The 288,358-nt window shown below is 45.2% G+C and overlaps 1 protein-coding gene across 2 annotated transcripts; it reads right to left on the bottom strand.

Annotated features, from left to right (window-relative positions):
- Window positions 1–152,769: 152,769 nt before the first annotated feature.
- Window positions 152,770–277,827, bottom strand: FAS (Fas cell surface death receptor). 2 transcript variants are annotated; one of them, XM_075348742.1, is made up of 11 exons: window positions 277,760–277,827; window positions 235,115–235,289; window positions 219,704–219,841; window positions 209,538–209,664; window positions 207,265–207,317; window positions 200,429–200,497; window positions 194,456–194,475; window positions 190,867–190,908; window positions 181,913–181,954; window positions 174,648–174,675; window positions 152,770–153,785 (listed from the first exon to the last, which is right to left on the bottom strand). In XM_075348742.1, the coding sequence occupies exons 1-11, from the start codon at window positions 277,787–277,789 to the stop codon at window positions 153,490–153,492; spliced, it is 1,020 nt and encodes a 339-aa protein (XP_075204857.1). In that variant the 5' UTR covers window positions 277,790–277,827; the 3' UTR covers window positions 152,770–153,489. The 2 variants fall into 2 exon arrangements, with proteins under 2 accessions (XP_075204857.1, XP_075204858.1); XM_075348743.1 differs by lacking the exons at window positions 219,704–219,841; window positions 235,115–235,289; window positions 277,760–277,827 and adding an exon at window positions 213,657–213,847.
- Window positions 277,828–288,358: the final 10,531 nt, after the last annotated feature.

Genomic DNA, 288,358 nt, shown 5'->3' with positions numbered 1-288,358 from the left:
GCTCATAATATACCCCCATCCTGGTATATGGCCTGTTTCCTATGGCACCTTTCCTCACTCCCTGCATTATCATCGATCATCTTCCTCTGTGTCAGCAGCAGCACCGCTGACCTGTGTGGATCCGTCCCCCTGCAGCATCGCGATGTCTTCCTGTCTGTGCCGGTCAGCTGATCTGTGTGGACATTAGCGGCGTGCACAGCGATGACGTCAACGCTGTGCTCACCGCTTTCTACACAGATCAGATGACCGGCACAGACAGGAAGACATTGCGATGCTGCAGGGGAACTGTGATGGGTGAGTACACTGATTCACTGCACCCCACGCTGATAATGATGCGTGGGGAGCAGTGAATACAGCCGCACATGATCACTCCAGGCTGTAGTTGCGAGGAGTGATCATGCGGGCCGGCTGTTTACTATGCGCGCACCCCCCGCCCACCTGTCAGCGTTGGCTTCAGCGCTGAGGGATGATGGGCGGGAGGACGGGCGTGCATATGTAATGAGCGGGCCCACGTGGTCACGGCAGGCGCTGCTACAGCCTGCTCGTGCCCCCGATGACCCGCTCCACCGCAGCACCCTAATTCCCCACAGCCCTACATTCAGACTATAAGGCGCACCCCCGACTTTCCCCCAACATTTGGGGGGGGGGAAGTGCGTCTTATAGTCCGAAAAATACAGTAAATAAAAGCATATAACCTGACTTTAAATTCATCCATTGGTTCCATAAATTACTCTTTTGAAAGCTGAAATCCTCCCAAATTTGGTTTAGGTTATGAAAATAAAGTTGCTGCAAAGCTGAAATATTGATCATTTAATGAACACAGAAAGGTCAGATTTTGGCAAGACAAAAGTTTTGTCGCCTTGTCATATAATGCACCCAATCCTAGTTTACATCCTCACCTCTGCTCACTAAATGATCGGTTAATTAGTGGGTGTGTATAACAAGAAACCCAGTACCCAAGTCCTTCACTTGAACTGCAACTTGACCTCTGACAACATGCCAAAAATCGACCCTGCGACCAAAACCTTGATTATCAAGAGGCTGAAGACCAGAGCCTCTGCAGAGGTGGCTGATATCTTTGATGTGTCTCAGCGTTAAGTACAAAGAATTAAAAAAAGATTTGAAGAGACTGAAGATGTTTTTGACAAGACCAGGTCCGGCAGACCCCGCAAGACAACTGCTCAGGAGGAACGTTTGTTGGTTAGAAAATTCAAAGCCAGCCCCTCTTCCACTGCAGCAGAGCTCCAGAAAGCCTGGTCACCTCAAGTCCCTGTGTCAGCTAGAACAGTTTGTAGGATTCTGTCTCGAAATAGCCTCCATGCTCGAATCAGTGCCCAGAAGCTAGCACTAAACAAAAGGCAATTAAAAAACTGTGTGCCATTTGCCAAGTCTCACAGTCTGCTAAACAGATGGATGCTGCAAAAAGTGTCAGAAGGTGGATTTCTCTGATGAATCTTCAGTTGAATTTCACCACAGCCACTGCAAATACTGCAGGAGACCTACTGGAGCCCATATGGATCTAGAAAACAGCTAAGTTTGGTGGTGGAAAGATCATGGTCTTGGGTTACATTCAGTATGGAGGTGTACAAAACATTTGCAAGGTAGAAGGCAATATAAATAGCCTAAAATATCATAAGTATTAGCTACCTCTTACATTCCCAATTATAAAAGGGGTCAAATTCTGCAGTAGGATGGTGCTCATCTCATACATCCATCTCTACAACAAAGTTCCTCCTGGCAAAGAAGATCAAGGTGCTCAAAGACAGGCCAGCCCAGTCACCAGACATGAACATGATTAAGCATGTTTGGGGCAGGATGAAAGAGGAAGCTTGAAAGACAAAACCAAAGAATCTAGATGAACTCTGATGAAACCTGCAGACAATAGTCATGATGAACAAATCAGACTACATGAATGAAGCACACAGACAACTGATGGACACACGCTACTATAAAAAATTGGAGTCTGACCCTACACAGGACTATTACAAGGAACTTAACAAGTTGGTCTCTTGTCTGCCTGACATATCCTCAACAGCCGATGAACTGAAACCGGTAAGTCCAAGAATAGGCACATTCTACATGCTTCCCAAAATTCACAAATCTGGAAACCCAGGAAGACTCATCATTTCATGTGTGGGCACCCTCACTGAACAAGTCTCTGGATGGAGGGTATCCTTAAACTCTTGGTAAGGTATACCACCAGCTACATCCAAGACACTACTGACCTATTGAAAAAACTATCAGCAATAGGTCCTCTACCAGAGGGAACCATCCTTGCCACCATGGATGTAGAATCCTTGTACTCTAATATTCCACACCAGGATGGATTGAATGCCTGCAAAGTCTTCCTGGAAAAAACGGGAACTGATGCCGATTCTGTAGTGAAGCTTACAAAATTCATCCTCACCCATAATTACTTTGCATTTGACAATAACATATATCTACAGGAGACTGGGACTGCAATGGGAAGCAAAATGGCACCACAATATGCAAATCTTTTCATGGCCAAGCTTGAGAGTGACTTTTTATCCTCTTGTCCTATCAGGCCTCTGGCCTACTACCGTTACATTGCCGATATTTTAATCATCTGGACAGAGTCTGAGGAGCAGCTGAAGACCTTCCATGAACACTTTAATCAGTTTCATCCCACCATCAACCTAACACTCAACTACTCCTGCACTGAAATCAACTTCTTGGACACCATCATTAAGCTACGGAACAATGAAATAGAGACATCCCTGTACAAGAAGCCAATTGACCGTCCAACATACCTGAAATGGGATAGTTTTCATCCAAAACACATAAAAATCTCTATTGTATACAGCCAGGCTATCAGGTACAATTGGATATGTTGCAACAGTACAGATAGAGACAATCACCTTGAGGGCCTCAGAAAGACCTTTCTGAATCAAGGCTACCATCCAAGAACAATTGAAAACCAGATTACAAGAGCCACCAGAATATCAAGAAATCATCTCCAACATTATAAAACTAAAGAAGAAAACAACCGGGGCCCCCTTGTAATCACCTACAATCCATATCTGGAGGTGTTAAGAGGAGCTACACGGAAACTACAACCATTACTGCAAAAAGATGCCCGGTTAAAATCTATTTTTCCAGACCCCCCACTTCTGTGTTTTAGACAGCCCCCGAATCTAAGAAGCATCATTGTCAGAAGCTCCCTGTGCTCTCCAACAACAACAGGAACACTTCCCTGCAACCAGAAAAAAATGTAAGACCTGTCCATTTAAATTGACAACGGACAAGATAAAGATTCCCAGCTCACATCAGGACTACAAGATCCCAGGTACCTTCAGCTGCACCACAACCAATGTGGTGTACTTAAAGGGGTTATCCGGCTTCTTTTGACTTTTTTTCATTATTACACTATTGGGCTACATTGGGGCAGGTAAGTAGATAGAGACCACTTACCTGCCCTGCTGTAAGCCCCTCTCCCCGGGCTCAGAGTGGTCATGTGACCGCTCCTGCCGCGATTTTGCTGCTTCCGGTCATTTCATGTCTACATGGGCAGGGCCATGTTGACATGCAAATCTGGAACAGCATGTTACCGCCCTGCTGGGCTGTACAGTGCGTGGAGTAACCGCCCCCGTTCCCTGCACCCTCCCACACATTGCCCAGCACCCCGTACTCTCACCGCAACCTCCCACACACTCCGTAGTCTCCCTCCCCGCCTCCTGTGCCCAGCTACGTGCGCCCTGAATTCCAGCCGATTCACTTGCTGTCAGATACACTGTCAGTGCTGTGTCCCCAGCGCTTTATCATGTTTACTGCCTGACGCCCTGGGAACTGTTCCCCCCCCCCCCCCGTGCGCGCTGTCTGTGTCATCATGGGTCATCTGTGTATGTGCATCAGTCTGTGTCCCGCGCCAGCCCCGCGGATGCCCACACTGCAGCGTGTCAGTGTTTGCCCCCCTCTGCTGTATAAGCTGCTTCTCACCCTGCAGTGCGTGCAGCCGCGGGGATGACGTGCAGTCTGTGTCCCGCTCCCTGCCAGCCCCGCAGCTGCCCGCACTGCAATGTCAGTGTCTGCCCGCAGTATCAGCAGCTTCTCACGCCGCGGGGCTGGCAGGGAGCGGGACACTGACTGCTAAAGGTGGTGTCACACACAGCGACAACGACGTCGCTGCTACGTCACCATTTTCTGCGACGTTGCAGCGACGTCCCGTCGCTGTCGCTGTGTGTGTCATCCAGCAACGAGCTGGCCCCTGCTGTGAGGTTGCCGCTCGTTGCTGAATGTCTAGCTTCATTTTTTGGTCGTCGCTCTCCCGCTGTGACGCACAGATCGCTGTGTGTGACAGCGAGAGAGCGACGAAATGAAGCGAGCAGGGAGCAGGAGCCGGCATCTGGCAGCTGCGGTAAGCTGTAACCAAGGTAAACATCGGGTAACCAAGGTGGCTACCCGATATTTACCTTCGTTACCAGCCTCCGCCGCTCTCACACTGCCAGCGCCGGCTCCTGCTCTGTGCACATATAGCTGCAGTACACATCGTGTAATTAACCCGATGTGTACTGTAGCTAGGAGAGCAAGGAGCCAGTGCTAAGCTGTGTGCGCGGCTCCCTGCACTGTGACATGTAGCTGCAGTACACATCGGGTTAATTAACCCGATGTGTACTGTAGCTAGGAGAGCAGGGAGCCAGCGCTAAGCAGTGTGTGCGGCTCCCTGCTCTCTGCACTGTGACATGTAGCTGCAGTACACATCGGGTTAATTAACCCGATGTGTACTGTAGCTAGGAGAGCAGGGAGCCAGCGCTAAGCAGTGTGCGCGGCATCCTGCTCTCTGCACATGTAGCTGCAGGTTAGATTAGATGAGATAATTACCTGCTGTGACGATCTCCTGCCTCCTGACGTCACCGCGGTCACTGCCTTCTCTGTCCGTCTCGCGGGCGGCCCGAGACTGTCACTAGCAGTGACGTCACGGGCTCTCATCTAACCTCCTGACGGCAGCGCTCGGCATCCCCTGCAGTGCCCTGGGCTGACCTATTGATGTTAGCTCAGGTCACTGCACAGCTCTCCCAGCCAATGGGGAACATTTTGTTCTTCATTGACTGGGAGTCTCATTGACTATGGTATGGATCGCCGTGCGACCCCCTTATTGGATTACGCCGGATCCGGATTGGATTGTTCTTGTCAATAAATTGTTGAAAGAGGGAATGTGGGGAGTGTTTTTTCAAATAAAACTTTTTTTGTTGTCTATTTTTTATTTCTTACTGACTGGGTTGGTGATGTCGGGTATCTGATAGACACCTGACCTCACCAACCCCAGGGCTTGATGCCAGGTGACATTACACATCTGGCATCAACCCCATATATTACCTCGTTTGCCACCGCACCAGGGCAACAGGATGAGTTGGGGCAAAGCGCCAGGATTGGCACATCCAATGGATGCGCCACTTCTGGGGCAGCTGTAGCCTGCTATTTTTAGGCTGGGGAGTGTCCAATAACGGTGGACCTCCCTAGTCTGAGAATACCAGACCACAGCTGTCCGCTTTACCTTGGCTGGTGATGCAATTTGGGGGGGACCCCACGTTTTTTGTTTTAAATTATTTATTTAATTTTAAATAACAGCATGGGGTGCCCTCTGTTTTGGATTACCAGCCAAGGTGAAGCTGCCAGCTGTGGTCTGCAGGCTGCAGCCATCTGCTTTACCCTACAAAAGATAGGGGGGACCTCACGTCGTTTTTTTTTAATTATTTATTTATTGGCTAAATACAAGGCTAAGCACCCTTTAGTGCCACATGAAAGGCACTAAAGGGTGCCAGCTTAGAATATGCAGGGGGGTAGGACATTATATTGGTTTTTCTCATCTATTATCTATCCCTCTATCTATCCCTTGATTCATTCATCCACCCCTCTATTTATCCCTCTAGCTATCTATCTCTATCTATCCCTCTATCTATCTAGCTGCTTCCGTTTTTTTGCAGTATGAAAAAAATAGGAAGGTACGCAGATGACACACGGACCATATACGGAACGGAACGGAAGCCACACAGTTGCATCCGTGAAAAAACATGACCATTTTTTTGCAGACCGCAAAAACGGGGCAGTCCTGTGAATGTAGCCTAATCGAGAGGCTTATGAGGGTGATGTATTTAATTACAAAAAACTGTTTTTTCTTGGTGTATGTGTTTATTTACTGTCACTTACAGTTTACTAAGGGGGGGGGGGTGTCTCATAGACCCTGACGATTAATATCTGGCTTAGAGGCAGCTGTGGGCTGTGATTAACTTCATATTAGCCTGATTGCCACCGCCCCAGAGCAACCAGGAAGAGCCAGGTAAAGTGCTGGGATTGTCACATCTAATGGATGTGACAATCCTGAGTGGCTGCAGGCTGCTATTTTTAAGAAATTTGTATGGTGTGAACACTGCACTATAGAGGTGGTATTGAGGTGCTAGTGAGAGGACCGAGGTCCGGACTCTAAGTTATATATTCAATACACTGCACTCTCATCAGCATGAGGTATTAGTAAAGAGAAGTCAACAGATTCTTTATCGTGCAAAAAAAATAGTCTTTATTTATGAATAAAGTGGGTAGGAGGGACTAAAGGACGTTTCGGCCCAGACTGGGCCTTCTTCATACCAAGTCACACTCCAAATATAGATGAAAATAATATCACAGAGGGAATTTTTTTCTCTCTTTCTCCTTTTTAGGGTTTTTTTTAATATGGTATAGCAGTGATTAGGGACTCCACCCAGGAAAATGGATATGGTAGTTGCACAATGCAAGCCCTTGCCCGTGTTAGCAAATGAATGGTTATTTGATTTTGTCCTTTTATATTGGGTGAGTTTAGTGACTCGTAATTCCTTAAGTTTATGATAGGTAAATATGGTCACGTGTGGTATGCTTGTGTCTACCAGCATAGGGGATTTATTTGCATCTGCAGGCTTTAGGATAAGTGTATAACCATGGGTAATGGAGTCCTCTTTATGGCCGTCTTCCCAGACTGTGGCACAGTCTGGGAAGACGGCCATAAAGAGGACTCCATTACCCATGGTTATACACTTATCCTAAAGCCTGCAGATGCAAATAAATCCCCTATGCTGGTAGACACAAGCATACCACACGTGACCATATTTACCTATCATAAACTTAAGGAATTACGAGTCACTAAACTCACCCAATATAAAAGGACAAAATCAAATAACCATTCATTTGCTAACACGGGCAAGGGCTTGCATTGTGCAACTACCATATCCATTTTCCTGGGTGGAGTCCCTAATCACTGCTATACCATATTAAAAAAAACCCTAAAAAGGAGAAAGAGAGAAAAAAATTCCCTCTGTGATATTATTTTCATCTATATTTGGAGTGTGACTTGGTATGAAGAAGGCCCAGTCTGGGCCGAAACGTCCTTTAGTCCCTCCTACCCACTTTATTCATAAATAAAGACTATTTTTTTTGCACGATAAAGAATCTGTTGACTTCTCTTTACTAATACCTCATGCTGATGAGAGTGCAGTGTATTGAATATATGGCTGCTATTTTTAGGCACGGGGCGGCTCAATAAATAGGGGTCTCCCCAGCCTGACAATACCAGCCCCCAGCTTTTGTGGTTTATCATGCCTGGGTACCAAAATTTGGGGGGACTGAATCTCGTTTATTTTTAAATTATTTTTGTAAATCAAGAAAAAAGCCGCATGCAGTTCCTCTTATTTGGAGGCACAGCCAAGATAAGCGCATGGCTGGGGCTGCATACTGTAGCCATATGCTTTTTCTGTTCTTGGTGTCATAATATGGGAGAAAAACACAGTGAAAAATTTTATGCGTTTTATACCACAATAATGATCCGCAGAGTTGAATTGGTTTCCCGCTCATCAACCGTCTTGGCGCCCGTGATTGGTTGTAGGCAGATGCTGTCACATACGCTAAGGGTGCGTCTGACTGCTACCAATCACAGGAGACAGGACAGCCGGAGGACGGGGAAAGCAGTGCATATGAATGAGCAGTAATTAGCGGCCCAGCAAGTGAAGGAGAAGCCACGGGAGCAGTGTACAGCTGCAACGGAGCCTCGGTCAGTATGAAGCGCTTTCTTCTTTTTTTTTTTTTACTTTACTATTCATTTTTAATTTCACAAGTGCCTGATCCTGATCACACATCCGGAATCCAGGGCCTGGTTCTGCCCAACAATAGCCTCTGATACTTTGAAAAGAGGGCTGTTTACCCCTACGCTGACTGATAGAACGGGTTTTTTCAGTAGCTACTCTGAATAGATGACGCAAAGTTTTGTGAACCTCCATTTTCAACAACCCACAAAGTACAGTTTCATCAACACAGTATGATAGCCCCGACACAACCCACCACATTTTATAATGGCTCACACACAGTATAATGCGCTTCACATAGACATCCAAATACTATAATGTCCCCCTCATACAGCCCAGCAAACTATATTTTGGCCCCTACACAGATCAAAACAGTATAATGGCTGCCCCACCTAATGATTAAAAAAATTACTCATCTCTCCCCATTCTCCCGCTGCTCCAATCTTCGCAGCAGGTGTCCTGAATGTTCGGCACTGGTCTGCAGAGGGTGCGTTGAAGTGACATCATTGTGCCCTCTGCACTGAGACATCAAAGCTCATAAGCACAGGGAGAATAATGGAGGAGTGAGCCGTCAGATCATTGCTTTCAATTATATTGGCGTTTATCGTTCAGTTGAACTTGCAATACAGGATGGAGGAGGGTCCAGTGCAGACCCTGGAACTGGGCCCCCTGACTCACAGGTCCCTTAGTAGCAACGTGGTCTGCCGCCATGAGCGGTACACAACTGTATATATCTTTCAATTTTAAATAAATAAATATATAAATATATATAAATATATATATATATATATATATAATCTAATATATAAAGCTGAGTGTGTGTGTGTGTGTCCGCTAAAGGAATCCGCACTCATTTACAATAACTTTTTTTTGCACAGATGACCCATGTGGCCCAGGGAACGTCGTAGACTATGGTTTCACAGGAAAATTTAACCCTGCGCTTTACAGTTACTCTCCAAAAAACATGACTCCATTAAAGTGAATGGAGCCTGGAACTACAGTTTATTAATCTCAGCTGTGATTGGTTACTATAGTAACAAAGAACAGTGTTAGTATAAGAGGTAATAAGATGTCAGTGGGGAGACGGATAGAGAGAGACAGACAGGGAAAGAAAAGAGACAGAAAGCTAGAGACAGACGGTGAACGAGACAGACGGTGAACGAGACAGACGGTGAACGAGACAGACGGTGAACGAGACAGACGGTGAACGAGACAGTGCGGAAATGAAAGCCACCTCACAGACCTGCATCATGCTAGTAGTGACATAGGCATGCTGTGATGTATGACAGCATGACCAAAATATCATGTAGCCCAAGGAAAAAATAGTGGTCAAGATTTTTCACAAAAATCTGCAGTAACTATATTTTATTGTAGATGATGATTACTATTATTATTATCGCACTATTTCTTGCTGGCTGCTACACAGTGTAGATATGTGAATCCTCACATCACATGCAGCAGACACAGTTGTCGACAGTCAGAATGAATGGTCATGTGACCACTCGTATGCAATCTGCACACTCTACATTCGGAGCCCAATGTGTCAATTCATATAGTGACACATAGAGGGATAAGCCCGGAGAATCTATGTGCATATATATATATATATATATATATATATATATATATATATATATATATATATATATATATATATATATTTACACACATAACTATATGACACAAACCACGCACACACACACATGTACCATACATGGCGTATATATCTACTATAGACTCACATTGGGTGCTATATATAGTCTGCCTTAGGCCCGTTTCACACGTCAGTGAAAAACAGTGACGTTTTTCACTGGCGTGTAAAACACGCACATGTCCCTGCGTGTGCCGTGAATCACGGCACACGTGGGTTGTCTAAGTGCAATCCGGGCTCCGTTCTCCGTGGCTGGTGATTGCACTTAGTAATCAACTCACCTGCGCCCGCTCCCGCTCTCCATGGTGCTGATCGCTCCCGCGGTGCAGCATCCGGCCAGCGCTGACCCCCGCAGCAGCTGCTTCCGGGTCGGCTGTGTCGCGTATCATGAATATGCGCGACAGTAATCAGCCGGCTCAGAAGCAGCAAGCTGCACGGGCTGCAGAGGACATCGCTGGACGCCGGGTGAGTTAAAATGTTTTTTATTTTAAAAGCACGTTTTTTTCTGGCACGTGTTTCACGGACCACACCACTGCGTGGTCCGTGGAACATCAGTGATGCCAGAAAAAAATGGACATGTCTCCGTGCAGCAATCACGCACACGCGGGTACGCCGCACGGAGACACGTGCAGTGACAAATCACTGACGTGTGAGCAGACCCATTCATTATAATGGGTCTGCGTATGTCAGTGATTCTGGTACGTTTAAAAAAAAGCACAAACGTCCCAGAATCACTGACGTGTGAAAGGGGCCTTACACAGTATTCATTTATCTATAAGGGGTGAGGAACATGTAACAACTCTTTCTGTTACCATTGTTGATGGGATGTGAGCCGATTGCTGTGTCACAGATGAGAGAAGCTGGATCTCTGCTCTGTCACATGCTGAGAGGTCAGGTGCTGGGCAGAATACTGACAGCCATTGAATGTGCAGAGGGAGGGCAGGGGGTGTTTCTGGACACTGAGGCCGGGCAGGGGGTGTTTCTGGACACTGAGGCCGGGCAGGGGGTGTTTCTGGACACTGAGGCCGGGCAGGGGGTGTTTCTGGACACTGAGGCTGGGTGGTGCCAGCTCTGACTGAGGTTTGTCAACCAAGAATACAGGAAATTGTCATGTTTGTTGGAGCTGAATGTAAACAAGGTGCTGCAGAGAATAAAGTGTGAATTCAAGAGGAACAAAAGTTAGAAAACTAAAAATAACAATGTAGGGGTGATTTATATAACAATACAGCACAGATTAGCTTACAAATTTTTTTGGAGTGTATGTCGGATAACTCCTTTAATTATATGTACCAAATGTCCAACTGGGGGTCTGTATGTAGGGGAGACAGGACAACAGCTAAGGACAAGGATGAATTGTCACCGCCATACTATTAGAGAAAAAAGTATAGATCTACCTGTGGCCAAACATTTTTGTAGCAGGAGACTATGGGAGTACAAACTTATGATGACCTTTGACACATTCAGAGCAAGAATGAATGTGTCTCATGGATTCATGTCTTTTTACATCAATTAAGAGATGTGCTCCTCAGATCATCCGGGGGCATCACAGCCCTGGACCAGACCCTGATCAGAGGACAATAAAACTTTCACACTGAACTGCAGCAATATTTATGGCCACAACAGTTTGTCCTCTTGCCATAGTGATAGTTCTGCTTCACATAACTTGTCTTATTTACTGCCCCATTCTATGTCCTGTTGTGTATAAATATGTGACTCTTCAGATTTTGTGTTATATTGAGCCTGAAGAAGAGACCTGAGTAGTCTCGAAAGCTTGCTATTATTACCATCTTTTCAGTTGGCCATTAAAAGGTATCAACCACTGAGGACTTCATTTTTTTAGATGAACTCTGGGAGGCATGTAAGACTGCATTCTTTGCTATTCCTGATGACTTCATCAATAAATTGTATGAATCATTGTTGAACTGCATGGATGGAGCCCTTCAAGCTCATGGAAGTCACACAAAATATTAAATATGGCTCTAATAGCACCACAACTTCATTCACCAATGTTATGCAACATATCTTTGTATTTGAAGTTAATTATTTGTTTGAATTTCACATTACTTTCTGTGGGCAACAAAACGTTTGTCTTGCCAAAATCTGACCTTTCTGTGTTCATTAAATGATCAATATTTCAGCTTTATAGCAACTTTATTTTCATAACCTAAACCAAATTTGGGAGGGTTTCAGCTTTCAAAAGAGTAATTTATGAAACCAGTGGATGAATTTAAAGTCAGGTTATAAGCTTTCATTTAGATTACATGGATAAGTGACAGAACGTCTGTCAGGGACTGTAATATCCCCCCACACACAATGCCCCTCTGTATAATATTCCATAACATCCCCCTACACACACACTGCCCCTCTGTATAATATTCCCACACTCACTGCCCCTCTGTATAATACCCCCCATGCACACTACCCCGCTGTATAATATCTCCTATACACACTGCCCCTCTGTATAATATCCCCCAAGTACACTGTCTCTTTTCCCACAAACAAGCTGCCTCTCTATTATACAGTACAGACCAAAAGCTTGGACACACCTCCTCATTCAAAGCGTTTTCTTTATTTTCATAACTCTAAAAATTGTAGATTCACATTGAAGGCATCAAAACCATGAATTAATACATGAGGAATGAAATAAAGTGTGAAACAACTGAAAATATGTCTTATATTCTAGGTTCTTCAAAGTAGCCATCTTTTGCTTTCATTACTACTTTGCACACTCTTGGCGTTCTCTTGATGAGCTTCAAGAGGTTGTCACCGGAAATGGATTTCCAACAGTCTTGAAGTAGTTCCCAGAGATGCTTAGCACTTGTTGGCCCTTTTGCCTTCACTCTGCGGTCCAGCTCACCCCAAACCATCTCCATTGGGTTCAGGTCTGGTGACTGTGGAGACCAGGTCATCTGGCGTAGCACCCCATCACTCTCTTTCTTAATCAAATAGCCCTTACACAGCCTGGAGGTGTGTTTGGGGTCAATGTCCTGTTGAAAAATAAATTTGGTCCAACTAAACGCAAACCGGATGGAATAGCATGCCACTGCAAGATGCTGTGGTAGGCATGCTGGTTCTGTATGCCTTCAATTTTGAATAAATCCCCAACAGTGTCACCAGCAAACCACCCCCACACCATCACACCTCCTCCTCCATGCTTCACGGTGGGAACCAGGCATGTAGATTCCATCCGTTCACCTTTTCTACAAAGACACGGTGGTTGGATCCAAAGATCTCAAATTTGGACTCATCAGACCAAAGCACAGATCTCCACTGGACTAATGTCCATTCCTTGCGTTCTTTAGCCCAAACAAGTCTCTTCTGCTTGTTGTATGTCCTTAGCAGTGGTTTCCTAGCAGCTATTTTACCATGAAGGCCTGCTGCACAAAGTCTCCTCTTAATAGTTATTCTAGAGATGAGAAGGTGTGTCAAAACTTTTGGTCTGTACTGTGTGTGTGTGTGTGTGTGTGTGTGTATGTGTATATATATATATATATATATATATATATATATATATATATATATATATATATATATCCTCACATACACACTGCTCCTCTGTATACTATCCCCCCCACAAACACATTACACCTCTGTATAATATCCTCCTGGTATATTTGTCCCCTTCCTGGTATATATGTCCCCATCTTGGTATATATGTCCCCAACCTGGGCCCTTCCTGGTATGTACATCCCCTTCCTGGTTTATTGTCCTCTTCCTAGCATATATGTTCTCCTCCTGGTATATATGTCCCAATCCTGTTACCCTCCTAATATATATGTCCCCATCCTGGTATATATCCTATCCTAGCATCTACATTCCCCACCTGTGCACATTCTGGTACAATATCCCCATCCTGGTTTTTGTTCCCTTCCTTTTTTATATGTCCTCCCTCTTCTATATATGTCCCCCTCCAGGGCCCCTCCTGGGTGTGTGTATATATGTGTATATATATAATATATATATATATATATATATATATATATATATATATATATATATATATATATATATATATATATATATATATATATATATATATATATATACAGTGCCTACAAGTAGTATTCAACCCCCTGCAGATTTATCAGGTTTGATAAGATGCAAATAAGTTAGAGCCTGCAAACTTCAAACAAGAGCAGGATTTATTAACAGATGCATAAATCTTACAAACCAACAAGTTATGTTGCTCAGTTAAATTTTAATAAATTTTCAACATAAAAGTGTGGGTCAATTATTATTCAACCCCTAGGTTTAATATTTTGTGGAATAACCCTTGTTTGCAATTACAGCTAATAATCGTCTTTTATAAGACTTGATCAGGCCGGCACAATTCTCTGGAGTTATCTTGGCCCACTCCTCCATGCAGATCTTCTCCAAGTTATCTAGGTTCTTTGGGTGTCTCATGTGGACTTTAATCTTGAGCTCCTTCCACAAGTTTTCAATTGGGTCAAGGTCAGGAGACTGACTAGGCCACTGCAACACCTTGATGTTTTCCCTCTTGTACCAGGCCTTGGTTTTCTTGGCTGTGTGCTTTGGGTCGTTGTCTTGTTGGAAAATGAAATGACGACCCATCTTAAGATCCTTGATGGAAGAGCGGAGGTTCTTGGCCAAAATCTCCAGGTAGGCCGAGCTATCCATCTTCCCATGGATGCGGACCAGATGGCCAGGCCCCTTGGCTGAGAAACAGCCCCACAGCATGATGCTGCCACCACCATGCTTGACTGTAGGGATGGTATTCTTGGGGTCGTATGCAGTGCCATCCAGTCTCCAAACGTCCCTTGTGTGGTTGGCACCAAAGATCTCGATCTTGGTCTCATCAGACCAGAGAACCTTGAACCAGTCTGTCTCAGAGTCCTCCAAGTGATCATGAGCAAACTGTAGACGAGCCTTGACATGACGCTTTGAAAGTAAAGGTACCTTACGGGCTCGTCTGGAACGGAGACCATTGTGGTGGAGTACGTTACTTATGGTATTGACTGAAACCAATGTCCCCACTGCTATGAGATCTTCCCGGAGCTCCTTCCTTGTTGTCCTTAGGTTAGCCTTGACTCTTTGGACTAGCCTGGCCTCGGCACGGGTGGAAACTTTCAAAGGCTGTCCAGGCCGTGGAAGGCTAACAGTAGTTCCATAAGCCTTCCACTTCCGGATGATGCTCCCAACAGTGGAGACAGGTAGGCCCAACTCCTTGGAAAGGGTATTGTACCCCTTGCCAGCCTTGTGACCCTCCACAATCTTGTCTCTGATGGCCTTGGAATGCTCCTTTGTCTGTCCCATGTTGACCAAGTATGAGTGCTGTTCACAAGTTTGGGGAGGGTCTTAATTAGTCAGAAAAGGGTGGAAAAAGAGATAATTAATCCAAACATGTGAAGCTCATTGTTCTTTGTGCCTGAAATACTTCTTAATACTTTAGGGGAACCAAACAGAATTCTGGTGGATTGAGGGGTTGAATAATAAATGACCCTCTGAATAAACTTTTCACAATTTAAAAAAAAAAAAAAAAGAAATAACATTCTTTTTTGCTGCAGTGCATTTCACACTTCCAGGCTGATCTACAGTCCAAATGTTACAATGCCAAGTTAATTCCGAATGTGTAAACCTGCTAAATCTGCAGGGGGTTGAATACTACTTGTAGGCACTGTATATATATATATATATATATATATATATATATATATATATATATATATATATATATATAATATACCGTGTGCAGAATTATTAGGCAAATGAGTATTTTGATCACATGATAATTTTTATACATGTTGTCCTACTCCAAGCTGTATAAGCTTGAGAGCCAACTACCAATGAAGTAAATCAGGTGATGTGAATCTCTGTAATGAGCAGGGGTGTGGTGTAATGACATCAACACCCTCTATAAGGTGTGCTTAATTATTAGGCAACTTCCTTTCCTTTGGCAAAATAGGTCAGAAGAGAGATTTGACGGGCTCTGAAAAGTCCAAACTTGTGAGATGTCTTGCAAAGGGATGTAGAAGTCTTGAAATTAAAAAACGTTTGAAGCGTGATCACCAAACAATCAAGCGTTTAATGGCAAATAGCCATCAGGGTCACAAGAAACGTGTTGGACAAAAAAGGCGCAACATAACTGCCCATGAATTGAGGAAAATCAAGCATGAAGCTGCCAAGATGCCATTTGCCACCAGTTTGGCCATATTTCAGAGCTGCAACGTTAGTGGAGTATCAAAAAGCACAAGGTGTGCCACACTCAGGGACATGGCCAAGGTAAGGAAGGCTGAAAAACGACCAGCTTTGAACAAGAAACATAAGATAAAACGTCAAGACTGGGCCAAGAAATATCTTAAGACTGATTTTTCAAAGGTTTTATGGACTGATGAAATGAGAGTAACTCTTGATAGGCCAGATGGATGGGCCAGAGGTTGGATCAGTAAAGGGCAGAGAGCTCCACTCCGACTCAGACGCCAGCAAGGTGGAAGTGGGGTACTGGTGTGGGCTGGTATCATCAAAGATGAACTTGTGGGACCTATTCGGGTTGAGGATGGAGGGAAGCTCAACTCCCAGACCTACTGCCAGTTTCTGGAAGACAACTTCTTCAAGCAGTGGTACAGGAAAAAGTCGGTATCGTTCAAGAAAAACATGATTTTCAGGCAGGACAATGCTCAATCACATTTATCCAACTACTTCACAGCGTGGCTGGCCAGTAAAGGTCTAAAAGATGAAAAAATAATGACATGGCCCCCTTGTTCACCTGATCTGAACCCCATAGAGAACCCGTGGTCCCTCATAAAATGTAAGATCTACAGGGAGGGAAAACAGTACACTTCTCGGAACAGTGTCTGGGAGGCTGTGCTGGCTGCTGCACATGTCGCGGGCGGGGAGGACGCCGCCGCTGCTGCGCTCTCGCTAGCGCTCGGGTCCGGCGCTGCTGCTGCTCGGTGGCTCAAGCGGTGGGCCAGATCCGGGGACTCGAGTGGCGCTCCTCGCCCATGAGTGAAAGGGGTGTTTGGTTTGGGGGATATAGTCCGTGACGCCACCCACGGGTCGTGGTGAAGATGGGCACCACCGCTGCTGGTGACGGGGATCCCGGGAACGATGGTAGGGAGCAGCTGGGATGTTGTTTTCCCCCTCCGTGGGTAGGGGTCGGTGGTCCCGGGGCCCGATGATGTGACGAGGAGGCAGGGTTGGTGAGGTGCAGGGTTGCAGGGACAGCGCGGCACGGTGCCGGATGGCACGAGTGTACTCAGTCAGCAAGAGATGCACAAAGTCCTCGGTAAACCAAACGGCTGGATGGATGGGTCCCGCAGCCGGCTGCAGTGTCTCTCCCCGGACAGGTGATGGCGGCTGTCTTTCCCTGCACCTTGATGTACTTTGTTGACTACTATGGATCCCCAACGGTAGTCCGCTCCCCGGTGTAGGGGTGCCGGAGAAGCCCGTTTGCCCGCAGGCGCTGGCCCTTGGGTCTCTAGACTTAGGCGGTAGCTGTATACCCTCATGGTGCGGACGGTTGCCTTCAATCGGGTCTTTGGCTGTTAGGAAACCCCTGGGGTTCCTGTCACACTCGGATTTGACTGTTTACGGCGACTCCAAGCCTAGTCGGAGTCCAATGGCCCTGCCTGTGTGTGCTGGCTTCACTTCGCTCCCCGGTCGGTACCGGCGGGCCAACGCCCGACCCCGGTCCTACAGTTCTGCATCGATTCACCTCTCCTGTAGACGGCCACCACCGTCTGCCAACCTTGCTGTTGGTGCCCGGGCCACAAATCCAGACACCCGAGTGTTTACTCCTCACACTTCAACTTCCTGAACTCAACTGACACCTTTCCCGCCTCCAGGCCTGTGAACTCCTCGGTGGGTGGAGCCAACTGCTTGGCTCCGCCCCCACCTGGTGTGGACATCAGACCCTGGAGGGAGGCAACAAGGGTTTTGTGTTTGGCAGGTGTCCCTGTCTAATGGGGTGGGGTGTGTTTGTGTTGTCTGTGACGACCTGGCTATGCCAGGGCGCCACACACGCAATGTTGATCGTAAACAGATCAAGCAACTGACAGAATCTATGGATGGTCGGCTGCTGAATGTCATCATAAAGAAAGGTGGCTATATTAGTCACTAATTTTGGGGGTTTTGTTTTTGTATGTCAGAAATGTTTATTTCTAAATTTTCTACAGTGATATTGGCTTACCTGGTGAAAATAAACAAGTGAGATGGGAATATATTTGTTTTTTATTAAGTTGCCTAATAATTCTGCACAGTAATAGTTACCTGCACAAACAGATATGCTCCTAAGATAGCCAAATCTAAAAAAAAAAACCACTCCAACTTTCAAAAATATTAAGCTTTGTTATTTATGAGTCTTTTGGGTTGATTGAGAACATAGTTGTTGATCAATAATAAAAAAAATCCTCAAACATACAACTTGCCTAATAATTCTGCACACTGTGTGTGTGTGTGTGTGTGTGTGTGTGTGTGTGTGTGTGTGTGTGTGTGTGTGTGTGTGTGTATATATATATATATATATATATATATATATATGTAGATATATCCCTCCTGGGCACATTCTGGTATAATATGGTCCCCATCTTGGTATATATGCCCTTCTTCTTGTATACATCCATTTCCATTGCCTCTCGTTTTATGTCTTCCGCAAAAAAAAAAAAAAATTTACTCACCTTCCCCGGCTCCTACATTGTGTGGTGCCATGCCTTTAGGCTGGATGTGCACCCTCCGACGTGCATCCAGCTAAAACAAGGCAGGGACTGTGGGCCCCCCTACCACTCACCACCCCCCGCGATCTTCAGCTCAGCCAGCGCCTACCTGTCCCCGCTGGATGTTGTGTCCTCGCCACCTCCGCATTGCCCGCAGCACTGTGATGAGGTGCAGAGTGATGACCTCATCACGCTAGGCTGTGGGATGATGCTCCGCCTCCCTTCTCTGCTCCACTTGCCTCGCTTCCGGCCACATGGCTAAATTGCATGCGATGCCCTAGAAGGGCTTCACATGCACCGTAGTCATATGTAGTGGCTGAAGCGACAGCGCCAGGCCCCCCTGCTGTGCCTGCGACTGGGGGGGGGGGGGCGGTGAAGAGAGGGGCTCGGCCAAGGCTTAAAAAAGGTAAGTGATCTTCCCGGCACGGCCGGGCCCACCCATCTTCCGCAGGCCCGGTACAAGAGTCACAGCTGTAATGCCCTGATGGCGGCCCTGGTGCCAACGATCTGTGTTCGGGCCACTGTGGACTTTCTCTCTGTTCAGCAACTTCCTGTGGGTAGCAGGCTGAAAAATGGCTCAGTTACCTATTTTAACAGATTAATGTCTTTGAAATCCTGAAGCTAGTAAAAGAATCTAAAAAAAACTGTATGCCCAGCAAGTGCAGATGTTCATTCTTTTAGCGTTTAGTACTTTCAAGTGTGTTATAGTGTAGATCCGCCTGAAATAGATGTCGTGTACACAGACTCATAGTTTTAGGTTGTCACTAAGGTGCGCGACCACTTAAAGTGCCTAGGGCAGCATGAAAGCCAAATACGGCTCTGGAGATGACTACCTGGTATTGTTCTAAGTTTTTCTTCTAATCATTTCTTACCTTCACAGTGCGTTTGCCTGGAATTGATTATTCTTATGCTTTTTCTTTGGCAATTTCTCCATAAATCTATCCACAAGTTCCATTGGGTCATTATCCAAAATATCATTAATGTATGTCACAACTATTGCTCCTTTTTGAATTTGTTCAAGGAAGACTGAACTAATCATGTGTAGCGCACACAGCACTTTATCAGTAAGGTTCACATCACATAATTTGGATTTAATTTTTTTGCTGACTTCATGAAGAATATGCTTATGCTTTTCTGACTTAAGGATATTGTTTAGAGCAGCTTCAATTTCGTCCATGTCATAACAGAGTTTGTCATAATCTTTGCTCTTGGAATTGCTGGGGGACATAGTGGAATCAGCTGGTAAAAAAAAATATTGTGGGTTAATATTGTTAACCAGCTCACGACTGGGCCATTTACCCATCTTCTTGACTAGGCACATTTTCTGGCTTTATTATACTTTTAACGACTCTATAATTTTTTATTAGGGTATTCAAATGATTTTTGCTATTTTTTTTACAACACATATAGCTTAGTTTTTATGTCATTTCTATTTTACATTTATTTATTTATTTATTGCTGATATTGTGAGAAAATGCAAAGAAAATAGGAAATACGTCTATTTTTTTAAATTTTTTTATTGACAAAATCAATTTCAACTGCTTATCCCCTTTCTGTAAAAAAATATTATGTTTTGGACACTTTTTTTTCTAAAGACTAAAGCGGTCTTTATACGCTACGTTCTCGCTAGCGAGATCGCAAGCGATCGTACCCGCCCCCGTCGGTTGTGCGAAACGGGCATATCGCTGCCCATCGCGCACAACCTCGCTTACCCCCGTCACACGTACTTACCTGTCCTGCGACGTCGCTCTGGCTGGCGATCCGCCTCCTTTCTAAGGGGGCAGGTCGTGCGGCGTCACAGCGACATCACACGGCAGCCGTCCAATAGAAGCGGAGGGGCGTTGATGAGCGGGACATAGACATGCCACCCACCTCCTTCCTTCCGCATAGCCGGTGGAGGCAGGTTAGGAGATGTTCCTCGCTCCTGCGGTGTCACACATAGCGATGTGTGCTGCCACAGGAACGACGAACAACATCGCTAATGAGAGGCCTCTCCACGGCAAACGATTTTGGCCGCTTTTGCGATCGTTTTAGGTCACACATAACTGTTACATGCAACGATATCGTTAATGATGCTGGATGTGCGTCACAAACAACGTGACCCCGACGATAATTCATTAACAATATCGTGTGTAAAGCCCGCTTAAGAACAGCGATTTAGAGTAGCAGTGTATCTTTTTTCTTTTAAATTTATGCATTGGTTTATATTTCAATTTTCCTATTTTTTTTTATACATTGTGTACCCCAGATGGTCTTAAAAGGCCTTTTGGTTGGCATTTTAACATATAAATGCACTTTGTTTTTTGCTAATTTCCCATGTATTGGGCCAGTAAATGAGGCCCATTAACAGGGGAATTACAGCCTATAGACGCAGCAGCTCCTGTTCCCTCCATACACTCACATGATCACTGAGTCCAGAGGAGGAAGCAGGGGAAGGGGAAGTGCTTCCCATTCTGAATATATAGCACTAGTTCAGCGCTGTATATAAAGAGATTGAGAAGATAAACACGTTCATAAACCATCCTTATCTTCTCTGGGAAGTCTGGCTGAATGTGACAGCAGCTTCTCTCTCCCATAGCTTCACAATTTTGTGAAAGCTGCTTAGACTACAATGATATTTTACAATGTAAGTGCAGGAGTAAGAGTGGTCTGCCCAGATTTTTAAAGTTTATGGGCAGTGATGGGCGGACCCGGACTTTGAAGTCCAGATCCGGGCGGTTTCAAAAGTTCTCAGGGAACTTCAGCTAATGATCTGGATATGGAAACTTGGGAAATAAAAGAAAACTAAATGAAAAATAAAAATAAAGGAAGCATGCCTTACTTACCGAGTCTCCGGAGCGGCTGTAACTGCTTCCGGCCCGCTCACTTTTCTTCCAGGGCCACTAATTAGCCTCATACATATTCACTGCTTCCCCTGCCCACCAGGAGTCCTCGCGTCTGTGATTGGTTGCAATCAGACAGCACACCCAGCCTGTGTGACAGACTCTGTGACTGCTTTCAATCACAGACTCTGTCTACGGGTCACTGTAGTTTGGTGTAAAAATAAAGGAAAATATTGGCATAGAGTTCCTCCATAATATGATACCTAGCACAGATAAAGCATACGGCTTCAATCTGCAACCCCCAGCCATGCGCTTATCTTAGCATGCGGCTTTTTTTAATGCATTATTACCCCCATTTGCCACTGCACTATGCCAATCAGGATGAGCCTGGTAAAGTTCTGGGATTCTAGCATCTAACGGAGGCTGAAAGCTGCTATTTTTAGGCTGGGGGGTCAAATAAGCATGGGCTTTCCCAGCTTGAGAATACCAGCCCACAGCTGTTGGACTTTAGCATGGCTGGTTATCAAAATTGAGGTTGACCACACGCCGTTTTTGTTCAATTATTTATTTAACCCCTTCACCCCTGGCTTATTTTTTGTTTTTTTGCTTCTCTTCTTCCGAAAGCCGTAATTTTTTTATTTTTCTGAAAATCTTACCATATGAAGGCTTATTTTTTGCGGGACAAGTTGCATTTTTTAATGAAACCATTAGTTTTACCATATAGTGTACTGGAAAACGGGAAAAAATCCATGTGTGATGAAATTGCAAAAAAAGTGCAATTACACGATTGTTTTGAGGGTATTTGATTCATCGTGTTCACTATATGGCAAAACTGATGTGCTGGTGTGATGCCTCAGGCTGGCGCTTTTGGTGCCATTTTCTGAGAGCCATAGCATTCCTTTTTTTTCAGGATCTGGGGCTCAGTAACAGCTTATTTTTTATGTCATGAGCTGATGTTTTTAATTATACCATTTTTGTATTACATTTTGATCGCCTGTTATTGCATTTTTTAAAAAAATTGCGGCGACCAAAGAACTTAATTTTGGCATTTGGGTTTTTTTTCTCGCCATGCTGTGTACCAATCAGAATAATTGATTTTATATTTTGATAGATCGGGCATTTCTGAATGCGGCGGTGATTTGAACTTTTAGGGGCTTTTTTATTTTGTCATATTTTTAAAAACTTTTTTTTTTTACATTTTTTTATTTATTCTACTACTCTCCTTAGGGAAATTTATGGATCCACTGTCTGATCGCTTGTGCATTCCTGTTGATCAGAGCTGCACAGCAAAAATGCACTGTTCCTTGGGGGCTGCAGCTTATACCCATATGCTTTATCTGTGCTAGATATCTTAATACGGGTGGACCCTACAATAATTTTTTTAAAATCTATTTACTTTTACACCAATCTACAGTGACCTACAGACAGGGTCTGTGATTGCAAGCAGTCAGACACTCTATCACACTGGGTGGGGGCGCATCTGACTGCAACCAATTACAGATGCCAGGACTGCAAGTGGGCGGGGAAAGCAGTGAATATGTATGAGGCTAATGAGAGGGCCTTGAAGTTGAATGAGTGGCCCGGAAGTAGTTGCAACCGTGCCAGAGACTCGGTAAGTATAATGCGCTTCCTCCAATCACCCTATCCCTTCTACCACCATTTTTAAGCTCAGGATTCTGACTTATATGGAATAAAATATATAGACTTATATGGGGACCGGAATCTACATGGGCTGAAAGGCCACTCTGCCAAGAAGAAGCCATTACTCCAAAAGAAACATAAGAAAGCCAGATTAATGTTTGCAAATGCACACAGGAACAAAGACCTTAATGTTTACAGATATCTCCTGCGGTCTGACAAAACTAAAATGGAACTGTTTGGCCATAATGACCATTGTTGCGTTTGGAGGATAAAGGGAGAAGCTTTGAAGCATAAGAACACCATCCCAACTGTGAAACAGGGAGGTAGGAGCATCATATTGTGGTTATGTTTTTGCTGCAGGAGGTATTGGTGCACTTCATAAAATAGATGACATTCTGAGGAAAGAAGAGTATGTGGCAATACTAAAGCAACATTTCAGGACATCAGCCAGGAGCTGAAAGTTTGGGTGGAAAAGGGTCTTCCAAATGGACAAGGACCCGAAGCATACTGCGAAACTGATTACAAAGTTACTTAAGAATAACAAAGTCAATGTTTTGGAGTGGCCATCACAAAGCCTTGATCTCAATCCTATTCAAAATTTATGGACAAAGCTGAAAAGGCAGATGTGAGCAAGGCGACCTACAAAGATGGCTCAGGTACACCAATTCTGTCACAAGGAATGGGCCCAAATTCATACCAACTATTGTGAGAATCTTGTGGAAGGATATCCAAAACGTTTGACCCAAGTTATACAATTTAGGGACAATAGTACCAAATGCTAATGAAATCTAGGGAAACGTTTGACTTTGCAAAAAGTAATAACAATGCATTGAAACATTCTCTTTCTATCTCATTATTCTGGCATTTGGCTAATATAAATAATTTTGGTAATCCTAATTGACCTAAAACAGGAAAAGTTTATTATGATTTGATGTCAGATAGTGAGAAAAACCTGCAGATGTGTCTTTTTAGATAGTGGATGTAAACTTCTGGTTTCAACTGTGCATTCCACAATTTTGCACAAGGTGGCTTAGAGGTTTGTAATTTTACAGTTTTGCTGAAGGGCTTTTAGTTTTTTAACTGAAACATTATTATATGATATGTTTCTCACTCACACATTCTCCTGCACACCATAGGACCTTTTAACCTTTATATAACTGTAATAATAGCAGTAATCTTACATATCATTAAAGGATTATTACCAAAATCATAATATTTAGCTTACTCATTGCTGGGGATCTGACTGTTGTGACCTGGGGCAATTCTATGACTGTGGCTCTGGAACCCAGAAACAAGGATCTCCAAAGCCCCTTCATAAATGGTGGGAAGGTGCATTTTCTCATCCTCCACTCCATTCATTGTCTATGAGTTTTCCTGAGAAAGCAGAGTAAAGCACTTGGCTTTCTCCAGCAGTCCCATAGAGTGAATATCCGGCATTTGCACCTCAGCTCCATTTAAAACAGAGCTGAGGAGCTTGGTTCCAGAGACCCTTTCTTGTGATCACTGGGTGTCCCAATAACTCAGACCCTCACAGATCACTGAATTTATGGATAAAAGATAACATTTTGAGAAAAAACCTAATATCACAATGAATAAATCCTACATTTTCATACCTTGTTGAGTCCATGTGATAATCAGAAGAGCGAGAAAAGTAACATAGCGTAACATTGCTGGTCAATGTGGTGACAGCCTGTGAAGGTCTCAATCCAATGATTTGGCCTCAAACTGTTTATTCTCTTTTTATTCTTCTTTTGTAAACAGGAGTGACCCCTCCCCCTTATCTACAATTATAGGATTATTATAATGATTATTATTGCTAGACAAAATCCATTTACTCAAATGTCACTACTAAGCGGGGTGTTAATCTAATAATTATATAGACTAAAAAGTCGTAAAACGTTTTGTTAACCTCTTAACCCTTTCAAAGGTTTTGGGAATGATTCCTATGACATTTTATCTAACACCACAGCAAAAAATAAATAATGGGCCACCCCATTGTCTTCATATGGGCTCCTTTCCTTACACTATATTGCATTTGCTACTTCTTATTTGAATATTTTCTACATTCTAATTGCAAATCTGTTTTAGTTTCTTACATAACATTTGCACTGAATGAAGATAGATATTACTCTGTTCTACAGCCAAATTGTTTCAAAGACAAAAACAGTTGAACTTAGCTAATTTTGTGGTCCTGAAACCAATATGATGCTTACAATTTCTCATTGGCTCTAATTTTCAACTTCCACAGGAACTTGTAATTACTTATGACCTTCTTAAAAAAAAAAGTTTGCCAATTTCAAATTGGGTACAAGCCTTGGCTTGTTCGAGTCTGACTTGTATTCACGAGCACGTTTCTCAAAAATCGGTAAAGATCGGTTTTGATCGCTAACTGTTCATGGTTGTACTAGTGGTTCTCTTCTACCTTATTATCACTTTGGCTAGGATAGTGGTGCTGTATGATGAGTGCTGGGGGGCGTGTTTGATGAGGGCAGGGGTTTCTGAAGATGTCAGATGATCGGTGGACTGTTGTTATTTAATTTATTTTTTTCTCTTAACTTTGTGTGGATGTTCCAACAATTAGAGCACAGACAACATCCACAATGTTCAGACACAAGGATTTGTGACATTAGCTGCCTGAGTCACATGTCCCACTACATATAAAATACAGACATGTGGTGTCGGCGACATTTTGTGATTGGGACAGCTTAGGGACAAAGGTGCCGTTAATGCTGACTGACAGTTAACTTAGCTAGGGGTTTAATCATAGCTAGCTGCTGCTAGTTGGATAGTTAGCACAATTTAATAATACAGTGCCTACAAGTAGTATTCAACCCCCTGCAGATTTAGCAGGTTTACACATTCGGAATTAACTTGGCATTGTGACATTTGGACTGTAGATCAGCCTGGAAGTGTGAAATGCACTGCAGCAAAAAAAAATGTTATTTCTTTTTTATTTTATTTTTTTAAATTGAGAAAAGTTTATTCAGAGGGTCATTTATTATTCAACCCCTCAAACCACCAGAATTCTGTTTGGTTCCCCTAAAGTGATAAGAAGTATTTCAGGCACAAAGAACAATGAGCTTCACATGTTTGGATTAATTATCTCTTTTTCCAGTCTTTTCTGACTAATTAAGACCCTCCCCAAACTTGTGAACAGCACTCATACATGGTCAACATGGGAAAGACAAAGGAGCATTCCAAGGCCATGAGAGACAAGATCGTGGAGGGTCACAAGGCTGGCAAGGGTTACAAAACCCTTTCCAAGGAGTTGGGCCTACCTGTCTCCACTGTTGGGAGCATCATCCGGAAGTGGAAGGCTTATGGAACTACTGTTAACCTTCCACGGCCTGGACAGCCTTTGAAAGTTTCCTCCTATGCCGAGGCCAGGCTTGTCCGAAGAGTCAAGGCTAACCCAAGCACAACAAGGAAGGATTTCCAGGAAGATCTCATGGCAGTGGGGACATTGGTTTCAGTCAATACCATAAGTAACGTACTCCACTGCAATGGTCTCCGTTCCAGACGAGACCGTAAGGTACCTTTACTTTCAAAGCGTCATGTCAAGGCTCGTCTACAGTTTGCTCATGATCACTTGGAGGACTCTGAGACAGACTGGTTCAAGGTTCTCTAGTCTGATGAGACCAAGATCGAGATCTTTGGTGCCAACCACACACGTGACGTTTGGAGACTGGATGGCACTGCATACGACCCCAAGAATACCATCCCTACAGTCAAGCATGGTGGTGGCAGCATCATGCTGTGGGGCTGTTTCTCAGCCAAGGGGCCTGGTCATCTGGTCCGCATCCATGGGAAGATGGATAGCACGGCTTACCTGGAGATTTTGGCCAAGAACCTCCGCTCCTCCATCCAGGATCTTAAGATAGGTCATCATTTCATCTTCCAACAAGACAACGACCCAAAGCACACTGCCAAGAAAACCAAGGCCTGGTTCAAGAGGGAAAAAATCAAGGTGTTGCAGTGGCCTAGTCAGTCTCCTGACCTTAACCCAATTGAAAACTTGTGGAAGGAGCTCAAGATTAAAGTCCACATGAGACACCCAAAGAACCTAGATCACTTGGAGAAGATCTGCATGGAGGAGTGGGCCAAGATAACTCCAGAGACCTGTGCCGGCCTGATCAGGTCTTATAAAAGACAATTATTAGCTGTAATTGCAAACAAGGGTTATTCCACAAAATATTAAACCTAGGGGTTGAATAATAATTGACCCACACTTTTATGTTGAAAATTTATTAAAATTTAACTGAGCAACATAACTTGTTGGTTTGTAAGATTTATGCATCTGTTAATAAATCCTGCTCTTGTTTGAAGTTTGCGGCTCTAACTTATTTGCATCTTATCAAACCTGCTAAATCTGCAGGGGGTTGAATACTACTTGTAGGCACTGTGTATCCAGTATGTTTTTTAATAAGATATAACCTTTAATTATATATTAAAAATAGGTGTATGCAACAATATACCCTTAGACATACAACAAAATACAAAAACACAGTACTGTAAATAAGGAGCAAACCACCAAGGGCCACCACCAAAGCCTAAATGACCCTAAAGTGCCCTAGACGAGGAATACCCCCTCTTCCATTACCATCTCCAACTTAAGAAGCAAATAAGATGTATCCCTCAAATAAGAGGGCAATGAGGTGACAAAAGGGGCCAGGACATTAGCTATATATATACCCACATTCTGACTGAGAGAGTTGGTACCTGCCACAATTGGTTACCCTCTAAGGGGCGTCAAGCCCTTATGGACTTTAGGCAGGGAGTAAAATGTCGGGATGGTCGTGAATTTGGGTAACAAACTTATAGGTTTTGTTCCTTTTCTATTGTACGGTGTTTTTGTATTTTCTTGTATGTCTAAAGGTATATTGTTGCATATCCCTATTTTTAATATTTAAAGGTTGTATCTTATTAAAAAACATACTGAATATATTTTTGAAGTTTGGTATTTATGATCCTTTCAGTCTATCCATTATTTGTATTAGATAGATAGTAAGCTTAGCTAGGGGGTTTAATTTTAGGTAGTTGAAATAGTTAGGAGGGCGATAGTTTAGAATGTGGAAGTGCAGAGGCATGCAGTGTAGGGAATATTGTGTGCCACAAATGAGCATTTCATAATCTAGTGATTGCTAATTGTGGGGTCCTTCCAAAAATTGCTATTTCATCATCTAATTAGAGCTTAAAAAATCTGTCATCCAGCCAAAATTGCCATTTAATCATCTAAATAGTATTAATTGTGTGGTCCAGCTCAAGATTGCTAATTCATCAACTAAATAATGCCAAATCTGTTGTCCAGCTCAAAATGAATATTTCCCCATCTAAATAGTGCCAAATCTGTTGTCCAGCTCAAAATTACTATTTCAGCATCGAAATAGTGCCAAATCTATTGTTCAGATCAAAATTGCTATTTCAGCATCTAAAGAGTGCCATATCTGTTGTGCAGCTCAAAATTGTTATTTCAGCATCTAAATAGTGTCAAATCTTTTGTCCAGCTCAAAATTGCTATTTCAGAATCTAAATAGTGCCAAATCTGTAGTCCAGCTCTCAATTACTGTTTCAGCATCTAAATAGTACCAAATCTGTTGTCCTGCTCAAAAATTGGTATTTCAACATCTAAATCAGGGGTCCTCAACATGTGGCTCAGGAGCCACTTGTGGCTCGTGAGCCCATAATGTGTGGCTCGTGGCTGTCTTCCAGCTTGGTACATAAGCACCAGGTCTAGCAAATAGCTATGAAAAGCAAGCCTCCAGATTTGTAAGTAGCCCCACACAGAAGTGCAAATCTGAAGGGAGGTTTGAGGAAGTTTGAATTTTTATGCTCTTAAACCAGCGAGACACATGACACAAAACAATTAATAAATAACATTTCCCACATGTCTACTTTACATCAGCACAATTTTAGGGAAAAAAAAATATTAAGTTATAGGGGGTTCAAAGTTTTTGAGTAATTTCTCATTTTTACAACAAAATTTACAAAGCCACTTTTTTAGGGACCACATCACATTTGAAGTGATTTTGAGAGGTCTACATGACACAAAACAGCCAAAAGTGACACCATTCTAAAAACGGCACCCCTCAGGCTACTCAAAACCAAATTGATGAAGGTTATTAACCCTTCAAGTGCTTCACAGGAACTAAAGCAATGTGGAAAGAAAAAATGAACATTTTACTTATTGCAACAAAAATGTTAATTTAGCCTCAAATATTGCATTTTCACAAGGATAGCAGGATTAAATGGACCCCAACATTTGTTGGGCGATTTCTTCTGAGCACACAGATACCTGATATGTGGCAAAAAAAAACACTGTTTGGGTGCACGGCAAGACTTGGAAGGGAAGGAGCGTCATTTGACTTTTTGAACAGAAAATTAGCTGGAATCGTTAGCCGCACCATGTTGCGTTTAGAGAGCCCCTGATGTGCCGAAACAGTGGAGCTTCCCACATGTGACCCCATTTTGGAAACTAGACCCCCCCATGACATAAATATAGATGGAATGAGAAACATGAGGACAAGAGTAAAGTGCAAAAATTGACAATTTTTATTGAATACACAACAAGACATATATTATATTAAAATGATGCACTACCAGTACATCCTGGGGATGCCAACATAGGATAGACCAGTGTATATAGCTAGGAAAGGTCAAAAAGACAAACTGGTCACAGTCTATACATATGTGGCTACAACTAGCCTGAACAGGTCACAATGATTGGGAACATACCCAGTAACAAGGGAACTGTTGTAGGTCAAATCAAACCGTGGTTGCCCACCATAAAAGGGTGGGGAATCATGGTGATGTTCGCTGGCTATGCTGCATATAACCATAAAAGTACAGCAGGGAATAAACATGCAATAACCATATAACACAAGTGTGCAAATCGGAAGTATTCCCTTACCTAAAGTGCTGAAGTGCAGACTAAGCCAGTGCAGATCGGCCAGCTGGGTATGTTCCCAATCATTGTGACCTGTTCAGGCTAGTTGTGCATCATTTTAATATAATATATGTCTTGTTGTGTATTCAATAAAAATTGTCAATTTTTGCACTTTACTCTTGTCCTCATGTTTCTCATTCCTGTTATGAGTAGTGCTGGCACCTTTCCTGCCTAATTGAGGGAGGCTTGGTGCTCATTTTCATATGGCTCTTGATGTGAGTTATGTTATGATAAATATAGATGGGTAATGAGTACTTTAAACCCTCACGTGCTTCATACATTGAGCCATAAAAATAAAAACCTTTTTTTTTACACAAAAATGTTATTTTAGGCTCAATTTAAAATTTTACAGAGGTAACAGGATAAAATGGACTGAAAAATATGTTGGGCAATTTGTCCTGAGTACGCTGACACCTCATATGTGGCAGAAAACCACTGTTTGGGTGCACGGCAGAGCTCTGAAGGGAAGGAGCGTATTTTGACTTTTTGAACGGAAAATTAGCTGGAAACGTTAGAAGCACCACGTTGTGTTTGGAGAGCTCCTGATGTGCTGAAACAGTGGAGCTCCCCCACATGCGACCCCATTTTGGAAACTAGACCCCCCCATGGCATAAAAAAATCAGGACGCACGCACAAATGTGCTGTAAAAAGGGGGGGGACTAGGTGGGATGGAAAAAAGAAGTCCTGTCCAAAGTCGAGTACGCTTGCTGATCAGGTACATCATTGTTCAAGTTTTGCCTTTTTTTTTTAAATTTGGGATGCACCAAAAAAAGCAAAAACGCGAGCAATTACGTATCTGATCAGCCAATCACATAGCTGATCAGCGATTGGGGGCAAGCAGGCGGGGGAGTGAAGAGGGAGTGGGAGGTGGCATTTGGGATAGTTAGAAAAGAGCCACGAACAATACTTATGGGATGGATCAGAACAGCAGCAGGATCACAGGAGAGATTGAGGCAGATCGATGAGGCAGCAGATGGGGGCCAGCAGCAGATGGGGGGCAGCGACAGATGAAGGGGAGCAGCAGATGAGTGGAGCAGCAATGGATGTGAGAGGGCAGCAGATGGAGGAGTGGTGGTGGATGGGAGGGGGTGCAGCGGATAGAGGAGTGGCAGCAGATGGGAGAGGGCCAGCGGGTGGAGGAGCGTCAGATGGAGGAGCGGCGGTGGATGGGAGAGGGCACAGTGGTTGGAGGAGCGGGGGGGATGGGGACGAAAAGGGGAAGGGGAGCCGGTGGAGGGTGGAAGGGGAGTGGGAGGTGAGATTGGGGATAGCTACTTTATAGGATGGATCTAGGCAGCAGGATCACCACAGATGAAGATGATCTAAGATGGCCGCGCTGTTCTTCATTGGTCCTGGTGCGTTGGATTTTGTGTTATGGGCAACCCAGTACTTACCTATGGGGTTCTGCCAGCATCCAAGATGGCCGCGCGTGTTTCGCATGCCCTGTGCCACTTGTGGTCTCGTGCGCACTGAGGAGCTCCGACCGACGGGAGATGACATTCCCCTTGTGAGCGTCACTTCTGCCGGGAGACCCGGAAGTGACATGCGGGACACAGGTACTGTCACAGCGCATGCGGCGCTTAAACAGCGGCAATTATGAATAATTACTTTGGGTATATATATATACGGTGTTCGCTATGCTGGGTCACACTGCCCCCCGAGGAAGCACTCTATCAAAACGCGTCGGGGCTTCCCCCTCTTTCTCACCGGACCTTTGATACGGCAACTGCACTGGCATCTAATATGAGTAAGCACTTGTTCTAAGCTATACACAGGAAATGGACTCTGTCCTTGATATACCTTGTAGGGCTTCATTTTGAATTAACCCTTTGTACTGTGTAATTAATCTTGCTACAATACTTTATGATACATGTGCTGTTGAGGTCCTTGGATGGGATATCTCTGTTTGTTCTGTACTCCAACCACTGTTATATTTTTATAATTCACCCTTATGACAGTGCCCCTATTTGTATAATCATTGTTCACAATAAATATTTATATACATCATTGGGTGCACAATTTATGTCTTCCTTATTATGTATGGCCATAAGAAACTCAGTTTTTCCTATCTTTGTATTGCTATATTGAGTGGCCTCTTACATATTATTGAACTTCCATCTGTTACCCTTTTTAATTGTCCATTATCTCCTGGAGGTTGTACACATCCTGCAGATTTGCTAGATCTGTTCTAAAGGCATGTGCGTGGCCACTACCCCTTATTTAAAGGTCAAGCTGCAGTCATGTGACAAAATTACCACCATGTGACAGCAGCATCTTCCTCTTATGAAGCCCATACTTCTATCGGTGACACTCTACTTTTTCTCCCCCTGATGAAGCCTAAAGATTCCTTATAAAGTGAAACGTATATTGGGGTCCTCCCTCTTCCATTTGTTCCACCGTCATCTGGAGTTCAATACTTATCACACATGGGTATGTTACATGCAATATTAAATATTAATTTGCATCCCTAGCTACTAGGTGCATTGTCTACATGATTTAGGGGTTCTGTGAATTTTTCCCTTATCCCTGATCCACTAACACTCTTGGGCCTTTCGTCTTGTTTTTGTTCCATACAACATTGTTTGTTTTTGTTGTGCATCCATGTAGTCAGATGTTGAGAAATAATACTGCTATTCAACCTACAGGGTTTTTATGTATTTTAATGTCTCACACCTGTCATACATATGTAATGAGTGCATTTTTTGATCATGTATTGATTTTCACTTGCTCCAGACATGGTGCTGTGCATATTCCTTTGTCATTTTAACACCATTTTGGATTTTTATATAGATGTTTAATAAGTATTCACATGTTGCATTATACTCCTTTCTTCCTCCGCTTTTTTCATTACCAAATATTAATATATTGATGATATTAAATATGTCAGCTAGCTTAGGGCAGAAATCCTCCACAACTTTGTGCTTTTGCCTGTATTCATGTTATATGGTATCTGTATATCTGAGAATGTTGTAATCACCGTGTTTAGAAAATAAAAGTATTAGACACATGAAATTTGTTAATGCTCTTTATTGCCAATGAACCAACATATATATATTACATTAACCTGCAGTTTCTTGGGTTTTGTGGTCTTCCAGGATTCCCAATACTAAAATAAAACATAATTGTTATTTTTAATCTTTTCTCTTATGCAACATCACTTTATCCACTTCTACTAGAAGGGTCAATTGATTATAAAATAGCTAATCACAGGTGCCTACTAATAATAATCAGTTGGTAATTATAGGCCGTTGAACTGCAGCAGGCAATAAACAATATCCGGCTCGGCAGCGTTCCCTGCCTGTAACCAGCTGCTGCCAGGCGGATGTCTGCTGGTGGGTGACCTATGGATTTGTCATCAGTATGTTACCTTTAATTAATTATATGTTTAATGTAATTTGGTTATAGTTGATTATACAGAGATGACTACCTGGTATTCTTATAGATTTTTCTTCTGATTGTGTCTTACCTTCACTATGCATTTTCCTGGTATTGATTAATTTTTATTATGATTCTTTTTCTTTTTCTGTGGCAATTTGTCCATAAATGCATCTACAAGTTTCATTGGGTGATCATCCAAAATGCCTTTAATGAATATCTCATTCATTGACCCATCTTTAACTTGTTGAAGCACGCTTTCACCAATGGTTATTAGTTCAGATACTGTATGAGCACTAAGGTAGAGATCACATGTTTTAGACTTTATTTTTTTGCTGACTTCATGAAGAATATCCTTATGTTTTTCTGATTTAAGTATTTCGTTTACAGCAGCTTCAATTTTGTCCATGAGAGAATGGAGTTCGTCAAGCTCTTTGGATTTGAATTTGCTGTTACAAGTAGTGAAATCAGCTGGTAAAACAAAAATAAATAGTGGATTATTAACGTTAACTAGCTGACGACTGGGCCATTTACCCTATTTGTTCACTAGGCACATTTTCTGATTTTATCATACTTTTAATGGCTCTATTATTTTTTGTTGGTTTATTCAACTGATTTTTATGTCATTTTTAAATTCTTTTCTTTTCTTTTTTTTTTTTTTGCTGATTTTGGTGGAAATGCAAAGAAAATAGGAAATACATAAATTTTTCACTTTTTTTTTTATAAACAAAATCAATTTAAATTACATATTCCCTTTCAGTAAAAAATATTGTTGGAACAGCGACTTAGTGCAGCAATGTCTCCTTTTTTATTTTTTTATTTTTAAGCTTGTTTATATTTTAATTTTAGCATTTATTTTTACATTTTTTTTTTATTTATTTCATACATTGTATCCCCCAGAAGGACTTGAAGGGTCTTTGGGTGGGCATTTGAACATATATACAGTACATACTTTTTTTGTTTGTGTTTTGCTCATTTCCCATGTTACTGGGGCTGGCATATGAGCCCCAGTTACAGGGGAATTTTAGCCTATAGACTCAGCAGCTCCTGTTTCCTCTGTACATTCTCATGATCACTAAATCCAGAGGAGAAAGCAGGGGAAGTGCTCGCCAATCTGAATACACAGCTGTAGTTCAGCACTGTGTATAAAGAGATCGAAAAGGTAAACATGTTAATAAATTATCCTTATCTTCTCTGGTCTGGCTGAGTGTGACAGCAGATTCCCTTCCTCACAGCTTCACAATTTTGTGAAAGCTGCTTAGACTACAATAACATTTTACATGTGAGTGCAGGAGTAAGAATGGTCTGTCCAGATGTTTAAAATGCATGGGCAGTCTAGAAGCAGTTAAAATGTAGGTAGAAGCTGATTTTAGTAAAACCATGCATTTAGAAAAAATAATTTAAAAATATGCATAGTGCCTACAGTGAAACATGGTGGTGACTGTCTCCTTATGTGGGGCTTCATGAGTGCTGCTGGTGTAAGTTAGCTACATTTCATTGATGATATAACAAATTCACACATTTACTGCTCTATAGTAAAAGAGAAGATGCACTTATTTTTGCCTCAACTAAGATTTTATATATATATATATATATATATATATATATAATATAATATATATAATATAATATATAGCTATATTATTAACCTTACGTTCAAGCTATGGATTAGAAAAATATTCTGTGAAATCCAGACTTCTCAAAATATTGAAAATTGTTCTTGTATTCAGTGAGATAATGATTAAAATTTTACTTTTCAAAAGGGGTGTACTCATTTATGCTGAGCACTGTACCTAATATGCCAGCATTCCACAAGTACTACATATATCAAACATTTTTGCACAGGGCGGCTTAGGGGTTTGTAATTTTGCTGTTTTGCTGTAATCATCTCCTGAATGCCTTTTAGTTTTTCAACTGAAATTCTAGTATATGATATGCTTCTCACTCAAACATTCTCACGCACACCATGGGACTTTTTAACCTTTTTGTAACTGTAATAATAGCAGTAATCTTATATATCATATATATGTACAGTATATATTCAGCTTACTCATTCGTGGGGACTGTTGGGATCCGCGGCAATTCTAAGAATGTGGCTCTGGAACCCAGAGACAAGGCTCTCCAAAGCCCCTTCCTAAATGGTGGAAAGGTGCATTTTCTCAACCCCCACTCCATTCATTCTCTATTAGATTTCTGAAGAAAGCAGAGTAAAGCACTTGGCTTTCTCCAGCAGTCCTATAGACTGTAAGCAGAGTGGATAGCCGGCATGTACTCCTCCGCTCCATTCAAGACCGGGCTGCGGAGCTTGGTTCCAGAGCCCCTTTCTTGTAATCACTGGGTGTCCCAATACTCAGACCCTCAGTGATCATTCAAATCTATAGATAAAAGATATCTTACCATTTTGAGAACAATCTTCTAATATTATATTGCATAAATGCTACATTTTCATACCTTGAGTCCATGTGATAACCAGAAGAGTGAGAAAAGTAACGCAGCGTAACATGGCTGGTTAATGTGGTGACAGCCTGTGATGGTCTCAATCCAATGATTTGGCCTCAAACTATTTATTCTCTTTTTATTCTTCTTTTTATTCTTCTTTTGTAAACAGGAGTGACCCCTCCCCCTTATCTACAGTTATAAGATTATTATTATTATTTTAATAATTATTATTGTTAGACAAAATGCATTTTCTCAAATGTCACTACTCAGCGGCGTGTTAATCTAATAATTAAATAGACTAAAAGGTCATGAAATGTTTTGTTAACCTCTTAACACTTTAAAAGATTTGGGAATAATTCATATGACATCTGATCTAATACACCAGCCAAAAATAAACTATGAGACACCACATTGTATTCATGTGTGCTCCTTTCCTTCCAAATTATTGCATTTGTTTGTTCTTAGGGCTCGGTTCCACTTTCGCGTAGCTTCCGATGCGAGAGTGTCGGAAGCAATATGCTTATGTCGGCTTTAGCAATGTGCGACTGGTACGGTCGCACAGAGTGCTGGCAGGCAGAATGCACAGGGGGCACAGTGCAGGGATACAGCAGTTCACTTTCCCTTGCTGCTCCTGCGATGAGTAGGTTCCAGCAGAGGGCGCCCTCCCCTCCTCTGTGTTCTGCATCTTGTCTTGTCTTGTCATCACCAGAGAGAGGGGGGAGAAGTGCCTGCACTGCCTGAGAAGTAGCTGAAAACACCTAGTGCTCTCTCAGAGTCGAGGAAGAAAAATAGGCTTCTATGTATGTGAGAATAATGTGCTGTGTGTCATATCTGTCATGTAATATGTGCTGTCTGTGTGTATTATACAGTCATATGAAAAAGTTTGGGCACCCCTATTAATGTTAACCTTTTTTCTTTATAACAATTTGGGTTTTTGCAACAGCTATTTCAGTTTCATATATCTAATAACTGATGGACTGAGTAATATTTCTGGATTGAAATGAGGTTTATTGTACTGTGTAACAGAAAATGTGCAATCCGCATTTAAACAAAATTTGACCGGTGCAAAAGTATGGGCACCCTTATCAATTTTTTGATTTGAACACTCCTAACTACTTTTTACTGACTTACTAAAGCACTAAATTGGATTTGTAACCTCATTGAGCTTTGAACTTCATAGGCAGGTGTATCCAATCATGAGAAAAGGTATTTAAGGTGGCCACTTGCAAGTTGTTCTCCTATTTAAATCTCCTATGAAGAGTGGCATCATGGGCTCCTCAAAACAACTCTCAAATGATCTGAAAACAAAGATTATTTAACATAGTTGTTCAGGGGAAGGATACAAAAAGTTGTCTCAGAGATTTAAACTGTCAGTTTCCACTGTGAGGAACATAGTAAGGAAATTGAAGAACACAGGTACAGTTCTTGTTAAGCCCAGAATTGGCAGGCCAAGAAAAATATCAGAAAGGCAGAGAACAATGGTGAGAACAGTTAAGGACAATCCACAGACCACCTCCAAAGACCTGCAGCATCATCTTGCTGCAGATGGTGTCAATGTGCATCGGTCAACAATACAGCGCACGTTGCACAAGGAAAAGCTGTATGGGAGAGTGATGCGAAAGAAGCCGTTTCTGCAAGCACGCCACAAACAGTGTCGCCTGAGGTATGCAAAAGCACATTAGGACAAGCCAGTTACATTTTGGAAGAAGGTCCTGTGGACTGATGAAACAAAGATTGATTTGTTTGGTCATACAAAAAGGCGTTATGCATGGAGGCAAAAAAGCACGGCATTCCAAGAAAAGCACTTGCTACCCATAGTAAAATTTGGTGGAGGTTCCATCATGCTTTGGGGCTGTGTGGCTAATGCCAGCACCGGGAATCTTGTTAAAGTTGAGGGTCGCATGGATTCAACTCAGTATCAGCAGATTCTTGACAATAATGTGCAAGAATCAGTGACGAAGTTGAAGTTACGCAGGGGATGGATATTTCAGCAAGACAATGATCCAAAACACCGCTCCAAATCTACTCAGGCATTCATGCAGAGGAACAATTACAATGTTCTGGAATGGCCATCCCAGTCCCCAGACCTGAATATCATTGAACATCTGTGGGATGATTTGAAGCGTTCTGTCCATGCTCGGCGACCATCAAACTTAACTGAACTGGAATTGTTTTTTAAACAGGAATGGTCAAAAATACCTTCATCCAGGATCCAGGAACTCATTAAAAGCTACAGGAAGCGACTAGAGGCTGTGATTTTTGCAAAAGGAGGATCTACAAAATATTAATGTCACTTTTATGTTGAGGTGCCCATACTTTTGCACCGGTCAAATTTTGTTTAAATGCGGATTGCATATTTTCTGTTAGTAAAATAAACCTCATTTAAATCCAGAAATATTACTCAGTCCATCAGTTATTAGATATATGAAACTGAAAGAGCTGTTGCAAAAACCCAAATTGTTATAAAGAAAAAAGGTTAACATTAATAGGGGTGCCCAAACTTTTTCATATGACTGTATATAAGATGTGTGTGTCCTGTATAGTGTGCAATATCTAGCTGTCTCTCTATCTATCTATCTATCTGTCTATCTATCCTTCTGTCATCTAGCTATCCAACTATCCCTTTATATACTACACTGCTCAAAAAATTAAAGGGAACACTTAACCAACCGAATATAACTCCAAGTTAATCAAACTTCTGTGAAATCAAACTGTCCACTTGGGAAGCAACACTGTTTGACAATCAATTTCACATGCTGTTGTGTAAATGGAATAGACATCAGATGGAAATTATTGGCAATTATCAAGACACACTCAATAAAGGAGTGTTTCTGCAGGTGGTGACCACAGACCACATCTCAGTACCAATGCTTTCTGGCTGATGCGTTGGTCACTTTTGAATGTTGGTTGTGCTTTTACACTCGTGGTACGGATTCTACAACCCACACAAGTGGAACAGGTAGTGCATCTCATCCAGGATGGCACATCAATCCGACCTGAGGCAAGAAGGTTTCCTGTCTCTGTCAGTGTAGTGTCCAGAGGATGAAGGCGCTAGGGGCCGTAGGAGGGCAACAACCCAGCAGCAGGACCGCTACCTCCGCCTTTGTGCAAGGAGGAACAGGAGGAGCACTGCCAGAGCCCTGCAAAATGACCTCCAGCAGGCCACAAATGTGCATGTGTCTGCACAAATGGTTAGAAACCGACTCCATGAGGATGGCATAAGGGCCCGACGTCCACAGATGGGGGTTCGTCTCACAGCCCAACACTGTGCAGGACGCTTGGCATTTGCCACAGAACACCAGGATTGGCAAATTCTCCACTGTCGCCCTGTGCTCTTCACAGATGAAAGCAGGTTCACACTGAGCACATGTGACAGATGTAACAGAGTCTGGAGACACCATGGAGAGCAATCTGCTGCCTGCAATATCCTTCAGCATGACCGGTTTGGCAGTGGGTCAGTAATGGTGTGGGGTGGCATTTCTTTGGGGGGCCGAAAAGCCCTCCATGTGCTCACCAGAGGTAGCCTGACTGCCATTATGTACTGAGATGAGATCCTCAGACCCCTTGTGAGACCATATTTTGGTGCGGTTGGCCCTGGTTTCCTCCTAATGCAGGACAGTGCCAGACCTCATGTGGCTCTAGTGTGTCAGCAGTTCCTGCAAAATGAAGGCATTGAAGCTATGGACTTGCCCGCCCGTTCCTCAGACCTAAATCCAATTGAGCACATCTGGGACATATTGTTTTGCTCCATCCACATCATGTTGCACCACAGACTGTCCAGGAGTTGGCGGATGCTTTAGTTGAGGTCCCTCAGGAGACCATCCACAACCTCATCAGGAGCATACCCAGGTGTTGTAGGGAGGTCATATAGGCATGTGGAGGCCACACACAATACTGAGCCTCATTTTGACTTGTTTCCACTTTCATTTTGTCTTGTTTTGATTTTCATTTTGACTTTGTTTCTAATTTCATTTTGTGTGTGTCTTCAAAGCCAGGCCTCCATTGGTTAAAACATTTGATTTCCATTGATGACTTTTGTGTGATTTTGTTGTCAGCACATTCTAGTTAGTACAGAACCAAGTATTCAATGAGAATATGCAGTGCCCCTGAGACCATCAGGGTGCTACAAGGTTCTGCATCCCCACCAGGATGCAGGGCCTACCCCCATAGGGACCCAGAACCCCTGTGCCGGTACCAACAAAAACGCAGGTAATACTAGTTTCCCCAACATTCCCCTATACAATGGTACCCAGCTAGGGTGGGACCAATGGATGGCCGCCTCAAGGTGGAGCCAATCCAGTCCACTAGCTGACCAGGTGGGAGGGGCAGACTATGGAGAGTAGTCAGTTGAGAGTTGAAAACAGGAGTGTGAAGGTGGAAGAAAAGTGACGTCCTGACTCGGGTTAACGGTGACCTGGTACCCAGGAGAAGTGGTTGCCGATGGAGTACGGTGGAGTACTCCCAGAACTATGCACCAACGGAGTTCAGGACCCTAGGACAGTAAAGAGCTTCAAGCCGACCTGTTAACACCTGCAAAGCAAAGGGGACCATCAAGGACCTTGCTGACCCTAAAGAATCCGAAGACTCAGTAGCAAAGGGAGAACTGGGGACAGGACCAGAGACTCCAACTCCACAGGGTTCATGCTACCGTCAGGCTGACAGAAGTGGACAAACCACAGAACAGGGACCCCAGTTGTTCTATACCACGGGGACTCACTTACCAGAGACAGGTGCAGGGGAAGAAGGTACCAGAGAACCAAACTGGCACTGGGACGAAGGGGACCTGAAGGGGAAACAATCCGGCCTCGGGCAACTAGTTATCATCTTTAGCAGTGAGTAAACCAGTTGCACTGAACACCTGTGTGGACTCCCTTCTTCCGACGACAACTGCACCATACACCCACTGGGGCAAAACTCTTCATGCAGAGGGACTGCCATTCTTGCTGCCAATACCACCAGCCCCAGTAGAGACATTCTGCCACGGCAGCTCCCTATACTTAGCCGCAACACAGCAAGTGGCGTCACATGTGAACATTATCATATTCTCCCCTAAAAATATCCCCATTACAAAAAGGGCCCAGTGACATTCCTAAGAGGGACACTGCCCGGAACAGAGTACGCCATATCCCTGAGTGCTACAAATATTTCACTCATTCAGATCTAGGATGTGTTATTTGAGTGTTCCTATATATATATATATATATATATATATATATATATACATATACTGTATATATACTACAGTTCAAAAGTTTGGGGTCACAAAGACAATTTTGTCTTTTCCATAACAAATCATACTTTTATTTATCAAATGAGTTGCATAATGAATAGAAAATATAGTCCAGACATTGATAAGGTTAGAAATAATGATTTTTACTTGAATAAAAAAATGTTCTCCTTCAAACTTTGCTTTCAGCACAGAATGCTCCCTTTGCAACAATTCCAGCTTTGCAGACCTTTGGCATTCTAGCTGTTAATTTGCTGGGGTAATTTCCCCCCATGCCTCCAGAAGCCCCTCCCACTAGTTGTATTGGGTTGATGGGCACTTTTTGCGCTCCATACAGTCAAGCTGCCCCCACAACAGCTCAATAGGGTTGAGATCTGGTGACTGGGCTGGCCACTCCATTACAGATAAAATACCAGCTGCCTTCTTTTTCCCTAAATAGTTCCTGCATAATTTGGAGGTATGCTTTGGGTCATTGTCCTGTTGTAGGATGAAATTGGCTCCAATCAAGCGCTGTCCACAGGTTATGGCATGGTGTTGCAAAATGGAGTGATAGCCTTCCTTATTCAAAATGCCTTTTACATTTTACAAATCTCCCACTTTACCAGCACTAAAGCAACCCAAGACCATGACATTACCTCCACCATGCTTGACAGATTGCGTCAGGCACTCTTCAAGCATCTTTTAAGTAGTTCTGCGTCTCACAAATGTTCTTCTTTGTGATCCAAACACCTCAAACTTCGATTCGTCTTTTCCAATCTTCCTCTGTCCAATGTCTGTGTTTTTTTGCCCATATTTCCTTATATTAGCCAGTCTCAGATATGGCTTTTGCTTTGCCACTCTGCCCTGAAGGTCATCATCCCGGAGTCGCCTCTTCACTGTAGACCAGGGGTGGGGAACCTTTTACTGCTGGGGGCCATTTGAACTATTCTACCAACCTTCAGGGGCCGCACAAAATGATCAACTTGAAAATTACCCCGCCATATTTGGTCAAACAATTAACCTACTACTTAATCACCCCTACTTGGTGGCTGGAGCTGCTTCTCTTTGCTGCAGCTGTGATGTTAGATGATATTGATCATATTGCTTCTCACAACTGCTTTTCCAGGCTTGTCTCGGTCTGGAGAGGCTGGGGGCATACACATCATAGGAGACGCTGGGGCACATAAATTAGAGGAGACGCTGTGGTATACACATCACAGGAGATGCTGGGGGACATAAATTACAGGAGACGCTGGGGTACACATCACAGAAGGAGCTGGCAGCATATATTTCACAGGAGAGGCTGGGGCATATACATCACAGGAAGGAATGTGGCACAGATATTACTAGGGAAGCACGGACAGCACTGGTAGGCCCAGATAGCACTGGCGAGCCCAGACAGCACTGGCGAGCCCAGACGGCCATGGCGGTGGCACGGGCAGCATGGACAGCACTAGGGGGTATGGAGAGCACTAGGGGGGCATGGAGAGCACTAGGGGCGACATGGACAGCACTGGGGAAGCACAGATATCACCAGGGGGGCACAGACAGCAATGGGGGGGCATGGACAACAGTGGCAAGTATGCAGCCTTGGTGAGTGGTACACAACACTGGGGGGTGGAACACAAAACTGGGGGTAAAGAGCACTGAGGAGAACGGACAGCACTAGGGGGGCAAGGACATGACTTGGGAAACTGAAACCACTGACCGTGGCATGGACAGCATTAGGTGGTGCAGAGAGCACTGGGAGGGCATAGATAGGACTGGAAGTCACGGACAGTACTGGGGGGATCACCAGGGGGGCATGAACAGCTCTAGGGGGTATGGACAACTGTGGGAGTTACACAGCACTGGGGGCTGGCACACACATTACTAGGGGGTATACAGCTCTGGGGGCTGGCACACAGCACTGAGAGCTGGCACAGCATTGGGGAATGGTACATAGCACTGTGGGATGGTACATAGCACTGGGGGTTGGCACACAGAACTGGGGGTTGACACACAGCACTGGGGATTGGCACACAGCACTGGGGATGGCACACACTACTAGGGGGCACCCAGCATTGAGGGGGACACACACACTACTAGGGGGTACACAGTCCTTGGGGCTGGCACACATCACTGGAAGATTGCAAACTCACTACTAGTGGGCACACATCACTGGGGGATGGCATATACACTACTAGAGGGCACATAGCACTGGGGGATGACACACACACACACTACTAGGGGGCACACATCACTGTGTGATGGCACACAAACTACTAGGGGGGCACACATCACTGTGGGATGGCACACACACTACTAGGGGGCACATAGCACTGGGGGATGGCACAGACACTACTAGGGGGCACACATCACTGTGGGATGGCACACACACGCTACTAGGGGGCATATAGCACTGGGGGATGATACACACACTACTAGGGGGCACACATCACTGTGGGATGGCACACACACTACGACGGGGGCACACATCACTGTGGGATGGCACACACTACTAGGGGGCACACATCACTGGGGGATGGCACACAACCTACTAGGGGGCACACATCACTTGGGGTGGCACACATACTACTAGGGGGCACATAGCACTGGGGAATGGCACACACACTTCTAGGGGGCACACATCACTGGGGAATGGCACACAACCTACTAGGGGGCACACATCACTGGGGGTGGCACACACACTATTAGGGGGCACATAGCACTGTGGGATGGCACACACACTACTAGGTGGCACATAGCATTGGGGGATGGCACACAAACTAGGGGGGCACATAGTGTGATGCCCTGGCCGGGCCAGGTAGTCACAGATAGGGCCCCACATTACACCTGTCCCTCACAAGGTAACACACAGCCGACCATATACACCCTAGTCACCTGCCTCAGGGCTGATGGGCACACCAGGTGGCGGAACCAGGCGGTTGGAAGACACCCACCAAGGAGTCCTGATAGCCTGAGGCAGGAGAAAGTGGTCAGTTCAGTTGTAGAGTTCAGTAGTGGAGGTCAGGCCTGTGTGTGGCAGGCCTGAAGAAAAGTGACAGGTGCCAGGGTTGGAGCCCTGGTGCCTTTGGCTAGGAGGCAGAGGTGGTCTCGTCTGCAGGAGCCGGGGAGACGGCTAGGTGGATCCGAGGTGGACCAGGACAGGGTTGTAGCCCGCCGGTACCGACCCGGGGACCCAACCCGGAAACCGGAGCACAAAGGGGGGTACTCAGACCCTGAAGCTAGGTCCAGAAAATACTGGGGACTAGTTAATTAACTGATTGAGGCCAGGACTCTAGGTCCTGTCCGTTCCAAAAGAAGACAACAGCCCACCGAGAAGGGATAAAAGGCCACCGCCACGGCTCAGAGATCCCACGGGCCAGCGTCTGCGGGCAAGGGCTCCCTAGGCCGTCACAAGCTGGGAGCGGACTCCTGAAGTTTCAAGCTCAGGTAGTCCAACGTTCACTAAGGTGCGGGAGAAAGACAGAGACCACCAGCCGGGTGGGGGACCAGAACGCAGCCGGCTGCGGGCACCAAACACCATCATTTTGGTTTACCAGAGACTCATGTGTTTCCTTCAATAGTGAGTACACCAGCACCCTGCAGTCGCCCATCTACCTGCACCAATGCCTACCGGGTCCCGGGGCTACCATTCCTGCCCACGGAGGGATTAACAACTTGCTGCACAACATCTCCCCCGGGTGCCCTGTCACAGCAGCGGTGGTGTCCAACCTCACCACACACCGTGGGTGGCGTCACGAACTCTAATACGGCCCAGCCGTACATATACGTCCAACCCCCCACCTTTTCATTCGGAGTCTCCGCAGGATCCCCCAGGTCCGGGGACCCTCAAGCCACCACTACCTGAAGGCCCGGACCAGAGAGGCAGCGGCGGCTGCTGGCGATGGGGGCAGCACAATAGCACTGTGGGATGGCACACACACTACTAGGGGAGCACATAGCACTGTGGGACACACACACACACTACTAGGGGGCACACAGCACTGGGGGATTGCACACACACTACTAGAGGGGGCACACAGCACTGTGGGACACACACACACACACTACTAGGGGGGCACACAGCACTGTGGGACGCACACACACACTACTAGAGGGGGCACACAGCACTGTGGGACACACTACTAGGCGGTAGATAGCACTTGGTTGCAGGATGAGGCTCACTGCATGGGGTGGAGGAGTCACACACCAAAGGTCCGGGATGCATGTGCAGCAGAGCGGGAAAGCTGCTGGTCCTCTAGTTCTTCTGTGGGACAGGATCGAAACTCGCGCTACTTGCCCCACCTACAAGGTAAGCCCTGAGCAGCATGAGGACCTCATGGTATGCGCACACAAATGCGTGCGCAGCCCCGCATCACCAATGGGATTTAAAGGGCCAGCAGCCTATAAAATTGCGGCTGCCGCTCAAGCACTGCGGTCACCGGGAACCACCGGGAATGTGCCCAGGGGCTGCATGAAAAGTCATCGCAGGCCGCAAATGGCCCACGGGCCGGAGGTTCCCCAGCCCTTCTGTAGACATTGGCACTGGCATTTTGCGGGTAGTATTTAAAGAAGCTGCCAGTTGAGGACTTGTGAGGCATCGATTTCTCAAGCTAGAGACTCTAATGTATTTGTCTTGTTGCTCAGTTGTGCAACGGGGCGTCGCTTTTTTTTTCTGTAGAAGTTTCCATGGGGAACTTAAAAAACTACATGGAAAAAACTGCTAAATTTTTATGTACTATAAAAATACTTAAAAATGCAGTTTCACATCTGCACCAAAAGTGCAAGAAATAATGGGGAAAAGGCATAAGAAATGCAGCAAAATCAGGGAAGATTGTTATTGTATAATTTGGTGCAGAGAGCATCAGAAAACAAAAAAAAAAAACAGGATTTATGCAACATGTGAACACAGCCTTATACAGTGCTGGCCAAAAGTATTGGCACCCCTGCAATTCTGTCAGATAATACTCAGTTTCTACTTGAAAATTATTGCAATCACAAATTCTTTGGTATTATTATCTTCATTTAATTTGTCTTCAATGAAAATAAAAAAAAATTGTGATAAAGCCAAATTGGATAAAATTACACACCAAACATAAAAAGGGGGTGGACAAAAGTATTGGCACTGTTTGAAAAATCATGTGATGCTTCTCTAATTTGTGTAATTAACAGCACCTGTAACTTACCTGTGGCACCTAACAGGTGTTGGCAATAACTAAATCACACTTGCAGCCAGTAAACATGGATTAAAGTTGACTCAACCTCTGTCCTGTGTCCTTGTGTGTACCACATTGAGCATGGAGAAAAGAAAGAAGACCAAAGAACTGCCTGAGGACTTGAGAATCCAAATTGTGAGGAAGCATGAGCAATCTCAAGGCTACAAGTCCATCTCCAAAGACCTGAAAGTTCCTGTGTCTACGGTGCGCAGTGTCATCAAGAAGTTTAAAGCCCATGGCAGTGTGACTAACCTCCCTAGATGTGGAAGGAAAAGAAAAATTGACGAGAGATTTCAACGCAAGATTGTGCGGATGGTGGATAAAGAACCTCGACTAACATCCAAACAAGTTCAAGCTGCCCTGCAGTCCGAGGGTACAACAGTCTCAATCTGTACTATCTGTCGGCGTCTGAATGAAAAGGGACTGTATGGTAGGATACCCAGGAAGACCCCACTTCTTACCCCGAGACATAAAAAAGCCAGGCTGGAGTTTGACAAAACTTACCTGAGAAAGCCTAAAACGTTTTGTAAGAATGTTCTCTGGTCAGATGAGACAAAAGTAGAGCTTTTTGGGAAAAGCCATCAACATAGAGTTTACAGGGAAAAAAAAGAGGCATTCAAAGAAAAGAACACGGTCCCTACAGTCAAACATGGCGGAGGATCCCTGATGTTTTGGGGTTGCTTTGCTGCCTCTGGCACTGGACTGCTTGACCGTGTGCATGGCATTATGAAGTATCAAGACTACCAACAAATCTTGCAGCATAATGTAGGGTCCAGTGTGAGAAAGCTGGGTCTTCCTCAGAAGTCATGGGTCTTCCAGCAGGACAATGACCCAAAACACACTTCAAAAAGCACTAGAAAATGGTTTGATAGAAAGCACTGGAGACTACTAAAGTGGCCAGCAATGAGTCCAGACCTGAATCCCATAGAACACCTGTGGAGAGATATCAAAATGGCAGTTTGGAGAAGGCACGCTTCAAATCTCAGGGACCTGGAGCAGTTTGCCAAAGAAGAATGGTCTAAAATTCCAGCAGAGCATTGTATGAAACTCATTAAAGGTTACCGGAAGCAGTTGTTCGCAGTTATTTTGGCTAAAGGTTGTGCAACCAAGTATTAGGCTAAGGGTACCGATACTTTTGTCTGGCCCATTTTTGGAGTTTTGTGTGAAATGATCAATGATTTGATGTTGGTTTCATTCTCTTTTGTGTTTTTTCATTGCAAGCAAAATAAATGAAGATAATAATACCAAAGAATTTGTGATTGCAATCATTTTCAAGAAGAAACTGAGTATTATCTGACAAAATTGAAGGGGTGCCAATACTTTTGGCCAGCACTGTAGACACAAAAAAGTAACATGTCATATAGTAAAGCTTATATAAATATGAGAACATTCTGGCTGATACGACTTTGAATGAACAGTTCGGGGTGTCTGCTGAACATCCCTCACTGCCAAGTGGGTGTGACTTGGGAGGTGGCAAGGGGCATGGTCAAAATTTGTGCACTCCGCATACTTTATCCCTCTTTCTATTCTTCAAAAGTTGGGAGATATATAATGACCATCTGCTGCGAGTGTGAGCCGCGGGTCCTATGACTGTGATCCGATCACAGCTGAGGAAAAGAGGGAGGCAGCACTTTCTCCATCTTCTCCGCTGCCTGTTTCTGTGTTCATTGCACTGTGGCTGGATGACATGCAAGTGCAATGCGATGTTTCACACGCACCCATAGACTTGTATAGCTGTGTGTGAACCGAGACTCTCTGCCAAAGGGTACGGTTCCACTAGCGTATGGCGTCTGATGCGAGAGCATCAGAAGCGATATGCTAATGATCCTTTGCTACGAGCGTGAGCTGAGGGTCTTGCGAATGTGATGCAAGATCAGATTTTACTGCAACAAAATTGCACTTTGTGAACATACTGTAGCTTAATAATGGTAAAAGTTGTCAAGTGGCTGATAGACTGATGAGCCAAAACCATAAGAAACATACGGTTTAACCCCTCTTTGTTGCAATGAACAGAAAAACACAGCAACCATATAGTTTGCTTGGGTCGGCCACAGCTTTATTATCAGAATTTCTCTTTTTTAAACCAACTTTTTACTTATTACCCTTTTGAACCATCAAAACCAGAACTTAAAGAATCCAAAACGGTATGCACTAGAGGACTCCCGGTGGGCAAGTTCATTTTTATTTCCTTTAGCATTTCAACCATGTTTTTTTTTCCTTCTTCTTTCCTGCCAGCTGTGACTTTTCTATGTATGTCTAAACATACTAAACAGTATAAACAACTCACATCACAAGTGGGGTATATATACATATATACATATATATATATATATATATATATATATATATATATATATATATATATATATATATATATACAGTGCCTACAAGTAGTATTCAACCCCCTGCAGATTTAGCAGGTTTACACATTCGGAATTAACTTGGCATTGTGACATTTGGACTGTAGATCAGCCTGGAAGTGTGAAATGCACTGCAGCAAAAAATGTTATTTCTTTTTTTTTTTTTTTTTTTAAATTGTGAAAAGTTTATTCAGAGGGTCATTTATTATTCAACACCTCAAACCACCAGAATTCTGTTTGGTTCCCCTAAAGTATTAAGAAGTATTTCAGGCACAAAGAACAATGAGCTTCACATGTTTGGATTAATTATCTCTTTTTCCAGCCTTTTCTGACTAATTAAGACTCTCCCCAAACTTGTGAACAGCACTCATACTTGGTCAACATGGGAAAGACATAGGAGCATTCCAAGGCCATCAGAGACAAGATCGTGGAGGGTCACAAGGCTGGCAAGGGGTGCAAAACCCTTTCAAGGAGTTGGGCCTACCTGTCTCCACTGTTGGGAGCATCATCCGGAAGTGGAAGGCTTATGGAACTACTGTTAGCCTTCCACGGCCTGGACAGCCTTTGAAAGTTTCCTCCCGTGCCGAGGCCAGGCTTGTCCGAAGACTCAAGGCTAACCCAAGGACAACAAGGAAGGAGCTCCGGGAAGATCTCATGGCAGTGGGGACATTGGTTTCAGTCAATACCATAAGTAACGTACTCCACCGCAATGGTCTCCATTCCAGTAGAGCCCGTAAGGTACCTTTACTTTCAAAGCGTCATGTCAAGGCTCGTCTACAGTTTGCTCATGATCACTTGGAGGACTCTGAGACAGACTGGTTCAAGGTTCTCTGGTCTGATGAGACCAAGATCGAGATCTTTGGTGCCAACCACACACGTGACGTTTGGAGACTGGATGGCACTGCATACGACCCCAAGAATACCATCCCTACAGTCAAGCGTGGTGGTGGCAGCATCATGCTGTGGGGCTGTTTCTCAGCCAAGGGGCCTGGCCATCTGGTCCGCATCCATGGGAAGATGGATAGCACGGCCTACCTGCAGATTTTGGCCAAGAACCTCCACTCCTCCATCAAGGATCTTAAGATGGGTCGTCATTTCATCCTCCAACAAGACAACGACCCAAAGCACACAGCCAAGAAAACCAAGGCCTGGTTCAAGAGGGAAAAAATCAAGGTGTTGCAGTGGCCTAGTCAGTCTCCTGACCTTAACCCAATTGAAAACTTGTGGAAGGAGCTCACGATTAAAGTCCACATGAGACACCCAAAGAACCTAGATAACTTGGAGAAGATCTGCATGGAGGAGTGGGCCAAGATAACTCCAGAGACCTGTGCCGGCCTGATCAGGTCTTATAAAAGACGATTATTAGCTGTAATTGCAAACAAGGGTTATTCCACAAAATATTAAACCCTAGGGGTTGAATAATAATTGACCCACACTTTTATGTTGAAAATTTATTAAAATTTAACTGAGCAACATAACTTGTTGGTTTGTAAGATTTATGCATCTGTTAATAAATCCTGCTCTTGTTTGAAGTTTGCAGGCTCTAACTTATTTGCATCTTATCAAACCTGCTAAATCTGCAGGGGGTTGAAGACTACTTGTGGGCACTGTATATATATATATATATATATACCTTAACCTGGGAGTGGCTGGCCAGGCCAAAAAGAGATGACTTTGAAAATGGCTGTACCCAAGGCAAGGTCATCGACTTTAATCAGTCCAGAGGCTTTGAGTTTATAGCTGAAGATAAGACTGGGTACCATATAACTGTTAACTGGGTCATGGTAAAATGGGATATGCTTCGCGCTAGCCTACAAAGCCTGTATGTGGTGGAAAGGGTGTCGTTGATGTGCCTATGGTGCTGCAAGGGGCGGTATGTGGTGAGGGTATCCAGGCCCACTATTAAAGAAGAGGTCGAGAGGTGGGAGGAGGAGATTGAGGAAGAACAGTGAAGTCGGCGTCTCGGGAAGACCCCGTCTGTTAGCCACATTTTGATGCATTTTTTGCCAGATGTAGATTTGGTGCCGGAATTGACAGTATAAATTTCAACAACAAATCTGCATCTCCTTTAAAAAACAGTTTTTGTGTGGTTTTCTGCCAAGAGATCCCGATTTGGTGCAGAAATGTCTGCACCAGATTTTTTTGGTGCAGAAATCTGGCGCAAATATTTCTGTACCAAATCTGCACCTCTTGGCAGAAAACCGCACAAAAACTGTGGTTTTTTTAAAGGAGATGCAGATTTGTTGCAGAAATCTATACTGCAAATTCCTGCATCTTCTAACAAAAAAACGCATCAACACACAATCCGATAGTGAAGCATTTCTTTGCCAGAAGATGCAGATTTGGAGCAAGAATTTGCAGCATAAATTTCAGTACCAAATCTGCATCTCTTGGCAAAAAACACCCATGATTTTGTGCCAGGAAATGCAGGTCTCATTGGACTGAGGTGACCTGAGCTGAGGTCACTGAGTTCAATGAGTTCACCTAAGGTCAGTTTATCTGAGGTCACAGCTGCAGTACCGTAGGAACCTCCAGCTGTGACCTCAGGTAAACTCAGTGACGTCACAGCTGTGGATCAGTGAGTCTCTGCCTTAAGCCACAATGGGCGGTCATGCTGTCTAATGTGACCGTGTGCTGCAACTTCAGGATGGAGCAGAGCCATGATCATCATGGAACATTGTTTGAGGATTATGTGGTTCTTTTAGGGGTGAATAAATTGCTTAAAGTGAGTGGTTTGCATTTTGATTTTTTTTAAAGGATTTTTTTGGAGTTTGTGGGGTTATTTTTACTTATAGGAGTAATGATGAGGGGGTCTCATAGACTAATCTAGGGCTTAATGGGAGCTGTTAGCTGTTATTAACTCCTTATTACACCAATTGACACCGAACCAGGGCAATCAGGGAGAGCTGGGTTAAGCGCCAGGATTGTTGCATTTAATAACCATGGGCCTCCCTAGCCTGAGAATAATAGTCCCCAAACTTGGAGTTGACCTCACGATTTTTTTAAAAAATTATTTAAATAAATTTAAAAAGCCACTTGCAGTCCCTCTTATTTTCATATATATAGCCAAGATATCGCAAATAGCTGGGGTGGCAGCTTGTAGACACGGCCTTTATCTGTTCTGGGTATCAATATACGGGGGGACCCTACACCATTATCTGTTTATTTTTATATGACTATAGGGACGCAGGCAGCGTGTGTGATTCCAACCAATTACAGACACTGTCAGAGAGTGTGGGGGAGCGGTATGACTGCAACCAATCAGATGCCTGGACTCACGGTGGGTGGGAAAAGCAGTGAATATGTATGAGAGATAATGTCACGAGTGTCTCTTGCCATTGAGAGATTTGGCACGGTTCACGTTTAGATTTTTTTGGCCTTTCTAGTAAATGTATTTTGCTTCTCTTGTTAACGCCATTTTTCCTTGCAGTTTGCCAACTAGATGATCTCAGCTGCAGCCTGTTTTGACCATTCTCCTCCTCTTTACATACTAACATGACCCATCACGTGACACCAGATATAGATTCATTCTGTACTGACCACCAGAGGAGAGAGGAAGGTTCTTGTTAGGATGAAGATCCTGCTTTGGGAGCTGAGTCATGTGCTATTTGGTGTTTGACTACACTGTTGTTTGTATATGCTCTTGTTGTTTCTCCCCTGCTCTTATTTCTAATTTTTCCCCCTCATCTGATATGGTATTATACCTCGTTGTGTGTGTGCCATGAGATTGAGTTTTGGTTTCCCATGTAAGTCTACTTTTGTGTGTTTAACCTCTTCTTTCCTGACCCTCCTCTACGGAGGGGAGAGAGGGGGTGCTAGATCAGGGCTGGCCAGGAGCAGGGCCAGGGTGGCGGCCCAGATGTCTTCACTATTAGAGGTATTTCTGGGATAAGCGATAGCTAGCGCTCCCTAGCCATAGGGTGAGTCTAGGAGCCCCTATCCTCAGTTTTCTCCATACCCATGCATTACACCCCTAGTCCTATTATCTTCATACCCTTCCGTGACACATAATGAGCGGCCCCCGGAAACAGTGTTACAGGACTGACACTTAGAGAGGGTTTAGCATTAAAAAACTTTAGGGATTTTCCTCAGCTATTTCAACTAGGGGCACTAAATATATTTTTTTAATAGTAATCAATTCCAGTGAAATTTTTCACAAACCTTGTAAGTTCTGTGTGATGCAAAACTCAGGCTGGTTCAAGTTTTTGCAGGTCATTTTGCAACATATTGTGTGAGAGCCACTTCCCAAGTAAGTGAAACATAATGTAAGGCTAGGTAAAATTGTACATATGTAACAGTGTGCAAAGTGATGGGGGTTCTGACATGTCTCCTCTTCCTGTGTGCAACTCAATGTGTGTGAAGAGGACTGTGAGAGCACTAGGACCCAGAGGCTTCCTCCCTGCAAGTGGTGGGGGCCAGAAAGTGAGAGACAACAGTGGATGGGAAATGTGCAGAGACGCCCGGGAGACAAGAGACAAGACACAAGACAGTACTGGACTGCTGCAGAGAGCTGGAGAGGTGGACTATTACCAGGCAAAGAAGGGACTCTCTACAGACCCCTGAAGAGGAGGCCTCTGGCATAAGGACTCTGATTCCTGAGCTCTGCAAAACTGTGAGTGACCTTTGGCTGAGGGATGTAAGAATCCTGCAGCAGACAAATTACAGATTCTTTTTGTGCAACTTGCTTTTCTCCTTTTGGCACCAAAGATTCCGGAAGTGGCCGCAGTCAGGACTCTTCACAGGCCTGTGGTAAGCTCTTTCAGAGTTAACAGTACCATTAGCTCAAATACCCATGTATTCAATCTGCTCAGTGTGTATATATGTACATATACCCCTGTTGTGTTTACATGTCTCTGTAAAGTTAGAATTGTTTAAGTTGTAACTTTGTGTGTAGTTTCAAAGATCCTCTCCAGAATACATTCATGTGATTAACACTTCCTCTGTGTTAGAGCACTAGTGCACAGATCCAAAGGTAAATTTGTTCGTGTTTGTTGTAATACACACCTTGGAGGAACTCTGAAGCTGACACACTGACCCCTGAGTATACTGTAACTCATTGTATGTGAATGATAGGTGTAGTAGTTTTGGGAAAGAAACTAAACACTGTGTATGTGTGACGCTCCTGGACTATCAGGTCATCACAGGGTACTGCACAAGCTGCCCTTCCGTGCAGTATTCCACCTCCCTCTTGGTTCTGGGTCCCTACTTAAGTGGTGTTGCCTCCAACAGCAAATCAAACCCTAGAGACACCCTGCACCACACCCACATGACACACCAGTGGACGGCTTGAGTGGAATAGAGTCGCCCTCCTGGGGGGTCAGGGAGGGGAGGTGAGGAGTGTAGGGAGTCAGTCTGAGAGTTGAATGACAAGGAGTTGGAAGTAGCCCTCGAGCTAAGAGGAGCTCAGAGGAAGTTGGGAGTGGTGACTCCTAAAGTAATTGCCTAGGTTGAAGATGGTGGTCTGGGCCTAGAGGAGTCAGATCCCCGGTCTCAGGGGATTGTGGCGAGGTGTTTGGACCTGTCGAGGAGGACGGCCAGCAGCCTAGCCCTATCAGCGGTCCAGGACCAAAGGCACGACGGGGTACATGGACCCTAGGTTGGGGAGTAGCTTCAGGCAACCCAACAATTCACCTGAGGAGAATGGAGCCTTTATGATCCATTTCCACCCGCTCCAGAATCTGGGCATTAGCGCCTACCTGTGGAGGGTTCCAACGCCTTGCTGCCCCCGCTCCATCATCCCCGGGTACTCCCAACGGCAGCGGTGGTACTCCCAATTACCACACACCACGGGTGGCATCACAAACTATAACTCCCCTGTAAATACACACTTTTTTCATTCCAGTGGCTGCATGACCCCCGGGTCCGGAGACCCTCGAGCCACAGCGAACCCGGATCTGAGCAGCTTGGCTGCTTCGACGGGGGCGGTACATATGCAACCTTTCCCCCATCCCTTTCAGTAAATAGAGTGTTGTGACATTTCTTCCTGTGCTTCAGTTTTGTGACTCGCTGGATCTTATTCTGAATTCTGGTCATTACACATATTAGTGGTGAATCCTGATGCCATTGGTTGGATCTACCACAAATTATTAAGATTTGTGATAGATCCAACCAATGGCATCAGGATTCACCACTAATCTAATGGTAATAAGCCATTCTATCCCCTGATAATGGGCAAAATCAGGATCCCATTTGTATATTTTGTTATGTCTGATTGTTCTTCCAAGGGTCTGTCACCCCCAAAATCCATATTAAACTAGCTATACAGTAAAATACAAAACTTTGCTTCTATAAAAACAATACCAGCACTGTACATCTTAGTAGTACAGTATTTTAAAAAAAAAAATACTTTTAATGCAAAAGGGATAAATGAACTGTTATGCCCCCTCAATTTGCATTTTGTTGAATTCCCCAGCTGTAGTTGACCTGAACTCAACCCGCGTGTATACACATGAGCACTGACACTGCATGAGCCCAGTCATGTGCAGATATCAGTTCTCACAGTGTAGGTGGACATGCTCTTCTCCCTGGCTGCTTTCTGTGATGGCCGCTAGCTACACTGATGCACTACTTAGGAGAAGATGGACAATCTAATTAAGTCAGGAGCCACATGCAGAAAATTTCTCTTCCCTTATGAAGCTGAGCACTGTCAATCAGAACTGGGGTAAATCCCCAATATGCAATTTGTGGAGGTGAAGCAGTGCACTTAACCCTTGGCCAAGAGAGTGCACTGAGCCCCATCATTTTCCTTTGAATAAAAAGTAATTTTCTCCGTCGGTGTATCACTAAAATGTACAGTGCTAATGTGATTTTTATAGGGGCTGAGACATCTACATCACTGTATAGCTGGTTTAATATGAATTTTCGGGTGACAGACTCCCTTTAACATCTTTTAGTACCCCTATGTGTTCCTGCTGAAAAAGTCCACAATGTACTTGAGGTGAATGTAGGCGGTGGACACATTGTGTTAGAGTTCTTTTTGGCAATTTCCATTTAGGTTAACCCTATCCAGCCATATGTAAATCTGTGCATGTATGGGATATACATATTTTTCTGCATTACCAAATATTAATAGATATATTGATGACATTAAATATAATGTCAGCTGATTTTGGGCAGCGATCCTCCACAACTTTGTGCTTTTTCCTGTATTCATGTTATATGGTATCTGTATATCTGAGAATGTTGTAATCACCGTGTTTGGAAAATAAAAGTATTAGACACATGAAATTGGTTAATGCTCTTTATTGTCAATGAATCAACATATGTATATTACATTGACATGTAGTTTCTTGGGTTTTAGGGTCTTCCAGGATTCCCAGTACTAAAAAAAAAACGTAATTGTTATTTAAAATCTTTTCTCTTATGTAGCATCACTTTATCCACATTTTTTCTAGAAAGGTGCATTGAATATAAAATAACTAATCACAGGTGCCCTACTAATAATAATCAGTTGGTAATTACAGGGTGTGCCATTGATTTGAAGCAGGCAATAAACAATATCCAGCTCGGCAGCGTTCCCTGCCTGTAACCAGCTGCTGCCAGTTGGATGTCTGCTGGTGGGTGACCTATGGATTGGTCATCAGTATGTTACCTTTAATTAATAATATATTTAATGTAATTTGGTTATAGTTGATTATACAGAGATGACTACCTGGTATTCTTATAGATTTTTCTTCTGATCATTTCTTACCTTCACCATTCATTTTCCTGGTATTGATTATTCTTATTATGCTCCTTATTCTTTTTCTTTGTCATATTCTCCATAAATGTATCTACAAGTTTCATTGGGTCATTATCCAAAATGCCTTTAATGAATGTCTCATCTATTGATCCATCTTCAAGTTTTTGAAGGAAGCTTTCACCAATGGCTATTAGCTCAGATAATATGTTAGCATCAAGGTTGAGATCACATATTTTAGACTTTATTTTTTTGTTGACTTTATGAAGAATATCCTTATGCTTTTCTGATTTAAGTATTTTGATTACAGCAGCTTCAGTTTTGTCCAGGAGAGAATAGAGTTCGCCATGCTCTTTGGATTTGCATTTGCTGTTACAAGTAGTGGAATCAGCTAGTAAAAAAAAAATAGTCAATTATTATCGTTAACCAGCTCATGACGCATCTATAAGGGATAAGCAGGTTAACAGGTTCTACCCCCCATACCCTATTTACTTAAATAAAGACGATAACTACGACTTTATTGCAAGGAATGGCCACAGCTTTTATTTAACCGTATATATGTATACCAAACTCGTGGCTCAACATGCCACCCATTGTTAAACATAACCTTTATACATATATACCCTTATAACCAAAACCACCGATAGATCCATCCGAGAGGGAAAACAACCATCATTCTTAACCCCCGGCCGTAACCTCCAAACCGGCCCAGAGGACCACCTCGGCCGTGACCAACCGGCCCAAGGTGAGGGGTAATAACGTTCCATCGTTAATTACCCCCACCCAGAACCTGCAGGACCTCCGCCTGCAAGTTCCCATCCACTCCGAAGCCACTCCCCTTGAGCGACTTCGTACCAACAAACCGACTGTCGGTACTCCCAACCTCTCAGACGGACCTATCCCCCCGCTGTGACAACAAATCAAACATTTTTTCTTTTTTTTTTTTTTTTTTTTTTTATTTTTTTTTTTTTTTTTTTTTTTTTTGACAAAAAGCCATCACCCCCTTTGTAGTTCTTTTTTTTTTTTTTTTTTTTTTTTTATTTTTTTTTTTTTTTTTTTATATATTACTCTCCTTTTTTTTTTTTTTTTTTTTTATATAATAAGGGCGGGCGGGTGGGCACAAAGTTCAAGCGACGAAAGGGGAGGTAACACACTTTACATTCTCTTTATACCTCAAACTACGCCCCCACCCCTTCCTTGCTCTCCACCAATCCCCCCTCCAGTACCAACCACCAATCCCATGCCCCCATCTATCTCCCTCATCCCCAACCAAAACCTTTTTAACTCCTTACTACCCTGCACCCTCCCGATCGTCATGGGCCTGCTCACCCCTATGGGGCTCACTGCCCTTCTCGACTGGGCCATTTACCCTACTTCTTGACTAGGCACATTTTCTGATTTTGTCAAACTTTTAACGTCTCTATAATTTTTTGTTGGGGTAGTCAAATGATTTATCCTCATTTTTTTGGCAAAACATTGAGCTTCGTTTTTTTGTCATTTTTATATTCTTTTTTGCTGATTTCGTGGGAAATGTAAAGAAAACAGGAAATATGTCTATTTTTCACATTTTTTATGAGCAAAATCAATTTAAATTATGTATCGCCTTTCAGTAAAAAATATTGTTATATATTGACATTTTTTTCAATAAAGGCTAGGAACAGCGATTTAGAGTAGCAGTGTCTCCTTTTTTATATTTAAGCTTTTTTTATATTTTACTTTTACCATTTATTTTTACTTTTTTTTAATTTCATACATTGTACCCCCCCAGAAGGTCTTAAAAAGCCTTTGGGTGGATAATTTAACATATAAATACATTTTTTTTTTTTTTCTCATTTCCCAAGTAACTGGGGCTGGTATATGAGCCTCAGTTACAGGGGAATTTCAGCCTATAGACCAAGCAGCTCCTGTTCCCTCCGTACACTTCCATGATCACAGAGACCAGGGAGGAAGTAGGCTTCTGTGCTTTTCAATATGAATATACAGGCTTTAGTTCAGTGCTGTGTGTAAAGATATTGAGAAAATAAACATGTTAATAAATTATCCTTATCTTCTCTGGAAAGTGTGACTGAGTGTGACAGCAGCTCCACAGCCCAATAGCGTCACAATTTTGTGAAAGTTGCTTAGACTACAATGACATTTTACAATGTCAGTGTAGGAATAAGAGTGGTCTGCCCAGATGTTTAAAGTTTATGGGTAGTCTAGAAGCAGTTGAAATGTAGGTAGAAGCTAATGTTAGTAGAACCATGTATTTATAAGAAAATGATAATCAAAAATGTATAGTGCCTACAGTGAAACAGGGTGGTGTCCGTCTCCTTATGTGGAGCTTCATGAGTGCTGCTGGTGTCCGTGACCTACATTTAATTGATAATATCATGAAATTACAGATGTACTGCTCTATACTGAAAGACAAGATGCACTCATTTTTGCCTCAACTAATATAGTATAATTGAAGTTATGTTATTAACTTTACTTTTGTGATGCTCTAACACTAGGTGCTGTTAGATACATTACTGGAAGAGAAGTGTGATGTTTGAACACTAGATGTCGCTAGATACAGTAGTGGAAGAGTAGTCAAACAAGCCTAAGGTCAGAAGCTGGAGAATTAAGGCCACTTTACACATCTTTACACATCTTTGGAAGATCTGTGGTTGCAGTGAAATCATGGACATATTGTTCCATTTGTACACAGCCACAAACCTGGCACTGTTTGTCCACAATTTCACTGCAACCACAGATCTGCCAAAGATTTATCTCTGTGTGTAAAGTGGCCTTTAGTGTCAGTTACACAGGAAGTCTGGAAGCCAGGAGAACACATGAAGTACAAAAGCAGAGAGAGGAGCCGAGGTCATGATACTAGCCAGAAGTCTAGAAGTCAGAAAGGCATGTCAAGTACAAAGGGAGAAAGCAGATCCAAGGTCAGGAAACAAGCCGGAGGTCTGGGAGTCAGGGAGTCAAGTCGGGTTGGGGAAACAGGTGAAGGAAGGTACTAGGATCGAGTAGCAAGACAAGATCAAGACGGTGCCAGCATTGCACGTGTTTTACATATATCACACAATTTTGCACAGGGTGGCTTAGGGGTTTGTAATTTTACTGTTTTGCTGTAATTGTCTTCTGAATGGCTTTTAGTTTTTTAACTGAAACAGTATATGATATGTTTCTCACTCAGACATTCTCCTGCACACCATAGGACTTTTTAACCTTTTTGAACTTATAATAATAGCAGTAATCTTACATATCATTAAAGGATTATTACCAAAATCATAATATTTAACTTACTCATTGCTGGAGATCTGACTGTTGGGACCTGCGGCAATTCTAAGAATGTGGCTATGGAACCCAGAAACAAGGCTGTACAAAGCCCCTTCCTAATTGGTGGGAAGGTGCATTTTCTCAACCTCCACTCCATTCATGAGTTTTCTGGAGAAAGCAGAGTAAAGCACTTGGCTTTCTCCAGCAGTCCCATAGACTGTGAGCAGAGTGAATATCCGGCATGTGCTCCTCCGCTCCATTCAAGACAGGGCTGCGGAGCTTAGTTCCTGGACCCTTTTCTTGTGATCACAGGGTGTCCCAATACTCAGAGCCTTAAGGGTGCTTTACATGCTACGATATCGCTAGCGAGCGTACCCGCCCCTGTCGTTTGTTCGTCACGGGCAAATCGCTGTCCGTGGCACACAATATCGCTATCACCCGTCACACGTACTTACCTTCCTAGCGACATCGCTGTGGGCGACGAACAACCTCTTTGTTAAGGGGGAGGTTTGTGTGCTGTCACAGCGACGTCACACAGCGGCCGACCAATAGAAGTGGAGGGGCGGAGATCAGCCGCATTAACGACACGCCCACCTCATTGCTGGAGGACCCAGGTAAGCTGTTGTTCGTCGTTCCCGGGGTGTCACACGTAGCGATGTGTGATGCCTCAGGAACGATGAACAACCTACGTCCACAATGACCAACGAGATTTTGAATATAGAAAAAACAAAAAAGCTAGCACTAAATGTGCACTACAGCACTAAAAAATTCCAACTGTACTTATTATAAATATGAGGTTTTTGGCAAAAAATTGCAATTTCTTGAGCCACCCCGCTACTTCACGGCAATTTTGAATATGAACGACATGTCAACGATCAACGATTAGGTAAGTATTTTTGATCGTTAACACTCGCTCGTTGCTGTTACACGTAACGACGTCGCAAACAACGCTGGATGTGCATCACAAATTCCGTGACCCCGACGACATATCGTTAGATACGTCGTTGCGTGTAATGCCCCCTTTAGGGATCATTAAATCTATGGATAAAAGATAACTTAACATTTTAAGAACACCTTCTAATATTACTTTGAATAAATGCTACATTTTCATACCTTGTTGAGTCCATGTGATAACCAAAAGAGCGAGAAAAGTAACGCAGCGTAACATGGCTGGTTAATGTGGTGACAGCCTGTGATGGTCTCAATCCAATGATGTGGCCTCAAACTATTTATTCTCTTTTTATTCTTCTTTTGTAAACAGGAGTGACCCCTCCCCCTTATCTACAATTATAGGATTATTATTATTATAATGATTATTTTTCATAAAAAAATGCATTTTCTCAAATGTCACTACTCAGCGTGGTGTTAATCTAATAATTATAGAGACTAAAAGGTCATAAAAAGTTTTGCTAACTTCTTAACATTTCAAAAGATTTGGGAATATTTCGTATGACATCTTATCTAATACACCAGCCAAAAACAACTAATGAGACACCACATTGTGTTCATATTAGTTCCTTTCCTTCCAATTTATTGCATTTGTTTCTTCTTATTTGCATATTTTCCACATTCTAAATGCAAATCTGAAGTGATCCAAATTTTGGATGTCAAGTTCAAATCAATTACCAAATTTTACATTACCTTAAAAACAATAATTTTATTGAACACTTATGCCACAAACACAGTACACACAATTTTTAGTTTTTATATGTTGATATAAGAAGATAAGGTGGAAATTCATATACTCTCTATTCTTGCTCTTCCTGAAATGCGGGGGTCGGTGTCCTAAATATACGTGACGCCCACGTTCCTCGTCGACTAATCTCTATGCTGACCCTCCTTTATCTATAAGTTGGATCCATAGATCTCAACTTTGGACTCATCAGACCAAAGCACAGATTTCCACTGGTCTAATGTCCATTCCTTGTGTTCTTTAGCTCAAACAAGTCTCTTCTACTTTTTGCCTGTCCTTAGCAGTGGTTTCCTAGCAGCTATTTCACCATGAAGGCCTGCTGCACAAAGTCTCCTCTTAACAGTTGTTCTAGAGATATGTCTGCTGCTAGAACTCTGTGTGGCATTGACCTGGTCTCTAATCTGAGCTGCTGTTAACCTGCAATTTCAGAGGCTGGTGACTTTGATAAACTTATCCTCCGCAGTAGAGGTGACTCTTGGTCTTCCTTTCCTGGGTCGGTCCTCATGTGAGCCAGTTTCTTTGTAGCGTTTGATGGTTTTTGCCACTGCACTTGGGGACACTTTCAAAGTTTTCCCAATTTTTCGGACTGACTGACCTTCATTTCTTAAAGTAATGATGGCCACTCATTTTTCTTTACTTAGTTACTTTTTTCTTGCCATAATACAAATTCTAACAGTCTATTTAGTAGGACTATCAGTTGTGTATCCACCAGACTTCTGCACAACACAACTGATGGTCCCAACCCCATTTATAAGGCAAGAAATCAAACCATTTCCGGTGACTACCTCTTGAAGCTCATCAAAAGAATTCCAAGAGTGTGCAAAGCAGTAATCAAAGCAAAAGGTGGCTACTATGAAGAACCTCGAATATAAGATATATTTTCAGTTGTTTCACACTTTTTTGTTAAGTATTTCATTCCAAGTGTTAATTCATAGTTTTGATGCCTTCAATGTTACATAGTTACATAGTTACTAAGGTTGAAAAAAGACCTAGGTCCATCTAGTTCAACCTTCCTCCACCAGTTCTACATTTGGTCACTAAGTCATTTATAACCAACAATGTTTTGTGTACTGAGGAAATCATACAGCCCTTTTTTAAAAGCTGTTATAGTATCTGCCATTACTACCTCTTGTGGTAGGGCATTCCACAGTCTGACTGCTCTAACTGTAAAGAACCCTTTCCTATTTAGCTGTCAGAATCACTTTTCTTCCACTCGCAGTGAGTGCCCCCTGGTCCTTAGTACTGTCTTTGGAAGAAATAAGTCATGTGCCAGTCCTTTATATTGACCACACATGTATTTATACATATAAATGAGATTTCCTCTGAGACGTCTTTTTTCTAAGCGAAACATATCTAACTTTTTCAACCTGTCACCATATGGGAGGCCTTCCATTCCTTGAAGTAGTCTAGTTAGCCGCCTTTGTACTGACTCTAACTTCTGAATGTCCTTTTTAAAATGTGGAGCCCAAAACTGGATACCATATTCCAGATGTGGCCTTACAAGTGATTTATAGAGGGGTAACAATACGTTGGGATCATGGGATCTTATCTCTCATTTTATACACCCTAGAATCTTGTTTGCTTTAGCAGCTGCTGCTTGACATTGAGTGCTGCTGCTCAGCTTATTTGTAATGAGAATACCCAAGTCCTTCTCCTGTTCTATAGACCCGAGTTTACTTCCATTTAATGTATATGCAGCTATAGGATTACTCCGTCCTAGGTGCATTACTTTACATTTATTAACATTAAATCTCATTTCTGCCCATTCTGACATTTTATCCAGATCTTTTTGTAATATTGTACTATCAAGGTCAGTTTTTAATATCCTACATAGTTTGGTGTCATCAGCAAAGACTGACACTTTACTATCAATCCCATCCACAAGGTCATTAATAAAGAGATACACCATATTACCAGCCACAGCGCTGCTGCATTGGCTAAACCCAGGACCTTTATCCTCAAGTTATTCTCTACCAAACACTATTAATCCACTCAAATCTCCATATCCCAGGCACCCATATTTAAGCGACTCTTGACTAAGACCCAGGCGGGGTTGAAACGTCAGAATGACTTCACAGTTGTCTGGATATGAATATGGCAGGACCCTACACCAATTTTTTATTGATTTATTTTTACAGCAAAATAGACACACACAGTCAGCGTATCTGATTAAAAGCAGTCAGACTCTGTCACACAGAGTGGGGGCGTGTCTGACTGCAACCAATCGGAGACGAGGGGAAGCAGTGCATATGCTTGAGGTTAATGAGTAGCCCCATAAGTAGTATGAGCAACCCCAATGCAGTGTACAGCCGCGTAAGATACTTGGTAACTATAATGCACCTGCTTTCCTCTTTTTTTCTTTATTTTTTTTAATTACCTGAGTCACGGGACCCAGATCGTTATCTGGATTCTCTGAGACCTGCAGGCCTGGGTTTGGTGCTCGGGTACTTTTGAAGCCATGCGGATCCAGACTTGTACAGTCTGTGTCCGCCCATCACTAATAGTAACTCATGACAAAACGGCCTATTGTCATGGCTTGCTCAAGCCTCTCAACATGAATATACCGTAATTGAAATTACACTTTAATAAATCTAGTAGAGATGAGTGGATCGATCCATAGAGGCTCGTGTTTGTGTCATTTCCTGAAATTTGCCGTTTCATGCAAATTCAAACATTTTCAGAATTGATTTGAAAAAAAAAAAATTCTGCTGAGTCAGAGAGCGGGCTAATATAATTTTGCTTTGTTTCCCTGGTCTCCTCATAATGTCCTGCAGGTATGACATCTAGTGGGTTATCATAACTTGTGCAGTGGTGGTCAGTACCTGGGCCAACACAGATCAGTGATTCTCAGTGGAGCACAGTTTGTACAACAGAGTAGTTTTCCATCTCCAGAATCACTGGATTAGCCTCCTTCTCCTGTAGAGTGTAAGCTCTTATGGTCAGCTTTCTCTCTCTACTGTAGAGTTTAAAGGGGTTTTCCCATGAACAATCTTAATTTTAAAGTTCACTTTATTCAAAAGATCCTGGAATAATAACAAGTTCCACAATTCGATGGGTTTAAAGAAAATATTCCTCTGCTGAGTTAATCTTATATATGTGTGTGTGTATATATATATATAATCTTATCAGAGTATACAGGCAGGCGTCCAGCTCCAGCAATGACGCTCACAGGTTTCTTCCCACCTGATAGTTAAGTTCCTGCATGGACTGGAATAGGAGTCAATCCATTAGTATGAGGAAACAATGAGGAAATCCAGCAAGGACTCAGCAAACCAGGATTGGAGTAAAATTTTCATTTCTTTATTTCTCTTCAAAAGTTAAAAAAGGACCCACAAGGATCAGGAACCAATGTGCATGGCAGAAAAACAGCGCAAATGGGACTACGCGTTTCGGCGGCCTTGTCCGCCTTCGTCACGGTCTAAACCTCGTGGATCGTGAGGAAGGCGGACAAGGGCGCCGAAACGCGTAGTCCCATTTGCGCTGTTTTTCTGCCATGCACATTGGTTCCTGATCCTTGTGGGTCCTTTTTTTAACTTTTGAAGAGAAATAAAGAAATGAAAATTTTACTCCAATCCTGGTTTGCTGAGTCCTTGCTGGATTTCCTCAGTTTCCTCATATATATATATCTTATATATTGCTGTGTACTGTGTAATGGACGTGTCTGACCGTACAGGGACATGGTCTGAACATACCATATCTCCTGGGCAGGGGAGGAAGGAAACCACTAAACAGACATTACAGCACACATTCACACCTGATTCTTTTTGTGAGGTAAAACATTTCCCTGCCTGTTTCTAAAAACTGTTTTACCTCAAAGAAACAATTATTTATGATCCCATGTTGTATTGTCTGTATATGTTTTTACTTCCTCCCCTGCCCAGTAGCTGTGGTATGATCAGACCATGTTCCTGTATGGTCGGCCATTGCACAGTGCACAGCAGGGACACATATATAATATTATCTCAGCCAGGGACATTTTTTTTAAAACACATCCAATTGTGGAACCTACTATTATTCCAAGATGTATTGATTTAAATGAACTTTGTTTGTGGGAAAACCTATTTAAGGCACAGGGTATTGCAAAAATAAATCACATCACTCGCCTTGTCAGAGGATACAGAGACATTTTCCCACATATTTTTATCCTCTATAAAGGACTATACTGTCATAGAATGTAATCCAATAGCAGTACTGTAGATACTGTATATGTTCCAGACAATAGCAGATTGTCCACTGATACCTTCCGTCTCTATTTTCTTTTCAAAGCCTTTGTTAAGGAAATAAAATGAAAATGTTTTCAGTAGAGTTATTTAAAAGAGAGTAGTCACCTTTTATTAGCCAGAACAACTACGTAAAAGGTTTTGTTAAATGTAATATATTTTTATGTAATATTATACAATATACAATGCATTTCATGGTATTGAGCAAATAATACCATGCATAGTGACATTTAGAAAACAGTAGTCGCACTGTACTTGAATGTAAGTCCTTCAAAGCATTGAATATTCTGTCCAACAGATAAGATGTGATTTGCTATTTTCAAAACTCCCTTGAAGGACTTGTTTGTTTGTTTTGGAAGTATTGTACAGAAGGTTCCTTGAGAAAACGTGTAATTTCTGAGCTACTCCCTCAATCCCAGCAAATCCCTGCAATGTGTGGAGGGAAATATTTAGTAAAGATTAAATTTCCATTGTAGAATTAAACAATTTCTCTTAAAATCTGTAAGCTATATGTGTAATACATGGACATGCTGTAGAAGTGTAGAGCCTAGGATTTTACCATATCATATACCGTATTTTCTTTTTAATTATCAGATGCACTGGATTATAAGGAACACCCCAAATTTAGAGATAAAAAGGGTAAAAAAAATGGGGTCCATCTTATACTCCGGTGGTTTCTTACAACAGTGGTGGAGCGGGGTCACCGGAGGCAGGGGGGTGCTGGATTAGGGCGATGCTGCAGGCGCTGCGATGGGAGCTGTACTGGCAGTGGAGGGGGCTGTTCTGGCTGCAGTGGGGGCTGTGCTGTCTGCAGATGCCATGCTGGCTGTGAGAAGCAGGGCAGTGCAGCAGGTGTCACAGATGCTCTGTCGGTGGTGCAGGCTTCAAAGAAATGGCGCCCAGAGTCGGTGCATTCACAGATTGAGCTCTTGGCTCAATGACATGCCAAGATTTCATCTGCACACGTGCCACCTCCGGGCGCCATTTTCCTTAAGTCCGCTGCTGGGAGATCAATGGGTTGGAGGCAGCGCATACACAGATGAGATTTTAAGCCAAGAGCTCCATCTGACCATGTGTCAACTCCAGGCACCATTATTTGAAGCTCGCACTGCTGACAGAGCATCTCTCACCCGCCGCACCGCCCTACTGCACACAGCCCACACCACAGCCAGCACAGCCCTCATTGCAGCCAGCACAGCGCCCCGCAGCCAGCACAGTGCCCCGCAGACAGGACAGCACTCATTCTCCACCTCCCAGTAACCTACATTCGCATTATAAGATACACCCCTCATTTTCCTCCCAAAGTTTTGGGAGGAAAAGTGCGTCTTATAATCCGAAAAATATGGCATTTCTGACTTTAGGCAGTACTTGGAGGGTTGTCACACTTGTGATCATAACCCCTTTGGGTGTTTTGATACTATGATTTATGCTCAGTTATTAGGCAAGTGAGTATTTTTACCATATCATCATAATTATGCAAATCTTCTAACTCGAAGATGTATAAAGAGGGAGGGTGCAGGTTAAAGATATCAGCAACCTTTATCAAGGTGTGTACAACTATTAGGCAGCTTGTGTTCCTCAGGAAAAGAAGGCCAAAGTAGATTTAACTGGCTCTGAAAAGTCAAAAATTGTTAAAAGTCTTACAGAGGGATACAGCACTTGTGAAATTGGTGTTGGAGCGTGATCACTGAACCATCAAAAGTTTTTTGCAAATAATCGACAGGGTCGTAAAAAATGTATTGAGAAAAAAGATACATATTACACTTATGAGCAAAAGGGTAATAATGTTTTGAACTTTTAACTTTCAGGCTCCATATCTCACCATCACCTACAGCTTTCTCCTTGAGATTACCATCATTTTATAGATGATCATTGTGGCTATCTCATACATAAATTTGAGTTGCAACTATTTCGCATATGATTAGTTATATGGATTTTTGTCATGTCACTGCGTTGTTACTGTTTTGCTCCTAAAAGCCTAAATTTAAATTTTCATTATTTTGATTGTATTTTGTAAATCTACATTTAGCTTTCAACACTATCTGAATTCTTCTGGGCATGTGTGGCGCCCCTGAGGCTTCCGTCGCCACAGGTCATTGCACCCCATCAGCGGTGTGATGCCCCATTCTGGGTGAGGAAGGGAGTGAACACCGGTCCCCTGGTAAATCCACACTACACCCATTGCTAGGAACACACTGGGACCAGGGATAGTGGCAGAAAACCTCCCATGCTGCATGCTGGGAGGGGCCGTAAGACCCATCCCTGCTCCTATAGGGTAGAACAGAGCAACTGGGGAGGTGGGAGGAGCCACAAGAGTGCAGACACAGAAAGGAAGGTCTAGTTGAGTCAGAAGGAGAAGGAAAGAGAGTGGGGAAGGAGGAGGAGGCCTGCCGGAGGCAGGCAAGGAGGAGAAGAGAAAGGAAAAAGAGCTCCAAGTCAGTCAGGGGCTAAGGAAATAAAGAGACGCTTCCTGGTGAAGATCCTGGGACTCAGAGGGTCCAGGTGACACCAAGCAGAGAACAGAAGGAGTCCCAGGGCCACGGGTAGCTGTAGAGCTGCGGTGGCCTGTTCCACAGGAACATCGGTGGAGGGATCAAGCTGCAGCAGGGGACGGTCCCTAGAAACTGGAGGAGTGCAAAATCATCTCCGAGTCCAGACAGTAAAAACCGAGGCCCAGGGAATGTTGTAAACTCCCCGGGCCACAGCCCACAGCAGAACTTCTAGAAAAGGGGTAATCAGCCGACAGGTGACCCCCCAGCCTGGAGGCTGTTGTGAAGGCCGAGCCAGGTTTATCCTACAAAGGCAAGGTTTATGGAGACAGCTGAAGACAGAGACACTTAAGAGAAGGGCACCGGGTTTTGCTTCAAGAATCACCCAGAAACGGCGGAGGTCCCTGACAGTGGTCCCAGCAGTCCAAGGGCTCCTGCCAGCCTTGACAAGAATTGTGAGTAAAGAACTTGAAACTGCACCCTTGAAGTTGCCTCTGTTATTCCATCTGCATAGACACTCATAAGCACCAACTGTGCCCCGGGGCACTGCTCCACCTGTGGGGAGTAGTACCACCATTGCTGCCATATCATCCCCCGGAGGCCTCATACAGCAGCGGCGGCTTATTAGCCGCATACCACAGGTGGCGTCACGAACACAAACTTTAATTCAAGCCACATATTCTACTGACACCCACCAGGGCCACGGAGCCGGGCCCAGCCACCACTGACTACCTCCGGACTAGTCCGGCCCGGCACCGGGTGTCCCATAGCCCTGGGGTGGGCGAGTCAACTTTTGGCGTCACAAACAGGATTTCGTGCCCGGTTACACCGGGTACTGTGCGCCTGAAGAATCGTAAAATAGCCTGTGTTTTACTGTGAGAAACTGCCGCCATTGAAGCCACTGAGCGCGGGAAGAAGGGGGGCGTGCCAGAAGAAAGGGCGCGAAGAAAAAGCCCTGCCCCCTTGTCCAAGAAAAGAGCGCGAAACAGTGCCCGCCATGGAAGGCGGCAGAAGAAGAAATGACGCCTAGAAAAGCTGGCCGGCTGGCAGAACAAGTCTAAATGCCAGACCAGCAGAGAGAGAAAATGGCTTCTGCAAGCGGAGGCCAGGAGGAGCTTACCTGGATCAGGCCTGTGACCGCCGCTGAGCTGGAGGCTGAGGTCGGAGGATGGCTGACGGGATGAAGGAGCAGAGCGGACGGGAGACAGCCGTGTGAGGGAAGGAGATGGTGCTGGCCATGAGGAGTGTGCAGATGTCAGTGCAGCGAGGCCTGTGTGGAGGTGCCGCCCACGACCATCCGGAGCCCACACCCGCGATGCCGATCCTGCTGCAGAGCATCTCCGGCCTAGATCTGGGTGAGTCCCATGCTGCCCTTGCCGGCGCGAGTGCCCCAACCCCCGCTGCCATTCCCGCGGTCCCTGGAGAGACTCCCGGCACGGCGACGCCGATCCAGGCCGCAGCCACGCCAGGTGCAGCCCGCCAACATTTCGCCGCCGGAGCGGCGCCCATCCACACCGCAGCAGCGACGCCAAGCCCGGCCCGTCCAGCTCAGGCCCCAGCAGCGATACCCTGCTCGGACAAGCAAGATCCCGCCGCAGCGGCGACGTTAATCCACGCCGCAGATGCGGCCCGTCAAGAATCGGTCACAGCAGCGACTCCAATACAGGCCGCCGCCATGCCAGGCGCGGCCCGCCAAGACCAGCAGACGCAGACTGTGCTGACCGCTGTCTACCTGCTGCCAGGTGGGGAGCCGGAGAAGAATCCCTACATGTAAAGAAGTAAGAAGATGCTGAACTGTATATAGCCCCTGTCTGCCCCTTATTCTTTGTGAAGATGTCCCTTTTGTGCTGCCCTAATGTACTTTTTGAAGAAGTCACCCCACCCCCCATGTTTATATGTACCGGGCCACGGAACTGTAATGTGGGCCCCGGTGAAAGTGAATGTGATGTCTTATGTGTCCTGTGTAACCAGGCCACTGGACTTAGTGGCTGGTTGTGTATTTGCCCTTTGTTGTTTGAAAAGAAACGAACTGCCAGGCTACTGGACTTGTTGTAGCCAAAATGTAATTAGTTGCACCCGTTGTGCCCCCTACCAGAATAATGTGGGAAGTGCCCAAACTGTGCAATGAACTGAAAGTGCACATTTAGATGTTTCTTTATAAGAAGTTTGCAACGTTCAAGTATTTGTGTCTCCCATAAAGGGAAGAAATGTTTTATTGTTTTATGTTATGCATAACAAAATTGTTTTTGCAGTTTCTCCCACATGTTTTGTTGTCTTTTCAGCCCGAGGACGTGCTGGGATTCGCTGTGGGGGAGTGTGGCACCCCTGAGGCTTCCGTCGCCACAGGTCATTGCACCCCATCAGCGGTGTGATGCCCCATTCTGGGTGAGGAAGGGAGTGAACACCGGTCCCCTGGTAAATCCACACTACACCCATTGCTAGGAACACACTGGGACCAGGGATAGTGGCAGAAAACCTCCCATGCTGCATGCTGGGAGGGGCCGTAAGACCCATCCCTGCTCCTATAAGGTAGAACAGAGCAACTGGGGAGGTGGGAGGAGCCACAAGAGTGCAGACACAGAAAGGAAGGTCTAGTTGAGTCAGAAGGAGAAGGAAAGAGAGTGGGGAAGGAGGAGGAGGCCTGCCGGAGGCAGGCAAGGAGGAGAAGAGAAAGGAAAAAGAGCTCCAAGTCAGTCAGGGGCTAAGGAAAGAAAGAGACGCTTCCTGGTGAAGATCCTGGGACTCAGAGGGTCCAGGTGACACCAAGCAGAGAACAGAAGAAGTCCCAGGGCCACGGGTAGCTGTAGAGCTGCGGTGGCCTGTTCCACAGGAACATCGGTGGAGGGATCAAGCTGCAGCAGGGGACGGTCCCTAGAAACCGGAGGAGTGCAAAATCATCTCCAGACAGTAAAAACCGAGGCCCAGGGAATGTTGTAAACTCCCCGGGCCACAGCCCACAGCAGAACTTCTAGAAAAGGGGTAATAAGCCGACAGGTGACCCCCCAGCCTGGAGGCTGTTGTGGAGGCCGAGCCAGGTTTATCCTACAAAGGCAAGGTTTATGGAGACAGCTGAAGACAGAGACACTTAAGAGAAGGGCACCGGGTTTTGCTTCAAGAATCACCCAGAAACGGCGGAGGTCCCTGACAGTGGTCCCAGCAGTCCAAGGGCTCCTGCCGGCCTTGACAAGAATTGTGAGTAAAGAACTTGAAACTGCACCCTTGAAGTTGCCTCTGTTATTCCATCTGCATAGACACTCATAAGCACCAACTGTGCCCCGGGGCACTGCTCCACCTGTGGGGAGTAGTACCACCATTGCTGCCATATCATCCCCCGGAGGCCTCATACAGCAGCGGCGGCTTATTAGCCGCATACCACAGGTGGCGTCACGAACACAAACTTTAATTCAAGCCACATATTCTACTGACACCCACCAGGGCCACGGAGCCGGGCCCAGCCACCACTGACTACCTCCGGACTAGTCCGGCCCGGCACCGGGTGTCCCATAGCCCTGGGGTGGGCGAGTCACATGGGCTCTATCAGATTCAAGCATGTCTCAACTGAAATATAATTCTAGGTCTCTTCTACATGTGTCCCAATATTGGTGCATACTGGTTGACCCACTTGGGTATGTATATAGCTTTTCCTGCAACTATACCCACAAGTATTCGATTGGGTTGAAGTCTGGGCACTTTAACTTCGACCCAGAAGGTCATGCCAAATTAAAGTTTTGAGTGTTTTTTCCTCCACCATTTCTCTCACAGTCTCAGTATGTTCCTCTCCCACAGGGACTCTCCTGCCACTTCCTCTCTTCCTAACCATTTTTTTCTGACTAAGCCCCTCCCCTTCATTAACTCCCTCTAGCCCGGGAGTACCAGGGAAGCAGCTTACCCATTGTGGCCACCTAGTGACTGTTTAAATACATTACACAATAACATGAACTTCAAACATTGCATTTCATACACAGTGGAGTTGCAGGTCTGAGGCGGCCGAGCCTTACACCCGCTTACATATACGCACTGAATAATCTATTACATATTGTGGGATGGTGACTGGGTACTCTGATACTTGTGGTGTCACAAGATTGACTAAAAGCATTACAACAGCCAGATTTGAAGGTTTCTAGCGATAGGGATGTGTCCACATACCTCCATCTGGGTGGGGCTCATAGCATATAATGTGAGTGTTTGATTGAGCACATGGTCTGACAGAGAGAGAGAAACATTCTCATGTGGAGATGGCCCCTGGAGGGGTGGCAGCCCCTGGAGGGTGTCTTTGTGTGCACTGACCGGAGTCAGTGTGTGGAGGCACCTATGCCTCCAGAAGAAACCTTCAGAGAAAGGAAAACCACCTTGGGGCAATGGTGTGCCCTGAGGTGGGTGCGTGCAGTGATGCAAATGGACAGACAGAGGTAATGGTGTATTAGGTAGTATGCAGGTGGGCAGGTCTGTATTGTGTATCATATTATGTAATGTGTTTTCCATATGATATGTTGTGTGTAATTCGGGAGGCGAGAAATTAAGGTCCCTACATGTGGACTGTTAGGGGTCTACCATACCGACATATTACGCCCAGCACATTATAAAATCTACAAATATTAACTCTATTACAAGAATGATCTATATGACTGCCTAGAATCACAATATGTAAGTAAAGCAAGTTTAATACAAAACGAACAAAATGCAAATTACATATTGTTCTTTCATGTACAAATTGTGTATTTTAATGGAGATAAATGTAAATGTATAAAATTCAAACACCAAATACATATTCCATATTTTTATTTCCAATTTCTACATTTATTCTTTGAGACATTATTTTAAATTGGATGGTGGAAATCCAAATGGAATTAAGGATTATTTTTTCTTTTCCTAGAAATAAAAATATAATAAAAAAGAAAATGTCATATAATAAATAATAACACAAACACTGATATACAGCAAAGCATTGAATTGTGAAAGAAGTACAGGTGTGTAAAACAGCAGTGTAGATGTTGCTGTCTGAAGCAAAGACAATATGCAAATAATGACAATCATTAAGGCTGCTTTACATGCAGCGGCATCGCTAGTGATGTCGCTGGTGAAAGCACCCGCCCCCGTCGGTTGTGCATCACGGGCAAATCACTGCCCATGACGCACAACATAGCTAGGACCCGTCACATGGACTTACCTGCCTAGCGACGTCGCTGTGGCTGGCGAAGCGCCTTTCTAAGGGGGCGGTTTGTGCGGCGTCACAGCGACATCACACGGCAGCCGTCCAATAGAAGCGGAGGGGCGGAGAGCAGCCGAAAGAAAGTGACGCCCACCTCATTGCCAGAAGACGCAGGTAAGGTGTTGTTCCTCGTTCCTGGGGTGTCACACGTAGCAATATGTGCTGACTCAGGAACGACGAACAACCTGCGTCCTGCAACAGCAACGAAATTTGGGATTAGAATGACGTGTCAACGATCAATGATTAGGTGAGTAATTTTGATCGTTAGCGGTCGTTCGTACGTTTCACACGCAACGACATTGCTAACGAGGCGAATTCCGTGACCCCAACGACATATCGTTAGCGATGTCGTTGCGTGTAAAGCCCCCTTTAGAGTTGGGCTAATTTATTTGAGTGGAAATGAATTATACTTGAATTTTTCAAAAATCTTTATTCTCCAGAAAGTGATTTTTTTTAGAATTATAATTTGCTCTGTGCAAATATTTTTGTTGAAGTGTTGAAGTACGGCAAAAGGTTAAAAAAAACCAAACATCTAATATATACATCCCCATCTACTGCACTGGACACCTCTGCTGTTCCCTGTCCTTTGTAAGGTCTTCAGCACCTCTTCTTACCACCACTGTGAAAAGAAATTTCAGGGATCGTGACATGCTAGATTGTGACTTCCAGCCAGGTTCAGGACATCCCTGCACAGGTCTTGTGGTGGGCAGAAATCCCAGCATAGAGTACGAGTCATAATGTCACACATGTGCAGAGACGTCCCGGACCTAGTCACAGCCAGAAGTCCCTGCCTTTGATGAAGATGTCCAGCGTTTAAGCACATATTGGCTGTAATGGGAGGAAACAAGATCCGTACTGGAGACAATGAGTATCGGAGGTGAGTAATTAGGTGTGTATTAGTTGGGATTTTTTTTTTCTAGATCTTCTGGAAAAATGCTCAAGTTTCCCATTGACTTCCACTATCTTCGGTATCTTCTCAAGTTGAGCCCATTCAAGCGTCTGACCTGCTCGTTTTGAGTACTGAACACCCAAACATGGTAGTACTTCGTCATCACTAATGGTGATTATTCGGGCATAGGAGCAGTGGTCGCATGATCACTGATGGAAGCTCAGCCTAACTAGAAGCATCTGAAGTGTTGACAAACTTCCTGACAGCCATTGAAAATATTTTAAGGGGAGCAGTTATTAAAATCATATAATTTTTGGGGGTGACCAATATATAGGCCCCTCAAAGTCACTTCAATAGTGAATAGCTCTTTTAAAATTAGGCTTTGTACATTTCATTGAATAAATGAAAAATAGCTGCTAAATGTTGGTTCATTGCTTATGTTTGATATATTTTATAAACTGTATATATAATGTACAATACAATGCTTTGAAAAAGTACCTTGAACTTTTCCACATTTTTTCTCTTTACTCCCTCAAACTTGAATGTATTTTAAACAAACATCTGAGACCTTCCCAAAAAGGCTGTGATCATACAGGGAATAAATTAAAGGGAACCAAGCATCAGTATTTTCGTCTATAAGGTGCAGCCAGTGCAGTACTGGCACTATCAAGCACAGTGTGTACATACCATTAGGGTGCAGCTCTGGTGTTTAGGCAGTGAAATCCAACTTTATAAAGTTTGAAAATTCGTGCACTTTTTTGATTGACGTGTGCACCTCTTTCCTAATGTCCGGGCGGGTTATGCACGTGTATCCCCATCCCCCACCCGCCACCTGTTCCTACCTCTCTCTGGTTGTATTTAAATTCCCCTCTTCAGTAACATGACATTGGAGTTGGCGCCTGCACATAGCGCTTATCTCCGGCGCCTTGTTTCTGAAGCCCACAGTACTGTGCAGCCGTGTGCATGAAAGGGCGGTGCATGCGCCCTCGCTTCTTCAGATCCCGTTGTGACCGCGGGAGCGCGCGCGGTTACAACAGGACTGGAGATCAGCTGACAGGAGGACGCGATTAGCTGCAGCTACCAGCACAGCAGCCGCCTAGGACACCGGGGCTCAGGTGAGGTGAGTTCACAATGCTGTGTGTGCGCCCCTATGTTGACCTGGGCTCACCTTCTGAATGCCAGGTCACCGCAGGAAAGCACTCACAGCTGGGTGTCTGTGCAGTGTGTGTGTGTGTGTGTGTAGTGTGTGCGCAGTGTGTGTGTGGTGTGTGTGTGTGCGCACACTGTGTGGTGTATGTGTGTGTCTGCGCGCACGCTGTGTGTGTGTGTGCAGTGTGTGTCTGTGTGCAGTGTGTGTGCGCGCTGTGTGGTGTGTGTGTGTGTGCACGCATGCTGTGTGGTGTGTGTGTATGTGCGCACGCTGTGTGGTGTGTGTGCGCACGCTGTGTGGTGTGTGTGTGTGCGCGCACGCTGTGTGGTGTGTGTGTGCACGCACGCTGTGTGGTGTGTGTGTGTGCATGCTGTGTGGTGTGTGTGCGCGCACTCTGTGTGGTGTGTGTGCACCCGCTGTGTGGTATGTGTGTGTGCGCACACTGTGTGGTGTGTGTATGTGTGTGCACGCTGTGTGGTGTGTGTGTGTGTGTCCTGAATCCAGGCCTGGGCTTACTGGAGTTTCCTCCGGTAGCCAGTCCGACGCAGCACTGAAGTTTTTATTTTTTTTTTCAGATGATATTGAATCCTGATTGGACGGCGCGGGACCCTTGACCCAGGATTACAGCGGAGAGGGGTTATTTATTTCAATAAAGATGGAGTCACTAATTGTGTTGTGTTTTATTCCTAATAAAAATATTTTTCTGTGTTGTGTTTTGTTTTTTTTATCTTTACTAGAAATTCATGGTGGCCATGTCTAATATTGGCATGACACCATGATTTTTGGGCTTAGGGCTAGCTGATAATACACACCTAGCCCTAACCCCATTATTACCCAGTGAGCCACCTGGCATCAGGGCAGCTGGAAAAGTTGGATACAGCGCCAGAAGATGGCGCTTCTATGAAAGCGCCATTTTCTGGGGTGGCTGTGGACTGCAATTCGCAGCGGGGGTGCCCAGAAGGCTTGGGCACTCTGCACTGCGGATTCCATTCCCCAGCTGCCTAGTTGTACCTGGCTGGACTCAAAAATTGGGCGAAGCCCATGTCATTTTTTTTTAATTGTGTGGTGTGGAGCAGAATAAAGCAGGCTGGTGAATACAAAGAACAACTGACATCCGGCATCGCCTGCTAACAGACCAGGATTTAAATAAGCAGATAGTTAGCAAAGGAAACGCCCATTGCACAACACACCTGGTCCAAGTCCAAACCATTCCTGGCCACCAGAGGGAGCCTCCCAGCAGCCAAAACATAACTAACATTCACAACACTGCACACACACACACTGCGCACACACACTACACACACACTGCACACACACTGCACACACACACACTGCACAGAATCACACACATAGGACACACACACACACAGCACAGACACACAGCTGTGTGTGCTTTCCTGCGGTGACCTGGCATTCAGAAGGTGAGCCCAGGTCAACGCAGGGGCGCACACACAGCATTGTGAACTCACCTCACCTGAGCCCCGGTGTCCTAGGCGGCTGCTGTGCTGGTAGCTGCAGCTAATCGCGTCCTCCTGTCAGCTGATCTCCAGTCCTGTTGTAACCGCACGTCACAACGGGATCTGAAGAAGCGAGGGCGCATGCACCGCCCTCTCGTGCACACGGCTGCACGGTACTGCGGGCTTCAGAAACATGGCGCCGGAGGTAAGCGCTATGCGCAGGCGCCAACTCCAACGTCATGTTACTGAAGAGGGAAATATAAATACAACCAGAGAGAGGTAGGAACAGACGGCGGGGGGGCGGGGATACACGTGCATAACCCGCCCGGACATTAGGAAAGAGGTGCACACGTCCATCAAAAAGTGCACGAATTTTCAAACTTTATAAAGTTGGATTTCGCTGCCTAAAAACCCGAGCTGCACTGTAATGGTATGTACAGCCTGTGCCTGATAGTGCCAGTACTGCACTGGCTGCACCTTATAGATGAAAATCCTGATGTTTGGTTCCCTTTTAAGCATGAGTGGACCATCTAATATATAAGCTGAATGTGTGTGTGTGTGTGTGTGTGTATGTGTGTGTGTGTGTATGTGTGTGTGTGTGTGTGTGTGTATGTGTGTATGTCCGGGATTGGCATCTGCACCGTCGCAGCTACAGCCACAAACTTTTGCACACTCACACGTCTGGACCCCGAGAGCATCATAGGCTATGTTTTGAGGGGAAATTTTAACCCCGCACATTACAGTTATTCGCCAAAAAAACTGCCTCCATTAAAGTGAATGGAGCTGGGAGCCACAGTGCAGCCAGAACAGAACAATGTGCAGCCACGCCCTTATATGGAATGTTGGCATGTCACAATGCAGCCAGTGAAAGAGACAGACACAGACAGGGAAAGAGGCATACACAGACAGGGTAAGAAACAGACATAGACAGGGTAAGAGACAGACACAAAGAGACAGACACAGACAAAGAGACAGACTGACAGGGAAAGAGACAGACACAGACAAAGAGACAGAGACAGACACAGGGAAACAGACAGACAGGGAAAGTGAAGGGTAAGAGACAGACAAAGACAGGTAAAGAGACAGACACAGGGAAAGAGACAGAGGGAAAGAGACAGACAGGGAAAGAGAGGGAAAGAGACAGACAGGGAAAGAGAGGGAAAGAGACAGACAGTGAAAGAGACAGACAGGGAAAGTGACAGATAGACAGACAGGGAAAGAGATAGATAGACAGGGAAAGAGATTGAGACAGACGGAGAAAGAGACAGAGACAGTCAGAGACAGACAGGGAAAGAGACAGACAGACAAAGAGATAGAGAGACAGAGAGATATATACAGAGGGGGAGACAGACAGAAAATGGGAGAGAAACAGAGAGACAGTTACTGTCCCGGGCAGCGCCAGGTGCTATGTTGTGAGGCGAAATTTTAACCCCGTGCGTTCCAATTTACCAATCAATTTTGCCCCTATCTACATAATGGGGAAAAAGTGAAATGAAAAGTGTTGGGGGCAAATTGACAGCTGCCAGATGTGAACAAGGGGGACTTCAAGAATGAGAGCGATGGCGCCAAAGAGTATATACCGTACAGTTGCTAAGGTGGGGCCCCGACATGAGATACTCACCACACTCGGGGTTATGAACACACACACAAAATGCGCCACACACTACCACGTACTTGAACACATATACCACCCTCAGCACACATTTCACCAAGTGAAACTATTTAATAATTACATTTCTATCTATTTGTTTTGTGGTGTTTGTGTGCAGAATACATTTTTGTTAATACATTCTATTTTGTTAACAGCAGTTATTAACCCGGGCGAAGCCGGGTAGTACAGCTAGTATTTAATAATTAGACAACTTCTGGAGGCAATTGGTCACTTAGGATTATATTTAGTGGTATCAGACTATAAGAAATGACTATAAATGAACATCACAATTTTCGGATTTATATTTCTAAATATTTTGAAAATCATATATGTGAATCCCAATAAAATACATTTAACCCCTTCACAATATATGAAGTATATTTACATCATATGTTGTGTCCCATGCTTTGATGCGGGCTCGGTGTGCTAACCCGCATCTTTACCTGTACATGACAGCAGATCTCATCAGTGGACGTGTGCATTGTGGATCAGAGATCTGCCTACAGCTGTTAACTAGTTATATTCAGCTGTCTATCTTTGACTGCGGGATTTAACAGGCGCCAGTGGAAAACAAATCATTCCGCGCTCCCATTGGCGCACCTGTGACATCATCGTGGGGTGCCAATTGTTTGTCATGGCAGCCAACGGTCAGTTGATGACCACTGTTTGTTATAACAATTTACTTGTGAATGCCAGCTACAAGCTGACAGTCATGGGAGATCATAATTTCCGCTATACACAGCAGTCCTAATTCATTACTCTGTAAAGCATAAGCGATTGGACGATCGCAGCTTCAAGTCCCACAAGGAGACTAATAAATATAATAAAAAGTACAAAAAAAATGGAAAAAAAACACATGTTCAAATCACCCCCCTTTTTCCCTATTGAAATTAAAACAAGTAATAAAAAAAATACATATATTTGGTATCGCTGCATTCAGTAATTTCCAATCTATCAAAATATAAAATAATTTAATCCAACAGCATAATGAAAAAAAAAAATTAAAACCGCCAGAATTACATTTTTTGGGCAGCCACAACTTTGCAATAAAATGCAATTAAAGGTGATCAAAATATTGTATCTACCACAAATGGTATCAGTAAAAATGTAAGCTTAGAGTGCAAAAAATAAACCCTTAGGGCTCATGCGCACACTGCGTCCTGACTAGTGCAGAAATAAATGCACCCTCTGGCAGACCTGACACTGCGTTTTGACAAAAAGAATGCATCCAAAACGCTGCACGGCGTTCACACTGTGGTGGCTTCTCTTTTGAAAATGCCGGCCGCTCATTATTCCATCTCGTATTCCCTGCTTCCCCCCGCCCACCAGCGCCTATGATTGGTTGCAGTCAGACACGCCCCCACACTGAGTGACAGCTGTCTCAATGCAACCAATCACAGCCGCCGGTGGGCGTGTCTATATTGGGCAGTAAAAAAAATAAATAAATAATTTAAAAAAAACAAAACAACGTGCGGTCCCCCCGCCCCAATTTTTATACCAGCCGGGGTAAAGCCACACAGCTGAAGGCTGGTATTCTCTGGACGGAAAGCTCAACGTTATGGGGAGCCCCCCAGCCTAACAATATCAGCCAGCAGCCGCCCGGAATTGCCGCATCGATTAGATGCGATAGTCCCGGGACTCTACCCGGCTCATCCCGAATTGCACTGGTGCGGTTGACGGGGTAAGAAGGAGTTAATGGCAGCCCATAGCTGCCACTAAGTCCTAAGTTAATCATGGCAGGCGTCTCCCCGAGATATCTTCCATAATTAACCTGTAAGTTAAAGAAAATAAACACACACATCCAAAAAGTCCTTTCTTTGGAATGAAAGACAAAAAAAACCCCTCTTTTACCACTTTATTAATCCCCAAATACCCCTCCAGGTCCGACGTAATCCACACAACGCTTTCAGCTCTGCTACATGAAGCTGACAGCGAACGGCCACAGACCACGACGGCTCTCTGTCAGCTCCACGCAACAACTAAAGTGAGTCGCACGATCAGCAATGACGTCACTCAGGTTACTCGCGGCCATCACTCTTCACGTGTGACTGTAAATCAGGCTGCGACACAGAGAGAGAGAGACGCCCGATGTCAGTGAAATCGAGTGAAGCTCTGACATCACTGCTGCGGACTCTTGTGTCCTGGCACTGACCTCGCAGGTTCATCTGAGTTCATGACAGCACACAGAGACAGAGCCGCGGGATGACAATGAAGTCGGGTGAAGTTCATCCGAGTTCATTCTCATCGCCCGTCTCTGTCTGTGTCTGCTGTCAACGGGCATGTAGCAGAGCTGAATTGCCGAGGGACCGCACTGACAAAAATGCATCCAAAACGCATGTAAAATGCATTCAAAATGCATCCAAAATACATGCACTTTATTTTCCTGTCTTGTTGCTGTCGCGGGCGGAGGGAGGGGACGCTGCGCTCACCCACTGGTCGGGTCCGGCTGCTGCTGCTGCTCGGTGGTGGCTCGAGCAGTGGGGCGGATCCCGGGGACTCGAGCGGCGTTCCTCGCCCGTGAGTGAAAAGGGGAATGGTTTTGGGGATTTACTGTCCGTGACGCCACCCACGGTTGTGGTGAGATTGTGACACCACCGCTGCTCTGGACGGGGATCCCGGGAGCGATGACAGGGAGCAGCTTGGATGTTGGTTTTCCCCTCCGTGGGTAGGGGGATTGGTTGTCCCGGGGTCCGGTGAGGGGTAGGGATGGATGGCAGGCGGGTTACGGGGCCTGATGAGGTGCAGGGTCGCGGGGGCAGCGTGGTGCCGCACGGCACGGTGGTACTCACTCAGCCAATGATGAACACAAAGTCTCCGGTAAAACAAACGGCTGGATGGACGGGTCCCACAGATGGCTGCGGTGTTTTTCCTCCCGGCAGGTTGATGGTGACTGCCTTTCCCTGCACCTGTGTTGTGTTACGGTTCCAATGGCTTCCCACCGGTAACCCGCTCCCCAGCTTGAATGGAGGCTGGAGGAGCACCTTTTGCCCGCAGGCTCTGGCCTTGGGAACTGTAGCCTTGGCGGTGACTGTATTTCCCTCACGGTTTGAGCAATTGCCTTCAATCGGGTCTTGACTGCTGGGAAACCCCGGAGGTTCCCTTCGCTAACGGATTTGACAAATTTAATGGCGACTCCTAGCCTTGTCGGGGTCCGTAAGCCCTGCTGGATGGTGCTGGCTTCTCTTTGCTCGCCGGTCCGGTACCGCCGGGCCACCGCCCGTCCACGGTCCTTACGGTTTGCTTCCAATTAGCCTCTCCTGCAGACGGTCACCACCGTCTGCCAACCTTGCTGATCCGTCCGGGCCACACACCCGGACCGCCTTCAGACTGCTCCACTACCACTTCACTTCCTCACTTCTCAAACTTCAAACTCTATCTCCTCTCCTTTTCCCGCCTCCAGGACTGTGAACTCCTCGGTGGGCGGGACCAACCGCCTGGCCCACCCCCTGGTGTGGACATCAGCCCCTGGAGGAAGGCAACAAGGACTTTGTGTTTGGCTTTGGTGTGCCTAGCCGGGGTGTGGGGTGTGTTGGTGTAGTTTTGTGATGACCTGGCTTGTCCAGGGCGCCACATTGCTGCTAAAATAAGGGAATATTTTTGTCTAGAAATTGTTTTTTACAATGTAATTTGAATTTTTAACATATTTCATTAATAAAATTTAGCATTTTATTCTCGCACTATTGTTATGGTCACTATCCCCCTTTTTTGGGGGTGTTTCATGCTGGCTCATGATTGGGGATTTTTTGATCGTTGATGTAGTATGACCTCTGTGATGCCCTGGGCAAGCCAGGGGTCACAGGTCATGAAACGACCACACTCTACACCCCAGACAGGAACATCAAAGCTAACCAAAAATCCTTGTTGCCTTCCTCCAGGGGCTGATGTCCACACCAGGGGGTGGGCTAGGCGGTTGGCTCCACCCACCGAGGAGTTCACAGACCTGGAGGCGGGAAAACCAGGCAGAACAGTTGAGGAAGTAGAAGAAAGTGGTAGAGGAGCTTGAGAGAGGAGTTAAAGTGGAAGACTAAGTGAGAGTAGTGACAGAAAAAGTGACAGTTAAGGAAGCCTGAAGTTGGTCCGGGTGTGTGCCCCGGACTGAGACAGCAAGGTCAGCAGACGGCGGTGACTGTCTGCAGGAACGGCTGCTTGGAGGTTGCCGGAAGGACCGTGGACGGGTGGTGGCCCAGCGGTACCGGAGCGGTATACAAAGAGCAGTCAGCACCATTGGCAGGGGCCTTTCGGATCCCGGCAAGGCTAGGAGTCCCTGTGAATTTGCCAAATCCGTCAGTGAAGGGGACCTCTGGGTCTCCCAACAACCAAGTCCCGATTGAAGGCAACAGTCCAACCGTTAGAGAGAGACACCGCCACCGCCAGGGCACCAGTTTCTCAGGGCCAGCGCCTGCGGGCAAAGTAGGGCTCCTCCGGCCCATAACCAAGTCGGGGAGCGGGTTACCGGTGGGAACCCATCGCTACCATCATCATCTCAGGTGCAGCAAAAGGGACCGTCACCGTCAACTACTGGGGAAAAGCAACTGCAGCCGTCCGTGGGAACCGTCTTTCCAGCCGTGTGTTTTACCGAGAACTGTGTCATCGTCTCAGGCTGAGTGAGTACCACAGGGCCGTGAGGCACAGCGCTGCCCCCGCGTCCCTGCACCCCGCCAAGCCCTGCACCAGCCCTGCCATCCAGCATCCCCCACCTCATCACTGGGCCCCGGGACAACCACCCCCTACCCACGGAGGGGAGAACTAACAACTTTGCTGCTCCCTGTCACCGCTCCCGGGATCCCCATACAGAGCAGCGGTGGTGTCCATACAATCACCACAACCGTGGGTGGCGTCACGGACAATAAACTATCCCATAAACCAACCCCTTTTCACTCACGGGCGAGGAGCGCCGCACGAGTCCACCGGGATCCGGCCCATCGCTCGAGCCACCGAGCAGCAGCAGGCCGCAGCAGCCGCGGCAGCCGGACCCGAGCAGTGGGAGAGTGCGGCGTCCCCTCCTCCGCCCGCGACAACCTCAATAAACGTCTATGAAGGGTGTATTACTTCACTATATTTTCTCTACTTGCAGTTTGTTCCAAACTGTAATATGGACGCATACTGTATATGAGTCCTACATATGTGAATAGATTGTGTATAATTTTTTACATTAAGCCCTTTACAACCTAGTAAAGACTGGCCAATGTGGTGTAGTCATATCTAAATTATATAATACAATAGATTTCACCCACTTACATCAAGGATAATCCCTTTTGGAATTGCATTAGGTTTTCTGTGCTGGTACACACAGTCACTATCACAGACACCGCTGCAGCACTTCAATGTCCAAGGACAGTCAAAGTTATTTTTGCATGGGCTTCCTGCAGAAAAAAACACAGAACAAAAAACACAGACAAATTACATCCAGAAATAATTCTGTTTTTCCATCAGATTTTTTGAGATAATTTTTTTGTCATCATTTTTACACATTGAGGCAGATTTAATGAAATTTAGCCAGAATTTTTGCACACATGCCATGCCCCATAATTGTCTACATCAGCACACAGCTCTTGTGCACCTTCACTCCCTTGTTGCTTGGGGGAAATGTACACTACTCCTTTTTTAGTGACAGTTTTCCATAACATTGTCCTTTTTGCTGAGCTTATTGTGCCACTGTGGCACTTTTGTCCACCAGTGCTTTTTCTAAACTTTACACTGCTATCACTATATTTGCAAAATAACAGAGCCTTTGAGCAGGCAGCTTCAGAATGAGAGCAGGGATTTGGAGAATTGTTGTGAAAGCAGGATCAGATCTGTGGCTAACGGGCGAGGAGGTAGCAGCTAAAGCATGAATAGAAATGAATGGGCAGGAGAAAGGTTACTGGGATCAAGGCCCGAGCTGGCAATCTACAAACCTGGCATATGCCCACTAAAGAGCGCTCCACTACAAATTGGGCTCCGTCCCTTTAAAATTTCTGCTTATGTGCACACACATGCACACAATCACAGGTCTGCTGAGGCTCACGCATTGTTGTTTTTTTTTATCTGACGCTGGCCAGTACCATACCTCCCAACTTTTCAGGAAAGGAAAGAGGGACAAAGTATGCGGCGCGCGCAGCGCGCCGCGGCAAATTTTGACCACGCCCCTAGCCACACCCCTAGCCACACCCATTTGGCAGTAAGGGTCATTCAGCAGATGCCCTGGACTGTTCATTCATATTCATAGCAGTCAGAATTTTTTTATATTTCTGTGTCACTATATGACATGTTGCTTATTTGTGCCTATCAATCCGTGTTCACACGTTGCATAAATTCTGTTTCTTTTTGTTTCTGTCTGCACCAAACTACACAATAACAATCTTCTCTGTTTTTTCCATTTTTGCTGCATTTTTTCTGCCTTTTCTCCATTATTTAATGCGTTTTTGGATCAGATGTGAATCTGCGTTTTTAAGTGTTTTTATTGTACAGAGAAGCTTTTTCCTGCATTTTTTAAGCTCCACATAGAAACCTCCAGAGAACCCCCACCCCCAAAAACCGCAGAATTCAGGAGCGTCTTTTCATGGAATCACATCCACTTTACTTGGACAATTAAACACAGCAGAATAAATGTGCAAAAAAACAGCAGAAAAAAATGCAGCATTTACACTACATGCGAATATGGACTAAATGTCCAAGCAAATGGATGAGACGTCAAGAAATCTCCTCCCCTGGTGCATGGAAAGACGCCGCTGAATGGTGCGGATTTGGTGTTTCTTTCTTTATAAGCTTCAGGATTCACATCAGCAACAAACATGTATCAAATAAGGGGGACAATGTATAAAAAATACCGCAAACACACAATAATCAGAGAACATTGTTATTGCACTCGTGGCGCGGACACCTGCAGAAAAAATGCAGCATTTACGCTATGTGTGAACACGGCCTCAGTGATCAATTTTTATTACATTTTTTATGGGTTTTAATAAAGAAAAATAATAAATTGCGCCTTTTTTTCCCGCCATTTACCGATCCCCATAAATAATCTGATCGCTGTGTTGTTCAGGTCATTACGATTACAGGGACACCAAATATGTCCATGTTATTTGGTGATTTGTGATGTTTATTATTTTTAAAAAAAGTGCAATAAAATTACATTATTCTATTTTTTTTTATTATTTTTAGTAACTTTATTAGAAGAAAAAAAATCCTCTTTTCCTCTCCCTCTAGAATACAGGACATAGAGATGCTGCTCTGTACAATGCTGTGTCCTGTGTAATCTGCTGTGCAAGAGGCATTGTAGGTTCATTTATGTGAAATCCTCCCTCTGACATCATCAATCCTAGTGGCTCAACAGCTAGAGCAGCTAGGAAAGCCAGGAGGTTGCTGGGCACAAGTTTTGAACGTTGCTGGTTTGAATCCAAGGTGGTGAAAATAAAAAAAATAAAAAAAATTGTATTTGTATTTTTTTCCTCATTTCTTTATAGTAGTTTTATGGGAACAAATGAATCTGACTCTTTCACCAACATTGAGATACAGTATTTATCTATCTCTATCCCTCTATCTATCTATCTATCTATCTATCTCTATCCCTCTATCTATCTATCTATCTATGATTCTATCTCTCTATCTATCTATCTATGATTCTATCTATCTATGATTCTATCTATCTATGATTCTATCTCTATCTATCTATTATCTGTCGTGTATCTATATATCCCTCTATCATCCATCCCTCTATCATCCATCCATCCCACTATCATCCATCCCTCCCTCTATCCCTCCCTCTATCTCTCCATTCATCCCTCCATTCATCCATCCATCCCTCCCTCTATCCCTCCATTCATCCCTCCCTCTATCCCTCCATTCATCCCTCTATCATCCATCCATCCCTCCCTCTATCCCTCCATTCATCCCTCTATCATCCATCCATCCATCCCTCTATCCCTCCATTCATCCCTCTATCATCCATGCATCCATCCCTCCCTCTATCCCTCCATTCATCCCTCCATTCATCCCTCTATCATCCATCCATCCCTCTATCCCTCCTTTCATCCCTCTATCCCTCCATTCATCCCTCCTTCTATCCCTCCATTCATCCCTCTATCATCCATCCATCGCTCTATCCCTCCATTCATCCCTCTATCATCCATCCCTCCCTCTATCCCTCCATTCATCCCTCTATCATCCATCCATCCCTCCCTCCCTCTATCCCTCCCTCCATTCATCCCTCTATCATCCATCCATCCCTCCCTCTATCCCTCCTTTCATCCCTCTATCCCTCCATTTATCCCTCCTTCTATCCCTCCATTCATCCCTCTATTCATCCCTCTATCATCCATCCATCTCTGCCTCTATCCCTCCATTCATTCCTCTATCATCCATCCATCCCTCTATCCCTCCATTCATCCCTCTATCATCCATCCATCCATCCCTCTATCCCTCCATTCATCCATCCCTCTATCATCCATGCATCCATCCCTCCCTCTATCCCTCCCTCTATCCCTCCATTCATCCCTCCTTCTATCCCTCCATTCATCCCTCTATCATCCATCCATCCCTCTACCCCTCCATTCATCCCTCTATCATCCATCCCTCCCTCTATCCCTCCATTCATCCCTCTATCATCCATCCATCCCTCTATCCCTCCATTCATCCCTCTATCATCCATGCATCCATCCCTCCCTCTATCCCTCCCTCCATTCATCCCTCTATCATCCATCCATCCCTCCCTCTATCCCTCCTTTCATCCCTCTATCCCTCCATTCATCCCTCCTTCTATCCCTCCATTCATCCCTCTAGTCATCCCTCTATCATCCATCCATCCCTCCCTCTATCCCTTCTTTCATCCCTCTATCCCTCCATTCATCCCTCTATCATCCATCCATCCCTCTATCCCTCCATTCATCCCTCTATCATCCATGCATCCATCCCTCCCTCTATCCCTCCCTCCATTCATCCCTCTATCATCCATCCATCCATCCCTCCCTCTATCCCTCCTTTCATCCCTCTATCCCTCCATTCATCCCTCCTTCTATCCCTCCATTCATCCCTCTATTCATCCCTCTATCATCCATCCATCCCTCCCTCTATCCCTTCTTTCATCCCTCTATCCCTCCATTCATCCCTCTATCATCCATCCATCCCTCCCTCTATCCCTCCTTTCATCCCTCTATCCCTCCATTCATCCCTCTATCATCCATCCCTCTATCATCCATCCCTCTATCCCTCCATTCATCCCTCTATCATCCATGCATCCATCCCTCCCTCTATCCCTCCATTCATCCCTCCATTCATCCCTCTATCCATTCCTCCATCCCTCTATCCCTTCTTTCATCCCTCTATCCCTCCATTCATCCCTCTATCATCCATCCATCCATCCCTCTATCCCTCAATTCATCCCTCTATCATCCATGCATCCATCCCTCCCTCTATCCCTCCATTCATCCCTCCATTCATCCCTCTATCCCTCCTTTCATCCCTCTATCCCTCCTTTCACTTTCATCCCTCTATCCCTCCATTCATCCCTCCTTCTATCCCTCCATTCATCCCTCTATCATCCATCCCTCCCTCTATCCCTCCATTCATCCCTCTATCATCCATCCCTCCCTCTATCCCTCCATTCATCCTTCTATCATCCATCCATCCATCCCTCTATCCCTCCATTCATCCCTCTATCATCCATCCATCCCTCCCTCTATCCCTCCTTTCATCCCTCTATCCCTCCATTCATCCCTCTATCATCCATCCATCCCCCTATCCCTCCATTCATCCCTCTATCATCCATCCACCCCTCTATCCCTCCATTCATCCATCCCTCCATTCATCCCTCCCTCTATCATCCATCCATCCATCCCTCTATCCCTCCTTTCATCCCTCTATCCCTCCATTCATCCCTCTATCATCCATCCATTCATCCATCTCTCTATCCCTCTATCCCTCCATTCATCCATCCCTCCATCCATCTTTTCAGCTGAATAACCTGCTTCTGTTGTCTGCAGTATAGAGGTCAAGATAACAAAATCTTCCTATTGGTTTCAATAGAGGCAGTAGCTCAGTGGTTAGAGCTGCTGCCTTTGAAACAATGAACTCACAGCTCCATGAGTTCGAGTCCCGGCCGCCCCGAAAATCCAGAGCCGATGATAATTTAATTTAATTTATTCACTCCACTGAGGGGAGGAGCCGGGACATCAGCTGTGAGCCGCGGGAGTGCGGGACAGCCCTGATAAATCGTGCAAGTCCCGCAGAATCCGGGACGGTTGGGAGGTATGCAGTACCAGTATGATGATGTCATATTTTGGGTCAAGTTCCCACTCTCCTCTCCAGTACAGACTATGGAGTATTCTCCTGCGCTACTGACACTGCAGCACTTCATCTTCCTCTCCATCTCACTAATCTGAGTGAGTCCCAATAAGGAAACATTTTATCTGTACCGCAGTTACAGCCTTCTACAAAATGCTGCTGTAAATACAATTTATAGGAGGCGGCAACTGCTGGATATACACTATAGAAGGCTGTAACTCTTGACAGCCTCCTATAAAATGTATATACAGCAGATAAAGCTCCTATCATATACATACAGTACAGACCAAAGGTTTGAATGGACACACCTCATTCAAACAGTTTTCTTTATTTTCATGACTCTGATAATTGTAGATTCAAATTGAAGGTATCAAAACTATGAATTAACACATGTGGAATGAAATAATTCATAAAAAAAGTGTGAAACAACTGAAAATATGTCTTATATTCTAGGTTCTTCAAAGTAGAGATTCAAGAGGTAGTCAACGGAAATAGTCTTCCAACAGACTTGAAGGAGTTGCCAGAGATGCTTAGCACTTGTTGGCCCTTTTGCCTTCACTCTGCGGTCCAGCTCACCCCAAACCATCTCAATTGGATTCAGGTCTGGGGTCTGTGGAGGCCAGGTCATCTGGCGTAGCACCCCATCATTCTCCTTAGTCAAATAGCCCTTACAGAGCCTGGAGGTGTGTTTGGGGTCATTGTCCTGTTGAAAAATAAATGATGGTCCAACTAAACGCAATCCGGACGGAATAGCATGCTGCTGCAAGATGCTGTGGTAGCCATGCTGGTTCAGTATGCCTTCAATTTTGAATAAATCCCCAACAGTGTCACCAGCAAAACACTCCCACACCAACATATCTCCTCATCCATGCTTCACGGTGGGAACCAGGCATGTAGAGTCCATCCATTCACCTTTTCTGTGTCGCACAAAGACACGGTGGTTGGATCCAAAGATCTGAAATTTGGACTCATCAGACAAAAGCACAGATTTCCACTAGTCTAATGTCCATTCCTTGTGTTCTTTACCCCAAACAAGTCTCTTCTGCTTGTTGCCTGTCCTTAGCAGTGGTTTCCTAGCAGCTATTTTACCATGAAGGCCTGCAGCACAAAGTCTCCTCCTAACAGTTGTTCTAGAGATGTGTCTGCTGCTAGAACTCTGTGTGGCATTGACCTGGTCTCTAATCTGAGCTGCTGTTAACCTGAGATTTCTGAGGCTGGTGACTCGGATAAACTTATCCTCCGCAGCACGGGTGACTCTTGGTCTTCCTTTCCTGGGGCGGTCCTCATGTGAGCCAGTTTCTTTGTAACGTTTGATGGTTTTTGCCACTGCACTTGGGGACACTTTCAAAGTTTTCCCAATTTTTCGGACTGACTGACCTTCATTTCTTAAAGTAATGATGGCCACTCGTTTTTCTTTACTTAGCTGCTTTTTTCTTGCCATAATACAAATTCTAACAGTCTGTTCAGTAGGACTATCATTTGTGTATCCACCAGACTTCTGCACAACACAACTGATAGTCCCAACTCCATTTATAAGGCAAGAAATCCCACTTATTAAACCTGACAGGGCACACCTGTGAAGTGAAAACCATTTCTGGTGACTACCTCTTGAAGATCATCAAGAGAATGCCAAGAGTGTGCAAAGCAGTATTCAAAGCAAAAGGTGGCTACTTTGAAGAAACTAGAATATAAGACATATTTTCAGTTGTTTCACAATTTTTTGTTCAGTATTTCATTCCACATGTGTTAATTCATTATTTTGAGTTATGAAAATAAAGAAAACTCATTTGAATGAGAAGGTGTGTCCAGACATTTGGTCTGTACTGTATATATATATATATATATATATATATATATATATATATATATATGTACAGTATATACAGCAGTCGCAGCCTCCTATAAAATCTACGTACAGCAGTCACAGCCTCCTATAATGTATATCCAGCAGTTGCGGCCTCCTATAATGTATATCCATGAGCCTCTCACCTGGAATTTTGCATTACTTATGTTTTGCAAACTGCTCCAGGTCTCTCATATTTGAAGGGGGCCTTCTTCCAACAGCAATTTTAAAATTTCTCTACAGGTGTACATTGCTGCCACTTCAGAACTCTGTAGCACTTTGTTTCCTTCCATTTCTAAGTGCTTCTTGAAGTATGGTTAGGGTCATTGTCCTGCTGGAAGACTCATGACGCAAACCCAGTTTTCTGACTCTGGGTACTACATTGCAACCCAAAATCCTTTGGTAATCATCAGATTTTATGATTCCTTGCACACAGTCAAGGCACCCAATGCAAAAGAACCCAAAAACATCTTTGAACTTCCACCATATTTGACTGCAGGTACTGTGTTCTTGTGTTTGTACGCTTCAATCCATATTCGGTAAACAGTACAATGATGTGCTTTACCAAAGAGCTCTATCATGGTCTCATGTGTCCACAACACGCTTTCCCAGAAGGATTTTGGCTTACTGACGTACATTTTGAAAAGCTTCAGTCTAGCTTTTTTATGTCTCTGTGTTAGCAGTGGGCCCTGCTGGGTTTCCTGCCATAGTGTTTAATTTCATTCAAATGTTGACTGATAGTTTGCGCTGATACTAATGCACCCTGAGCTGACACACGGGTGGACCCGTGGAAGCACTAGGAGGTGCGAAACAGTCGTCATCCCCTGGGGGCCTGCACCCGGCTCTCCTCACGCTTTTTAATGCACTTCTTGGATTAAATAAAGCACGTTTTGGATATCGAATGGATTGTGCCGTTGTCTTCTAATCTCCTGGGACTCATATCAGAAAAAACTAACACTGTTTCAATTGTCCTGTATACAAAATGCAGTTCTTGGAACCTGTATTATTCTGTATATATACCCTGCACGGTACCATTTCTCCTGTACGGTATATTGGGTGTAATTCTCAATATCTGTATTATTCTGTATATTTACACTACTTGAATGGGGATAGGGTGTTTAAGTATCTGGACTTCTGGAATTTGTCTGCCAGCAGGGCTGCTTTTTAGTCCCAGTCTGGCCCTACTATGATCTCAGGAGTTAATGGACTGTAACTTCTCTGCATCATCTAGGCCGAGTGCCCAAACTGTAGCCCTAAACCCAATTTTTTTCCAAGTGCCAACCAATCCTATTAGGTAAATAATTGATTTTAACACTACCTTTGCAGTCTTCTTTTCAGCAGGGGCATCACACTCATTCGTGCTTACCACACATTGAAGCTGAGCCTCTCCCACTACCCTTTCCAGACACAGCAGTTGGATTGATCTTTCTGGAAAAAATTGCAGCATATTAGACAGGCAGAGATTTTAGCATGGAATGCAATCAGATTTCACCCTGAAATCCACATCTACATTTCAAAGTCTGAACATCTTGAAATCCCATAAAGACTTACGAGTTGCTACCATCCCCTTTCATTGTGTAGTTATGTCCTTCCTGGGCCACTTCCTGGTAAACATGTCCCCCATCCTGATATATATTTCCTACATTCTGGTATATTTGTCCCCATCATGGCCCCATCCTGGTAAATGTACCCTATCCCGGCATATTCCCCGTCCTGGTAAATGTTCCTCATCCCGGCATGTACCCCATTCTGGTAAATGTCCTCCTTTCTGGTAAATGTACCCCATGCTGGTAAATATACCCATCATTGTAAATGTACCCCATCCTGGCATGTTCCCTCATGCTGTTAAATGACCCCATCCTTGTAAGTGTACCCCATCCCGGCATGTTCCCCCATCCTGGTAGATGTACCCCATCCTGGTAAATGTCACCCTTCCTGGCATGTTCCCCCTTCCTGCTAAATGTTCCCCAGCCTTGCATGTTTCCCCCATCCTGGCATGTTTCCCCCATCCTGGTAAATGTATCCCCCATCCTGGTAAATGTATTCCCCATCCTGGTAAATGTACCCCATCCTGGTAAATGTACCTCATCCTGGCATGTTCCCCTTCCTGCTAAATGTACCCCATCCTGGCATGTTCCCCTTCCTGCTAAATGTACCCCATCCTGGCATGCTTCCCCCCATCCTGGCATGTTTCCCCCCATCCTTGCATGTTTCCCCCATCCTTGCAGCCATGTTTCCCCCATCCTTGCATGTTTCTCCCATCCTTACATGTTTCTCATTCTTGCATGTTTCCGCCATCTTTGCAGCCACTTTTCCCCCATTCTTCCAGCTATGTTTCCCCCCATTCTTGTATGTTTCCCCCATCCTTGCAGCCATCTTTCCCCCATCCTTGCAGCCATGTTTCCCCCATCCTTGCATGTTTGCCCTGTGCTGTCCATGTTTGCCCTATACTGTCCATGTTTGCTCCACCATGCTGTCCATGTTTCCGCCGTGCTGTTCGTGTTTCCGCCATGCTGTTCATGTTTGCCCTGTGCTGTCCCTATATGATCCGCCGTGCTGTCCATGTTTCCGTCGTGCTGTCCATGTTTCCACCGTGCTGTCCATGTTTCCACCGTGCTGTCCATGTTTGCCCCATGCTGTCCATGTTTCCCCCATGCTGGCACTGTCCATTCCCCCACCTTGGCACAGCCGCACACAGTTTAAAAATGAAAATAAAAAAACTCACCTTCCAGCACCCACTCCACCGCTGCTCACCGCTGGGTCCTCAGGCAGTTCCTGCGTGCTCACAAGACGTCATTATGCCAGCGCCGCTTACTGACGCTCCGCCATCTCCTAGGTGACAGGCCTGTGGCCTAGGAGAGGAGGAGTGTCAGAGCGAGGAGAAATGTCTCCTCTGCTCCAACACAATTTTGAAAAGTGGCTGAATGTGGCGACAGCTTGCATGCCGGCAGAAAGGGCTCTGCGTGCCCTGTCTGGCATGCGTGCCATAGGTTCTCCATCACTGATCTAGGCTTTGTTGGTCTTTCTCCTTGGCAATAGGCTGTAAACTATGGAAAATAAATATACACTAAGCAGGAGTATGACAGTAGATAGAAAAAGCAAGTCAATTGCAAACGTGCTTATTTTGATGTTTTCTAATTACATTGATCAATTTCATAAAGTGAGAATTACCCTTCAATTGTTCAATACAATTCTGTATCATCCAACATGGGTTTGACTTTTCATATGTTACAAATAAAATTGGTTCAAAGTATGCTAGCAAAGAGATGGTATACAGTTAAGGCCCATTTACACACAACGATATCGCTAACGAGATATCCTCGGGGTCACGGTGTTGGTGACGCACATCCGGCCTCGTTAGTGATGTCATTGTGTGTGACACCTTTTTGCAATCAGTAACGATCGCAAAAAGGTGTCAAATCGTTCGTCGTGTACACGTCGTTCATTTTTAAAAAATCGTTGCTCGTTTGGAACGCAGATTGTTTGTCGTTCCTGCGGCAGCACACATCGCTATGGGTGACACCGCAGGAACGAGGAACAACATCGTACCTGCGGCCGTCGGAAATGAGGAATGAAGGAGATGGGTGGGATGTTCCGGCCGCTCATCTCCGCCCCTTCGCTTCTATTGGGCGGCCGCTTAGTGACGCCGCTGTGACGCCGAACGAACCTCTCCCTGAACAGGTAATTGCGTGTGACGCTGCCGTAGCGATATTGTTCGCTACAGCAGTGATCACCCCGTGACACGCCACCGACGTGGACGGGTGATATCGATCGCTAGCGATGTCGCAGTGTGTAAAGCCCGCTTTAGGCTAAAACATCTGTATAAGAATTGTTTTCTGGGGTTTGCATGTATTATGTCCTAGTCTGGTCGGAAATATTTTTCACCCTTTGTACTTTCTTGCCAAAGCAATTTTGCACTTGGTCTCTTCTTGTTATGATATAATATCATCTTCTCACCAGTGGCAAAATTACAATAAGCTGTTACTGCACTTCCTGCTATTTCTTGTAATCACTTATTTTTTTTAAACGCTATTACTCATGCCCTTCTATTCATGAATTTTTGATATAAAAAAGTTTGCATTAATTTAAGTCAATTGTGGTTTATTTTTTCACGCTAGTCTATCAGTTCTTCTTTGTGTTCCCTTTTCAGGAAAGATTGTCTATTCCAAATGGACTTTGGAATAGGGTTGGTATAAAATATCCAAAGATGCCTCATCCAATTTATCATCCAGTATGAGGTAAAGTGATACATTTGGATCATCTAATTCTAATCTGTTGAAATTTACAAGATTATTAGTAGATTAGACCCATAGCTTTTGCAATTTACTCAGTTTTAAGAAAAAAAAATGTCTACTATATACAGTGTGTGAAATAAGTATTGAACACATCACCAATTTTCTAAGTAAATATATTTCTACACATGAATTTCTCACCAGATTTTGGTAACAAGCCAACCAATGCACTGTTAAGGGGGCCATAAATTTACAGTGATGCAATCTAATTATGCATCTACCTTAACCCCGTCTGCATCCAAATCATGAGTCATTTGTTAGTAGCATGCATACTATTCTTCCATACAAATCAGAGAAATGTACACGGATCTGCATAGAAAATATGACTACTTTTATTGCGGAAGTTAAGACACATTTAAAGGAATCAGTTGGCTAGGAGCCAAGAATACGTAACAAGTCTCCTATTGGGTAAATCGTATAATAGCTTATTCTGTATATGTGCTTCCTCATTTATATTAAGCTATGTCACCATGATTCACTTGTCACATGAAAGTCCAGACTGTCTGAGTCTTATGATGTCTGAATGCAGATATAGGTGTGGTACACAGTTCAAGCACTATCTTAAATCCTGGTTTATGGATATCTTCATATAACTCTTAATACTCATAGTTCATAATCTTGTCCATAACAGCACAAAACCAAAGAAATAAAGCCGGAGATGTCCACAAATTAAGTTATGTGTAATAACGATACATAACACAGGGGAAAAGTATTGAGCACGCTTACTGGAATGTATTTGTTTTGTAGAACAAACATTGTTGGTGAAGACAGCTTCAAGATGCCTACTGTAGCATGCATTGTTCAGGTGTGATTTTGTTCCATTCTTCCACACAAACACTCTTCAAGTCCTAAATGTTCCATGGGCTCTTTCTATGAATTCTTAGCTTTATTTCTTTCCATACATTTTTTATTGAATTCAGAACAGGTTATTGGCTGGGCCACTCTAGCAGCTTTATTTTCTTTCTGTGAACCCAATAGAGTTTCCTTGGCTGTGTGTTTGGGTTCATTGTTTTGCTGAAATGTCCACCCTCATTTCATCATCATCATCATCATCATCATCATCATCATCATCATCATCCTGGTAGATGGCAGCAGATTTTTATTAAGATTGTCTTGGTACATTTGTGCTTTCATCCTGCCTTCAATTATATGAAGTTTACCAGTGCCTTATGTTGGAAAACCAACCCCACATCATGATGTTATCACCACCAAACTTCATTCTTAGTATGGTGTTTTAGGGTGATATGCAGTGTCTTTTGGTCTCCAAGCATGGTGTGTATTTTTGCAACTAAAGAGTTTAATGTTGGTCTCATCTGACCAGACTATAATCTCCCTTTATTTCACAGGGTTGTCTTAATGTTGTTGAGCAAACTTTAAATGCACTTAAGCATTCGTTTTGTTCAGTAATGGAGTTTTCATGGTGAGCGTGCATAGAGGCCATGGAGTAGAGTAAATTACTTAATGTTTTCTTAGAAACAATTGCACCTGCTGATTCCAGGTCTTTCTGTAGTTCGCCACAGGAGCTCTTTGGCTTTTACACAACCTTTTTCACTCCTGTGAAATCTTGTGGGGAGACCCTGGTCATGGCTGGTTTATGATGAAATTATGTTCTTTCAAAAGCATGAGAATGTTGGATTTTTTTTCAGCTAATTCTTGGCTGAAAAAATCCAACATGCCTGTTTTGGTAGAAATGAGCAGTTCATTTGAAATTCGAATTAGTCAACCTTGTTAAATTTTCTCCCTAAAATTAGATTCATGGCAAATAAATTAAATGTATTTCTAATTGCCTGGAAAATATGTGTACAAGACTCTGAAGTCTCCTAGGATTGTATTGAACCCATTTTGAGCTCTGTAATGCAAATACAACCTTATTAACATTAAAGTGACCTCAACCTATATGGCTAGGTATAAGCAGTGGTAACTAGAAGCTGTATTGTGGTGTCTACAGGTCTAATATTGGACTTTAACAAGTAGGAAGCTTCCAAAATAAATATTTTGTTTACAATACGCATACTTTGTATTTGATTTTCAATTTTTGGATTATAGAGACTTTTTTTTTTTGGATGTAAAAAATATATGGCATGCTTGTCTTACAATTTAGAAAATACACTTTCTGTGACGCACAAGCATTGGATTCAGGAATCTTTTTTTAGTAATAAAATTAGCATGGAGGGGTTTAATACTGCCCTCCTTGTTTGCAGTCTGGGAAGAATATACCAAAAATGCTGATACTAATGTATTGTTACTGCAGTATATTAAAGATCAATCAATTCAGATTATGCAAGAGCTGTACCTCTTTATATCACTTGACTGAGACTAGCACTTCCATTTTCCGTCTGTTTGAACATTGTAGTACACCACAATAAGATAAAGCTTATTTTATATCCCTATATGGAATGAGCTGTGTATTCCTATCTCTACACTGTACAAGCTTAAATTGGTGTTTCTAGCCTGGCCCATCTTTTATACTGGTCTTTGATTGGCTATGCTTGATCATGTGATGTGATAGCTGTAGGACATATGGGGAAGCCCACACTGCCACACCTGAAATCATTAGCCCACACTCTGTGTCACGCTGTACAAAGGCTAGTGAGACGCAGTACAGCGTAATCCCCACTTGGTGGCAGCAGAGTAGTGAAGGAGAGACAAAGAAACACTGTAACGGAAAGGCAGCTGAAGTATAGCAGAGTAACTTCAGAATTGTTAACAGGCGAATCAACAGGGGGCAAAAGAGTAGTCAAACAGTCAGGGCTTAGGCAGGAGAGTCTAGTCACTGCAAAGGGAGGATCAATATCAAAGTCAGAAAGCAGAACCGAGTCGGAAGTCGGGAGATTAGGTATGCAGAGGAAAACACAAACAACTGACAGGAGCGGGAAGTCAGGGACCGGGACAGATAGACGAACGGGGGAGGTTCAAAGTCAGGACACAGTAGCAGGGAGGCAGTACAGATCAGAAACACTCACCAGAGCCAGTTTACACACTGCAAGGCAGAAATATCACTGGCACTGAACCATAGGTAGAGAGGCAAGATCCATCCTGGGATCCAGAACGAGGCAAGGGAAGTTAACCCATGACATGACCAGGCCGGAGCTGGGTGTAACCAGCAGCAGGGAAAATCCGGCCTGGACCATGACACTCTGATTCTTCAGCAGTGTGTGAAATGACAGCAGTGTTTTATTCTTTGACTGATCCTCACAAATTGAATCACAGGTTTTTGAAATCTTAGGGACCAGCCAATAACAGGAAATTCAACTTGAAGTTGATCCCAAATTAATGAATCCGTTCATTTCAACTAATCGGTGTTCAGAATTATATAGACTGTTGTTTGGTTGGGCATAAGCTGAAAAGAAAAGTCATTTGTTTCTCTGTAACAGCCAACAATCATTCATAATAGTTGAAATTTAACATTTTAAGCAAATATAAGCAAGGATTTTTAAAAATATCATTGAAGTAGTAATAATTGCTAAGCGTAAATACATATAAATACAAAATAATTGGTTTGGCAAGGCCCTTCATTGATCAATATGTGTCAGAAGTATTTAACATAGCATAAAATTGGTAATATATCATCACACAACACATTAGTATCAAAGGTAGATCTTGAATTTAGTGATGCAATGTGCTTAATATTTAGAGGAACCCAACCCAACATTCTGTCCTACAAAAATGATAGAAACAAGTGTTTCAGGCGGCACAAAATCCAGGTGCACGTGTCCAAGGAAGGCATCCACAATATAACTTGAACAAAGGACCGGCACTCCAAATCTTTTGGAATTTATGAGTATTTATTCCATATAATCATTCAGGCGTAAATTAAGCGTTTTGGCTAATAGTGAGCCTGATGTGTTTGAAAAAGGCTCACTATTAGCTGAAACACGTAATTTACACTTGTGTGCTTATATGGAATAAATTCTCATGAATTCCAGAAGATTTGGAGTGCCGGTCCTTTGTTCAAACTACAAAAATGATAAAGACAAAAGACCGTACACTCGAGCATTTGAGTAGATTACTTTCCTGCCTATCAACTAAGTTTTTAGTGCCCTCTACGTGGCATAGTGACATCCATTCCCTACTTGATTGAAGTGGTCCAAGTCCCTCTCATTCTAACCCCAATAGTATATAAATTGGAAAATGGTAGTGGAAAATGTAACACACAGAATCAGAATGTATATATGCATATTACCTTTGGCCACTTGTTATCTTTTTATTATCAGACAGCCATAAAAGCATTAGTTATTCGATTCCTGGATACTCACTAAAGACTGGCGGGAGACATTCAGTCCCACATCTTTTCTTACAGCATTTTAGGCTTCCTACACAGTCAAAGTCATTGTCACAAGCTTGTGTTGAACAGCTGCCTTTATCTATACACAGATCAGAGCAGGGCGTAGATATAGGGGAGCCGAGATCTTCTTCCTCTACTTCAGGACATCTGCCTGGTTTCCCTACATTTTCTGCACCTTGAAAGAAAGAGTTAAAGAATGATATGGCTGAATAAAGCGATTCTGTGCATATAGACATTACTATAAAATCTTTGAACACATCAATGCTTTACTGTAATAGTAAGTTTTCCTTCTTTCAGTATCCTTTTTTGATATGTGATAATACTGGTGAATAGAGATGAGAGAATTCAAATTCTTCAGCTTTGCTGGAGGTCATTCAGGAAATTGGATTTACCTCAAACCAACTTAAGGCTACTTTACACACTGCGATATCGGTCCCGATATCGCTAGTGTGCGTACCCGCCCCCATCTGTTGCGCGACACGGGCATATCGCTGCCCGTGCCGCACAACATCGCCCAGAGCCGTCACACATACTTACCTGTCCGGCGACGTCGCTGTGACCGGCGAACCGCCTCCTTTCTAAGGGGGCGGTCCGTGCGGCGTCACAGCGACGTCACTGAACCGCCGCCCAATCGCAGCGGAGGGGCGGAGATGAGCGGGACATAACATCCCGCCCACCTCCTTCCTTCCGCATAGCGGCCGGGAGGCAGGTAGGGAGACGTTCCTCGCTCCTGCGGCGTCACACGCAGCGATGTGTGATGCCGCAGGAACGAGGAACAACCTCGTTACTGCTGAAGTAACGATTTTTGGGAATTAGGACCCGTGTAGCCGATCAGCGATAAATCACGCTTTTGCGACGATTTTACATCGCTGAACGCTGTTACACAAAGCTATATCGCTAATGATTGCGGAAGTGCGTCACCAAAACCGTGACCCCAACGACAAAATTCGGGCGATATCGCAGTGTGTAAAGCCCGCTTTAGTACAAATCAAATTGGGCAGGAAAAGGTTAAAAAAAAAACACACCCCCTTTCTTCGGCTATCCCTTATCGTTCCTCTGTTGAGCACCCCTGCACCTCCAATCTTTTATAAACTGCTGTCTATTGTCTGGGCGTCCAATACTTTTCTAGGCTTCTCGCTGCATGAGGCATGACACATGCTAATAACATGCGTCTTGATGATCACATGGGTCACAACATACAGTTAGGTCCATATATACAGTTAGGTCCAGAAATATTTGGACAGTGACACAAGTTTTGTTATTTTAGCTGTTTACAAAAACATGTTCAGAAATACAATTATATATATAATATGGGCTGAAAGTGCACACTCCCAGCTGCAATATGAGAGTTTTCACATCCAAATCGGAGAAAGGGTTTAGGAATCATAGCTCTGTAATGCATAGCCTCCTCTTTTTCAAGGGATCAAAAGTAATTGGACAAGGGACTCTAAGGGCTGCAATTAACTCTGAAGGCGTCTCCCTCGTTAACCTGTAATCAATGAAGTAGTTAAAAGGTCTGGGGTTGATTACAGGTGTGTGGTTTTGCATTTGGAAGTTGTTGCTGTGACCAGACAACATGCGGTCTAAGGAACTCTCAATTGAGGTGAAGCAGAACATCCTGAGGCTGAAAAAAAAGAAAAAATCCATCAGAGAGATAGCAGACATGCTTGGAGTAGCAAAATCAACAGTCGGGTACATTCTGAGAAAAAAGGAATTGACTGGTGAGCTTGGGAACTCAAAAAGGCCTGGGCGTCCACAGATGACAACAGTGGTGGATGATCGCCGCATAGTTTCTTTGGTGAAGAAGAACCCGTTCACAACATCAACTGAAGTCCAGAACACTCTCAGTGAAGTAGGTGTATCTGTCTCTAAGTCAACAGTAAAGAGAAGACTCCATGAAAGTAAATACAAAGGGTTCACATCTAGATGCAAACCATTCATCAATTCCAAAAATAGACAGGCCAGAGTTAAATTTGCTGAAAAACACCTCATGAAGCCAGCTCAGTTCTGGAAAAGTATTCTATGGACAGATGAGACAAAGATCAACCTGTACCAGAATGATGGGAAGAAAAAAGTTTGGAGAAGAAAGGGAACGGCACATGATCCAAGGCACACCACATCCTCTGTAAAACATGGTGGAGGCAACGTGATGGCTTGGGCATGCATGGCTTTCATTGGCACTGGGTCACTTGTGTTTATTGATGACATAACAGCAGACAAGAGTAGCCGGATGAATTCTGAAGTGTACCGGGATATACTTTCAGCCCAGATTCAGCCAAATGCCGCAAAGTTGATCGGACGGCGCTTCATAGTACAGATGGACAATGACCCCAAGCATACAGCCAAAGCTACCCAGGAGTTCATGAGTGCAAAAAAGTGGAACATTCTGCAATGGCCAAGTCAATCACCAGATCTTAACCCAATTGAGCATGCATTTCACTTGCTCAAATCCAGACTTAAGACGGAAAGACCCACAAACAAGCAAGACCTGAAGGCTGCGGCTGTAAAGGCCTGGCAAAGCATTAAGAAGGAGGAAACCCAGCGTTTGGTGATGTCCATGGGTTCCAGACTTAAGGCAGTGATTGCCTCCAAAGGATTCGCAACAAAATATTGAAAATAAAAATATTTTGTTTGGGTTTGGTTTATTTGTCCAATTACTTTTGACCTCCTAAAATGTGGAGTGTTTGTAAAGAAATGTGTACAATTCCTACAATTTCTATCAGATATTTTTGTTCAAACCTTCAAATTAAACGTTACAATCTGCACTTGAATTCTGTTGTAGAGATTTCATTTCAAATCCAATGTGGTGGCATGCAGAGCCCAACTCGCGAAAACTGTGTCACTGTCCAAATATTTCTGGACCTAACTGTATTTGGAGAGAGAAACCATTTCTCACATTTTTGTTCTATACATTACCACTATGGATTTTGAACAAAACAATTCGGCTGTAGTTGAAGTTCAGACCTTCAGCTTTAATTCAGTGGGTTGTACAAAATGATTGCATAAAAATGTGAGGAACTAAAGCATTTTTTAAACTCAATCTCTTCATTTCAGGGGATTTTAGGGGCTCAAAAGTAATTGGTAAAAACCAAATCAATAATCAAAAAGAGGAATAAATAATATAAAGACCAAGGAAAAAATCCCCTAAAACAATACTTTAGTTCAATAGATTAAAACGGTATGCCTCTGAACCAACAGTATAATTCTATCCGACCGTAGTCAAGTGAAGGGGGTGAAGTACAAAATGCAAGATAGGGTATGATAAAGTGGTAAAGAGGGGGTGACATTGTTCACCGATACCTACAGAGATAATACTAGTAATCAGAGGCAATATATCTGCTGTCAATTGGCTCTCACTTCACCTGCCTACCAGCGGAGTTGCACCATAATGTTTAGCCCCCCCCCTTCGCTCCTCTTCGGCTGTACCCTATCTCACCCTAGTTTGATATTTACCAAAGATTAACCCCCATCACCAAAAAATAATAATGTAAAGATAGTTTGTGCCCAAAAATCAGTCAGAGGTCAGAAAAGGCAAAGGTTAAGTCCTCCTAGTTATCGGGAACTCAAACTCAAACTGCCTAAATTAACAGATTAAACAATTGCTCAAAGAGCAAACACCAGATGAATATTCACATAAATACGGATATTAGAATGTAAATTCCAGCAGGGACTTATCTGCCAGTATCCGCAAACTCTCAGTCCCGACGCGTTTCCCCCTGAATTTTTTGGGGTTCATCAGGGGACCCTCACAGGACAATAGTCCAGGATATACTCGTATATATACTTGAAGGTTGGAGTGCCCTGTCATTCTACAGTGGGCACGAAACAGTCTCAATTGTGGGACTTTACCCAGGCACCAGCACTGTCTGCCCCTGGAATGGACACCATTAGATGGCCTTTTTGATCCTTGATCCGCTGGTAGGCAGGTGACAGTGTGGGCCAATTGACAGCAGATATAGTGCCCCTGATTACTAGTATTATCTCTGTAGGTATCGGTAAACACTATCACCCCCTCTTTACCACTTTATCATACCCTATCTTGCATTTTGTACTTCACTCCCTTCACTTGACTACGGTCGGATAGAATTATACTGTTGGTTCTGAGGCATACCGTTTTAATCTATTGAAATAAAGTATTGTTTTACGGGATGTTTTCTTTGGTCTTTAACTCAAAAGTAATTGGACCAATTAATCTTTTGGAAATAAAATGTGAATTTCTAATACTTGGTAGAAAACCCTGCGTTGGCAATGACTGGCTGAAGTCTTGACCTCATGACATCACCGTACGCTGTGTTTCCTCCTTTTTAATGCTCTTCCAGGCCTTTACTGCAGTGATTTTCAGTTACTGTTTGTTTGTGAGTCTTTCTGTTTGAAGTTTAGTTTTTAACAAGTGAAATGCGGCTCTATTGGGTTGAGATCAGGTGATGACTCGGCAATTCAAGAATATTCCATGTCTTTGCTTTAATAACCTCTTGGGTTGTTTTGGCTTTATGTTTTGGGTCATTGTCCATCTGTATTATGAAACACCGACCAATCCGTTTGGCTGCATTTGGCTGGATTAGAGCCCACAATGTCTCTGAAAATACCAGAATTCATCTGGCTGTTTCTGTCCTGTGTCACATCATCAATGAATCCTAGGGACCCAGTGCCACTTGCATCCATGCATGCCGGGCCATCACACTGCCTCCGCCATGTTTTACAGATGATGTGGTGTGCTTTGGATCATTAGCTGTACCATGCCTTCACCATACTTTTTTCTTTCCATGTTTCTGGTAGAGGTTGATCTTGGTTTTATCTGTTCAAAGAATGTTCTTACAGAGCTGTGCTGGTCTTTTAAGATTGTTTTTAGCAAAGTCCAATCTAGCTTTCTTATTCTTGAGGCTGATGAGTGGCATGCACCGGGCAGTCAACCCTCTGTATTTTCTTTTATGCAGTCTTCTCTTTATGGTACATTTGGATGTTGATACGCCTACATCCTGGAGAGTGTTGTTCACTTGATTGGATGTTGTGAAGGGGTTTCTCTTCACCATGGTAATTATTCTGCGATCATTCACCACTGTTGTCTTCCGTGGTCGTCCATGTCTTTGCATTGTTCAGGTCACAAGTGCTTTTTTTCTTTCTCCTGATATACCAAACTGTACATTTAGCCACTCCTAATATTGTATCAATTTCTCAGATGTTTTTTTTTTCTGTTTTTGCTGATGAATTATGGCTTGTTTCACTTGCATGAAGAGCTCCTTTGACCACATATTTACTTCTCAGCAAAAACTTCAAAATGCAAGCACCAAACCTCAAATCAACTCCAGGCCTTTTATGTGCTTAACTGAGAAATAAATAACAAAGGAATTGCTCACACCTGGCCATGAAACAGCCTTCAGTCAGTTGTCCAATTACTTTTGGGCCCTTTAAAACCAGGGTGGCACATGTAAAGAAGCTGAAACTTCTAAACCCTTCATCAAATTTTAATGTGGATACCCTCAAATGAAAGGTAAAAGTCAGGACTTTATGTCCATGTCCATAACTATAACTTGAATATGTTTCAGAAAACAGGTAAAAAAAACAACAAAATTTGTGTCAGTGTCCAAATATATATGGACCCAACTGTACAATATGTCATTGACCTGAGTCATGCAACTCACATGGAGTGGAGCTTAATGAAGAACAGCAGTGTCAGACATTTGGAAAGAAAAGAAAGATAGAACACAGACGAGAGAAAATAGATGAGCTGATAGGAGGACCAGCATAGGCAGGAGACACTTGGGGAGGAATGTGTAGAGAGGAGTATAAGATTTAATTTTTAAAATTTCTTCTTGACGCAAGAAATCCAACAAAATGGTGGACTGTTGCTATATTGTTGGCATTTATGCACATAGAAAAAAATTAAATTGTGGTGATTCTGAATTTGGGGGAAAATGGTAATGAGTGTGACTAGTCATGAATCAATTTTCTCATCTTTACTGGTGAAGAAATAGATGAAGAAGGCACATATATAAGGGGTTTGGCCAAAATGTACAAATGTAAAACCTGCATACTAGAGTAAAACCCACTATGTTATCGTCCAACTTTAGGGACCTCATCCTTGTATGAGAATGGGAATTTACTTGCTGCAAAGAAAAAAAGACAAAATAGAAAGGAGGATGCACATTAAGCTAAGGCTTCACAGCGACTTGTATAATATTGAGACATCAAATCTAATAATTTCCTATGGTGTCGAATTGTAACCTGGGACTGTGACACAGATTTGCTAATACGGTATATCCAAATGTCTTGGATTTTAGGTCGCTGATTGCAAGACGCACACAACTCTCTTGTCATGGACTATAATGCAAATCACAACTGACTACAACTTGCTTGTGACTCATCTGCGATTTGACTATTTTTTTACAGCAAAATCACAGTTCTAAAATGTTTACAAGTAGATCAAGCCATAGTGTGACTCAATAACGGAATACAACAAGCAACACCCGATATCAGACCTTTGCCCTGTGGATAAGGCACAAAAAATATAAAAAGATATGGTATTACCTGGTCTTCTAAATTAATTAAACCTATATTTTCCATGTAAGTACCACATTTTTCTGACTATAAGACACATGACAAATATTTAAAAAAAACCTGACCCGCACATCCAACAAATGTGAACAGGTGTTAGCTGAAAAAATATAGTAACTACAAGATGCATATAGCTGCACAATAAAAAGCCAACAATGTATAAGGTATCTCTGGTATTGCATAACTGCTATAGGAATATATGAAAAAAAGAGGTATTTAGTTTATGTATTGGCCAATGCATGTAACCACGGCAAGGTAATCTCTATTAAACCGGGGACCTAACTTGATTGCCACTGTCTAGGTTAAAAACAACCATGTCTGGGCAGCCAGACTAAAAATCTAACTTGAATTGCAACTGTTTGGACTACAAACCTCCATGCCTGGGCAGCTAGACCCCAGCTATAAAGGTTATGAACACAACCTGGTTATAGGGCGGAGTGCTCAGTCAGAAAGAGACTCACTACAAATATATTCAAAAAGACTGATCCGCACATCCAACAAGTGTGAACAGGTGCTAGCTGAAAAAACATAGTAACTACAAGAAGCGTTAGTTACATGAATTGGCCAATAGATAAACTAAATATCTCTTTTTTCATATATTCCTATAGCAGTAATGCAATACTAGAGTTCACTTATACATTGTTGACTTTTTAGTGTGCAGCTGTATAAGACACATGTTGTATCAAGAGTTTATGAGCGTCTTAGGCTAAGTTCACACAGAGCATCTTTTGCTGCATTTTTGGTGCATTTTTGAGGTCACAAAGATGCACCAAAATGCATGCATTTCCTTCTCCAGCAAAGTCTATGAGATTACAATTTTGCTGTCCACATGGGGTATCTTTTGTTGGCTGCATCTTGGCTGCGTTTTTCAAGATGCAGCAAAGATGCAGCATGTCAATTCATTTTGCGTTTTTACTGCATTTTTGAGCCCTTCCAGTCAATAGATTTGACTTAAAAAACGCACTGGGAAAACGCGTCAAAAACACATTGCGTATTTGATGCATTTTTGTTGTAGTGCATTTTTGGTGCATTTTAAGATGCACTGACAAAAAAGATGCAGCGTGTGAACATAGCCTTATAGAGTTGATACACATAGCACTTCTGGGGTGGTGCTCAGGTAGGTTCCAAAACCGTCCCAAGTACAGTAGATGTAGAAACTTGGCACTCAAGATTAATGTGAATAGTGGTCTTTTATTGTGAAGAACTTATAGGACCAGCACAAGCACAGACATTTCGGTCAAAGACTTTCATCAGTGTGCGTGCAGGTGGTCATCAGAAGGGGTAGCAACTGGCGTAGTCAGGTATGACGTGATGTCCACCACTGTCTATGTGGCAATGAAGGTCTTTGACTGAAACGTCTGTGCTTATGCTGGTCCTACAAGTTCTTCTCAATAAAAGACCACTATTCACGTTTATCTTGAGTGCCAAGTTTCTACATCAACATAGCCTTATAGTCTGCAGTCAGTAAGGTCAGCTGTTCCAGACCTTCCTGCGACTTAAATCACAGGGTGGAGCATACATAGGTGCTGTGCTCCAATGCTGTCATAATTAAGTGGTTGCCTAGTTCGCTCTCGATCTGTGTAATTATTGCTGAGCAGGAGAGACTGAGCTGAGTTTGCTAGCAGGTTAGGGAAAACTTGTATCGACATGCGCATTAATAGAATGGCTCTTTGGTGCACAGGCTGAAGAAAAATAAAACTGTCAACATAGTTTAAGTTTCCCAGACAAAAGCCGATCTCCTGCGGTAACGGTTTTGTCACAAATGACAGACAGTCTTGCAGTGTCCAGCTATAGAAAGTCACAGTGTTTGTCTGCAGATACTGCTCCCTGACCTTCTATCATTCCTGCTTGATTTTTATCCCTTTCCCTTTATGACACTGTAGTGTTATTCAGCCTGCCAGCTGCTGTTCATCAGTACTTCCCTTGTCTTTATATACCTTCACTTCCTATTACTTGGTGCTAGTGATATTTGATACATTTTTATCAAGTCTTCATTGCAAACAGGAGGCTTGCATACATCAGGAGAATCTTGGTGGTTTTTGCAGCTTCTCTCCCTGAGACAACTAGAGATCTGTTGTTTGTAGTTTTCCCATGTTTGTTATCCTTGTGTGTCCTTTAGCGCCTAGTGGGGGTGACAAAGAGTTCATCCCATCCGCTCCCTACCAAGGGCCCAGAACTGGGTCAGCCTAAGGTCAGATATCTGGCTCGGCGCATAGGTGTGGAACCTATCTAGGGTGGTGAGGGAACCGACGGCACAGCGGTAGGATTGGTATGGGGTTCACCATGTCACTCTTACCTAGACACAGGGTTTCCCTTCCTTTTCCTTTTGCCTTTCTCTTGATACTTTCCCGTACCTAGCGTGACACCTGCATTTCCATTCTCTATCTGTGCAACATATAGGGTACAGGATGCTAATGTGATATGTCCTTGTTTGCTCACATTTATATGTGATCATGAAGACCTTAGAAAGTGATTGTGGCACAGGACTGCTTCATATACAATCTGCAATAGTGCGAAAATTCGAAAAACATCTACTAAAGTCTACACGTGGCTAAACTGTGTATAAGGTGTTTAAGTGGCATAAATTAAAGACATTACACAAGTAAGACACCAGGCACACAGGTGATCCCACAATAAACACTTGTGCTCTTTATGAAGATTGGTACAAAACAAAGTAAAGTGTATTGGGACCTTCTTATGTCACTGCTGGGGACAGTATAAAATAACCATTATTTTTTGGTACAACCCTCCTAGTATAATTTTAACGCTTTAGAATAAATTACCCCCTCTTCTACCCCACTGCAAAACATAAGATAATCCCTTTTGTGTTCTCACTTAAATATAATAATAGATATTAAAATATATCATCTTAATTAAAATTACTTAAAAGGACTGAAAATCTATGCACTGTAATAATGTCTTATGTATTTTGGAACTGCAGAAAATAAATCTGACAATAGGATGCATAACAAATCATAATGCCTCGAATAGTAATATTATATTAAAAAAAAAAACCCTGCTCCTTATGCAGCTGCATAATATATTCTATGATAAACCCTCTGCTGAACCTGATTCAGAAATTGTAGTCATTAAGGTGTTCTGTGACCTGAAACATCAACTACGGACTGTCTGGGGGATTATACTGTATCATCTCACACAGACCCTCTTTTTAGAGCCTGAGAGAATTTACTATGCACCATATATTTATATAGTTTCGTCCCCGCCCAAAATTATTTTCAAACGTTCTGCAGCATCTTAATTTTGTACAATGCTTATTATTTAAAAGGATGTTAGTTGATATGAGTATACTACCATTAAAACCACTTCAATATTAAAGAGGTTGTCCAGGCATACTTGATAACCTACATATGGTCGTCAATAGCAGATCTTTAGGGGGATCCCCATCAATCAACTGTTTTCTGCTCTGACAGGCTGAATGTAAAACACTTTGAATACAGCTACTTAGCACAGGTCCAGTCAAAGTTTTGCGGCTGCTGTTGACCGTTGCCAGTTACTGCAGAGCAGCTCCTGTTCTTTTGAATAGAAACTATTCTACAGTGTTCGGCAGTGGCTGCTAAACTTTGGAGCTTCATTCATGAGTTCCCTTCCAATTATTTATATCGGGCAACCACAAGAGAAAAAAAAAAAGCTGATCAATGGAGGTGCCAGGTCTTGGATTCCCACAAATCTGCTATTTATTAAAGGTAACCTGTCACCAGCATTCTAACATGCTGTATATAAGAGCCCAGGCCACTGTGTAGAACATAAAAAACACTTTATAATACTCACCTAAACCAGTCGCTGCGGTGGATGTGGCTCAAATGGGTGTCTTCGTCCTCCGGTGCCGGCGCCTCCTCTTTAGGCCATCTTCGTCCTCCTTCTGAAGCCTGTGTGCATGACTCGTCTACATCATACACACTCGCCGATCCCACGCATGGCCACTACAATACTTTGATCTACCCTGCTCAGGGCAGATCAAAGTGCGCCTGCTCAGGAGCTGAATGTCGGCGAGTGTGTATGACGTCGGACGCGTCATGCACCGCGGCTTCAGAAGATGGAAGAAAAAGATGGCCGAAGGAGGAGGCGTTGGCACCGGAGGACAAAGACACTGGTGGTGACTGCAGCTTATAGGGCAAAAAACTGGTGACAGGTTCCCTTTAAATATCCTCCACCTAGATCATTTAATCCCTATCCCTGTAAAACCTCTTTAGTCTTACCTTAAATTACCAATGTCATATAATACATACGCATAAAAGATTTGCATACAACATTGTAGGAACACTTACCCCCACTTGCCTCTTCCACTTCTTGAGAAATGGCCAATGCAAAGATTCCCAACAGAACCAGGACAAAAAACTGAATGGACCTATCCATATCAACAGATCAGTAAATGATGAGTACAGAACAGAAATGACTCAGATATATAGTTCCGATGTTTAAATTAATGTGATATGTCTTCTGGGATTGATTCCACAGAGAAAATGACTATTGTATATTGTGAAGACGTAACCGGATGAGTTTACTACATTTACATCCTCTGCTGACATAAATGAAAGGTAATCGGATGACATTCACTTATTAGTCCTTGAATAAGAGCAAGCATTGCTTGTAAAAATAACAATGTCTTTGCTAACAAAAAAAAAGTGAATGCAAAGAAAACTCCGAATGTAAATGGAATTAAAGCCATTAGATCACATTACATTTCTCACGTAAGGTAAAAATACAAATTAATTTTATGATATGACTAAGAATGAAGCATACAATACATTCAACATCAGTGACTCACAACCGGATTTCTGCAGGGAAACCACTGAAAAATAGTTCTACTTTTAGGGGCCACTTAAAGCACCACTCCAGTATTATTTTTTATTTCACTGCTGGAGTGGTGCCATTAATGTAAATTACTTGCCCCTAGTAATATATTCACCAGACACCATCCTCATTGGTGCTGCTCTGATCGTTTTCTGCAGGTTGTGATCTGCCAGATTGTTCCAGTGTTTGCTGGATGAGCCAGAAGACACAATCCAATTTAAATCTTGGAGAGCCACAACAAGGCTCTCATAGACTTACATTCAGAGTTGGTGAACGTTATCTTTGATTTCCACTCGGTCAAATGTTATTATTCTCATCTATTCACAGGATTTTTGGGTCACATTTGAAACATATTAAACAGGTTTTACAAATACACAGAGAGAACAAATTGTATGCTAACTTAGAGAAATGTGTATTTGCCGTTCAGGAACTTCCATTTCTGGGTTACATAATTTCCGCTTCTGGTATTAGGCTAGATCCCTCTAAGTTACAGGTTATATTAAAATGGGACCGTCCTGAGAAGCTTAAGGCATTGCAGTGTTTCTTAATGTTTGCAAATTATTACAGAAAGTTTATTAAAAAATTTCTGCCATAGCATGACCTCTTACTGACATGATGGAAAAAGGACTTTTCTAAGTGGTCTAAGGGGTACTTTGCACGCTGCGACATCGCAGGCCGATGCTGCGATGCCGAGCGCGATAGTCCCCGCCCCCGTCGCAGCAGCGATATCCTTGTGATAGCTGCCGTAGCGAACATTATCGCTACGGCAGCTTCACATGGACTCACCTGCCCTGCGACCGTCGCTCTGGCCGGCGACCCGCCTCCTTGTTAAGGGGGCGGGTCGTGCGGCGTCACTGCGACGTCACACGGCAGGCGGCCAATCGGAGCGGAGGGGCGGAGATGAGTGGGATGTAAACATCCCGCCCACCTCCTTCCTTCCGCATATCCTACGGAAGCCGCAGTGACGCCGGTAGGAGATGTTCCTCGCTCCTGCGGCTTCACACACAGCGATGTGTGCTGCCACAGGAGCGAGGAACAACATCGGACTGTCGCGTCAGCGTAATTATGGATTACGCCGACGCTGCACCGATGATACGATTACGACGCTTTTGCGCTCGTTAATCGTATCATCGAGCCTTTACACACTACGATGTCGCATGCGATGCCGGAAGTGCGTCATTTTCAATTTGACCCCACCGACATCGCACCTGCGATATCGTAGTGTGCAAAGCCCGCCTAAGGGAGCTATATACGCGTTTGTCTTAAAAAATGTTTTGTATCAGCACCTTTATTGATACAGCCAGGTATATCGCTTCCCTTCACTGTAGAAGTTGATGCATCAGAGGTGGAGGTGGGAGCTGTATTGCCTCAGGGTCCATCTGTTGGTAAACTACGTTCATGTGTCTTCATTTCCAAGACGTTATCTCATGCTGAACATAAGCACGAGATTGGCAATAGGGGGATACTCGCTATCAATTGGCATTTGAGAAGTGCTAACACTTTTTTGAGGGAGCTATTCATCCAGTGAGTGTATTTACGGACCATGAAAATCATCCTTTACTTCAAGCCAGCAAAATGTCTTACACGAAGACAAGCTTTATGTTTTAATAGTTTTAATATTTTCACAATTCATCATCCTGGGTCTAAAAACACAAAGGCTGATGTATTTTCCAGGGGGTTTTCCGGGGGAGGAACCTGTGCCCATCCAGCAAAAGGGATTGGTGGTGTCGGCGCTCAGTACGGAGGTTGAATCTGAGATTGCGGAGGCCCAACACCATCTGGGGTCCCAACTAACAAGTCATTTGTCCCCCTGAATCTTCGCCTTAGCGTTGTAGGGGAACATCATGATTCTGCCCTGGCTGATCACCCTGGGGTGAATGGTACTCTGGATCTCTAATTGCGTCGTTTTGGTGGGATGTGGTGTTCTATGTGTCTGCTTGTGTCACCAGTGTGCATTCTAAGTCATCGCACTCTTGTCCATTAGGTTGTCTGACACCATTGAGTATCCCTAGCAAATGTTAGACGGACATTTACATGAATTTTATTATAGATCTTCCTCCCTCTGTTAGTAATATGGTTATTTTTGTTGTGGTGGACAGGTTTTTCAAAATGACATATTTTATCGCCTTACCTTCTTTACCCAGTGCTAAAGCTTTAGCTCAGGAATTTATATGTGAAATTGTCAATATATGGAGTCCTGTCTAATATTGTTTCTGATAGAGGTACTCAATTTATTGCTAATTTGTGGAGGGCTTTCTGCTCTCGCTTAGAGATTAAACTGTCTCACTCGTTGCTGTTCCATCCGCAGTCTAGAAAGAAAACAGAGGGCATGAATTAGAACTTGGAGCAGTATTTGTGCTGTTTTGTCTCGCATAATCAGGAGGAGTGGTCCTCGTTTCTTCGTCTTGGAAAATTTGCTATCAGTAATCGCTGCCATGAATCTTCTGGTATATCTTTCTTACTTTGTGTCTGTGGTCAAAATCCTCAGTTCTCTACTTTTCTTAAAGCGCACTCTTCCGGGGTAGCTGATGAGGACCAATTGGGTTCAGCATTATCATCTACCTAGGAAAAGGTTCAGCAGCACTTGCTTATCATGGGCTCTAGGTATAAGCGTCTGGCTGACTGTGTGCCTCTTCTGGACCTGTGTGTGGGTGGTCTGGTGTTGTTATCCACTAAAATAATTCGGCTTAAAGTACTGTCACTTAAGTTAACACCTTGTTTCATTGGTCTGTTCAAAATGACTGCTGTCATCAACTTGTTGGCTTTCCATCTGGCCTTAACAGCATCTAATAATCACAAATGTCTTCCAAAAATTCCCATCAAAGAAATTTGTCATTTCAAGAACTCCTCATCGTGCCCCACACCACTGGTCTTAGTTGATGGATCATTGGAGTTTCAGGTATTGAAAATTATACATTCTCAGGTCGTTCGTTGTTCCCTACAGTACCTCGTTCACTGGCAGGTACTGATTTAGCTCTCTCGTCATTTCGCCGTTTCCACCTTGCTCTTATTTTCCCCCCTTATCTCTTGTTATCTAATACCTGTGTGTGTGTGTGTCTGTGTGTGTGTGTGTCTGTGTGTGCTGTGTGATCGAGTTTTGGTTTCTCCTGTTTGTCCTTATCCATGGGTTCTACCACTCCTGTGGGAGAGGGGGTATTAGATCAGAGCTGTACAGGAGCAGGGCATGGAAGGTGGCCCAGACATCATCACCATCAGACATATATCAGGGATCAGGAACAGCTAGTGCCCCCCTAACTTGAGGGCTAGTTTAGGAGCACCAGTACCCAGTTATTCAATCACACCCCATGATAGGAGCTTATACATTACAGGAGGCTCCGGGACATCTACACATGATTATAGTGGCTTGGGGCATCTATACATGACTGGAGAGTCTGGGGTAATAGACATCACAGGAGATGCTGGGGCATAGACATCACAGGAGGGGCTTTGCGCATATACATGACAGCAGGGGCTGGGGAATGCACATCACAGTAGGAACATTGGCATGTACATCATACAAGAAGCTGGAGCATATACATCACAAGAGACGCTGTGGGCATATACATCACAGGTGGGGCAGGGGCAAATACATCACAGCTGGGGCATATACATCAAAGAAGACGCTGGGGACATGTACATCACAAGAGATGCTGAGGCATAGACAACACAGAGGCATAGACATCACTGGATGGTATATACATCACTGGATGGTATATACATCACTGGGGGGCAGCACTGGGGAGCACAGATTGCACTGGGTGGCATGGACCACGCTGGGGAGCACAACAGCACTGGGGGGCACGGACCTCACTGGAACACACAGACAGCACTGCAAGGGGTACGGACAGCACAGGGGGGCACAGACAGCACTGAGGGCACGAACATGATGGGGGGCACGGACAGCGCTGGGGGAGCATGAACAGTACTAGGGGGGCATGGATAGCACTAAGGGACACATACATCACTGGGGAGCACGGACAGCACTGGGGGAGCACGGATATCATTGGGGCAGCATGGACAGGACTGGCAGGCATGGACAACAGTAAGGGGGCACAAACATCATTAGAGGGCACACGGCATTGGGCGTGGCACACAGCAAGGGGGGGAGGTACACAACACTGGAAGACATGTACAGGACCAAAGAAATAGGGGGTGTTGTTCATCATGTTTTGTGGGACAAGAGCACGTTGCACGTTTTCCCCTACCCTTCTCTTTTATTCTTTTCTCTTCTATTTTTCCCCCTTATTATTCTTTTCTTCTGCTCTATGGTTAGTCTTTACAAATAATGCTGGAATATTTAATGTTTCAATAATAATGCAATCTCTAGATTTATCTTTGACAAGTGTTATTATCAAGCTGGTTTGCAATACGTTGCCTATTTTATTTTTCTTGACCAGTGATGATGATGTTACACTTTTTTTTTTTCATTTCTTTTGATATAACATTCATCTAAACAAATTGAACATGCAGTTGTGTTTCAGCATCATTGTTGCTGTGCTCGTGTGTTTAAGACAAACAATAATTTGTTTACCTTGTTTTTAAGCTTAATAAAAATTATTTACTGGAAAAAAAAATAGGTTTGTGGCGCCATTAATATTTTCCAATTATATGAATCCCAATCACTCCTCCAGAGGGTAGTTCCTTTTGGTGTGAGGAAATTGGGGCTTTGTCCAATCATAAGGCATGGTGGTATAGTTGTTGCATGGGAACTCTATGTGCCTCACATACTACATTGGTCCAATTGAGCTTGGTGGCCAAGTAGCATATGTGGTATTTTTTTATTGTTTTGGGTTATTTTTTAAATTTCACGTTTTTACTCCGTGATCTTTCATCACTTATTAATTAAAGGTAAAATTTGAGGTCTTGTCTAGTTAATAAGAATATTTATAAGAGAAAACCCTTTTTTTGCTAGTTCTTGATTCCATAGAGTTACGTGGGTTATATCCAAGGTATTTTTTGCTATTATTACATTTCTCATTATTACACATCATGAAATTTCTAGACATCCATGGCTTGATTTCTTTGCTTATAAAAAGCACCTTTAAAAATATATTTACTTTTAATTTGTTGTTGTGTTCCTTATTTATTTGAACCACTGTATGTCACCCATCCTGTGTCTCCCACTCAGGGCCCCATCCTGATAAAGATGTCCCTTATCATGAGCCCTTTCCTGGTATATATATGTCCTTTATCCTGTGCTAATGTCCCCCATCGTGCACAATTGACCCCCATTCTGGGCCCCTTCCTTATACATATGCTTTCCATCCTGTACTAATGTTCTCCTTTCCTGGTATATACAATATATCCCAGATCCTGGGCCCTTTTCTGGTATATTTGTCCCTCCTTTCTGCCGCTGTTCTCTAACACATAAAAAAAAACAAAAAAACATTCTTCTCACCTTCCTCCGCTTCCACAACTTGAGGCGTCCTCCTCAGAAGGCGGCAGAGAGGCTGTGTGACGCTCCTGGACTATTCAAGTCGTCACAGAGTACTACACGCTCTCTCCTTAGTGCAGTATTCAAATCCCTCATGGTTCTGGGTCCCCATCTTACAGTGCTGCCTCCAACAGCAAATCAAATCCTAAATACACCCTGCACCACACCCACCAGGCACACCAGTGGGTAGCTTCAGCGGAATAGGGTCGCCCACCTAGGCGCCAGGAAGGAGAGGTGAGGAGTGTAAGAGTAGTTGTGAAGTGGAAGAGAAGTTATGAAGTGGAAGAGGAGTAATTAAGTGGAGGAGGAGAAGTGAAGGAGCCCTCGAGCTGAGAGGAGCTCAGAGGAAGCTGGGAGTAGTGGCTCCCAGGAGAAGCTGACTAGGTTGCAGACGGTGGTCTGAACCTAGAGGAGTCGGACCCCCGGTCGCAGGGGATTGAGGCTAGGTGCCTGAACCTGTCAAAGAGGACCATCAGCAGCCTGGTTCTATCACTGTTCCGGGACCGAAGGCATGGCGGGGTACACAGACCCTAGGTCGGGGAGAAGCTTCAGGCAACCCGGCAATTAACCTGTGGAGAATGGAGCCTTTATGGACTGTTCCCACTAGTTCCAGAATCGGGGCACTAGCACAACGAGGGAAATAGGGCCTTCCATAAAGGAGCCCACTAAAATCCCAAGCGTGAGCCCTGAAAGCAGGCTCCCACACTTAGCCACAGTGGGGAGCGGGGCCCGGCAAGTTTCAGTCTACTGGGCCACTACGGTGAATTTAAACTTTGTGCCAGGAGGCAGGTCACGGATCACCAGGCAGCACTGCAGGGGACGGGACCAGGACGAGCTCCCTTTTGAGAGGCAGCGGCATCCAGAGACTTGGTTTACCCGGTTGTCAGCGTCTGCTTATTGGCTGAGTGAGTACCTGAGTGATTTCCCCTTCACGGCACCCAGTAGCATCATCCAGAGTCTCGGGGCCTGCCCCTACCTGTGGAGGGCAACGACACCTTGCTGCCCCACTCGATCACCCTGGGTACTCCCAACGGCAGCGGCGGAACTCCCAGTTACCGCACACCATGGGTGGCGTCACAAACTATATCTCCCATGTAAATATTCCCCTTTTACTTTAGAGTGTGGCCCCTAAGCCCCCGGGTCTTTAGACCCTCGAGCCATGAACGGACACCACCCCTGGATCCGAGCAGTTCGATCCGCTGCTGGGGCAGCACAGCTGCAGCTGACATCGGCATGCCTTCTATAGCGAAACATTACGTTAATGCCATGCAACGCCAATGCCTGGCATGTCAATGTCAGCTGACAGCCTCTGATTGACCAGCAGCGTGTATTGCGTTGCAGGAAACTGTTGTGTCTCTGCATCACAATACACTTCAGATGAATATGCATCCTCGGGACACATATCCAGCTAGATTACATGCTAGGGTCGGTCTTTCCCCTTGAGCATGGACACGGAAGCTGTCCTTTGGAACCCGAGATCATTAGGCCCCTCTTAGATGCTATTTGTCATGAACTGACTACAGGTATCAAGCCAGGAACAAGGGGACTCCAATCGAGCAGTGCCACACAGCAGTGACACCAGGGTAATGACACACCAGGGGAGGGGAGGACCCCAGGCGAGTGACGGAACACAAAGGGTACACAAAGCAATACAACAGTTTGCTTTGGTGCAAGGGAGAAGGGAGTGGGGTCATCTGCTAACACTCCACTGAGGCTGATCCCTTGGGTACTTTCATAGGAAACTTCGCAGCTGCAATTAACGACCCAGCTATGCAGCAACGAGCTCCTTCAACATGGTCAGCATAGAAATATTATTAGCAGAAGACAGTGGCTGTAGCTTAAGGTACAAGGATCTCTTACAGCACTGCAGAAATGCACCTAACCCCTTCAGTACTGGATGGCATTATATAAGCTCCAACTCAGGGTAAATGATGAGCTGGCACTAAAGAGGATCTACAATCCACAATGTGCTGTGACCTTCTGATCCCAGGTCACCCCAAGATTAGAGATGAGCGGACCAATGGCAGTTCGGGTTCTGTGGGTTCAGCTGACTTTAGAAAAAGTTCTGTTCTGGAACCGGACTTGACCCGACCATCATTAGAACTCACTGACTGGCAGTTCAGCTCTCCATAGCCATAAACAGTACACTTCCAGTGAGGGGATGGAGGGGTTTTTCTATTTTTTTTTTTTTGTTTGAGCATATTACATCCGATAACGCTGATTTTACCCCCAGTGCGTGCCATTCAAGCCCTGCAAGCAGCTCGCACTGAGCCAAGCACCGAGTGTACCCAAGCACAGCAATGCTTATTCCAGTGGTTTGCATACGTAAAGCACCCAAACAACACTGATGGTTTTGTAAAGGCCTTGATTCCACTTGTGTACAAATAATCACTCCGACACTCGTCCCGAAAAGTGGGACGGGTGTAATGCGTATGGTCTTGCGTATGTCATGCTAGTGTGCATTTTTTTTTCTCGCCTAGCATCCGTATTACATGTGAGTGTCATGAGAGTGCTGTGCAAGTGCTATGCAAGTGTGTAGGTTTTCCTCATCTACATGCTTATGCCATCCGTATGACATGTCTATGTAAGGCCGTGCGTTATTTTCTCACACCCGTAGACTTACATTAGCAAGTCTGGTGCAATCTACGCAGCCATAAACAGCATGCTGCAATTTGATCCTCAGCACGATCAGAGCTGAGGAAAAAATACCGTATTTTCTCGCGTATAAGACAACGTTTTAACTCTTGAAAATCTTCAAAAAAGTCGGGGTCATCTTATACACAGGGTGTCATCACCTTACACACAATAAAAGATATTCTCACCCCTCCTCCGCACCCGCGCTGCCTCCAGCGGTTTCTTGCAGACCACGCACAGAGTCCTCCGTGATAGCGTCCATGCACGGAGAGGCCGCTGCAGGATGTCATCATGGTTTTACTTCAGTTGAATGCCTTTGGCACCATAAAGCATTCAACTGTAGTAAAGCCATGACGACATCCTGCAGCGGCCGCCCCGTTCACGCTATCATGGAGGACTCTGTGTGCGGATAGCAAGAAATAGCTGGAGGCAGCGCGGGTACGGAGGAGGGGTGAGAATATCTTTATTGTGTGTAAACAATTGCCCATAGAGGACAGAAGGGAACCAGCAGGGGGACATTAATAAACAATGGAGACATTACTGCAGGGGACATTAAGGACAGGGCACATTACTATACAATGGGGACATTACAGCAGGAAGGCATTATTAAAAAATGGGTTCATTACTGCACAGGGTTCATTACTGCAGGGGATTTCACTAAAGAATGGGCACATTACTGGGGTCGGCTTACACTCGAGTATATACGATAAATGCCTAACTCTATATTTTAACTGGAATAGTTGGGGGTCGTTTTATACGCCCAGTTGTCTTATACAGCGTCGCACTGGCTACCGGAGGAAACTCCAGTAATGCCAGGCCTGGATTCAGGTACCTGCATTGCACTCCGGAGCTGTCACCTGAGCTCCGGCGTGCAGCCAAGACTGTACCGAGAGCGCCGGTACAGTCTAGGCTGCACTCTGGAGCTCAGGTGAGAGCTCCGGAGTGCAATGCAGGTACTAAATCCAGGCCTGGCATTACTGGAGATTCCTCCGGTAGCCAGTCCGACACTGGTCTTATACGCCGGAAGATACGGTAGTAGAAGGACACTGCCTGATTGATTAACACTGGTGCGAGCGCAAGCCAATGTTTTATCAGTTCGCACTCGTCCATGAAAATCGCAAGTTGAACCGAGCACAAAGTCTGTGTTCAGTAGAAACACTGAACTTTAAAGTTGGGGTCCACTCATCTCTACCCGACATAACATAAAGTCGTGACACACTTGTGATACTATTTGCAGCTGTCACTAACATTAACCTAAGTAGATCCCCATTATCCTCATTAAACCTCTATTTACTTTTGCATCAAAATTTGCCCCTTTTCAGAATAATTAAAGAGTGTTAACAAAATAATCATTGCTACAGCAGATAGTATTTTTTTTAATTAGTGGGACATCTGATAAATGTATAAAGAAAATACTATGACTGGGTAACATCACCGTACAATGACTAGAAAAAACTTCAATACAATGACTGGATATTTCTGCCTTATTATGACTAGTGAACATGAATAGGAGATAGTAAATCCCCTAAGAAAAGTAACCGAAACTTGGGACAAATAATTTTATTGATATCAAGATAAAATGTATACAATGAAAAAGTACAGCAATAGCTACAAAAATGACCTGAGGAAATGTACAAATATTGTCCTCCAGACCATCAAGCATAACACTGTTCAAGATGAAGAACAAGCTTCACAAATTCTCCATATAACAAGGTAGTAAGGTGGAGTAAATATAAAGTGACTAGTAAATGTGCACATAATACAATACTGGGGGTAAGAACTACCTTGTAAAATGCTAGGTGCTATTACAAGACAACTTCATATGACACGGATTGGCCTCTCGCCCCGGCCCCCTGCATGCATTGGCAACTCGGCCACGCCCCGCCCCCCTCACGCATTGCAAGCTCGCTCTGGCCCCGCCCCCCGCACGCATTCCCCGAACCGACACGGAGCCCTGACTCCCAGGTGAGTGCTGTACCCCCGGGAGCCCACACCAGCGTACGCCGGCAACCCAGCCGACACATACCCTCGCATTGCTGGGGTTGCCGGCATACGCTGGTGTGGGCTCCCGTGCGTGCGGGGGGCGGGGTACGCTGGTAACCATGGTACACATCCGGTAATATTGTGTTGCATGGTTACCAGCATACACCGGCTCCCGGTACACATGTGCAGAAGAGAGAAGACAGAAGAAAGAAGACCCCCGATCATACTCACCAGAAGCCGACCGGGAGCAGGTGAGCGCATCAAGGTCCTGCAGCGGCGGAACACACACACACGCACACACATAAGAACAGACACACACACACACACATCAGATCACACTCACTCTCACACACACCTCACACACACATCAGATCGCATCCACACACTCACAACATCCAGTGATATCGCTTGCTTTTCGGCGGCGATACTGTGCGTGCAGTGACCTTCCAGGACCTGCCGGAGGATCACATGGCCAGAAGCATGTGGTATCTCCGGATGTTGTGAGTGTGAGCGCGTATGTGCGATATCGTCAATGTGTGTGTGCGTGTATGCGATCGTGTGTGTGCGTGTATGCGATCGTGTGTGTGCGTGTATGCGATCGGGTGTGTGCGTGTATGCGATCGGGTGTGTGCGTGTATGCAATCGGATGTGTGCGTGTATGCGATCGGATGTGTGCGTGTATGCGATCGGATGTGTGCGTGTCGGCAGAAGGCAGAGGAGCACTGCGTGCAGCACAGCTGCTGGGACCGCCCACTGGAGGGCACAGGCAGAAGTGGGGTGTGAGTGTATGCGATCAGATGTGTGTGTGTATACTGTCTGATGTGTGACTGTGGAGCATGATGGTGGGTGCACAGCATGGGGGATGGAGCACGATGGGGAGTGCGCAGCATGGGGGATGGAGCACGATGGGGAGTGCGCAGCATGGGGGATGGAGCACGATGGGGAGTGCGCAGTATGGGGGATGGAGCACGATGGGGAGTGCCCAGCATGGGGGATGGAGCACGATGGGGAGTGCGCAGCATGGGGGATGGAGCACGATGGGGAGTGCGCAACATGGGGGATGGAGCACGATGGGGGGTGCGCAGCATGGGGGATGGAGCACGATGGGGGGTGCGCAGCATGGGGGATGGAGCACGATGGGGAGTGCGCAGCATGGGGGTTGGAGCACGATGGGGGGTGCGCAGCATGGGGGATGGAGCACAATGGGGGGTGCGCAGCATGGGGGATGGAGCACGATGGAGGTGCACACCTCCCCCCAAAACACACACACACTGCCACATGCGCACCGCACAACACACCACACTGGGAACCACAAACACCGCCCTACACAGACACCCACACACACAGACAACGCTGCACACACACAACACCCAACACACAAACACCGCAGCATACACAAATATATGCACATGCCGCGCAACACACACACATTGCACAAAACATACCTCCCCTCAAAACACACACACGCACCCCACACCCACACAAACCGCGCAACACACACAGCACCACACACAGACAACACTGCAGACACACAGCGCTCCACAAACAACACAACACACACACAGCGCTCCACACAAACACCACTCTCACACACCCCCACCCAGACAACACCCAGAACATTTACAGCGCCCTACACAAACACTTGGCAACTACACACAACAACATCTATATATATAACAAAAATCATACATTAACTACACAATAAATTCTAGAATACCCGATGCGTTAGAATCGGGCCACCTTCTAGTATATTATAAAGATCTATATAAGTTGGACTACCATCTAATGAGCACAAGGTGGCAGTATAACTCTCTATAGACATAGCTCACTATGGGAGCTGTATTACATAGTACATACACTACCAAGAAGATCGAGATATAAAACAAGTGCACAACAAAGTCAGTATACTATAGTATAATATACAATGTATGTATATTATCGAAAAAAAAAATGGGACCATGGTCAAGAGAAGTAAAACTTACTCTGGGACTGGTAGAATAATCAATAGGCCTCAGACCCCTCCATCCTTTTCACTTCATGCTTCATCAGGGGGTGTCACACTATGTAACACGGGTCCCATAGTGAGCTATGTCTATAAAGAGTAATACTGCCACCTTGTGGTCATTATATGGTAGTGCAACTTATATAGATGTTTAAAATATATTGGTGATGAATTTTCAGTGACCAAGAAACGTTCTTGCAGCATTACATTAAGCAATTTCTATATCTAACATTGCATTTTGTGCATGTCTTATTATATTAATATTTATCTGCCTGTCATATGAACTTGTCTTGTAACAGCACCTAGCATTTTACAGGGTAGTTCTTACCCCCAGTAAAATGTAAAGGGGGTGACTAGGCAGTAGAAAACCCCTTTAACATTTTCTTTCTGATCTTTTCTTGGGTTTTACATCCACCTTTCTAACTCCCTTTCTATCTATTCTATCTCAGGGATTCTCACATCCTCTTCATTTTCCGTCTGGATGGCAATTTCATGATGAACTGAAATGAAAAAGGAAACCAATAGAGATGAACAGATCGATTTGCAGAGGACCAATTTATTTGCAGTTAATCAAATTTCAGGGGTAAGTTTATCAAAGTCAGCTAATTTTCATTTCAAATGATCCACTCATTTCTAGAAAACCAATAAACAACAGATACCACAAAACCTTTCCCTATAAAAACATGAGTAATGCGATATAGGCACAATACAGCTCTGCAGCCCATAGCAGACGTAGCTCTCACTGCTGCATGACTCCGGAAAGCCTGGCTGAGGGCCTTAAGGCTACTTTACACGCTGTGATATCGGTCCCGATATCGCTAGTGTGGGTACCCGCCCCCATCTGTTGCGCGACACGGGCAAATCGCTGCCCGTGCCGCACAACATCGCGCAGACCCGTCACACATACTTACCTACCCGGCGACGTCGCTGTGACCGGTGAACCGCCTCCTTTCTAAGGGGGCGGTCCGTGCGGCGTCACAGCGACGTCACTGAGCGGCCGCCCAATAGCAGCGGAGGGGCGGAGCTGAGCGGGACGTAACATCCCGCCCACCTCCTTCCTCCCGCATAGCGGCCGGGAGGCAGGTAAGGAGAGGTTCCTCGTTCCTGCGGCGTCACACATAGCGATGTGTGCTGCCGCAGGATCGACGAACTACATCGTTACTGCTGCCGTAACGATAATCGAGAATGGACCCCCAGGTCACCGATGAGCGATTTTGCACGTTTTTGCAACGATGCAAAATCGCTCATCGGTGTCACACGCAGCAACATCGCTAATGCGGCCGGATGTGCGTCACAAATTCCGTGACCCCAACGACTCCGCATTAGCGATGTCGCAGCGTGTAAAGCCCCCTTCACCTTACCATACCGACCACCAACCCCAAACCCCATTTCCAGAATTCTTACCTAAACGAAGACAAAGCCTTTGTGACATCACCAGTAAAGACAGGTAAATATAAGCTCTGTCCGTACCTAGTTATTATGATATTTTATATTCATAGTTACCTGGCCTCCTTGACCACGACCACCTCCATCAGGTTTGCTTCCTCCATCATGTACCAACGTTTTGGGATCCCGTACAAGTAACTGTGACACAGAGAAAGGTCTTTATATAAACCAGTGCAGACGATAATATTCAGCTACCACCAGAATATACCCCTACCCCTCCCCCACTACAGGGTGAGATGTAACGATCCAGTGTATACCAGTCCTAGACTATATTACATCACATACAGCCCCAGAACAGGGAGAACAACAGCTACTGATTATAGCACAGCTCAGGGGTGGACACAGAGCTAAGGGCTCCTGTGCAAGAAGCATATGGGCCCCCCCTCCCCGGGGCTAAAATCCACCTCAGGGACACGCAGAGCAGCATGTCCCGGAGAGTCTGGAGCGCGGTGACGTCACTAAGAAGGGGAAGCCGGCACTGGATGTTGAAGAGAGCAGCCATAGGTCAATATATCATCACACTCACACTACATCACATGCACGTAGACACATTAAGTGAATACTATATTTAATAGGAGCCTTCTTTAACAATGGTAAGGTTGTTACCAGAAAACCGATTTACCTCTCCATACTGTCCACCCATGCTTCCACTTCAATATATAGTTCCCCTACTTCTCCATACTATTCCCCTTACACTCCCACTTCTCCATACAATCCCCCCATGCTCCCACATATCCATACTACATCATATGCTCCCACATATCCATACTGCCCCCTATGCTCCAACATATCCAAACTGCCCACCTATGCTACTATTTATCCATACATTTCCCCCTACAGTATACTATCACTTATCCATACTTTCCCCATATGCTTCCACTTATTAATACTGTCCCCATATGCTCCCACTTATCCATACACTCCCCCTAGTCTCCCACATATCCATATTGTCTCCCCTATGCTCCTACTTATTCATACTGTTCCCCTATTCTCCCACGTATCCATACTCTCCCCCTATGCTCCCACCCACTTATCCATACTGTCCCCCCCTTCTACATACTGCTCCTTCACCCCATCTTCCATATGGTCCACCCACGCCACACTGCTCTTGTGCCACCCCGCGACAGCCAACGGGCTGCTCGGACCTGGATCCACAGTGGCTCGAGGGGTCTCCGGATCCGAGGCGGGGTCGCGTATAGAGATGAGCGAACCGGTCGCGGTTCGGCTCGAGGTCGGTTCGCCGAACGGAGCTCCCGTTCGAGTTCGGTTCGTCGAACGTTCGACGAACCGAACTCGAACTGCATAGGAAACAATGGCAGTCAATCACAAACACATAAAAACACCTAGAAAACACCCTCAAAGGTGTCCAAAAGGTGACAAACAACTCACAACACAACACAAACACATGGGAAAGTGACAAGGACAAATTCTCATGTGAAAACAAAACAGCGTTACGAGGAAAAAGAGGACGAGACACAGATATAGGCATGGCATGCCCTTCTAAAATCATGTAAAATACCGCAAGGTGACTCCAAGCGGAGTCTCCCTTTTTTCCAAAAATTGGGCCACACAGACACCCCTTCAGTGGCAGCACTTGTGCCCCAGTTGTACACTTCACAGCTAGATTTGCATCAAGCACATTCAAAAATACGCCATACTTAACCGTCCCCAGGATGACACCGGGGTAGGTAGATAAAGTCTTTCCTGATCCCAGCTCTGTTCATCTTGGCTTATTCATACTGTTCCCCTATTCTCCCACGTATCCATACTCTCCCCCTATGCTCCCACCCACTTATCCATACTGTCCCCCCCCTTCTACATACTGCTCCTTCACCCCATCTTCCATATGGTCCACCCACGCCACATTGCTCTTGTGCCACCCCGCGACAGCCAACGGGCTGCTCGGACCTGGATCCACAGTGGCTCGAGGGGTCTCCGGATCCGAGGCGGGGTCGCGTATAGAGATGAGCGAACCGGTCGCGGTTCGGCTCGAGGTCGGTTCGCCGAACGGAGCTCCCGTTCGAGTTCGGTTCGTCGAACGTTCGACGAACCGAACTCGAACTGCATAGGAAACAATGGCAGTCAATCACAAACACATAAAAACACCTAGAAAACACCCTCAAAGGTGTCCAAAAGGTGACAAACAACTCACAACACAACACAAACACATGGAAAAGTGACAAGGACAAATTCTCATGTGAAAACAAAACAGCGTTACGAGGAAAAAGAGGACGAGACACAGATATAGGCATGGCATGCCCTTCTAAAATCATGTAAAATACCGCAAGGTGACTCCAAGCGGAGTCTCCCTTTTTTCCAAAAATTGGGCCACACAGACACCCCTTCAGTGGCAGCACTTGTGCCCCAGTTGTACACTTCACAGCTAGATTTGCATCAAGCACATTCAAAAATACGCCATACTTAACCGTCCCCAGGATGACACCGGGGTAGGTAGATAAAGTCTTTCCTGATCCCAGCTCTGTTCATCTTGGCTTCTTTTAAAAACAATGTAAGCAAGGGTTACACCAAGCGGAGTCTCCCTTTTTTCCAAAAATTGGGCCCCACACACACCCACCCCTTCAGTGGTAGCAGTTGTGCCCCAGTTGTACACTTCACAGCTAGATTTGCATCAAGCACATTCAAAAATACACCATACTTAACCGTCCCCAGGATGACACCGGGGTAGGTAGCAAAGTCTTTCCTGATCCCAGCTCTGTTCATCTTGGCTTCTTTTAAAAACAATGTAAGCAAGGGTTACTCCAAGCGGAGTCTCCCTTTTTTCCAAAAATTGGGCCCCACACACACCCACCCATTCAGTGGCAGCACTTGTGCCCTAGTTGTACACTTCACAGCTAGATTTGCATCAAGCACATTCAAAAATACGCCATACTTAACCGTCCCCAGGATGACACCGGGGTAGGTAGCAAAGTCTTTGCTGAACCATGACTTGTTCATCTTGGCTTCTTTTAAAAACAATGTAAGCAAGGGTTACTCCAAGCGGAGTCTCCCTTTTTTCCAAAAATTGAGCCCCACACACACCCACCCCTTCAGTGGCAGCAGTTGTGCCCCAGTTGTACACTTCACAGCTAGATTTGCATCAAGCACATTCAAAAATACGCCATACTTAACCGTCCCCAGGATGACACCGGGGTAGGTAGCAAAGGCTTTCCTGATCCCAGCTCTGTTCATCTTGGCTTCTTTTAAAAACAATGTAAGCAAGGGTTACTCCAAGCGGAGTCTCCCTTTTTTCCAAAAATTGGGCCCCACACACACCCACCCATTCAGTGGCAGCACTTGTGTCCTAGTTGTACACTTCACAGCTAGATTTGCATCAAGCACATTCAAAAATACGCCATACTTAACCGTCCCCAGGATGACACCGGGGTAGGTAGCAAAGTCTTTCCTGATCCCAGCTCTGTTCATCTTGGCTTCTTTTAAAAACAATGTAAGCAAGGGTTACTCCAAGCGGAGTCTCCCTTTTTTCCAAAAATTGGGCCCCACACACACCCACCCATTCAGTGGCAGCACTTGTGCCCTAGTTGTACACTTCACAGCTAGATTTGCATCAAGCACATTCAAAAATACGCCATACTTAACCGTCCCCAGGATGACACCGGGGTAGGTAGCAAAGTCTTTGCTGAACCATGACTTGTTCATCTTGGCTTCTTTTAAAAACAATGTAAGCAAGGGTTACTCCAAGTGGAGTCTCCCTTTTTTCCAAAAATTGGGCCCCACACACACCCACCCATTCAGTGGCAGCACTTGTGCCCTAGTTGTACACTTCACAGCTAAATTTGCATCAAGCACATTCCAAATCCACAAGCATTTACTCTCCCCAGGATGACACAGGGGTAGTAAATTCCTGGTTGATCCATGACTTGCTCATTTTGATGAACGTTAGTCTGTCCACATTGTCACTGGACAGACGCGTGCGCTTATCTGTCAGCACACACCCAGCAGCACTGAAGACACGTTCAGAGACAACGCTGGCAGCTGGACATGACAAAATCTCCAAGGCGTAACTGGAGAGCTCTGGCCATTTTTCTAGATTTGAAGCCCAAATTGAGCAAGGCTCCATTTGCAAAGTCATGGCATCGATGTTCATTTGGAGATACACCTGTATCATCCTCTCCAGCCGTTGACTATGTGTCAGACTTGTTGTCTCTGGTGGCCTTGCAAAGGAGGGTCTAAAAAAATTATGAAAAGATTCCATAAAATTGCTGTTACCAGCACCAGATACGGTCCTACTGGTACGTGTAGACTGTTGAAGATGACGAGACCGTCCCATGTTTGTCAAGTTACAACTGGGAGATTCACTCCCTGCACCTGCACGGTTGTTTGGTGGAAAAGCGGATCTAAGATCGAGTAACAGCTTCTGCTGATACTCCTGCATACGTGCGTCCCTTTCTATGGCTGGAATTATGTCACAAAATTTGGACTTGTACCGGGGATCTAATAGTGTGGCAATCCAGTAGTCATCATCACTTCTAATTTTGACAATACGAGGGTCATGTTGGAGGTAGTGCAACAAGAAGGCACTCATGTGTCTTGCGCAGCCATGCGGACCAAGTCCACGCTGTGTTTGTGGCATAGAGGTGCTACCCGTTCTTTCTTCCTCTGACATCTCCCCCAACCTCTTTGAACTGAAATTTGACCAAGGTCTCCCTCATCCGCTGAGTCTTCCATGTCCATGGACAGTTCGTCCTCCATTTCTTTATGTTCTCCTGCACCTTCCTCAACATTTCGCCTGCTACTATGCGCCCTTGTTGATCCCTGTCCCCCATGGTCCCATGCCTGCTGCATTGGTGATGATGAACGTCTGGACCTTGGTGATGTTGTTGTCCCTTGCGCATATGAATCCTCCTGTAGTTCCTCCCCTTCCTGTTGTACCACCCCCTGACTCCAAATAGTGTTTAGCGTGTGCTCCAGCATGTAAATGACTGGAATTGTCATGCTGATAATGGCATTGTCAGCGCTAAACATATTCGTCGCCATGTCGAAACTGTGCAGAAGGGTGCATAGGTCCTTGATCTGAGACCACTCCATCAGGGTGATTTGCCCCACCTCTGCATCTCGTTGGCCCAGGCTATACGTCATGACGTATTGCACCAGGGCTCGGCGGTGCTGCCACAGTCGCTGTAACATGTGGAGAGTCGAATTCCAGGGTGTCGCCACATCGCATTTCAGGCGATGAACCGGCAGGCCGAAAGACTTCTGGAGCGATGCAAGTCGCTCAGCTGCGGCGGTTGAACGGCGGAAGTGAGCAGACAGTTTTCGTGCCCTGGTCAGAAGGCCATCTAGGCCGGGATAGTGTGTTAAAAATTGCTGGACAACAAGGTTCAACACGTGAGCCATAGAAGGCACATGTGTCACCTTGCCCAGGCGAAGGGCCGCACCCAGGTTTGCAGCATTGTTGCACACAGCCTTACCAGGCTGCAGGTTGAGTGGAGACAACCATTTATTAAACTCGGACCGCAGAGCTGACCACAACTCCTCAGCTGTGTGACTCCTATTACCAAGACATGTCAAGCTAAAGACCGCCTGATGCCGTTGCGCTCTGCTGCCAGCATAATAAAGAGGGATGCGTGATTCCTTCTGCGCAGTGAGAACGCTGGTGGCCTGACCAGGCAGGCTTGGGGCGGAGGTGTAGGACCCAGATGAGGTGGAGGAGGCAGAAGCAGTGGCGGAACTTGGACAGACAGAGGATTGACACACAAGTCGTGGGGACGGCAAGACTTGTGCAGCAGACCCTTCACCATCTATCACCATAGTTACCCAGTGCCCAGTCAGCGACATGTAACGTCCCTGTCCATGCTTACTGGTCCAAGTATCGGTGGTGAAATGCACCCGTTCACACACAGAGTTTCTCAAGGAAGCGGTGATGTTGTGTGCGACATGCTGGTGTAGCGCCGGCACACCTTTCTTAGAGAAGTAGTGGCGACTAGGCATCTGGTACTGGGGCACAGCGACAGACATAAGGTCTCTAAAATCCTGTGTGTCCACTAGGCGGAAAGGCAGCATTTCGGTAGCCAAGAGCTTACAGAGGGATAGAGTCAACCTCTTAGCTTTGTCATGGGTCGCAGAAAATGGCCTTTTATTTGACCACATCTGAGGGACAGAGATCTGGCTGCTGTGTGTTGAGTAGGGTGTCCCTGGAAAAATGCAGGTTTGTGAGGAAAGTGCAGGCGAAGACATGATGTTGCCTTCATCCAACGTTGGTGCTATCGATGTCTGAGAGAGCTGTACACACTCACTTGTTTCCCCTTCCAAACCAACTGACGACCTACCAAGCAAACTGCCTGTTGCGGTTACAGTGGTGGAAGTTGTGCATGGAAAACCAGGTGTGACAGCTGTCCCCACAGTCCTAGAAGATGAAGAGCGCGCGGATGCACTGGAAGGGGCAGGCCTTGGATGGTTCGCTCCGCTAGGCCGCATTGCAGCACGGTGAGCTTCCCACCGGGACCTATGATATTTATTCATGTGACGATTCATGGAAGAAGTTGTCAAACTGCTGAGGTTTTGACCTCTACTAACAGAATCACGACAAATTTTACACATCACATAATTTGGGCGATCTTTTTCTATGTCAAAAAAGGACCGGCTAGGCAAGGCTTAGAGGGCATGCGACCTGCTGAGCCCCCCCGATTAGTGCTCAGAGGCAGAGTGGTGGCTGATGATGCAGTTGTAGACGTGCTACCAGTGCTCCGACTCTGTCCAGGAAGGCGCAAGGTAACTTCGTCGTCGGTTGCATCCTCCTCCACCGCCTCTGTTGACCTCCTCGAGTGCCTGACTGGGGGTTGACAGTAGGTGGGATCTAGAACTTCATCATCAATTGTTGTGTTTGCACTCCCCTCCCCCTCAGACCGAGTCTCTTCTTGCCCTGACCGAATATTTAAGTTGTCATTCCAATCTGGTATCTGCGTCTCATCATCATCAGTATGTTCCTCATTGTCTATAACCACAGGTGTTACAGTTTGTGACAAAGGGTCAACATTATGCTCAGAAACTTGGTCCTCACGGCCTGAATCAGAGTCACAAAGGTTCTGGGCATCACTGCAGACCATTTCCTGGTCTGTACTCACTGTAGCTTGGGAGCAGACCTCTGATTCCCAGGCTATAGTGTGACTGAACAGCTCTGCAGACTCAGCCATCTCAGTTCCACCATACTGTGCAGGGCTGATGGAGACTTCAGAGCTGGGAGAAAGCAAGTTTGATTGGGATGACAACTCAGAGGACTGGTGTTTTTTGGATGCGGTACTTGAAGTGGCTGAGAGGACACTTGTTGGACCACTTGAGATCCATTCAAGCATTTTCCTTTTTTGGCCATCATCTACCTTTGTTCCTGTTGTTCGTGTCCGTAAAAAAGGGAGCACATCGGATTGTCCACGGTAAGTAGTAGACATCTTACTTTTGCTGGTAGATGGTCTATCTTCAGCAGATGATAATGGAGCTTTGCCACCTTCCCCACGGACAAACCCTTTTTTTCCTTTTCCACCACGCCTCTTCCCCTTTCCACCAGCATCTGTCATTTTGCCACTCATGTTGATTGCGACAAGATTGTGCACTGAAAATGTGGTAGTAAAAATTGAGAGGTGGTGTAGATTGCAGCGGTGGTCTAGCTTTATTAACAGCAGAATAATAAAGAATAAATATCCCTGACAATGCAACTACGGCCCTTAAACTGGCAGCATAAATTGCTAGTATAATGGCTTAGTTATAATGAGTTTGAGTGTGCAATGCAGGCAGACGTGCTGCAAATATCTGTGCACTACTGGGACTATATAGAAGTCCAATAGCCACGTTTAGGATGCCACTAAGTTCACTCAGTGTTTGCTAGTATAATGGCTTAGTTATAATGAGTTTGAGTGTGCAATGCAGCCAGACGTGCTGCAAATATCTGTGCACTAGTGGTACTATACAGAAGTCCAATAGCCACGTTTAGGATGCCACTAGGTTCACTCAGTGTTTGCTAGTATAATGGCTTAGTAACAATGAGTTTGAGTGTGCAATGCAGGCAGAGGTGCTGCAAATATCTGTGCACTACTGAGACTATACAGAAGTCCAATAGCCACGTTTAGGATGCCACTAAGTTCACTCAGTGTTTGCTAGTATAATGGCTTAGTAACAATGAGTTGGAGTGTGCAAAGGGCAGGAGGGTACAGTGGCAGGGTTGTGGGTCTCTGGGTAGAGGAAAGGAAGCCTGCCTTTCTATCCCTTCTAATGGGGAAATGCAGCGAGGAAATCCCTGACCTTAGCTACACAGACGCTGTCATCTTGTGTAGCTGTTAAACTCTGTTTTCAGGACCTGTCACCTATGGCTCTGACCCTGCCGGTATTAGCCCTTAAAAGGACTGATAGAAAGTGCTATCCCTATGCTGTCCAGCGCTGTGTATGGAGCGTAATACAGCAGTATCGGCAATAGGAGCTGCGCCAGTGATGTCTGACACCAAGGACGCAGAAGGCAGATAATGGCGTGCTGGAGGAAAATGTCCGTTTTTATAATGCAGGGACATGTGACATGGACATCCTATCACACATGCCGTTGCTTCTCTGGCTAAAAGTCCACTTAGCTGTGTGTGTGTCTGGGATTGGCTGACATGCTGGCCCTCCCCACTACACGCGCGCGCTTAGGGAAGGAAGACAAGGAAAAAAAAAAAAATTATCCATACAGCAGTGATCTGAACGCGCTGTTCCCGCACACTATACACTGAAATGTCATAATAGTGTGAGTCACAGAGTGACTCACACTATTACAGCGGAAAGCCAGCTAGGAATTAGCTGTTTTTTTTGCTGCTAGAACCGTTCTCGAACGTATCTAGAACTATCGAGCTTTTATCAAAAAGCTTGAGTTCTAGTTCGATCTAGAACAGCCCCCAAAATCACTCGAGCCGCGAACTGGAGAACCACGAACCACGAACCGCGCTCAACTCTAGTCGCGTGTCCACTCGGAAATAAAAACAGGGAAAAATGTTTTGTGATAATTTTCGTGACGCCACCCACGGTGTGTGGTAACGTGAGGGACCACCGCTGCCGTTTATGGGGGACCCCGGGGACGATGACATTGCAGCTCGAGATGTTAACCCCTCCGTGGGCAGGGGGAGTAGTGTCCCAGGACTCGGTGATGGATGGGATGGGGGACCCGTCGGGAGCGAAGGGGCATCGGGTACTCACACAGTCCAAAGTCACTGACGCTGACACCAGGTAAACCAAACTCTTGAGCACTCTGCTTCCCTTGGTCGAGCACGCTGGGTCCGTGCCCTTTTGGTGTTGCTCGTTGGTCTGAAGCCTTGTCCCTTGGCACTGTGTGTCCTTCGTATGGATCCCTTTCACCTAGAACTACTCGGGTCCCGCTCACCTGCGTGGCTAGCAGGGTGAGCTTGCTCTCAGGGTTCACGCTTGGGATTTTCTGGACGGTTGTGGGAAGTACTATCCCCCTCGTTGCGCTAGTACCCCGATTCTGGAGTGGGTGGGGAACAGTTCCTGAAAACTCCATTCCCGTCGGGTGAATTATTGGGCTGCGTGAAGCTTCTTCCCAGCCTAGGGTCCGCGTAACCTGCCCTGGCCCTGGCCACTGCCCGATTGTAGCACAAGGCAGCCGGCCTGCTCTTTGTAGCAGCACCGCGCTCCTTGTCACTACCTCTTGCGACCGGGGTTCCAGCTCCTTCTGGCCAGGCCAACGTCTGGCACCTGAGACAGGTACAGGACTCCAGCTCCACAGCGTGACCTCTCTTGTCACCGCTGTCTCACGGCTCAACTACTACTTGACTGACATCTCTGCCCTCCCTCCTCCATCCCCCCCATCTGGGCGGCCCTATTCCCCTCAGGCTGCCCAATGGGTGTTTGGTGGGTGTGGTGCAGAGTGTTCCTCAGGATTTAAATATACCTGTTGGTAGCAACACCAAAGTGACAGGACCCGTAACCAAGGAGGAGTGGGTACCATGCAGAAGGGTAGGTTGCACGGCACCCTTGTGACGACCTGATAAGCCAGGGCGTCACATTCCCCCTTGGTTAAACGTAGCTCATCCGCGAGCTACAGAAAACCAAGCATTTGTTTATTTTATTTTTTTTAAGGAAGGAAAAAGGTTAACAATAACATTTATTTAAACATGAAAAATACCCCCCCTCGTTCACACGTTTTTGTATGTATTCTATGGGTTCATGTACACTACCATCATTATGAAGTTCGCTGTACTTGGTCTTTTTTTTCCCATTTATTTAAACGGGTTCATCCCACACACGGGAGGCATTTGCTTAAACCGTTACAAACTTTTATTTTTAAGAGTTCGTCTGCCACAGGGGACGCCACCGGTTTTAGTGGCAGCGGGGACCCAACCTTCCTCATTGCGGTCCCTCCCTGTGACAGTCGAGTCCCAACGTCCCGGATCCCAATAATCCCCCTCCCAAACAACCTGGTTCCTCTGGAAAGCAAGATGGGTCCTTGGGTCGGGTTAGGTTCCCGGGGTATGTCAGACGACTCTGGTAGGCACACCAGGTGAAGTTTTTTTTTACAAGACACAAGTTTGTGTTGGTCACGCCAGTCCTGTGACCGTGGTCCATTTTTAATTAACTATAAAACATAAAGTCCTTATAAAAGACATCAAGAGTCCCTGTACCATAGTACAACTGCTGTTAATTTAGGAGAAAATCAGGTTACTTTCCCATGCAATTAGCTTTTCATTAATTCTTTCATTTTCTAACATTTTCTATATGAAAAATAACAAACTATGGAAAATAACAAACAGAAAACAGATACCTAACAGTTTTACGGTATCACATTTTTGCTAGGTCAACATTCCTCTCTGTACCTCCGTGGAGGCTGGCCAAAGTTAACACGGGTGGACCTTCTTAACTCTGGACTCACATCCATTCTGATGACACCGCTACCTCCCCCACAACTTCCTCACTTCCTGCACTGGGTGTTGCAGGCAAGACCCTACATGTGCGTGGCAAGGGAACAGGTGTTACCCTAGGTGTTGGAGTGGGTGAAGTGTCAGTAAGCCCTTCCTGTTCTGTTTCTTCCACGGGTTGTGGGAATGTTAACACAGGGACTATTACTGCTCCATTCTGCATAGGCCAGTCTTCCGGAAAGTCACCTAGAATAGTTCGGATCACCTTCTTCCTTCTTTCCACCACTGGAGGTTGGGGTTGAGGCTCTTCTTTTAGCCTAAGCAGTTCTGAGCACTTCTTTAGATGATCCCGGGACACTGTGGCCGTAGTTCTTCCATGGTCCTTGCAGATCAAGCAAGTTTTGTGATTATCAAAGTTGGACGGCTGTATCACATATGGCTCCTTTTCCCATTGGTCATCTAACTTGTGCTGCTTCCGTTTCCTTTTTAGTACTACTTCGCCAGGAGCAAAGGGAGCTGCTTTCGCTTGTTTATTGAAGTTCCTTTCTTGCCGCTTCCAGGAGTGATTCAGATCCTCTTCAACACACTGCTGAATTTGCTTGTATTGGGCCTGACGACGGGTGTCCCAATCTTCCCCAGGTGCATATGTCTCTGATAATTCGACATCCATTTCTAAATCTACTGGGAGTCTTCCGGGCCTAGCCCTCATCAGGTACGCCGGAGTGCACTTCGTGGATCCGACTAGAATATGGTTATACAAATCCACCAAGTCCGGTAACTTCTCAGGCCACAAATTCCGTTCTTCCAAGGGAAGGGTCTTCAACAGGTTAATCACCAGGTGATTCATTTTCTTACACATTCCATTTGTTTGAGCATGGTAAGGGGTAGTGCGAATTTTCTTGCACCCATATAGACTACAAAACTCCTGGAAGATCTCGACTTCAAAAGCGGGGCCTTGATCCGTCACGACTCGTTCAGGATGCCCATGCAGCCTGCAGAAATAGGCCTGGAACGCCTTGGCTGTGGTGCTGGCTGTCAAGTCCTTAACAGGTACTACCACCAGGAACCATGAATAGTGGTCAACCATGGTGAGCGCATACGTGTATCCACTGCGACTGTGAGTCAGCTTAACATGGTCTAGAGCCACAGTCTCCAAGGGCTGCCGGGTGATGATCGGTTGAAGTGGTGCCCGCTGACTGGTGCCATCTTGCCTCCTCAAGGCGCATGGGCCGCAATTCCTGCACCAGGCCTCGATGGAATCTCTCATCCCAATCCAATAAAAGCGACTCCTTAGTAGCATCTCCAGCTTCTTCCATGCAAAGTGCCCAGTCCCGTCATGGTAGGCCTCCAGCACTACCGGGACATGCGATTTGGGAACCACTATCTGGCAGATCCTCTCGTGAGTCTTGGGATTGGCCAGGTTCCGACCCAGCTTGCCCTGGTGTAAGTAGAGCCAGCTTCGATCTTGCCACAACTTTCTGGTTTCCTCTGGAGCATTCGGTCCCAAACGGGCATCAGCTCAGGACAGCAGCAACTTGACTAGTTTGATTGCAGGATCCTGGTCCTGAACCCCTTGTCAGCCATGGTGAGGCAGGGGGTCACAAGTTATCTCCTGCTGGTGGACACTCGTTCGGGGTCGCTCTTCCGCAGAGGGTTGCTGGAAAGTGGGTAGCTCGACCTCTTCCAGGTCGTCTTCATCCCCTTCTTCATCCAGCAGGTGGGGCATTCTGGACAGCACGTCCGCGTTGGTGTTCTTGCGGCTAGTCCTATATTTGATAATGAAATCATAGTTCGCCAATCGTGCCACCCATCGCTGCTCCAGGGCTCCCAGCTTCGCTTTATCCAGGTGGGTCAGCGGGTTGTTGTCTGCGTACACAGTAAACTTCGCAGCAGCAAGGTAGTGCTTGAACCTCTCCGTCACAGCCCATACGAGTGCCAGGAATTCCAGCTTGAAGGAGCTATAGTTCTCTGGGTTTCTCTCCGTTGGCCTCAGCTTCCAGCTGGCGTAGGCAATCACCTTCTCCTTGCCCTTCTGTACTTGGGATAGGACGGCGCCCAGTCCCACATTATTGGCATCTGTGTACAACACGAACGGGAGGCCATAATCGGGGTAAGCCAGGATCTCATCTCCAGTTAGGACAGACTTCATCTGTTCAAAAGACTTCTCTTGTTCGGGGCCCCATGGAAGTGGCAGCTTTGAGGGTCGCCCATGTGTGGTCTGACCCACCAGTTGATCTTGCAAGGGGGCTGCCATCTGGGTATAGCCCTTGATGAACCTCTGATAGTACCCCATAAGACCCAAGAATTGTCGCACTTCCTTGACAGTAGTGGGTCGTGGCCAGCTCTGGATGGCAGTAATCTTTTCAGGGTCTGGAGCCACGCCTTCGGCACTTACCATATGCCCCAGGTACTGGACCTTGGGTTTGAGTAGATGGCATTTGAATGGCTTGAGTTTCATCCCGTATTTGGATATGGCATCAAACACTTCGGCCAGATGTTCCAAATGAGCCTCGTACGTCTTGGAGTAGACTATGACGTCTACCAAATACAGCAGGACTGTCTCAAAGTTACAGTGGGCCAAGCAGCACTCCATCAGCCTCTGGAATGTCCCGGGTGCATTGCACAACCCGAGGGGCATGCTGTTAAATTCTCACAATCCCATCGGGGTCGCGAATGCGGTCTTCCCTCTGTCCTCTTCAGCGACCGCCACCTGCCAGTACCCGCTGGAAAGATCAAGGGTGGAGAAGTAGGTAGCAGATTTCAAAGCGGCTAATGATTCCTCGATTCGGGGCAGAGGGTAAGCATCCTTATGGGTGGTTTTGTTTATCTGTCGGTAGTCCACACACATCCGCATGGTCCCATCTTTCTTCTTCACAAGAACCAGCGGGGCCCCATGGGCTGCAGTTATTTCTGATTACTCCTGCTTCCTTCATACTTTGGAGCATATCTTTGGCACATTGATAATGGGCAGGTAGTATGGGCCTGTATCTTTCCTTATTGGGGGGATGTGTGCCTTTGGGTATGTGATGCTGTACCCCTTTAATCCGCCCAAAGTCCAATGGGTGCTTGCTGAAAACCTGCTCGTACTCCCTGACAACCCTGTAGATCCCTTGTTTGTGATGTGCAGGTGTAGCGTCAGTGCCCACAAGTAGTTCCTGACACCATTTTTCTTCTGGATCCTCAGAGCTAACCTGGGGGGCCTGATGGGGACTCCCCTGTGAGATGGCTGCATGGATATTGGCTGGATTCACTGTAAACAGCTTGGCTATGGTGGCATACCGGGGGAATGTGACCTCCTCCTCCCCACAGTTAAGTACTCGCACGGGCACCCTCCCTTTCTAGACATCGACTACCCCTCTGGCCGTAAATACTATGGGCCAATGCTCTGAGGGCTGTGGCTCTACCACCACCTGGTAATCTTGTCCCCGGGAGAATACAGCTGCCCTGCACCAAATTAACATTTCACTTCTTGGGGGTACCACTAGAGGGGCTGCATCCTTTACCCATGCGCCACCTATCTCTCCTCCAGAGGGGTTTACCTGTTGCCACTGCAGGAGAGCACGGATCTCACATTGCAGGACCCTCTGTCGCCCTGCTCATGAAATTTCTGACAACTGTTGAAGCAAAAACAACACTTCACTCATGCAATTTTCAATCACATTTGTTCCTAAAATGATCTTCGGGTTCCGATCACTAGGGTCATTCTGGACTACAATAAGGCCCTGGCAGACCAACTCTACACGGCCCACCTTAATGGTCACCTCCTTGAACCTGATTTGAGTCACTGGCAATCCATTGACAGCATGGAGGCTATATCAGGCTATCGTCCAGTAGGGTCAAGTCGTCATCCAACCAGAACTTCTTGTACAGTACATAAGGTATAGTTGTTACCTGAGAACCGTTATCAAGGAGTGCAGAGGTCGGGATCCCATCCAGGGTGATAGAGACGATGAGCCGCCCCCCGACATACCGCTCCCTCCAATCAGATGGGCCTTGGCAATTTATTCCTGGGGATTGGCCCTTGACCCCAGGGGTTGCTCGTTTAAAGGACAGCTCTTGGTGTAGTGGCTGGTCTTGCTGCACTTGTAACAGACAGGTGGGCTATACCGGTCGCCGCCGCGTCCTTTCTATGCAGAGGTCCGCTTCCTCATCCAAGGGACATCCTCAGGGCAGTCAGCCAGTTGAATCTCTTTTGACGAGGTGGTCTTATGTGGGCGTCACACGGTACGATCTATCATGCGATCGTACGAGCGATCGTACCCACCCCCGTCGTTTGTGCGTCATGGGGAAATCACTGCCCGTGTTGCACAAAGTCGTTAAACCGCCGTCACACATACTTACCTGCTGAGCGACCTCGCTGTGGGCAGCGATCATCCTCTTCCTGAAGGGGGAGGGAGGTTCGGCTTCACAGTGACGTCACACAGCCGCCAGCCAATAGAAGCGGAGGGGCGGAGATGAGCGGGACGTAAACATCCCGCCCACCTCCTTCCTTCCGCATAGCCGGTGGGTGCCGCGGGACGCAGGTAAGCTGTGTTCATCGTTCCCGGGGTGTCACACGGAGCAATGTGTGCTGTCCCGGGTACAATGAACAACCGGCGCCATGAAAAATAAACGATTTTTTAAAAATAAGTGACATGTACACGACTCACGATTTGTGACCGATTCAGCGTCGCTCGAAGGTGTCACACGAAACGACATCGCAAACGATGCCAGATGTGCGTCACGAAAACCGTGACCCCGACGATGCATCACACGATAGATCGTCTCGTGTGACGCCCGCATTAGTCTTAAGCTGCATAGCTTCCAGGGTCCGGGCAACGTCTCTGGTCAGTTGCTGCACCTGGGTAGACAGGTCACTGGTCTCGGGCCCGGACATGGTTGGTAGGGACGGTGCAGGCAGGGCCAAGGCGAGCGCCCTTGCTTGCAGCGGGGAGGCCTCCACCTGCCACGCCGGGAGGGGGGAGTCAGGCGCCTCTAGGGGCTGCAGGGCCTTAATCGCTCGTTCTTTCAACGTAGAAAAGTCAAAAGCGGGATGTTCCAAGGCCCACAGCCGCATTCTGTTTCCCTCTGGCTCACCAATGTTATTAGTCAGCCTTAGGCGGGCTTTGCACGCTGCAACATCGGTAACAATGTGTTACCGATGCTGCAGCGATAGTCCCCGCCCCCGTCGCAGGTGCTATATCTTGTGATTGCTGCCATAGCGAACATTATTGCTACGGCAACTTCACATGCACTCACCTGCCCTGCGATGTCGCTCTGGCCGGCGAACCGCCTCCTTCCTAAGGGGGCGGGTCGTGCAGCATCACAATGACGTCACACGGCAAGCGGCCAATAGAAACGGAGGGGCGGAGATGAGCGGGACGTAAACATCCCGCCCCCCTCCTTCTATCCGCAGAGCCGGCGTGAGACACGGTGACGCAGGTAGATGTTCCTCGCTCCGGCTTCTCACACAGCGATGTGTGCTGCTGCAGGAATGAGGAACAACATCGTACCTGTCGCTGCTGCCAAATAATGGAAATGTCGGATCCTACACCGATGATACGATAATGACGCTTTTGCGCTCGTTAATCGTATCAAAAAGGATTTACACACTACGATATCGACTGCGATGCCAGATGTGCGTCACTTTCGATTTGACCCCACCGATATCGCACCTGCGATATCGTAGTGTGCAAAGCCCGCCTTAGGGTCCACAACGCCGCCTGTAGCCTCAGGGCATAGTCCCTGATACTATCTTGGGGCCGCTGCTTACAGCTTTAGAACCTCATCCGCAGTTCGGCCTCTGTACGAGTCTCAAACGCAGCTCCCAGCCTTTGGAAAATGGCGGAGGTACGATCCGCCTCCGTCCAGGTCTCTACTTCTAGCTCCGCCGCGCCGGTTAGCTGCCCAAGTACTACCGATGCCCGCTGCCGTCCATTCAGAGCATTTATGTCAAGCACATTGCAAATCTTCCGCTTGAATCCTTGCAGCGCGTCTGGCCGGCCATCATACTGGGGAAGCCAGGCCGCGCCCGGCACATAGGGCAGGGTTATAGGCATGATTGGCACTACGGCACCAGGTGCACCCGCAGCATCAGGGTTGCCCTGATCGAGTGGAGGCTGCGCCACCACACTCCCGTCATCCGGAGCCGACATCTTCACGCACCCCCTTTTTTTTTTTACCAGCACTCTTTTGCGCGCTGTGGCCCTCCTGGGAACTTCCGGTTCCTGTTTCAGGCTGAAGACAAAGGGCGGGGCTCCGGCTTTGTGCCCTTTTCCAAGAGGATGGCGTTTTTGGCGCAAAAACAGAGGAAAAATGGCAGACATCGCAGAAAACGGGATTCTGGACTGCGGTTTTCACTTTTCAAGGCGCACGTCACCCAGGTTAGTGGGTCTTGCTCACATCCTGTTCATGACGCCAAGTTTTTCCTAAGATGTGCCGCCCCGCGACAGCCGACGGGCTGCTCGGACCCGGATCCACAGTGGCTCGAGGGGTCTCCGGATCCGAGGCGGGGTCGCTTGGCGATCCGGAAATAAAAAGGGGGAAAAATGTCTTGGGATAGTGTTCGTGACGCCACCCACGGTGTGTGGTAATGTGAGGGACCACCGCTGCCGTTTATGGGGGAGCCCAGGGACGATGACGTGGCAGCTCGAGATGTTAACCCCTCCGTGGGCAAGGGGAGTGGTGTCCCGGGACTCGGTGATGGATGGGATGGGGGACCCGTCGGGAGCGAAGGGGCATCGGGTACTCACACAGTCCAAAGTCACTGACGCTGACACCAGGTAAACCAAACTCTTGAGCACTCTGCTTCCCTTGGTCGAGCATGCTGGGTCCGTGCCCTTTTGGTGTTGCTGGTTGGTCTGAAGCCTTGTCCTTTGGCACCGTGTGTCCTTCATATGGATCCCAGGGTGAGCTTGCTCTCAGGGTTCACGCTTGGGATTTTCTGGACGGTTGTGGGAAGTCCTATCTCCCTCGCGCTAGTACCCCGATTCTGGAGCGGTTGGGGAACGGTTCCTGAAGACTCCGTTCCCGTCAGGTGAATTACTTGGCTGCGTGAAGCTTCTTCCCAGCCTCGGGTCCGCGTACCCCATCGTGCCCTGGCCCCTGCCCGGTTGTAGCACAAGGCAGCTGGCCTGCTCTCTGTAGCAGCACCGCGCTCCTTGTTACTACCTCTTGCGACCGGGGTTCCAGCTCCTTCTGGCCAGGCCAACGTCTGGCACCTGGGACGGGTACAGGAGCCCAACTCCACAGTGTGACCTCTCTTGTCTCCGCTGTCTCACTGCTCAACTACTACTCGACTGACATCTCTGCCCTCCCTCCTCCATCCCCCCATCTGGGCGGCCCTATTCCCCTCAGGCTGCCCCTGTCAGTGGTTGGCAGAATAAATTTAATCAAAATGATATTACTTCCAATGCTTAGTTATACACTACAACATAGTGCAGTATCAGTACCCAAATCCTTCTTCTCAATGTTGAACTCGCTTACTACCTCTTTCATATGGGGTAAATCCAGACCCAAACTTCGGTTATCCATTTTACAAAGATCCAAAAGACTGGGAGGGATGGCTTTACCGGAGTTCTTCCTCTACTACCTCGCGGGACAGCTTAGGGCACTAGAGACTTGGATGCCTGGATGTCAGCTGCCAAACTCTGAGAGTCACTTGGCACATGCGGCTGGGACTGATTGTTTAATCGGTTTTCTGGAATCAGATGGACTGAGAACACCACGGCAATTACCCCTCCTCAGGTTGGCAAGATTAGTCTGGCGACAAGCCAAGAGGGTGGCACACTTCGAAGGGGTGGTGGCGGAACTCCCATTATGGGGGAATAGCCACTTCCATACTCTGAGAGATCACCCCTCGGCGTAATTCTGGGCCACTTACAGCGTCAGTGCATTAGGTAATCTGTTTGTCCCGGGAACCACAACCTTCAAGTCCTTTGAACAAGCCAGGTTGAATATAATGTTCCAAGATCACAGTTTTTTAGATACCTGCAGATTCGCACAGCGATTCAATCCCACAAACAGAAAATTGGAGTAAGGAAATTGATATCATCACTTCCTATGATAGGTATTCTAAAATCACAAGGTCCTCGAGGCCTAATCTCAGCTATATATACTTACTTGTTGTTGGTAGGGGTGGAGACGGACCCCTTGCCAGCCAAGGATAGATGGAAATCTCTAATTCCCTCTCTACAGGGAGAGGAATGGGAAGAGATATTGGAATCTCCGACTGCGGTATCCCCTTCGGTTAATAATAAGTTGATTCAATGCTACATTGTCCACCAGGCATACCTTACTCCAACTCGATTGTTTAGTACCGTGTTTACCCGAAAATAAGACATCCCCCGAAAATAAGACATCCCATTAGTTTTTAGGGATGCTTTAATATAAGACATCCCCTGAAAATAAGACATAGCTGCGGTCAATAATGAAGTGTCATGCAGCGGTGAAAGAGTTAAAGACACTGCAGGACACTTCATTATAGGCAGCGGGCACCCCCAGAAGAGAGAAGACAGAAGAAAGAATACCCCCAATCATACTCACCAGAAGCCGACCGGGAGCAGGTGAGCGCATCAAGGTCCTGCAGCGGCGGAACACACACACACGCACACACATAAGAACAGACACACACACATCAGATCACACTCACTCTCACACACACCTCACACACACATCAGATCGCATCCACACACTCACAACATCCGGCGATATCGCTTGCTTCTCGGCGGCGAATCTGACTCGCCCACCCCAGGGCTATGGGACACCCGGTGCCGGGCCGGACTAGTCCGGAGGTAGTCAGTGGTGGCGGGGCCCGACTCCGTGGCCCTGGTGGGTGTCAGTTAAATATGGCTGGTGACTTGGGGTTTGTGTTCGTGACGCCACCTGTGGTATGCGGCTATTAAGCCGCCGCTGCTGTGTAAGGCCTCTGGGGTGATGATATGGCAGCAATGGTGGTACTGCTCCCCACAGGTGGAGCGGTGCCCCGGGGACACTGTTGGTGCTCGTGAGAGTCTATGGTGTTGTGTGGATAACACGGTACAGGGCCGACAGGCAATGAAAGAAACAGGCATAAACAACAGTCTCTTTACCTTCTCCTCTTTTACTTCACAAACGGTTAGTCCTGGGAGACCGTTACAGGTGGTAGAGGGCTCCGGCCGGCCTGGAAGTAACTGAGATGTCGTTTTCGCCAGCTGAGTATGAGGCCTACTCCTGTTCCTTTTCATACTGTGATAGGACCCTGCTCTCTGGATTTAGCAATGGCCCTCTTTCTGCTGAGACCGGTGGTACGTCCCTTTCCCTCTGTGGCAGGCTGCACGGACCCTCTCTGGTGCTTCTCTGCTGGAGTCCACACCGGGCCCTGATGATGCAGCTGTACCTTCGGGCTGTTTATGGGCCAGGTGCTTGCAGCTCTCCTGCCCTTCGGATTCGGCTACCAGGGAGTATTTTAGGCTCCGATATCCGAGTCTCTTCTGTGCCTCTCTGCTCCTCCTGTTTCACTGGGCCAAGCTGCTCCAGCTCTAGGCCCCAGTTCCACAGGGCAGCACTACTCTGCGTCTGCTTGCTCTGACTTCTCTCTACAGACTGACCACTAACCCCTCCCTCAGGTCAGGCTTAAGGAATGCTCCCTGGAATTCCAGGTTCAGAGCTCCCCCTGCTGGCCTGAGGGAGGAACTGCGTTGGATGTTAAACTTACTGGCCAATAGACCTCCCAATTACCTCCAGGCTCAGCATTAACCCTTTGGAGGGGCAATGCTGTTGTGGCGACCAGGTCCTGGGGCGCCACACTCCCCCTTAGTTAAACTCAGTTCTCGGACTGAAGAAAACAAAACAAAACATGTTACAACCTTAAACAACTATAAGAGTCCAGTGTGGCTCCCTGCCGGGTGTCCATTACACTGCTCCATGGGGGACCCGCCGCGATAAAACCCCCAACGTAGGCTCTGGGCGTGCGTCAGAGCATTGATGACCCCACTCTATGCACGCCGGACGGGTTTTTCTTCAGGGGTGCTGAGCACACTGGTGCTAACTATGTACAGCTAGGTGTTGGCCACCCATAGTCCAGTGGCCAAATTGTCCATTTACTTAATCACCTGAAACAAAACATTACATACAAGACATTTCAACTAACTATATACATTCTGTTAGGTATTTTACTTTCTATGTTCTATACCTTGGAGGGGGCTGTCCCCGAGTGCTACGTTGGGACCGGCGTAGCTCTGGGGTTTGTCCCCGACTACTTGGAGTGTCTGCCCCCTCCGTGTTACTGGTAGGCCTAACCCTGACAGGTATGCGTGTTGGTTGCCTATGGGGTCTCAGATCGCCAAGGGTACGACAGGTTCACCACTGGCAGGGGTTTGATTCTCCTGTTCTACTGCTGGCGTGTCATCTTGTGTTGGGGCGGACAGTTCCTTAGATGGATCTGGAACCTCTTCTGTCTCTGGCTCGACCAACTGCGGGAACGTCAAGACTGGTACCACTATGGCATTATTTATTCGGGTCCAAGTTTTGGGGAATTTGCCAAGGATTGTTTGAATCATCTCTTCCTCTTTTTCTTGAATTTCTTCCACTTCTTTTTGGATTTTGCACCGCTCAGGGCACGCTTTCAGGCGGTCTCTGGACACTGTTTGATAAGTCTTGCCTTCATCTTTGCTTATAAGGCATACCTTACTATTGTCAAAGTTGGAGGGAATAATGGTGTAGGGTTCATTCTCCCACTGATCATCTAATTTATGCGCCCTCCGCTTTTTCTTGAGGACCTGTTCTCCAGGTGCTAAGGGAGTTGCTGGGGCTGTTTGATTGTAGTTCTGCTCTTGTCTCGTTCTTGCTTGGGACAGGCTCTTTTCTACGCATTCCTGGACTTTGCGGTACTGCTGTTGTCGCTCTGTATCCCAATCTTCTATCTCCTGAACCAATCAGGTGACACAGTTCCCATCTCAAAGTCTACAGGTAACTTGCCAGGTCTTGCTCGCATCAAGTAAGCAGGGCTGCAGTTGGTCGAGTTTACTGGGATATGGTTATACAGGTCTACCAGATCTGGTAACTTCTCTGGCCATTGGTTTCTTTCTTCCAGAGGTAGAGTCTTGAGCATATCAATAACCACATGGTTCATCTTCTCGCACAATCCATTGGTTTGGGGGTGGTACGGTGTTGTTCTGATTTTCTTACAGCCGTACATGTTACAGAACTCTTGGAACACTTCTGCCTCGAATGCAGGACCTTGATCAGTCATTACTCTTTCCGGATAACCGTGAGGTCGACAAAAGTATGCCTGAAATGCTCTAGCTGCTGTTCTGGCTGTCTGGTCCTTCACAGGCACTACTACCAGGAAACGAGAGTAAGGTCCACAATGGTGAGGGCGTACACATAGCCTGACCGGCTTGGTGTTAACTTCACGTGGTCCAGGGCCACCAACTCTAGGGGCTGCTTCGTGACAATTGGCTGTAAGGGAGACCTCTGGCTGGCACCATCTTTCCGCCTCTGGTTACACGGACCACAGTCTCGGCACCACTTCTCGACTGTCTTTCTCATTTTTATTTCTGCTGCGGTGTGGGTGTCAAAAGTACTCTTTAACTTGGCCAGTATCTGGGTTGCTGTCCCTTTATCTGTATCAGGCCAGGACTTCACTTCACGCTGGGCCGCGCCGGCTAGCTGCCCCATTAATATGCCCACCTTCTGGCTCTCAGTCAGCGGATACACTCTAAACAAGCTGTGCAGCCTTTCTCTGAAGTCGCTCAGGGTATGTGACTCCCCGGAGTACTGCGGCAGCCATTCTGCTCCCGGGATGTACGGCATTGTGATCGGCATTACCGGCGCTACAGCGAGGGCTGGGGCGACGGCGACTGGGATTGCTTCGGCTGGTGCTGCGGCGTCTCGGGCTATGGCAGCCACCTGCTCTCCCTCTGTGTCGGACATCTTCCTCCCCCTTAGTGAACCTCACCAGGCTCCGTTCACTTTTCAAAATCTCTTCCGGGTAGCGCGGGGTTAACGACCCTCCGCTCTGATGTCGCGCTCCCTTCGCGCTCTTTTTCGGGCACGCCCCCCTTCTTCCTGCGCTCAGCGAGGCTAATGGCGGCGGCAGTTTTCAAACAGTAACACAGTCTTTTAGGCACAGTTTCTGCAGGCGCACAGTACCCGGTGGGACCGGGCACGAAATCCTGTTCGTGACGCCAAAATTGACTCGCCCACCCCAGGGCTATGGGACACCCAGTGCCGGGCCGGACTAGTCCGGAGGTAGTCAGTGGTGGCGGGGCCCGACTCCGTGGCCCTGGTGGGTGTCAGTTAAATATGGCTGGTGACTTGGGGTTTGTGTTCGTGACGCCACTTGTGGTATGCAGCTATTAAGCCGCCGCTGCTGTGTAAGGCCTCCGGGGTGATGATATGGCAGCAATGGTGGTACTGCTCCCCACAGGTGGAGCGGTGCCCCGGAGACACTGTTGGTGCTCGTGAGAGTCTATGGTGTTGTGTGGATAACACGGTGCAGGGCCGACAGGCAATGAAAGAACCAGGCACAAACAACAGTCTCTTTACCGTCTCCTCTTTTACTTCACAAACAGTTAGTCCTGGGAGACCGTTACAGGTGGTAGAGGGCTCCGGCCGGCCTGGAAGTAACTCAGATGTCGTTTTGGCCAGCTGAGTATGAGGCCTACTCCTGTTCTTTTCCTTACTGTGATAGGACCCTGCTCTCTGGATTTAGCAATGGGCCTCTTGCTGCTGGGACCGGTGGTACGTCCCTTTCCCTCTGTGGCAGGCTGCACGGACCCTCTTTGGTGCTTCTCTGCTGGAGTCCACATCGGGCCCTGATGATGCAGCTGTACCTTCGGGCTGTTTATGGGCCAGGTGCTTGCAGCTCTCCTGCCCTTCGGATTCGGCTACCAGGGAGTATTTTAGGCCCTGGTGGCCACAGACTCCGATGTCCGAGTCTCTTCTGTGCCTCTCTGCTCCTCCTGTTTCACTGGGCCAAGCTGCTCCAGCTCTAGGCCCCAGTTCCACAGGACAGCACTACTCTGCATCTGCTTGCTCTGACTTCTCTTTACAGACTGACCACTAACCCCTCCCTCAGGTCAGGCTTAAGGAATGCTCCCTGGAATTCCAGGTTCAGAGCTCCCCCTGCTGGCCTGAGGGAGGAACTGCGTTGGATGTTAAACTTACTGGCCAATAGACCTCCCAATTACCTCCAGGCTCAGCATCAACCCTTTGGAGGGGAAATGCTGTTGTGGCGACCAGGTCCTGGGGCGCCACAAATCTGTGCATGCAGTGACCTTCCAGGACCTGCCGGAGGATCACATGACCGGAAGCATGTGGTATCTCCGGATGTTGTGAGTGTGAGAGCGCGTATGTGCGATATCGTCAGTGTGTGTGTGAGTGTATGCGATCGGATGTGTGCGTGTATACTGTCTTATGTGTGAGTGTGTTCTGATGTGTGAGTGTGTGTGTGTGTGTGAATGTATGCGATCGGATCTGTGAGTGTCGGCAGGAGGCAGAGGAGCACGGCGTGCAGCACAGCTGCTGGGACCGCCCACCGGAGGGCACAGGGAGAAGTGTGTGTGAGTGTATGCGATCAGATGTGTGCGTGTATACTGTCTGATATGTGACTGTGTGTGAACGTAAGCGATCGGATCTGTGAGTGTCGGCAGGAGGCAGAGGAGCACGGCGTGCAGCACAGCTGCTGGGATCGTGGGGTGGGTGGGAAGAAGTGGGTGTGTGTTTGTGTGTGAGTGAGTGTGATCTGATGTGTGTGTGTGTGTGAGATCTGATGTCAGCCAGACGCAGGGGAGCACAGCTGCAGGGAGATCACAGGGAGAAGTGTGTGTGTGTGTGTGATCTGATGTCGGCCAGACGCAGGGCAGGCATGCAGCGTACATGCTGGGAGATCACAGAAGGATCTGGGAGCCATACAGATGCCCTGGGCTGGTAAGTATGACGATCCTGGGATGGGGGGGGTCTGCTTTTTGTGGGGGGTAAACTTACCCCCAACCATGTCTCCTCGAGAATAAGACACCCCCTGAAAATAAGACATAGTGCTTTTTTCAGGGCAAAACAAAAAATATAAGACAGTGTCTTATTTTCGGGGAAACAGGGTATGGGCCGTTCTCGTACATCAGAGTGCCCGAGGTGTCATCTCTCAGGGGCAAATTTCATACATATGATTTGGAGCTGTCCCAATATATCTTTGTACTGGCGGGGAGTGACATCTCTGCTGACATCGATTGTGTCGATTCCTGTTTTGTGTGACCCTTTTATATGCCTGTTTGGGGTGGTGGAGGAAGAGTCCTGGGATCATTACATGACAATATTCCTCAGAGAGGCATTGTTTCTGGCTAGGAAATTAATAGCTCTGAGGTGGATGGGAGATTCGAATCCAACTGTGCGGTCCTGGGTTAAACTAGTCAATGCAACCATAGTCTATGAGCGGGTGACAGAACGCAGAAAGAGAGATCAGCTCACCCAGATCAATGGAGACTCCGATGAGAGACAGGTGCACGGTAAGGCCGGCCCGGCCAGGGAACTCCAGGGAAAGAAAAAGAATCCAGCACTCGTGTCCAGGATATATATATAAAACTTGATTTTATTCAAAATTTCATAAAAAATTGATATAGATCATATCCAAAGGTATAAAAAATCCCCATAAGAAATGAGAGATGGCAAGGATCCTTGGGCGTTTCCATTGCTAACTCTCTGCCTATTTAAACCTTGGTCTGCTAGCATTCCGAGCCGGATATCATTTGTTGTTTAGTTTTCCAGCCTTCTCATCCTGCTCCAGACCACATCTACCCCAGATAAGTGCTTGGTTCTTTCTTATGTTGTTTTGTTGGTTTTGCTCTTATCTGAGTTTGTCATTTACTGTGGTTGTTTTCAGTTTATTTGCAGGCAGGAATCTTCCCTCTCAGTTGCTTAGCTGGAAAGCTCCCTGCAGCTATGTTTGGAGTATTGCTCCTATAAGTCCATGTGTTTGTTGCTTCTTGAATGTGTAATGGTTCCTGCTTTTTGTTCATTGGTATGACACGAGTGCCTGGTATAGGACGGAGTTCAGATCCAGCGATCTGAGGGCTTTTTGTACTATCAGGAATTTGGATTTTTGTAGGGTTTTTCTCTGCCCACCATCAGCCCCTTTCCTATCCTGTCCTATTTAGTCAGTGGGGTCTCACCTTTGCTAATCCTTTCATCTATCTGTGTATTGTGTTTTCCTATATCACTGTTGTCTTTGAATGTGGGGGGCTTGCTATACCTTCTATATTTCTATAGGGTCTATTTCTGAGGCAGAGAGTTATTCATCTTTCCTTCCTTTAGGATAGCTAGTTCTCCGGCTGGGTTCGCGGTGCATAGGATGTTAGTTCACCCCTCAGCTACTTCTAGTGTTGATGGTTAGTAAGGGGATGGTGGCCAGATTAGTTGCCATTGCTCTTGTCACCTTTTTAACAATGATTTATGGTGATCTTTCATGGTTCCGGATCATAACACCAAACATAAAAAAGGGGGTGGACAAAAGTATTGGCACTGTTTGAAAAATCATGTGATGCTTCTCTAATTTGTGTAATTAACAGCACCTGTAACTTATCTGTGGCACCTAACAGGTATTGGCAATAACTAAATCACACTTGCAGCCAGTTGACATGGATTAAAGTTGACTCAACCTCTGTCCTGTGTCCTTGTGTGTACCATATTGAGCATGGAGAAAAGAAAGAAGACCAAAGAACTGTCTGAGGACTTGAGAATCCAAATTGTGCAATCTCAAGGCAACAAGTACATCTCCAAAGACCTGAAAGTTCCTGTGTCTACGGTGCGCAGTGTCATCAAGAAGTTTAAAGCCCATGGCACTGTGGCTAACCTCCCTAGATGTGGAAGGAAAAGAAAAATTGACGAGATTTCAGCGCAAGACTGTGCGGATGGTGGATAAAGAACCTTGACTAACATCCAAACAAGTTCAAGCTGCCCTGCAGTCTGAGGGCACAACAGTGTCAACCCGTACTATCCGTCGGCGTCTCAATGAAAAGGGACTGTATGGTAGGATACCCAGGAAGACCCCACTTCTTACCCCGAGACATAAAAAAGCCAGGCTGGAGTTTGCCAAAACTTACCTGAGAAAGCCTAAAACGTTTTGGAAGAAAGTCCTCTGGTCAGATGAGACAAGAGTAGAGCTTCTTGGGAAAAGCCATCAACATATAGTTTAAAGGAAAAAAAAAAAGAGGCATTCAAAGAAAAGAACACGGTCCCTACAGTCAAACAACATGGCGGAGGTTCCCTGATGTTTTGGGGTTGCTTTACTGCCTCTGGTACTGGACTGCTTGACCTTGTGCATGGCATTATGAAGTCTGAAGACTACCAACAAATTTTGCAGCATAATGTAGGGCCCAGTGAACCCATAGAACACCTGTGGAGAGATCTCAAAATGGCAGTTTGGAGAAGGCACCCTTCAAATCTCAAGGACCTGGAGCAGTTTGCCAAAGAAAAATGGTCTAAAATTCGAGCAGAGCATTGTAAGAAAGTCATTGATGGTTACCGGAAGCAGTTGTTCGCAGTTATTTTGGCTAAAGGTTGTGCAACCAAGTATTAGGCTAAGGGTGCCAATACTTTTGTCTGGCCCATTTTTGGAGTTTTGTGTGAAATGGTCAATGATTTGATTTTTGTTTCATTCTCTTTTGTGTTTTATCATTGCAAGTAAAATAAATGAAGATATTAATACCAAAGAATTTGTGATTGCAATCATTTTCAAGAATAAACTGAGTATTATCTGACAGAATTGCAGGGGTGCCAATACTTTTGGCCAGCACTGTATAATAAGCTTCTTTTTTTTTTTTTTAACTTATCCACTCTAAACATTTTCTGTGAACATTTATACCTGTTTAGGTACTTTGAACAGCAAAGTGTGTTATTGTGGCACAACCTTTTTAAGGGATTAACGCGTCTTGATCAGCTCCAAAACCAGTCGGGCCAATGCCACAGGGTGTTAGCTGTCACCTGTGGGATATCTGAATGCTGGAGGCAGCTATACACTTACTTATGGCCATGAAAATCCAGTGCTGAGCATTGGCCCCCTAATGACCGCCATGAAAAGGTGTATCGGGGGTAAAACACTGGTGACTGATCACATAGAAGACGGGTGTGATTGCTTTGACTTTGCCCATTATATGTTTGCTCTAGTTTCTGCAGTTGTATACAAGGTATAATCCATTCAATGAGTAGAGATGTCAGGTAGTTAGATTCATTTACAATTTATTTTATTCAATTTACATGAATTTACATTTTATAAAGTTGTAAACACACACTTCTAAATTACACGCATTCCTCTTCCTCAGGCTCAGCCAGTCACCTGAGTGGGGCGCTACATTTACATACAGTACACTCCTGTTTGGTAGTCTTAGCAGAGTATATGGGTCCCTTACTGGAGATGATCTTATCCTCCAGGGTGCTGCTCTGTAATAGCCGCCGTGTAATACTATATTGTACTGCAGCAATCTCCTTAGAAAAAATGTATGGCTAAAAAAGGCTTTCCCCGACAAAATATACCTTTTTAATGAAATATACAATATACTATAACTTAAAGCAAGAAAATCTTTACTCTCGGGTGAAGAACAAACTAATATGTATAATGTACAGTCAGGGGTTTAAGTGGAATTTATTGGGTAAAATGGAATGGCCCTGCCACCTCTTAAAGGGAACCTGTCAGGTGCAATGTGCACCTAGAACCACGAGCAGTTCTGGGTGCACATTGCTAATTCTTGCCTAACGGTCCCTGTATACACTAGCATAGATAAAGGAATCTTTAGAAAAAGTATTTCTAAAGATCTTTTATCTTATGCTAATGAGTGCGAGGACTAGTCCCAAGGGCGTTATATCACCCGACTAGCTGCCCTCTTAGCATGTTAGCAAGCCCACAGGGGTGTACTAACATGCTATTCAATGCAGGGTTACCAGCGGTGCCGCACGTACCTGTGTTCGCTGTGACTGCACTTCTGAATGCTCGGCACTTCCGGTCATGCGCTCTAGACTTTTCTGGAGCTGGGACGTGTACACCCGACTTCATACTGTGTATGACTGGAAGTGCCCAGCATTCAGAGGCGCGGTCATAGCAAACACAGGTACGCGCTGCACCGCTGGTGACACTTCATTGAATAGCATGTTCGTACACCTCTGTGGGCTTGCTAACATGCTAAGGGGGCGGCTAGTCGGGGGATAGAACGCCCTTGGGACTAATCCCCGTGCTCATTAGCATAAGATAAAAGATCTTTAGAAATACTTTTTCTAAAGATCTCTTAATCTATGCTACTGTATACAGGGACAGTTAGGCAGGGATTAGCAATATGCACCCAGAAATGCTCGTGGTCCTGGGTGCACATTCCACCTGACAGGTTCCCTTTAACAGGAAAGGAAAAAGCCGCACCACCAGCAATAATAAAAATGTATAGATAATAGCACCATATAGGAAAGAAATTAATGCTAAACATCAGAAAGTCTAGAATCTGCTATTTCAGACTTAAAGGAACAATGTTCTTGCACCTGAATGTGATCCTCCTCCTTTAAGCCCTATATCTAGTGCCTTAGTTACTATAGTTGTAGTTGGGTTATTATTTTTTAATTATTGGCTGCTTGTTCCGTTTTCCCTTTGCTTTTTTAGTCCCATGGTAGATGACCGACATTTATCTGTATTGTCTACAGGAGACTGAGGTAGTCTGAAATCACGTCCCTATATCAGTTGCTCAGGTTGCAGCATTGCGCCTCCTCTCCTCCTTGTTCAGACTGGCTGCTGTGCATAGGCAAAAGGTCACCGGTAAGTCAGTGCACTAAGAACACATGTGCAAAACTAAGTATTCAGCCACTTATTACGACGAGTCTCCTGGTCTGATGGACCCAGCCCATCCATATACTGCATGAATGTGATATAATACTACATGATAACAGCTGGTTGCTATGGGCGACATTCCGCATATCTTTGAGGCTGCCATCTTTACAATAAGTTTTGTCTTCAGGAGATGATTTTAATCTTCTTCTATTCAAAGTGCTTCCTCCTCATGACTATACACATTTATTTGGAGGCCTTCTCTGACCAATCAAAAAACATAAGGATTAAGCTTGACCGTGCTGGTGCTGGCGACTAACGATTTCTATTAGCTTTTCGGCAGTCCCTTGATTTGAAAGCTCTTGAAGGCTTTTAATAAGATAATGAAAAGCATCAGTCTTCCCATGAGCTTCATACCATCGCTTCAGCAGCTGAAATTTTTGCTCTTTAGCGTCACTGTGGTAATCACGTATAATGTCCTGAACTGCTGTGTCTGGTACTTCCATTTTACGAACGACATCACGTACAATAGTAAAATCCATGTTCTCTGCGAAGTCCGCTAAATGCTTAGTCAAATGAATATCTAAAAATGAAAACATATAGTTTTAATTGACGGACACAGTGCAAAAATAACTTACAACTTTAAATTTACCATTTCAAAGTGGTTGACCTACAATGAAATATTGTACTTCTTTCTTATACTACACAGATCATAACATTTTCTGAGTTGCAATAGTTTTAAAAATGCTCTTGCCCTAGATATTTCTGTTGCGTGCCTGTTATGTCGCTCCCTGGTGTTTCATTTTCTTCCTTCTCAGAACATACACTATGCATCAAAGCAAGAGCTCACACATGCAAGTGCATCTCAACAAATTAAATATCATCAAAAATGTAATTTATATCAGTAATTCAATACAAAAAGGAAAACACATATTATATAGAGTCATTACACACAGAGGGATCTATTTCAAGCATTTATTTCTGTTAATTTTGGTGATTACGGCTTACAGCCAATGAAAACCCAAAAGTCATTATCTCAGAAAATTCAAATATTAAATAAGACCAACTGAATAATTTATTTTAAACTCAGAAATGTTGGCGCCTACTGAAAAGTCTGTACAGTAAATGCCTCAATACTTGGTCGGGGCTCCTTTTGCATGAATTACTGCATCAATGCGTCATGGCATGGAGGGGATCAGCCTGTGGCACTGCTGAGGTGTCATGGAATAAATAAATAAATCTTTATTTTTATATAGCGCTAACATATTCCGCAGCGCTTTACATACATCAGGAACTTGGCATGGAAGCCCAGGTTGCGTTAATAGCAGTCTTCAGCTCGTCTGCATTGTTGGGTCTGGTGTCTCATCGTCCTCTTGACAATACCCTATAGATTCTCTATGGGGATTAGGTCAGGCGAGGTTTCTGGCCAATCAAGCACAGTGATAGGCTATGTGCGCACGTGTGCGCTCTGCACCGCACCTAAAAGGTGCGCTTCAGAGCGCAGCTGAAAAGCTCCGTTCTGAAGCGCATGGTGCCGGCAGAGATCGTGCGCTCTGCATACTGCCTCTCCCTATAGACAGCATGCAAACCGCACGGAAGAAGTGACATGTCACTTCTTAGAACGCAGCGATTCGGGCAGCAGCCGAATCGCTGCGTTCTAATATGCCACGTGCGCACGGCTCCTGCACAATCTCTATAGACTGTCCAGGGGACGCAGGACGCATGCAGTTATGCTGCGCTGCAGATCGCAGCGTAACTGCATGTAATACGCACACGTGCACACATAGCCATACTGTGGTTATTAAACCAGGTATTGGTACTTTTGGCAGTGTGGTCAGGTGGCAAGTCCTGCTGGAAAATGAAATTTCCATCTCCAAAAAGCTTGTTGGCAGAGAGAAGTATGAAGTGCTCTAAAATTTTCTGGTAGACGGCTGCGCTGACTTTGCTCTTCATAAAACACAGTGGACCTACACCAGCAGAGGACATGGCTCCCCAAACCTTCACTAATTGTGGAAACTTCACACTAGACCTCAAGCAGCTTGGATTGTGGCCTCTCCACTCTTCCTCCAGACTCTAGCATGGCGATTTCCAAATGAAATGCAAAATTTACTTTCATCTGAAAACAACACCTTGAACCACTTAGCAACAGGCCAGTTCTTTTTCTCCTTGGCTCAAGTAAGATGCTTCTGGCGTTGTCTATTGGTCATGAGTGGCTTGAAACAAGGAATGCGACACTTGTAGCCCATGTCCTAGATATGTCTGTGTGTGGTGGCTCTTGAAGCACTGACTCCAGCAGCAGTCCACTCCTTGTGATTCAACTCCAAATTTTTGAATGGCCTTTTCTTAACAATCCTATCAAGACTGCGGTTATCCCAGTTGCTTGTGCATCTTTTTCTACCACACTTTTTCCTTCCACTCAACTTTCCATTAATATTCTTGGATACAGCATTCTGTGAATAGCCAGCTTCATTAGCAATGACCTTTTGTGGCTTACCCTCATTGTAGAGTTTGTCAATGATTGCCTTCTGGACATCTGTCAAGTCAGCAATCTTCTCAATGATTGTGTAGCCTACTGAACCAGACTAAGGAACCATTTTAAATGCTTAGGAAGCCTTTGCAGGTGTTTCGTAGTAATTATTCTAATTTTATGAGATAATGACTTTTGGGTTTTCATTGGCTGTAACCCATAATCATCAACACTAACAGAAATAAACACTTGAAATAGATCACTCTGTTTGTAATGACTCTATATAATATATGTGTTTCCTTTTTTGTATAGAATTACTGAAATAAATTACATTTTTGATGGTATTCTAATTTATTGAGATGCACTTGTATATGTGAGCTCTTGCTTTGACGATAGTGTATGTTCTGAGAAGGAAGAAAAAGAAACACCAGGGAGCGACATAACAGGCACACAACAGAAATATCTAGGGACAAGAGCATTTTTAAAACTATTGCAACTCAGAAAATGTTATGATCTGTGTAGTATAAGGGTGCTTTCACACATCCGGCTTTTGCAATGCGGCACAATCCGGCACTTTGCAGGAAAACCGCAACCGTTTTTTTTTGCTGCCGGTTGCGTTTTTCCTGCATAGACTTTAATTAGTGCCGCATTGTGCCGCATGGGCTTGCGTTCGGTCCGGCTTTTGCCGCAGGCGGCAGATTTAGCCGATGCGGCGGCCGGATGGAACGTTCCCTGGCACGTTTTTTGCTCCGGCAAAAAAAAAACGCATCGCGCCGCATCCGGCAGATGCGGCGCTTTTCCCAATGCGTCTCTATGGATGCTGGATGCGGCGCGATGCGGCAAACACCGCATCCGGCCGCCGCATGCGGTTTTTGCCACTGCGCATGCTCAGTAGCATGCCGCAAGCGGCAAAAACCGGACCGGCCGCATGTAAAAAACTTATGCAAAGGATGCGGTGTTTTCACCGCATCCGTTGCATAGGCTTCACAGCCAGATTGAGCCGCAGAGCTCAAGCCGGATGTGTGAAAGTAGCCTAAAAGAAAGAAGTACAATATTTCATTGTAAGTCAACTGAAATAAATTAACTTTTTGATGATATTCTAATTTATTGAGATGCACTTGTACTTGCTCAATCAATCCCATCAACCAGACCTTCACACATAGAGGCAGCCGACTGGTTTCTGCTATTGTGAAGGCCAATCAGTAGAATCAGTGCACTGCTCTATTAACATTTTTCTCATCAGCACTGGAAACCTAAGGCTAGAGCTACATGGAGACAATGTGCTGTGCTACAGTAAAGGCCCCTTTACACACTGAGACTTTCAGCGATCCCACCAGCGATCCCAACCTGGCCGGGATCGCTACAAAGTCTCTGGTGAGTCGCTGGTGAGCTGTCAAACAGGCAGACCTGGCCAGCGACGCAACAGCGATCCGGACCTGCAGAACGACCTAGCTAGTCATTGGGGACGTTGTAAAGCAGCTTTTTGAAAGGGAAGTCGCTAACGAAGTCGCTGTAAAGTCCCCTTTACACACTGAGACTTTCTAGCGATCATGCTGCACAGCGGGAAACAAAGGACCAAAGAATGGTCCTGAACGATTTGTAGCGATCAGCAACTTCACAGCAGGGGCCAGGTCGCTGATGCGTCTCACACACTGCAATGTCGCTGGGGAGGTCGCTATTACGTCACAAAACCGGTGACGTTACAGCGATGTCGTTTGCGGTGTGTAAAGCCACCTTAAATCTCAAAGTTTGTGCAACAAAAAACCTATGTGCAACTTGTCTGACAACTATAGCACAATTATTTTAGAGCTACAAATAGCCTTTTCAGAGCATAAGGGAACTGAAATTCTGGTGCCAACTATCAGACGTAGCAATCCTAGAAGTAACTATCGACCCTGTCAAGGGATTCGCCACTTGACTTGTCCTAAGAAGCTAAACAGGAAACTCAATTTGCTGACATATACTCCATGGTATTTGGGCCTCATCAGTCAAAGGAAGAAATCAGATTTGTCTGGGTGAGAGAATTTTGACAGGGAGTCTAAGGGTAAAGTTTCTGCTTATGGAGAATGCTAAGCTGATGTAAGGAGACATATAAGCCATGCAATACTTCCTTGGGAACTTAAACATCCAAATAGCTTCTACTCAGAGGAAGAGCACTGCACGACTTATAAGTGGCACCCCCCACTAGCAGAAACTTTCCCTCTTAGGTTATGTGCCAAAGTTCATTTGTGTTTTTCCTGCTTCTTTTTGTGCTTTTTTTAAGTCATGGCGACCGCAGGGGTTCCTACGCTGTAGCTCCATGATCGCTGACGGGTCTCGAAATGATGTTACAGCCGGGACCCAGCTCTCTCTCCTAGGAGCGGTGCCCACGCTGCTCCTGGCAGTTTAACCCTCCTGGATGCTACAATTAGTGTGATCGCAGCATTCAGAAGGCAGGGAGAGGGATCTCCCTAGCGATCGAGTCCCTGTAATGCGATCACAGGGACCCAATTGCTGCCATAGTAACCCTGGGTTGCCACTATGACAGCCCCGGGTTACTGAACTTTGGAGAGCATCACACACCATGCTGTATAAACCATTGCAGTGGATTATAGAAGAGCAGCAAACAAACGTAGAAACAATTGACACGCTGCTTCTTTTTTCAGCAACAAAATCTGCAACGAAAAAAGAAGCAGCGTGTGCCCAGCAAGTCACGATTCTCAGACTTTGCTGGGATGCTTTCTCCTTGCTTTTAGTGATTAAAATAAGCAAGGTAAAACGCTAGGAAAAAAAATGCAAAAAAAAAAACCCCGCAACATGGGCACATAGCCTTAGGGGTACTTTGCACGCTGCGACATCGCAGGCCGATGCTGCGATGCCGAGCGCGATAGTACCCGCCCCCGTCGCAGCAGCGATTTCCTTGTGATAGCTGCCGTAGCGAACATTATCGCTACGGCAGCTTCACATGGACTCACCTGTCCTGCGACCGTCGCTCTGGCCGGCGACCCGCCTCCTTGTTAAGGGGGCGGGTCGTGCGGCGTCATAGCGGCGTCACACGCCAGGCGGCTAAACGGAGCGGAGGGGCGGAGATGAGTGGGATGTAAACATCCCGCCCATCTCCTTCCTTCCGCATATCCTACGGAAGCCGCAGTGACGCCAGTAGGAGATGTTCCTCACTCCTGCGGCTTCACACACAGCGATGTGTGCTGCCGCAGGAGCGAGGAACAACATCGGACTGTCGCGTCAGCGTAATCATGGATTACGCCGACGCTGCACCGATGATACGATTACGACGCTTTTGCGCTCGTTAATCGTATCATCTAGGCTTTACACACTACGATGTCGCATGCGATGCCGGAAGTGCGTCATTTTCAATTTGACCCCACCGACATCGCACCTGCGATGTTGTAGTGTGCAAAGCCCGCCTTAGTTTAGAGCTGCTATTTAATTGTGAAAAACAGCCAAATCCATCTTTCACCATTGACATAAAAACGAACAAACCTGGAGACAATTGCGACAGTCGCAGTAGTAGGTCACAATGCGACACCATGAGAAGTCAATAGATATGATGTCGCCTCGTAGCCCTAGCCATAGGTGGACGCTCTGAGCCGGAGACCCATAATAATTGTTTATCAGCAATGTATTGACACAGGAATTGTTTTACAATTATTACTGTTAGAACAATTTTATGTATTCCATAATCTCAAAGTCAAAATGTGATACTTAATGTTGGCAGAAATGTTAAGTTTTAATATTATAGTCCTATTCTCTGTTGTTACCTGTTAATTTCCCGAGAGAGATCTGTATTATCCCACTGGGCAAGTGTGCAAGTTTTTCCACTGCCAGTTACACATACAGTTAGGTCCAGAAATATTTGGACAGTGACACAATTTTCGCGAGTTGGGCTCTGCATGCCACACATTGGATTTGAAATGAAATCTCTACAACAGAATTCAAGTGCAGATTGTAACGTTTAATTTGAAGGTTTGAACAAAAATATCTGATAGAAATTGTAGGAATTGTACACATTTCTTTACAAACACTCCACATTTTAAGAGGTCAAAAGTAATTGGACAAATAAACCAAACCCAAACAAAATATTTTTATTTTCAATATTTTGTTGCGAATCCTTTGGAGGCAATCACTGCTTTTAGTCTGGAACCCATGGACATCACCAAACGCTGGGTTTCCTCCTTCTTAATGCTTTGCCAGGCCTTTACAGCCGCAGCCTTCAGGTCTTGCTTGTTTGTGGGTCTTTCCGTCTTAAGTCTGGATTTGAGCAAGTGAAATGCATGCTCAATTGGGTTAAGATCTGGTGATTGACTTGGCCATTGCAGAAGGTTCCACTTTTTTGCACTCATGAACTACTGGGTAGCTTTGGCTGTATGCTTGGGGTCATTGTCCATCTGTACTATGAAGCGCCGTCCGATCAACTTTGCGGCATTTGGCTGAATCTGGGCTGAAAGTATATCCCGGTACACTTCAGAATTCATCCGGCTACTCTTGTCTGCTGTTATATCATCAATAAACACAAGTGACCCAGTGCCATTGAAAGCCATGCATGCCCATGCCATCACGTTGCCTCCACCATGTTTTACAGAGGATGTGGTGTGCCTTGGATCATGTGCCGTTCCCTTTCTTCTCCAAACTTTTTTCTTCCCATCATTCTGGTACAGGTTGATCTTTGTCTCATCTGTCCATAGAATACTTTTCCAGAACTAAGCTGGCTTCATGAGGTGTTTTTCAGCAAATTTAACTCTGGCCTGTCTATTTTTGGAATTGATGAATGGTTTGCATCTAGATGTGAACCCTTTGTATTTACTTTCATGGAGTCTTCTCTTTACTGTTGACTTAGAGACAGATACACCTACTTCACTGAGAGTGTTCTGGACTTCAGTTGATGTTGTGAACGGGTTCTTCTTCACCAAAGAAAGTATGCGGCGATCATCCACCACTGTTGTCATCCGTGGGCGCCCAGGCCTTTTTGAGTTCCCAAGCTCACCAGTCAATTCCTTTTTTCTCAGAATGTACCCGACTGTTGATTTTGCTACTCCAAGCATGTCTGCTATCTCTCTGATGGATTTTTTTTTTTTTTTTCAGCCTCAGGATGTTCTGCTTCACCTCAATTGAGAGTTCCTTAGACCGCATGTTGTCTGGTCACAGCAACAGCTTCCAAATGCAAAACCACACACCTGTAATCAACCCCAGACCTTTTAACTACTTCATTGATTACAGGTTAACGAGGGAGACGCCTTCAGAGTTAATTGCAGCCCTTAGAGTCCCTTGTCCAATTACTTTTGGTCCCTTGAAAAAGAGGAGGCTATGCATTACAGAGCTATGATTCCTAAACCCTTTCTCCGATTTGGATGTGAAAACTCTCGTATTGCAGCTGGGAGTGTGCACTTTCAGCCCATATTATATATATAATTGTATTTCTGAACATGTTTTTGTAAACAGCTAAAATAACAAAACTTGTGTCACTGTCCAAATATTTCTGGCCCTGACTGTATTCTTATGGACAGTCCTTCTCCCTCTGTCCAGCTTTATTACAAGCTTTGCAGTGACATCTAGTGGCCTTTCACTGAAACTACTTCTTCTGATATATATCTGACCGCAAGTTCATAAGTTGCTAGACAGAATTTATATTAGCCCGGATGCACTTGCTTATTTGTTTTATTTATATACCTGACATCGTCCCATTTTTTATCTATTTTTGTCATGTATGTATATAAGTATATATTGTCATGGTTGATTTCATGATCTGGAATGGTTTTTCCTAGTGATTATCGTCATTTTCTTGTGTACCTTTTAAATGATCTTCAATAAAGTTTTATTTTTTTTATTTTTTGGCTGATTACTTTTTTAGACCATATACAGCAAAAAATACCTAAAACATAACCTTTAATGAGTCCCTTTAAAAACAGGTCCACCATGCCTCTGTTAAAAACAATATCTGCCACAGAAACTGCCGTGCTATAGTACCCTTTAGTTAGTATAAGGGACCAGTGCACTCTATCACATGATACAATACAGTTTCACAGATGGAATATCAAAGGTGTCACAACTGACCAACGGGGCACAAATTGGTACAGAAAAAAAATAATTTTTTTGACAACACTCAGGGATAAAGCAGATTAATGTCTCCACTGTAGCGCTGCCTCTACAATCGTGCAATACTCCCTTCAAGTTATTAAAAGGGGCTAATGCACCCTATCACGTAACATAACAATGTAAAGAACACAAGTGTCAAATCTGACCAACAGGCACCAATGGTTCCAGATTTTCCTTCTCCCGACGCATTTCATATATCCCATATATCCCAGGCACAGCCTGGATGATGCGTGTTGTCACGTCTGTAAACCCATGAGAGGTTTCACATTAGGGATTTGTATCTCCTCATTAAAGCTCCCCTGATGATTATGGGATATATGAAATGCGTCGGGAGAAGGAGAATCTGGGAAGGACAGTGAGCTCAATCTAAAGGGTCCCCGAGTCCAGTTTAAGAGGGACTGTGGAGACGCCTATAATGATGAGAAACTATCTGGAAATTGAATACACCAGAACGGGTGAGATTGATCCAATTTCTACTAAATATAGACAGTGCTCCGGTGGAGATACTAGAGTGTGGGTATCTCTGAGCATTGTCATATTTGTTCTGAACCATTGGTCAGATTTGACACTTGTGTTCTTTACATTGTTATGTCACGTGATAGGGTGCATTAGCCCCTTTTAATAACTTGAAGGGAGTATTGCACGATTGTAGAGGCAGCGCTACAGTGGAGACATTAATCTGCTTTATCCCTGAGTGTTGTCAAAAATTTATTTTTTTTCTGTACCAATTTGTGCCCCGTTGGTCAGTTGTGACACCTTTGATATTCCATCTGTGAAACTGTATTGTATCATGTGACAGAGTGCACTGGTCCCTTATACTAACTAGAGGGTACTATAGCACGGCAGTTTCTGTGGCAGATATTGTTTTTTAACAGAGGCAAGGTGGACCTCCTTTTTAAAGGGACTCATTAAAGGTAATGTTTTAGGTATTTTTTGCTGTATATGGTCTCTTCCATTTTCAAAATACCATACCAGTGGCTGTATTGAATTACTTTTTTACCTCACATATGTTCCTCAGGTTCCTTTTGAGTAAGCTTTTCTTATAATGACCTTATTTAAAGAGAATCTGTCACCACTTTGACCTACCTAACCTATTAATATGAGCATACAGGTAATAGTCTTACCTGTATGCCTCATAGCAGATGCCTTCTTGTTGAGAAATCATCTTTTATCACTTATGAGTTCTTCCAGGCTATGGGGTGTATGCTGCTCAGACCATAGCCCTGCCTTCTTGCTTCATCAGCATAGTTTATACATGATTCATGATGATATCCAGCGCCCCACTTATTAACTGAAAACTGCTTCAGTACTAGGCTTTAATGGGAGATAAACAGCAGAATTCGGCTCCTGCCTCTAAGAAATATAATGGGTTGCTGTATTCCTTCTTGTACAATCCTTAGATCCAACCACTGCTGGTCAGTTTTCAAATGATCGGTGGATGTGCAGAAAGTCAGACCCCCATTGATCTCATATTGATGACCGATTCGAAAAATAGGGCATCAGTACGTAAGTACCATACAACCCTTTTAATTTTGACTGGGCAGCACACTATGTGAAAAATGGAATCTGCATTACTGCCATGAACATATGAATCATTTCATATTTTCATATGGATTCATATGTTCATGGCAGTAATGCAGATTCCATTTTTCACATATTCACTCTTGCATATAGCTATTGGATTTTTCAAGTCAGTATTCACACAGCAGTTTCTGCTATTTCATGTATTCCCCTTACATAGTCACTGGTGTGCATACCTTATCTCCCCATACTCCTCACTGATCTCACCGCCACCACCTACTACAATTACAATTGGGGGAGTAGAGCAGAGCTGCGTGTAATTACATATCACACAGAGAAAGCTGGTTCTGATCCTCTCATCTTCTATGGGCACGTGTTCTTTTTCCCCCCCGCATGATGAATAATCCTGCATGTGATTGGTCAGTGATACACAGGGGAAAAATTAAACAGAATTCCTGCTAACACCTCCTTGGCTGAAGGGGAAATTTATACTGTGAGCACAATTAAGAAGTCTGTATTTTTTAGTAATGAACAACTACAGTACTGTTGGCCAACCCAAAGAGTTAATATTTAAGTAAAAGTGAGATTTTTCTTCAGAGAATATTTGTGTGCAGTATTATTGGGCAAATATTAGTATTCAGAATTATTATGCAATTAAGTAAAAATGGAAATATTTAATCCTAATTGTTTATTTTCATCTGTTAAAGTGAGAATATTAACCAAACAACTCAATGTTCAAAAATATATTTCTAATATTTGAGGAAAAAAAAAATCAGTGACCAATATAGCGGTCCTGCTTTTCAATAACAGTCATATGCCTTTTATCCATGGAGTCTGTCGGTTTCTTAATCTTTTGACAATCAACTTTTTGACAGCACCAACCACATCCTCCCAGACACTGTTCAGAGAGATGACTGTAAATCACTGTAAATCAGAAGTCCCGGCACTTCCGGTCATGCACACTATGAAGCCGGGTATATGTGTTCCAGCTTCAAAGAGGTCTAGTGCGCATGACTCGAGGTGCCAGGTATTCTGATCATGCGCACTGACCCTAAACCCGGCGTCTGAGGCAGTGACAATGAACACAGATTTGCGTCACCGCTGATGACACTGGGCAATGGACATTGAATAGCACGTTAGCATGCCCCTGTGGGTGTGCTAACATGCTAAGAGGGGGAAATAGTTGGGGAAAAACTGCCCTTGCTACTAGTCCCTGCGCTCATTAGCATATCATAGAGGATCTTTAGAAATACTTTTTCTAAAGAGCTCTTTATGTATGTTACTAGATGCTGGGACAGTTAGGCAGGTATTAGAAATATGCACTTAAAGCTGCTCATGGTTCTGGTTGCATATTGCACCTGACAGGTTCACTTTAAGGCTATTAATGGCTAGGCAAGAAGTGTAGACTTTGAAGCCTGTGATGGACCATTGTCCTGAATAAAATCATCATTTTCTTGAAAGATGCAGACTTTTTTTCTGTACCACTGCTTGAAGAAAGTGTCTTCTAAAAACTACAAGTAGGTTTTGGAATTAGTTTTGAGTCCATACACAAACAGAAAAGGTCAAACTAGCTCATCTTTAATAATAGTGGCCCATAGTAGTACTCCATCTCCACCTTGCTGGCATCTGAGTTGATGAGGATGTCTGTGCCTGTTACTGATCAGCTATGAGTCCCCCAATCTGGTCCGTCAAAGGTTACTCATTTCATCAGTCTAGAAAAACCTTTGAAAAATCTGTCAAGATGTTTTGTAGCCTAGTCTTGATGTTTCAAATTCTGCGACTTGTTCAGTGGTGGTTGGGATTCAGCCTTCCTTACTTCGATCATGTATCTGAGCACTGAACACCTTGTACTTCTGGGCACCTCAGAGAGGTTGCAGTACTGCATAATGGGTTCCTGGTCTCTTCACTTTTTATTCTTTTCAAGTCTTTGACAGTTAATGTGCATCTTTTTTTTCTCAGACCCTGTTGACCAATTGTCCCCAACTTTTCTCACCTTGAGAACCACATTCAGCTCTGAAAGATAGTCGTGAGCCACATCCACCAATCCCTCCCCACTCCCAGTAGTGATACCTAGAATTCCCATTAGTGGTATAATGAAACCACACCGAGATCTTGCATCCAATGGGCCCACATAAACCCAATACACTGTTCTTTCATCAGGCACACTCACAGCACTATTGCATCTAATGCGGGCTTTACACGAGACGATATATTGTGCGATATGTCCTCGGGGTCACGGTTTTTGTGACGCACATCCGGCATAGCGTGTTAGAGAAGCCATTTTGTCTCCTTGATAGTTACTCCTCAAATAGTTAGACAAAAGTTCATTATATTCTAATATAGTTATGTAAACAGTTACACAATCCGTTATGCAAGCTTGGAATGAGTAAAGCTTGGAATGAGTAATTGATGTTCTATTCCACATCTGCTATTCTTTTATTGTTTATACGGTCATCTTGACCTGGAGCTTGTTTGACAAGGTTAAATTGATCACATCTCTTGAAACACTTTTTTATTACATATTTCTTTGGCTTGAAATATTAATCCTTTCCTTATGTGATGATATCTGCCAAATATGGTCATTTGGGATAATGACTATATTTGCTTTCCTTATGTGATGATATCTGCCAAATATGGTCATTTGGGATAATGACTATATTTGGCATCTATCTAAAGTTATGTAACTATATCACATGTCTCATATTGTGTAATATTGTGTAATCAGCTTGAAAGGTATAAAGAAACCTTCAGATTCAATAAAGGAGCAGAGCTATTTGACTCACTATAGACTCCTGTCATGGTGTTTTAAGCGTGCTCTCACAACCGGCCGGTCCGTCCCTGCTACCTGAGAGGAAACAAGACCCAGGCTTTAACAGTTGGAGGCCCCCAGCGAGCCCCATGACTGGGACCAAGACTTTCCCCTTTCCATCCGTCTAGGACTGAACACAGCGATCTTCCTCGCTTCTTGAACAGAAAATACTAAACCTAGGTAAGTTGATCTTTTCGATCTCAAAGTATTTTCTCTTCAAGAGGGGGTAGAGAGCACGAGTCAGTCTCCGGGGGATATAAACAGGAAACTCGCGATTCCTCAGGTAGCCTTTATGTTTATTGTTTGTTTGTCTTGTCCTATATGCTGAAAACAAAGTTGTACATTTTGTAAATTATGCTGCTAAAGGTCTTTCTTTTTCTTCTTCTGTTTTCTTTCTTTATCTATTTCACAATACTAACCCACTAACTAATCATATAATACTTGGCTACTGCTTCTTACCCTTTCAATCTGATATATTATATTGAAGTTGTTTTTTTGTTTTTAGGTGAATAATATTCTGTCACTTTCCCCTGTATAGTCAGAGACTTACAGTGAAAAGTGAAGGGGGGAGAAAAGAGACTGCAGCGTTGTGACCTTATAACCCGCACTCGCTGTACAGAGCTCACGCTGAACAGAGCTCATAGAATTGGAATGCCGTGTATTAACTGAGTTAGAAGTATGTCATTTGTTTCTAGATGGGCAAAAACAGAAGATCTAGTCTAGTATATATTGTTAACAGTTGTTTTACATCTCTGATGTTTAGAGGTATGGTTTGAGCTGCATATGATTTGCATATGATTTGTGAACATTGTCTTTGCTTAGTAACATTGTGTGATGTGAAGGTAAAGTTGCAATAGAAGATATATAGAGAGTTGTTGGACTAGGAATGAGAGAGGATCCACTGGATTACATTCTCTGGGAGTCAGCCCTAGTAACGGGACCAGGAGGATGGACTTGTGTGTGCGGAGAACAAAATCCTGATTGGCGTGAATATTGTGCTGCCTGTGGCAGACCAAGACCACGAAAACGAGCAGGATCTTGTGTCCCCAGCATAAGATCAGGGAATAAGATCAGAATAGACGCACACCCTGTACCATGGGTGGATTCAGGAATAGAAGTATCAGCATCAGATGATTCTGATGAATGAGGAATATATAGCTATTGCAATTGGAGTTGTGTTGTATTTGTTTGTGTGTCTTTACTAGCTTAGACAATGGTATATTAGAAAAGAAAGAAAACTGGTTTGATTACCTTGAAAGATAGGGGTTCACCGTTGACTGCTAGTGGATAAATACTAGGTTCTAGAGGGGAATTTGTAGCTAGCGGAAAGGAATTAGTAGCTAGCGGACATAAGTCAACCGCTTGAACTGCTAGCCAAGGGATCGCTACCCTTTGGGCAGATCAGCAGATAGTGTGAGGTGGAGGGCCGCTACCTTTTAACTACCACACTATGGGAACCAGTCTTACCAGACATTCTACTAAGTCAAACAGTATGGATCAAAGATTCAGAATGATTGACTTGGTCAGAATGGAGAATGGAGAGAAAGCAGTTAAGAACAGTGCTAAAATACTGAAGAAGGCGGGGATGCCTAAGACAGGTTGTTTAGATTTTTGCCGGTGGCAGCAGTTCGGCCGAGAGAATTACCAATGGATTCAGAGGCACGGATACCATGCTCAAGTGGCAGCATGGCTCCGGACTTCCGAACGCCATCATCCTCTTATAAATGACCATGACGATAAGGATAGACTTAAGGTATCAGAGGAAAATATGATTGATAGATTGTGTTCAGAAATGTTTCAAAGGCAAGATGAAAATGTAGACGAATATCGTGCTCGATGTGTTTCCCTTTTTAAAGAACATGGTTGTGACTTAAAGGACTTTAGGGAAATAGCGCTCTTTAAGGGTATGTTTAAGGAAGGGTTAAGGAGAGATCTTAGGAAAGAAGTAGTAAGAACATGTATAGATTATAAATGTGTACCACTTGAACAATCATTGCACATGATAAGAGCTATAGAAGATCAGATGATGAAAAAGAAAGCTCAGGAACAAACCCCTGTAATGGTGAACATACACTCAAGAGCATTTGATAATGCGGTAAAAAGATCAGTGGAAGGATTACAGACTGAGCGTAGAATGGATAATATGCCAGACTTTGAGTATAAAGAAAAGGGATTGTGTTTTGGATGTGGAAAAAGGGGGCACTATAAACGAGACTGTCGCAGGATAAGAGGAAAAGGGCAACAACGGGAGGTACAGAGAAAGGGAGCATTTGTTAGAACAGATATAGGTTGCAATCATAAAAATAACAGACTGGGACTGGGAAATAGGCAGCCCCCAAAGAAAGCAAATAATTAAGGGTCAAACCTGTAGATGGCCCCATAGCCGCTGCACAGGTAACCCTTCCCACTAGCAAAAATTATAGATAGTATAATATGAGAGTAAGCCTTATACTAATTAAGAAACAAGAAATGCTGGAATAGTTCATTATAAAAAGGAAATCATTGTTACAGGATATATGCTTGTTGAAATGATGTCTTTGATTTAAATAGATGAAAGCAAGCTGAATGAGAACCATCATCAAAATTAAGGTACCTGTATATTTGTTTATAAAATAATATCCCCTGAGTAGAAAGCAGAATGGAAGCCATCACAAAACAGGTAGAAAATTATTTAAAAGAACAGGACTGGAGTAATTGGTGAGTTGTGAGTTGGGGAGTGTCATTCCTTCAGTGTCAGGAAAAAAAATAAAAAAAAAATAGAAAATGCAGCCAACTATTTTATGTGTTGGCAGCATGTAATGTTAACAGCAAAACTCTAAAAGCAAAAGAGGGTTTTGAGATGCTGAAGAGGTGACATTCTCTGTGGATTCATAATTCCCTCTACACCATGACTGGAAAATATCTCATTTTATTTGTTTTGTTATAATTTAGGGAAAAACACCATCTAGTGGGATGTGTATGTATAGAGATATATATATATATATATATATATATATATATATATATATATATATATGTACTAGTGGTGGTTACCCGTGCAAAGGAAGTATGTTAATGTTAATTTGGTAATACACCTTAGAAATACAAGGCACTATAAGTGTAGTAATTATTATTTCAAGTATTGACAAAATATTTATTAAATGAACTGACTAGCAAAGTGTAAGGTAGCTCTACTCATAATATTTAATCTAGCTACTTTGTTACTCGACACAAATGATAAATGAAGTTTAGAGACAATTGTTTGTATCGAAAACCCACAACCTTTGAATTGTTTGTATATTGTATATTTGTCCAGCAAAAATTTTGAGTGAATAAATATACAAAAGGGGGGAAAGGAGGTTATCTATTATATACTCTAGTAGTATAGTAGCACTTCCCTTGTAATAGCCACTATGAAACATGTCTATTAAGCAGAAAAATGAAAATATAATTGTTTTGTTCAGTATTTTTGACCATATCCATATAAAGTATAAATGCTGAAGACTATTAACTGGTTGGAGGTAATGTTGTAAGAATGATATGATGACATATTTTTAGCTTTGTTTTTACAGATGATTGGTTGCTTCTGCACTGGAAATGCTACGGCTTACACAGCACGAAATAATTAAAATTTAAACCACTCCCTTCTTGCCTATATTAGTATAGAAGGCAGTGAGGATGAGGCCCTCTCTGAATGGGAAAAGCAGAACTGGGTAAGATAGTTAAAGATCTTTACTGAGTGTCAACTGAAATGAAAAACTGTAGAATACGTATGAGCCCGAATGAAGGTTCCCCTGTTATTGCTCTCCTGTTATTAAATAAGCCAGGTACAATGAAGATAAAGTCTAGACCTGAGCTAACAAAAAGATGCTTACACAGGTGTAGTTAACAAAGAAACAATAACCGGGCCTAGAGTTGAGAGTTTTCCATCTTTCCCTGTACAGACCACCTTGGTGGCTCCTGTCACGTCCGTGACGTCTGCCACTCCTTGTGTTCTTAAATCCCTACAGGTACAAGAAATTCAACGAGGAGTGGAGATAGAGACGCAGGAAGCCCAGCTGACTGAGGTCTGTGGATACAGGGCGGTCTGCCATAAGCTCTCTTCTTATTGATGGTCCAGGTAACCAATAGATTAATAAGGAATTCTCTGTGAAAAACGGATATTAATGTGTGTCTTAAGAGACAAGGTATGGGTGACACCAGAATTTAGTCCAGATTTACCCAGACTTGTAAGACATATGCTCAAAATTACCCAAAATAATGTAAGAAGGAAAACTGTATAGTTCATAGAAGTATACCCTGCATTGGCTCTTCCCATCTCAGAGACTGCAGATAAATTATAGTGATATATCATAAGCAGGTGTTATGCAAGTTTGTGCGTGTTCTGTGGATTTCTTCCCAGATTTGGTCAGAGGCAATCCAGTGCAGAAAATGATATGTTATTACTAGAAAAGCACATGATAGAAATTGTATATATAAAAGATAAAAGATAAAAGATAAGAAGGTACAAAATGCAATTTTTGTTCACAGATCCAGTAATCAGACGTGTAATTTTTGATATATAAGATGATTGATTAAATATGTAATACCATGTAATAAACAGTTGATTTCAGTTTCATTCCAGATCCTTCCAATCTGGCACACATTCTCTGAAGTTTGGGGGACTGGGTGACGGTCTGGAGGCGTGTGTGGGAAACTTGGATCTACACCAAGTCCAACTCAGTACACCAACTTCAGTAAAAGTCCATACATCCCATTGCAGGAGGGTTCACAAAGATTAAAGAAATGGCATTAGGGAAGTATTGTGTATTGCTTCTCTTTCTATATGTTGTTTTCCTTTTAGGTATAAACAGTGGGACAATAAATTTGTAATGTATCATGAATATATATTAATATCATGTCTTGTTTTGTAACCCCCATACCCAATCAAATGTTAAAAGTTAGTTTTAAAGTAAGGGGTTATGCCCCAAACCAAAATCCGTATTGTACCAGACCTCCTTGTATATCCCTACAAAGATACATACATGAAACTAACTGGACCAGAGCCTATAGATTCGAACACGGTGACACTGATACCTGTGCAAATCGCAGTGCAATACACATGAGTGAAGAAGTTGAAGAAGGGCAGTTGGATGATGGAGCAGCAGATATGTCAATAGCTAATGATAGAGAACCATACTGTGTGCCCTTTCAATTTTATAGAGTAGTTACCACTGACTTAGAAGATTCTTGGTGTTTGTATGATGAGACCTTGCGATTTGTATCAGTAGTAATGGCGTTACTAAGTGAATATCAGTTTGAACTTCCAAAAGGTATTTACATTGTTTGTGGGGAAAAAGCTTATAGATGGATTCCAAAGGGAGCGGAGGGAACCTGTACATTGGCTAGATTGGAACCTGCAACATGGATATGGAGTGAGGATGATTTCCCATACAAAAACATTCCTCAACACATGCTTGCAAAACGTGATACTGACACAAAATCTAGCAAACAGACACAGAAGCATTTGTTTAGTACACCATGGTACATGCAGGCAGGAATGGTACTGACAGGTCCATTAGGAGTAATGTTGGGGAACATGAGAAATGCCCAAATGATTCAAGAACTAGGAGATATTTTTGATAATGTGACTGATCTATTATTTGATGCTATAAATATAGAATCAGCCTACACAAAACAGCTCATCATCATTACCAATCAACATTCTATGGTACTTGATTATCTCACTGCTTCTAGTGGAGGTTTTTGTCAGGTGGTGGGACCTTCATGTTGTCACTTCATAAACCCTGAAGGACTGATGCAGGTTACACATGATATAAACCAAGCAGAAAGACTTAAAAAGGGATTTAAGGAAGCCAATGCATTAAGTGAACTACCCTTCCCTGAATGGCTTTCCTGGTTAAACCCACTGAATTTATTCAAAGGTGTGGGTGGATGGATCACAGGGATAATACACTATGTCATTCAAGGAGCGTTTATAATATTAGTAATTGCAGTATTGGTAAAATTATTTGTAATGATTGTAAAGAAAATTCTAGGAGCTAATTGTAGCTGTTTTTCAGGAACATGCAAACCCCAAAAGAGAGAAGCTATTGATACTAAATCCCTCCAAACTCAAGTAATGATGACCATAACAACCACAAAGAGATGCAGATGTATGAATAACAACCACAAAGAGATGCAGATGTATGATATGTGACAAAGATACCCTGGCAGACTTAACCAACTGTGCCTACTGTGGAAGTCCTATGGAATCGTTTGACCACAAGATGCAAGAACATCAGCATGAAAAGAACTTTAATATTGTAAAAAAAAAAAAAACAAAACATAAAGTGTGTGATATATAAACACACTACAAGGACTATACATATTGTGTAAAACACCATAAAGTGTGTGATATATAAACACACTACAAGGACTATATAAACATATATCACATTTATATAATGAATAAACTGGTAGAACATACATATATGATATTATACTACACATATAGCCTTATATAGCCTCATATAGCCTTAAGTATATATTCCCCTCTAGGAACAGTAGATAGGATGGGTATAGGGACATGTAGGCCGATCCCACAGAGCACGTTTGAATGGCAGGGCCCCATGATGCGCGTAGGGAAAGCCTAGTGTATTGTGAAAGTAGGACAAGTCTCTGCGGTCTACCCTATAGGAAGGGACAGATGAGATAGAACATAATTAATCAAAAGAGGGGAATTGTTAGAGAAGCCATTTTGTCTCCTTGATAGTTACTCCTCAAATAGTTAGACAAAAGTTCATTATATTCTAATATAGTTATGTAAACAGTTACACAATCCGTTATGCAAGCTTGGAATGAGTAAAGCTTGGAATGAGTAATTGATGTTCTATTCCACATCTGCTATTCTTTTATTGTTTATACGGTCATCTTGACCTGGAGCTTGTTTGACAAGGTTAAATTGATCACATCTCTTGAAACACTTTTTTATTACATATTTCTTTGGCTTGAAATATTAATCCTTTCCTTATGTGATGATATCTGCCAAATATGGTCATTTGGGATAATGACTATATTTGCTTTCCTTATGTGATGATATCTGCCAAATATGGTCATTTGGGATAATGACTATATTTGGCATCTATCTAAAGTTATGTAACTATATCACATGTCTCATATTGTGTAATATTGTGTAATCAGCTTGAAAGGTATAAAGAAACCTTCAGATTCAATAAAGGAGCAGAGCTATTTGACTCACTATAGACTCCTGTCATGGTGTTTTAAGCGTGCTCTCACAACCGGCCGGTCCGTCCCTGCTACCTGAGAGGAAACAAGACCCAGGCTTTAACAAGCGCACGACGTCGTCTCGTGTGAAACCTCCGAGCAACGCAGTATCCCTCACAAATCGTGAGTCGTTAACTTTCATAATATCGTTTATTGTCATGTGTGCAGGTTGTTCATCGTTTCCGTGGCATCACACGTTGCTTCGTGTGACACCACGGGAACGATGAACACAGCGTACCTGCGTCCCACGGCACCCGCCGGCTTAATGGAAGGAAGGAGGTGGGCGGGATGTTTACATCCCGCTCATCTCCGCCCCTCCGCTTTTATTGGCCGGCTGCCGTGTGACGTCGCTGTGACGCCGAACGTCCCTCCCACTTCAGGAAGTGGACGTTCGTCGCCCACAGCGAGGTCGTCCGGAAGGTAAGTGCGTGTGACGGGGTTAAATGAGTTTGTGCGCCACGGGCAGCAATTTGCCCGTGACGCAAAAACAACGGAGGCGGGTACGATCGCTCGTGCTATCGCACAATAGATCGACTCGTGTAAAGCAGGCTTAACTTCAAGCATCCCTCTAACTAGCACTGGCAGTATCATTTTATCTCAAGCTTATCGTATTTATCCTCCTCCTCTCCCATGTCAGACTATGAACGTCCAGATATGCGCTTGAGCTTTGGGCTATTCACAAAAGTCACCATCTGAGGACCTGCTCTTGATAGCTGACTGATAGACCTGGTAACTAATATATCCCACTGGCAGCTGTGACCACACATTATGGGCCCGCGATCTACATGTGGCTTCGGAGCCAAAGGTTGGAGACTCTTGCTGTTGACTATTTACAACAAAACATTTGGTGGTTCTGCATCCCTCTGTAAGAGATGTAACAATTTTTGACTTTTCGAAGTCAGTTAAATTTCTATTTTGGCTCATTCTGCCCTTGGAAAACAAGTTGCCTAATAATTATGCACATCTTCATAAATAATGAGAGTTGATATCCTTAGCCCACCCCCCCAATACAGAAATAAACATCACCTGATCTGCATTATCCAATAAGCATTCAGTTTTATACAGCTTGGAGTTGGAAAATCTACATACAAATGATAATATGGTCGAAATACTCACTTGCCTAATAATTCTACACATAAGCCAATATCCCCACAATGCATATGAGAAAACAATCTTTATCCAGCTCTGCAGACACTAGTTTATCATGCTAAAACTGGTGACTTCCTCATTAACATAATATAATCTACTTAATATGCATAGAGGGTCAGTGAAACAATAGTAACATCTATACATTCATGTCAATACCAAATTACCTTTCAGGTACTCAGGGAAAATAAAAGGCTGAAAAGGAAGAAAATTGTATCAATAGCTTGCAGATTACTAAAGAATATGTTCATTACATATACAAGTCTAATAGAAGACAAAGTAACTGAGAAGCTTCGATATTTGTTTTATTAAACCCTCAGGAACAATTGCAAAGTTTTAAAGGGTGTCTTTGAAGTGTGCTGCTGCCACATTGTCTAGTATTGTTATAGGGGCCTGAGCACCATGTTTCTGATACAAAGCTCCAAATTCTCTGCTTCCCCTTAAACAATATTTCTAATAATTCTAAAAACATTTCTAGCGATCAGAGCTTTTTTTTTTTTTTTTGCCTGATGCCAATCTCCAAATCTTTTGTCCTCCAAGCACCACTGTGGATTTTTTTTTACAATATAAAGAACCTCTACATCTCTTTGTAGGGGATGTCTAGGACTAAAATATTGATGACTTATCCTTAGACATAGAGGTGCATCTCAATAAATTAGAATATCATGAAAAAGTTAATTTATTTTAGTAATTCAATACAAAAAGTGAAACACATATTATATAGAGTAATTACACACAGAGTGATCTATTTCAAGTGTTTATTTCTGTTAATGTTGATGATTATGGCTTACAGCCAATGAAAACCCAAAAGTCATTATCTCAGAATATTAGAATAAATTACCACAAAACACTTTCAAAGACCTCCTAAGCATTTAAAATGGTCCCTTAGTCTGGTTCAGTAGGCTACACAATCATGGGGAAGACTACTGATTTGACATGTCCAGAGGGCATTCATTGACACACTCCACAAGGAGGGTAAGCCACAAAAGGTCATTGCTAAATAAGCTGGCTGTTCATAGAGTGCTGTATCTAAACATATTAATGGAAGGTTGAATAGAAGGAAAAAGTGTGGTAGAAAAAGGTGCACAAGCAATCAGGTTAACAGCAGCCTTGATAGGATTGTTAAGAAAAGGCCATTCAAAAATTTGGGGTAGAATCACAAGGAGTGGACTGCTGCTGGAGTCAGTGCTTCAAGAGTCACCACACACAGACATATCCAGGACATGGGCTACCAGTGTCACATTCCTTGTGTCTAGCCACTCATGACCAATAGACAACACCAGAAGCATCTTACCTGGGCCAAGGAGGAAAAGAACTGGACTGTTCTCAGTGGTCAAAGGTGTTGTGTTCAGATGAAAGTAAATTATGCATTTCATTTGGAAATCGCGGTGCCAGAGTCTGGAGGAAAAGTGGAGAGGCCACAATCCAAGCTGCTTGAGGTCTAGTGTAAAGTTTTCACAATCAGTGATGGTTTGGGGAGCCATGTCATCTGCTAGTGTAGGTCCACTGTGTTTTATCAAGACTAAACTAAGCGCAGCCGTCTACCAGGCCATTTTAGAGCACTTGATGCTTCCCTCTGCCGACAAGCTTTTTGGAGATGGAAATTTAATTTTCCAGCAGGACGTGGCCCCTGCCCACACTGCCAAAAGTACCAAAACCTGGTTTAATAACCACAGTATCACTGTACTTCATTGGCCAGCAAACTCATCTGACCTAATCCCCATAGAGAATCTATAGGGTATTGTCAAGAGGAAGATGAGAGACACCAGATGCAACAATGCAGATGAGCTAAAGGCTGCTATCAACGCAACCTGGGCTTCCATAACACTTCAGCAGTGCCACAGGCTGATCACCTCTATGCCACGCCGCATTGATGCAGTGATTTATGCAAAAGGAGCCCAGACCAAGTATTGAGTGTATTGTACAGACTTTTCAGTAGACGCCAACATTTCTGAGTTTAAAATCATTTTTTCAGTTGGTTTTATATAATACTAGAAGGTGGCCCGATTCTAACGCATCGGGTATTCTAGAATTTATTGTGTAGTTAATGTATGATTTGTGTTATATATATATAGTTAGGTCCAGAAATATTTGGACAGTGACACAATTTTCGCGAGTTGGGCTCTGCATGCCACCACATTGGATTTGAAATGAAACCTCTACAACAGAATTCAAGTGCAGATTGTAACGTTTAATTTGAAGGTTTGAACAAAAATATCTGATAGAAATTGTAGGAATTGTACACATTTCTTCACAAATACTCCACATTTTAGGAGGTCAAAAGTAATTGGACAAATAAACCAAACCCAAACAAAATATTTTTTATTTTCAATATTTTGTTGCGAATCCTTTGGAGGCAATCACTGCCTTAAGTCTGGAACCCATGGACATCACCAAACGCTGGGTTTCCTCCTTCTTAATGCTTTGCCAGGCCTTTACAGCTGCAGCCTTCAGGTCTTGCTTGTTTGTGGGTCTTTCCGTCTTAAGTCTGGATTTGAGCAAGTGAAATGCATGCTCAATTGGGTTAAGATCTGGTGATTGACTTGGCCATTGCAGAAGGTTCCACTTTTTTGCACTCATGAACTCCTGGGTAGCTTTGGCTGTATGCTTGGGGTCATTGTCCATCTGTACTATGAAGCGCCGTCCGATCAACTTTGCGGCATTTGGCTGAATCTGGGCTGAAAGTATATCCCGGTACACTTCAGAATTCATCCGGCTACTCTTGTCTGCTGTTATGTCATCAATAAACACAAGTGACCCAGTGCCATTGAAAGCCATGCATGCCCATGCCATCACGTTGCCTCCACCATGTTTTACAGAGGATGTGGTTTGCATTGGATCATGTGCCGTTCCCTTTCTTCTCCAAACTTTTTTCTTCCCATCATTCTGGTACAGGTTGATCTTTGTCTCATCTGTCCATAGAATACTTTTCCAGAACTGAGCTGGCTTCATGAGGTGTTTTTCAGCAAATTTAACTCTGGCCTGTCTATTTTTGGAATTGATGAATGGTTTGCATCTAGATGTGAACCCTTTGTATTTACTTTCATGGAGTCTTCTCTTTACTGTTGACTTAGAGACAGATACACCTACTTCACTGAGAGTGTTCTGGACTTCAGTTGATATTGTGAACGGGTTCTTCTTCACCAAAGAAAGTATGCGGCGATCATCCACCACTGTTGTCATCCATGGACACCCAGGCCTTTTTGAGTTCCCAAGCTCACCAGTCAATTCCTTTTTTCTCAGAATGTACCCGACTGTTGATTTTGCTACTCCAAGCATGTCTGCTATCTCTCTGATGGATTTTTTCTTTTTTTTTCAGCCTCAGGATGTTCTGCTTCACCTCAATTGAGAGTTCCTTAGACCGCATGTTGTCTGGTCACAGCAACAGCTTCCAAATGCAAAACCACACACCTATAATCAACCCCAGACCTTTTCACTACTTCATTGATTACAGGTTAACGAGGGAGACGCCTTCAGAGTTAATTGCAGCCCTTAGAGTCCCTTGTCCAATTACTTTTGGTCCCTTGAAAAAGAGGAGGCTATGCATTACAGAGCTATGATTTCTAAACCCTTTCTCCGATTTGGATGTGAAAACTCTCATATTGCAGCTGGGAGTGTGCACTTTCAGCCCATATTATATATATAATTGTATTTCTGAACATGTTTTTGTAAACAGCTAAAATAACAAAACTTGGGTCACTGTCCAAATATTTCTGGACCTAACTGTAGATGTTGTTGTGTGTAGCTGCCAAGTGTTTGTGTAGGGCGCTGTAAATGTTCTGGGTGTTGTCTGGGTGTGGGGGGATTGAGAGCGGTGTTGTTTGTGTGTTGCGTTGTGTGTGTTGCGTTGCTTGTGGAGCGCTGTGTGTCTGCAGCGTTTTGTGTGTGTGGTGCTGTGTGTGTGTTGCGCGGTTTGTGTGGGTGTGCGTTTTGGGGGGAGGTATGTTTTGTGCAGTGTGTGTGTTGGAGGAGTAGTCCTGGGGAGAGAGGAGTATAATAGGAGGAGTAGTCCTGGGGGGTGATGAGTATAATAGGAGGAGTAGTTCTGGGGGAGAGGAGTAAAATAGGAGGAGTAATCCTGGGGAGAGAGGAGGATGATAGGAGGAGTAGTCCTGGGATGAGAGCAGGATAATAGGGGGAGAGCAGGATAATAGGAGGAGTAGTCCTGGGGAGAGAGGAGGATAATAGGAGGAGTAGTCCTGGGGGGAGAGGAGTATAATAGGAGGAGTAGTCCTGGGGGGAGAGCAGAATAAGAGGGGGAGAGCAGGATAATAGGAGGAGTAGTCTTGAGGAGAGAGGAGGATATTAGGAGTAGTAGTCCTGGGGGGAGAGGAGGATAATAGGAGGAGTAGTCCTGGGGGAGAGGAGTATATTAGGAGTAGTAGTCCTGGAGGTGAGGAGTGTAATAGGAGGAGTAGTCCTGGGGAGAGAGGAGGATAATAGAAGGAGTAGTCCTGGGGAGAGAGGAGGATAATAGGAGGAGTAGTCCTGGGGTGAGAGCAGGATAATAGGGGGAGAGCAGGATAATAGGAGGAGTAGTCCTGGGGAGCGAGGAGGATAATAGGAGGAGTAGTCCTGGGGGGAGAGGAGTATAATAGGAGGAGTAGTCCTGGGGGGAGAGCAGGATAATAGGAGGAGTAGTCTTGAGGAGAGAGGAGGATATTAGGAGGAGTAATCCTGGGGGGAGAGGAGGATAATAGGAGGAGTAGTCCTGGGGGAGAGGAGTATAATAGGAGTAGTAGTCCTGGAGGTAAGGAGTGTAATAGCAGGAGTAGTCCTGGGGAGAGAGGAGGATAATAGGAGGAGTAGTCCTGGGGGAGAGGAATATAATAGGAGGAGTAGTCCTGGAGGTGAGTAGTAGTCCTGGGGGGAGAGGAGGATAATAGGAGGAGTAATCCTGGGGGAGAGGGGGATAATAGGAGGAGTAGTCCTGGGGGAAGAGGAGTATAATAGGAGGAATAGTCCTGGGGGAGAGGAGAATAATAGGAGGAGGAGTCCTGGGGAGAGGAGTATAATAGGAGGAGTAGTCCTGGGGGGAGAGGAGGATAATAGGAGGAGGAGTCCTGGGGGGAGAGGAGTATAATAGGAGGAGTAGTCCTGGAGGTGAGTGGTATTCCTGGGGGGAGAGGAGGATAATAGGAGGAGTAATCCTGGGGGAGAGAAGGATAATAGGAGGAGTAATCCTGGGGAAGAGGAGGATAATAGGAGGAGTAGTCCTGGAGGAAGAGGAGTATAATAGGAGGAATAGTCCTGGGGAGAGGAGAATAATAGGAGGAGGAGTCCTGGGAGAGGTCCTGGGGAGAGGAGTATAATAGGAGGAGTAGTCCTGGGGGGAGAGGAGGATAATAGGAGGAGGAGTCCTGGGGGAGAGGAGTATAATAGGAGGAGTAGTCCTGGGGGAGAGGAGTATAATAGGAGGATTAGTCCTGGGCGGAGAGGAGAATAATAGGAAGAGTAGTCCTAGAGGGAGAGGAGGATAATAGGAGGAGTAGTCCTGGAGGGGGAGGAGGATAATAGAAGGAGTAGTCCTGGCGGGAGAGGAGTCTAATAGGAGGAGGAGTCCTAGGGGAGAGGAGTCTAATAGGAGGAGTAGTCCTGGGCGGAGGTGTCTAATAGGTGGAGTACTCCTGGGGAGGAGGTGTCTATTAGGTGGAGTAGTCCTGGGGGGAGGTGTATAGCTGCCCAATGTGTGTTGGGGGCGTGGCCGAGTGGGCAGAGTGTGTGTGGGGCGTGGCCGAGTGGGCAGAGTGTGTGGGGGACGTGGCCGAGTGGGCAACTATGCAAAGCAGTTTCCATAGTTACCCGATGTCTATCATGGTTACCAGCGTACGCCGCCTCCGGGACACGTGTGTCGGGAGCCGGGGTAAGCTAGTAAGCATGGTACACATCAGGTAACTATTCAAAGCGACAGTGCTGGTTCACTTTTTGTTTGTTGGTCTCCTGCTGTGCAGCACGCATCTGCGTGTTTGACAGCGGGAGACCAACGATCTGAATGGGCAGGTAGCTGGCATACGCAGGTAACCATGGTACACAATCGGGTAATTAAGCAAAGTGGTTTCCATGGTTACCCGATGTGTACCATGGTTACCAGCATACGCCGGCAAACCCAGCAACGCGAGGGTATGTCTCGCCTGGGTGGGCTCCTAGGGGTGCAGCACTCACCTGGGAGTCAGGGCTCCGTGTGGGTTCGGGAAATGTGTGCGGGGGCGGGGCCAGGCCGAGCGTCTAATGCGTGAGGGGGCAGGGCCTGACCAAGCGGCCAATCCGCGCAGGGGGCGGTGCTAGGCCGAGCCGAGCGGTCAATCCGTGCAGGGGGTGGGGCCAGGCCGAGCCCAGCGGCCAATGCGACGGTTGTCACTGTAATGACGTCATTTTGGTGACAGACAGACAGACAGAATAAGGCAATTATATATATAGATTCTAATTTTCTGAGATAACTTTTGGCTGTAAGCCATAATCATCAACATTAACAGAAATAAACACTTGAAATACAGTAGATCCCTCTGTGTGTAATGACTCTATATAATATATGTTTTTCCCTTTTTGTATTGAATTACTGAAATAAATTAACTTTTTCATTATATTCTAATTTATTGAGATGCACTTATATATCATGAATATCAAATCCTTGCAGACCTGACAGCCAGAAGCCCCAACTGCTATCAGCTCTGTCAGACGTAAACAGCAGGTGTCTGTAATCGGACTGTTCCGATTTCTATCAGACCACAGAGCATTGTGATAGTGATAGACAGGGAAATTGCAGACAAACAGGGGAAACTCTTCCAATGAAGTAACCCTATGTCCCCAACTGTAGTCCTTCCTGTCTCTCTGTCTGCACATGCACATTAGAAGCATGCGTGATGCAGAGGGATCAGTAAGAGCCCGTGCCATCCACAAGATGACGGTGAACGTCCATTGAAAACTAGGTTTATGAATCAAAGGTTTTTACATACTGACTGCTTTGAAAGTAAAATAAGTTACAAATGATTAGTGATGGGCGAATAGTAACTATGCCATTGTATGTAAAGTGCTGTGGAATTAACAGCGCTATATAAATGAATAAATATTATTATTATTATTATTATTATTATTCAGGTTTGGATTAATCGTAATGAATCCCAGAGTGCTATTCCGGTATTCATCACGAATAATGAACCTAATGCAAGTCAATAGGGAACCCAAGCGTTTGATGAATAGTCCTCTATATTCTGTATCATTTTCCCAACACCAATAGTTACTATTCCCCTATTTCTACTAATCATTATTTTGTAGAATATGTAGACTGTGATACATGTATTTTAGCTAAAGAATACCATAGATTAGATTACAATGCAATTGAAAATATCTTATTGTACTTCTGACACTTCTGTACTTCTATTTCTGACAAAGGAACCCCAACAATATTTTTGGAGATGTCATACTTGGTACCTACCAGTAATTCAGGAGTTGGAACACTATTTTCCTCGCCCTTATTCTGCAAACAAAACACCAGCAGTTCAATTTACTAATATTTTAGAAATAAACACATAGCATTAAACCGATTGCTTGAAACCAGAAATACCTTTGATATAGTGGAGGGAAAGGGTTGCAAATATATAAATATACAAAATGACATACAATGAAAACAAATCAACATCAGCAAACAATAAGTAATCAGGAGAAATAATATAACTAGGATTTCAATTTCACAAAGACCTTTCATATACAAATTGCCTCTTCAGAGAGGAAGAGGACTAGAGCTGTAGTGCCACCTACTGGAAGTACGGTAGTAATTCTAAAAGTCAATTGACCCTTTAATGAGACATGCCATATGACTTAGGATAAAAGCTAAGCCAGGATCTCAATTTGTAGACATCATGTTTCAAGCTATTGCCACTCGTCAGAGCAAAGTATGAGCTCTGATTTGGCTGTATGAGAGCCTTATGACTGTCATCTAAGATCTTTCAAAACCTTCAAGAAATGAGACATATTAGATGTGAAGATCTCACATTTTTTCTATTAAATGCTCAAGGGAAATGTCATAACTTTTAAGTAAGATTTTTTTTTTATTGTGTTGCTGACAATAGATCGAATATGCATTATAAGGGTCTGAGATCCACATCATACCCTTATACAGAGCTCCAAAGTGTACACTTCCCTGTAACAATATTTCTAATTATCCTACAACTTCAATTACCAAAAAGTTGGGATGTTGGGCAAAATGTAAAATCAAGAATGCAATGATTTTGAAATCCCTTGTAGTCATAGTTTATTCACAACAGAACATAGAACACGGATCAGAAGGTGAGCAATGGACATTTTTCTATTTTATTTGGAAAAAATAACTACTATATTTTTTTTTTTATGAGATGCACCCCAAATTTAGAGATAAAAAGGTTAAAAAAAAGTGGGATCAGTCTTATACTCTGGCGGTTACTTACCGGAGCGGGGCGACAGTGGTGGTGGAACGGGATCACAGAAGTGGCTGTGGTGCTGTCGGCTGTGCTGGCTGCGGTGGGCGTGGCTGTGCTGACTGCAGTGGGCGTGGCTGTCCTGGCTGTGGAGGCTGTGCTGGCTGTGTGGAGCAGACAGGTTGCGTCGGGTGTCCAAGATGCTCTGTCAGTGGTGCGGGCTTCAGAGAAATGACGCCTGGAATCGGCGTGTACGCAGATTGAGCTCTCTACTCAATGACAAGATGAGATATCATCTGTGCACGCGCCACCTACAGGCACCATTTTCCTTAAGTCCGCTGCTGGGAGATCAATGGGCTGGAGGCAGCGGTGGCACAGATGAGATCCTGAGCCAAGAGCTCCATCTGCACACGCGCCAGCTCCACACAGCCCCCACCACAGCCAGCACAGCCCCACACCGACAACAAAACATATCACCTGCCACACCGCCCTGGTACTCACAGCTCCCACAGCAACCAGCACAGCGCCCATTCTCCACCTTTCGGTAACCTACATTTGGATTTTAAGACGCACCCCTCATTTTCCTTCCAAATTTTAGGGAGGAAAATTGCATCTTATAATCCAAAAAATGCGGTAATTTAGAAATCGATGGAAGCAACACATCTCAAAAAAGGTGGTAGAGAGTTAACGAAAGGCTGAAAAGCTAAGTGTTACTAATGAAAAACATCCGGAGGATCAATATTCAATTACGTCGCATGAGTCTCTCAGAAGCAAAGATTTTCAGAAGTTCATCAAGGAACAATTATATCTAAAAAGTGTGATACATTTCAGAAAAATGTTCTTTGATGTAAAATAGCAAAGACTTTGAATATCTCATCATCTACATATAATATTATGAAAAGATTGTTCAATTCTGGAGAAATCCATGTGTACAAGAGTCAAGCCTGGGATCAATATTGGATTCTTGTGATTTACGCACACTCAGGTGGCACTGTATTAGAAAAAGTCATGCTTTGATCCTGGAAATCACTTCATTTGCTCAGGAATACTTCCAGAAATTATTGTCTATCATGCAGAGAAGAAACCACATAAAAGCACAATCCAGAAATGCTGCCATCTTGTGTGTGCCAAAGATCATTTAATATGGACTAAGGCAAAATGTCAAACTGTTCTATGGTTAGATGGTTCAAAATTTGAAAGCACGAACGCTGCGTCCTGCTTGGACTGATAAAAAGTGTGGCTGAATCGTGGCTCTGCCATTTTTTACTGCCTAGTATGTGAAGTAATAAAGGATTCACCTAAGGCCCTGGGCGCACACTGCGTTTTTACCCACGTTTTTTGTGCGTTTTTGTTGCAGAAATTTCTTGAGAAAATGGTTGTAACCTTTCTGCAGACATTCCCCAGCAAAATCTATGGTAAAAAATTAGCTGTGCACACACTGCGTTTTTTTCTTAAGAAAATTTTTTCTGTAGATTTTCTTGAAAAAAAGAATGAGCATGTCACTTCTTTTCTGTAGGTACCTGCGTTATTTCACTCCATTGACTGTAATGTAATCATGAAATCACGCAGGGAAGAACGCAGGTAGCAAACTATGTGCGTTTCATTGCGTTTTCCTGCGTTATTTTGCGTCTTTTGGGACATAGTGATCATCACTGCCCTGTTTTTTGCAGTGAAGTGATGTCACTAGGAGAGGAAGAGGAAATTGAGTAGAGAGTACACACACATATCACACTCACACAGACATATACTATACACATAGAAATCAAACGTACATATAAAAATAAAAAACAAAAACAAAAAAAACGTGGGCTCTGCCATATTTTTACCGTCCAGCCAAGGTAAACACACAGCGGCGGCCCGGTATTCTCAGGCTGGGGAGGGCGAGGGCCATGGTTATTGCCCCCCCCTCCCGCAGCCAAGAATATCAGCCCGCTGCTGCCCCGAGAATGTTGCATCCATTATGTGACAGTCCCGACGTGTTACCGGCTCTTCCCGATTGCCGTGCGGTGGCAACGGGGTAATAACGAGTTTTTAGCAGCACATAGCTGCCACTAAGTCCTAGCTTAATCATGGCATCGTCTAAGAGACAGCTTCCATGATTAACCTGTAAGTAAAGTGAATAAATACACACACTGAAAAATCATTTTTTTTAAATAAAATAACAAAAAAGCCACCTCTTTCACCAGTTTATTAACCCCCCAAACACACAGCTCTGGCGTAATCGACCGAGGTCCCACGACGCTTGCATCCAGTCACGTCTGACACATATTCTCAATGCAGCCTCGTTCAGTGAGCGATGCTGTAGGGGTAACTACAGGTCATTTCTCACGGTCGGTAATGTGAACACTAAACAGTGTGTCCTCACAGGGACTCTATTGATTGATTGATCTGTCCTCGATCAATTGATTATCTATTGATTAACTTTCTATCTATCTATTTATCCATCTATCCATTGTCTACCTATTTATCTGTCTATCTATTTATCTATTGATTATCTATCCATCAATCTATCCATTCATCTTTCCATCTATCTATCCATTATCTATCTATCTATTCATCTATCCATTATCTATTTATTTATGTCTATCCATCTATCTATCCATTATCTATTTATTATCTATCTATTCATCTATCCAACTTTCTATCTATCTATCTATTATCTATGTATCCATCTATCCATCATCTATTCATTATCTATCCGTCTATTCATCTATCTATCCATTATCTATCGATTATCTACTGTATCTATTATCTATATTATTTATTGCCGTTAAAGCATTAAAAAACGCAGGGACCAACCTGCAAAAAAACCGCACCAAAAATGCACCAAAACGCGGTAAAATGCATGCATGTTTTTTGGTGCATTATTGGTGCGTTTTTTAACGCAGGTGCGCTAATCCTTCACTCTCAAGAAATTTCTTAAGAAATTTGTTGAGAAACATCCTTTTTCTAGTGCGCACATAGCCTAAGAAATGACAAGAAAAGCAAATGAAGATGAGCATTTAGGAGAGTGGAGATAACTAAGGTAACTTCCCTGCAACACTTCAAAAAGTTAAAATTTAGTTGTCATGATAATATTTCTTCTTAGGGGTTGAAGCATGTTATAATACAGGGGGCCCATATGTTAGAGTCTGCTTTAGTGTTACTATTAACCCCTTCAGCCCCCGGGCACTTTCTGTTTTTGCGTTTTTGTTTTTTGCTCCTTTTCTTCCGAGAGCCGTAACTTTTCTTATTATTCCGTCAATCGTGCCATATGAGGGCTTGTTTTTTGCGGGACGAGTTGTACTTTTAAATGAAACCATAGGTTTTACCATATATTGTACTGGAAAACAGCAAAAAAAATTCCAAGTGTGGAAAAACTGCAAAAAAAGTGTGATCGCACAATAGTTTTTGGGATGTTTTATTCACCGTGTTCACTATATGGTAAAACTGATGTGTCAGTGCGATGCCTGAGGTCGGTGCGAGTTTGTAGACACCAAACATGTATAGGTTTACTTGTATCTAAGGGGTTAAAAAAAATTCACAAATTTGTCCAATAAAAGTGGCGTACGTTTTGCGCCATTTTCCGAAACACGTAGCGTTCTCATTTTTCCGGATCTATGGCTCAGTGACAGCTTATTTTTTGCGTCTCGAGCTAACATTTTTAATGGTACCATTTTTGCGCAGATACTACGTTTTGATCGCCTGTTATTGCATTTTGCATAAAATATGCGGCGACCAAAAAACGTAATTTTGGTATTTGGAATTTTTTTGCCACTACGCCGTTTACCAATCAGATTAATTGATTTTATATTTTGATAGATCGGGCATCTCTGAACGCGGCGATACCAAATATGTGTATATTTATTTATTTTTTAACCCTTTAATTTTCAATGGGGTGAAAGGGGGGTGATTTGAACTTTTAGTTTTTTGTTTTTTTTTATTTTTTAAAACTTTTTTTTTACTTTTTTTTTTTTTTATTGTACTAGTCCCCCTAGGGGGCTATAGCGATCAGCAATCCGATCGCTATTATCCATCTGCTGATCACAGCTATACAGCTGTAAACAGCAGATACAGTTACTTCCGGTTTCCCTCTGCTCCGTGCCAAGGAAAAACGAAAGTGAAACTTCGTAGCTGCAGGCGTCATCACATGACCCTGCGCTATGATGGCAACCACCGAAGGTCACGTGATCACTCACGTGACTTCCGGTGGGGGCGGCGGTAAGTAAAAAACATGGCCGCACGCATATAGATCTCGCTGCCAGACTTTGGCAGCGAGATTTAAGGGGTTAAATGTTGCGAGTGGAAGCGATTCCACTCGCAACATGCAGGCACACATGTCAGCTGTTGAAAACAGCTGATATGTGTGCCGACCACCGCCGCCTGCCCGCGGCAGGGGGCGGGGCTTAACGGGACACGATCCTTGACAGATAGATCCGTCCAAGGTCGTGAAGGGGTTACAATTCCTGGAAAGGAAAAAATGCTCAACTGTGTCATACCAAAAATCCCATCATTATAAATTCATAAGTTCACATAAAACCCACACAAAGAGAAGAAAAAAAAAAGGGGCACTTCATACAGCAGGTATAAGGACAACCACTGGCGGACACAGACAGAAAAGGACCCCTGTGCAAGAACAGTATATGGGCCATTTTCAGTCCAATTACTCATGAAAATTCACAATTCTCCCTGTTTTAGAAGAAGAAATGGACCCTCAAACTCTTGGGCCCCTGTGTGGCTGCATAGGTAGCACCAATGATATGTCTGCTCTTGAGGATAACACAGACACCTACGGTAGGCCTATACCGGTGATAATCAATAATCTATGTCATATACCATGTACAAGGTGGAACATATTATAGAAGAATATAACAGGTACAAAATCATATAAAAACTAAAATAGCCCAAATGTAGCAGGAAATTGCTCCATATACAAATTATATACAATAATACAGGATAATGGAAACAAAACCCTAAACAACAAGCTACCTATAAACGTGTTCCCACAGCAAGGGTAGGTGATGCCGTGCACTTGTTGTTGGGTAATATTAAGCTTTCATTCATCTTCTGCTATTTATGCATCAACTTCCTTGATCCATATTAGTACCCACTGGATTTAAAACATATATAAATAATGGTTACTAGACAAACAATAGGTGTTGTGCCTCCTGTCACAGATGGAAACCCTTCAGGCCTGAAATTACAGTATATTAAAATGGTTTTCCTATCTAAGGCATTTATATACTAGACCTCTAAGGGCCTGAACTATCTTCAGAAAAGGAGCCTTGTTTTAAAGTACAGATGATCTTGAGGCGCTTGAGTAGATACACATTCACAGCTTTATCCATTGACTTTTAGGGATACTTTGCACGCTGCGACATCGCAAGCCGATGCTGCGATGCCGAGCGCGATAGTCCCCGCCCCCGTCGCAGCTGCGATATCCTTGTGATAGCTGCCGTAGCGAACATTATCACTACGGTAGCTTCACATGGACTCACCTATCGTGGGACGCGCTCTGGCCGGCGACCCGCCTCCTTATTAAGGGGGCGGGTCGTGCGGCGTCACTGCGACGTCACACGGCAGGCGGCCAATAGGAGCGGAGGGGCAGAGATGAGCGGGATGTAAACATCCCGCCCACCTTCTCCCTTCCGCATATCCTACGGGAGCCGCGGTGACGCCGGTAGGAGATGTTCCTCGCTCCTGCGGCTTCACACACAGCGATGTTTGCTGTCGCAGGAGCGAGGAACAACATCGGACCGTCGCGTCAGCGTATTTATGGATTACGCCGACGCTACACCGATGATACGATTACGACGATTTTGCGCTCGTTAATCGTATCATCTAGGCTTTACACACTACAATGTCGCCTGCGATGCCGGATGTGCGTCACTTTCATCTTGACCCCACCGACATCGCACCTGCGATGTCGTAGTGTGCAAAGTACCCCTTAGAAGTGAATGGAGATGACTGCACATTCACAGCCGGTCAGCCACTTTTCCTTTCTGAGTGTATATTTGACTTTTATGTATTTAGATCCTCACAAGATCTCCTTCTCTACTCCTCTCTTATCTCTTCTTCCCACAATCGCATACAAGATTTCTCCTGTGCCTCCCTCATACTCTGGAGCGCTCTACCCCAGCATATCAGACTCTCTCCTACCATGGAAAGCTTCAAGAGGAACCTGAAAACCCACCTCTTCCGACAAGCCTACAACCTACAATAACCCTCAGTCCAGTACTCCACTGCGCAACCAGCTCTGTCCTCACCTATTGTACCCTCACCCATTCCCTGTAGACTGTGAGCCCTCGCGGGCAGGGTCCTCTCTCCTCCTATACAAGTCTGTCTTGTATTGTTAATGATTGTTGTACTTGTTTTTATATATACCCTTTTCACTTTTAAAGTGCCATGGAATAAATGGCGCTATAATTATAATTATTAATAATAATATTTATGTAAAAATGGGTGTACAGTAATTTTCTGGTATACTTGAATATACAGGTGTACAGAAGTACATGCATATATATGCAGGAAACTAAAGGGCATTTAGTAATGCTCAAATTGAAGGGGTTGTAACAAGTTTGGAGGTTATCGCCTATCTATAGAATCAGGGATAACTTCGCCTCCCACCAATCTGGAGAAATGAAGCTCTAAAGAGCCTAGAATGTAATCAATAATGTACACATCTATTTCTTTGATTCTCAGTGTGATCTCAATAGGTAGCTGAATGCCATGTTCAGCTGTTCTTTAGCACTCCCATAAGAATGGATGAAGATGTGAATGATCGACCATCGCTCCATTCACATGAGGCTTATCAGAGAGCCGGTTACTTACAAAATTGGTACATTCTCTGTATTAGGCCTCTTTCACACGTCAGTGATTCTGGTACGCTTGTGCTTTTTTTTAAACGTACCAGAATCACTGACATACGCAGACCCATTATAATGAATGGGTCTGCTCACACATCAGTGATTTTTCACTGCACGTGTCTCCGTGCAGCGTACCCGCGTGTGCAAATTGCCGCACGGAGACATGTCCATTTTTTTCTGGCATCACTGATGTCCCACGGACCACGCAGTGGTGTGGTCCATGAAACACGTGCCAGAAAAAAACGTGCTTTTAAAATAAAAATCATTTTTACTCACCCGGCTCCAGCGACGCTCTCTGCAGCCCGTGCAGCCTGCTGCTTCTGAGCCGGCTCATTACTGTCGCGCATATTCATGATGCACGACACAGCCGACCCGGAAGCAGCTGCTGCGGGGGTCGGCGCCGGCCGGATGCTGCACCGCGGGAGCGATCAGCACCATGGAGAGCGGGAGCGGGCACAGGTGAGTTAATCTCTAAGTGCAATCACGAGTCACGAAGAACGGAGCCCGGATTGCACTTAGACAACCCACGGAGGGACATGTGCGTGTTTTACACGCCAGTGAAAAACATCAGTGTTTTTCACTGACGTGTGAAACGGGCCTTATAGAGATCTGTTGAAGCGTAAGTACAACTGAAACTACCATTAGCTTGTCACTGCTCCCTCCTCTTGACCTAATGTTTTAAGCACTGTTTGTATCGGACTCTAATAAAGTATTGAATATCTACCTATGCTGAGTGCCACAAAATTCATTCTTTATTGAAAGCCAAATAAATACAGACCTAAACTTTCACAACCCTAACATAAAAATTGCCTTCAATTAGTTAGCCTTCCTGTGTCTCTGCCTGCACATGCACATTAGAAGCATGAGTGATATAGAGCGATCAGTGAGAGGCCATGCCATCCACAACATGGCGGTGCCCTTCCATTGAAAACTAGGTGTATAACTCAAATGGTTTTAGATCCTGACTGCTTTGAAAGTAAAACAGTTTACTAATGATTATTTTCTAGAATACGTAGCTGCTGATACAAGTATTTTACACACAAAAAAATGCCATAGATTAGATTACTATGCAATTGAAAACAACTTGTGCCTGTATTTCTGACAAAGGAATCTTCAACATTATTCTCAGAGATGTCATACTTGGTACCTACCGGTTCTGCAGGACCTGGATCACGATATTCCTTGGCCTTATTCTGCAAACAAAACACCAGCAGTTTAATTTACTAAGCTTTAATAAAAACATAGCATTAAATTGATTGCTATAAACCAAAAATTCCTTTGATATAGGGGAGGGACAGAGTGAAAATATCTAAATATACAAAATGACAAATAATGAAATCAAATGAACATCAGTAAACAAGTAATCAGGAGAGATGACATATCTAGGATTTCAATTTCACAAAATTAACTCTTCAGAGAGGCAGAGGACTAGAGCTCTAGTACCTCCTATTAGGCCTAAAACACACTTCCACATAAAAAACGTACGTGTGACACGTTCCATTTTTCGGGTCCGTGTTCCGTTTTTTATGGGTGTTTCTACGGTACGTATGACATCCGTGTAATGGCGTATGCTTGCCGTGTGTGCGTGTGGAATGGCTGTTTATGCGTACGTGTAATGTCCGTGTGAAATGATCTGTGTGTGGTGCTAAATGTCGTTGATACATGTCGGCTGACAGCAGACAGAGTTGCGCGATGAGAATGAACTCAGGTGAACTTCACCCGACTTCATTGTCATACCGCGGCTCTGTCTGGGTGTCGCGTACTGATTAGCGGTCACCCGTGAAAGACTCGCCGGTGACCGCTAATCACTTGAGTGACTGAAATGAGCAGCGCGATTAGTGCTGCCGTCACTCAGGTTACCCGCGGCCAGCTGGAGTCCTCCCCCCGAGACCGCAACTCACCTGTGACTTCATTGCTGTCACTCGGGAGACTTGCTGTCACAGTTGGAGGATCCAGCGGTGGCCGCGAGTTACCTGAGTGACGTCATCGCTGATCGCACTACTCACCTCAGTTGCTGCGTGGAGCTGACAGGAGCGGCGGTGTTCTTCTGCAGCTCCTGTCACCTTCATGTAGCAGAGCTGGCAGCGACGCGGGACCTCCGTGGATTACGCCGGACATGGATGGGTTTTTGGGGCTTAATAAATTGGTGAGAGGGTATTTGTTTGTGTTTTTATTGCAAATAAAGGATTTTTCGTTGTGTGTGTTTATTAACTTTAAATCACAGTTTAATGATTGGGGGTGTCTCATAGACGCCTGCAATGATTAATCTTGGACTTAGTGGCAGCTATGGGTTGCTGCCATTAACTCCTTATTACCCCGATTGCCAACGCACCAGGGCAAATCGGGATGAGCCGGGTAGAGTCCCAGAACTGTCGCATTTAATGGATGCGGCTATTCTGGGCAACTGCTGGCTATTTTTAGGCTGGGGGGCTCTCGATAACGTGGAGCTCCCCATCCTGAGAATACCAGCCTTCAGCCGTATGGTTTTACCCTGGCTGGTATCAAAATTGGGGGGGACCGCACATCGTTTTTTTTTATTAATTATTTATTTAACTGCACAGTATAGACCCGCCCACCGGCGGCTGTGATTGGTTGCAGTGAGACAGCTGTCACTCAGCGTGTGGGCGTGTCTAACTGCAACCAATCATAGGCGCCTATGGGCGGGGGAAGCATGGATTAGTAGATTGAATAATGAGCGGTCGGCATTTTCAAATTAATTGAAGCCGCATATCTTTGGCACAGCTGTTCCTCGCCCCGCTGATGATCGGGGATCGGTGAGTATGTGACAGGGGAAGATACAGACCGAGCGCCAAAGGGATGATGACTGAGAACAGCAGCAAAAAAGGTAAGTAGACTGACATTAAAAAAAAAAAAAAAAACCCCCGACATCGTTCATTTAAAAATGCACACGGACGAAACGTGCTGAACACGGACATGCTACGTATGCCGGCCGTGCAGGCACGAATCCATTGACTATAGCGGGTCCATGCCTGCATGTTGACGGCCAAAAACGGGCATGTCGTCTGTGCAGAAAAACGCACACACGTACTAAGCACACGGACACACGTTCCGTGTGATTTTAGATGTGTGTGCCATCTACCATAGGGTAACATTGGTCAACGTGTCTCCGGTACGTGCAAAAACGTACCAAACATGTACCGGAGGCACGGATGTGTGTTGCGGGCCTAAGAAGTAGCAACCCTAGAAGTCAATTGACCCTTTAATGAGCTTTGCCATATGACTTAGGATAAAAGCCAAACCAGGATCTCAATTTGCAGGCACAACGTTTCAGGCTGTTGCCCCTCATCAGTACAAAGTATGAGATCTGAGTTGGCTGTATGAGAGGCTTATGACTGGGATCTAAGAAGATCTTTCAAAACCTTCAAGAAATTATACAAATTAGATGAGAAGTTCTCACATTTGTTCTATTAAATTGTCGGGAAATTTCAGAACTTTTAATGACTACTTTCAATTGTGTTGCGAACAATAGATAGACTACCCTTTATGTGGGTCTGAGATCCACATTGTACCCTTATACAGAGCTCCAAAGAGCTTCCCTTTAACGTTATTTCTAATGATAATACAATGTTAATTACCAAGAAGTTGGGATATTGCGTAAAATGTAAAAAATCAAGAATGCAATGATTTTAAAATCTGTTTTATATTTTGTTCAGAACAAAGGATAAAACACAGATCAGAAGGTGAATGCTGGACGTTTTTACATTTTATTTGAAAAAAATTAACTTATTTAGAAATCGATGGCAGCAACACATCTCAAAAGAGTTGGTACAGGGCTAACAAAAGGTTGAAAAACCAAGTGGGACTAATGAAACACATCCAGAGGATTAATTTTCAATTAAGTCACATGACTTTTGTAGGAAAAGCATGTTAGAGAGGCAGAGTCTCTCAGAAGCAAAGATTTTCAGAAAATTATCAGGGAACAACTCGTCTAAAAATGTGATACATTTCAGAAAAATGTTCTTCAAATGTCAAATTGCAAAGACTTTGAATATCTCATGAGAGCCAAAGTTCTAAAAAAGCCCAGTGTGAATGGAGCAGTGGTCGATAATGCACACATCTATTATTTTGTTTCTCAGTGGGACTGAAATAGGTAGCCGATGCCGTTTTCAACTGGTCTTTGGCACTCGCATAAGAATGAATGGAGATGCGCATAATCGACCACTGCTCCATTCACATGAGGCTCATCGGAGACCCAATTCTCGGGATCGGTGGAGGTTCCAGCAGTCAGAAAGTTATCCCTTTCCTGTAGATAGGGTATAACTTACAAAATTGGAGCAACCACTGTTGTATAGAGATCTGTTGAAGCATAAGTACACCTGAAACAACCATCACCTTGTGACCGCTCCCTGTCCTGACCCAATGTCTTAAGCGCTGTTTGTCCTGGACTCAGATAAAGTATTGAAGATCTAGATGTGGTCAGTGCCGCAAAATTCATTCTTTTTTGAAAGTTCAATAAATATAGACCTGAGCTTTCAGAACCCTATTATAAAGGCTACCTTTGATTACTTGGTCTTCACTTCAACGCCAAATTATCGCTAAGTTTTACTATATTTCAAGATTTTCTCAGTTTCTTCACTATTAACCAGATTTTTATAAAAAGAAAAAAAATGGTTTAATGTTGGACCTATTTTATTAGTTATATCACAATTTACTAATTAATAGTTAATTTCAGATTTATATACTCATGTCACACAATGATAATAATACATATATACTCACCCTTGCCATTATGAAATAACCTAAAATACAAATGACATATGTTTGGATCACACAAGATGTAATAAAGCATAAAGTATTGGGCATTAATCAGCAATGTACAGAGAATAATTGCCGTAATTAAATTGGTATATTGTGAGATATCACATGAAATTGCAGCTCTAGTTCATGGCCAGATTTATAGAAAATGAATGACAGCTAAAGTCGGCCCTCAAAATTATATTTTTAAAAAGTTCTCACATTACGGTAATATATAACCACATAAATGGATAAAATGATGTCATACAATGTCCATATCATGTCTTTATTCAACTGCATCTACTTATTGGTACTATTCACATGTCACTAACATTTATTTATATATTTTCTTCATAATACTGTCTATCATTACTATTTTCAGATAAGGCCCTCAGAGCGCTCAGAGATACTTATCTTGGCTTGTACCCAATACAAGTTGTTCCTGAGAGCCTTGTTCCCAGGGCCGCCACCAGGAATCCAGGGATTTCAGGCCCCATACTAGCAGCAAAATTTTTGGTGCCCCTTGAGACACCACCCCAAGACCGCCTCCACCACTCAAACTTTCCACAGTCTCACCGCCACTCTTGGAAAAACATATATGATATATATACTGCTCCAAAAAATAAATGTAACACTAAAATACCATTGTGCTCTTTAAGTGTTCCCTTTATTTTTTTGAGCAGCATATATATATATATATATATATATATATATATATACTAGCTGTAGTACCCGGTCGTTGCCCGGGATTACATTGTCTCATTGTCTCTCTCCCAGTCTCTGTATGTGTGTTGCTGTCTGTCTGTCTCTCTGTCTGTCTCTTTCCTTGCCTGTCTGTGTGTATGTCTCTGTTTGTCTGTTTCTATCTCTCTGTATTTGCATCAGTCTATATGACTCCATCTCTGTGTCTGTCTCTATGTGTGTGTCTGTCTCTCTCTTTCCCCATCTGTCTCTTTGCCCGGCTGTCTCTTTCCAGGGCTGTCTCTTTGCCCGGCTGTCTCTTTGCCCGGCTGTCTCTTTGCCCGGCTGTCTCTTTCCAGGGCTGTCTCTTTCCAGGCCTGTCTCTTTCCAGGGCTGTCTCTTTGCCCGGCTGTCTCTTTGCCCGGCTGTCTCTTTGCCCGGCTGTCTCTTTCCCCGGCTGTCTCTTTCCCCGGCTGTCTCTTTCCCCGGCTGTCTCTTTCCCCGGCTGTCTCTTTCCAGGGCTGTCTCTTTCCAGGGCTGTCTCTTTCCAGGGCTGTGTCTTTGGTCGTTGATCTCTTTCTAGGTCTGTTTCTTTCTAGGTCCGTCTCTTTGCCCGTCCTTCTCTTTGCCCGTCCGTCTATTTGCCCGTCCGTCTCTTTGCACGTCCGTCTCTTTGCCCGTCCGTCTCTTTGCCCGTCCGTCTCTTTGCCCGTCTGTCTCTTTCCAGGGCTGTCTCTTTCCAGGGCTGTCTCTTTGCCAGTCTGTCTCTTTGCCACTCTGTCTCTTTGCCAGTCTGTCTCTTTCCAGGGCTGTCTCTTTGCCCGGCTATCTCTTTGCTTGGCTGTCTCTTTGCTCGGCTGTCTCTTTGCCCGGCTGTCTCTTTCCAGGGCAGTCTCTTTCCAGGGCTGTCTCTTTTCCCGGCTGTCTCTTTCTGTCTCTATCTCTGTCTCTTGCCCCATCTGTCTCTGTCTTTTTCTGTCTCTCTCTCACACATGCTTTTTATACTAACAGTTTATTTTGTTCCTATAGCAAGCACTGACAGTTGGTATTAATAGCTATAGCTCCCATCTCCATTCACTTTAATGGCGGCAGGATTTTTGGCGAGTAATTGTAAAGCGCGGAGTTAAATTTTGCCGCCCAAACATAGTCTATGACGTTTCCTGGGTCACATGGAGTGTCTGTGCAAAATTTCGTGATTGTAAATGCAACGGTGCAGATTCCTTTAGCGGACATACACACATACATACACACACACACATTCAGCTTTATATATTAGATATAAAATATATATATATATATATATATATATACACACACATACACACACACAGTCATGGCCATAAGTGTTAGCACCCTTGAAGTTGTTCCCTCTCAGAATTAAAACACCCTCTACACTGCCCCTCTCCATAATACACGCTCTCCACAATACACCCTCTACACTGCCCCTCTTCATAATATCTCACCCACACTGCCCCTATGTAAAATATCCCCCAAACACTCTGCCCCTCTATATAATAGACCCCCCACACACTGCCCCTTTGTATAATATCCTGCACACACACTTCCTCTCTGTATAATATCTTTCATACACACTGCCTCTCAGTATAATTTCCCAGCCCACACACTACTTCTCTGTATAATATCCCCACACACACTGCCCCTCTGTATAATATCCCTCACATACGCTGCCCCTCTGTATACTATTTCTCCACACAACCTGTCCCTCTGTATAATATTGTGCCACACACTGCCCCTTTCTTTAACACTGCCCCCCCCACACACACACACACACACACACACACTACCCCTCATCATCAACTACAAAAAACGTCTGACTGCTGTGGTTGCCAACAAGGGTTTTGCCACCAAGTATTGAGCCTTGTTTGCCAGAGGAATCAAATACTTATTTCTCTCTGCAAAATGCAAATAACTTTATATCATTTATACAATGTGATTTTCCGGATTTTATTTTGGATATTCTCTCTCTCACTGTTAAAATTAATCTACCATTAAAATTATAGACTGTTCATGTCTTTGTGAGTGGGCAAACTTCAAAATCAGCAAAGGATCAAACAATTACCGTATTTTTCAGACTATAAGACGCACTTTTTTTACCCCAAATGTTGGGGGAAAGTGGGGGGTGCATCTTATAGTCTGAATGTAGGGCTGTGGGGAATGAGGGTGCTGCGGTGGAGCGGGTCATCGGGGACACGAGCAGGCTGCAGTAGCGCCTGCCGTAACCACGTGGGCCCGCTCATTACATATACACGCCCCTCCTCCCGCCCATCTCTCAGCGCTGAAGCCAGCGCTGACAGGTGGGCGGGATGGTGGGAGGGGGGGTGCGTGCTTACTAAACAGCCGGCCGTGATTACCCCTGGCAACTACAGCCTGGAGTGATCATGTGCGGCTGTATTCACTGCTCCCCGCGCATCATCATCAGCGTGGGGTACAGTGAATCAGTACACTCACCGTTCCCCTGCAGCATCGCGATGTCCTCCTGTCTGCCGACAGCGGCGGTGTGGAGACTAGCGGTGCTCACAGCGATGACGTCATCGCTGTGCGCACGTGTCCACACAGCCGCGCCGGCACAGACAGGAGGAGGAGCGATGCTGCATGGAGCGAGGAAAGGTGAGTAGAAATGATTATTTTTGTGTGCCACAGGATGCAGGACATATAGCAGGATGGGGGTATATGAGCAGGATGATGGCATATTAGCAGGATGATGGCATATGAGCAGGAATATGGCAGATGAACAGGATGATGGCATATGAGCAGGATGATGGCATATGAGCAGGGTGATGGCATATGAGCAGGATGATGGCATATGAGCAGAATGATGACATATAGCAGGATGATGGCATATGAGCAGGGTGATAGCATATGAGCAGGGTGATAGCATATGAGCAGGATGATGGCATATGAGCAGAATGATGACATATGAGCAGAATGATGACATATAGCAGGATGATGACATATAGCAGGATGATGGCATATGAGCAGGATGATGGCATATGAGCAGGATGATGGCATATAGCAGGATGATGGCGTATATAGCAGGATGATGGCGTATATAGCAGGATGATGGCGTATATAGCAGGATGATGGCGTATATAGCAGGATGGGGGTATGTAGCAGGATGGGGGTATGTAGCAGGATGGGAGCATACCAGGCACATACCAGGATGGGGGTATATAGCAGGATGCGGCCATATGCCAGGATGGAGTATATAGCAGAACAGGATGCGGCCATATGCCAAGATGGGGTATATAGCATTATGCGGCCATATACCAGGATGAGGTATATAGCAGGATGGGAGCACATACCAGGATAGCAGTATATAGCAAGATGGGGCTATACCAGGATGAGGGACATATATATACAAGGCAGGAGGATCATTACCAGGATGGGGTACCTTAGTAGAGAATTTGGGGACATTACCCCCATAATTGTGTCAGCAGCAGATCCTCGCCCCATAACAGTGTGTCATGGCCACATTTTTTGCTTAAAATTTTATTTTCCTATTTTCCTTCTCTGAAACCAGGGTGCGTCTTCTGGTCCGCTGCGTCTTATAGTCCGAAAAATACGGTATTTCCTTCAATGTATACATGTCCCCTTCCTGGAAGATATCTACCCATCCTGGGCCCTTCCTGGTATGTTCCCATCATGGTATATATGACCCCCTGGGCCCATTCAATTATATATGTCCCCATCTTGGTCTATTTGTCCCCTTCCTAGCATACATGTCCTCCTCCTGGTATATATGTCCCCCACCTAGGTCCTACCTGGTATATATGTCACCATCCTGCTTTATTTGTCCCCATTCTGGCATATATGACCCATTCTGGGTCCTTCTTGGAATATATATCCCTCCTGTCTACATTTTATTAAATATGTCCCCATCCTGTTCTCTGACCCCTTCCTGGAATATATGTCCTCCTATTGGTATATATGTCCACTTTCTGGACCTCTCCTGGTATATATGCCCCCCTCCTGGTATATTTGTCTGCCTCAAAAAGAAAAAAAACAAAACATTTTACTTACCTTCCCCAGCTCCCACGGCGTCCTCTCTGAGCCGCGATGCATTTCAGCTGGGTGCGTGCCCTTTGACACACATCCAGCTGAAGCAAGGCAGGGACTGGGGTCGGCAGGCCCCCTAATCACCCCCCGGTGATCATCCCACTCCTGTCTTCAGCTCACAGAGCGCTTAACGTTCCTCGCTGGCTGCCATATCCATATCATAAGCCTCTGCAGCTTTGCGTTGTCTGCAGCAGTGTGATGAGGTCGTAGACTGATGACCTCATCACACTGCTGTACGCTGGGCCGTAGGATGACGTGCCAGCGCCCTGCCCCACTGACCCTGGCTCTACCACATGGCTAATTTGCATGCAATGCACCTGAAGCGCTTTGCATGCAAATTTGCCATGTAGCAACAAAGCCGGCCCCCTCTGCTGCGGCTGTGAAGAGGGGGGCCCAGCCCGAGCTTAATAAAGCTAAGAAATTACCCCGAGGCCGGGCCCCCTCTTCACCGGGCCCCATACACCAGTCATGGTTGTCATGCCCTGATGGTGGCCCTGCTTGTTCCTTCAAGGAAATTGTGTCTGTGTCCAATTATCCAGTTTGCCTCCCAGTATAGCCTGTTTTTGGACACTTACAACTGCAAATTGCTTTTTGCATTGACACTTAAAATCCATAAGTATATGATAGTCCAATAGTGATACAACTTGAAAGTAATTTTCTCATTTAGTTTCAGGAGAGCACCACTCTCCTGTATCCTGACTCCGAAGTTGCTTGATTGACAGTTGTGACCAGCAGTGTAGTTGTGCTTCTGGCTAAACTGTGTGCTCTCCTTTGATGCAAGTTAACGTTGCAGCGTCGGAGGAGCACAGGGTGACTGAAGCTGGCCTGATCCAGCAATCCGATCCGTTTCAAAGCAGCGCTTACAAGCTCAATTGGGTAGAGCTTGTAAACACTACATTCCTTGCCTAGGAGACTGGCCTACACTGATAGGTTGCAATTGTGGCTGGTAATTTAGGCAATGAGCACAAAGCAATAAAGTTACAAATGCAATTTTTTTTTTTGAAAAGTGAGGATTTTAATAAAAAGTTAATTGCAAAGTTGCCTATTTTTGCAAGCACTTTGCAATTTTTTCTATACAATAATTTGGAGATAACCCTTCAAAATTGTTAGCCTGTAATATCACTCTTTTACCAGTTAAATTGTATTAACATTGAAGCAACATTGTAGCATACAAAGGTTAGAGGAGTAGGGTGTACTTACATATCAGTGATATGAGAACCACTAATGGAACTAAATATGCGATCATGTAGTATCTTTGTCTTGGGTTGTCTGAAAAAAAAACCAGTAACATTGTGACTTTGATTATAGTGTTGATTATAAATAGATAGCATCCAGAGTGGACGAATCCACCCGGGTAGCAAGGTACCACACAATAAAGTGGAGTAGAGAGCAGTGAAACAATATAAATATTAAAACATAACCTTTAATAGGATCAGATAAAAGCTTTTAAACAAAAACGTGCTCATATAAAACACACTGTCAGTTTAGCAGTGGATGTGTGGCACCCTATATCACAGACCAGCTACTCTATGAATGCCACTTCTCCTCCCAATGGGGGGAGAGAGATAATTAGTATTGGACGGACAATGCTCCTTAATGCAAAGAAAGAGAAAAAATCTCATTCAGCCATAGGCTGATCTCACCACATCCAGTCGATCACCTTCGGCAGGGAAATAGGTCCGTCCCAGTCAGAGAGAAGGGGTTAGGAGCAGGGCCTCATGTAGTGGGGACTAGAGTTGAGCGGATAGTGAAAAATCCGGGTCCAGCGGCTACCCGGCGGGTTGAGAAAGAAGTCCGGATCCGATCCGGAGTTCGGCCCCATATATGTCAACGGGGAGTGGAATCCGGGGACGAGAGAGAGAGAAAAAAAACGGATCCGGATCGTGCACCCGGAATCCCGCGTCCGGGTCGGACTCGGATCTGCCGCTCAAACCGTGCGGATCCGGATTTTGCCGATCCGGGTCCGCTCAACACTAGTGGGGACACACTGACCCTCGACCCACAAGCTCCCGCCCTTACAAGGGCAGTCCACAGCTATCCCTAAACTGTGACTGCTCCACATTGATTCCGGTACCTCCCTACGCGTTTCACCACTGTGGGCTCATCAGGGGAGACGTGCACCACAATGTCAAATACTATAACTAAATAAAGGGTTCCCCATCAATTCCAGATGGGACCACTAACTGACTCAAGAGTAGCTTGTCTGTGATATAGGGTGCCACACATCCACTGCTAAACTGACAGTGTGTTTTATATGAGCACGTTTTTGTTTAAAAGGTTTTATCTGATCCTATCAAAGGTTATGTTTTAATATTTATATTGTTTCACTGCTCTCTACTCAACTTAGTGTTGATTATAGCATAATGTAGAGTAGGAATATGGTTTTATACTTTTTTATACCGACCTATGGAAAAAACATGCATTAAAAGGGAACCTGTCAGCAGAAATTTCCCCTAAAACCTAACAGATTCCCCCTCTGCAGCTCCTGGGCTGCATTCTAGAAAGGTCCCTGTTATTATTGGGCCCCCTTTCTGACCAAAAAAAAGAGTTTATAAAGAGGTACCTTTTTGGCTTCGGATTCTATAAATGTGACACGGGGGCGGGCAGCCTGATGGCCGTTATTCTGCCCCCTGGTCCTGTATGCCGCCCCCATCGCTGATTTCCATACTTTTGGACGCCGCCCACTGCTCCAGCCATCCCCGCGCATGCCCACTGCCAGTCTCACGGGACTGAGCACTGTGACTGCTGGTGACGTGTGCGCAGGCAAGTGATTATGGGCGGGACTGTGACTGTTATCAGCAAGTACCCGCCCATAATCTCGTGAGCGCGCAAACCTCACCAGCGGTCAGACACACTGTGCTCAGGGTAGTGCTAGACTGTATGGGCTGCTTCCAGGGATGACGTCCCTTTGTCACGTGATAGGGGCGTGTTCAAAATACTATCACGTGACAAAGGGACGTCATCCCTGGAAGCAGCCCATACAGTCTAGCATCTACACTGAGCACAGTGTGACGCTGGAGAGGTTTGCGCGCTCACGAGATTATGGGCGGGTACTTGCTGATAAGTCACAGTCCCGCCCATAATCACTTGCCTGCGCACACGTCACCAGCAGTCACAGTGCTCAGTCCCGTGAGACTGGCACTGGGCATGCGCGGGGATGGCTGGAGCAGTGGGCGGCGTCCAAAAGTATGGAAATCAGCGACGGGGGCGGCATACAGGACCAGGGGGGCAGAATAACGGCCATCAGGCAGCCCGCCCCCGTGTCACATTTATAGAATCCGAAGCCAAAAAGGTACCTCTTTATAAACTCTTTTTTTTGGTCAGAAAGGGGGCCCAATAATAACAGGGACCTTTCTAGAATGCAGCCCAGGAGCTGCAGAGGGGGAATCTGTTAGGTTTTAGGGGAAATTTCTGCTGACAGGTTCCCTTTAATACTGTAAGGCTACATTCACAACTCATGTATTATTCACATACACAAGGAGGTCCTCGCGCATATGTCCAATATATCTGTAGACCTCCATTCCCTGTGACGGACACCAAAATAGTATTATCTTGGTCTTTGTAGGGATGATATGTATTTAAATTTCAGTACAGTTCGAAAGTTTGGGGTCACCCAGACAATTTTGTCTTTTCCATGAAAAATCATACTTTTATTTATCAAATGAGTTACATAATGAATAGAAAATATAGTCCAGACGTTGACTCGGTTAGAAATAATGATTTTTACCTTAACCCCTTCACCCCCGGCCACTAAAACACCCTAATGACCGGGCCATTTTTTGCAATTCTGACCAGTGTCACTTTGACAGGTTATAACTCTGGAACGCCTCAACGGATCCCGGCGATTCTCACACTGTTTTCTCGTGACATATTGTACTTCATGTCAGTGGTAAATTTAGGCCGATATCTTTTGCGTTTATTTGTGAATTTTGGCAATTTTGCGAAAATTTTGAAAATTTCGCAATTTTCAAACTTTGAAAATGTATGCTTATAAATCTGAGATATGTCACACAAAATAGTTACTAAATACAATTTCCCACTTGTCTACTTTACATCAGTGCAATTTTCGAAACAAAATTTTTTTTCATTAGGATGTTAGAAGGGGTCAAAGTTCATCAGCAATTTCTCCTTTTTCCAACAAAATTTACAAAATAATTTTTTTAGGGACCACCTCACATTTGAGGTGACTTTGAGAGGCCGAGGTGACAGAAAATACCCAAACGTGACCCCATTCTAAAAACTGCACCCCTCACACTGCTCAAAACCACATCCAAGAAGTTTATTAACCCTTTAGGTGCTTCACAGGAAAAAAAACAAAGTGGAAGGAAAAAATGAAAATTTTACTTTTTAACACAAAAATGTTAGTTTAGCCATAAAATTTTCATTTTCACAAGAGAGAAAAGAGAAAATGCACCATACAAGTTATTGTACGCTGATACTTCATATGTGGTAAAAATCAATTGTTTGGGCGCACGGCGGAGCTTGGAAGGGAAGGAGCGCCATTTGAATTTTTGAACACCAAATTAGCTGCACTCATTAGCAGACGCCATGTCGGGTTTGAAGACCCCCTGAGGTGCCTAAACAATGGAGCTTCCCCACAAGTGACCCCATTTTGGAAACTAGAGCCCTCAAATAATTTTTCTAGATGTTTGGTGAGCACTTTGAACACCTGGAGGCTTCACAGAAGTTTATAACAATGAGCCATGAAAATATTTTTTTTTTTTTTACCACAAAACTGTTGCTTCAACTAGGTAGCTTTTTTTTTCACAAGGGTATCAGGAAAAAATGCACCATAAAATTTATAGTGCATTTTTTCCTGAGTATGACTATACCTCATATGTGGTTGTAAGTAATTGTTTGGGCGCATGGCGGGGCTCAGAAGAGAAGGAGCACCATTTGACAGCAAAATTGGTTGGAATCATTGGCTGATGTAATGTTGCATTTGGAGACCCCCTGAGGTGCCTAAACAATGGAGCTCCCCCACAAGTGACCCCATTTTGGAAACTAGACGCCTCAAGGAATTTGTCTAGATGTTTAGCGAGCCCCAACTGGCTCCACAGAAGTTGATAATGTTGAGCCATGAATACAATTTTTTTTTTTTACCACAAAACTGGTACTTGAACCAGGTAGCTTTTTTATCACAAGGGTATCAGGAAAAAATGCACCATAAAACGTATTGTGCAATTTCTCCTGAGTACGCAGATACCGCATATGTGGTGGAAAGTAATTGTTTGGGCGCATGGCGGGGCTCAAAAGAGAAAGAGCACCATTTGACAGCAAAATTGGTTGGAATCATTAGCGGATGCCATGTCACGTTTGGAGACCCCCTATGGTGCCAAAACAGTGGAGCTCCTCCACAAATGACCCAATTTTGGAACTAGACTTCTCAAGGAATTTATCTAGATGTTTGGTGAGCCCCTTGTACCCCCAGGGGCTCCACAGAAGTTGATAACGTTGAACCGTGAAAATTATTATTTTTTTTTTACCATAAAATTTTTGCTTCAACCAGGTAGCTTTTTTTTTTACAACGGTATCAGGAAAAAATGCACCATAAAATGTATTGTGCAATTTTTCCTGAGTACGCAGATACCTCATATGTGGTGGAAAGTAATTGTTTGGGTGCACGGCAGGGCTCGGAAGAGAGAGAACGCCATTTGACTTTTCAAACGCACAGACGCGGTGCGCTGATCGGCCGCTGCAGGACGCACGGTCGGATGAGATACAAAAAGTGTCGGGGATACGGAAAAAAAAAGTCACAACAAAAATTGAGCAGGGATGCCGATCCGTTATGTGCATCCCTGATCAGCGCTCGGCTGGACGCACGGACGGATGCGATACAAAAAGCGTCGGGGATGCGGGGAAAAAAAGTCACGCCAAAAATTGAGCAAGGATGCCGATCAGTTATGTGCATCCCTGATCAGCGCTCAGCGGGACGCACGGACGGATGTGATACAAAAAGCGTCGGTGATACAGAAAAAAAGTCACGCCAAAAATTAAGCAGGGATGCCGATCTGTTATGTGCATCCCTGATCAGGGCTTGGCGGCACGCACAGACGGATGCAATACAAAAAGCGTCGGGGATACGGAAAAAAAAAAAGTCACGCCGAAAATTGACCACAGATGCAGATCCATTATCTGCATCCCTGATCAGCGCTCGGCGGGACGCACAAACGGATGAGGTATGAAACTGGACAGGGGATACAGAAGAAGAAAAAAAAAAAAGTTATGCTCACAGTAGCCAGAGGATTAGCAGGAGGATCACTGACCAGAAGAACTGCAGGAGGAACAGGAGGCAAGCGAGATGGACAGCTTTACAGGAGCAGCAGGCAGGAGGTTGGACACCTTATCAGAAGACACAGGAAGGACCCAGCGATGGAGGCAGATGTGATCGGGCCAGTGAAGACCTCGGACGACCCGGTGAAGACAGGTAAGAAGACGTCGGAGGGAAAGCAGATGGGGAGGGGGTGGGGGAGACCGGAGAAGCAGCTGCAGAAGCAAGGAAGCAGAATAGAGATCACGCGGGGGGAGCAGATCAGGATGTCGAGGGGCAGATCAGGGCGTATGGCAGCGGCGTCGTGGTACTATAAGTACCAGCCACTGCACGCTGCAGACATGCTGGGCGAGGCTCCCCAGACCAGCACAGGCCTGGGGAGGGCGGCCACCTCCAGATCAGACCGCCCCACTGCACACCGATTGGAGCGATTGCACGTCATAGCACGATCGCTCCAATCAGTGCTGCAGGGGCAGGGGGGCGGCATGTTTGATCTCCTGCTATGATCTGCTGCAGTTGCTGAAGCACCTCATAGCAGGATCTCACAGTATTACACTGGTTCAGGCTTTGTTTTAGCCAAAACCAGTGCGAACGATGTGGCTGGCAGTTCAGATTTGAACAGCCAATCACAACGATCGTCGATGGGGGGTGGCAAATTTTAGGCAGTAAAGTTACGTCCATGGTCGTTAAGTCACGTTAAAATAGGACGTAACTTTACTGCCCGCCGGTCGTGAAGAGGTTAGATAATAATTTTCTCCTTCAAACTTTGCTTTCGTCACAGAATGCTCCTTTGCAGCAATTCCAGCTTTGCAGACCTTTGGCATTTTATCTGTTAATTTGCTGAGGTAATCTGGAGATATTTCACCCCATGCTTCCCCCCCTCCTCCCACAAAATGGATTGGCTTGATGGGCACTTTTTGCGTACCATACGGTCAAGCTGCTCCCACAACAGCTCAATAGGGTTGAGATCTGGTGACTGGGCTGGCCACTCCATTACAGATAGAATACCAGCTGCCTGCTTCTTCCCTAAATAGTTCATGCATAATTTGGAGGTGTGCTTTGGGTCATTGTCCTGTTGTAGGATGAAATTGACTCCAATCAAGCCCTGTCCACAGGGTATGGCATTGCAAAATGATTGCAAAATGGAGTAATAGCCTTCCTTATAAAAAATCCCTTTTACCTTGTACAAATCTTCCACTTTACCAGCACCAAAGCAACCCCAGACCATCATATTGCCTCCACCATGCTTGACAGATGGAATTAGGCACTCTTCCAGCATCTTTTCAGTTGTTCTGCGTATCACAAATGTTTTTCTGTGTGATCCTGCAATGCCCTGCGACATAGTGGATCAGAAGAACTATACACATACTACAAATTGGGATAGTATATTTAAGCTCCAAAAATCCATCTATCAAGCACTGAGGATGGTGGCTGTAAGCACACTGTGGCAAAGACTGTCAGCCGGCTTTACAGTGTTTAAATGCGGTAACTGTAGCTGCGCTGGGCATGCCTGTTTGACTGAAAACCGGCAGTTCCCAGGAGAAATAAAGTTCATTTTCTCCCAGGTGTCGCACTCTCAGTACTATGACCAGGCACCTTCAAACATTATTCTCCTGCAGATTATCCCCATATCTTGTAACTATTAGCGTTATCGGTCCTGACAGATTCCCTTTAGTAGTAAATCTTTAGAACTGTGGTCTCATTAAAGTCCATGGTTCTGATTTTATGTTCTATAATATATAATTTTTAGTTAGATGCAACTTACAGCACACTGTGTTCTTGATGGATGAACATCTATTGGCATGGCTGTGTGGACATCTAAAATACAGGCAAAAAAATACAAACACATAAGAAGCATGTATATATAACCCCAGACCAGAGCCTCTAAACAAATATAGATTTCCAAAGTAATTCAGATTTTATACCAAATCCATTAAAATAATGCAACCCCCCCCCATGCAAACTTCAGCCTTGGCCTAGCATCTGGACATTGCGTGCAGAAGAAGCCAGCAATAAAGAAGACTATAAAGCTAATTAGAAGTTTGAATATTTTAACCCCTTTTAGTAGGTGACAATCTTAGTTCTTGGATTCATAGGAGTAAAAAGATGGCTGTGATGGGGGCCTTTAGTAATCCATTGGCAGCCTGCAATTGTGTCACTAGATGGGGAGGCTAAAGACAGCCCGGACTGCTGCCCCAAAGGGGCTCAAGGAAGGGCGACATGACTAGGAGGGATGCTAGGCCAGTGGGGATAGACAGCCTGGACTGCTGCCCCCAAAAGGGGCTTAAGGAAGGGCGACATGATTAAGTAGGGATGTTAGGCCGGAGTGTATAGCAAAGGGTTAAGCTGTGAGCCTTTTGGTAGGTGGGGTTATAGGAATTATAGGGAAATTTGATTGGCCAGGGGGAGGTCAGTGTGGAGTATTATATATATAGGGCAGAGGTATGGGGGGCTGGTCATTCGGTACCTGGAAGACGTCCGGAATCGTCCCACCCATCTGCCCTATTTTTTAGATTTCTGGAGATCGATGTGGAGCGAAGAAGAGGATTTCACTTGTCACAGCAGTCAGCGGAAAGGAGGGGGGTATTTGAAGTCGGTGGATTGCACAAAGAGCAGGGGGGGACCCAGTGCAGGAACGAGTTACCCCTGGTGGTGCAATGGTAAAGTGGTTAAGGTGGGTCGCTGCTGTGCTGGGTCACAGTGGGACATGTTAATGTGGGTCCCTGCTGGGCTGAGTCCCAGCAGGGCAGTGGTTGGGCAACAGTCGGCTCGGTGTCCTCGAGTCGGTGTGCTGCGGCTGAGGGCAGGTGGTGGAGCTGATGTTGCAATCATGTACAACGATACTCTTCAATTACCCCCCCTCGTTTGCTGGTGGTTATGTTTATGGAATTATTACTATGTTTATTGATAAAATGTTATTGATTATTTCGGTAATAATAAACAGGGCTGCTCTGGCCTTTAACATCCAATGTCACGCAGTCTTGTGTTGTATTTTAGGTTAAGAAGTTGGAAAAGGGGTTTATGGGTTAGGGTTGGTACGGCAGGTAAGGCAGACTTTCCAGAGTCATGAAAGACATAAAGGAATTCCTTGAGGATTTAACCACTAGTAAAGGTCTCTGCCAATGATTGAGAGTGGCATCTACATTGTTAAACAGCGATTGGGGCTCGGTCTGAACGCTGCTATTAGAGATTGGTGTCAGCTGAATCATACAGCCGGCACTCACCACCCATTGAGTGTGAAGCAGGTTCATGTTCTGAGCCTCTATATTTATGTGCATCATCTATCGGGTAAAGCGCTTGTCTAAAGGCCGCTTTACACGCAACGACATCGCTAACGAGATGTTGTTGGGGTCACGGAATTCGTGACGCACATCCGTACTCGTTAGCGACGTCGTTGCGTGTGAAACGCACGAACGACCGTTAACGATTAAAAATACTCACCATATTATTGATCGTTGACACGTCGTTCAAATCCCAAATATCATTGCAGCTTTTGGACGTAGGTTGTTCGTCGTTTCTGCAGCAGCACACATCGCTATGTGTGACACCGCAGGAACGAGGAACAACCTCGTACCTTCGGCCGCCCGCAATGAGGAAGGAAGGAGGTGGGCAGGATGTTCGTCCCGCTCATCTCCGCCCCTCCGCTTCTATTGAGCGGCCGCTTAGTGACGTCGCTGTGACGTCGAACGAACCACCCCCTTAGAAAGGAGGCAGTACGCCGGCCACAGCGACGTCGCTAGGCAGGTAAGTAGTGTGACGGGTGTTAGCGATGTTGTGTGCCACGGGCAGCGATTTACCCGTGACGCACAACCGATGGGGGCGGGTGCGCTCGTTAGCGATATCGCAGCGTGTAAAGCCCTAGTCAATTTCTGCAAATACATATTTGCAATGGTGCAGAATTAATGGTGCTACATGTCATAAATTTCAGAAAAGATTCCCATTTTCTATAGAACATGCTAAATCTTATATTATATTATTGCATACTTTAATAAGACATTAATTACAAAACTAAAGTAGTCAGTACAATGTTTCACTCACTCTTTGCAATGTTGACAACGATGGCAGCCATTAGATTCAGTAGTGATATTTTCAGCGCAGAAGAAATCTTCTCTACATTTACATACAGTGTCTCGAGTCAGAGTGCAGGCACTTAGCTTTTCCAGGGCTGGAAATCAAAGATAATTAATTGGGTCAACTTGTGAAGTTTGGATACATTGTAGATTTTCAATACAATGGGAATTTTTCCTCTACAACATCAGTCTAACATTAAATGTACATCTTAACATATGGCTGCAGCACTGCGCTCCAAATTATTTTGGACTTTAGTATTTTTTTCTTATGGAGATAAGAATTTACAACCAGGTCATAGCCAACTACCTGCTTGTTCTGCTCGGCATCAATCTCTACTGCCTCAGAGCGATCGTGGATCAGTCTGGCTGGCAATTCTGCAGCTTCTCTTGATATCACATCAACAGAGCAGCTTCTTCTTTTCCATTCTGCTCTGTTGATGAGACGTGACTGCCGATGTCATGCTAATTAACAGCGAACACGCGCACTGCCTAAGGCCCCCTTCACACGTCCGTGAAAAACGTTCATGTTTTGTACGGGTGTGTGGAAGGTGCATACGGCCCATCCGTGTACCGTGATTTTGCCGCAGGTGTAATAGCACACGGAGAGCAGGAACTTTTTACTCATCTGTGGCTAACGCTGCTGTCCCCGATGCTGATATCTCCGGCACTGCTGCTTCCGGGTCCACGGTGCAGTAAATATGCAAGAGCATAATGAGCGGGACCCGGAAGCAAGTGAGAGCAGCGCTAAAGACAGAAGTGCTGGAGACAGGTGAGTATAGAAAAGCATTTTATTTCAAAGACACGAGTTTTCTCTGTTATGTGTCACACTCGTCACAACTGGATGTGTGATCTGTGTGACATCAGTGCTGCCATAGAAAAACTGACCTGTCTCTGTGCGGAACACCGACACACGTGCTCCATATGGTCACATGGTTCTTGCGAAAACACGGATGTGTGCACAAACCCACTGATTTTAATAAGTCTGCGTATGTCAGTGTCTCCGGTACGTATGAAGACTGTCATCATACGTACCAGAATCACTGACGCGTGAAGGGGGCCTACCTGAGAGAGCCAGTTGTTAATCAGCATGACGTTGGCAATGACACCCCATCAACAGACCGGCAGAGGAAGAACTTCTCTGATGATGTGGTCAAATAAAGCATCAGAATCACCGGAGTAGACAGTGACTACGCTGAGCAAGCAGAGATAGGCATCAAGCAACTAGTTAGCTACTACCTGCCTGTAAATTCTTAGTCCCACAAGAAAAAAATACAACAATGGATAACCCATTTAACAGTCATATTTTCTTTCCTGTAGGGGAAACGTGCTATGTTATTATTAGGTTCATGAATGATGTATACAGAATGCAGGAAGCTCCTCAGCTCTCCCTTGGAGTGATAGAATTGTATTGTTTAAAGGGAACCTGTCATGTCCTCAAATGCTATTAACTTGGCTGCCAGGAGAAAACGAACTTTATTCCTCCTGGAAGCTTCTGGCTTTCAGCCATAGAGGCTCGGCCATCTCAGTAGATAGTGAGCGGTGGCTGTAACCACAGCACTGACTGACATCGGACTCAGCATTGTACTGAGAGTTTTGCCTCTATGACTGACAGCCGAAGGCTGCCAGGAGGAATAAAGTTATTTTCTGCCCAGTAGCTGTGCTGTCAGTAGAGTGGCTACACAGCTTTAGACTGCTATTAACTTGCATATTAACACTATATCTAAAGTTAATAGTGTTTGAGGACATACGTTTCTTTTAAATATACAGTATATCACAAATGTGAGTACACCCCTCACATTTTTTGTAAATGTTTTATTATATATTTTCATGGGACAACACTGAGGATATGACACTATGATACAATGTAAAGTAGTCAATGTACAGCTTGTATAAAGGTGTAAATTTGGTGCCCCCTAAATAACTCACACACCCATTAGTTTCTGAACCGCTGGCAACAAACGCGAGTACACCTCTAAGTAAAAATGGACGAATTGTGCCCAAAGTGCTAATATTTTCTGTGACCACCATTATTTTCAAACACTGCCTTAGCTCTCTTGGGAATGGAATTCACAAGAGCTTCACAGGAGGCACTGGATCTTCTTTCACTCATCCATGATGACATCACTGAGTTGGTGGATGTTAGAGAACTTGCACTTCTCCACCTTCCATATGAGGATGCCCCACAGATGCTCAATATTGTCTTTAGCAAGGCAATGGTCGTCTTGGAGGTGTGGTCGTTATCATGTTAAAATACTGCTCCTTGACCCAAGGAGGAGATTATGCTCTGCTTTACCATGTCACAGTACATGTTGGCATTCATGATTCCCTCAATTAACTGTAGCTCCTCAAAGCCGGCAGCACTCCTGTAGCCCCAAACTATGTCATGCTCTCCACTATGCTTGACTGTAGGCAAGACATACTTGTCTTTGTACTCCTCACCTTGTTGCTGCCACACACACTTGACATCTTCTGAATCAAATAAGTTTACTTTGGTCTCATCAGACCACAGGACACGATTCCAGTAATCCTTTTCCTTAGTCTGCTTGTCTTAAGTAGACTGTTTGCGGGCTTTCTTGTGCATCAGCTTTAGAAGAGGCTTTCTTCTGAGACGACAGCCATGCAGATCTATTTGATGCAGTGTGCCGAGTATGGTCTGAACCCTGAGAGGCAGACCCCACCCCCCTCCCCTTTAAACTCTGCAGCAATGCTGGTAGCACTCATACGTCTATTATGAAAAGACAACCTCTGGATATGATGCGGAGAATGTGTACTCTACTTCTTTGGTCAATCATGGTGCGGCCTGTTCTTAGTGGAACTTGTTGTTAAGTCTTGGCCTCTGTGCTGCAGCTCAGTTTCAGGGTGTTGAAAACCATCTTATAGCCTTGACCATCTTTACATAGGGCAACAATTCTTTTTTTCAGATCCTCTGGCAATTCTTTGCCATGAAGCGCCATGTTGAACTTTCAGTGACCAGTATGAGCAAGTGTGTGAGGGATAACATTAAATGTAACACACCTGCTCTCCATTCACACCTGAGACCTTGTAACACTATTAAGTCACATGACACTGGGCAGGGAAAATGGCTACATGAGCACAATTTGGCCATTGTCCCTTAAGGGTGTACTCACTTTTGTTGTCAGCGGTTGAGATATTAATCACTTGGTGAGGTGGTTAAGGGGTTATCTGTTTTTCATTTTTTTACTCCTTTTTTCCCAAGAACCATAACTTTTTTATTTTTCCATCAACATAGTCGTAGAAGAGCTTGTTTTTTGTGGGACAAGTTTTACTTCTGTAAGTAACCATTAATTTTACCATATGGTCTACTGGAAAACAAGTGTGGTGAAATTGCAAAAAACGTTCAATTCCACAATTTTTATGTTTTTATATTTTTTACCATGTTCACTACATGGTAAACTGACCTGGCAGTGTGACTTCCCAGGTCAGTACGAGTTCGTAGATACCAAACATGTATGGTTTTGGTTTTTTTATTTAATTGGTGAAGAAAAATTGTGAAATTTGTAAAAAGAAAATAAAATTACGCTTTTGTTGCATTTTGCCATGATCCGTCAGGTTCTCATTTTTCTGGATCTGGGGCTCAGTGATGGCTTATTTTTTGAGTCCTGTACTGATGTTTTTACTAATACCATTTCTGGGTAGGTGCAATATTTTGATTGCCTCTTATTGCATTTTTTTGCAATGTTGCGGCACCCAAAAAAAATGTAATTCTTGCGTTTTGATTTTTTGTTAAGTTTATCTGATTGGTCAACAGCTTATTTTAAATTTTGATAAGTCGGACATTTCTGAATGCAGTGACACCAAATATATGTTTTTTTATTTGTTTTATTTTCAATGCGGTATAAGGGGGGTGATTTAAACTTGTGTATTTTTTTTTTTTACTTTTTCCCCACTTTTTATTGTTTGACACACCTTCTCATTCAAAGAGTTTTCTTTATTTTCAGGACTCTGAAAATTGTAGATTCACATTGAAGGCATCAAAATTATGAATTAACACATGTGGAATGAAATACTTATAAAACTGTGAAACAACAGAAAATGTCTTATATTCTAGGTTCTTCAAAGTAGCCACCTTTTGCTTTGATTACTACTTTGCACACTCTTTGCATTCTCTTGATGAGCTTCAAGAGGTAGTCACCGGAAATGGTTTTCCAAAAGTCTTGAAGGAGTTTCCAGAGATGATTAGCACTTGTTGGCCCTTTTGCCTTCACTCTGCAGTCCAGCTCACCCCAAACCATCTCGATTGGGTTCAGGTCTGGTGACTGTCGAGACCAGGTCATCTGGCGTAGCACCCCATCACTCTCCTTCTTGGTTAAATAGCCCTCACACAGCCTGGAGGTGTGTTTGGGGTCATTGTCCTGTTGAAAAATAAATGGTCCATCTAAATGCAAACCGGATGTAATAGCACGCCGCTGCAAGATGCTGTGGTAGCCATGCTGGTTCTGTATGCCTTCAATTTTGAATAAATCCCCAACAGTGTCACCAGCAAAGCACCCTCACACCATCACACCTCCTCCTCCATGCTTCTCGGTGGGAACCAGCCATGTAGAGTCCATCCGTTCACCTTTTCTACAAAGACACGGTGGTTGGATCCAAAGATCTCAAATTTGGACTCATCAGACCAAAGCACAGATTTCCACTGGTCTAATGTCCATTCCTTCTTCTGCTTGTTGCCTGTCCTTAGCAGTGGTTTCCTAGCAGCTATTTTACCATGAAGGCCTGCTGCACAAAGTCTCCTCTTAACAGGTGCTCTAGAGATGAGGTGTGTCCAAACTTTTGGTCTGTACTGTATATATATATATATATATATATATATATATATATATATGTATATATATATATATATATATATACATACATACATACATACATACATACATACATATACACACACACACAACCATACATATGTTTGTACACAGCTCTGGCAAAAGTTAAGAGACCACTGCAAAATTGACAGTTTTTCAGATTTTTCTCTTTATAGGTATATTTGAGTGAAATGTAAATTGTTCTTTTATTCTATAAACTAGTGTCAACATGTCTCCGAATTTCCAAGCAAAAAATTTTGTATTTATTTTCTGAAAATGAGAAATGGTGAAAATAACAAAACAATGCATTGCATTCAGACCTCAAATAATGCAAATAAAACAAGTTCATAATCATTTAGAAACAACAATACTAATGTTTTAACTCAGGAAGAGTTCAGAAATCAATATTTTGTGGAATAACCATGATTTTCATCACAGCTTTCATGCGTCTTGGCATGTTTTCCACCAGTCTTTCACACTGCTTTTGGGTGACCTTATGCCACTCCTGCTGCAAAAATGTAAGCAGTTGTTCTTCGTTTGATGGCTTGTGACTATGCATCTTCCTCTTGATTACATTCCAGAGGTTTTCAATGGGGTTCAGGTCTGGAGATTGGGCTAGCCATGACAGTGACCTACAAAAGGAATGGCAAATGGCAGCTGGAGTGAAGTGCACAGCAAGAACAGTTTGTAACAGGCTCCTAGAGGCAGGGCTCAAGTCATGTAAAGAGAATATAAGGTATACTTAAAGATCAAAGCAATATGACATGATATGTTTCAACCAAGTGTGGAGTGTTGAAAGACGCCAACAGGAACAACTGAGCCAAAATAGATCAAGGAAAGATGGAAAGAATACACAGAGCACTGGTACAAGGACTAAGTGATGTGGGAAGAAACTGAGACTGGAAATGCTAGGGAACTGAACATCTTGAAAAATTAAGTCATTGCTGTGATAAAGCTTCTGTCAAAAAACAACGCACCTGGATGTAACAATATTCCAATAATAAAATAGAGCTAAAGTCTTCTGAAGCAGTAGTTTGTCATCACACGACCGTGTCAACAGATATGGACAACTGGTATATGGCCAAAGGTGTTTATTCCTATTGCGAAGAAAGGAGATGCTACAGACTGTGGAAATTATCGGTCTATTGTGTTCATACCTCATACCATTAAAATACTACTGAAGATTCTACAAAGACGGCTACAGCCTTACTTTAACAAAGAGCTGCCAGAGGAACAAGCAGGATTCAGAATAGGCAGAGGAACAAGAGATGTAATTGCTAATGCTAACATTAGATGGATAATAGAAAAGGCCAAAGAATATAACAAGATCTATTTCCTTTTACAATGTTGATCACTAGAAACTTTGGAATACCATGAAGGATATGGGTGTGCCGAACAATCTGATCAGCTTCACTTGGATCCTTTATATCGACCAAGAAGCAACAGACCGAGCAGAATACTTTATGACAATTCATCAACAATCTTAAATATGCAGACGATACAACATTGATAGCAATAAGCGTAGATGGAATGAATTACTTATTAATCAAACACGAGCTCCATTCTAATGAGGATAAAAGTTCCCAATGCTGCCAACTGGTATGGGACCCAGGAGTGCAAACTCCTACAAATCAATAAGCTATCACTTATGCGGTGGAGAGAAGATTACTTGTTTTCACCAGAGAACATCTGTAAGTGCATCTCTGTTGCAGTGTAATAGTCATAGGGCAAGAAGGGGTTAAACTTCCAAGTATTTAATCTCTATAGGAAATAAAAGAATCTTGTAATTAATAACAGAGAGAACAAACAACCTCCATATACAATACAATCCACTATACCTAGACCAATAATACCACATACAAGGGACAAATACCACTACACCATGACAAGGCTATATATTAACACCACATCGTGGCCAAATAATACCACAAACCAGAGACAAATACCCCCGCACCATGACCAGACCACAGATTAACACATAATGACTGATAAATACCATATACAAGGATAAATCCCACTACACCATGGCCTGGCCACATATTACCACCACATAGTGACCAAACAATACCACATACAGAGGACAAATACCACCACACCATGACCAGACCATAAATTACCACCACAGAGTAACTAAATAACACCCCATACAAGGGACATATACCACCATACCATGACTAGACCACATAATACCACTACATAGTGACCAAATAATACCACATACAAGGGACAAATACCACCACACCATGACCAGACCACATATTTCCAACACATAGTGTCTAAAAAATACAGTGTGAGCCCTTTCACAGATCCCTATATACAGTATGATCCACACACAGCCTCTCTACATAATGTATGGCCCACACACAGCCTCCTATATACTGTATGACCCACACACAGCCCTATATAAAGAGTGACTCCCCCAGCCCTCCTATATACTGTATGACTCACACACAGTCCCCCTAAATACAGCATGAACCCACACACAGCCCCATTATATAAAGTATGAGCTCACAAATAGCCCCCTATATAGCGTATAAGCCCTCACACAACCCCACTATATTCAGCATAAGTGCCCACACAGTCCTACTATCCTACTATATAAAGCATGACCCCCACACAGCCCACTATATAGCGTATGAGAGCACACAGCCACTATATAAAGTATTAGCCAACAAACAGCCCCACTATAGCATGAGCTCACACAGAACCCCACTATACACAGCATCAGCGCACACACAGCCCCAACATATGCAGCATGAGGCCACACACAGCCCACTATATACAGAATGAGCACAGACAGCCCCACTATATACAGCATGACCCCAAACACAGCCCCACTATAAATAGCATGAGCCCTCACAGACCCCTATATACAGTATCAGCCAACATACAGACCCCCTGTATAGAATATGAGCCCACACACCCTCCAGTATATATAGTAGAAGCCCACACACAGCCGACTATATACAGCATGAGCCCACAGACAGTCCACTATATACAGTTTGAGCCCACACATAGCCCCCTACATACAGCATAAGCTCACATACAGCCCCATATATACAGAAAGATCCAAAGTTCCAGCAACAAACTCCAGGAGGATATTTTAAAATGTAGAAATTTATTTAAAGCATATTAAAAAGTCCAAGCATGGTTCAGAGCGTGACCGAGAGGACGCGTTTCGAACAAGGTAGTTCTTAGTCTATCTTTTTAATATGCTTTAAATAAATTTCTACATTTTAAATTATCCTCCTGGACTTTGTGGCTGGAACTTCGGATCTTTCTGTGTACAAGACTACAAGCTTTTCTTTCCTTGCACAAGTCCTGGATGCAGTGGTCTCCTTCGGCTACAGGCGAGCGGATACAATTTTCTCTTTGTGGCCGTTTAGCCCCCTATATACAGTATGATCACCCCGGTATACAATATGATCAACAACATAGCTACCTATATAAAGTATGAGCCCCTGCACAGCCCCCTATATACAGTATGAGCCCCCACATAGCTTGTTTTATGCAGTATGAGTCAGCACACAGGCTCCCTTTATACAGTATGAGCCCCCAAATAGTTCCTGAAATACAGCATCATCCCAGACACAGCCCCATTTTTTACTGCATGAGCCTCCACACGGGCCCCCATAGTCAATGTCAGCAAACACAAGGCCTCCTTTATACAGTATGAGCCCCCACACAGCTCCACTATATACAGCATGAGCTCACACACAGCCCCTATATACAGTATAAGGGTACTTTCACACTTGTGTTGTTTTCCTTCCGTCACAATCCGCCCTTTTGGAAAACAGCGGAATCCGTTAACGGATTCCGCTGTTTCCCATAGACTTGTATGGATGACTGATTGTGCCAAAAGGACCTGCGTTGCTTCCGCTGGGCGACGCTCCGTTGCTTCCGCCCAGTGGGAGGAACGCAGCATGTAACGTTTTTTGAGCAACGGAATCCTCAAGATTTCACTGCGCATGCTCTTTTTTTTTTTTAATCCAAACTTTATTTTGTCTCGCGGTGGCCGAGAGCGCACAGCTGAGCGCCCACCAGCATGCCCGGCCGCCGGCAAGTGACAGTGCTCAACTGAGCGCCCGCCCGCCGCCATGTGACAGTGCTCAGCTGAGTGCCCGCCCGCCGGCATGCCCGGCCGCCGGCAAGTGACAGCGCTCAGCTGAGCGACCGGCCGCCAGCTATTGAGAGTGATCAGCTGATAAAAAAAAAAAGCTTTCCGTTGTTTTGTACGATCCGTAGCATCCGTTGTGCCACTATATGCAACGCATCCGTTGCATCCGTCACACAACGCAATGCTACGGAAGCCGTCCAACGCAAGTGTGAAACTAGCCTAAGCCCTCACATAGCACCCTTCAGACTGTTTTAGCCCACATATAGCCTCCTATAGACAGTATTATCTTCAACAGCCCCTATAGAAAGTATTAGCCACACATAGCCCCTTATAGACAGTATTAGCCACAACACAGCACCTTTTAGATAGTATGAGCCCTAACATAGCCTCTCAGAAAATAAAAACGACACATACTCACCTTGCTCCAGTTCATGAGCGGTGTCCTCTTGCTGGTTCAAATTCAGCGCGATCGTTAAAATGATAGGTCGGCAGCTGACATCATCTGCCGGCCTGTACACTGATGGCCAATTTCTTACTACTGTGAACCACTTATTGGTGGGCACTTTCTACAATCTGTTTGGGGGCCCACTGATGGCCCGGGCCATACTGGAGAGTCGTCCGGTGTCCCGGCGGGAGTAATCCAACTCTGTGAAAGAGGCTAAAAATGTCTGAACAGCAAGCTCTACAGTAGTCAATCCAAGTAGTCATGGTGGTATGGGACAAAAAGGAGAAGAAAATTACTCCAGAAGAGACGTCACCAGTGAGTCACTTGACTCCAGAGGTGTAACTAATAGGTGTAGGATTGCAATCACTTCTGGGCCCTGGAGCCTAGGGGGTTCATAAGATCCTTTTGGCCCATATAAAAAGATTAATGTTAAAGACTTTCAATAGTTGGGGGCCGTATTGGAGATTTTTGCATTGGGGCCCACAACCTTCAAGTTACACCACTGCCTGTGACGGCATCTAATCAGTGCTGTATCTTTTTGAAATGTCAAAATAATAGCATTGCCCAAGCCACCACCTTTTAGAATTCTGGAACCACCACAGGTCGTTAAAATGTAAAAAGATCAAGAAACAAAGACAGGTAGGAGGGAGTACTCGTCACATAGTCAAGATGCCATATTTGTCTAAGCCTTGTTACTGGTGTCTTTCTACAACAAAGCGTTATTTATTATATTACATAGTTTAACCTACCACTCTGAAAGTCACAATGCGAGCATTTACGGCAGCTATGTGCACCATTCTTAATATCCATGTAATTCGTTCCTTCAATGCAATGTTTGCATACTGGTTCACCATGTTCCTGATTGCAGTCAGTAAGGACAAAGGTTCCTTTAAAAATAAAAAAAAAAAAAAAAACAGACATTGGATATTACCATAAAAATTTAACTAGAAACCTTTCTATGTTTTAATATTGTATCACATCGCATTTCTTTTGCCTTTTCTTCACTGATCCACAGAATAAAAAGATGTTTTTTTGTAATTATAGACAAATTGATCTACATAAATATTAAAAAAACTGAACATGAAAACATACCCTTAAAGGGATAATTTAATGAAAAAGTATTTTTAATATATTAGGAAGAAATGTGTATCAGTTACATGTATTAAAAAAAAAAAAAGATGTTCATTTATTTAATATAATTTTTTAATGTTACTCAGTGGACACTTATTAGGCTATGTTCACATGTTGAGTTTTTGCTGTGTTTTTTTTTCCTGCCGCCAAAACCTGCTCTGTAAGGCCGGTTTCACACATCTGGCTTTTCGCCGGTTTGCCGGATCCGGCGCTCTCCCGTACAGACAATACAGTACAGTGACAGCGCTGTAACTTCCGGGTCACATGCGCCGGTCACATGACAGCATGTGACCGGCGCTTGTTGCGCTGTCACTGTACTGTAGTCACTGTATGGGAGAGCGCCGGATCCGGCAAACCGGCGAAAAGCCGGATGTGTGAAACCGGCCTAAGCAGTAAAAAAAAAAAAATTGCTTCCAAAAAGAAGGTTTTACTGGGTTTTTGCTGCTTTTTTGGTTTGTCATTTGTCTACAGTGCATGTTAAATAAAGTTAAGGCTACTTTACACACTGCGATATCGGTCCCGATATCGCTAGTGTGGGTACCCGCCCCCATCTGTTGCGCGACACGGGCATATCGCTGCCCGTGCCGCACAACATCGCCCAGAGCCGTCACATACTTACCTGTCCGGCGACGTCGCTGTGACCGGCAAACCGCCTCCTTTCTAAGCGGGCGGTCCGTGCGGCGTCACAGCGACGTCACTGAAACGTCACTGAATCGCCGCCCAATAGCAGCGGAGGGGCGGAGATGAGCGGGACGTAACATCCCGCCCACCTCCTTCCTTCTGCATAGCAGCCGGGAGGCAGGTAAGGGGAGCTTCCTCGTTCCTGCGGCGTCACACGCAGCGATGTGTGCTGCCGCAGGAACGAGGAACAACTTCGTTACTGCTGCAGTAACGATTTTTAAGAATGGACCCCCATGTCGCCGATTAGCGATTTTGCACGTTTTTGCAACGATGCAAAATCGCTTATCGGTGTCACACGCTACGGCATCGCTAATGCAGCCGGATGTGCGTCACCAATTCCGTGACCCCAACGACTCCGCATTAGCGATGTCGCAGCGTGTAAAGCCCCCTTTAGTTTTATTCACCGCAAACCTTTTTTTTTTTTTTTTTTGCAGTGTTTTTGCGCTTATTGCTTTCGATGATGAAAAAATGCTGCAAGAATTGACAGTGCTTCTTTCAAAAACGCAGCAGTTTTCCTTTTCAGTCAGGAAAGAAAAGTGTGTGTGTGTATGTGTGTGTGTGTGTGTGTGTGTGTGTGTATGAGATTTCTGAAATCTCACAGCTTTTGCTAGCACTGTAAAAATCAGCCTTTAACCCTAGAATGCATACCTGGGGCCTCGCAGGCCTGCTAGGTTACTTGTTTTCTATTTTCTGCAAGATTGGTTGCGCGTTCTAGGGTTACTTTGCATAAAAAGCATGAAAACGCAGCAAAAATGCAATGTGTGAACATTATTCACAAAAGCAAGGGGAAAGTGGGACCTCATTCTTTGGTCATCGGGTCACTCCCACACAATATACTGAAACCCATGAACTGAAAACTTCTGGGAGTTTTCTGACCCATAAATATATGTCACCATATTATCAGTAAATTCAGAAACTGTTTTCTCATAATAAAAATTAATTAATTATAAAAGTACAAAAAACAGTTTATTATATTAAAATCAATACAGGTTATGCAGTTAATCAAAAATACATATCAAGCACATAGTTCCAAAAAGGGGACAGGACAGAAAGTGAGGACACTGGTGAAAAAGCCCAGAAAGGGGAAGGAAACCAGACATCAGAGCTTACACCGACCCAATCTATATATGGGCAGTAGTACACGTATAATAACGTATCTGGAGCATATGCACGTTGATTGAAATCTAGGTAGGAAAATCCCAGCTGTTCAATAAACGGGCACTAGATGGCGCTCAAGCGACAATAAGCAGTCAAAATGTGCCCGTTCGCTACAGCAATGGATTAAAAGCACCATCCTCCAGACTTATCCATGTTAATCACTTGTAAGGCTCAGATGTCGGGTCCCAACCCTCGCCCGACGCAGGTTTCGAGGTAATCTTCTTCGGGGGCCATGAGGGGAATGAAAGAGAGTGTGTTTAAATAGGGTGGATGCCATATAATGAGCGCATGTGGGGGGCGGTATTATGCACACGTGATCAACGCTCTCCGACCATTCCAGGGGAAGCACGGCTGGGAGGGAATCCCTCCCACCCTTGCTTTTTTGACTGCTTATTGTCGCTTGAGCACCATCTAGTATCCGTTTGTTGAACAGCTGGGATTTTCCCCCCTAGATTTCAATCATCGTGCATATGCTCCAGATACGTTATTATACGTGCACTACTGCCCACAGATAGATTGGGTCGGTGTAAGCTCCGATGTCTGGTTTCCTTCCCCTTTCTGGGCTTTTTTACTGGTGTCCTCACTTTCTGTCCTGCCCCCTTTTTGGAACTATGTGCTTGATATGTACAGTTAGGTCCAGAAATATTTGGACAGTGACACAAGTTTTGTTATTTTAGCTGTTTACAAAAACATGTTCAGAGATACAATTATATATATAATATGGGCTGAAAGTGCACACTCCAAGCTGCAATATGAGAGTTTTCACATCCAAATCGGAGAAAGAGTTTAGGAATCATAGCTCTGTAATGCATATCCTCCTCTTTTTCAAGGGACCAAAAGTAATTGGACAAGGGACTCTAAGGGCTGCAATTAACTCTGAAGGCGTCTCCCTCGTTAACCTGTAATCAATGAAGTAGTTAAAAGGTCTGGGGTTGATTACAGGTGTGTGGTTTTGCATTTGGAAGCTGTTGCTGTGACCAGACAACATGCGGTCTAAGGAACTCTCAATTGAGGTGAAGCAGAACATCCTGAGGCTGAAAAAAAATCCATCAGAGAGATAGCAGACATGCTTGGAGTAGCAAAATCAACAGTCGGGTACATTCTGGGGAAAAAGGAATTGACTGGTGAGCTTGGGAACTCAAAAAGGCTTGGGCGTCCACGGATGACAACAGTGGTGGATGATCGTCGCATACTTTCTTTGGTGAAGAAGAACCCGTTCACAACATCAACTGAAGTCAAGAACACTCTCAGTGAAGTAGGTGTATCTGTCTCTAAGTCAACAGTAAAGAGAATACTCCATGAAAGTAAATACAAAGGGTTCACATCTAGATGCAAACCATTCATCAATTCCAAAAATAGACAGGCCAGAGTTAAATTTGCTGACTAACACCTCATGAAGCCAGCTCAGTTCTGGTAAAGTATTCTATGGACAGATGAGACCAAGATCAACCTGTACCATAATGATGGGAAGAAAAAAGTTTGGAGAAGAAAGGGAACGGCACATGATCCAAGGCACACCACATCCTCTGTAAAACATGGTGGAGGCAACGTGATGGCATGGGCATGCATGGCTTTCAATGGCACTGGGTCACTTGTGTTTATTGATGACATAACAGCAGACAAGAGTAGCCGGATGAATTCTGAAGTGTACCGGGATATACTTTCAGCCCAGATTCAGCCAAATGCCGTAAAGTTGATCGGACGGCGCTTCATAGTACAGATGGACAATGACCCCAAGCATACAGCCAAAGCTACCCAGGAGTTCATGAGTGCAAAAAAGTGGAACATTCTGCAATGGCCAAGTCAATCACCAGATCTTAACCCAATTGAGCATGCATTTCACTTGCTCAAATCCAGACTTAAGACGGAAAGACCCACAAACAAGCAAGACCTGAAGGCTGCGGCTGTAAAGGCCTGGCAAAGCATTAAGAAGGAGGAAACCCAGCGTTTGGTGATGTCCATGGGTTCCAGACTTAAGGCAGTGATTGCCTCCAAAGGATTCGCAACAAAATATTGAAACTAAAAAATTTTTTTTGGGTTTGGTATATTTGTCCAATTATTTTTGACCTCCTAAAATGTGGAGTGTTTGTACAGAAATGTGTACAATTCCTACAATTTCTATCAGATATTTTTGTTCAAACCTTCAAATTAAACGTTACAATCTGCACTTGAATTCTGTTGTAGAGGTTTCATTTCAAATCCAATGTGGTGGCATGCAGAGCCCAACTCGCGAAAATTGTGTCACTGTCCAAATATTTCTGGACCTAACTGTATTTTTGTTTAACTGCATAACCTGTATTGATTTTAATATAATAGACTGTTTTTTGTACTTTTCTAATAATAAAAATTAATTAATTATAAAACAGTTTCTGAATTTACTGATAATATGGTGACATACCGTATATTTATGGGTCAGAAAACTCCCAGAAGTTTTGAGTTCATGGGTTTCAATGTGTGAACATTGCCTTATATTGTGACGCTCGTTTTTATCTGTGGTCCAAGTAGGATGACTGGGTAGCTCACATAACCCTAGCTGACCTTGCTGATGCTTGACACCACGGAGTAGTGATACTAGTCACTAGTGGCGCTGGATGGAATACTGAACACTAAGTGGCATAGTATGAGGTTTGTCACTAGATGGTGCTGGAATCACTAGTGTACAGAGTGAGCCGAGAGAAAGTTAGACAAGCTATGATCAGAAACTAGGAGGCCACGACAACACACAGGGAGCAGGTAGAAACAAGGTCAAGATACAGGCTGAGGGTCAGGATACCAGGAGAGATAAAGGGAGCAGGCAGAGACGAGGTCAGAAGGAGGTCTGAGGTCAGAAGCCAGGAGGTAATGACAAGGTCAAGGGTAGTGGGCAAAGTAGAATCAGTAACAGTCCAGGGTCGAGTAGCCAAGATCAGACACAGACAAAAACAGGAGCTGAAAGCACTTACTGCAGAACCAGGTATTACGACTAGCGTCGTTCTGGGCGAGCATGCTCCCTGATAAAGCAGAGCATTTACCCAAAACGAGGAGCATGTGAGCAAGCCTCTCCCAGCACCAGAGACACACCCGGTGCAGAGAAGCAACCCATCCACAGGAGTGCAAAACAGCCGAGCGTCTCAAGGTAAAAGGCTCTGCGCGGAGAAGTATAACCGCACATCACGGCACACAAGATGCAGCACAAATCAGAAACGTGACACTTGCTATGTGACTGACAGAAGTAGAGGTACTGACTCAGTTAGACCCCCACACGTCCATTGTTTACACTAGATACAGATGCAGAGTCCTCCAGGAATCTGACTGTTCTCATTAGTTCTTTTACATACAGTGCTCAGAATAAATGAAAAGTAAGATTTTAACCTCTCACTGAACACAAGAATACCTTTCACATTTTTTAAAAGACTGAGTCTCATTGAATTAAGGTTAATAAATTAAGTTTCATTACAAAACCTTTAGTTTTTGGCTGGAGTCACACTTGTGTGTAACTCACGTGAGGATCGCATCGCACTGCCCCAACCATCCGAGCTATTGTGTCAGCTGCATAGAAATAAATGAAGCTGATGAAATACTGGCGTGTGAGTCAGACCAAAGATAACAATTCTTCACTTTTTAGTCACTTACGTCTCGTCTTCGGCCCATTTTTGCCTGAGTAAAACCAGCTGAGCTATCAAAATATATGTGTTATCACTCTAAAACTGCACTCTGACACTTTATTACCTGATTTTTATAAGATCACATATTAAATTTGTTATGACCACCTGAATTAATTTGCCTTTTGATTATAAATAAAATCTTACGTGATATATATACACTTTATTAGGATAGTTGTACATCACTGCCACCTAGTGGACCACTGTAGTAACTTCTGTCTACATTCATTTCGTCTTATTTTGAACATTTCTTTAGTGTGATTTTGTTTGTTTATCTAGGGTTGCTCAGTATGTTCTGTCTATGTCTTCTTGTTACATTTTTAATCAATAAAATTTATAGATTGTTCATTAACTGTTTACTTCTGGTTTTTTTAGTTTTGTATTCTAATTTGGAAGTATTATTTGTATATAGTGGCCGATCAGTATTTAATGTAAATTTAAAAAGGGATGTCCGCTATTTGACAAACCCTATCAATGTTCCTAATGTGTCTGATGGACTGCTTAGAACATTGCCCATCTGAGAGGTAGGTATGTTTTCTTTACAAGGCACATTAGGGATAATAAAGGGAACCTGTCAGCAGAAATTTTGCCCAAAACCTAAAAGATTCCCCCTCTGCAGCTCCTGGGCTGCATTCTAGAAAGGTCCCTGTTATTATTGTGCCCCATGTGAGACCAAAATAACAACTTTATAAAGTGGTACCTTTTTGTATTCAGATACTGTAAATGTGACACGGGGGCAGGCTTTCTGGCGTCCGTTATTCTGCCTCCTGGTCCTGTATGCCGCCCCCATCGCTCCTTTCCATAGCTGATGCACCGCTCACTGCTCCAGCCATCCCCGTGCATGCCCAGTGCCAGTCTCACGGGACTGAGCAGTGTGACCGCTGGTGACGTGTGCGCAGGCAAATGATTATGGGCGGGACTGTGATTGTTATCAGCAAGTACCCGCCCATAATCTCGTGAGCGCGCAAACCTCTCCAGCGGTCACACTGTGCTCAGGGTGGATGCTAGACTGTATGGGCTGCTTCCAGGGATGACGTCCCTTTTGTCACGTGATAGTATTTTGAACACGCCCCTATCACGTGACAAAAGGGACGTCATCCCTGGAAGCAGCCCATACAGTCTAGCATCCACCCTGAGCACAGTGTGACCGCTGGTGAGGTTTGCGCACTCACGAGATTATGGGCGGGTACTTGCTGATAACAATCACAGCCCCGCCCATAATCACTTGCCTGCGCACACGTCACCAGCGGTCACACTGCTCAGTCCCGTGAGACTGGCACTGGGCATGCGCGGGGATTGCTGCAGCAGTGGGTGGTGCATCAGCTATGGAAAGGAGCGATGGGGGCAGCATACAGGACCAGGAGGCAGAATAACGGACGCCAGAAAGCCCGCCCCGTGTCACATTTACAGTATCTGAATACAAAAAGGTACCACTTTATAAAGTCGTTATTTTGGTCTCACATGGGGCACAATAATACCAGGGACCTTTCTAGAATGCAGCCCAGGAGCTGCAGAGGGGGAATCTTTTAGGTTTTGGGCGAAATTTCTGCTGACAGGTTCCCTTTAAAAGGGTTGGTCCATGAGTGAGGAACCTTTCTCCCTGTCTGGGATGATCTCCTGACTGCTTCAGTCATTCCTTGGCCTCGGTGGTTACTTGTACATACAGTGGACCCTTGGTTTATGAGAAGAATACGTTCTGGGAGCTTGTAAACCAAGTTACTCGTCTAGCAAAGCAAAATTTCCCTTAGGAAATAATGGAAGCTCAGACAATTTGTTCCACAACTTGTTAAATGTCCAATTCTGGTCCCCTATTGTGTCATTCCACACACGCACAAACACATGCAAACACACAGAAACACACGCAAACACACACATATTATGCTCACCTTACCTTCCGTTCCATCGCCGGCCTCCCGATTCTTGTAGTTCGCTGGTACATGATGTGTACTGGATAACCATCGTGACCGATGCCGGAGCTTCCGCTGCCAGTGCGCTGACGTCAAAGGCAGGAGTCGCTTGCCTCTGATTGGTCAACGCGCTGCCTTTTAGAAGTGGCTGACAGCGGAAGTTCCTCCATCGTTGCGATGGTTACCCGATACACATCCTGTACCGGCGAACTACAAGAACCATGAGCTCGGCGATGGAACTGAAGGTAAGGTGAGCATAATATGTGTGTGCATGCATGTTTGTGTAGACTGCTAGACAGGGTTAGAGCGTGGTTAAAGTACGGAACCGGAGGTTTGTGCAGTGAGTATTTGCTCGTACAGCAAAGCTTGCTCGTAAACTGAGTTACAAATTTACAGCAAGCTTTGCTCGTATAGCGAAATACTCGCACACCAGGTTACTCGTAAACCGGGGTTCCACTGTATTTTGCCTTTAACTGCTAAAGCCAGAGATTGGGTGCAGCAAACAGTTGAGGAGACAGATGGACAGGAGGTTGTACATTCCTATTTGAGCAGGGTTCCTTTAGTACTAATTGTCAAAAATTGAAGAAAAACCCTTTAATACAGTACGCAAAGCTAAGAAGTGACTGAAATGGTTGAGAAAATTGTGCATGGAAATGATTTTAAAATGGGTGTGACTTCCAAACACAAATAGGGAACATGTTTTTTCTTGGTTCAACTATCACAATTGTCTCTTGCTGTTGAGAGATTTGTTGTCTTAGTTTTGAGGCTCTGCAAATTAAAGGGAACCTGTCAGGTCCAATATGCACCCAGAACCACTAGCAGCTCTGGGTACATATTGCTAATCCCTGCCTAACTGTCCCTGTATACACTAGCATTGATAAAGAGATCTTTAGAAAAAGTATTTTTAAAGATCCTTTATGATATGCTAATGAGCGAGGGGACAAGTCGCAAGGGCATTATTTCCCTTGACTAGTCCTCTTAGGGTATGTGCGCACTAGGCGTTTTTTTCACGCTGCGTTTTTATGTGCGTTTTTGTCTCAAAAAACGCACCCGCGGCTAAAAAACCGCGGCAAAAACGCATGCGTTTTTTGCTGCGTTTTTGCTCACTGCGTTTTTAATCAGTGCACAATGCCATTAAAGATTGTTGATGAAAAAGAAAAAAAAAAAAGGTCTGATGTCATTTCCTTCTTCAAAATGTTCATTGTATGCAGGAGAGCAGACAGCTGCAGAACTAGTGTATGCAGGAGAGCAGACAGCAGCTGCAGAACTACAAGGCTCAGCATCCTCCATTCACTAGTGTATGCAGTGTTTTGCCCAAAAAGAAAAAAAAAATGACATGGGCTTCGCCATATTTTTGTATGCTAGCCGGGTACAGCAGGCAGGTACGGGCTGCCCCCAACCCCCAGCTGCCTATTTGTACCCGGCTGGGAACCAAAAATATAGAGAAGCCCTTTTTTTTAATTATTTCATGAATTTCATGAAATAATTAAAAAAAAAAAAATGACGTGGGCTTCGCCTAATTTTTGAGTCCAGCCGGGTACAACTAGGCAGCTGGGGATTGGAATCCACAGTGCAGGGTGCCCAAGATCTCTGGGCACCCCCACTGCGAATTGCAGTCCGCAGCCACCCCAGAAAATGGCGCTTTCATAGAAGCGCCATCTTCTGGCGCTGTATCCAACTCTTCTAGCTGCCCTGATGCCGGGTGGCTAGCTAGGTAATAATGGAGTTAGGGCTAGCTGTATATTATCAGCTAGCCCTAAGCCCGAAATTCATGGTGTCACGCCAATATTAGACATGGCCACCATGAATTTCTAGTAATGATAAAAAAAAAAAAAAAACAACACACAGAAAAATATTTTTATTAGAAATAAAAACACAACATAATTAGTGACTCCATCTTTATTGAAATAAAGAACCCCCCTCCGCAGTAATCCTGGGTCAGGGTCCCGCGCCGTCCAATCCGGATCCAATATCATCTGATCGGTTTGCTGGAAGGCAAAGCGATCAGATGATGTGTCAGGTTCAAGTGCCTAAATCACATCACACATCGGCTGATTGTATAAAAGCCGGTTATACAATCAGCTGATGCACCAGTGCAAAAAAAAAAATAATACTCACTTATGTGCTGATTACCGGCAGCTCTTGCAGCGATCGGATGAGAGTCTGATCCTGTCCCATCGCTGCCGGAGCTGCCGGTAATCAGCTGATGAAGTCTCCTGACGGCAGGATCAGCTGATAGCCGGCCGGGCGACACCGCGAGAATTACGATCAGCTGATGCGTCAGGTGACTGCATCAGGTGATCCACCGCCAGGTCCTGCAAGCAAGGTCCTGCCCCGGGGAGACTGCACACAGCCAGAGCGGCGGGACCGGGACAGGAGCGGACATGGCACCGGGACCCTGCAGACAGGTGAGTATATATGACATTTTTTTTTTTCTACTGTTCACTTTGGTTTTCGCCGCTGCCTCCACCTCCCGCCCAGACATGGCGCCGCACGGAGCTGACATGCACAGGACGGGAGGTGGACGCAGCAGTGACGGTACCGGGAGGATTCATGCCTCTGTGTTTACCAACAGAAGGAATCCTCTTCCTGTACACGTCACTGTAGTACCCACCCCTTGCGTTTATAGCTGCGTTTTTAGTCATAGAAACGCAGCTATATTTGCAATGTGCCTTTTTCATTGCGTTTTTGAACATCTCATTGAACTCAATGGGTGAAAAACGCAGTGAAAAACGCAGAAATAATTGACATGCTGCGTTTTTGTGGTCACCACAAAAACGCAGCTAAAAAAAAACGCTGTGTGCAGACAGCACTTCTGAAAACCCATTGACATTGCTGGGGAAGCAATGTCACTGCGTTTTCAGCACAAAAACGCGGTAAAAAACGCCGCTAAAAACGCGGCAAAAACGCCTAGTGCGCACAAGGCCTTAGCATGTTAGCATGAACAAAGGGGCTGTCACGGTTGTCTCCCTGCTGTTTTGAAACTGGTGACAGCCTTAGAACTGGAGCCTCTCATCTCCATCTAGACTCCTCATTTAAACAAAGTTTCCTTTCCTTTGGCATCTCATTAGTTAATGTAAGTTTTTGTTGCTAGCAGCTCATAGCAGTGCAGGTCAGCTGTAGCTGCATTGAGCTCATTCCCATTTAGGTTAAATAATGGAGCCTTCCCAGCAGTCCTGTTAGAATTAATTTTTACTCTGGCCAGCCTGGTGGAAGGAGCTGCTAAGGAATTGTCCTGTGCCCATCCATCTGCTACTTTAGAGTCTGTCTGCTGTTTTGAAGTTTGGTGTTTGTACCCTTCTGCTTATTCCTCCGTCTGTCTTTCCTCCCCCCCCCTGTTTATTAGTGTAGTTGCAAGTCTAATGTATTTGTCGGCCTACTCACTAGGCAGGGTGAGTTTAGGGCCAATTGAGGGCCCAAGGTATCCTGCTCACCGACAGATTGAAAGAACCTGTATAGGGACGCTAGTGGGTTCAGGAGTCAGCTGAAGATGAGATCAGTAGGTGCCCCCTCATCCCTCTCCCTAGCGGCAGGGACCTCCATTGTACCGTGACCCTGGTGTTTTCCCCTTTTTAAGTTGGTGGTGTTTCTGTAGTGCGTCAGACACTCGTCGGTCTGAACGCGTGTCACACGTTACATACGGACATCTCCTACTTTGTGCATGACAGGGGCGTGCTAACATGCAAATGCCCATTTCCTAGCTGCACTTCCAGTAATGCACAATAGACCTCTCTGAAGCCAGCTTTATAGTGTGTATGACTGGAAGTGCCAGGACTTCCATGCACACCGAGCCTAAACTCGGCGTCTGAGGCGGTGACAACGGACACAGGTGTGTGCATCACCGCCGATAATGCTGGGAAATGGGCATTGAATAGCATGTTAACATGCCCCTGTGGGCGTGCTACCATGCTAAGAGGGCAGAATAGTCTGGGGAAATAATGCCCTTGTGACTAGTCCCTGTTGTCATTAGCATACCATAGATCTTTAGAAATACTTTTTCTAAAGATCTCTTTATCTATGCTACTAGATGCTGGGATGGTTAGGCAGGGATTAGCAATATGTACCCAGAACTGCTCGTGGTTCTGGGTGAATATTGGACCTGACAGGGTCCTTTTAAATGTACAGTATTTGCTTTCTGTTGGCATTGCAAGGTTTAATGTTGTTTTTCCTTGCAGCTTGCTGCTAACTAGTTAAGCTCACCTGCAGCCCGGTATCTGACCACTCCCCTCCTTTCTAATTACTCACATTATTAATCATGTGATGTTGGCTATAGATTCATTCTATACTGACCACCCGAGAAGTCAGGAAGGTTCGTGTAAGGCTATGTGCACATGTCTGCACCATTTCTGCACATTTTGGCAGAAAAATGCACCAAAATCCACCTGCGGTTTTGGTGTGGTTTTTGATGAGTTTTTGCAGCTTTTTTTGGGGTGTGTTTTGTTGCCTGCAAGAAGGAAAAAACTGTCAATAAAGTTAGGTTAATAAAAGACAGAAAAAAAAGCTTTCTTGATATCATTTCCTGCTTCAACTGTTCTTCTGCTTAATTTTCCATTGTCCTGCTCCTGATGACATCACATCCTGTTTTAGGTATGCCTTTTTTGTGTTAAAAAAAACTCTGCAAATACGTGGAAAACCACACCAAAAACTCACTGAACACACCTGCGTATTTGCAGTGTTTTTTTTCATTACATCATTGAAATCAGTGGGTGAAAAAAATGCAGCAAATCCGGACCAATAATTGACATGCTGCTGATTTATTCTGCATCAAAATCTGCACCAAATCTGCAAGGGAAAAAAACGTAACATTGGCACAGCACTTCAAAAATCTCACAGACTTTGCAGGCGTCAAGAGAGGCATGCAGATTTTGAAAAAAGAATGCATCAAAAACGCGTCAAAAAAGTGTGCACAAGGCCTAAGGCTGAAGATCCTTCTATTGGACCCATGATGTGTGCTGTCTGGTGTTTGCTTTTGTTGGCTGTTTATCCTCCTGTTGTTTGCCTTAACTCTTGTTGTTTTATACCCCTGTGTTACCGTCAGGGCTGCCACAAGGAATTTCAGGGCCCCATACTGGCAATAATTTTTGGACCCCCTTGAGACCTGGCCACTCTTGGAAAAACTGCATATGTGAGTACACAGGCTGCATATGCATATTAATATTTATATATATATATATATATATATGTATGTGTGTATGTATATATGTATGTAGATATGTATATATATATATATATATATATATATATATATATATATATATATATACGGTATATATATTAATTATATTGGCTGCTGCAAGCTTTATACTCAATAGAGGCTATGTCACGGACATCTTCTGATATTAAAAGATTTGTGACAGGTTTGGGCCCTGAGTCTTACTTAGCCTTTTGAGACTCTGGTAATCAAACGTATTTTACTTTCCTTTGATGTATTAGGAGTTAATGTCAATTTTCTTGTCAGCAGCTTTCCAGCAGTCCTGGTCAGGTGTAGCTGCTTAGTTACCACGCCCATCACCTTTAAGTAGTGGCAATTCCCATCAACCATTGCTGTTGATAGAATCCATTTGTCAGGACTCTGGTTTTTCTGTTTATCCTATTTGGGCTTTTTTGCCCTTTTCCAAAATGGTGTCCATTGCTTCATTGTTCTCCATGTGTTCTGTGTCATCTTGCCTTTATAACCTCAGTCCAGCCTCCAGTCCTCAGCTTGAGTATTCTGCGTGGTTTCCTACTCCTAGTGGCATCTCAAGTTAAATCCTGTGTGAAACTCCTGTTGCTGCTCTTCAGAGGTTCTGCCAACCTCTGCTCACCTGCCGCCTCCAGCTGCTGATGCCTAGCCCCTGCTGTGGCTCTTGCCTGATCTGCCTTACTGACACATAAGCTGGCTTACTTAATTAACTGTTCTGCTGCTTCCACCATTGAATTGATGCAGTTGCAGAACACGGGACTGTTCTGGACACTAGAAACTGCTCTGCATTTGTTTTCTGAACATTGTATACTGCTCTGCATCTTACTTCGGACTTTCAGACACTTCCTTACGGAGCTCCAAATACTGCATTGCTAAATCATATTATCCTGTGAGGATTTCAAGCGACTTTCCTAAAGGCTTCATTTGATATGTTCACTGTGTGTTTATGGACTTGATTGTTTTTCCTCTGCACTTGTTTGCTAATCACCGTGTGTTACAATACAAACTTTATCACCTATAAACCGGGTTCAGTTGTGTATTTGCTCCACGCAAATAGATTCCTGAGTTATCCATTATAATTATTACACCATTCTGTCCTGACCACCTAGGTGGATGGAGCTGCTAGGGTCTGCCTGCCTGCCTTGGAGTCTGACGGCAGCCATGGAGTTTGCGTTGCATTCTTTTCTCCCTATTTATGTCTACTTTTCCCTTGTGTTGTGTTAGTATAGAGGTGGGACTAGTGATCCTCACCTGCCAGCTCACTAACCAGGGCTACTGCAGGGATTTCATAGGGTTTCAGGTATCCTGCTCTGTGACAAGTGTGGAACCTGTATATTTCTAACTAGGAGTGCAGGGTACAGCTGCAGGTGAGTGGAGGAGGTGTCCCATTTTCCCCCTCCTTAACGCCAGAGTCCACCATAGTTTAAGTGTCTCCCATGTTCCCCCTTTGGTTGTGTTTTTTGTAGTGTGCCAAACGCTCATAGGCCACAGTGCAACTGTCACGATGTGTATTCTGAGTTTTTCCACTCCGAGCGTGACATGCTGCTGCTGGCTGTATACTCAATAGAGACTGTTGTTGGTTGCATACTCAATAGAGGCTGCTGCTGGCTGTATACACAATAGACCCTGCTGGCTGTACACTCATTAAAGGATGCGGGCTATATACACAATAGAGGCTGCATATACAATAAAGGCTGCAAAAACAAGAGTCAGCAGGCTGTATACACAATAGAGACTGCATACACAATGGTCTGCTAGCTGTATACACAATAGAGGCTGTAGGCTATATAGTCAATAAAGGCTGCATATATAATAGAGGCTTCATACACAAGAGTCTGCGGGCTGTATACACAATAGAGGTTGCACACACATTGGAGGCTGCGGGCTGTATACAGAATAGAGGCTATGGGCTTATTATATTTTTACAATTTCACGCTTTTCTTTTTTTTTCTGTGATAATTGTAGTGTTATTTCTTTTTATTTAATGACATAGGTGATGTGTGTGACATTTTGATAAATTTGGCCCAAAAACCTTTAGCATGGAAAAAGCACACTCCTAAAAAAGGACTTAAAAAATCAGCTGATAAGAACTTACCCTTGAGTTGCCAATTTGTTTTATAAATATTCAGGAGGGATATCCGAGGAATGACATTTTGTTTGGGGGCGGGGGGTTGCACACTACATCCTATCATGTTGTTACTCCCAAACACTGCGAGCGGCTTGTACTGGGCTAAGCACTGAGAGTACTCGAGCATAGCGATGCTCGTGCCAATGGTCAGCATACTTAAAGCATCCGAACTCGAACCGAACATTGAACAATGGGTTCGCTCATCTCTAGACATGATGCAGTGTTGTAGGAAAAGGTGTTCCAGAATGACACGTGAATACAAGTGTCTACTGAAACAAAAATGCCGGGAAAGATGTCAGATCTATTTTAATTATCTCCTAAATTGAACTTACCTGCATTGCAATATTTACAGCAGATGTTTTCTGCCCGGTATTCACCGGTAGGACAGGAGTTTTCTCTCTTCCACAACTTATGTAATATGGAATTGCCCACTTTTTTCTTTACACCTCTGTCTGTTGTATTGTAGTAGTTATTTTCTGCCAATACCACAACATTTAGAAAAAGAGCCTAAAAGGATAAAAGTCAGAGAACAGCAGTCAGTACCTTCACACGTGTGTGTATTAGCAACATCATAATTCTCAAGAAAGGAAAATATAAGTTACTAATATTTTAAGAAACCAAATTTTTCGATAAGGCAGCCAATTAAAGATCAGCTGCTATTCTGGAAGAAAGGCTGGAGTCACACTTGCGTGTGACTTACTTGTTCCAGTATCGGATCGCACTGCCCGGACCGGCCGCGGCTCTCCTGACAGGAGTGGGTCAGCATCAAAGAAATACATACAAAAGAAAAAAGTGCACCCGCTGGCAGACTTGACACAGCGTTTTGATAAAAAGAATGCATCCAAAACGCATGTATTTTGGATGCGTTTTGCATGCATTTTACATGCGTTTTGGATGCATTTTTGTCAGTGCGGTCCCCCGGCAATTCAACTCTGCTACATGCCCGCTGACAGCAGACACAGACAGAGCCGGGCGATGAGAATGAACTCGGATGAACTTCACCCGACTTCATTGTCATCCCGCGGCTCTGTCTGTGTGTCGCGTCCTGATTAGCAGTCACCCGTGAAGGACTCACCGGTGACCACAAATCGCCTGTATGACTGACGTGAGCAGCGCGATCAGCAATGCTGTCACTCAGGTACCCGTGGACATAGCTGGAGTCCTCCACCTGAGAGCGGTGGCCGTGGATAACCTGAGTGATGTCATCGCTGATAGCGCGGCTCACTTCAGTTGCTGCGTGGCGCTGACAGAGAGCGGTCGTGGTCTGTGGCCTCTCCTGTCAGCTTCATGTAACAGAGCTGAAAGCATTGTGGGGTCTCATGTGGATTACATCGGACCTGGAGGGGTATTTGGGGATTAATAAAGTGGTGAAAGAGGGTGTTTTTTTTGTCTTTTATTCCAAATAAAGGATTTTTTGGATGTGTGTGTTTATTTTCTTTAACTTACAGGTTAATCATGGAAGGTATCTCGGGGAGACGCCTGCCATGATTAACCTAGGACTTAGTGGCAGCTATGGGCTGCTGCGCTGCCATTAACTCTTTATTACCCCGATTGTCACCACACCAGGGAAATTCGGGATGAGCCGGGTAGAGTCCCGGGACTGTTGCATCTAATGGATGCGGCAATTCCGGGCAGCTGCTGGTTGATATTGTTAGGCTGGGGGGCTCCCCATAATGTGGAGCTCTCCATCCTGAGAATACCAGCCTTCAGCCATGTGGCTTTACACTGGCTGGTATCAAAATTGGGGGAACCTCACATTGTTGTTTTTTTAATTATTTATTTATTTTACTGCACCATATAGACACGCCCACCAGCGGCTGTGATTGGTTTCAGTGAGACAGCTGTCACTCAGCGTGGGGGCGTTTCTGACTGCAACCAATCATGGGTGCCAGTGGGCGAGGGAAGCAGGGAATACGAGATGGAATAATGAGCGGCCGGCATTTTCAAAAGAGGAGAAGCTGCCACAGTGAGAACGCCGTGCAGCGCCACACCAGTGATCAGGGATCGGTGAGTATGAGAGAGGGGGTGGGAGGGAGAGACCGACATGGACAGAGAGAGAGAGAGACCAAAAGACCTGCTTTTGTTATGTCAAATAAACATGCGGATCGCAAGAAATTTTGGTAGCGTTTTACAACATACTCATATATTTCAATGAACGCTGCCAAAACGCTCAAAAGAACTGACATGCTGCATTTTTAAACGCAGAGATTTTGTCAAATTTTTGACTTTCAAAACGCTGCGTTCAAAAAAGCCACGTGGCACGGATTTTGCATTATTCTCATAGACTTTGCTGGGGAAGCAGAACGCGTGCATTTTGACAATGTGACGCTGCAGCTTGAAACGCTGCGGAAACGCAAAAAAAAGCAACGTGCGCATGAGCCCTTAATGCAATATGTGAATGCAGCCCTAGGGTAAATGCAAAATCTTCATTTGCACCCCCTAAACTTACACGCCTTGAGAGCAGTGTTAGGCTATGTTCACACTCTGCATCCACGCTTGCGTTGTTTTACACTTTTTTTGCTGCATTTTGCCCAAAGCGTTTTTTAAGTCAAATCTATTGACTTGAAGGGCTCAAAAATGGTGGCAAAAACGGAAAAAGAATTGACATGGTGCATTTTCAAAAACGCAGCCAAGATGCAGCGAAAAAAAGATGCCCAGTGTGGACAGCAAAATAGAAATCTCATAGACTTTGCTGGAGGAAGGAAATGCATGCATTTAAGTGCATCTTTGTGGCCTCAAAAATTCACCAGAAAGGCTGGAAAAGATGCAGTGTGTGAACATAGCCTTAGGGTACATGCTCATGATCATGACCTATTGCGTCCTGGACGCAGCGAGTCCTGACCTGCGGGGCCATGAGTCTCCTACGCCAAAAAAGCACAGCAAAAATGTGGCAAAAATCGCAGTGTGAGTATGGGGCCTTAAAATTCTCTGTATTATAAGAATTTCCTTTAAAAGGTACCTTCAATTTTAATATACTTCTGACAGTCTGGAAGTTTTGTGGGGAAATTAGAGCTAAAATGAAGGGGCTGTGCCCAGTGCTATTCATTTCTCCTTGGCTCACCTTAAAGGGGTGATTCACTACTCTATAGTGGCACAAAAAATCAATTTAAACCTCATGAAGAAGGCTTTTTTCAAATACCTTGGTATGCTGTATCCTGAGACTCTCTTACAATTAGTAATGTTTTATATTGTGACACTACCTGGCTTAGTTTACTGTAGTGGAGCAATGAGCCATATAATATAGTTATTTATTTTAATGTATTTTAGCACTCTGGAACACCCAGCACCATACTCTCTGATCAAAGTCCCTAGCTGAGAAGATTAGTTGTTCTGTGTGGAACCTGCAATCTGGTCTTCTTAGAAACATGGAGGATTTCGGGTATCATCCCTATGACATTACGGTTCAGAGCTTACTGCAGAGTTACTGACTGAGCCATTCAAAGCACAGACATGAAATCTCTACTCTGTGCTTTGAATGGACTGCAGCAAGTATTAAAGGAAATCTGTCAGCACATTTTCGCTACCTCATCTGAGAGCAGCATGATGTAGGCAAAGACATCCTGCACCTAATGATGTATCACTTAGATTACTGGGTGCAGCCGTTCTGATATAATCATATATTTTATTTTTTCATATAGCAGAGCTTAACAAGTTGCCCCTAACCCACACCAGGCTTTCAGTATACATTTCCATATACAGAAGCTGCTAATCATAGAGGAGGGACTTCAGCTCAGTACCCTCAGTCAGACTAATGATAGAGGAAGCTTAAACTAACATTGCAGGTAAACAAAAACACACTTTGAGATAAGAGAGGCAGGGCTGTAATCTGAATGTTAACTCCTATAGCATGCTATCTTCAGGTTATATAGCAAAAACCTGCTGTCCAAGACCCTTTAAGGAGCTGGAGGTCACAACACCACGTGACAGCTCAGGAACAGAGCAGAATTTTAATAACAAGCAAATTACGATGTTTCTTAATTTCTTATAGGCTTCACGGTGCTTTAATATATTTATGCTCCGAGAAGCCCATTAAAAAATTATGTTTTAACATTTATTTTCAAAGTCTCTAACTAAAAAGGGACGGCAACTGACTGTAGCAAGGAATTTCCAGTATGACAGTAGTGATGGGTCATATTGAAAGAGTTTGCAATGGTATGTGGTAAAGAAGCATTATACAGATACACATATTGCAGTAAATCTAAGTTGTTTCATTTTAAATTATATCTTTTTAGAATAAGCTGTCACATGAGAACTAACATTATTTCTGCCCATTATCTGACTTGCATCCTGCCTTTTCAACAGTTTTATCCTATGCAGGCAATTTCCCGAATTTTCAGTTGTCTCTGAGTTAGTGGGGAAAAATTAACTGCTATGATGTCTTCCATACGCAGTATGAAACAAAAACAGGTGACTCCCGTTTAATACAGAAAAGACTGAGCCACAGTGGGTGGAGGTCAGCATTGACGGGAGATTGGGAAGGAGGTGGAGTCAATCCTGACGGGAAGGGGTGAGGTGATTATTAGCCTTTATAAGGCTGGTTGGGGGCAGAGTTAGCCATTTTTAACTCTCGGGGCCCTTAGTATTACCCCCATTGCCACTGCAGCAGAGCAATCTGGAAGTGCCAAGCAAAGCACCAGAATTGGTACATCTAATAGATGCGCCACAACTAGAACGGCTGTAGGCTGCTATTTTGCAGTGGCAATTGTGGTAATACTAAGGGCCGAGGGAGTGTAAAAATGGCTAACTCTGCCCTCAACCAGCCTCGTTCACCAATTAAAAAGAAATCCTCAAAATTACGATGTAATCCAATTGGTTTAATACAAAAACTTGTGAACAAGAAGGGGTATTTATCATGTTGGGTTTTTTTAAGTAAAACTACTGTACCACAATTGTGAAAAAGTATACAGTTTTTATTATTACAAAAAGTGCAAATATCAAAAATCATGTGATGACAGTTAGTAGTTAGACATACATAGTTAATCCAATTAGATGAGACAGAGAGAGAAAAAGGTCCCAGGGAGGGAGACAGACTACCCCTTAACTAAAACTGGTAAGAAAGTAGTATTACTATATCCCGGGGGGGGGGGCATAAAAGTAACCAAAAGATATCAATAGTATACCCCCTGGGCTAGTGGAGTGATGGAAGGTCCATACATTAAACAGTAACCAACAGGATAAGGTCCAAATCAGGGCCTGAGTACACCAGTATGTAACACCACCAGAATAATCTCAGAGAAGAAAAAAAAAAAAAAAAGGTCATATAGTGGTGGGTAAATTGGCACCTGAAGGACCTACCTGTGGTATGTATAGCACCCAGGGGGTATACTATTGATATCTTTTGGTTACTTATATGACCCCCCACCGGGATATAGTAATACTACTTTCTTACCAGTTTTAGTTAAGGGGTAGTCTGTCTCCCTCCCTGGGACCTTTTTCTCTCTCTGTCTCATCTAATTGGATTTTAACTATGTATGTCTAACTACTAATTGTCATCACGTGATTTTTGATATTTGCACTTTTTGTAATAATAAAAGCTGTATACTTTTTCACAATTGTGGTACAGTAGTTTTACTTAAAGAAAAAACATGATAAATACCCCTTCTTGTTCACAAGTTTTTGTATGTATTCTATGGGGTCCATGTATATTACAACAAATATGAGGTCCGCCCTACTTGGTCTCTTTTTTTCCAATTGGTTTAATGTCCCACAACACCCATCAATTCCTATGGAGCTTTGTTCTCAGAATGAGGCTCCATAGATCACTCCTGGTCAGTGGCAGGTACAGAATTTCTCATGAGCCTGAGAAATTCTGTACCCGCTGCTGATTGGGAGTGACCTATGGATCTATCTCTGGATTTCTTTTAAAGTAACAAAAGAAATAAGACTGTCTGTGCCGGAGCCCAAGTAACTTTTTTGTAAATTTATTTAAATATTTAAAAAAAAAACAAAAAAAAAACTGGCATAGTATCCCCTGTATTTTTTATTACTAGCCAAAGTAAAGCAGACAACTGAGGCCTACAGCTCTCAGCTGTCTGCTTTACCTGTGCTGATAATCAACAATAGGGGTAACCTCACATCATTTTTTTTTTTTTTGTTTATTCCCTATCCAAATTTGTTTGCAGGGCCATTGACCTTATCTTACCTTGTATTGTTTCCTTTTTGCAGCCCCCAAGCCCTTACTATGACTATTTTACAGCTATTTTCTAGCACAGACGTTCGGGTCCCCATTGACTTATACGGGGTTCGGGGTCCATGGTCAAGAACAGGTCAAGTTCAGGTCCTGAACCAAGTTTTTAACTAAAGTCCGATCATCCCTAGATATTAGCTGATTATTTTACACTGCAATTCTCTAAAGGTGGTGTCACACACAGCGACGACGACAACGACGTCGCTGCTACGTCACCATTTTCTGTGACGTTGCAGCGAAGTCCCGTCGCTGTCGCTGTGTGTGACATCCAGCAACGAGCTGGCCCCTGCTGTGAGGTCGTTGCTCGTTGCTGAATGTCCTGCTTCATTTTTTCGTCGTCGCTCTCCCGCTGTGACGCACACATCGCTGTGTGTGACAGCGAGAGAGCGACGAAATGAAGCGAGCAGGGAGCAGGAGCCGGTGTCTGGCAGCTGCGGAAAGCTGTAACCACTGTAAACATCGGGTAACCAAGGGAAGACCTTTCCCTGGTTACCCGATATTTACCTTCGTTACCAGCCTCCGCCGCTCTTGCTGCTAGTGCCGGCTCCTGCTCTGTGCACATGTAGCTGCAGTACACATGGGGTTAATTAACCCGATGTTGTACTGTAGCTAGGAGAGCAAGGAGCCAGCGCTAAGCAGTGTGCGCGGCTCCCTGCTCTCTGCACTGTGACATGTAGCTGCAGTACACATCGGGTTAATTAACCCGATGTGTACTGTAGCAGTGTGTGCGGCTCCCTGCTCTCTGCACATGTAGCGACGTTATGATCGCTGCTGCGTTGCTGTGTTTGACAGCTAAGCAGCGATCATAACAGCGACTTACAAGGTCGCTGTTACGTCACAGAAAATATTGACGTAACAGCGATGTCGTTGTCGTTGTCGTTATGTGTGACACCAGCTTAAGATGTTCTCCTGTACTACTAATTTATGCAATGTTTGTTGAACAGACAAAGAGCAGTTAAGTGTAAGACACATACTTCCCATTACTAAGATGGGAGATGGCAGTTGTTACTGATGAGATTCTAAAATGATGGGAGGAGGGAGGAGCTAGAGGCAGAGGGAGAGGCTGGAGGCATAGTGGGGAGATGGAGGCAGAGGGAGGTGGTAGAGGCAGAGGGGGAAGCTAGTGACAGAGGAAGGAACTAGAGGCAGAGGGGGGAGCTGGAGGCAGAGGAGGAGGCTAGTGACTGAGGAAGGAACTAGGGGCACAGGGAGAGGAGGGAGCTGGAGGCAGAGGGGGAAGCTAGTGACAGAGGGGGGAGCTAGAGGCAGAGGGAGGTGGTAGAGGCAGAGGGGGAAGCTAGTGACAGAGGAAGGAACTAGAGGCAGAGGGGGGAGCTGGAGGCAGAGGAGGAGGCTAGTGACTGAGGAAGGAACTAGGGGCAGAGGGAGAGGAGGGAGCTGGAGGCAGAGGGGGAAGCTAGTGACAGAGGAAGGAACTAGAGGCAGAGGGAGGAGCTGAAGGCAGAGGGGGAAGCTAGTGACAGAGGAAGGAACTAGAGGCAGAGGGGGGAGCTGGAGGCAGAGGAGGAGGCTAGTGACTGAGGAAGGAACTAGGGGCAGAGGGAGAGGAGGGAGCTGGAGGCAGAGGGGGAAGCTAGTGACAGAGGAAGGAACTAGAGGCAGAGGGAGGAGCTGAAGGCAGAGGAAGAAGCTGAAGGCAAAGGGGGAGCTGAAGGCAGAAGGAGGAACTGGAGGCAGAGGGAGGAGCTAGTGACAGAGGAAGGAACTAGAGGCAGAGGAAGGGGCTAGAGGCAGAGCTCCACCCCTTCCTCTCTTCTATCTACATAGAATCTCCTCAGTTCTCACAGGTCTCATCTCCTATCTCAGTAATCCGAAAGTCTTCACTGAAAACAGATTTTACCTTGAGAATTTTGATAATTACTAATCAATTCTAAGACCGAAGCAAATTTTTCTGCTAAGATATATTACAAAGTTTCTTATTTTCATATGCATTATTGATTTATGAAATAAAAATAAAAATGATAATTACCCTTTAAGAAAACTAAACTGATGAAAAAACTGACGCCTAAATGAAGTCTCAGGTCTAGACATTTAGTAGTCATCTACAATTCAATGTCAGATTAATATTTTTCATTTATTCTTTTTAAACCAATACTAGGAGTGGTATATGAACCTATGAAAAATACTGGAAAATTGTACATTTCTTTTCTTTTTCATGGTGTTTTGTTGTTTATTCATTTCTTTAGTATTATTTTATACAGCAGCATGAACAAGTCTGATCCTGTCTGGAGGATTCTCCACCAGTCTATGAGTAAGCTATACATTTTCATGCCAATGATAATGTGGCGCCCTGGACAAGCCAGGGGCCACAGAGAACAACACCAACACACCCCACAATCCCAGCAGGCACACCGAAGTCAGAACACAAGACCCTTGTTGCCTTCCTCCAGGGGCTGATGTCCACACCAGGGGGTGGAGCCAGGCGGTTGGTCTCCACCCACCAAGGAGTTCACAGTTCTGGGGGAGGGAACACAGTCAGATAGAGTTTTGGAGGTGAAAGTGGAAGGAAGTGAAGTGGTAGTGGAGCAACTAACTGACAGCGTCCGGGTGTGTGGCCCGGGCGGTACAGCAAGGTTGGCAGACAGTGGTGACCGTCTGCAGGAGTGACCGATTGGAGTCTACCGTAAGGACCGTGGACCGGTACACAAAGAGAAGTCAGCACCATCTGGCAGGGGCTTACGGACCCCGGCAAGGCTAGGAGTCGCCGTGAATTTGCCAAATTCGTTAGTGAAGGGAACCTCCTGGGTTTCCCAACAGCCAAGTCCCGACAGAAGGCAACAGTCCAACCAAGTGAGGGAGACACCGCCACCGCCAAGGCAACTGTTTCTCAGGGCCAGCGCCTGCGGGCAAAAGGGGCTCCTCCGGCCTATATCCAAGCCGGGGAGCGGGTTACCGGTGGGAACCCATTGGAACCATCTACCGTATCTAGGTGCAGGGAAAGGCAGTCACCATCAACCTGCCGGGAGAAAACAACACCGCAGCCGTCTGTGGGACCCGTCCATCCAGTACCGAGGCAGAGTTGCGGATGCAGTTCTATCAATGCCGACAACGGCCCGCAGATAGCATTCGGGACTATGCTCTGCGCCTGCAAACCGCACTCCGCACACTGAAGCGGGTGGACACCATCAGCAGTGTGGACAGTAACAAGATGTTAAGTGAGCAGTTTGTGCAGGGGATGAGGTCCTCAGAGGACCATAAGCAGCCTGACGTGGACTTTGCCGTATTAAAGGAACGGGCCATCAAAGCTCTGCAACCCCCCGCATTGGAAGCTCCTGAGCCAACCCCGTGGCCAGTTGAGACTGCTCCCGTTGTGGTGGCTCCTACCCCACCGGCACCTCCAGTGCCTGCAGCCCTAAGCGGGACGATGGAAGAGCTCGCTGCTCGAGTTCGCCGCATGGATGGGGACCTTGCTAAGATTCTCGCCGCACTCCAGCCTCCAACCAGATCCCAGGCACCGGTGGAGATGCAGCTCGCCGACAGCCCGGAGGACGTCCCCTGGATACAGCGGAGAAGGGCCAATGGCTCACGGAACGGGCCCCTAATCTGTTACAGGTGCAGCAAACCCGACGGTGTCCGTTAAACGAGCAACCCCTGGGGCCACGGGCCAATCTTCAGGAGTAGAACCCCATGGCCCCCCAGACTGGCGGGACCGGTACATCGGGGCCTGGCCTATCATCCCCGTGGCTGTGGACGGCATACCGGTGATGGCTCTCCTGGACACTGGATCACAGGTAACCACTATACCATACACACTGTATCAACGGTATTGGGGAAAAGACGAACTAGCCCCCCCAGATGCCAGTATAACACTGATTGCTGCTGATGGACTCCCATTGACCCAACTGGGATACAAGCAAGTGGCCATGACTGTGGGACGAGCTGAACTGCAACACCAGGGTATGATTGTGATAATGAATGAACCCAGTGATCATAACCCGAAGATAGTGCTAGGAACTAATGTGATGGAGCACTGTATGAGTGATGTGCTGACCCTACTGCAGCAGCTGGCCGCCACGGCGGCGGGGAGCCGACAGAGAGCTGTGCAGCGTGAGATCCGAGCCTTGATGTACCGCCAGCATGTGAACTCGACAGGAGGAGAGATTGGTGGGGTGAGAGTGATGGATGTTGCCCCGTTGATTGTGCCCCCTAGGAGCGAGATGATGATTTGGTGTAGGGCAGCAGTAGGGCCCCAGGGGCGTGACTACCCTGCCATGATAGAGCCCATGCCCTCCGATCACTGGCCCACAGTAATGGCCGCCCGAGGGGTGGTAGATGTAAAGAAGGGGAGAGTGCCCGTGAGGGTGCTGAACTGTGGGGAGGAAGAAGTCAGGCTTCCCCGGTATGCTACACTTGCCAAGTTGCTCACTCTGGATCCCCACACCATCCGCGAGGCTGTTCCCCCAACCTCACCACCGACTGCCAGCACTCACCCGCCCCAAGGGGAGTTAGATGAGTGGCACCAACAGTTACATGTAGGCACTGACGATACCCCTACACATCACAAAGAAGGGGTATACCGGGTGGTACGGGAGTATGAGCAAGTTTTTAGCAAACATCCCCTAGACTTTGGGCAGATTAAAGGGGTCCAACACCATATCCCCACCGGTGAACACCCCCCTATCAAAGAGAGGTACAGGCCTATTCCCCCTGCACACTACCAATGTGCCAAGGACATGTTGAGGAACATGAGGGAGGCAGGGGTTATCAGGGACAGCTGTAGTCCCTGGGCCGCCCCGTTGGTACTGGTTAAGAAGAAGGACGGCACCATGTGGATGTGTGTGGATTACCGGAAGATTAACCAGATAACGCATAAAGATGCTTACCCACTGCCCTGTATTGAAGAGTCCTTGGCCGCACTGAGAACCGCGAACTACTTCTCTACCCTTGACCTCACCAGCGGGTACTGGCAAGTGGCCGTGGCACCCGAGGACCGGGAGAAAACTGCCTTCACCACCCCAATGGGGCTCTGTGAATTCAATAGTATGCCGTTCGGGCTGTGCAACGCCCCTGGAACCTTCCAACGGCTGATGGAATGCTGTCTGGGGCATCTAAATTTCGAGACCGTCCTGTTATACCTGGATGATGTGATTGTGTACTCCCAGACATATGAAGCCCACCTGGAGTACCTGGCCGAGGTGTTCGCGTCCCTTGCCAAATACGGGATGAAGTTGAAGCCCTCCAAGTGTCATCTGCTGAAACCCAGAGTGCAGTACCTGGGGCATGTGGTGGGTGCAGAAGGTGTCGCCCCCGACCCCGAGAAGATCACTGCCATCCAAGACTGGCCGAGACCAACCACAGTGAGGGAAGTAAGGCAGTTTCTGGGTCTGGTGGGGTATTACCGTCGCTTCATCAAGCGGGTACACGAAGATGGCTGCCCCCATGCAAGACCTCCTCGTGGGACAGACCAAAGGTGGTAGACCACTCGGAGCCCCACTGGTGTGGGAAGAGAGGCATGAGGAATCCTTCCGCCAGCTGAAAGCGGTCTTGACCGGAGAGGAGATCCTAGCGTATCCTGATTACAGACACCCGTTCATCCTCTACACCGATGCCAGCAATGTGGGCTTAGGGGCAGTCTTATCCCAGGTCCAAGACGGGAAGGAAAAAGTGATTGCTTATGCTAGCCGAAAGCTCCGACCGACTGAAAGGAATCCTGAGAACTACAGCTCTTTCAAGCTCGAGCTCCTGGCGCTGGTGTGGGCTATCACCGAGCGGTTCCGCCATTACCTGGCCGCAGCAAAGTTCACCGCTTTCACGGATAACAATCCGCTGACCCACCTGGACACGGCCAAGTTGGGCGCGTTGGAACAGCGGTGGGTGGCCCGGCTAGCCAACTACGATTTCACCATCAAATACAGGGCCGGTCGTGCCAACGTTAATGCTGATGCACTCTCTCGGATGGCCCACTTGTCGGAAGAAGGGTGCGAGGATGACGACCTCGAAGAGATCGAGTTGCCTGCATTCCACCAGCCACCAACTGAGAAGGTGCATGTCCACCAACAACGGGTGAACCTGGACCCGCTGCCCAGTCAGGAGTGGCAGGAAGCTCAGAACCAGGCGCCCGCTGTCCGCCTAGTCAAGATCCTGGTGGAGCAAGGTGCTGCTGGAATAGACCCTGCCGCCCAAGCTAAAGCCCAACGCCTGTGGCGAGAACGGACCCGGCTGTATCTAAACCAGGGGAAGTTGTACCGTGAGCTGATTAACCCGAAGACTCATGAGAAAATCCGCCAGTTGGTGATTCCCCAAGCTAATGTGCCCACCGTTCTACAAGTGTACCATGATGGTGCCGGACACTTCGGATGGAAGAAGCTGGAAATGCTGTTGAGAGAGCGGTTCTATTGGAGTGGGATGCGGGAGTCTGTAGAGGCCTGGTGCCGAGAGTGCGGCCCTTGCACGCTGAGAAGGAAGGACGAGGCCAGCCAGAAGGCGCCCCTATACCCGATCGTTACACATCAACCGCTGGAGCTGGTCGCCCTGGACCATGTAAACCTCACCCCCAGCCGAAGTGGGTACACCTACGCTCTAACCATAGTAGACCACTATTCAAGGTTCATGGTGGTTGTCCCAGTCAAAGACCTAACTGGCTGTACCGCCGCTAGAGCGTTCCAGGCTTATTTCTGTCGACCACATGGATACCCTGAGAAGGTGCTTACTGACCAAGGCCCGGCCTTTGAAGCGGAGGTGTTCCATGAGTTTTGTCAGTTGTACGGCTGCAAGAAGATCCGGACCACGCCTTACCATGCCCAGACCAACGGCATGTGTGAGAAGATGAACCACTTGGTCTTGGGCCTCCTCAAGACGTTGCCGCTAGAAGAGCGGAACCTGTGGCCGGAGAAGCTACCTCACTTGGTCGATATGTACAACAATATTCCTTCCAGCTCAACGAAGTGCACCCCAGCATACCTGATGAGGGCTCGCCCCGGCCGGCTACCGGTGGATCTGGACATGGGATTGGAAGCCCCAGAAGCACTCCCTTCGACAGCTGAATGGGAAACTCGGCGGAGGGTGCAATACAGTCAGATTCAGGAATATGTTGAGAAGAGCTTGAGTCGGAGTCGGGAACAGGAGGAGCAGCGCTTCAACCAGAGGGCGTCTGCTGGCCCTTTCCAGCCTGGAGATGTAGTGCTGAAGCGGAAGAGGAGGACCCACAAGCTGGATGATCAATGGGAACAAACCCCATACGTCATACAGCCCACAGGATGGGAAGATGGAAAGGCCTACCAGATCAGTCGTGACCAAGGGGGCACTTTGGCCACGGTTTCCCGGGACCATCTAAAGAGGTGCCCACCAGCATTGAGGGCAGCGGCTGAAGTTCCGGTTCCTCAACCAGCGGAAAAGGCAAAAGAGGTAATCCACACCGTGATGGGTGACTTCCCAGCGGACTGGCCTACACAGAACGGCGCGGTGATTCTTCCAGTGATACTGTTCCCACAACCCGTGGATGAAGAAGTGATGAAGGCGGTCAACCGTGAGCCAGTGCCAGTGCCCAGGGATGAACCTGTGCCCAACTCCCCTATGCCTCCGCCTGCCCCACACGATAACAGGGAAGAGGAACTGATTGTTCCCTCTCCCCCGCTGCCTGTCACCACTGACACCGGACCCCGGAGGTCCACTCGCCCCAACCTAGGTAGACCCCCACTTAGGTACAGGGAAACTACTATTTAGAGGGGAGGAGAACATTGTGTGTTAAAAATGCAGTTTGAAAAGTTTGAAAATGAATGATAAGTGAATAATCTACCGATGAAGTCATCTGATTTGCACCTGATTGTTAGCCTGCTTGAAACGGGTCTTTGCCGGCAACTGGTCCCCGTTGGGACCCCCCTTCACCATTTTACATAAGGGACTCCTTATGAACAGGCCCGAGAACTAGCAGGGCAACCACAAACTAGTGGCATGTAAATAATGTTTGTTGTGGCTTCTACCGTTACCGCCTCCGGAGAGGCAGATTGGAGGAAGGGCCCGCAGTGGAGCAGGCTGGGGCCCAGCCACCACCGGAACCGGTGGCGATCCTCTGGGGGTTTCAGGGGTTCCCCATGGACGTGGGTCCCCTGAAAAGGACAGAACCCGCTCGGGCAACTTGTGCAGGACTGGGGTCAAGAGGTGCTGCCTGTTTGCTTAGGGGCAGCATCAGGGCCAGGTTGCTTGGGTGGGAGAGAGCGGAAGCCGTAACCATAACGTTTAAGTAAGAGTACCTCCCGATGTGGGAAGAAGTTATTAAAATTGTATGTGTGTTACCGTTTTTTTTATATTTTTCAGTTGGTGAAAATAAAACCGGTGATGGACGGGCAGCCCGCGGACGGTCTGCATTTAACTAAGGGGGAATGTGGCACCCTGGACAAGCCAGGGGCCACAGAGAACAACACCAACACACCCCACAATCCCAGCAGGCACACCGAAGTCAGAAAACAAAACCTTTGTTGCCTTCCTCCAGGGGCTGATGTCCACACCAGGGGGTGGAGCCAGGTGGTTGGTCTCCACCCACCAAGGAGTTCACAGTCCTGGGGGAGGGAAAACAGTCAGATAGAGTTTTGGAGGTGAAAGTGGAAGGAAGTGAAGTGGTAGTGGAGCAACTAACTGACAACGTCCGGGTGTGTGGCCCGGGCGGTACAGCAAGGTTGGCAGACGGTGGTGACCGTCTGCAGGAGTGACCGATTGGAGTCTACCGTAAGGACCGTGGACGGGCGGTGGCCCGGCGGTACCGGACCGGTACACAAAGAGAAGTCAGCACCATCTGGCAGGGGCTTACGGACCCCGGCAAGGCTAGGAGTCGCCGTGAATTTGCCAGATTCGTTAGTGAAGGGAACCTCCTGGGTTTCCCAACAGCCAAGTCCCGACAGAAGGCAACAGTTCAACCAAGTGAGGGAGACACCGCAATCGCTAAGGCAACCGTTTCTCAGGGCCAGCGCTTGCGGGCAAAAGGGGCTCCTCCGGCCTATATCCAAGCCGGGGAGCGGGTTACCGGTGGGAACCCATTGGAACCATCTACCGTATCTAGGTGCAGGGAAAGGCAGTCACCATCAACCTGCTGGGAGAAAACAACACCGCAGCCGTCTGTGGGACCCGTCCATCCAGCCGTGTGTTTTACCGAGAACTGTGTCCTCATCATTGGCTGAGTGAGTACCACCGTGCCGTGCGGCACAGCGCTGCCCCTGCGACCCTACACCCCGCCAGGCCCCGTAACCTGCCTGCCATCCATCCTTTCCCCATCACCGGGCCCCGGGACAACCAACCCCCTACCCACGGAGGGGAGGAATAACAACCAAGCTGCTCCCTGTCACCGCTCCCGGGATCCCCGTCCAGAGCAGCGGTGGTGTCACCAATATCACCACAACCGTGGGTGGCGTCACGGACAATAATCAAAACCCCCACAATCAAAATCCCCTTTTCACTCACGGGCGAGGAACGCCGCTCGAGTCCCCGGGATCCGGCCCACCGCTCGAGCCACCACCGAGCAGCAGCAGCCGCAGCCGGACCCGAGGAGTGGGAGAGCGCAGCGTCCCCTCCTCCGCCCGCGACAATAACACTAAACAGAAATGAAGATCCAAGATAGTTTCAGGTTATTCCCATTATATGACAATACAGATTATATGTGCTACATGTAGAAGTGTAGAGATTTTCTCAGTAATCATAGGGTACAGATTTTATAAAATACACTTCAGATGTACACATGGAAGATATTAGGACAGTAATATACGGGTAGTGAGCAGGTAGTACAGGTAGAAATGAGTACATATATCTCATAGTGGTCGATAGCAGTAGTATACATAAAGCATCAGTAAAGAGCATTACAGTACATATAACACGTATAATACATCACATGTAGTACAGATTGGGAGCAGCACAATTTATGGCCTACAAGTATTGAACAGTACAGTACACACAGTACAGGTAGAATACTACATGAAGTATTAGTTGGTAGCAGTGCATGTGATATATGTATTAAGCAGTAAAATACAGGTGCTACATCGCAGTACAGTACATGTAGAATATGTAATTTGTAGTACAGCACATTTATGACATGTAGAGAGTGATACAATACATGGCGCAAAATAACAGCATACACTGACATAACTGACGTAGAGTCCTATAGGTCCCAGAGCAGACTTTGGACTAGAGACTCCTTATCAATGGCCCCCAAATCACTATGACAACTCCAGTGATTTACTGGTTAATTTATTTTGTAATCTTCCCCCTTTTAGTCATAGTTACCGTATGTGCACAGTATGTGGAAGAAGGAATTGGATGCGAAGAGTGTACATTATGACTATAGCTAAGGGGTAAAAAGTAAAGAAAAGATTCTCAATGCTTCTTTATTATGCCACCATGCACAGCTTATGCCAATGCCCTCACGGTTATGGCTAAATCCCAGTGGCTAGAAGGACCTTGGGCGTGACCGGCTTGGTTAGTGGCAGTCGCCGGCTTGGTTGGTGGGCGTGGTGATGTTTCTTCCCATCCACTATTATGATGGGGCCTTCACCCGCCCCAGCAACCCCCCATCTGGGGGTCTTACCCACAGACCCCTGCTTCTATTATAAACAACTCCATGACCATGTGGACTTAAAAAAATAATGATGCTTCCTGGTATCAGCTATGTTGGTGCAGGCCTCGCCCCTTTTGGTCACATGGGCATGACATCAGCAGAGGTCCCCTAGCCCACTGGGATTTATCCATTACCATGCCCTCATACACTGTCAGCCTGCACTCGGTTGGCATATTTTAATGTAGTATATTACAGAGTGCATCCCCCTCCATATAAAGGTATAATGACCACAGTATATACATCCATAGCCCCATATATTCACAACCGCCCCACACACACACACTAGTGAGATCCAGAGGTCCCCACTCATTCTAGTCACATTCAGAGCCCACATGGTGCAATCACACAATCACACCCAGCGTCCCCCTCCCTGCTATTATACGGCTAGCAGGATGTGGGTCAGCATATCTTCTAGCAGCACCCGTTGCATATGGCAGTAGTTTTTCTTAATAGACCAGTGTTGTGGATCAGTTGAAATTGATGAGGAGACTGAAAATCCTTGACAACTTTTGAATATCATAGGCCTCATATAGAGAGCGCCAAGCAACGCAAGCGCAGGCCACCTGACCCTTCTAGGTCAATTTCAGGTACTGTCCTCTGCAATCATCATCATTATGTCCCTGGCAGTACAGTACATATAGTACAAGTAGATAGAAGCACAGCACATGAAGTAATACATATATTGATCAGTGTAGTACTTGTAGGTAGCAGTACATTTCATGATCATCGCAGTACATGTAGTACACGTAGGTAACACTACATATATTGATCATCGCAGTACATGTAGTACAGGTAGGTGACAGTATAGCACATACTGTATAACAATTAGCTGTTCACCAGAAAGGCTCAGCTAAACTGCCAGCGCATTCTGGTCTCTAGGTCACTTTTTTATTAACACCTCCCTGAGCCTGCTCTCTGGAGGGCAATCTGTGAGACCTTTAAGAAAACATCTGTCCAGCCGAATTCCACAAGAAATCTTCTGTAACTGGAGGCCTCCTACATACGCACTGTCTGGTATAGCCTCCTACCGGTATGCTGCCAGGTAACCCCAGTTATGTTTATTAAACTGTCAGATTGCCAGTTTTTAGCACATACTGCAAATGATGATGTAGATGGCTAATACCGCTATTTTATTGTACGAGAGGGTGGTGTACCTTATAAAAGTCTAGTGTCGATGTTTTAACCATTTAAAAAGATTGTGTTGTCTTTTACAGGTAACATTTTTTTTTGATTACTGGATAATCGTTTGAGTTGTGTATTTTTTTTTTAATTACAGTCTAGATTTTATTTTTTGTACCATTGTTTTATAGTATTTTTTTCTTTCATTAGTTTTAATGTGAAAGAACACTGAAAAAATATCTGTTTACAAATTTTTAGTAATTTCAGTTTTTGTGGGACATAGTGGGCATAATATAGAGTTTGATATTTTACTATTCAGTTATGTTCATTTCAGGGTTATGTGGTGACGCTAACTGCTCTCTGCCTCGCCAATGACTTGAAACAAGCGGCTACAGGGAGGATATAAGGTCATTTTCTTCCTGTAGATGCTGCTCCACTAAGATAGCCTAACATGATTTTAACATTATTAACTTGCAGATTAACCCTATATCTGCAGGTAAATAGCGTTTCTGGACACGGCAGGTTCACTTTAACCAATTATAACCTTATACACCATTGTATTATAGGAAATACCATCAGAAGTAAAGAAGGGATGCAACATTTACAAAACTTTGCCAACAGGATTAATAGATAAGATATTGACATAAAGTAGTAGTAATATTAAATTGGATTCCTACAATTGTAATAACAATCACACAAGCCCACATGAACATTCCACCGGAGCATATAAGAAGCAGACTGCATTTTTTTTTTTTTTTTTTACTTCCAATTAGGCCGGTTTCAGATGTCCGTGTTTAATCAGGTACAAGTCACATGCATGGTTATAGTCATACGTGTGTCATACGTGTGTCACATGTGTGACATCCATGTTTGCATATGTGCGACAGGTACCAGAGAAAACACGGGTCTGTGAAATAAAAAGAGTTTCCATATTTACCTGCTTTCTTTGGCTCTGCTGCCTCCCGCTCCTGACCACCGCTCATTATATTCATTGATTATTTACCACACTCAGGACCTGGAAGCCGGAGCAGCGCGGGGACAGCATTGCAGGGAAAGGTGGGTATTCTACAAGCACAGTGACATCCAGGAGGTCATTGGAGTTCCCAATGAACTCTGATGACATCCTGATGACCCCCACGACCGCGCTATAGCTTCACGGGTTCATCAGAGTTCATTTTAAACTGTGATGAGTCCCCGCGATGCTCCGGCTTCCAGGTTCTCACTACACACAGAAACACACACACATATACACAGAGCACATATACACACAGTGGCGTAACTACCGCGGTCGCAGCGGTCGCGATCGCGACCGGGCCCGGGTGGTTAGGGGCCCGGCGGCCGCCAGGCAGATCAGCAGCCAGCTCCTGTCAGTGTGAGAGGAGCCGCGTTGATCTGTCACAGACCACGCGGCCACTATTTGAACCGCTGCCGCCGACGACACCGGGCCCCCCTGCCTGGTGTCAGCGGCGGCAGCGGGGCCCCCTACCTGGTGTTAGCGGCTGCGGCATCTCCCCCGTCGCCGCGCACAGTAATGATGAAGCATAGCGCAGCCGGCGCCGCGCTATGCATCACCATTCTCCCCCTGTGCGGTGACGTCACTCCCGAGCGACTGCTGTGCTGAGTGCACAGAGTGCAGGACGGGAGGACGCCGACTGCAGCACCGGGAGAATGAGCAGCGGGGAGGACAGCAGCGGTGGAAGGAAGAGAGAAGGTGAGTTTTTTTTTTTTGTTTTTTTTTTTAATATAAGTGAGTAAACAGTGGCCAGAGGCTTGGGAAGGCAGTTCTGGGGAAGCTGCATTATTATACATGGAAGCCTGGAGAGGCTGCTTTATACATGGAGGTCTGAAGAGGCTGCATTATATATGGAGGTCTGGGGAGGCTGCATTATATATGGAGGCCTGGAGAGGCTTCTTTATACATGGAGGTCTGAGGAGGTTGCTTTATACATGGAGGTCTGGAGAGGCTGCATTATTATACATGGAGGTCTGGGGAGGCTGCATTATTAGACATGGAGGCCTGGAGAGGCTGCATTATACAGGGAGGCCTGGAGAGGCTGCATTATACAGGGAGGCCTGGAGAGGTTGCATTATACATGGAGGCCTGGAGATACTGCATTGTACATGGAGGCCTGGAGATACTGCATTATACATGGAGGCCTGGAGATACTGCATTATACATGGAAGCCTGAGGAGGCTAGGTGCATTGTTATACATGGAGGCCTGGAGAGGCTGGCTGCTACATTATACATGGAGGCCTGAGGAGGCTGGCTGCATTATTATGCATGGAGGCCTGGAGAGGCTGGCTGCATTATTATATATGGAGGTCTGGGGGGCTGCATAATACAAAATGAAGGACACCTTATACATGGAATATAGGGGTGCATTATGCATGGAGGAGTATGGGGCTGCATAATGCAATATGAAGTTTTATGGGGTTGCGTTATAATACATGTAGGACTATGGGGGCTACATTATAATATATGGAGGACTACGGAGGCTACCTTATACATGGACTATGGGAGTGCATTATAAAACATTTGGGACTATGTGGTGCAGTATAATATATGGAGAACTATGGGGTGAATTATAATATATGGAGAACAATGAGAAATTCATTATAATAATTGGAGGGCAACTTTATACATGGAGGATTATGGGGGTGCATTATAATATATGGAGGACTATGTGGTGCAGTATTATATATTGAGTACTATGGGGTGAATTATAATGCATGGAGGACTATGGGAAATGCATTATAATACATGGAAGACTATGGAAGTGTATTCTAATATATGAAGGGTTATGTGGGACCCTTTATACTATTTGGAAGGCTATGTGGGTGCCATTATTGTATTTCGAGAACTATATACAAGGGGGGACAAAGATACAAGCAGGGGATGGGAACGTTTTGTGCTGAGGGAAAAAGGCTCTTTCCCTCAGCACCCAGCCTTAACCCATGCTCTGCTATACATCTTCTCTCAGCACCCAGCTTTCCCATGCTCTGGTATACATCATTTCTCAGCACCCAGCTTTCCCATGCTCTGATATGGGAAATCTGGGTGCTGAGGGATAGATGTATAGCAGAGCATGGGGAAGCAGTGTGCCGAGGACAAGATGGATATCAGAACATAGGAAAGCTGGGTGCTGATAGAGGGATTTCAGATCATGGGAAATCTGGGTGCTGTGGGTAAGAGCCAAGTGTCAGCATCATTATCCTGTACCCCGAGTGTCAGTGTCATTATCCCGTACCCTAAGTGTCGGTGTACGTGGAGGGGGGGCCCAGGTCTGAACTTTGCACCGGGGCCCATCAAACTCTAGTTACGCCACTGTATACACACATATGTATACACACATAGCAAACACACATGGATACACCGAGCACATACACACACATAGTGTGGAGCCCTGGACAAGCCAGGTCGTCACAGGTACTACAACAACACATCCCACACCCCGGTTAGGCACACTAGTCACACACACAAATCCTTGTTGCTTCCCTCCAGGGGCTGATGTCCACACTAGGTGGGGTGGAGCCAGGCGGTTGGCCCTACCCACCGAGGAGTTCACAGTCCTGGATGCGGGAAAGGAAGTCAGTTAAGCTCGGGCAGAGCTAGAGAGTAGTCGAGGAGTTGAGTGAAGTGGTAGTGGAGGAGCACTCTGACCGTGTCCGGGTACGTGGCCCGGGCACATACAGCAAGGTTGGCAGACGGTGGTGACCGTCTGCAGGAGAGGCCGATTGACGCACAACCGTAAGGACCGGGAACGGGCGGTGGCCCGCCAGTACCGGACCGGGGAGCGAAGAGAGGCCAGCACCATTCGGCAGGGCCTACGGACCCCGACCAGGCTTGGAGTCGCCGTTAAACCGGTCAAATCCGTCAGCGAAGGGAACCTCCGGGGTTTCCCAGCAGCAAAGACACGACTGAAGGCAACCGCTCAACCGTGAAGGGAAATACAGCTACCGCCACAGCTAGAGTTCCCAGGGCCAGAGCCTGCGGGCATAAAAGGGCTCCTCTGGCAAATACACCGCTGGGGAGCGGGTTACCGGTGGGAAGCCATCGGAGCCGACAACACAACACAGGTGCAGGGAGAGACAGTCACCGCCAACCTACCGGGAGTGACCATCGCAGCCGACTGCGGGACCCGTCCATCCAGCCGTTTCTTTTACCGGAGACTCCGTGTACGTTACTGGCTGAGTGAGTACCATCGTGCCGTCTGGCACCGCGCTGCCCCCGCGACTCTACACCTCGCCAAACCCCGCTATCCACCTTACAGTCACCATCATCGGGCCCCGGGACCACCAAATCCCCCTACCCACGGAGGGGAGAGAAAACATCTCGGCTGCTCCCTGTCATCGCTCCCGGGATCCCCGTCCAGAGCAGCGGTGGTGTCCCAACCTCACCACAACCGTGGGTGGCGTCACGGACTGACTTCCCAAACCCAAAAACCATCCCCTTTTCACTCACGGGCGAGGAGCGCCGCTCAGGTTCCCGGATCCGGCCCACCGCTCGAGCCACCGAGCAGCAGCAGCTGCAGCGCCGGACCCGAGCATTGGCGAGCGCAGCGCCCTCCCCGCCCGCGACAACTGCGCACATGCATATATACACTGAATACACACACACACACACACTCTGCTGTATACTCACCTAGCGATGCAGTCCCCGCCACTAAAGTACCTGCGATGCTCTTGCTTCCAGCTCCTCAGTGGAGTGAGTATAATTAGTGCGGGTCAGGAGCAGGAGGTAGCAGAGCCGGAGACAGCATCGCTGGATACAGGTAAATATCGAAAATCTTTTTATTTAAAAGACCCATATTTTCTCTTGTACGTGTCACACTGATGTCACACGGATCGTATCAGTGTGCGATAAGTGTGACACCCGTGCTGCCGGAGAAAAAATGGACATGTCTGCGTGAATGCGTGCGGGGTCACACTCTCCTCACAGGAGCGTCTCAGCTGCATAGAGATGCATGCAACTGACCCGCTCCTGTGAGAAGAGTGTGCGGCCGTGTCGGGTGATACACCGCAAGGCAATCTCATGTGTGATACCGGCCCAAGTGTCTTCAATCTGAAATACCGCTCTGTCAGTGGGAGTCTGGCAACTCTAAAAATGGCTATCAGGGACAGGCTTTGTGCTAGCCATTCTGTTTCCCAGATCCCTGGGGTTGCCTCTGCAGTCAACCTTTAACTCCTGGACTTGCATATGGTTGGATCCATGGAACGTGGTGCAGGCTGGCAGACAAGGTACAAAATCAGAAGACAGAAGAATAGTCCGTAAAAAGGCTGATAGCAGAACAAGAAAACTATAAACAAAACCGGAGTGGAGAGGCAGCAGCTAACCAGAAGTAAAAAAAAAACAATATCTAGCAGCTACCAGCACTAGGATGGGGGAGTATTAATAAGGTGAGGTGCTTTCCATTTCGCCAAAACAGAGAGCTGATTACTCCAGTTGAGCATTAGTCACACATACTGCCAGACAGCATGGCACAACATGTCCCAGCCATCCTGATCTTAGTGGCTGTGCACAGCTCATGCTGAACAGAATTTCTCACATCTCAACCATCGCCATCTGCAGAGTGAATATATAGGCGATATGACACAATCTTCCTCTAGTCCTTTCATCAGCTTCTTTTCTTACATCAACCAGGCTGTAACGTGTTGAAATAAATTTAAAAAAAAAAAGAGACGTTGGAGAAGGAACTGGCAGCTACTATGGGCTGAGTTTATACGATGTCGAAAGTACGGTATATATTTGGAGATCTTTCCAATGTATAGTTTAACGATCCCATAGGTTGTCATTTACCATCCTCCATTTGATTCTGCATATTGTTTATTTACCTATATAAGAAAACACATCAGGCTTCACTACTTTCTTCTACAATGGACCTTGTGCTTTACATTGTTTACAAGGGCTCTCCAGGGTGGACAGATGTCTATTCCTCCTGGGTCTATAAGCCTGATAATAGCAACATGCACAGTAAGCACAGGTGCCTATACCTCCTGAGTCTATAAGCCTGATAACAGCGACATGCACAGTAGGCACAGGTGCATATACCTCCTGAGTCTATAAGCCTGATAACAGCGACATGCACAGTAGGCACAGATGCCTATACCTCCTGAGTCTATAAGCCTGATAGTGGCGACATGCACAGTAGGCACAGGTGCCTATACCTCCTGAGTCTATAAGCCTGATAACAGCGACATGCACAGTAGGCATAGGTGCCTATACCTCCTGAGTCTATAAGCCTCATAACAGCGACATGCACAGTAGGCACAGGTGCCTATACCTCCTGAGTCTATAAGCCTGATAACAGCGACATGCACAGTAGGCACAGATGCCTATACCTCCTGAGTCTATAAGCCTGATAGTGGCGACATGCACAGTAGGCACAGGTGCCTATACCTCCTGAGTCTATAAGCCTGAAAACAGCGACATGCACAGTAGGCACAGATGCCTATACCTCCTGAGTCTATAAGCCTGATAGTGGAGACATGCACAGTAGGCACAGGTGCCTATAACTCCTGAGTCTATAAGCCTGATAACAGCGACATGCACAGTAGGCACAGATGCCTATACCTCCTGAGTCTATAAGCCTGATAGTGGCGACATGCACAGTAGGCACAGGTGCCTATACCTCCTGAGTCTATAAGCCTGATAACAGCGACATGCACAGTAGGCACAGATGCCTATACCTCCTGAGTCTATAAGCCTGATAGTGGCGACATGCACAGTAGGCACAGGTGCCTATACCTCCTGAGTCTATAAGCCTGATAACAGCGACATGCACAGTAGGCACAGATGCCTATACCTCCTGAGTAGTGTTGAGCGGACCCGGATCCGCAAAATCCGGATCCGCACGGTTTGAGCGCCCGATCCGAGTCCGACCAGTACCCGAGATTCGGGGTGCACGATCCGGATCCGTTTTGTTTTGTTTTTCTCCCTCTCTCTCTCTCTCTCTCTCATTCAAATTCAAATATGCTTTATTGGCAGGACCAAAATACAATTAGTGTTGCCAAAGCAAGAGAAATACAGTAAGTGTGGTGGGAGGGGTTCAGGGTTATGGGGAGTTGGGGGCACAATTTGGGCTCTGAAAGTCCAGTTAGGGGCCTTATGTTCCCCTCAGCTTATGACATGCATGTGGTGACATATTGGGCGGCGATCTCCACCATTGATTCCTCTTCCACCAGTAGGAAGCGGAGTTTCATGTCCTCGTCCATGGATGGAAAGTCCGGGGTGTGGGTGGTAAATTTCTGGAAGTGGGAGGCCCCCACTGCTGAGTATTTGTCACAGTGCAGCAGGAAGTGCGCCTCGTCCTCCAGAGCTCTCTCTCTCTCTCTCCCCTTCTCTCTCTCGTCCCGGATCCGGCTCCCCATTGAATTACATGGCCGCGGATTCCGGATCGGATCCGGACTTCGGCGGCAACCCGATCCGGATCCGCCGAACCCGGATTATGACCGATCCGCTCAACTCTACTCCTGAATCTATAAGCCTGATAGTGGCGACATGCATAGTAGGCACAGATGCCTATACCTCCTGAGTCTATAAACCTGACAGTGCAGTATGTACAGTAGACACCTAAACTAACATATAAAGTATATAGTTATGTAGCCAAAAGGCCCAACTGCAGGAATTCAAAATGGCCGCCCACCCATAGTTGCACAGAACTACTGCTCCAACAAGAAATGTTCATGCGCAGAGGTAAATGTTTGAATTTGAGCAGGATTATGCTTCAACAAATGTGGCTCTCTGTTTATATGATCAGAGGACTATAAATTGCTAAATTAACTGCCACAGAAGCAAATCACATTATATAAACGGTAAATTGGCCTCTGAACGAAGCAATTATAAAAAGAAGTATAGATCAAACAACGAACTTTGTTAAATTTCTGTGGCGCCCCTGAGGCTTCCGTCGCCACAGGTCATTGCACCCCATCAGCGGTGTGATGCCCCATTCTGGGAGAGGAAGAGAGTGAACTCCGGTCCCCTGGTAAATCCACACTACACCCATTGTTAGGTACATACTAGGACCAGGGAAAGTGGCAGGCAACCCTCCCATGCTGCATGCTGGGAGGGGCCGTAAGACCCATCCCTGCTCCTATAGGTTACAGCTTAGCAACTGGGGAGGTGGGAGGAGCCATCTGAGAGCAGACACAGAGAGGAAGGTCAAGTTTAGTCAGTCTACCTCAGGGAGAGCAAGGGTGAAGAGCCAGCATGTAGTTGGAGAACAAGAACGAGAGAAAGGAGGGAGGAGGAGGCCTGCTGGAGGCAGGCAAGGAGGAGAAAGAAAAGAAAGAAAGAAAGAAGGAAAGAAAGCTACAAGTCAGACAGGAGCAGAGGAACTGAAGGAGACGCTTCCTGGTGAAGACCCTGGGACCCAGAGGTCCAGGTGACACCACGTAGGAACAGAAGGAGTCGCAGGGCCGCGGGTAGTCCTGGAAGTATCACGAGCAGGCCTAGAGGTACCAAGGAGAGAGGGCCCTAGAAGTGCCACGGGTAGTTGTAGGTTGCGGTGGCCTGTTCCACAGTAACATCGGTGGAGGGATTAAGCTGCGACAGGGGACGGTCCCTAGAGACTGGAGGAGTGCAAAATCATCTCCAAACAGTAAAAACCGAGGCCCAGGGACGTTGCAAGCTCCCAGGGCCAGAACCCATAGCAGACTTCCAGAAAAGGGGTAATCAGCCGACAGGTGACCCCCCAGCCTGGAGGCTGTAGTGGAGGCCAAGCCAGGTCCATCCTAACAAAGGCAAGGCTAAGGAAGACAGCAGAAGAAAGAGACACTAAGAGAAGGGCACCGGCTTCCACTCTCTGAATCACCCAGAAACGGCGGAGGTCCCTGACAGTGGTTCCAGCAGTCTGAGGGTCCCTACAGCTGTGACAAGAACTGTGAGTAAAGAACTTGAACTGCACCCTTGAAGTGGTCTCTGTTATTTCCGCTGCATAGACATTCACAAGCACCAACTGTGCCCCGGGCATTGCTCCACCTGTGGGGAGCAGTACTACCATTGCTGCCATAATATCATCCCGGAGGCCTCACACAGCAGCGGCGGCTTAATAGCCGCATACCACAGGTGGCGTCACGAACACAACCATTAACAAACAAGCCACATATTCTACTGACACCCACCAGGGCCACGGAGCCGGGCCCAGCCACCACTGACTACCACCGGACTAGTCCAGCCCGGCACCGGGTGTCCCATAGCCCTGGGGTGGGCGAGTCAACTTTGGCGTCACGAACAGGATTTCGTGCCCGGTTTAACTGGGTACTGTGCGCCTGAAGAACCGTGTGACAGACTGTGTACTTTACTGAGAAACCGCCGCCATTAGCGCTGCTGAGAGCGGGAAGAAGGGGGGCGTGCAAGAAGAAAGGGCGCGAAGAGAAGCCCCGCCCCCTTGTCCAAGAAAAGAGCGCGAAGCGGTGCCCGCCATAGAAGGCGGAAGAAGAAGAAATGGCGACCAAAGAAGCTGGCCGGCTGGCAGAGAGAGTCTAAATGCCAGACCAGCAGATAAAGACAATGTACCTGATACTAAGCGGAGCGGCGCCGGCCGTGATGGGCTGGGCGCCAGTCTGGCGCCAACTGCTGGTGCAGCCTCCGGCTTCGCCTCCGAGAAGGGAAAGGGAGCAGCCGAGTGGCGTGGTCGAGCACTCGAGCAGTGTTCCAGGCAGCAATCCCCAGGCCGGCAGAATGGCGGAGGAGCTGCAGCAAGGTGCACCAGGGACCGGAAGAGAGGATCTCAAGCTGGACCTGCTCCAGGAAGAAATGAGAGTTCTGGCCCGGAGGCTGAGCAGCATGGAGGTGGAGGCGGACCGGCGGAGAGAGACACCGAGGGTGCCGGAGGATCTGGAACGGTGGATGGATGCCGCGGAGCAAGCGCAGGGTGAGCAACCAGAAACCCCGTCCAGTCCGGACCCAGGGCCCCGCCACGAGCCCCCGCTTAGCCCCTTCACCGACCCCCTGGCCTTCCCAGCCTACCCCGCAGACGCCCGGTGGGGCACCGGAGGCCTGCCTGAGACCCCCGCAGACGGAGCATGGGGTGGGGTGAACCCTGAACAACTAGCGGGCCCCCTGCCGAGTCCCCCTGTGAGCCTCCTGGGAATGGCATCCCCGGGAGTGAATTGGGACGCAGCGCCCATTGAAAGCAGGGGACTGCAGCGGCCGCTGCTCCCCAAGGAAACTCCCCTGGCCAGCGAGCTGACGTGCCGGAGGCTGGTGGTAGAGTACCAGAGGTAGCGGGAACTCCAGGAGGAGAAACGGAGGGCCCGAGAAGCCGCTAATCTGGCCTCCAAAGAAGAGGTCAGGAAGGCCCTGAAGGGATCCGAGGGCCCAGTGCGACGGGGCCTAGTAGTGGACTTCAGACAAGCTGGTGGCTGGGGCTTCATAAGGGAGCCCGGTCTGGGCAAGGACGTGTTTGTGGCCCGAAGAGACATCGAGGAGCACCTGCCCAGAGGCCACCCAGGGCGCGATGCCAAGCCGGGTGATGTGGTGGAGTATACACGGCTGATGGGGGACCGTGGGTGGTATGCGCTGCATGTACATATCCTGCGGGAAGAAGCGGCCCCAGAAGAGCCAGAGTGGCGCCGCACAGTGCAAGAGCGCAGCATCTCCCGTAGCAGCAGCACCACCTCAAGGCAGACCCAGGCCACAGAACTGAGCAGAGGTCCTGCGACAGCCACCCAGGAGACGCAGACCAGGATCTCCATGGCGCGTGTGATGCAGGGAGCCCGGCCAAAGCAGGGCCCTAGAGACCACAGCAACAGCCCCCTGCAGACAATCAGCCCTCTTCAGCAGCGCCGTGCAACACCTGCAAGCAGTCCCACTCCAATCCAGGCTACAGGACAGCGCAGAAGGTCAGGGACCAGCGCCCAGGGGACTCAGACGATGATATCGTCAGCGTACCTGCTGCCAGGAGCCATGCCGGAGTGGGACCCTGATATCTACCCTCGAGAGTAAAGAAGATGAAGAGTTGCTGAACTGTACATAGCCCCTCATTCTTTTTGAAGAAGTCCCTCGTGTTTTGCCCCTTATTCTTTTCGAAGATGACACCCTTTCCTGCTGTACTGCCCCTGATGCTTTTTGAAGACGTCACCCCCCCATGTTATGTGCTACCGGGCCACTGAACTGGAATGTGGGCCCCGGTGGATGTGTATGTGTCTTATGTAACCAGGCCATTGGACTTAATGGCTGGTTGATTTTGTCCCATTATTGTTTGATTGAAAGAAACGAACTGCCGGGCTACTGGACTTGTTGTAGCCGAAAATGTATATAGTTGCACCCGTTGTGCCCCCTACCAGAATTATGGGGGAAGTGCCCAAACTGTGCAATGAACTGAAAGTGCACACATAGTTTCTTTATAAGAAGTTCGCAACGTTTACTGATATGTGCCTCCCATAAAGGGAAGAAATGTTTTATTGTTTTATTACTTTGCATACAAAAATGTTTTGCAGTTTCTCCACATGTTTTTGTTGTTTTTCAGCCCGAGGACGTGCCGGGATTTGCTGTGGGATGTGTGGCGCCCCTGAGGCTTCCGTCGCCACAGGTCATTGCACCCCATCAGCGGTGTGATGCCCCATTCTGGGAGAGGAAGAGAGTGAACTCCGGTCCCCTGGTAAATCCACACTACACCCATTGTTAGGTACATACTAGGACCAGGGAAAGTGGCAGGCAACCCTCCCATGCTGCATGCTGGGAGGGGCCGTAAGACCCATCCCTGCTCCTATAGGTTACAGCTTAGCAACTGGGGAGGTGGGAGGAGCCATCTGAGAGCAGACACAGAGAGGAAGGTCAAGTTTAGTCAGTCTACCTCAGGGAGAGCAAGGGTGAAGAGCCAGCATGTAGTTGGAGAACAAGAACGAGAGAAAGGAGGGAGGAGGAGGCCTGCTGGAGGCAGGCAAGGAGGAGAAAGAAAAGAAAGAAAGAAAGAAGGAAAGAAAGCTCCAAGTCAGACAGGAGCAGAGGAACTGAAGGAGATGCTTCCTGGTGAAGACCCTGGGACCCAGAGGTCCAGGTGACACCACGTAGGAACAGAAGGAGTCGCAGGGCCGCGGGTAGTCCTGGAAGTATCACGAGCAGGCCTAGAGGTACCAAGGAGAGAGGGCCCTAGAAGTGCCACGGGTAGTTGTAGGCTGCGGTGGCCTGTTCCACAGTAACATCGGTGGAGGGATTAAGCTGCGACAGGGGACGGTCCCTAGAGACTGGAGGAGTGCAAAATCATCTCCAAACAGTAAAAACCGAGGCCCAGGGACGTTGCAAGCTCCCAGGGCCAGAACCCATAGCAGACTTCCAGAAAAGGGGTAATCAGCCGACAGGTGACCCCCCAACCTGGAGGCTGTAGTGGAGGCCAAGCCAGGTCCATCCTAACAAAGGCAAGGCTAAGGAAGACAGCAGAAGAAAGAGACACTAAGAGAAGGGCACCGGCTTCCACTCTCTGAATCACCCAGAAACGGCGGAGGTCCCTGACAGTGGTTCCAGCAGTCTGAGGGTCCCTACAGCTGTGACAAGAACTGTGAGTAAAGAACTTGAACTGCACCCTTGAAGTGGTCTCTGTTATTTCCTCTGCATAGACATTCACAAGCACCAACTGTGCCCCGGGCATTGCTCCACCTGTGGGGAGCAGTACTACCATTGCTGCCATAATATCATCCCGGAGGCCTCACACAGCAGCGGCGGCTTAATAGCCGCATACCACAGGTGGCGTCACGAACACAACCATTAACAAACAAGCCACATATTCTACTGACACCCACCAGGGCCACGGAGCCGGGCCCAGCCACCACTGACTACCACCGGACTAGTCCAGCCCGGCACCGGGTGTCCCATAGCCCTGGGGTGGGCGAGTCATTTCAATGTGTTCATTTTAAGAGCTTTACTTGCTGTCAGTGAGCGGAAATAGTCTCGTCTACACTCCCGGACTTGCAACGCCTACAGACCCAAAACCCACAACAGAGAGATAATACACTTGTATTATAATTAATACTTTTTCAGAAAAACAGCCTGTATTACATTTTACCTACATACTTTTTACAAACACTGATACATTGTTTGAAAACATAAATATATAAGGGTTAATTTTCAAAAAAATTGCCTTCATTGGATACAATGGTGCGGCAAAAACTCAGACTCAACTCTTTTAGTTCAAGCAATAAGGGAGATTAATTATAGTAAATGACCTGGATTTGTTACTCAATCTCTGGAAAAAAATGTTGGCATACATGCCTTGTACTATATGTTACAGACAATTTTTACTGCTAACCAGGTGGGCATAGCTTAGCACAAAAAGGTGTGGCTTATGTAGGATATTAAAAACTGACCTTGATAGTACAATATTACAAAAGGATATGGATAAGATGTCAGAATGGGCAAATACTTGGCAAATGAGATTTAATGTTGATAAATGTAAAGTAATGCACCTAGGACGGAGTAATCCTATAACTGCGTATACATTAAATGGAAGTAAACTCGGGACTACAGAACAGGAGAAGGACTTGGGTATTCTCATTACAAATAAGCTGAGCAGCAGCACTCAATGTCAGGCAGCAGCTGCTAAAGCAAACAAGATTCTAGGGTGTATAAAAAGAGACATTAGATCCCGTGATCCCAACGTATTGTTACCCCTCTATAAATCACTTGTAAGGCCACATCTGGAATATGGGATCCAGTTTTGGGCTCCATATTTTAAAAACGACATTCAGAAGTTAGAGTCCGTTCAAAGTCGGGCAACTAGACCACTACAAGGAATGGAAGGCCTCCCATATGATGACAGGTTGGAAAAGTTAGATATGTTTAGCTTAGAAAAAAGACGTCTGAGAGGAGATCTCATTTATATGTATAAATACATGTGTGGTCAATATAAAGGACTGGCACATGACTTATTCCTTCCAAAGACAATACTAAGGACCAGGGGGCACTCACTGCGAGTGGAAGAAAAGTGATTCCGACAGCTAAATAGGAAAGGGTTCTTTACAGTTAGAGCAGTCAGACTGTGGAATACACTACCACAAGAGGTAGTAATGGCAGACACTATAACAGCTTTTAATAAAGGGCTGGATGATTTCCTCAGTACACAAAACATTGTTGGTTATAAATTACTTAATAATAAAATGTAGAATTGGTGGAGGAAGGATGAACTAGATCTTTTTTCAAACCTATGTAACTATGTAACTATGAAAATGGGGTATGATTCAAAATGTTCCAAAATGTAATCAATATTTTGGTGTATAGTACGCCAACTGATATGTGTAAAAGAGTGTCAAAAGATGCACCAAAGATATCGGTTAGTTCGATCCACTGTAATACATTTTTATACTTTTTAACTAAGTTTTAGCTGTTTAAATATTATACAAATTGTTAAATCCACCTGATCCTGATATTTGCAAACCAACAAAACTTTTTTGCACCTGGATAACCACGTTATTAACTCATATAAAAAGCGGGTGAAATAACTATTGTACACGTCACCAATTTTCTAAGTAAATATATTTCTAAAGAAGCTATTGACGTGAATTTCTCACCAGACGTCAGTAACAACCCATCCAATTCACACAAGTAAAGAAATCAAACCATAGATATCTATAAATTTAAGTTAAGTTAATAATTAGAAATGACACAGGGAAAAAGTATTCAACACATGATGAATGAGAGGTGCAAAAGCCATGGAAAATCATGACACCAGCTGAAATCTATCAGTAATTAGAAAGCAATCCTGCCATTTAGTGAAAGACATCAGCTGGTTCAAATGGTTCAAACTATAAAAAGGTGTCTCATTACCAAGGTGCCACACAAGAAATATCTCATGTTGGGTAAAACCAGTGAGCTGTCTCAAGAACTTTGCAATATTATTGTTGCAAAACATACTGATGGAATTAGTTACAGGAGAATTTCTAAACTACTGAACATTCCAGTGAGCAGTGTTGGGGCCATAATTCGGCAATGGAAAGAACATCATTTCACCATAAACCGTAAAGATTTCAGACAGAAGAGTGAAAAGAAATATCAGAAGACTTGTCCAAGAGCCAATGACCACCTGTGGAGAGCTACAGAAAGTACTAAAATCAGCAGGAACAATTATTTCAAAGAAAACAATAAGGCTAGTTTCACACATCTGGCTTTTCGCCGATTTGCCGGATTCGGCGCACGCCAGTACAGTTTATACAGTACAATGGCAGCGTGACAAGCTCCGGTCACATGCTGTCATGTGACCAGAGCATGTGACCCGGAAGTTGCGGCGCTGCCGTTGTACTGTATACACTGTACTGGAGTGCACCGGATCCGGCAAACCGGCGAAAAGCTGGATGTGTGAAACGGCCCTAAGTAATACATTCACCCTCCATGACATGTATGCACACTCACCAGATAAGACTTCATTGCTGAACAAAAAGCATGTCAAGTGCATTTAAAGTATGCTCAACAACAGTTAGACAAGCCTGGGAAATACTGGAGAATATAGTCTGGACAGGTGAGACCAATTTTGAACTCTTTAGATACCATAATACACACCATGTTTGGGAGCCAAAGGAACTATACATCACCTTTAAAACACCATACAAACAGTGATGTTTGGAGGTGGGAACATCATGGCATGGGGCTGTTTTCCAGCATACGGCACTGGCAAACTTCATATAATTGAAGGAAGGATGAATGGACAAATGCAACTAGTTTTTCCATACAGGAGGCATCTTGAAGCAGTCATTGTCAAGAAATACTTATGTACAAAGTATTAAATCCATTTCAGTAAACGTGTTCATTACTTTTTCCCTGTGTTATTTCTCATTATTACACATCACTTTAATTTATGGACATCTATGGGTTGATTTCATTGTCTGTGTGGACTGGATGGGTTGTTAATGATATCTAGTGAGAAATTCATCATGGACAAAATGTTGGAACCCTTAAAATTGTTCTAGAAAATGAAGTATTTCTCAAAAAAAAATACAGAGAAAAAAAGACAAATTGGACATAATTTCGCACAAACCTCAAAAAAAAAATGAGCAGGACAAAATTAGCTAATATTTGGTTGCACACCCTTTTGAATAAATAACTGCAATCAATTGCTTCCTATATCCACCATCTGGACTATTCTGCATTGCAGCCTTTCAGCAGTTTTTCTTTGTTGTCCAAGTCCAGGGAGATTAGCTACAGTGCCATGGGTTGTAAGTGTCTTGATTATGTTACTCACCATGGTCAAAGGAACATCAAGATCTCTAGAGATGGACTTGTGACCTTGAGGATGAGGACTTGAGAACCAAAATTGTTTAAAAATATCAACACAGTTCTCTTCTCCTCTCTCTGTTCTCCATGCTTAGTGTGGCACATATAGCCACACAATGCAAAGCTTGAGTCAACTTCTTCCCTTTTTATCTGGTTTTAGGTGTGATTTTCATATTACCCACTCCTGTTACTTGCTACAGGTAAGTTTGAATGCGCATCACATGCTTGAAACAAAGTTGTTTACCCACAATTTTGCAAAGGTACCAACAATTTTGTCAGTCCCATTTTGGGGAGTTAAAGTGAAATTATGCCCAATATGCCATTTTTTTCCTCAGTTTTTTTTGTTTTTCTTTCAATACACAAAGTATATATAGGTGTAGGACAAAAGATGTGTGATTATAATAATCCTCTGGGAGAAATACTTCATTTTCTGAAACTAATTCAAGGGTTTCCGCACTAGCGACCATGACTGTATTTACATAGAAAATTGGTGATATACGTATTTCACCCCCTGTAAGTTTTTGCTTCAACTATAGTTGTAAATGTCGATTATTTGCACACCAACCTGAAAAGCAAATAACTACGCATATTCCAAGTGACAACAAACGAGGTCATTTACATACCAAGCAGGTAAAGGTCACACTCACGAATCTTCAATCAAGTGTTTACCTACTGGGCCACCTATATGGAAATGTATTTCCAAGTATTATGGATATGTTCACACATTGCTTTTGAGCTCCTTTTTTCTGCAGCAAACTGGCAGCAAAAAGATGCTTCCAAAAAGCAGGTTTTGCTTTGTTTTTGTTGGTTTTTTTTTAACTGCGTCTTTGGTGTCATTTGTCTACAGTACGTGTTTACACAAAGTTAGTTTCATTTGCCACAAAAGCAGCAAAAACGTGGCAAAACCGCTGAAATACTAACATGCTGCATCTTTAATGCTACAGTTTTCCATTTCAGTAGGGAAAAAAAACAAGTGTGTGTGAGATTTCTGAAATCTCATCTTTTATTAATACTTTAAAAAGCAGCTTTTAATTTGCATTAAACTCATTAAAGGGAACCTGTCAGCAGAAATTTCGCCCAAAACCTAAAAGATTCCCCCTCTGCAGCTCCTGGGCTGCATTTTAGAAAGGTTCCTGTTGTTATTGTGCCCCATGTGAGACCAAAATAAAGACTTTATAAAGTCTTACCTTTTCGTATGGCAATCTTTTTATATTGTCACGGGGGCGGGCTTTCTGGCATCCGTTATTCTCCCTCCTGGTCCTTTATGCCGTCCACCATTGCGCCTTTCCATACCTGATGATGCCGCCCAGTGCTCCCGAGGTCCCCGCGCATGCTCAGTGCCAGTCTCATGGGTCTGAGCACTGAGCAGTGTGACCGCTGGTGACGTGTTGCTTAGGCAAGAGATTATGGGTGGCGCTGAGATTGTCATCAGCAAGTACCCGCCCATAATCCCGTGCCCGCGCAACACGTCACCAGCGGTCACACTGTGCTCAGTGATCAGTCCCGTGAGACTGGCACTGAGCATGCGCGGGGACCGCTGGAGCACTGGGCGGCGTCATCAGGTATGGAAAGGAGCGATGGGGGACGGTATAAAGGATTTGGTGCAGAAATTGAATGCATGAAATCTACACCTTATGGCAGAAAAACGCATGCGTTTTGGTGCAGTTTTTTGGGCGCATTTTATGCCATGCTTTCTTTTAATGAAGTCAATTAGTGGAAGGGCTAACTATTGCGGAAAAAAACGCACCAACAATTGACATGCTGCAGATTATTTTCTGCACCAAATCTGCAAGTGAAAAAAATAAACAATGTGCGCACTACCCTTCAGGATTCTCATTGACTTTGCTGGCATAAAGTTGGCGTGCAGATCTGGGCTGGAATGGGGGAGCCTGTTCTCCCATGCCGATGATAGTTTTATGCGATCCCAGTCCTTGTGCTTTGATATCCAGTTATTAGTGAACTTCTGTGTGCTGTTTGGTGTATTGTGGAAACTTGTTGTCTGATTATTTCCTCCCTTCCTTTAGTTTCCTCCTGATCACGTATTGTCTATACCTCTGAGAGTGATTGCTGTGAATTTGAGTTTTGCCCCCGCACCCCACCCCGTTTATTTGTGTGGGATTAACTACTCTTGTCCCGGCCCTCTCCTGGGTGGAGGGAGGGGGCCACTATACCAGGATTATTCAGGAGCTAGGGTTACAAAGGTGGCCCAAACATTGTCACCTTCAGACATATCTTTGGGATCAGGTTCAGCCAGGGTTTCACTAAATGGGGGGAGGTTAGGCTCCCCTGTCCTAGTGCTGCCATCCCTCACATCCCGGGACAGGAACCTTTTATAGACAAAGGGGTTCACCAGGAGCAGTCAGTGTCCCTTTTTGGTGGGACCATCCAACCATCTCATGTGTGTTGGGCGACTTCAGAGGTGTTGAGCAGCAGTTTTTCTCCCTTAAGAACAAAACTATTGGGCAGTTACATTTCAACTGCCCAATCTTTCTAACCCAAAATCATGGGTCCGGTGAGAGTCAGTAGACCCCCATACACAGCTGTTTGACCGCTTTCAGATGGACTGACTGATTTAAAGGGATTGATCGGTTAAAACATGTTATTGCCCATCAACAGAATTGTTGATAAATTATTGATCAGTGGGACCATAGGGACCCCCACCAATTAGCAGAACAGGGAGGTTATATATCGGATTGACAACTTTTATGCCAGTTCCAAAATGGAGCAGCAGGTTAATGCCTGAATGCCGCTTCGTTAATTCTCTCGCTGAGCATGTTGCTCGGCAGCCCCATACAGAATTAATAATGCAAAGATGGGACATTAGCACTGTCGCTCTATTCTGAGATAAAAGTTCCATGTTCTGCCTAATGGTGCAGGTCCCAGGGGTCAGACCCAGCACCAGTCAATACGTTATCACCTAGCATGAGAATAGGTGATAACCGTTTTTATTTGGACAAACCCTTTAAACCGTGTGTGAACTACAGTAAGGTCTTTATATACATCAATCACTTAACTAAAATCTTCCTGTATACATAGGATTTAGATTGTTTGTGTAACTCGGTAACTGTTTTGTGCTGTCGGATCTCTTGTGATTTTTGGGGGTGGATGTGGTTCTCTGTAAGAACGCACTATAAGGGCTTGTGCAGACTACCGTATTTTCGGTCAGAATGCGAGCCAGGTGACCAATGTTACTCAATTATGCAGTTCCTTTGATCGAGTGGGCTGAGGAAAAATATTGCAGTATGCTCGATTTGCCTCTGAGAATCGGAGAGCACTTGGCCATAGAAGTCTATGGGCACGTTAAAAAAATAAAGGGACCACACCAGGATGACAGTAAAGTCCAGTCTGATTTTCATGGACTGACAGAATGGTGAAGATGGAGAAACTTTTTACTTAATCTTACTTAATCTGCAGGATAATAGCGTTCTGATCCTGCCCGGAACCTGCACATTAAACTCCACTGTTGGGAGGAAATTAACTTTAATCCTCCCGGCAGCATTCAAGCTTAAATCATGGGGGTTCAGTCACTGCCTTTTGTATGGAGAGTGGCAGCTGTAACCGTGCCCACTGCACTCACTGACAGCTTTCTTTAATGCAGTGTGGCCAGGGGTGTAACTAACGCAGTCGCAGGGGTCGCCATTGCGACCAGGCCCGGCAAGTTAGGGGCTCGCAGTCGCCCTGCAGATCAGAAGCCAACTCCTTTCTGTGAGAGAGGAGCTGCGCTGTTCTGTCGCATACCATGCGGCCGCTATATGATCCGGTGCTGCCATTGACACCGGTCCTCCCTGCTCCGTCATAGCCCACGCCCACTCCATGCTTCATCAATCTCCCCCTGTGCCTGCGCAGTGACGTCACTCCTGTGCGACTGCTGTGTTGACAGCACAGAGCGCAGGATGGGAGGAAACTGACCGGAGCAGCGGGGGAACGAGGAAAGAGGTGAGGACGGAGCAGCGTTGGAAGGAGGAGAGAGGTGGGTACTTGTTGTGGTTTTGGGGGGGTTCAGTTTTGTTTTTTTAAATAAATCAGTGAGTACACGGAGGCCTGGGGGGGCTGGCTGCATGACACATGGAGGCCTGGAGGAGGCTGCATTATACATGGAGGTCTAGGGGCCTGCATTGTACATGGAGGCCTGGGGGGCTGCATTATATATGGAGGCCTAGGGGGCTGCATGATACATGGAGGTCTATGGGGCTGCATTATACTTGGAGGTCTATGAGGATGCATTATACTTGGAGGTCTATGGGTTTGCATTATACAACATGAAGGACACCTTATACATGGACTATAGGGGTGCATGATACATATAGGAGTATGGGGCTGCATAATACATGGAGTATGGGGATCCATTATACAACATGAATGACACCTTATACATAGACTAGGGGTGCATTATACATGGAGAATGGGGCTGCATAAAACAATATGAAGGTTTATGGGGCTGCATTAGAATACATATAGGACTATGGGCACAACATTATAATATATGGAGGACTACGGAGGCTACCTTATACATGGACTATGGGGGGTACTTTATAAAACATGGAGGACTATGGGGTGTAGTATAATATATGGAGGACTATGTGGTGCAGTATAATACATGGAGTACTATGGGGTGAATTATAATACATGAAGAACTATGGGAAATGCATGGAGGACTATGGAGGTGCATTCAAATATATGAAGGGTTATGTGGGACCCTTTATACTATATGGAAGGCTATGTCGAGGCCATTATTGTAGTTGGAGAACTATATACGAGGGGGGACAAAGATACAAGCATGGGATAGGAATGTTTTGTGCTGAGGGAAAAAAGAGATGTCCCTCAGCACCCAGCTTTGACATGCTCTGCTATACATCTCTCAGCACCCAGCTTTCCCATGTTCTGCTATACATCTCTCAGCACCCAGCTTTCCCATGTTCTGCTATACATCTCTCAGCACCCTGCTTTCCCATGTTCTGCTATACATCTCTCAGCACCCAGCTTTCCCATGCTTTGATTTGGGAAAGGTGGATGCTGAGGGAATGATGTATAGCAGAGCACGGGGAAGCTGGGTGCCGAGGACAAGATGGATATCAGAACATAGGAAAGCTGGGTGCTGATAGAGGGATTTCATATCATGGGAAACCTGGGTGCTGTGGGTAAGTGCCAAGTGTCAGCTTCATTATCCTGTACCCCGAGTGTGAGTCTCATTATCCCGTACCCCAAGTGTCGGTGTATGTGGTGGGGTCCAAACTTTGCACCGGGGCCCATCAAACTCTAGTTATGCCACTGGCTGGAAGGGCTACAAAATGCAGGAAAAAAGAGCACCAACAATTAACATCGCTGCAGATATTTTCTGCAACAAAATCTGCATCAAATCTGCATGGGAAAACAAAACAACGTGCGCACAGCACTTCAAAATTCTCATAGACTTTGCAGGCTACAGGTTGGCATGCAGATTTCAGTGCAGATTTTTATAGAAAAAACGCATTGTGTGCACATGGCCTTAAAGTTCATTCCTTCCCAGCAGCGGGATTAATGTGCAGGGATCAGGCAAATTCAGAATGCTATTAAGCTGCACTGCAGATTAACCCCAAAGCTGCAGGTCAATAGCATTTTTCCATGTTAGGGTCTGTGCGCACTGCAAAATTTGCTTTTCTTAAGAAAAATCTGCACCCTCTGGCAGAATTCTGCACTTGCGTCAAAAACCGCGGTAAAAACGCACTCGCAAATTTACCGCGGTTTGTTGCGGTTTTGCCGCAGTTTTGTCTCTGCGTTTTTTTTACCATTATCTATGGCAAAAATGTAGGTACCTGCGGAAAAGAAGTGACATGCTACTTCTTTTTTTGCTGCAGAAAAGCTGCAGAAATTCTACAGCAAAACCTATAAGAAAAAAACGCAGTGTGCGCACAGCATTTTGGTTTTCCCATAGATTTTGCTGGGGAATGTCTGCACAAAGGTTATGAACAAAAACAACACCTTTTCTGCAGCAAAAACCACCACAAATCCGTGGCAAAAAACGTAGTGTGCGTACAGGGCCTAACAGTTTCTCTTTAAGTATAGTTTTCCTATGTATATTGTACAATATAACAGTAATGTATGCTGGGCCTAAACAAATGTCATTTTCTGATATTCTGCTTTACAATATTTCAACTCTTTGTTAGGCCATGTGTGGCGCCCTGGACCAGCCAGGGGCCACAGAGAACAACATCAACACACCCCACACTCCCAGCAGGCACACCGAGGTCAAACACGAAACCCTTGTTGCCTTCCTCCAGGGGCTGATGTCCACACCAGGGGGTGGGCCAGGTGGTTGGCCCCGCCCACCGAGGAGTTCACAGTCCTGGAGGCGGGAAAACAGAGAGATTAGTTTTGGAGGTGAAAGTGGAAGGAGGAGAAGTGGTAGTGGAGCAACTAACTGACAGCGTCCGGGTGTGTGGCCCGGGCGAGACAGCAAGGTTGGCAGACGGTGGTGACCGTCTGCAGGAGTGGCTGATTGGAGTCTACCGTAGGGACCGTGGACGGGCGGTGGCCCGGCGGTACCGGACCGGCACGCAAAGAGAAGCCAGCACCATCTGGCAGGAGCTTACGGACCCCGGCAAGGCTAGGAGTCGCCGTGAATTTGCCAAATTCGTTAGTGAAGGGAACCTCCTGGGTTTCCCAACAGCCAAGTCCCGACAGAAGGCAACAGTCCAACCAAGTGAGGGAGACACCGCCACCGCCAAGGCAAATGTTTCTCAGGGCCAGAGCCTGCGGGCAAAAGGGGCTCCTCCAGCCCATATCCAAGCTGGGGAGCGGGTTACCGGTGGGAACCCATCGTAACCATCTACCATACATAGGTGCAGGGAAAGGCAGTCACCATCAACCTGCCGGGAGCAGAAACCACCGCAGCCGTCAGTGGGACCCGTCCATCCAGCCGTGTGTTTTACCGAGAACTGTGTCTTCATCATTGGCTGAGTGAGTACCACCGTGCCGTGCAGCACAGCGCTGCCCCCGCGACCCTGCACCTCGCCTGGCCCCGTAACCTGCCTGCCATCCATCCCTACCCCATCACCGGGCCCCGGGACAACCAACCCCCTACCCACAGAGGGGAGAAATAACAACCAAGCTGCTCCCTGTCACCACTCCCGGGATCCCCGTCTAGAGCAGCGGTGGTGTCACCAATATCACCACAACCGTGGGTGGCGTCACGGACAATAACCAAAACCCCCACAAAATCAAAATCCCCTTTTCACTCACGGGCGAGGAACGCCGCTCGAGTCCCCGGGATCCGGCCCACCGCTCAAGCCACCACCGAGCAGCGGCACCAGCAGCAGCCGGACCCAAGCAGTGGGAGAGCGCAGCGTCCCCTCCTCCGCCCGCGACACATGTTCACACACTGCATCTTTTACTGCAATTTGGTGCATTTTTTAGGTCACAAAGATGCACCTAAATTCATGCATTTCCTTCTCCCAGAAAAGTCTATGAGATTTCTATTTTGCTGTCCACACTGTGCATCTTTTGTTGGCTGCATTTTGGCTGTGTTTTTTGAAGATGCAGCATGTCAATTCTTTGTATGTTTTTGCCAGTGTTTTTGAGCCTTCCAGTCAATAGATTTGACTTAAAAAAAACCGCACTGGACAAAATGTGGTCAAAATGCGGTAAAAACCCATGCCTTTTTGCCGCGGGTGCGTTTTTTTTGGGGCCAAAATGCTGCATTTTTGTGGTTAAGAAAATATACAGTGTGTGAACATAGCCTTATGAACAACAAATGCTTAAGGCTGCTTTCACACATTCGGTTTGTGATGAGCGGCACAATCCGGCTCAAAAACCTATGCAACGGATGCGGCGAAAAAAACGGATCCGTTGCATAGGTTTTTCCATGCGGCCTGTCCGTTTTTTGACGGCTGCGGCTTGATACTGAGCATGCGCAGTACAAAAAACCGCATGTGGCGGCCGGATGCGGTTTTTGCCGCAGGACGCCGCATCCGGCGTCCATAGGCTTCCATTGTGAATTGCGCTTTTGGGTTTTTTGGGCTAAATATGCCGCATCCGGCAAAAACCGGACGCAACGCAAGGCCATGCGGCACAATACGGCGCTAATGCAAGTCTATGCGGGAAAAAACGCAAAAAAAAAAAGGTTGTGTTTTTTCTGCAGAGCGCCGTATTGTGCCGCACGGCAAAAACCGGATGTGTGAAAGCCGCCTAAATATGGCAGCAAAGCATGAATCGGCTAAATATTCCAATAAAAGAAAAAAGAAACAATGTCCAAAGACAAGTCAAGACATGATCCAGCCATTCTGAATTGTCACATTAATGACAGAGTCCTATCACATAAAGCGATAAACTATAACTTGCCGTTTGCCAGCTGCATGCCATCACAGCCGGCAGGGCATGCTGGGTCTTGTAGTGTCACAACAACTAACGAGATATATATGAACTGCATGAAGAAGATCCTATTTACAGTCAAACTAGGCAGGAGAAGAGGTCAGCCAGGCAGGACAGTGTTAACTAGGCAGGAGAAGAAGTCAGCCAGGCAGGACAGTGTTAACTAGGCAGGAGAAGAGGTCAGCCAGGCAGGACAGTGTTAACTAGGCAGGAGAAGAAGTCAGCCAGGCAGGACAGTGTTAACTAGGCAGGAGAAGAGGTCAGCCAGGCAGGACAGTGTTAACTAGGCAGGAGAAGAAGTCAGCCAGGCAGGACAGTGTTAACTAGGCAGGAGATGAGGTCAGCCAGGCAGGACAGTGTTATAAGCTGTCACATCTTCCACAGGCAGCACATAGGAGTGTGTGAGGTGTCCCTGTGTGCACACATCTGTGCTGTTTGTATATCCTTCACCACTTTTCTATTTTCTCAGGACAGATCGTTCCTTTTTTTCTTCTCCCCTGTTTAGTTAAAGTTTCTGTCACTAGTTTACAAAAAAATGGAAACTTTCTACAATACTTAATAAACTTACCGTCAGAAGAGCTCCGCACCCAAACTTCATGACTACGAGAAAATGCCTAGAAGGGAAACTGAAACTAAGAAGGGTGAAGAAGGCCACAGCCTGCAAGGAGGAGCCAGGAGATTCCCTTCTTGTAATTGATTTTACTGTGACTTTCCTGTAAATGTGGCAATTAAATATTGAAAAACATGTTCTACTTCCTTATTTACAGGACATTTGTGTTTTGTTTGTTTTTTTTAATTGATTTTTCTTTTCTTTTTTTTGTATTTTGTTATATATTGATGTTTTTTGGTGGACCAAATTCTTCAAAATATTAAAAAAAATACAAAAACAGATTCAGTCACCGCACCCAGCCTAAACTAAGTGAAGAAGAGAATAATCCGGCATCCAGGATCCATAAAAAATATAAATTTTATTAGAATATCATTAAAAACTTTCAATCCATTTGAAAAAAGGAAAAAATACAATGGGCAAGAATATCCAGGTTCATGCAAACGCATTTCAGACTAGCTGTCCTTATTCATTGTATGATACAATGAATAAAGGATAGCTAGTCCGAAATGCATTTGTGGAACAATTCCCAGCAATAAAAGGGCAACAATGTTTATCTGCCCCGGCCACAGAATCTAATGCACTAAAAGGATGCAGCAAAACCCCTTAATTAAGATGGAGGCAACACAGGTGCAAAACACTGATGGAGCAACCACTCACACACTGCCAATGCATGGAGGGGGTGATTGCTTAGGCTGCTTTCACACATCCGGCTTTTGCAATGCGGCACAATCCGGCACTTTGCAGGAAAACCGCAACCGTTTTTTTTTTTGCTGCCGGTTGCGTTTTTCCTGCATAGACTTTAATTAGTGCCGCATTGTGCCGCATGGGCTCGCGTTCGGTCCGGTTTTTGCCGCATGCGGCAGATTTAGCCGATGCGGCGGCCGGATGGAACGTTCCCCAGCACGTTTTTTGCTCCGGCAAAAACAACCGCATCGCACCGCATACTGCCGATGCGGCGCTTTTCCCAATGCATCCCTATGGATGCCGGATGCGGCGCGATGCGGCAAAAACCGCATCCGGCCGCCGCATGCGGTTTTTGCCACTGCGCATGCTCAGTAGCATGCCGCAAGCGGCAAAAACCGGACCGGCCGCATGTAAAAAACTTATGCAAAGGATGCGGTGTTTTCACCGCATCCGTTGCATAGGCTTCACAGCCGGATTGAGCCGCACTGCTCAAACCGGATGTGTGAAAGCAGCCTTAGTATTAAAATTACACACAAATGGCTTATATAGGGCACCGTTTACACATTTAGGTGCGCAGTGTCTGGCTTACAGCCTATTGATGACGTCCATACTATTAGATTACGCGGACTGCCCAGCACTAAATAGGTGCACTACACAGGAATGGAGACCCCAGTTTACAAGGCCTACATTTTTTGGGCTTAAATAGTAACAGGAGGAAAAAAAATGGTTAATATCGCTGCCATGGATATAAACAGGAGATAAATCCAAGGGTTAATCTTCATGATTTTTATTATTCAATGCGTTTCAGAGTCCAAATGACTCCTTCATCAAGAATCAAAAACCACTGATGTACATGTGTTGCCTCCATCTTTATTAAGAGGTTTTGCTGCATCCGGTTACTGCATTAGATTATGAGGCTGGGGCAGGTAAACATTGTTGCTCTTTCTATGGTTTAGCTTTTGTATGAACCTGGATAGTCTTGGCCATAGTATTTTTACCTTTCTTCAAATGGATTGAAAGTTTTTAATTATATTGTAATAAAATGTTTTTATTAATCCTAGATGCCGGATTATTCTCTTCATAAATTCTTTAAAATGGCACACATGAATCACAAATTTTGCCCAAAAAAAATAAAAAACGCTTTTCATTACTTTTTTTTTTTATTGAAAACCCACATGTTCCTCCAAAGGTTTCCAAAATTTTTCAGACGAATTTCAGACATACATACAATGATTCTGGGTAGAGGACTGGAGTACTTTTGGGCAAAAATGTAGCAACTTTCACAATTGTTGGATTAACAGAAAACATCTGAAAATCCCAGACCATGCCCACAATGTTGAATATTAAAAAATAAAACACATAAAATAGACTGGAAAAAAAGGTGCAAATTAAAAAAAAATTAGACACAAATGCAAAACAGGTGAAATACAGAAAAATGGAATAAAAAATAAAGGCACAAATACGATAACGAGTCAAGCCCTATGGACCGGATTATTCTCTTGACAGTTTTGATGAGGGGGCGTAGTGGACCCAGACACTTCTGATTGTGAATCTGGAGCGTCAAATGGATGGAGGGCACCTCTATGGGCAACACCAGAAATCTCACTACAGACGGGCGTACAGAACACCTTTTGGTGGAACTCGCATGAAAATTTGAAACAAAAAATTGGAACAAAATTTTGCAACTTCAAAGCAATTTACGCCAGAATTTAGGCAAAATTGCTTTGATCAGTTAGGGCCTGTGACTTTTGAACATAGACAGGTGGGCAATATGATGCCTCTGCTCAGACATGTATCTAGATTTTCTGGCACTTGAGGCAAGAATTCTGTTTGGCGCCCCACCTCTCTCCGCCACGGTTTGGTTAGTCGTCATGTGACCGCTCATGATTTGCACACTTAGTAACGTGCAGATGAGCTGCTCTTCATATCTCTCTCAATGTTCAATGAAAAACAATGAAGTAGAAAGAGAAGCAAATTGCACATGAATTGAGTAGAAATGTGATGGCTGCTAGAACCTGAATGCAGAGCTGAATCCTGAAAGGGAATATATTACATGCTGTTAGGATTGGGCTACACTTCTTAATTTTATAATTAAAGGGGTTGTCCAGGTTTATGCTAAAAGTCTGCAGTCACTCTAGATGACTGCAGACTTCTGAATTCTCAGAAAGCATGCTCTGCACACTTTTAGGATTCTCCCATGCCAGTGCCAAGAGTGGACAGTTATGTGAACACAAGTAAGCCGGGTGCTGCACATCCGCCACATTGATTTGAATAGGAGCGGATGTGCAGTACCCAGCCACGGCCACTATCAAGACAGAGCAGATCTGAAATTGGGTACTCCGGCTGTCTGCTGCTTTCGTCGCTGTCAGTAACTAGAGCAGCCGATTGGCAGGGGGGGCCGGACCCCATCCGATCAGACATTGATGATCTATCCTACGGAGAGGTCATCAATGTTAAAGTAGTGGACAACCTCTTTAATATACATAACATCCCGCCCACCTCCTTCCTTCCGCATTGACGGTGGACGCAGGTAAGGAGATGTTTGTCGTTCCTGCAGAATCACACACAGCAATGTGTGGTGCTGCAGGAACGACAAACAACATCATATCTTCAGCAGTAATGACATTATGGAAATGAATAACGTGACACAGATCAGCGATTATTAACACGTTTGCGCTCGTTAATCGTCGCACCTAGGATTTACACATTGTGATGTCGCTACCGGCGCTGGATGTGCGTCACTAACGACGTGACCCCGACGATATATCGGTAGCGATGTCGCAACGTGTAAAGCCCGCCTAAGTACATCCTTAACAATGGTAAAGAGATACTGAGCGTTATTAGTCTGCAGTCATACAGGAAGCTCAGTACTGGTGAGAATTCGGCTATGTGTCCACGATGCTTCGAGCTAGTTGCAGTTCTAAACGCACCCTCTGGCAGTAATTGATTTTGCCAAAGTTGCTTTTTACCACAAAATAGTGCAAAAAACGTGTGCGTTTTTACCGCGTTTTTGATACGTTTTTAGCCCTTTTTACATGCTTTCCCTTTGCGTTTTGACAGATGCGGTTTGAACATAAAGACACTGCTAAATAAAGTTTAAACAGTGAAATAATGAAAAAAGGGAAAAAAAGGAACACATATAATTAGTGAAAAAATATTTATATTTCATAAAATTATAGCGGTTTTATACTATTTATCGCTAAAATTGCAATAAATTCATATATTTCATTATTTTAATTGTCAAACTATGTGTGTGTAAAGGGACATATCATTTCATTATTTTGATGCCAAAAAAACATGCGTTTATGTAGTCCAAAACGCTGGATTTCTGCACCTAAAAAGTATGTAAAACGCTGGAATTTTGATGTTTCTTGCTTTTTGCAACTTCTCATTGACTTCAATGTTATCAAAACGCAGCCCAAATGGCAAAAACAATTACATGCTGCTTCTTTAAACGCTGAGTTTTTTGCCCAAAATTATGCAAATTAAACGCAGCGATTTGAACTGCATGGTGGACACAAGAAATCCCTATTTCTCATAGACTTTACTGGGAAATCACAACGCATGCATTTTGGCATTAAAAAGGTGCAGTTGAAAACGCTGCAGAAAAGCATGTAAAAACGCATCATGGACACATAGCCTAAAGGCCGCTTTACACTCTGTGACATCACTCTAGCGAACTCGTAGGGGTCACGGAATTTGTGACGCACATCCGGTCGCTTTAGCGATGCCGTTGTGTGTGACACCTTTGAGCAATTTTGCATCGTTGCAAAAACGTGCAAAATCGCTCATCGGTGACATGGGAGTCCACTCTCTAATATCGTTGCTGCAGCAGTAACGAAGTTGTTCCTCGTTCCTGCGGCAGCACACATCGGTACATGTGACACCGCAGGAACGAGGAACCTCTCCTTACCTACCTCCCGCCCGCAATGCGGAAGGAAGGAGGTGGGCGGGATGTTATGTCCCGCTCATCTCCGCCCCTCCGCTTCTATTGGGTGGCGGATCAGTGACGCAGCTGTGACGTCGCTGTGACGCTGAACGAACCGCCCCCTAGAAAGGAGGCGGTTCGCAGGTCACAGCGACGTCGCAGGGCAGGTAAGTAGTGTGACGGGCCTGGGCGATGCTGTGCACCACGGGCAGCGATTTACACATGTCGCAAAACCGATGGGGGGCGGGTACCCACGCTAGCGATATCGGTCACGATATCGCAGCGTGTAAAACGGCCTTTAGTCAGTATCACAAATAAACATTTGCTTTCAGGTACCTTATAGATGAAGTTGTCTCTGATCCAAGTCATGTCTTTCATTTCTTCATCTTGTCCAGACACCATAAGGACTTTTCACATCCCCAGCTCGTCTCTGCAGACATCCATCTTCTCCAGTCTTCTGCTGCACATCTCTGCACGTTACCCTTAAAAATAGCTGAATGATTATAATTCTCCTATATAAATATATTTGTCCTATGCTGTGCCCCTGAATAAATAATGGCCCCTCACTGTGTTCTCTGCACAAAATAAGATGCACACACTTTCCTTCTAATGGTACATGCACTCCACATTACCCTCTCCTTTCCATACTGAGCCCCCCCTTTGCACTGTCCTCTACACTGTGTCCCCACTATACTGCCCAGTCTTTATACTTTGCCCCCACCTCTCACACGCCTCCTCGCTATGGCCTCACACTGTCCCACCACCCATGCTGCCCCCTCTCCATACCATCCACTACCTAGTCTCTATTTTGACCCCCTCACATTTTTTCATCCCAAACTGTCTCCACACTATTGCCACACACATTCCTGCTCATTCGCCATACTGTGTCTGCATACATTTCTTCCTTGTTCCCCATTCTGCCTGCTTGCTCCCAAAAACCATGTACTCAAAATTCCCCTCTTGCTCATATACAGTTAGGTCCAGAAATATTTGGAAATGGAATTGACTGGTGAGCTTGGGAACTCAAAAAGGCCTGGGCGTCCACGGATGACAACAGTGGTGGATGATCGCCGCATACTTTCTTTGGTGAAGAAGAACCCGTTCACAACATCAACTGAAGTCCAGAACACTCTCAGTGAAGTAGGTGTATCTGTCTCTAAGTCAACAGTAAAGAGAAGACTCCATGAAAGTAAATACAAAGGGTTCACATCTAGATGCAAACCATTCATCAATTCCAAAAATAGACAGGCCAGAGTTAAATTTGCTGAAAAACACCTCATGAAGCCAGCTCAGTTCTGGAAAAGTATTCTATGGACAGATGAGACAAAGATCAACCTGTACCAGAATGATGGGAAGAAAAAAGTTTGGAGAAGAAAGGGAACGGCACATGATCCAAGGCACACCACATCCTCTGTAAAACATGGTGGAGGCAACGTGATGGCATGGGCATGCATGGCTTTCAATGGCACTGGGTCACTTGTGTTTATTGATGACATAACAGCAGACAAGAGTAGCCGGATGAATTCTGAAGTGTACCGGGATATACTTTTAGCCCAGATTCAGCCAAATGCTGCAAAGTTGATCGGACGGCGCTTCATAGTACAGATGGACAATGACCCCAAACATACAGCCAAAGCTACCCATGAGTTCATGAGTGCAAAAAAGTGGAACATTCTGCAATGGCCAAGTCAATCACCAGATCGTAACCCAATTGAGCATGCATTTCACTTGCTCAAATCCAGACTTAAGACGGAAAGACCCACAAACAAGCAAGACCTGAAGGCTGCGGCTGTAAAGGCCTGGCAAAGCATTAAGAAGGAGGAAACCCAGCGTTTGGTGATGTCCATGGGTTCCAGACTTAAGGCAGTGATTGCCTCCAAAGGATTCGCAACAAAATATTGAAAATAAAAATATTTTGTTTGGGTTTGGTTTATTTGTCCAATTACTTTTGACCTCCTAAAATGTGGAGTGTTTGTAAAGAAATGTGTACAATTCCTACAATTTCTATCAGATATTTTTGTTCAAACCTTCAAATTAAACGTTACAATCTGCACTTGAATTCTGTTGTAGAGGTTTCATTTCAAATCCAATGTGGTGGCATGCAGAGCCCAACTCGCGAAAATTGTGTCACTGTCCAAATATTTCTGGACCTAACTGTATAGTCCTGAAATTCCCCATACTGTGTCCTCAAAATTTCTTTCCCCCATTTGCTCCCTATGCTGTGTTTGTATGCACTCCCAAACTTGCTCCCCATACTATGTCTGTATACATTCCCCCTTCACCATACTGTCTTTATATATATTTCCCTCTTCCCCACCCTCTCTCCCCATACTATGTGGCCATATATAAATTTCCCCTCCCCACACTCTCTCCCCATACTGTCTCCATATGTATATTCCCCTTCCCCACCTTCTCTCCCCATATTGTGTTGCCATATACACTTTCCCCTCCCCACTTTCTCTCACCATACTGTGTGGCAATATATACAATTCCCCTCCAAACACTGTGTGGACCCCTCCCAATACTGTGGCCATATGTATATATAAGTATTATATATATTGCCTTCCCCACTCTCTCTGCCCATAGTATGGCTGCATATACATTCCTCCTCTCCCCTCCCCCCATACTGTGGCCGCATAAACATTCCTCCGCTCCCCTATACTGTGGTTGCATATACATTCCTTCCCTACTGTGGTCGCATTTACATTTCTCCCCCATACCGTGGTTACATATATATTCTTCCAGGGTGAGAGGTACTGGGCACCACTAATCCACTATAGGCTGACCGCTCAGTTCTGGTAGAGCATATGAGATCCGGGTATGTGTCCCAAGGTATAGACCATGAAGATATCCAAAATGTAGACAGAAAGGGTCGCACTCTCAAAGGATCTGGGTGCAAGATTTTCTTTAATCCATGTTCAAATCAGGGATACAGGTGTTGGGGGAGGGTGAAGACATACAACGCCGGATGACGGCGGGCCGTTTCGCAAACAAGTTGCTTCTACTGGACCCGTAGAAGCAACTTGTTTGCGAAACGGCCCGCCGTCGTCAGGCGTTGTATGTCTTCACCCTCCCCCAACACCTGTATCCCTGATTTGAACATGGATTAAAGAAAATCTTGCATCCAGATCCTTTGACAGTGCGACCCTTTCTGTCTACATTTTGGATATATACTGTATTCTTCCCCTCATCCTCCCACATACTGTGTCCATATATACTTTCCCCTCACCCTCTGGTGTTCCTTCGGTGTCTGTTTGCCACCTCTGCGGTGCCAACAAGTGACATCATCAGTATGATTAGCTGACCTAATCACACTGCTGTTGTCGCCCTGACCCAGTAGTGCCAGTGGCCACGGTTGGATTGTACTCACGTTTGAAAGACAAAAGTACAAATGATCACAGGGAACCCCGTGCCACACTTCTCTGAGTCCGGCTGTCAGCTTGACAGCCGGACTCAGAGAATAGCTGGCTTGCACTATGCAGGGTGGCAAAAAACAACTACCAGGGAGACTCTAAGAGCGCCGCATCAGGTGTACCTACGGCGCCCCCTGTCAGCTATACCCGGGGCATATGGCCCGCCAGCCTCTCCCCCCCCTGCTAGATACGACTCCGCCTCTGTTGGTCTAAAGGCATTAGGCTGTGTGCACACAGAGCGCTTTTATCATGGTATTTGATGTGTTTTTAGTGTGTAGTGTATTTTTGTCACAAAACTGCAAGCAAATCCTGATGCCAGAAAAGTCAATTAAAAACATGATGTGTAGTGTACACGCTGAGTATTTTCTCCTTGCAGATTTAGTGCAGAAAATAATCTGCAGCATGTCAAAGCTTTCACAAAATTTGAAGCGTTTTGCACTGAATTCAATTGTAAAATGCATGCAAAAACACACAAAAAAAACACAGCATAAGGGCTCCGCCACACATCCGTGAAAACCACGTCCGTGTAAAACGGGCCGTTTTTCGGGTCCGTTTTCCGTTTTTTATGTCCGTTTTTATGGTATGTGTGGCCTGCGTGTGTATCCCGTATGCTAGCCGTATGTGCGTGTGGAATGTCCGTGTGTGCGTGAGTGAAATAACTGACATGTGTATGTGTTGTCCGTGTGAAATGTACGTGTGTGATGCAAAATGTCGTTACTACATGTCGGAAGACAGAGTAGCGGGATGAGAATGAACTCGGGTGAACTTCACCCGACTTCATTGTCATGCCGCGGCTCTGTCTTTGTGCCGTGTACTGATTAGCGGTCACCTGTGAAGGATTCACCGGTGACCGGTAATCCCCCGAGTGACTGAAGTGTCCCCCCCTCTCTCATACTCACCGATCCCCGATCACCGGCGCTGCACGGCGTTCACACTGCTCCGGCGGCTTTTTCTAATTTGAAAAAGCCGGCCGCCCATTAATCAATCTCGTATTCCCTGCTTTACCCGCCCACCGGCGGCTGTGATTGGTTGCAGTGAGACACGCCCACCATGCTGAGTGACAGGTGTCACACTGCACCCAATCACAGCAGCCGGTGGGCGTGTCTATACTGTGCAGTAAAATAAATAAATAAATAATTAAAAAAAACGGCGTGCGGTCCCCCCCCATTTTAATACCAGCCAGATAAAGCCATACGGCTGAAGGCTGGTATTCTCAGGATGGGGAGCTCCACGTTATGGGGGCCCCCCACCCTAACAATATCAGTCAGCAGCCGCCCAGAATTGCCGCATACATTATATGCGACAGTTCTGGGACTGTACCCGGCTCTTCCCGATTTACCCTGGTGCGTTGGCAAATCGGGGTAATAAGGAGTTATTGGCAGCCCGTAGCTGCCAATAAGTCCTAGATTAATCGTGTCAGGCGTCTATGAGACACCCTCCATGATTAATCTGTAAATTACAGTAAATAAACACACACACCCGAAAAAATCCTTTATTAGAAATAAAAAACACAAACACATTCCCTCATTACCAATTTATTAACCCCGACAAACCCTCCATGTCCGGCGTACTCCACGGTCCTCCAGCGTCGCGTCCAGCTCTGCTGCATGCAGGTGACAGGAGCTGCAGAATACACCGTCGCTCCGGTCACCTCCACGCAGCTAATGAGATGAGTAGCGCGATCAGCAGCTGTCAGTCTGGTAACTCGCGGTCACCGCTGGATCCAGCGGTGGCCGAGGGTAACCTCAGTGACAGCAGCTGATCGCGCTACTCATCTCATTAGCTGCGTGGAGGTGACCGGAGCGGCGGTGTATTCTGCAGCTCCTGTCACCTGCATGCAGCAGAGCTGGACGCGACGCTGGAGGACCGTGGAGTACGCCGGACATGGAGGGTTTGTCGGGGTTAATAAATTGGTAATGAGGGAATGTGTTTGTGTTTTTTATTTCTAATAAAGGATTTTTCGGGTGTGTGTTTTTTTACTGTAACTTACAGATTAATCATGGAAGGTGTCTCATAGACGCCTGACATGATTAATCTAGGACTTATTGGCAGCTACGGGCTGCCAATAACTCCTTATTACCCCGATTTGCCAACGCACCAGGGTAAATCGGGAAGAGCCGGGTACAGCCCCAGAACTGTCGCATATAATGTATGCGGCAATTCTGGGCGGCTGCTGACTGATATTGTTAGGGTGGGGGGCCCCCCATAACGTGGAGCTCCCCATCCTGAGAATACCAGCCTTCAGCCGTATGGCTTTATCTGGCTGGTATTAAAATGGGGGGGGACCGCACGCCGGTTTTTTTAATTATTTATTTATTTATTTTACTGCACAGTATAGACACGCCCACCGGCTGCTGTGATTGGGTGCAGTGTACTAATATAGGGAAATTGGTGTGCACTCTGCCCTAATGAGGGGAGATTGAGGTGCTAGTGAAGGGACCGGGGTCCGAGTAACAATCTATAGAAATCACTGCACTCTCCTATAATAAGAAGGTAGCAACAGATTCGTTTTTGTGCAAAAAATCTTTTTTA

The sequence above is a fragment of the Anomaloglossus baeobatrachus genome, chromosome 5, assembly GCF_048569485.1.
Source record: "Anomaloglossus baeobatrachus isolate aAnoBae1 chromosome 5, aAnoBae1.hap1, whole genome shotgun sequence".
In the NCBI taxonomy this organism is placed as follows: Eukaryota; Metazoa; Chordata; class Amphibia; order Anura; family Aromobatidae; genus Anomaloglossus; species Anomaloglossus baeobatrachus.
Note: the sequence above shows the minus strand (reverse complement) of the source record. Positions and strands in the feature narration are given on the sequence as shown.

Coding starts and splice junctions, on each gene's coding strand:
- FAS (XM_075348742.1), bottom strand. CDS start 277,789: ATGAAGTTTGGGTGCGGAGCTCTTCTGACG. Junction 235,290..277,759: donor GGTGCGGAGCTCTTCTGACG/GTAAGTTTATTA, acceptor TTATCCTTTTAG/GCTCTTTTTCTAAATGTTGT. Junction 174,676..181,912: donor TTCCAACTCCTGAATTACTG/GTAGGTACCAAG, acceptor CTTCCTTTTCAG/CCTTTTATTTTCCCTGAGTA.